The sequence below is a fragment of the Saccopteryx bilineata genome, chromosome 2, assembly GCF_036850765.1.
Source record: "Saccopteryx bilineata isolate mSacBil1 chromosome 2, mSacBil1_pri_phased_curated, whole genome shotgun sequence".
Lineage (NCBI taxonomy): Eukaryota > Metazoa > Chordata > Mammalia > Chiroptera > Emballonuridae > Saccopteryx > Saccopteryx bilineata.
The window spans coordinates 160,573,140-160,838,779 of record NC_089491.1 but is presented as its reverse complement, the minus strand read 5'-3'; the positions used below and the strand labels follow the sequence as shown (position 1 = coordinate 160,838,779).

General features: G+C 38.9%; 2 protein-coding genes and 3 pseudogenes across 2 annotated transcripts; 3 read left to right on the top strand and 2 right to left on the bottom strand.

The window, feature by feature from the left end:
* Positions 1-35,528: 35,528 nt before the first annotated feature.
* LOC136323016 (ferritin, heavy subunit-like) lies at positions 35,529-36,226 on the bottom strand (annotated as a pseudogene).
* A 10,288-nt stretch (positions 36,227-46,514) lies between these two features.
* Positions 46,515-89,612, top strand: LOC136322366 (uncharacterized; annotated as a pseudogene).
* N4BP2L1 (NEDD4 binding protein 2 like 1) lies at positions 61,452-94,440 on the top strand. The gene is made up of 5 exons (XM_066258267.1): positions 61,452-62,091; positions 89,537-89,664; positions 89,967-90,055; positions 91,802-91,878; positions 92,978-94,440. Exons 1-5 carry the CDS (start codon positions 61,919-61,921, stop codon positions 93,234-93,236), a joined length of 726 nt encoding a protein of 241 aa, XP_066114364.1. The 5' UTR covers positions 61,452-61,918; the 3' UTR covers positions 93,237-94,440.
* Positions 70,577-70,688, top strand: LOC136327434 (small nucleolar RNA SNORA16B/SNORA16A family; annotated as a pseudogene).
* BRCA2 (BRCA2 DNA repair associated) lies at positions 93,293-168,901 on the bottom strand. The gene is made up of 27 exons (XM_066258262.1): positions 168,766-168,901; positions 168,086-168,191; positions 165,659-165,904; positions 158,743-158,851; positions 157,571-157,620; positions 157,440-157,480; positions 156,767-156,878; positions 156,017-156,066; positions 155,650-155,761; positions 153,198-154,301; positions 145,519-150,435; positions 143,926-144,021; positions 138,803-138,872; positions 133,751-134,178; positions 133,110-133,291; positions 131,830-132,017; positions 127,870-128,040; positions 126,995-127,349; positions 123,192-123,347; positions 122,948-123,092; positions 121,159-121,280; positions 118,727-118,925; positions 116,178-116,341; positions 115,953-116,091; positions 100,190-100,431; positions 98,488-98,634; positions 93,293-97,579 (listed from the first exon to the last, which is right to left on the bottom strand). The coding sequence occupies exons 2-27, from the start codon at positions 168,150-168,152 to the stop codon at positions 96,959-96,961; spliced, it is 10,233 nt and encodes a 3,410-aa protein (XP_066114359.1). The 5' UTR covers positions 168,153-168,191; positions 168,766-168,901; the 3' UTR covers positions 93,293-96,958.
* Between the last annotated feature and the right edge of the window lie 96,739 nt (positions 168,902-265,640).

Below are 265,640 nucleotides of genomic sequence, written 5' to 3'. Positions count from 1 at the left end.
TGAGGCGAGGCCATGGTGCCATCTTAGTGCCCTGGCCACCTTGCTCCATTGGAGCCTTGGCTGAGGAAGCAGAAGAGAGAGATAAAGAGAAGGGAGAGGAGGAAGGGTGGAAAAGCGGATGGTCGCTCCTTCTGTGTGCCCTGATCAGGAATCAACCCCAGAACATCCACACACTGGGCCAACGTTCTATCATTGAGCCACCCAGCCAGGGTCCCTGGGGAGTCTTCTGTATAATATGCTTATTTATAGTATAATATACAGTGGTACCTTGAGATATGAACAGACCAACATGAATTTTTTAAGATACGAGCTGCGACTTGGTCCATATTTTTGTTCGAGATCCGAGATATGAGTTGGGATTTGGGAAGCAGCCGCTAGTTGGCGCATGGGTCCAGTATCGGCAGTTTGATATACAAGTTGACTGACTTATGAGCTCAGTTACAGAATAACTTAAATTCGTATATTAAGGTACCACTGTATATGGATTTATCACCTCAAGCCATCCCTTTCTTTCCTATACTCTCTGATTCTGGATTGGACAGATATGGAAATCACTATCTAATTAGGAAAAGCTCCTCAGGCTAGTCTGATGTGTATAATTCTAATATAAAAAACATTGGGTAAAAAAAAACAAAAAAAAAACATTGGGTAGCTCTCTAGCATTAATTTTAAGAAGATTAGTACTGTAGGGTATTTTATTTCTTCTGGTTTTAATTTTTTTGTAGTCAACCATGTATCTCACTGGATAGTTTTCTTTGAAATGGAATTCATTCAGAGATCTTGTAATTTATCCTAATCTTTACTTTTATTTACCCTTTCTTAGGGAAATAAAACCCCAGCTAATTGTATGCAATTAAACAAATAATCATGATTTTTCATATTTATATTTTACATGCTAATAGTCCATGACCTTTGAACTTCTTTTCTCCTAAACCAGTCCATTCTGAAGCTATAATTTTTATTATACATTCTATACATTTTCCTGTTCTTTTCAACTGTACTTGAAATGTCTTTCACATCTTTATATTACTTTTTAAATAGTATTAAGTTATTATTTAATTACTCAGGGCTCAAAACTAAATAGTGCTCTCAATAGGTTTTTATTACATACATTGCCTGTAGTGAAGTATTAATATGATTTCCATTTATTTGTACTATTCAATGCTGTTTACACTTGAATGTGTATTACCTTTATCTTTACACACATGGTTTTGTGTGTATTTGTTTATCCTAACTAAATATGATGTAGTAGAAATATGCTAATTCATGTTTTGTGTGTAAATGCAAATATTTTTTTATCCACTGTTTTTATATTTTGTTTAGAGTAATACTTCTTGGTATTTGACTTGTGTTTCCCAGTATTTTATTGTGTAAAGTAGCACATTTTGAAAACATTACAGAGGATTTGATTTTGGGACAGGTGAAACAGTTGTTAAATATATTTCTGGTGTGTGTCCTTCAACCTCTATCTTTATAAAACTGTTTAGGAGTTCTGGTACTAAATATATATAGTTTTTGAAGAATAGACTCTTAACTAGCCAAATTGATTTTAAAGATGTAGAGAATGGCCTTTGGAAGATAAAAATTATGAGGAAGCATGTTTGTGTTAGGTAGTAAGTCTAAGTTTCCAGATTTTATTATAGATTCAACTTTACTTCCTAGTGCTCTTGAGTACTAAATAATAATCATTTAGAGATCATGAATTAATTACTGATTCTTTTAAATGCTTTTTGAGGCAGGGAAGTTGACATTCTGAAAGACTTCCCAGGTTTGTTTTAGACAAAAATTAATGTTTCTACCAAGAATTCTGGCTAATTTTATTTTTTGAACAGTAATAGTATGAGGAATGAATATGCAATAAAAGATACCCAAATCACTATTAGAAGTCATTGCTTGATGTTAAAAATCTGTAAAAAGATGAAATTTGCTAATTAAAGTTTTTTCACCAAAACTTTTTCTATGTTTATACATATGTATATATATATTTTTTTAATTAAGATATATTCTTAATGGTATAGCCCCCCAGTTGCTACCTCCCATATTGAGTTGGTCTCCATCACAAAGAATTTACCAGACTTAGTCATCATATTTAAGATGAAATACATTTTAGTTGTATGCACTGTGGTTTCTAGTTTGGTTCAGTAAAATTGTTTTTTCATAGGCTTGGTGTAAAAATTATTTTCTGTTTTGATAAGCAAATTTATAATTTTCTATATGTCATAATCCTATAGTAAAAATACTTGTGTTGTAATTAAGTTGAAAGTTTGGTACTGCTTTTAAAACAGATAATCTTTATTTTTAGTATTTACTTTTTAAAAATAAAATGTTAGCCTTTTAATTATTTTGTGTCTTTTAAAATAACATTTACAAAAGATTGGGTTGTATTATGTTATTGGAGTGATAGAGTGGATTTGAATATTTAAAGTTTGTTTAGTTAATATAGATAATGGGGTTTTTTAGTTTTATATAAATTTTAAAGAGTTCATAATTTCAAAAGATATAAAATATTTGTTTTCATTAAATTTGAGTTTTTGTTATTGCAGAAATATCTTATTTTCTGAGCCTGATTTTATAAGTAATTATGAAGAAGACTGAAGAAATGTGATTGTTTATGTATTAGTGCCTTATTGGTTTGCAAGCCTTTATGGCAATTTTTTTTTTCTTTTTTTTTTTTTTACAGCTAGAGAGAGTCAGAGAGCAGGATAGATAGGAATGGAGAGAGATGAGAAGCATCAATCATCAGTTTTTCGTTGCAACACCTTAGTTGTTTATTGATTGCTTTCTCATATGTGCCTTGACCATGGGCCTTCAGCAGACCGAGTAACCCCTTGCTCGAGCCAGAGACCTTGGGTCCAAGCTGGTGAGCTTTGCTCAAACCAGATGAGTCTGCCCTCAAGCTGGTGACCTCGGGGTCTCGAACCTGGGTCTTCTGCATCCCAGTCCGATGCACTATCCACTGTGCCACCACCTGGTCAGGCTCTTTATGGCAATTTTATGTAGTAGTCAAACATGAATGCAGTAAAACTGAGAATTTAGTTATTATGGGTGAAGTTGTAAATGTGTGTTTTTATTCTAACATCTGCAACCCTTATAAATAGAGTAATGTTTCTTAGTCTAGAATTGTAACAAAGTATTACTTAGTTTTGTTACAGTGACCATTTAGAATATTCGGTGACAGCAGAAAGAGCAGATTGCATTAGTGGTTTTTAGAGTTAAGTTTTTATGGGTTACGACTTATAAAAATATTTTTCCATTACAATTGTTAGCTGTAATTGTGAATTTGTAGGGAAAGGAGTGATTAGATTAAGGAATTAATGAGTGTATTTTATGATGGCTTTCTTTCTCATCAGTTAAATAAGATTAGCATCTTCATTTTTATTTTTTAAATTATGGTGTATAAAAAACTAGTTGGTCCCTATGTATACCAGGTCTTAAAAGTATCCTTAGGATGGTGAGAAGCAGTATTAAATTTGTAGAAATAGATTCTGAAAGAGGACTAATTAGTGATTGTCTTGTATGTCTTTTTGATTCCTTCTTTTACTTTGCAAAGCAAATTAAATCAGTTCAGTTGATTCAAATTGCCAAGTGTTTTCAAGTCTAACACATTTTTACTTTTACATGATTTGTAACTTTTAGTGCAAACCTTGGAAAGTTTATAATTGTGATTTCTGCAACTTAATTCAGAGTTTTTAATAGAATGGTTATAATTTATACTCACCATCTTCACTGAATGGTATAATTTTTGTAATAAAATACACATTAATTTTGAATATATTTCCTATGGAAATTCAAAATGTATTGTTGCTGTCAAATTATGAACAGAAACAAGGGGAAAGAGAAGAACAAAAAAATATTTCAAAAGAGATCCTCGACCCTGACCAGTAGTAGCTCAGTGGCAGAGCGTCGGCCTGGCGTGTGGGAGTCCCGGGTTCGATTCCCGGCCAGGGCACACAGGAGAAGTGCCCATCTGCTCCACCCCTCCCCCTCTCCTTCCTCTCGGTCTCTCTCTTCCCCTCCCGCAGCCAAGGCTCCATTGGAGCAAAGATGGCCCCGGCGCTGGGGATGGCTCCATGACCTCTGCCTCAGGCGCTAGAGTGGCTCTGGTCGCAACAGAGCGACGCCCCTGGTGGGCATGCCAGGTGGATCCTGGTCGGGCTCATGCGGGAGTCTGTCTGACTGCCTCCCCGTTTTCAGCTTCAGAAAAAATACAAAAAAATAATTTAAAAAATAAAAATAAAAGAGATCCTCAAGAGTAAATAGGTATTATCAAAGCTAAAGCTGTATCTATTGGAAAGTTTTAACGATTTTATACATTTAAAAGTCTACTTTAGTCATTTAAATTAGAAATCCATCTCTTTCTTTTCTCCTTACAAATTTTATTTTCTGAATGATAACCTTGTCATATTGTAGGTGTGATAATTACAGTAATTATGTATTATATTCCCCAGTATAGAATTCAGTAACTTCAATAAGCTGTCTTAAATTTAAGTTTAAATATAATATGAATAAAATAGATTATTTTATTTTGCCTGGACACAACCATAGTCTCTCCCTTAATCTTAGAAGTAGACCACAGTGTTATACCTACTTTGGTGAGTAAACTGAAGACTTTGTCTAGGGGTGTTGTCCAGTTAATATTTCCATGTTGTTTTTTCTTTCTCTTTTAAAATACTTATTGGGGTGGCATTAGTTAATATAATTATACAGATTTTAGGTGCACAATTCACAGTACGTCATCTGTGTATTGCATTATGTATTCACCACCCATTGTTTTTTCTAATTGAACTTCTTTTTGTAAATTATTGGAAAGATTAAGAGCTTTTGATGAGCTATTTGGCTTTTGATTCTCAACTGTATTAGTAACTAAGGGAAAAAAGTAAGAATAATTTATTCATGGTTAAAATTGTGTTTAAATTCAGTAGAGTTAATTGAAATACACTTTATTTTGATTATTTTCTTGTTTTGTAGTTTTAACTGTGTTCTCAAATGACATAAAATTCAAGTCTTACTATGCTTGGGGTTCATTCACAACTAGAAATTAGAACAAGGAATTATTAGTTGTATTAGAAAAACTAGTACAACTTTGTTACTGTCTCTTAAATTGTAATTCTGAACTCTTCAGCCTTTTTAGTGTAACAGAGTGAGAGAAAATTTGATAAGAGAAGGGATTCTGGGTTCTTTCTCTGGTTTTGATTTTGTTTTAAATGTTCACTTACTAAGTGTACTAGTAATAGATGTCGTAGAACTAATATCAGTTTTTGATTAAGGGCTTTTCTCCTTTGTTTATGTTGTTTAGTTTTCCAAAATTAAAAAACACCAAGGAGCCAGTTAAGTTTATTGTATAAGGAACATTTTTAATTAGGTTTTACAGGGAAAACATTTACAGATGAGTAATCCTTACTTTTGAGTATTTTACTTGTTTTGTTCTTGTTAACTTTAAAAATAAAAGAATTGGATCTAGTTTGATTTTCCTTAATTTCTTAAGAGTAGTTTGTGGGGTTTTTTTTGTTTGTTTCTAATATGTGAATTCAGAGGTGAAATTTTTGTTAGAATAAGGAAGACTTCATGAAAGAAGAAATAGCATTGGTTTCATGAATAAGGTAGTTATCAGTTCAAGAAACTAGAAAGTAGTCTATTATGCAGTGAAGGTTATTGGTGTATATAACACTGGCAAAGATGTTAAAATATTTCGCTTTTATTATTAATGTATTTACAAGAAATATGCTGGGAAGGCTGGGCAAGAAATTTTGAATTAAAAGTGAGGGAACAAATTTAATTCTGGAGAATGATAGGAAAGAAATTATTAAGGCTAGCAGATGGTCAAAAGTGATATTCTCTCTCCCCATCCTCCGTTTGCTGTTTAAAGACCAGTAGAACCATGATATTATGTTAAGAAAAATTTTCTTGTACTATAAGTGCATAGAAGGAGCGTTTTTCTTGTCTTCTCTGGTCACTGCTGTGTTTTTGGAGCTTTGTCCTTAAATAAGAGTCAATAAATATTTATTTGATATTAGACCAACTCTTTCCCTGAAGCAGTCAACAGCCTTTTTGATATTAAGGACAACATTGATCTTAAGTAGCGAAAATTTATAAGGCAGTTTGTAATTCAGAAAACATGGAGATGAAATATGAGTTAGTTGTGTTTAATACTTGGTGGGGAGAATGTGTCCAGACCAACAAAAAGGAAGGTTCATCATTTAACTGGTAAATATCTAATACCACCAGAGATGTTTTGATCCACATTTTGAATTTCACCAGTAGTCTTTAGATGGGTGATCTGTGATCAAGAAATTAAATCCTAGAATACAGATAAGGGGAGCAATCTTGAGGCTTGTGATTATTTCTTTTAGGGTATTTAGAGATTCCTTTTCCTTTTTTTTTTTTTTAACACTTTGCAAAAGAATTTCTCACACAGTTTGGAAAAGGACTTAAATCTGTGATGGCGAACCTATGACCATGTCAGCACTGACACACGTAGCCATTTTCGATGACACGCAGCTGCATACCAGAGAAGTGTGGGGCCGCATGCCAAGAAGGATGTTTCATCCTCGGTTCCTGTACAACCAGGTGCAGTAGCCGAGGATAAAACATTTGCTGTAGCGCAGACACTCTGTGCTGGAGGTCTGTAGGCCAAAACAACAGAACTCCGGCACAGAGCGTCTAGTTCTGGGACTTCCGGAAATGACCTCATTTCCGGTTGGCGGAGCAAGGAGCAGCGGAATGCCGCGAGGGGGACGCATCTCTGGGGGCCCTGTGATTGCCATTACTAGCAACCACAGCAACCATCATCCAATCTACTGTTCTGGAGTGTCGTGGATTTCTAATTGACCATCATTACTGAGATAAGTGAAGGGGAGGCTGGGAGAGGCGAGGGTCTGTGCTATGGGTGCCTTTTCCAGCCATTAGAAATAGCAGCAGCCATCTTAATTTACATAAGATGCAACTTACAGAATTTCAAGACAGCATCTCGGCTCAGGTGTTTGTCGACTTGAGGTCAAAGCTTGAGAATCTGCAAAGGTGCTGCTTGGAGAATCAAGAGGAGTGCCACTATGAACAGGATATTTGGAGTGCCTGGAACTGATTACCAGACACTTTTAGCACCCTGAAAAATATAGCAGTGGCTTTACTCACAATTTTTTCCTCTACATACTTTTGTGAGACCTTGTTCTCAGCATTAAATAATATCAAAACCAGCAAAAGAAACAGATTGACAGATGAAGTTAGTAGCTCTTGCTTGGGCTTGAAGTGTACAAAATACCAACCTTCAATTGTAGATTTAGCCAATGAAATTCAGCAACAAAAAAGTCACTAATAGGTTAAAGAATTCCCCTTCCCCCTCACTTATCTTAGTTCACGGCACCCCACACAAGTTAAATAATATCAAGACCAACAAAAGAAACCGACAGATGAACAAAGAAGTCACTAAGCAGGTAAGTTAAGTAATTAGTTTTTGGTTTATTAAATAGTTATATATTACAATTATACATTTTTGTTATTGAAACTATAAATATCGTGAAATTATGGTTTTTTTCTCGAATTGATACACCACCTGAGTTATGCTCGGTTTTTTTGGCGAATTTTGACACACCAAACTCAAAATATTGCCCTGATCACTGACTTAAATACTTGAGATATTTATCTGAATCTTAAAGTGGTCCAACAAAATGTTCATTATGATTTCGCTTTTATATGGAGTCTTAACGAACAAAATAAAGTTGACAAAATAGAAACAAACTCATAGATACAGAAAACAGTCTGATAGAGGTCAGAGGGGACGGGCATTGGGGGCTTGGTGAAAAAGGTTGAAGGGGTTATGCAAAAAAACCCGTAATTATAGACAAAGACAACAGTATGGTGATTACCAGAGGGAAAGGGGTTGGGGGAAGGTAAAAGAGGGTAATGGAATAGATGGTAACAGAAGGAAACGACTGGGTGGTGAACACAATATAATATACAGATAATGTTGGATACTTGAAACCTATATAATTTTATTAACCAATGTCACCCCAATAAGTTCAGTATAAATTTGTTAAAAATCAAGTACTTAAATTTCTTTATCATGAAACGTTTATCTTTATTCAGCAATAAAGAATAGCTGGTATTATGCATATCTTTTTTTTTCATTTTAATGGGGTGACATTGATAAATCAGGGTACATATGTTCAGATAGAACATCTCCAGGTTATTTTGACATTTGATTATGCTGCATTCCCATCACCCAAAGTCAAATTATTATGCATATCTTTGTATAGTTTTCCTCTATTTTAAAAATAACATTCAGTTATTTACCTTTATGCTAAATAATCTCATTTTACTTTTCTTTAGTTTGTTGTCCTACTTAGGATAGTTTTCAAGATATTCAGACCAAGATTTCAGTGGGAAAAGATCACATTATTATAAGAGTTGTGCAGTGGGCCCCCATTTGTATCCATCCTTTCTCTGCTCTCTTCTATTTCAGTAGAAAGGTAGTCCTCCCTGTACTCTGGATTGTATCTTTTACCTTCTCAGGAATTTGTATGTTGTCTTTTCTTCCTTCTCTCTAAATTCAATCTTGCCCCCTTCCCTTTTTTTCCTTGTCTACATTTAAACACAACCAGGTCTCTCAAAGTTCATCATCATTGACACCACGCATTTAAGCTAAGCTTCACTAAAGAACTGTTTACATCCATTGTCTTTTTCCTTTCAACTCTCTCAACTCAGCCCTTTCCATTTTAATTTCTGCCCATCATTCCACTGGGCTCATTTCAAGGTCTCTGGAATATTTCTCTGTATTGACATTTTTCAGTCCTCATCTTAATTCAGCAAGCATTTGAGTTTAGATCACTTTTTTCCTTAAAATATCAATAGTTTTCCTTTGCCTGACCGGGGTGGTGCAGTGGATAACAACTTGCGATCTCTTGTTTCTTGATATAAGCCTGTAATGAAATAAACTTGCCACTTATTGCTGCTTTCACTGCATCCTAGAAGTTTTGATGTCATATTGATTCTCCGTATATATCTTTTTATCTCTGCTTTTATTCTTTGACACATATTTTAGAAGTATGTTGTTAATTTTCACATTTTGTGTGTTCTTTTTTTTTCTGTTGAATTCTATTTTTAGAGCCTTATGATCAGAGAATATGCTTGGTATAATTTCAGTCTTCTTGGATTTGTTAGGATTAGTGTTGTATCCCAAGGTCTATCCTTGAAATTTTTCCATTTACACTAGAAAAGAATGTATAATCTGACGTTCTGGGATGAAATGTTCTATAAATATCGATTATGTTCATTTTGTCTAGTGTGTCATTTAAGGATGATATTTCTTTATTGATTTTCTGGTTGGATGATCTACTTCAGCATGTCAGTGGTGTGTTGAGATCTCCAGCTATGATCGTGTTTTTGTCTGCTTCTATATTTAGCTGTGTTAGTATATATCTTATATATTTTGTTCCCTGATTTGGTGCATATATATCATCCAGTGTTATGTCTTCTTGATATAGTATCCCCTTTATCATTATGAAATGTCCATCTTTGTCTCTTGTTACCTTTGTTGTCTTAAACTCAGTTTTGTCTGATATAAGTATAGCTATACCTGCTTTTCTCTAGATATTATTTGCTTGGAGAATCATTTTCTAGCCTTTCACTTTGAGTCTCCTTTTGGCCTTGTAGCTCAGATGTGTCTCCTGAAGGCTTCATATGGCTGGGTTTTGCTTTTTGATCCAGTCTGCTACGCTGTGCCTCTTAATGGTGAGTTCAGTCTATTTACATTTAGGATAATTGTAGACACATGAAGATTTTCTACAGCCTTTTAATGTCTTGTTTTCTGGTAGCACTGTGTCTCCTTTAGTTCTTTTTCTTTGTGTTTCTGTCAGTTGTTTTTGTTTGGTGGTATTCCATGCTTCTTTCCTTTGTTTCCTCTTTTTATTTAGTTATTTTTTATTTTCTTAAGTGAGAAGTGGGGAGGCAGAGAGACAAACTGTCAACTGGAATTCACCCAGCAAGCCCCCTATGGGGTATGCTTTGCCCATCTGGGGCCGTTGCTCTGTTGCTCGGCAATCGAACTATTTCAGTACCTGAGGAGAGGTCATGGAGCCATTCTCAACACCCAGGGACAACTTGCTCCAACTGAGTCATGGCTGTGGGAGGGAAGAGAGAGAGAGAGAAGAAAGATGGAAAGGGGTGGAGAAATAGATGATTGTTTCTCCTGTGTGCTCTGACCGGAAATCAAACCCGGGACTTCTATACGCCAGGCTAACACACTACTGCTGAGCCAACTGACCAGGGCCTGTTAACTCTTTTTTTAAGCTATGTGTTTCAGTGTTTCTTTTTTTGTGTGGGTGTTTACCATTAGGTTATTACGAAAAAATTTTTCATATATACAAGAGTCTTATGAGTGCTTCTGCATTCCATTCACCTTTGCTACTGCAGATCTTTATCCTCTTCCCTTTTATGTTTTTGTTGTCACAGATTATCCTAGTTGATATTGTAACCTTGTTGGAGCTTTTTATAGTTTTGTGTCGCTTTGTATTTGGTAGAATAACCCTCTTGAGTATTTCTTGCATTGGGGGTTTTCTGGCAAAAGTTTTTATTTCTCCTTCATATTTGAAGGGTAACTTTTGATGGATATAGTATTCTTGGCTGGTAATTTCTCTCTTTAAATGTTTGTGTTCACTCTTCTGGCTTGTAGAGTTTCTGCTGAGAAGTCTGACAATAACCTGATCGGCCTTACTTTATATGTTATGTTTTTTTCCCTAGCTGCCTAGAGAATTCTTTCTTTGTCATTGATTTTTGACAGTTTTATTATAATGTACCTTGTATATGGCCTGTTTGGGTTGAGGTAACTAGGCATTCTGTTTACTTCTTGGATTTGAGGATCTAACGCTTTACATAGGCTTGGGAAATTCTCATCAGTTATCTGTTTGAATAGCCTCTCCATTCCTTCTCCCTCTCTTTTTCTTATACCCATTATTATGTTGCTCTTTTTTATGAAGTCAGACAATTCTTTTAAGATTTTTTTTTAATTCTTCCTTCTATATCATCTGTAGTTGCCTGTCTTTGATGTCATTGATTCTTTCCTGTATCTGTCCTGTTCTATCAGCTCTACTAACTAGCTTATTTTTTATTTCATGTATAGTTTTTCATCTCTGTATTTAAAGTTTTAATCTCTTTGGTTTTGTCTTCTGAGCTCCTTAAATCTCCTATCAGTCATTTCTCACATCTTTTTGAGTATTTTCAGAACTTCAATTTTGAATTCTCTATTGTTAAATGATTGAGATTGTTTTGTGGAGATTTTTCATTTTCCTTCTGAACTGTATCTCTTTTTGGGATAGTCATGGTATTTGTTTTTTTATGTTTTGGTGGTATTTGAGAATGGCTTTGTTAAGAATCAAACAGGCCCTGGCCAGTTGGCTCAGCAGTATACTGGCCTGGTTTGTACAAGTCCCAGGTTTGATTCCTGGGCCTGGTTTGTACAAGTCCCAGGTTTGATTCCTGGTCAGGGCACACAGGAGAAGCAACCATCTGCTTCTCTACCCCTCCCCCTTCCCTCTCTCTCTTTTCTCCTCCTGCAGCCATGGCTCAAATGGTTTGAGCAAGTTGGCCCTGGGCACTGAGGATGGCTCCATGGCCTCTTCTCAAGAGCTAAAATAGCTCAGTTACTATGCAGAGCAGTGGCCCCAGATGGGCAGAGCATGCCTTGTAGGGGGCTTGCTGGGTGGATCCCAGTGGGACACATGCAGGAGTCTGTCCTCCTGCCTCCCCACTTCCCCGCTTCTCACTTAATTAAGAAAAAGAATCAAACAAAAAAATGGAAAATAAAAATGGAAATGAAAAGAGAAAAACCACAAGAAACAAGAATAAAAAATAAAACAAGAAGAAGGAAAACACAAAAGGAACCCAAGCAAATAAAAAAGGAGTGGTATTGGTTGCACTTATAAGAGATTTTTCTATTTTTTTCCAGTATGTGGTGCTGGGTTATAAATTTTAGTTCTGTAAAATCCCCAGACCTCTGCTGAAAGCTGCTGTCACAATGATGGAGGTGGAACTGCAGTTCCGATGATGGGTGGGGCATGCTGTAAGGGCTTTACAGCTTTAGTAATGGTGATCTCAGGCCTTTGGGCACTCCTCCGTTTGTCTCAACAGACCAGAGGACCAGACACAGAGCAATTCTGTTCTTCAAGGGAAGAGTGGCCCTGTAGAACTAGCTGTGGGGTATGTCTCTGACACTCACTGTACCCCTTGAGGGGAGGAAAACAGGATTTCGGACAATGAGGGCAGCACTTTGTATTTCTCTGTCCGAGTGTGGGCTGCTGGCTGACCATGGGAACACTGGCATAACCCCACACTCTGCTCCTGCTTTGTATCAGTATCTCACCAGATACCTCTCAATCTCTCTGCTCTTCTCTACTGAAGAATACCCTGTCACTTGGGTTTCTCCTCTCTCTGGAGTCCTAGCAGATGAAATCCCTGACACTCTGGCCTTTCCCTTCTCTGGAGCCCTATCGAGTCCTTTTAATCTTCCACTCCCTTCTTGCTGGTTTTTACCCTTTCTCATCTTTAGTCAATTCAATGTGCAGACCTTTTCAGGCAAGTTTGTGAGTCCAGTGGAGGTTCCTTCACTGAATTATAGCTGTTAAATCTTTTGAATTTTCAAGAGGAGAGATCAAGGGAATCTCTCATTCTGCCATTACTCTCATGTAATCAACCAGAGAGCCCCCTGTTTTTCATACATGAAGTTCTGTATAATGTTTATGTGACAGTTTGATATAAGCTTACCCGTGGTTTTGTGAAACTTAGTTAATTGCAGCCTGAGCGCCTATGAAGTGAGTCATTTAATATGGGAACATCAGTTAGGCTTTCTATTTTTATAATACAAAATAGAAGTGACAGAGTTGTCACAAGAATAAGTACACAGGAGAAAGAGGGTGTATGTTAGAGGGTAGGAGAGGCAGTTTGTAAAATATTTAACTTTATTTTACAATTGCAGTGGATGTACAATATTATATTAGTTTCGGTGTATAACTACTTTTCAGTGAGTAGACATTTATATAACTTATAAAGTGATCATGTGATAAATCTAGTACCCACTTGTTACCAAACATAGTTATTATGTTATCTATGCTGTACTTAACATCTCCATCACTGTTCTGTAACAACCAGTCTGTACTTCTTAATCACTTCATTCTTTCACCCATCCCCCTAACCACCTCCCATCTGGCAACCATCAAAATGTTCTTTGTATCTCTGAATCTGTTTCTGTTCTGCTTTTAACTTTTAAAAAATATTTTCTACATATATGTGAACATCTTGCATGAGGTGGTAAAAGAGCTATAATGGCTCTTAAAGTCTCAGAAAACATTCAAGATTATGTTGAGGAAACAAATTTAGTCAGTAAATATGAAACAAAGGCATGGTGACTTGGGTAACATAAAGAGTCAAGAGCCAGGAACGGAGCCATGTTGGGTGCATACAAGGATGAGTCTAGGCCAGAGGTAGTCAGCCTGGTCCCTACCGCCCACTAGTGGGCGTTCCAGCTTTCATGGTGGGCGGTAGGGGAGCAACCAAAGTATAAATTAAAAGATAGATTTAACTTTAGTAAGTTGTTTTATAAAGATTTATTCTGCCAAACAGCAAAAATCTGACATAAAGTACTTGGTAAGTAATTATTATTATATTGCCTTAACTTGCTGTAACTCTGCTTTATAACTTTTATAAAGTAAAGTTACTTCCCTACTTTATTTATTTATTTATTTATTTATTTATTTATTTATTTATTTATTTTTACAGGGACAGAGAGAGAATCAGAGAGAAGGACAGAGACAGGAACGGAGAGAGATGAGAAGTATCAATCATCAGTTTTTCGTTTTGACACCTTAGTTGTTCATTGACTGCTTTCTCATATGTGCCTTGACTGTGGGCCTTCAACAGACCGGGTAACCGGTGACCTTGGGTCTAAGCTGGTGAGCTTTTTGCTCAAACCAGATGAACCTGTGCTCAAGCTGGCGACCTCAGAGTCTCGAACCTGGGTCCTTCTGCATCCCAGTCCGACGCTCTATCCACTGCGCCACCGCCTGGTCAGGCACTTCCCTACTTTATAAATCACCATTACTGTAGAACCAGTGGGCGGTTAGAAAATTTTACTACTAACAGAGATACAAAAGTGGGTGGTAGGTATAAAAAGGTTGACTACCCCTGGTCTAGACCATTGTGGGAGTAGTGTTGAAATATTGGAGGCTTGCTTTACTGGTTGTTAGCTGTATCATTTCTTTGTGTATGTATGGCAGGGGTGGAGGTGGGCTGATTTTAAAGTACACAATTTGACTAGAAGCTTCCTGTCTGTATTTCCTACCTTGATCAAGAGTTTTATCCTATTTGTTTTTGAAAGATGTGAAGTGGAGGTTGTTCATGATGAAGTGGGGAGGAATAAGCTTGAGAAAATTTTTACAATTTACTAAGGCTCTTAATCTTAGGTTGTGAGGACTTGGTCAAGGTATAGAGTAGAGGATTGATGTTCTAAGAGGCCAAGGATGGTGTGAAATTTTTGATGAGTATATACTGGGTTTGACTTTGAATAGGCCCAGGAAGAAGCCTTCTTGCATTTGACAGTCATGGGAACCTGGAAAGTGTGGTAAACAACCAAGCTTCTTCCTGAATCCATTCTATTTTCCCAGGTGCATCAGGTGTATCTTGACTCTTGGAACAATCTGTGCAGATAGGTAGTAGATGTGCTTGGGGCAGAAGGAAAGTACAGGGGGAAGCTTGTTGGAAGCTGATTCCACTAGGGGTGGAATGGTGTTTGCTTACTGGAGGACTGTGGTTGAGAAATGTGAATCGGTAGTAAGAAGAGGTAGTACAATGTTTTCCACTGTTCCATTAATGGATTGGTATTCACTGAGTAAAACATGGAGATGGAGGTTCAGTGAAGGTTTCCTGGAAGAGTTGGTCTCTGAGCCTAGCCTAAAAGTGGGATTTAGCAAGGGAGAGTATGAGAAAAGCGCCTGTGGGCAATATCAGCTGAAGGGTCAAAGGCTCAGAGGAGGAAAGAGTAGTGCATTTATTCATGCATATATCTATTCACTCCACAGTATTTTATGAGTGCCTGCTATGTACTATTGCTCTAGGTGATAGAGATACAGCAGTGTACAACAGACAAAGCCTCTCCCCTCCTGCAGTCAGTGTAGGGATGCAGTTCCTAAATCATAAACAGCTATCTAGTAGGTCAGGTGACAAGTGCTGTGGAGAAAGTTGAAGCAAAGTGGTGGGGTTTGGGGACTGGGTGCCACTGTACCTGATAACGTAACATTTAAGCAGAGACTTGAAGAAAGTGAGAAAATGACTTAAAGAGAGCAGTGAAGGAACGGCATTCCAGACAGGGTCCTGAAAGTGAGGGCCCTGATGAAGTGTAGAGAAGGAATAGGAGGAGGTCAGCTTGTCCAGAGCAAGTTGAACAAAGAGCAAAGTAATAGAGAGTCAAAGAGGACAGGAAACAACCAGCTAAAATGGGAATGGTAAATTACTGAAGAAACAGGCCTTTACTCTGCTTGAGATTGGGAGATACTGGAGAGTTCTGAGCAAAGGATGACATGGTTTGACTTGGGTTTTAAGTTACATCAGTCATTTAGGCTGCTGTCTTAAGAATCAGTTTTAGAGAAGCAGAGTGGAAGCAGGAGCTAGTTACATAGCTCTTGTAATAATCCAAGTGAGAGATTATTGTGACTTCAACCAGGGGTTAAAGGTGGAGGTGATGAGAAGTGGTTGAAACTGGAGCTGGCAGGATTTGCTGAATATATAAAATAATGGGAACCTTGACTGTTTGGCTCAGTGGTAGAGCATCAGCCCGGCGTGTGGAAGTCCCAGCTTTGATTCCCGGTCAGGGCACACAGCAGTAGGGACCTTCTGCTTCTCCACTCCAACCCCACTCCTTTCTCTTTTCCCCTCCTGCAGCCATGGCTTGGTTGGAGCAAGTTGGCCTGGGCCCTGAGGACGGCTCCATGGCCTCTCCTCAGGCACTAAAATAGCTCAGTTGCTGAGCAACAAAGCAACAGCTCCAGATGGACAGAGTATCACCCCATAGAGGGCTTGACAGGTGGATTCCAGCCCAGGTACATGCAGGAGTCCGTCTCTGCCTCTCCGCTTCTCACGTAAGAAAAAAAAATAATTGGTATGAGAGGGAAAGATGCGGTTGCCAAGAGGTACTGTATTATATAGCAGGAACACATTTGGAAAGGAAAACAGGTGTTTAGTTTTGGAAATGTTAAATGTGAGATGCCTTCTAGACATACAGATGGAGATGTTGAATATGTAGTGTGTTTAGAGTTCAGGGGAGATGTCTGGTAGGAAATATTAATACAAGTTTGTGTGAGTATGGGAAAGCAGACTTTTTATTGTCATTGGAACCGAATTTTTTTGTGTGTAGTAAGAGATAGCTTCAGGCATCAGTACTTATCAGTCTTTTCCATATTATGACACAGAAAACAAAATGTGTAGGAATAGTTGGACTAGGCTACTTGTCTAAGGTCATTAAAAAGAAACAACAGCCCCCAAATGGAGTCACTGTGCCAAGTCCCACCAAGACTCAGTACCTAACCTGCTTGCAGTTTCAGCCCTTCTCAGGAGTGGAATTTTATAATTTTATTTTTTTAATGGGGTGACATCAATAAATCAGGATACATATATTCAAAGATAACAAGTCCAGGTTATCTTGTCGTTCAATTATGTTGCATACCCACCACCCAAAGTCAGATTGTCCTCTGTCACCTTCTATCTTGTTTTCTTTGTGCCCCTCCCCACCCCCTTTCCCTCTCCCATTCCCCCTCCCCCCCGTAACCACCACACTCTTATCAATGTCTCTTAGTTTCACTATTACGTCCCACCTACGTATGGAATAATACAGTTCCTGGTTTTTTCTGATTTCCTTATTTCGCTTCGTATCATGTTATCAAGATGCCACCATTTTGCTGTAAATGTTCCAATGTCATCATTTCTTATGGCTGAGTAGTATTCCATAGTGTATATGTGCCACATCTTCTTTATCCAGTCATCTATTGATGGGCTTTTTGTTTGTTTCCATGTCCTGGCCACTGTGAACAATGCTGCAATAAACATGGGGCTGCATGTGTCTTTACGTATCAATGTTTCTGAGTTTTTGGGATATATACCCAGTAGAGGGATTGCTGGGTCATAAGGTAGTTCTATTTTCAGTTTTTTGAGGAACCACCATACTTTCTTCCATAATGGTTGTACTACTTTACATTCCCACCAACAGTGTATGAGGGTTCCTTTTTCTCCACAGCCTCTCCAACATTTGCTATTACCTGTCTTGCTAATAACAGCTAATCGAACAGGTGTGAGGTGGTATCTCATTGCGTTTTGATTTGCATTTCTCTAATAGCTAAAGAAGATGAGCATCTTTTCATATATCTGTTGGCCATTTGTATTTCTTCCTGGGAGAAGTGTCTATTCATATCCTCTTCCCATTTTTTTATTGGATTGTTTGTTTGTTTGTTGTTGAGTTTTATGAGTTCTTTGTATATTTTGGATATTAGGCCCTTATCTGAGCTGTTGTTTGAAAATATCATTTCCCATTTAGTTGGCTTTCTGTTTATTTTGTTATCAGTTTCTCTTGCTGAGCAAAAACTTCTTAATCTGATGTAGTCCCATTCATTAATTTTTGCCTTCACTTCTCTTGCCTGTGGAGTCAAATTCTTAAAATGCTCTTTAAAACCCAGGTCCATGAGTTGAGTACCTATGTCTTCTTCTATGTACTTAATTGTTTCAGGTCTTATGTTTAGATCTTTGATCCATTTTGAGTTAATTTTTGTACAGGGGGAGAGACTGTAGTCCAGTTTCATTCTTTTGCATGTGGCTTTCCAGTTTTCCCAGCACCATTTATTGAAGAGGCTTTCTTTTCTCCATTGTGTGTTGTTGGCCCCTTTATCAAAATTATTTGACTATATATATGTGGTTTTATTTCTGGACTTTCTATTCTGTTCCATTGGTCTGAGTGTCTATTTTTCTGCCAATACCATGCTGTTTTGATTGTCGTGGCCCTATAATATAGTTTGAAGTCAGGTATTGTAATGCCCCCAACTTCATTCTTTTTCTTTAGGATTGCTTTGGCTATTCGGGGTTTTTTATAGTTCCATATAAATCTGATGATTTTTTGCTCTATTTCTTTAAAAAATGTCATTGGAAGTTTGATGGGAATTGCATTAAATTTGTATATTGCTTTGGGTAATATAGCCATCTTGATTATATTTATTCTTCCTAGCCAAGAACAAGGTATATTCTTCCATCTCATTATATCTTTTTCGATTTCCCTTAACAATGGTTTATAGTTTTCATTATATAAGTCCTTTACATTCTTTGTTATGTTTATTCCTAAGTATTTTATTTTTTTTTGTTGCAATCGTGAAGGGGATTATTCTTTTGAGTTCCTTCTCAGTTGTTTCATTGTTGGCATATAGAAAGGCTATTGACTTCTGTATGTTAATTTTGTATCCTGTGACCTTACTGTATTGGCTTATTGTTTCTAGTAGTCTTTTTGTGGATTCTTTGGGGTTTTCGATGTATAGGATCATATCATCTGCAAAAAGTGATACCTTTACTTCTTCTTTTCCTATATGGATGCCTTTTATTTCTTTGTCTTGTCTGATTGCTCTGGCTAGAACCTCTAGTACCACATTAAATAAGAGTGGAGAGAGTGGACAACCCTGTCTTGTTCCTGATTTAAGGGGGAAAGCCTTCAGTTTAGTGCCATTTAATATGATGTTAGCTGATGGTTTATCATATATGGCCTTTATCATGTTGAGATATTTTCCTTCTATACCCATTTTGTTGAGAGTCTTAAACATAAAATTGTGTTGTATTTTATCGAAAGCCTTTTCTGCGTCTGTTGATAAGATTGTGTGGTTTTTGTTCTTTGTTTTGTTGATATGGTGTATTACGTTAACCGTTTTACGTATGTTGAACCATCCTTGAGATTCTGGGATGAATCCCACTTGATCATGATGTATTATTTTTTTAATATGTTGTTGTATTCGATTTGCTAGTATTTTGTTTAGTATTTTAGCATCTGTATTCATTAGAGATATTGGTCTGTAGTTTTCTTTTTTTGTGCCATCCTTGCCTGGTTTTGGTATGAGGGTTATGTTGGCCTCATAAAATGTGTTTGGAAGTATTGCTTCTTCTTCAATTTTTTGGAAGACTTTGAGTAGAATAGGAACCAAGTCTTCTTTGAATGTTTGATAAAATTCGCTGGTATAGCCGTCAGGGCCTGGACTTTTATTTTTGGGGAGGTTTTTAATGGTTTTTTCTATTTCTTCTCTACTGATAGGTCTGTTTAGGCTTTCTGCTTCTTCTTGACTCAGTCTAGGAAGGTTGTATTGTTCTAGGAATTTATCCATTTCTTCTAGGTTGTTGAATTTAGTGGCATAAAGTTTTTCATAGTATTCTACAATAATTCTTTGTATATCTACAGTGTCCGTGGTGATTTCTCCTCTTTCATTTTGGATTTTGTTTATATGAGTTCTTTCTCTTTTTTCCTTGGTAAGTCTTGCCAAGGGTTTGTCAATTTTGTTGATCTTTTCAAAGAACCAGCTCCTTGTTCTATTAATTTTTCTATAGTTTTTCTGTTCTCTAATTCATTTATTTCTGCTCTGATTTTTATTATCTCCTTTCTTCGGCTGGTTTTGGGTTGTCTTTGTTCTTCTTTTTCTAGTTCCTTAAGGTGGGAAGTTAAGTGGTTCACTTGGGCTCTCTCTTGTTTGTTCATATATGCCTGAAGCGATATGAACTTCCCTCTTATCACTGCTTTTGCTGCATTCCATAGATTCTGATATGTCGTATTGTCATTTTCATTAGTCTATATATATCTTTTGATCTCTGCACTTATTTCTTCTTTGACCCATTCATTTTTTAAAAGTATGTTGTTTAGTTTCCACATTTTTGTGGGATTTTTTTCCTCTTTTTTGCAGTTGAATTCTAGTTTCAAGGCTTTATGATCAGAAAATATGCTTGGTACAACTTCAATTTTTCTGAATTTGCTGATGTTGTTTTTGTGGCCCAACATATGGTCAATTCTTGAGAATGATCCATGTACACTGGAGAAAAATGTATACTCAGTCACTTTGGGATGAAATGTCCTGTAGATGTCTATCATATCCAGGTGCTCTAGTGTTTTGTTTAAGGCCACTATATCTTTATTGATTCTCTGTTTGGATGACCGATCTAGAGCCGTCAGCGGTGTATTGAGGTCTCCAAGTATGATTGTGTTTTTGTCAGTTTTTGTTTTAAGATCAATAAGTAGCTGTCTTATATATTTTGGTGCTCCTTGGTTTGGTGCATATATATTAAGAATTGTTATGTCTTCTTGATTCAGTGTCCCCTTAGCCATTATGAAATGGCCATTTTTGTCTCTGAGTACTTTTGCTGTCTTGTAGTCAGCATTATCCGATATGAGTATTGCTACACTAGCTTTTTTTTGGATGTTATTTGCCTGGAGTATTGTTTTCCAGCCTTTCACTTTGAATTTGTTTTTATCCTTGTTACTTAGATGAGTTTCCTGTAGGCAGCATACAGTTGGATTTTCTTTTTTAATCCATTCTGCTACTCTGTGCCTTTTTATTGGTGAGTTTAATCCTTTTACATTTAGTGTAATTATTGATACTTATGAGTTCCCTATTGCCATTTTATATCTTGCTTTCTGTTAGTTTTGTGTCTTGTTTGATCCTTCTCTTTCGTTTTTATATCTTTTGTTTTTATTTGGTTGTATTCCATACATCTTTCCTCTGTTGCTATCTTTTTTATCTCATGTGCTTCTGTGGTGGTTTTTTCAATGGTGGTTACCTTTGAGTAATGAAAAGGGTCCCTACCCTGTTCATTGTAGCGAACTATTTTGTGAGTACTTTTGCACTCCATCGTCCTTTGCTACTGTTAATCTCCATCTTCTCCCCCTCTTTCTTTTTGTTGTTGTCACAGTTTAAATTTGGTTTTATTGTGTTCTTCTTGGAGCTGTTACTTGTGGCTCTGTTTTTTTTTTGTTCTTTGTATCTGATTGGAGAACCCCCTTTAGTAATTCCTGGAGTGGGGGTTTTCTGATGATAAATTCCCTCATCTTTTCTGTATCTGTGAATGTTTTTATTTCTCCTTCATATTTGAAGGATAGCTTTGATGGGTATAGTATTCGTGGCTGAAAGTTCCTCTCTTTCAGGACTTTAAATATTGCAGTCCACTCTCTTCTAGCTTGTAGAGTTTCTGCTGAGAAATCTTATGATAATCTAATGGGCCTTCCTTTATATGTTGTATTCTTCTTTTCCCTGGCTGCCTTGAGAATTTTTTCTTTACTGTTGGTTTGTGTCAATTTCATTATGATATGCCTTGGAGTAGGTTTGTTGGGGTTAAGAAAACTCGGAGTTCTGTTTGCTTCTTGAACTTGAGGCTTTAGTTCTTTCCACAGGCTTGGGAAGTTCTCATCTATTATTTGAGTATGTTCTCCATTCCATTTTCTCTCTCTTCTCCCTCTGATATACCTATTCTTATGTTATTCTTTTTGATGGAGTCAGATAATTCTTGTAGGGCTATCTCATTTTTTTTAAATTTTTGAGTCTCTTTCTTCTTCTCTCTGTTGTGCCTCAAGTTGCTTGTCTTCTATTTCACTAATCCTCTCTTCTATCTGACCTGTTCTATTAGCTAAGCTGTTACTTCTTTTTTCAGCTCGTGAATTGAGTTTTTCATCTCTGTTTGATTTGTTTTTATAGTTTCAATTTCCTTGGACATATATTCTTTGTGTTCATTGAGTTGTTTTCTGAGCTCCCTAAATTGCCTTTCTGTGTTTTCTTGTATATCTCGGAGGATTTTTAGGATTTCTATCTTGAATTCTCTGTCATTTAGCTCCAAGGTTTCCAATATATTAAATTTTTTCTCCATAGATTTTTCCTCATCTAGCTGTGTTACCTCTCTTTCTTTTGTATCCATGATATTCGATTTTCTCTTCCTTAATGGCATCTGAGGGTGGTTTTGTTGATAGTATTAATGAGATTTAATAAAGAATAAAAAGTTAAAAAAAATAAAATAATAAAAAATCAAAGAGTTGTTTTTTTTAAAAAAAAATTAATAATGAAATAAACAAAAATAAAATAAAAATTAAAAAAAAAAGGAAATTATTTTCCCTCTCCTTTTTTCCTCTCCTCTCCTCTCCCCTCTTTCTTGAGAAAATCTTGTGGTGAACTGTGAATTATAACAAACAATGCCTGTGATGGAGGGCCTGAATTGGGGAAAAGTAATAAAGGGGCAAAAAAAAAAAAAAAAAAAAAAGAAAAAAAAAGAGCGTATGGACCCACAAAAAGCAAATAAGGAAAAAATTTGGGTCAAGAATAAAATGATTTGCTTTTAGGTGTTGGTTGTCTAAGAGTTATGATGAGAGGAATAAGAGGAAAACGGAAAAATGGGGGGACAAATTAAAAAATTACTATTGTATTTTGTGGAACAAGAACTAGATAATATGGAGAGCCAGGGATGGGAGCACTGCTAGTGAGTTAAAAAGGTGAAGTAAAAACCCCCCAAAATGCCACAAACATAAGTTTGAGTCCCAGATAAGATAATTTGTTTGTTATTGAGGTTTGAATGAGAGGAGATGTAAAGGAGAAAGGAAGAAACTAATATAGAGGGAGAAAAGAAAGAGAGAGAGAGAAAAAAAGAGGGAACCACTAAAAGAAGAAAAAAGAAAGGAGAGAGAGAGTTAAGGGTTTTGGAGTGCAACCCTCATAGAGAGAAAGGAAGAGAAGAGAAAAGATAATGGGAGATGTAACACTTATGGGTAGTGTAGTTCAAGGAGAGGAGAGAGTAAGACCGGCAGAGAGTTAATTGGCCAAATTGGAGGAGGAAAAAAAGTATCAAGAATGAAGATAAGAGAAACAAACGAACAAATATAATAAAATGGGATAGGTTATAAAGTCTGCAGATTATTCTTGATTTTGAGAGGTTATCTTCTTGCTTTTTCTTTTCTCTCCCTCTTCCTGGTCGGTGACTCTGTACCCTGGGTTCTTCCCCTTTTGGCACGCTCAGGTAGAGGTTTGCAGTTGATAAGTCTCTATGGCAATGTCATGTATTGTGCTTTAGTCTCGTTGGCAGTCGACGCTCATTAGCATTTATAGGCTCCGACAGTGAGAGAGTCCGTGTTCCTGGAGCCTTTCTCCTAGTCTTTCCTTCCTCAATTAGTAGCCTGATAATCCAGCTATGGGGTTGCTGCTGCCTCTGCCTGGATAGTAAGAGGCTCAAAGAGCTGGCAACTCCCCACTCTATTTCCACTCAGCACAGGGCTCTGGGTAAGGCTCAGTCATTCAGAGCTGCTAGCATAATCAGCTGCTAGCTTTCCACCCACTCAAAGACCTCTGGCTCTGCCACTCTGTTCGGTAACACAGGCGGGCGCCCACTTCCGGGGCGCTTGGAGGAAACTCTCACTCACTGCCTGCGACCAGGATATCCGGCCAGCAGTCTCACGCTCTGAGTGAAACCCCCAACCGCAGGGAAAATTTGCAGCGTTGGAATTGAGTCTCGCTCCGTCCCCGTGCGCGGCTTTTGCAAGGCGCTGGGGCAGCCCGAGATTCCGCTTTGGCCCACACAAAGGCCCCTGACTCTGCCCCTCTGTGCGATAACACGGGCGCGCACTGCCGAGGCACTCAGAGGAATCTCTCATTCACTATCTGCGCTCGCAAACCCGGATATGAGGCCGGCTGCGTTTCCCTCTGAGTGAAACCCCCGCCCGCATGGAAAATCTCCACCATTGGAATTAGTTCTCCCTCCCATGCGTGGCTTTCCCATGGCACTGGGGCTGCCCAGAGACTCTGCCCTCGGCCCACAGAAAGGCCTCTGACCCTGCCTCTCCGTGGGGCAACACGGGCACCCACCCACTCCTGGGGCTTAGGAAGAAATCTCTCGCCCACTAACTGCGCGCACGCCGACCAGGAGACCGGGTAAAATGGCCGCTCCACTTGTCTTTCTTTGTTTGGGTTTGGTGCGAGTGTTAGCCGTATTGCCCGGGTTGCCACAGGATCAGATTTTCCTCGGCTTGGATCTTCGTGCCACAGCCTGGTTCGGCCGTTTGTGCGGCAGCCTGGATCTATTCACCCCCTTTGCCCGCCTCAGTTTCTATATTCACAGTTACCAGAGAAAGCCGCCCTGTTTAGGTTAGTGAGGAAGGCGGAGCATTTCTTACTCGTTATTTCCTTCGGGGTTTGGTTATATATTTAGCCAATTTTTCACTCAACCATACCTTTGGGTGTATTGCGAAGCATCTGGAGGCTCCAAGTATAGGTTTTTCTGTTTCTGATTGAAGATCTTGTTGAGTTTTGGGGGAGATTTATCGGTATCGCTTCCTACCCCGCCATTACTCTGACGTCATCTCAGGAGTGGAATTTTAGACCAATGAGTCTGGAATTCCCTGGTCACTGGTAGATCATCTGCCTCATAAAACCCCTGGCTTTCCCCTAAGGGAAGGTGACCTCACCTTTAATAATCCACAAACTACTCTTTTAACTTCTAATTACCTCCCCCCCCCCATTTCAGCATATAAAAACCATTTTGTACAGTTCATCAGAGTGCCCTTCTAGCTGCTAGATGGGATGCTTCCCGATTAATGAAATGCTTAATAAAACCAATTAGATTGTCAAGTGTACTTGGTTGAATTTTGTTCTATAACAGGGTCCTACCGGCCAAAGGCTCCATTCATTGGATTTCTCTGTCACTCATTTTAGGCATTGCCAAGCACACTGGCTGGGAAGCTCTGCTCTAGAGGAGTTAGGGTCCAGGTCAAGGAGCCTGAAAACAGTATTAATGAACTATGACTTTTTCTTGCAGATACAGGGGATTCCCCAGAGTCAGAAGAGATCTGTCACAGTCACATTCATTTTTGATAGGCACTTTTCAAACTGTGGTGAAAGAAAAGTTTTACAATTTTTTCATTCCATCACAGTTGGATACTTTAGTAAAGTATAATTAAAAAGTGAATTAGCCTGACCAGGCAGTGGCGCAGTGGATAGAGCATCAGCCTGAGATGCTGAGGACCCAGGTTTGAATCTCCAAGGTCACCGGCTTGAATGCAGGCTCTCTGGCTTGAGCATGAGATCATAGACATGACCCTATGGTCACTGGCTTGAACCCAAAGGTCGCTGATTTGAGCAAGGGGTCACTGGCTTGGCTGTAGCCTCCCAGTCAAGGCACATAAGAGAAAACTGAACAACTAAGGTGCCACAGCTATGAGCTGACACTTCTCATCTTCCTTCCTGTCTGTCTCTGTCTGTCCCTCTCTCTCTAAAAAGAAAAAAAAAGGAATTACTAGAAACATTTAAAAATACAAGTCAAATGTTTTATCATTAAACAGATATAAAATTACTCTATCAGATTACTATAAGTTTTTTTTAAAACTTACCCTCAATTATTGTACTTCCCTTGCAGACTAGCAGCAGCAAGCTGCTGGACTAGCATCAGCATGGATAACATTTTGAGTAGCTCTGTTTGGAATGGGCATATTGACAGCAAAGGTAGTAATGGAAACATCTTTGGACACCTTATCAGTTAGTTGGAAAGTCATCAAACATTTTGGTGTTTGTTGAGTGCCTGGAGCCCCCTGAGGCAGCCAATCAAATCAGTGGTTTATTGTGTGTGTGTGTGGGGGGGGTCGCTGCACATTGATAAGTGTACCTGGCCATTCTGATATGTGTCCTCCTTCTGCCCCAGCATTCTGATCTTTGGGAGCTGCTCCATGTGGCCCTGACGTTGGTCAAGTGTAGTTTATGTTTAGCTATCCATTGGTTGATCAAATTTGATTATTTGTTGAGTTTCAGTGGTGACCAGTGGCTTACCAAGGACTTGGGGTGGAACATCTCTCAGGATAGAGTGACCTTTGTTTTTGCTTGGTTTTCCTGATCATGTGACAGAGAATCAGCTGGGTCATTTAGCTGTCTAATACGTAGGCTATAAGAAACAAAAAATTTTGGAGCACAGGGGCCTACCTGAATTGACTACAAGACAAATACAATGATTAGCCTTCTACAGGTTGGTGCATAATGCCACCTTTGTCATAGAACTGGTGTTTCCCCATTAAAAGCATCAGAATGCCTGACCAGGCGGTGGCGCAGTGGATAGAGCGTCAGACTGGGTTGTGGAGGACCCAGGTTCGAGACCCTGAGGTCGCCAGCTTGAGCGCGGGCTCATCTATCTGGTTTGAGCAAACAGCTCACCAGCTTGGACCCAAGGTCCCTGGCTCAAGCAAGGGGTTACTTGGTCTGCTGAAGGCCCGCGGTCAAGGCACATATGAGAAAGCAATCAATGAACAAACTAAAGTGTCGCAATGCGCAACGAAAAACTAATGATTGATGCTTCTCGTCTCTTCGTTCCTGTCTGTCTGTCCCTGTCTATCCCTCTCTCTGACACTCTCTCTGTCTCTGTTAAAAAAAAAAAAAGCATCAGGATGTATCAGGGAAGATGGGGTTCTCCTGAACTCAACGTTGCGTTCCTCTATTCTGGAGAGCCTAAATTGCACCCATCTGTCAGGGATGTGAGGTCACCAACTACGTTACTTGATCAAGTTTCCCTTTTTGTTTATTAAAAAGGCCGAATTTGTTTATGATTAGCAGGAATTTACTTTCATTTGTAAGGATTTATTACCACACCCCTACCTAACCCCACTTACACTAACATGAGCTAGTCTGTCAAATCTTGGGCAAAATAGTAAGAAGATACTATCAGCACCCATATTAAGGTAGCTGAGAAATTCAGAGTTCTTATTGATGGAAATACACTCTGAGTGAAGAGTATTGTAAGATGGCTTTTGAGCATGCAGTCAGAATTTGGAATCTGAGAGCATATCAGCTAATGACCCACCTTCTTGACACAACAGTTATCTTCGCAGGACTGGGCCTCGGCTATGTCAGAAGGGTGGTCAGAAACCAGAGGTAGTTTAGTTGCGTGTGCCTTTTTGCAGAGGAAAGCTGGTATGGTGGGCCAGTCAGCCCACTGGCACGTCTCTTTCTAGCTGATCAAAAATCCTGGGGAAGCTGCAGTTCCCACAAATGGTCACATGCAGGCAACTGGTAGAATCTTTGGTGAGTAGTCAAAGCCTTTTGGTCAGGGATCAAATGGGCACCAGCCTTTGCCTGCTGGGGTACCAGTGACACCAACCCTGGCAACTCATCTCCCACTTGTGTTTCAAGCCAGTTCTGCCAGAAAAACTGAAGGAACAGGAGCTAGAAATCTGATTGCTGCAGTGGCGAGACTCACTTGTGTTTCCCCAGGGCAGTGGGAAAGGCAGGAAGAACACAGACTGGCCCAAGTGTGGGGAGTTTGTGAAGGGGGCCACTGGTAATGTCCAGGAGGGGTGATGTTTGGAGCATTGGGTGCATTGCCACCAACCAGTCAGAACTGAGGCTGATGACAGTGCAAGAGAATCTATGGGCTTTTGGGGTTCTGGTCATTAATCCATTAGCTGATGGGTCAGTGCGGGTCTTGGGAAGAGGGCTGGGATGTAAATCAGGAGGAGGCTCAAGGTGCCAAGTGAACAGAAGAATTTAAAGTGTTTTAACAAACTGAGTATCTACAAAAGTGCTGACTGATTATTTTAGACCTTTGATTTCTGAGACTCAAGGACTCTTGAGTATCCATGGCAGTTTTTACATGCATAGGAAACTATAAAGTTTCTTCAATTTTCCCCTAATTTTTTTCTGGAATAGGTAGAATTCCAGAAAGACTGAGATGAGAGTGTCTGGTAGTAGGTGGTAGGGCCTCCCTCAACTTTGCTATTGACTGGAACTGATCGGAGGTTGGATTTTGCACCCTCTTCCTCGGCTTTCCTAGACAGGGAGTAGAGTGTGGCCTCTGACTTGTACATGTTGAATTAACAGTACATGTGTCTTTGTGTCTACTGGTTTTAAGAACAAGTCTGAAAACTTGAGCAAATGCACTTGGTTGACGTTCTGGTCAGATGGGTAAGTGACTGGGCTTAGCCCACATGAGGGCAGAATGTTTTGCTCAGGGAAGCCAGGAGTGGGAAAATGCAGAAGAGGCATTCAAGTGAAGTCTTTGGAGAACTTGGGGAACCAATTTCATTGATTCCAAGGACCAAGAGCTTAGAGTCCAGAAGGGAATATAAAAAATAACCACAGTGAGAGGAAGGTCCAGAACTATCCTAGAAATGATACAAAGAATTTCTGGTGTCCTTTCAACCACTTGAAGGTATTGGGTTTGTATAAACATAGAGGTTATAGTGACAGGTCTTCTGTATGGGGTTGAAATTTATATAGGAATTAATAGAAATTATATAGAAAATGAGACAACTGCACTTGGAACCCTAAGGTATGTCCATAGTAAACAGATGAGACAGTGTCACTGGTAAAATTCTAATGATAGAATTGAAGGGGAAGAGAATTCTGTGGAGATTTCCAGCAGTAAAAAATTGAGCCGGGGAGCTTTGAGAACATTGAAGAGCAAATTGGCTGACTGGGGGTGAGATGGGTTAAAACACATTCTGAGTATAATAAAGTAGCAACAAAGATAAGATAGTGAAATAGAATACTGCAACTCTAGCCAAAAATTAGTCATTGTTCTCATTAGGCCAGTTTTATGACCTTTTTCAAGTTGTCCCAGTTTATGAATCAAATATTACATATAAAGAGAATGCCTTTTTGTTACTATGAATATTTGTAAGATGCTATTTATGATGCACTCTGGATTCAGCAAAAATAAACAAAAAACTAAATGTATTACTGGTGCCTAGTTGGCAGAGTACTCAGCATGTAAAAAATGGAGTGTTGGGGCTAAAAGGGATTTATAGGATATCTAACTCATATCTCACATTTTATAAATTAGGAAACTGAAGCCTGAACAATTCAAGTAATTTACCACCTAAATTCAGTGCAAGAACTAAGACTAGCATCCAGGACCCAGGACTCGTTTTTTTCCTATAGCAGAGATCCTCCCAGTACATACTTATGGTGAGTAGTATTAGCTTGTAGTGTTTTAATAGTTCATCAGTAAGTCTGAATACCTCGCAGTTGCCGAATTGGCTATCCAGGGAAATTCATGGATAGTCTAAGGCAGTTATATGAAAGCTGATTTCCTTCTTAATTTGTAATTAAAAGCAGCATAAAACATCATTAAAAGTAGGCTTGGTTTTAGTCATTTATTTGACTACATTTAACATTTAGTAAGAAACTTGGACGAGAGATTTACCCAGTTCAGCAATGTTCAGTATTCTGAGTTCTTCAGATAGTTACACAGAGATGACAAGTTATGTGAGACTTTGTAAACTATTTTGTTGAAAGAGGTGGGGATATCGCCCGATAATAAAGCCTAAGGAGGACCAAGGCCATGTACAAATTTAAAACTTTAATAGACTATACTTACACAACTTAAAGTTAACACAGTTCTGAATATACAACATGATGCACAGTCTAGACAGAGAAGTGAAAACTGAGTCAAAGAAGTCACTGCTGTAGGTTTCCTGGAAGAAAGAAAATGTATTATGAACCATCTCTTAGAAAGAAAATAGCCAGAGGTCTACAAAAGAATAACATTGTCCTACCTTTATTGGCCACAGACTCAATATTTTAGTGTTTCCTCTGGAACATAATCCTAAAAGGAAAATAGAGTCACTGATGAGCTCCAGGGATGCATCCCCCCCATGATAAAGGGAATGCAGTCTGAAGTCACAACTGACTGTGTGGGCCAGGGTCCTCTTAAGAGGCGTTAGTGTGCTGTGCAGCTTCCACAAGTGGCAAGAAGACAATCACATGTGACTGACAGGTACACAGTGTGGAGATGATCTGTGACTTTTTGAATATACAAACCTGGATGTAAATGATACATATAAATAATTTAAGCATGACCTAAAAATTTTATATAGAAGGAGGTAAAGCAAAAGTAAGTTCTTTTTACTCCCAGTCCCCCTCACATTCGACTTTCTAGACAAAGTTAACAGTTTGTTGTGCATCCTTCAGGCCCCTCTTGTGTCTATGTGGGAAGAAAACACACATACATACACACATGTACATACACATGAAATGCATGTGCTTTAGTCAAAGATGGACTGTGTTCCAGATCCTGTGCTGGATGCTCCTTCACTCCAGACACAAATACAGGAACAGTTCACTTACACAGTAGTCATTTTTTATACAAACTTTGGAATATGACTGATATCCCAAAAGTTAGAGTTTTTTGATTTGCTAAAGTAGATGTCAAATGCTCTGTATCTTTCAAAGTCTTGCTCTCTCTAAGGCAATTACATTTTTTGTGTGTACAAAATTCCAATAAGGCTATTGTAATGGCTTTCCTTCCACAAATATTGTAGCAGTGACGGAGTGCTAAAGTTGGGGCAGTTCCAGAGTGAAAAAGAAATTAGATCTCACCACCTGAAAACACCTGAGGATATATGAAAATACTATAAAATGCAGGCAGAAGAATTCAGAAAGCTTAACTGTCTGGGCTGTTTAAAAGAGAACAGCTCCCATATATTTGAAGTTATTCAAGGTATAAATAACTACAGTACAGTAATGGTAACAAGTAATGGTAACTTTTACAGTGACTACACATGGAAGGCAGAAATTGACATACACGTTTGATAAACACATCTAGGAGCACCCACCTTCCAGTGAATGGAATTATTGATGTCTGTCCAGTGGCTAAGTTGTATCTGATTTTCTTTTGTCAGAAAATAGGGGTTACAAAAATGCACATATTTTGATGCTTTTTTTTTTTTCCTTTTTTAAATTGAATTTATTGGGGTGACACTGGTTAACAATATTATACAGGTTTCAGGTGTACAATTCTACAACATATCTGTACACTGTGTTGTATGTTCACACCCCATGTCAAATCTCTATCCATCACCATTTATCTCCCCTTTACCTTCCTCCAAGCCCTGGGAATCGCCACACCATTGTTCATGTCCATGAGTTTTTTCTCTTTTTTTTTTTGGCTCAGTCTCACCCTCCTCCCCTGACCCAGTTTCCTCCTAGACATCTATCAGTCTCTGAGTCCGTCTCTGTACTGATTGTTAGTTCATTTTGTTCATTGGATTCCACATATGCATGAAATTATATGGTACTCATCTTTTTCTGACTGTCTTATCTCACTTAGTGTAATTCTCTCATGCTCCATCCATGCTGGATGAGTAAGAAGGGTAGGCTTTCCTTCCATTTTATGGATGAGTTGTATTCCATTGTATGAATGTACCACAGCCTTTTTACCCATTTATCCACTGATGGGCACTTGGGCTATTTCCAAATCTTAGCTATTGTGAATAAAACTGATGCTTTCTATCTGTGTAAATATGGGCTTAAAATAAATCCCCAATTTTAAATGTATGAAATTTTAAGTGGTTATGTGGGCCATCTAGTTTTATACTTATTCTTAGAGGGCCTGATACTTCCTAGTTTAATGTTTTAAAACATTTAGAATTGTAGTTACTATATTTGTTTTAAACCAACAACTGTGACTTAAGTGTATCAAACGTGTTAACAACTTAAAAGTTGTAGCAAATCAGGGCTATCGCTTTTTTTAGTGTCACATTTTTTAATTGATTTTAGAGGGAGAGGAAGTTGGGGGGGGAGAGAAAAAAATATCAATTTGTTGTTCCACTTATTTATACATTCATTAGTTGATTCTTATATGTGCCCTGACGGGGGATCAAACACTGCAACCTTGGCATGTCAAAATCAGTGCTATCTTAATAGTGCCTGCTACTTACAGGATTTGCCAAGTAGGGATAAGTTTACAATCTGAAAGGGCATTATTATATTTTTCAAGAGTACTATACTAATAATTTTTGTTTTAGTCATATTAATTTCTGATAAAAAGTGTTGAGTCTAGGTGGCGCAGTGGATAAAGCGTCAACCTGGAATGCTGAGGTCGCCGGTTCAAACCCTGGGCTTGCCCAGTCAAGGCACGTATGGGAGTTGAAGCTTCCTGCTCCTCCCCTCTTCTCTCTCTCTCTCTCCTCTAAAATGAATAAATAAATAAAAATAATTTTAAAAAAAGTGTTGAGTCTAAAGATAGGATACATGTAGAAAAAATGATTTTTGACTTGACTTGGGGTGGTGGTGAACACACAATACAGTGTATTGAGATGTGTTATAGAATGGGGCGCCTGAAACCTGAATAATTATGTTAACCAGTGTAACCTGAATAAATTCAATTAAAAAATGATTTTTAAAAATTTAACTTGGCGGCCCTGGCCAGTTGGCTCAGTGGTAGAGCATTGGCCTGGTGTGTGAAAGTCCTGGGTTCGATTCCCAGCTAGGGCACACAGGAGAAGTGCCCATCTGCTTCTCCACCTTCCCCCTCTCCTTCCTCTCTGTTTCTCTCTTCCCCTCCTGCAGCCAAGGCTCCATTGGAGCCAAGTTGACCCAGGTGCTGAGGATGGCTCCATGGCCTCTGCCTCAGGTGCTAGAATGGCTCCAGTTGCAACAGAGCAACACCTCCGATAGGCAGAGCATCGCCCCCTGGTAGGCATGCCAGGTGGATCCCAGTTGGTTGCAGGCAGAGTCTGTCTCTGCCTCCCCACTTCTCACTTCAGAAAACTACAAAAAAATAATAATAATAAAAATTAAAAAAAAATTTTAACTTGGCATTTCAGGATTTTTTAACAGCACCTTTTGAAAGTGCTAAATCCTAATGCAGTAAGGGTGATATATCTCATTTCAGGCTTAGGACAAGAAGTAAATTTAAATAAGCTTCATAATATATTTTACTGTAACTGTAGTTTTCAGAAATAGTTTTAATATTCAGTTCATTGTTTTTCAAATTGTCAGTTAGGTTTTTTAGGGGATATGTAAAAGACTTTTTACAAAGCAATGTTTCTTTTTCCCATATATGCAAATTCTGTAATAAATGACTATTCAATGGGGAAGAACTTTGGTTAAGTAACACTTTTTGCGATCTTTTGTTGTTATTCTTGTGAACTTCTGGGTATTTTGTTTGTTTTACTTTTTTCCTATTAATTATTGGCTTAGCTACTTTGTAGCCTGAAGATTCTTTGGTTTGACTAGTCCATCAAATATATTGTTAACAACTTCAAATTACAAGAACTTATTCTACATTCACAGAAATTGTCTTCCCTTTTTGTGTTTGGTCTCTGTTTAGTACACCATGAATGGAGTTAGCCAAGTAATAGTAGTGATGTTGGAATCTATGAATTCTTTTCATTTATCATGACCATATAATTTGCCATGATGAAAGGGAGAGCAGTATTGCATAGTGTTCAAGAATGTAAACTCTGAATGCCAGTGACTTCTACCTACCTGATGTTTGGGGAAATTATTTAACCCTCAATGTCTTCTATTTGTAAAGTGGATTTGTTATTTGTTGTTGTTTTTAAATGAAATGTTTTGGTTTTTTAAATTCATTTTAGAGAGGAATAAAGAGAGAGAAAGAGAGAGAGAAGGGGGGAGGAACAGGAAGCATCAACTCCCATATGTGCCTTGACCAGGCAGGCCCAGGTTTTCGAACTGGAACCTCAGCATTTCCAGGTCAATGCTTTATCCACTGTGCCACCACAGGTCACGCTTTGTACAGTGGATTTGTTAATAGTATCTACCTCCTAGGGTTGTTGTGAAGGTTGAATGACATAATACATGTAGAGCACATATAGTAAGCACAAAGAGGAAAAATATTGATATGATTAGTAATGGACATGAAAAGTTATTTGAGACCCAAAGAATATCAGAAAGAAAAAGCATCATCTTATGCCTTTTCCCTGCAAAGTCCCACACCTGTGAATTTTCTTTTCCTGGCTTTGTTTAGTATTTTCAGGTTCTGAGCCACTTCGTAGGCATATATGCCTGTCTTCAATCATTGTATGTCTCAGTTGAGGCTACTGGAGAAAGTGTTTTTCTGTACTAAGTAGGGTGAAAAATGAGGATTTACTCTAATTACAATGTTAACATTGTGTATTCCTCATAATTACCATATATAAGTCACCAAATAAGCTCAAACAAACAAAAGCAACAGCTTCCTTGGTTAACCTAGTGGTAAAATTATCCTTCATTCAAAAGCACCTTTTATGTCACAGGCACTGTTCTAGTTACTGGGGGGCAACTGGAAGCAAAACGAACACCAAAAAGAAAAATCAGTCACATGGAGTTAGGTGACTAGTGCCAGGAGAAAGGGGAAGCGGGAGAAAGAGCATAGGGACTGCCTGGCCTAGGCGTGGGGAGGGAAGCAATGGTTAGAGATGTTTATTGTGTTTTGTTTAACAAGTGAAAATAAGATTTGATTACATATGTATGAGACTCCCACATAAGAGATTCAGAGACAGGGAAAATGAGGTAGATATGGCATTCTGAGCTAAGGGTGTGGTAAGGCACCCTGGGACTTCAGAGGGGAAGCCTAAGGTTTTTAGTTTTTATTATATGACCATATAACAAAATAAATTATATTTAGCTGTATATTTTCTTTAGAGAATAGAAAGCATCTAACAGCATCTGTGAAGCAATACTGTCTGTGTAAATTGTTATTTCTTAGCAGTGAAAATGAACTGTTAAGTGTTTTTAAAAAAGAATTAGAGAAACCAACAAAATGAAAAGACAACCCACTGCATGGGAAGACACATTTGCCAATACATCCGATAGGGGGTTAATATCCAAAATTTATAAAGAACTTATAAAACTTGACCAAAAAAAGGGAGGAGAACTATGTAAAATGGGCAAAGGACTTGAATAGATACTTCTCCAAAGAGGACATTCTGATCTCAACAGCACTAATTATCAGAGAAATGCAGTAAAAACCCACAATGAGATATCACCTCATACCTGTCAGAATGGCTTTCATCAATAAATCCACAAGTGTTTGCAAGGATATGCAGAAAACCCTTGTGCACTGTTACTGGGAATGCAGATTGATGCAGCCACTGTGGAAAGCAGTATGAAGTTACCTCCAAAAATAAAAAAATTTAAAAAATGGAACTGCCTTATGGCCCAGCAATTCCACTTCATGGAATTTATTTGAAGAAACCCAAAACTGCAATTCTAAGAAATATATGCACACCTCTGTTCATTGCAACATTATTTATAATAGCCAAGATTTGGAAGCAGCCCAAGTGCTCATCAATAGATGAGGGGTAAAAAAGCTGTGGTAGGCCCTGGCCGGTTGGCTCAGTGGTAGAGCATCAGCCCAGTGTGTGAATGTTCTGGGTTTGATTCCCAGCCAGGGCACACAGAAGAAGCACCCATCTGCTTCTCCACCCTTCCCCCTCTCCTTTCACTCTCTCTCTTCCCCTCCCACAGCCAAGGCTCCATTGGAGCAAAAGTTGGCCTGGGTGCTGAGGATGGCTCCATGGCCTCCACTCAGGTGCTAGAATTAGAATGGCTCCAGTCGCAACAGAGCATTGCCCCCTGATGGGCTTGCTGGGTGGGATCCCGGTTGGGTGCATGCAGTAGTCTGTTTCTTCCTCCCAGCTTCTCACTTTAGAAAAATACAAAAAAAAAAAAAAAAAAAAAAAAAAGCTGTGGTATATTTATTTATTTATTTAATTTTTTTTTAATTTTTCAAAGACATTTATTTGTACACACAACAATGAAGGAAAGCAGTCTTCTGTCAAATGGAGATTCAGATTCTTAAGCAGCTGATCTTGGGACCTACAAAAGGAAGACTTGTTTTCTGATCTTCAGATGTTAAGACTTTTTACCTGACGCTTCAGCAGGCTTTTTATATACGTCTTCTTCCTGGGCCTGCTTTTCTTCCCGGGTCTTATGATACATAATCTGGCATTCCAGATAGTTTGTGTTCCTCTTCTGCTTATCCAGGTACTTTCCCATGAAGCGTAAGAGATCAGTTGCACTGTTGGCAGAGGCCACCGACTTCAGGTCTTCCAGCAGCTTGGTTAACTTGTTCTCCAACTCCAGAGCAGTTTCTAGAGCTTGTACGCCAGTTCCCCAATTATCTATATTAGGTCTCTGAATCATGGAAAGGCAGATCTTACCCTCACGTTTCTTCAGGTACCTTAGGAACTGCTTCAGCTTGGTCTTCGAAGAATGAGGCAAAAATAGGTGTTTCCACGTCTTTGCCATAGTAACAGGCCATAGACAAGCATCACTGATGTGCAGCTCATAAGATGCCACATGATTAAGAGCAATCCTGCATTCTTCAGAGATGAGGCCCTGGACATCAGACGCCATCTCAGCTTTAGAGAAAACCGGACTTAAACAGTGCATGTGGTATATTTACATAATGGAATACTACTTAGCTATAAAGAAGAAGGAAATCTTTTGTGACAACATGGATAGACCTGGAGAGTATTATGCTAAGTGAAATAAGCCTGTCAGAGAAAGACAAGTACCATGTGATTTCACTTATATGTGAAGTCTAATGAACAAAATGAACTACCAAGCAAAATAGAGACAGATTGAATAGCAGGCTGACAGCTGTTGAGGGCGTGGCTGGGTGAGGGGGGGGTAGAGGGATTGAGTAAAAAAAAAACTATTGGATATGAACAACGGTGGTGATTGCTGGGGGTTGGAGAAAAGTAGAGGGGGATAAATGGTGATGGACAGAGACTTGACTTGGAGTGGTGAGCACAATACAGTGTACAAATGATGTGTTTTAGAATTGGGCACCTGAAACCTGTATAATTTTGTTAACCAGTGTCACCCCAATAAATTCAATGAAGAAAAAAAGACATTAGGAAAGAAGTAATAAATTAAACCAAAACAGAAAGATTGAAATGGTAGAGACAAATACCAGTGACATACAAAACCAAAAGTGGTTTCTTGGAAAACATAAAAAATTTTGATAAATCTTAGCAAGGCTAATTAGGAAAGAGAAGTCATATCAAAAATGACAGAGAAGATATTCCTATAGATTCTACAGATATATATTTTTTAAATAGAGAACATTAAAAAATAAGGGAATACCAATAAATTTGACAACTTAGATAAAAAGCCAAATTCCTGGGAAGAGAAAAAACACTACCAAAATTTACTCTAAGAAAAAATTTAAAAATTAGAGTAACTTGCCCAAATCTTGGCAATTAAACTAGATTTGTAATATAGAAATTTGAGAAACTTATTGATAGAATTGGAGTTAATATTTTAGAATATTGAACTCATTTACCTTGTTTATAATGGATTTTATGCACATAACAGTGTGATCTTGTCAACAGAAAAAAAAAAAACTTCTACATTTGAAGCAGTTCCATTACAGTAATGAAAATTTACTTGGGAAGGTTTTAGAAGATTTGGAAATTAACTAGTTTCCTTGGAGAATTTAACTTACAGGAAAATGGTGATTTTTATTTAATATATTTTAAAATATATGCTGCTTTATCTCTTTATACATTTTTTTAAAATTAACTAAGGATGGACATCATGAAATCAATATTATTAAGAATAAACTAGATATTAACTTTGAGTATTTGCAATTATTGGCAATAATAAAATTTAAGTTATTATCTCAAAGTGAAATCATGAGAGCTCACATAATGGAAACAAAAAATTGATTCAATATACTGTACCACAGTTCAAATTGGAATTACTCTTGTTCATGAGAAATGAGGATGTAGAGAAGTCACCAAATAATAAAGAGCTTACTTGAAGATGGTTGTTAACAATATTTGTTGAGTCTTATTAACTAGAACTGAATTCGCACACAGGCTGTCGTGTGAGGGGATAAATTTATGTTCCTTAAAGTTTGTATTCAATAAATTTATAAGTGGATTTATTAATTTAGAGTGAAGGTTAAAAGTTGAAACTAAAGATTTATATGTATTTTTTTCTTTTCCTAATTTAGTTATTAAAAAAGTCTTAAGGGCACATTTATTTTTCTATACAAAAAAAAGTTCATGCTCAGTGTAGGAAATTCAGGACACACAGAAAAATCACAAAGAAATCAGTCCCCATAATTCACTACCAGTAACATTTAGCATATTTCTGTGTAATATGTAAATATACAAATCTACATCTTTATTTGTGGGATTTATTATTTTGACCAATATAACTGGTTAAAAACGAACTGGAATTAGAAGGACTTGAGTTTAAGTCTAACTCCACATATTTATTAATTATGTGAACTGGGCAAGTTTCTGAGCCTCAGTATTTTCATCTATTGAGTCTGGAAGAAGATGTTAGTATTTCCCTCATAGGTTAGTTAAATGGAATTTTTAAAAAAATTTTTATTACTTTTTTGTGACAAAGATGCACAGATAGGGACAAACAGGCAGGAAGGGAGAGAAATGAGAAGCATCAATTCTTTGTTGTGGCTCCTTAGTCTCCTTAGTTGTTCATTGTTTGCTTTCTCATATGCGCCTTGACCAGAGGGCTATACAGCAGAGCAAGTGACCCCTTGCTCAAGCCAGCGACCTTGGGCTCAAGCCAGCGACCATGGGGTTATGTCTATGATCCCACACTCAGGCCAGCAACTCCACGCTCAAGTTAGTGAGCCCGCAGTCAAGCCAGATGAGCCCGCACTTAAGCCAGCGACCTCGGGGTTTCAAACCTGGATCCTCTGTGTCCCTGTCTGATGCTCTATCTGTGTCACCGCCTGATCAGGCTAAATGGAATTTTTATATATATGTATATATTAACAAATATCTGGCCCCATAACAAGTATATAGGAAATATGAGTCATTATTGTTCTTATATTTCAGGTTTTGTTTCACTTCAGTATGTTATACGCATTTTTACAAGCTTAATCTTGATTTTCCAGAATTATATTTTCTACTGTATTCAAATTTATTATCTGAATAGCTTAGTTTTTACTGTTAAAATTTTAAAGTAATCTTATATAAACTAGTTGTAACTATAACTACTGATTGTGTGTAACAAAAAGATTATGTTCAAATACATTTTCCCCACTAAATTGGGATACATAATTCAGCAAGGAGTAGATAATTACGACATTTTTTTGCATTCCAATTTCTCCACATTCTTATCCCTACTTGTTATTGTCCATGTTTTTTGTGTTTTTTTTTTTTTTAATTTTTTTTTTTTTTTTTACAGAGACAGAGAGAGAGCCAAATAGGGACAGACAGACAGGAACGGAGAGAGTTGAGAAGCATCAATCATTAGTTTTTTGTTGCGACACCTTAGTTGTTCATTGATTGCTTTCTCATATGTGCCTTGACCGTGGGCCTTCAGCAGATCAAGTAACCCCTTGCTTGAGCCAGCGACCTTGTGTCTAAGCTGGTGAGCTTTGCTCAAACCAGATGAGCCTGCGCTCAAGCTGGGGACCTCGGGGTCTCGAACCTGGGTCCTCTGCATCCCAGTCCGACACTCTATCCACTGCGCCACCGCCCAGTCAGGCTGTGTTGTTGTTTTTTAAACAGCCATCCTAGTGGGTATTGCATTGTTGTTTGACTTCCATTTCCTTGATGGCTAATGATGTTGAACATCTTGTGTGTTTATTGGCCATTTGTGTATCTCCTTTGGAGAAAGGTCAATTCTGATCCTTTGCCAATTTTAAAATTTAGTTTGTCTTTTTATTATAATTGTCCCCCTTTATCCAAGAGGGATATATTCCAAGACCCAATACAATAGTAACCCTAGTTTGTTTATATATATACATGCACTTTATGGCTTCTCACTGGCAATCCAAATTGCCAGCATCACTTCTCTTGCAAGTTGGAACTCTTGTTAAGTACAAAAAGCATTACTTGAACACAAGTACTCTGTTACTGTAATATTCAATCTAATAATCAAGACAGCTACTAAAAGACTAACAGTTAAGTAACATATACAGTGTGGATATATTGGACAAAGCAATGATTCGTGCCCTGGGCAGGATGGAGCGGACAGCATGAGATTTCATCACACTACTCAGAATGACATGCAATTTAAAACCTATAAATTGTATCTGGAATTTTCCGTTTTATATTTCTAACTGAGATTGACTTTGAGAAACTGGAACAGAAAAAAATTATACTGCAGATAAGTGGGGGACAACTGTAATGAGTTTTAAGAGTACTTCTTATGTTCTGTGTATAAATTTCTCATCAGATATATAATTTGCAAAAAACTCTCCAATTCTGTGGGTTATCTTTTCACTTACTTGATATCCTTTGAAGCCCAAACATTAATTTTGATGAAGTCCAATTTATCTACTTTTATATGGTTGCTTGTGCTTTTGCTTTCATCTAAAATAACCATTGCCTGATTCAAGGTGATGAAGATTTACAATTATATTTTCTGAAAGTAGTTTTATGGTTTCAGTTCTCATATTTAGGCCTTTGATATATTTTGAAGTGAATTTTGTATATAGTGTGAGGTGGGATTTAATTTGATTCTTTTGAATGTGGATATCTAGTTGTCTACCATTGGTATGTGTGTGGTTTTGAGAGGGACAGGAAGGGAAAGGGGGATGGTGAAGAGAGAGAGAAGAAGCATCAAATCGTAGTTGCTTCATTTTAGTTGTTCATTGATTGCTTCTTATACGTGCCTTGACCAGGGGGCTCAAGCCAAGCCAGTGACCCCTTCCTCAAACCATCAACCTTGGGTTCAAGCCAGCAATCTTTGGGCTCTAGCCAGCAACTTTGGCATCACGTTGATGATCCTGAGCTCAGGCCCACAAGCCCATGCTCTAGCTGGCAACCTTGGGGTTTCAAACCAGTGCCCTCAGTATCTCAGACTGATGCTCAATCCACTGCGTCACCACAGGTCAGGCTGTCTACCATTTGTTGAAAGACTGTTTTCTCCCATTGAATTAATCATCAAAGATTATTTGTCCATAAATAAAAGGATTTATTTCTGAACCTGAATTCTGTTCCTTTGATCTCTATGCTTATCCTTATGCCAGCACTACACAGTCTTGATTACTATAGCTTTATAGCAGGTTTTTAAATTAGAAAACATCAGTCCTCTGATTTTGTTCTTTTTCAAAATTGTTATGGTCATTCTGGGTTCCTGTAATTTCTGTGAGAATTTTAGCATCAGTTTGCCAATTTCTGCACAAAAATCAAGGGAGATTTTGATAGAAATGGCATTGAATCTGTAGATTGATTTGGGAAGTATTACCATCTTAAGAATACACTATCATCTGACCCATGAACACAAGATATATTTCTATTTATTTAGGTCTTCTTTTATTTCTTTCCTTAATGTTTCATAGTATTTTTTATTGATAAAATTAAATTTAACAAGGTGATATTAATCCATAAGAGTATATAGATTTCAGATAAACATCTCCACATAATTTAAACAGTTGATTATGTTGTATACCCATCACCCAGTCAAATCATCCCCTGTCACCTTGTATTTGTTCCTCTATACCCTTCCCTCACCCCCTTCCTCCTCCCCCACATTCTTCTTCCCTGGTAACTACTGCAATCTTATCTGTGTCCATTTGTCTCAATTTTGTATCCCACCTATGTGTGGAATCATAGTTTTTTAGCTTTTTCTGACTTACTTATTTCACTCAATATAATGTTATCAAGATCCATCCATGTTGTCATAAATGATACTATGTTATCTTTCTTGTGGCTGAGTAGTATTCCATAGTGTATATGTACCACATCTTCTTTATCCAGTCCTCTATCGAAGGGCACTTTGGTTGTTTCCATGTCTTGGCCACTGTGAATAATGCTGTGATAAATATAGGGATGCACGTGTCTTTACATACCAGTGTTTTAAAATTTTGGGGGTAGATAGCCAGATTGCTGGGTCATATGATAGTCCTATACTTAATTTTTTTAGGAAACACCATACTTTCTTCCATATCAGTTATACTAATTTGCATTCCCACCAACAGTGAATGAGGGTTCCTTTTTCTCCACAGCCTCTCCAATGCTTGTTATTACCTGTCTTGTTGATAATAGTCTAACAGATATGAAGTGGTATCTCATTATAGTTCTGATTTGCATTTCTCAAATAGCTAGTGAAGATGAGCATTTTCTCATTTATATGTTGGCCATTTGTATGTCCTCTTGGGAGAAGTGTCTGTTCATGTCTTCTTGCCACTTTTTAATTGGATTGTTTGCTTGTTTGTTGCTGAGTTTCATGAGTTCTTTATATATTTTGGATATTAACCCCTTATTGGAGCTGTTTGCAAATATCATCTCCCATTTAGTTTCCTGTCTGTTTTGTTGTCTATTTCTTTTGCTGTGTGGAAGCTTCTTAGTTTGATATAGTCCCATTCATTTATATTTGCCTTTACTTTCCATACCTTTGGGGTCAAATTCATAAATTGTTCTCTACTGCCAAGGTCCATGAATTTAGTACCTATGTTTTCTTCTATGTAATTTATTGTTTCAGATCTTACATTAGGTCTTTGATCCATTTTGAATTAATTTTTGTGCAAGTGAACAAATTGTAGTCAAGTTTCATTCTTTTGCATATAGCTTTCCAATTTTCCCAGCACCATTTATTGAAGAGGCTTTCTTTTCTCCATTGTGTGTTTTTGACTTCTCTATCAAAGACATTTTGCCCATATATATATATGGTTTTATTTCTGGGCTCTCAATTCTGTTTCATTGGTCTGTGTGTCTATTTTTCTGCCAATACCGTGCTGTTTTGATTATTGTGACACTATACTATAATTTGAAGTCAGGTATTGTAATGCCTCTGGCTTCAGTCCTTTTCCTCAGGATTCCTTTGCCTATTTAGGGATTTTTATGGTTTCATACAAACCTGGTGATTTTTTATGTTCCATTTCTTTAAAAAATGACATTGGAATTTTGATGGGAATTGCATTAAATTTGTATATTGCTTTGGGTAATATGGCTATTTTAACTATATTTATTCTTCCTATCCAAGAACATGGGATATTTTTCCATTTCATTGTATCTTTTTCAACTTCCTTTAATAATGCTTTGTAGTTTTCAGTATATAGGTCCTTTTCATTCTTTGTTATGTTTATTCCCAGGTATTTTGTTATTGTTGTTGCAACCGTAAAAGGGATTTTTTTTTACTTTATTTTCCAAAGTTTTATTTTTGGCGTATAGGAAAGCAATAGACTCCTGTATATTAATTTTGTATCCTACAATCTTACTGTATTGGTTTATTGTTTCTAACACTCTTTCTGTGGAGTCTTTGGGGTTTTCTGTATATAGGATTTCATAATATTTAAAGTACAAGTTTCATGCTGATTTGTTAAATTTATTCTTAAATATTTTTTCTTTTTGATGTTATTGTAAACAGAAATTTATTTGCAGATTGTACATTGCTAATTATAGAAATACAATTGATTTTTAAATTTTTTAAAAGATTTTATTTATTGCTTTTACAGAGGGTGGGGGATAAGAAGTAGTTGCTTCACTCTAGCTGTTCATTGGTTGCTGTGGTATGTGCCATGACCAGGCAAGCCCAGAGTTTTGAACTGGCAATGTCAGCTGATAGCACTCTATCCACTGCACCACCATAGGCCAGGTAAAATACAAATGATCTCAAACCCTGAAATTTTGGTCATTTAATTTATTAGTTCATTATGGTGTAGTAAATTTAATAACTTTTTAGTATATTTCTCAGGATTTTCTACCTATTTACTTAGAGCAAAGATAGTTTTACTTCTTTTTTTCTAATCTGGATGCTTTTTTTTTTTTTCCCTTGACTAATTGCCCTGGCTAGTACCTCAAATATCAAGTTGGATGGATTTGGTGAGAACAGACATTCTTGTCCTTTTTTTTTCTTTCGATTTTAGGGGCAAACATTTAGTCTTGCACCAGTAAATATGATGTTAGCTGTGGTTTTTTATAGATGTTCCAATATCAAGTTTAGGATGTTTCCTCTGTTACTGGTTTATTAAGTGTTTCTGTCATAGAACAATATTAGATTTTTCAAATGTTTTGTCTGTGTCTACTGAGATGATCATGTGGTTTTGAACTTCATTCTATTTATATGGTATATTATACTAGTTGATTTTTGAATATTAAACCAACCTTGCATTCCTGGGATACATCCCACTTGGTCATGGTGTATAATCCTGTTTACATGTTGCTGAATTCAGTTTGCTAGTACTTTGTTTTGTTTTGTTTTGTTTTGCTTTAGGTTTTTGCATCTATATCCACAAGAGTTATTGGTCTATAGTTTTCTTGTGATGTCTTGTTTGTTTAGGGTATCAGAGTGGTACTAGCCTCATAGAATGAATTGGGATGTGTTCCTTCTATTATTTTTGGAAGAGTTTGTGAAGAATTGTTATTTATTCTTTAAACATCTGATAGAATTAGTCACTAAAGCCATCTGGGCCTGGGCTTTTCTTTGTAGAAAGTTCTGAACATCTTTTAAAATCTAGTTTATTTTTCTTTCCAATTGTTGTTCATTTACTTAACCTTATTTGATAAGAATAATAATTATGTCATACCACTTTCAAAAAACAAACAAGCAAAACAAAAAATTAAAAGAAAGGAACGAAAAAGGCAGGAACAAAGGAAGCAAAGAAAGCAAACCATACATCTTCAATAAAGTGTATTTGTGGTTGGTCTATGAATATCATAATGTCATTTTATAGCATTGTTCCAATAGGTCATTTGGCTTTAAAGTAAAAAATCTCACAGGCATCTAGAAAGCAATTATTTTGTAAGTTGAAATTTTCCTGCTTTTAAGTATTTTTTTAATAATTGTTATATATTGTTTCTTATGCTTTTAATACTCAGGCTGCTGCTCTATATTATAGCCATAATTTAGTTATGAGGTTATCTAAGTAGAAATAATCTAACATATTCTAAAAGTATTCCATTACCCATTTCTGCTACATCCCATACAGCTAAGTGTAAATAAAGTACCCCTAGCACTTTCCTGTCTTTCACCAGGTTGTCGGTCTGAATGTTGTGTTCAAAATGTAGTGAGGGACAGCCTATAAATGTTCATTGTATTTTTATGCACAAACTAGTCTTGCTAAGCAATAAGCAAGAAACGGAGCTTTAATAGAATTTTAATAAGAATATAGGTTATCTGGGTTAAAATAAACTGAAGAGAAATAACCTAGGCATCTAATGCCATCTGATTTTGTTCTTTCAAAATCAGGATGGTACTTCTTTCCCCCTTCCAAGTATCATGTGAACTTATTTTTCTAGTAGTCAAGATGGATTTTCTTTGCCCATTACATTCTCCCACAGGACTTGCCCTTCAGTGCACACAATTGTGCAAATGCTGGTTGTGAAACTCAGCCTATCACCTGTGTAAGAGAGGGCTGGTTTCCCAAATTGAAACTTAATTTTGCTAATAAATATCAGTGCTGGGCTGTAAGTGATGAGCAAATTCCCCTAAGAGAATGGCTAGTACTTCAGACATCAATGTTTAGGTTTATCACTTTAGTGGACTAATTAGAAGAAAATTCATAAAGTTGAAAAAGTCATTGAAGGTTGAAGATTCTGATATAAACATAAATGTCTGAATAAAGTGTTTGAAAAACTAACAGACTAGCAGTATATAGAACCGAAATTGAAGGCCCAATTATCCTGGTAGATAAGGGCAGCAAAGCCATGAAAGTTTATATTTATTTTCATGAACACATACAGACATACACATATTTAAGCTTTGAAGTTTATCACACAAAACAAAGACAGTATGGGTTGTGTTTGGGTCTAGCTACCAATGTGGAATTGGACAGCCATCATCTGCACTGAGATGTTCAGATGATTTGAATAATAATCAAGAGGAAAGTAAAAGAAAAACAGGAAAATTGGCCCTGAGTATAAGTTTGAGGTGTGAATTAAAGCCGTGATATGATATAATTTGATATGATATGAGACAAAACAGACTCAACCCTTTTTGGATAATAGACCACTTTCAGAATCCAGTGGAAGCTAATTACAGTCCCTTTTCATGTAAACATTACACACAAACAATTCAACTTTATTCCACTTTCAGGGAGTTTATGGACAACCAGAGTTTCTTCTGAAATCTTGGGTACCTGTAAATGAATATTGGCATATGTAGAGAGAGTGCAAAATATATCAGAAAGTGATTTGGATCAGAGTATGAATGAGTGTGAGACCTCTTCATCATGTAAGAGAAAGTTGATGGCTTCAAGAAGTGGGCTTCAAATTAATCCACAAAAGACCTTAGGTTTTATTTGTCTATCATATCTCAAGAAGCTGGGGGGAAAAATTTAGTTGCTGCTGCAGTCAGGTAGTGGGAATCTGGGTAAGTGGGGCTTTGGCCACACTGTTCATTGAGAACAGTTTTCTCCCCTTTCACCTACTTATATGTTTGTATTCTATTTAAAATATTGATTAATATGTGGGTTATACACCTTATAAATATATTTATAGACAAATATCTTTTTAAGACCCTGATTTCAATTCTTTTGGGTATGTATCTAGAAGTGGAATTGTTGAATCATATGCTAATTCAATTTTTTTTTTTTTGAGGAACCTTCATACTATTTTCTATAGTGGTTGTTCCATTTTTACATTCCCAGCTATAGCAAGGTCGGGGAATCCGCACTGCATCCAGGGCCCTGAAGTCTGCATCCCTGCGCCTGCCTCTGTGGGACCTATGTTCCCCAGGGGCCCAAATTTCTGCAGACCCCCTCTGCCCAGCCCCTTTGGGGTCTTTCCAGCAGTGGAAACCAGTGTCTCCAGCCATAGCCAGGCCTGGTGGGACCCTGAGCAGGGCACCCAGACCATGGTCCCAGGTGCACCAGCCCCAGCTTCAGTCTGGCCTCAGGGCTCCTACACTTCGAATTTCTCGCCAGACCCTGTTTTGACCCCTGGTTTCGTAGAGCTATGCTCACTCTTGGGAATAACTCTCTTGGAAGGACCCTCCTCTTCCTCTACGTCTGGGTACCAACGAGGCAAGTCTGGTTGCAAACGACACGGGCCCCAGGATGTTACTGGATCTATAGTGGATTTGTCCCCTCAAAGTCCTGTAGATCCCATGGGGCCAGAGGGAGTTAGGGTGTCTCTGGCCAGTGTGTGAGTTCATGCAGGTGTGAGAAGCGGTGGCCGGTGATTCTTGCCAGTGGTTTTCTCTTACAGCGTGAACACACCTCCATTCTTCCAGCCTGGGAGGTGGCGTTTGCTGCGCTCGCTATGTGGCCACTGCATCACGCTGCTCTTATGTCCTGGCCGCTTTACTTAGGGTGCACGTGACAGTTGTGTGGGTTCTCAGGGGACAGTTGTGTGGGTTCTCAGGTCCAGGAGCGGAATTGCTCCTCGCGGTGGATGTTCTCTTTAGTGGTGCTGCTTGTGAACTTTCCAGACAACCAGACCAGCCTTGTCAGTCACTTAATTTCAATTGCATTAAATCCATTAATGTTTATGTGGGTAACTAACATTTTTATATACTATGAGCTTTACAATCTAAGTGTATTTATTCCTTCAGTTGTTTATAAAGTCTTCACAAAGTTATTGTTTTAGTCATTGCGGTCTTAGTACATGTTTGTGTAGGGTTATTTCTAGTACTTTGTTATTATTGCTTAACATTTTGGATGGTAGTTTCTTTTATTAGATTTTATTTATGGATAGTATTTTAAAATATCTCCTATTCATAGGATTTAGTCGACATAGCATTTTGTTATCAGATAATTCTATTATTTTGAACTAGGAACCTGGCTCAAAATTGTTAAAAATCCAATAACTTTTCTGGACATTGTTTTGGGCTTGATAATTTGAAAATTAATAAAGTGCTATTTTCTGCTTGAAAAAAAGTTAATGTTTTAGTTTGCTAATGTTCTATAAATAATTGTTATAAATTGTCTTAATTATTTTATATTTCAGAGGAGGAGATTTGAAGAAAACTGGGCACAGGCTTAGCAAAACCAAACAGAAGAGAAACAGAAAAAGAAGAGAGACAAAATAAAATCCAACAAAACAAAACAGAAAAAAAGAAAGAAAGAAACAAAAAGAAAATAGTCAGAGTGAAACAAAAAGAGAATAGTCAGAGTGAAATCATGGAGGAAACCTCATTTGAAACCCTAGGTTTTCTTATACCAGGAGCTCAGGATCTGCCTCAGAATGAAGGAGAAGACTTGGAAGTAACCAAAAGAGAATCAGGTGTACCTTCACTGGTGGTCTGGTCTACGAACTGGGAGGTTTAGGGAATGGCCAACAAGATGAAAGATGGACAAACGTAGATGCCGAAGACAGCTTTCCCAAATGTTATGTCTATAGTTTAGTTGGCCAGTACGCCAAAGAATCACTTCTCTATGGAAGATGACTAGTTTCTAAGTTTCTCATTAAGGCAAATGAAAACTCTATTACTTGTCCAACAGTGTCAAAACCTTTCCTGGGTAGCAGATGATGACTGCTCTGGCACAAAGGCAGAGAAGCACATTGGAAATGAGCATACCCTTGTGTTAGACATCCAGGACCAATTTGCTGAAACCCCAGTCTCATTTATGTAGAAGAAAGAGAAGAGAGATAAAAGTTTTCCGAAACAATCGTGTGTTGTCAATATGGATCCAGAACTTCAGATAAAGTTTTAGGGAACAAGGAGTAAATTGGGCTTTTTTTTTTTTTTTTTCTGAAACAATTTATCTGATGAAGAATTACAGCTGTGTTCTGATAGACAACCCTATTCTGGCAGCTGGATTGAGTGAGGGACCTCATATGTCTATCTGTGAACAGAGAGACCAAAGAAAGATGGCAAGAGCTGGCTGGTCCTGACAGCAGGGGACAATTGATTAAATTGATTTCCACTTCTGAAGTAGCATGGGGACCAGGAAGGAATCCAGAAACAGCAATACAGGAGAAGCTATTGTTAGAAAATGAAAGTTTGTCACCTCTAGCTGAGAATATAGATTCAATCATAGAAACAGAAACAAATATCTTTGGAAGGTGCTTGCTTAAACTGGATATGTTTCAAAGAGTGCCTATAACTCAACAAAAAGTAAGAAGAGGTAGCAAAGTATTTGGCACCAGACTTTACCTTACTGAGACAGAGTTACATCATTGTAAAAGAAAAGGAGAAATGTGACTTGTTAACAGGAAGCCATGGACTTAAAATTATTTTGGAAGAAGAAAAATATAGAATTTCAGTAATAAATAATGAAGAGGAAAATAAGCAAAACCGTAAGCCCTTTGCTCATCATCTATTTTGGATTTACTCTGATATTAAAAGATCTTCTAAATGTTGCTGGGTCATTTGGCTCTCATTACCTGCCATTTAACAGACTAAGGCAAAGGCACTCTGTATAATTTTTTCAAAAACCTGTTCCTTCTCATGTTCTACAATCTACATCCAGCTCTTGGAAGATACCTTTTACAAGAAAGATACCATTTTTGACTTTCAACTCTCAGACAAGACTAGATAATAAGCTCAATGACACAGGGTTTAACCTCTCCAGAAATTTTAAGTAGCTCACCTGATATTTTGTAGTCTTTTAGGATCACTCCTGATCTTTGCTTTTAAAATGAAAGGTATGGTGAAAAGCTGAAGTCACAGAAAGAACCTAAGCGTTTACAGTTCCCACAAACTGAGGGAAACCAGGATTCAACAAACACCGACCTTGATTCACTTGAGCTACTATTATCACAAGGGCTTGCCTTTCAACTAGTAAAGCTTTGTGGATCTCCTGGAGGTCCGATAGGTAAACTGTGCTTATTTGCTGCAAATAAAAAGCCCAGTTTAACATATACAAATACTTTTTTCAGGTGTTTCTACTCCATGTTAGTGATTTCCTGCAGTTAATTGATGTTGTGATACTCTTCAGCAGTGGAAGTGGAAGATCCATAACAAATGATGTTCAATCTTCAGAATTGTGTCCCCATTCCTACCCCTCTGACCAGTAGTCTTAAATGTCTTTGAGCATGTGGAATACTTGGACCCTCAACTTAGACACTGGGAAGAGTGAAAGAAGAGGTGGGCAAACAGTGATCATGTAACAAATAGATAGACTGCTTTTTAAAAAAATTCTGCATTCTAGCCTACCAGGTGGTGGCGCAGTGGATAGAGCGTCGGACTGGGATGCAGAGGACTCAGGTTCGAGACCCCGAGGTCGCGAGCTTGAGCGCAGGCTCATCTGGTTTGAGCAAAAGCTCACCAGCTTGGACCCAACCAAGGTCACTGGCTCCAGCAAGGGGTTACTCGGTCTGCTGAAGGCCCACGGTCAAGGCACATATGAGAAAGCAATCAATGAACAACTAAGGTGTTGCAACGTGCAATGGAAAACTAATGATTGATGCTTCTCATCTCTCTCCATTACTGTCTGTCTGTCCCTGTCTATCCCTCTCTCTGACTCACTCCCTGTCTCTGTAAAAAAAAAAAAAAAAAAAATCTGCATTCTACATTTCCCTTGTTTGGCACATGGCCTTTCCTTTTTCAGTCATAATATCATAGTATGATGTGTAAATATGAGGCTAGTAAAGAAGGGTATGGTAAAGATTAAATGATGAAAGAAATATTACCCACAGTAGTTGAATTTAATTTTAAAAGACTGAGAAGAAAAGATTCGATAGGGGTCTAACTGGTGATGTGAAATGTTCCTTTAGGCTCTTAAGATTGTTTTTGGAAATAAAAAATCCACTTGTGAGTAACAAGTGAAAATATGATTTTTTAATATTCTAAATAAAATTATAAGTAAATTTCTCCTAAATAATAAGCATATTTGCCTGACCAGGCTGTGGCGCAGTAGATAGAGCGTTGGACCCAGGTTCAAAACCTTGAGGTCACCGACTTAAGCGTGGGCTCATCCAGCTTGAGCATAGGCTCACCAGCTTGAGCAAGGGGTCACTAGCTTGAACCCAAAGGCCACTGGCTTGAAGCCCAAGGTCGCTGGCTTGAGCAAGAGGTCACTCAACACATGAGAAAGCAATCACTGAACAACTAAGGCACTGCAACGAAGAATTGATGCTTCTCATCTCTCTCCCTTCCTGTCTGTCCCTATCTGTCCCTCTCTCTCTCTGTCAAAAAAAAAAAACACCCTAAAAAAAAAGATGCTAAATGTCTTAAAGAAGAAATGGAGCACAGATGCCGACATTTCTGTATCTGTAAGTGAATTGCATGTGTTAGTGACGTCATGTGATTGCACGTGTCCCCTTGGGGACAGAAATTGTAAGAGTTCAGAAGTCAGAACTCTAGGTCCTGCAATTCTATATCTTCCTGACATTCTTTCTTGTCTACTTCCACCAGGGGCCTGGGTCCTGCACCTGTATCAGCTTGTCTTCCAGAGTTTTTTACTTTGCTCCTAAACTTCTGCTGTTCTGGACAAAGGTGGTCCTCACAGCTTAGACCCAAGATAGGCTGTCTCAGGGCCAGGGGGTCCCCACTGTCAGTCTTCCCTTGGCATTCGGGCACTATGTTTATTGTTTTTGCAAACTGAACAATCATATCTTGACCATTTGCTGCAACTTTCTATCATTCTAGATGCGCCAAAGAAGCGCAACAGTATAAAAAGTTAAAATGCACTTGTTGCTTCAGGGAATTTTACAAGATAATTGAAGTCATTTTAGGTCAGGGATCCAAGTCCAAGGTCATTTTGAAATTCTATGCAAAAGTTTTTGTGTCATTTTTCTGGGAGAAAGTCCATAGATTTTTATCAGCTTCTCAAGGCGGTCCATGACCCAAAAAGATTACCAATCAATGCCTTGGATGGGTCCTAGAAAGCACAAAGACTCTAAGCCTTCTTGTTCCTTGAATATATAATACTATCATAATTAATATAATGATCAAGCATCCACTAATTAAGATTTGGAAAACCTTTTGGAGGAAATAAACCTCATTTACCAAACAGGTTACCTTCTAAATGAGGAGACGAGACTAATACAAAAAAAAGTACTGCACTTAGAAAATATAAATGACAAGCTTATGAGTATTTTGAGTGAGGTTAGCAGTACTGAGAGCATATAGGGCTATGGTTTTGTCTGGATGGCTTTTTTTGTGGTAGTGAATTAAAAGCAGTGTTTATACAAATAGAGCTTAAAAGAAAAACAAAATTTCACATTTAGAAATGGCATGTTCGCCTGACCAGGTGGTGGCGCAGTGGATAGAGCGTTGGACTAGGATGCGGAGGACCCAGGTTCGAGACCCCGAGGTCGCCAGCTTGAGCGCAGGGTCATCTGGTTTGAGCAAAGCTCATCAGCTTAGACCCAAGGTCGCTGGCTTGAGCAAGGGGTCACTCGGTCTGCTGAAGGCCCGCGGTCAAGGCACATATGAGAAAGCAATCAATGAACAACTAAGGTGTCGCAACAAAAAACTAATGATTGATGCTTCTCATCTCTCTCTGTTCCTGTCTGTCCCTATCTATCCCTCTCTCTGACTCTGTCTCTGTAGGAAAAAAAAAAAAGAAATGGCATGTTCTTTAAAAAGGAGAGGAGGAAACTAGTGGAGGCTATAAAATGATTTGTGTGGCTAGGTTGGGCAAGCTAAGCACTGGTCTCTCTGTGGCCAGTGGCCTTATTAGTAGGCAGGGAACTTAAACAAATGGAGTGTGAGGACCTCTGCGCACACAGTGGGATTATATAGTAGAGCAGTGTACAGGCCTGAAGAAATCAAACTATCCATGTTGCTAGAGATATGTGAGTATAGAAAAAATATTTTATGTGGGTTGGTGTGGCTGATATGCATATATCAGTGTTTGGACTTGTTTATGAGCATCTTAATTATTTTTGAGGATCCCCCCAGAAACTCTTATGTGGAAGAACCAATTTACAAGACTAACTTTGCTATAGTTGCAATGTTTTATACATGTCATAGGAAAGGAGGAATATATATATATATTTTTTAATTTACTGATTTTAGAGAGAGGATGGAGAGAGAGAGAGGTGGGGAAGGAGCAGGAACCATCAACTTGAAATAATTGCTTCTCATGTGTGCCTTGATCAGACAAGCCCAGGGTTTTGAACCAGCGACCTCAGCATTCCAGGTTGAAGATTTATCCAGTGTGCCACCACAGGCCACGCATGACTACCTAAATTTTATGCCCTGTGACAATACCAGTTCTTTTAAATATATTGTTAGTTACAGTTATAATTTATAGTAATATTTAATGAGAACATGAACTATGACATACATTGTTTTAAATATATCATATATTCACATAAGCATTTTCATTGAGTCTGGACAGTGCTTATTAATAGAGGGTAGAGGTCTGAGACAAACTCTAGCTTTAGCTAAAATATCACAAAATAGGCTTTTACCATTTTGTTGGTCTAGATATCATGTTTGCATACCTTCACATTTAGGGTAAAAACCTGTTTGACTATAGAGATAATATTCCCTTTTTTTTTCTTCACAGAATCTTTGTTGCCTGATGACTGTGTGGTTTCCCTCGACTGGAAGGCACTGAAGAGGAACTATCTGCAATAGAAGACGTCAGTAAAGGTATATTTTTATCACTTTTAAAGAGGAATTTCTCTAACTGGTTTTTTTAAAAAACAAAAAAATTGCAGAAAACTTCTTTATCAAATGTAACATGAAGGGCCACACCCCTTATATGAAGTTAGACAAAGACTATATGTGGGTGGGTGGATGATATATGCACATTTCTTTCAGTTAGTCCCAGGGAGAAAGTTATGTTCACCGGCAATTCCCTAACTTTGTGTGGTGTTGGCTGGTATAAGGGCCCACTGGCTGAACAAGGTGCTCATTTAGAGGAGTCCTTTTCTCCCATCCAGCCCACTGTTTATCCTGATATGAGAGAGATACAATCACTAGTTAGGTTCCTGTTTACTTGATTTAGAAGCACCTCATTATTGGTGCTCTGTTAGTCCATAGTGAGAGGCATGACTACTCTGACAGGCTGTTCATTTTTCAAGTGGCTGGAGGAGGACAGGCTGGGAAGGGTGGGGAAAGAGGTAGACCATGTAGACAAACTTATTTATTTATCTATTTTTACTTGTTCTCTGTTATTATTGTCTTCTCTTAGCTTCCTTATATTTTAAACTTGACATCAACTAACATGAAAATAAACCCACTGTACTTTTTTCCAATGTGTAAATTATGAAATAAGCACAGCTGCTATGATTTCAGTGTGTATGTGTCTGCATTTGATAAGAATTGAATGTTTTCTCTCTTCATTTTACCTCATTTCTAAGAGTTGCCTATGTTTCCTTTCCTGAACTAGAAATACACATATACTCAGTAAAAATATTTTCTTTTGTTTTAAACCTGGTTCTGACTAAAGAAAAAGGACAAGGAATAAAGATTTGAGGGAAGTATGTAGAGATTTGGAGGGACCACTACAAATGGGGGATAGCCCTGGCTGGTTGGCTCAGTGGTAGAACATCAGCCTGGCGTGCAGGAGTCCCGGGTTTGATTCCCGGCCAGGGCACACAGGAGAAGCGCCCATCTGCTTCTCCACCCCTCCCCTCTCCTTCCTCTCTCTCTCTTCCCCTCCCACAGCCAAGGCTCCATTGGAGCAAAAGTTGGCCCAGGCGCTGAGGATGGCTCCATGGCCTCTGCCTCAGGCGCTAGAATGGCTCTGGTTGCAACAGAGCGATGCCCCAGATGGGCAGAGCATCGCCCCCTGGTGGGCATGTTGGGTGGATCCCGGTTAGGCGCATGCGGGAGTCTGACTGCCTCCCCAGCTTCCAACTTCAGGAAAAAAATAAATAAATAAATAAAAATAAAAAAATAAAAATGGGAGATAAAAGTGTGGGGCAAGAAGAGAGGCTGAGAAACTGCCGAGACAGGAGGTGAAGAAAGGCATTCATGCAGTCAACACAGACTGATCAAGTTCAGACACTGTTCTACACACACATTCTTGCCCTCATAGGGTTTGTGTTAGGACCCCAGTTAGGAAGGGATGCTTTCCCTTCCTCAGTGTGACCCCAGGAGAGCAACCTGTGGGCCATTCAGGAGTCTTTCCTTATCTGCCAAATTTGGATATTTTGTGTCAAGGACACTCTCTGGACCCTGCTTATGATTTTTATATCAATTTTCCACATTCATGCTTAACTGCTCTCTGTGAACCTGGTCTTCTCTTCACGGAGCTGTCATCCCATATTATTAACCTTGTCTTGTTGAGGAAATTTATGTGTTGTGCTATGTGCAGATTTTTTTTTACAATTATAATGAAAGCAGGCCTTCCTGTTTTGTGTTGGCATAATGTACTTGGTCAGTGGGCCTCGAGAGGTAAATAGGAATTTAGAAAGAGGGAAATAACAGGAGACTTTGGTTGGCTCTGGGAGCCCAAGTCCTTGTCTCAAAACCTTCACTCCTTCAAGGAGGTGGCATGGAGTATTGGAAAGAGGCTGGGCTCCAATCTTGAAGCTACTGATGACTGATTGTGACCTTAAATTACTGTCTCAGAGCTTCAATTTCTTTACCTGTAAAAAATAGGTTTATAATACATACCAACTATCATGGGGATATCAAATGAGGATTAAATGAAATAACTTGTGCAAAGTACTTAGCATAGTGCAGGGGTCAGGAACCTTTTTGGCTGAGAGAGCCATGAACGCCACATATTTTAAAATATGTGTAACTTAGTGAGAGCCTTACAATGACCCGTGTACGTTATGCATTATCCAATAAAAATTTGGTGATGTCCCAGAGGACAGCTATGATTGGCTCCAGCCACTCGCAACCATGAACATGAGTGGTAGGAAATGAATGGATTGTAATACATGAGAATGTTTTATATTTTTAACATTATTATTTTTTTCTTAAAGATTTGTCTGCAGATGCAGCCATTAAAAGAGCCACATCTGGCTCAAGAGCCATAGGTTCCCGACCCCTGGCATAGTGCCTGAGAAATAATAGCCTCTTTGTAATGGTTAGTTCCCTTCCCCTAAAACCTCCTTGAGTTCAAGCATTGCTTTTTTAAATTTTATTTATTTTTATTTTTTTAAAGGTTTTTTAAAAATTAATTAATTAATTTATTCATTATTAGAGAGGAGAAACAGAGAGGGAGAGAGAGGAGAGAGAGACAGAGAGAGAGAAGGGGGGAGGAGCTGGAAGCATCAACTCCCATATGTGCCTTGACCAGGCAAGCCCAGGGTTTTGAACTGGCGATCTCAGCATTTCCAGGTAGATGCTTTATCCACTGCGCCACCACAGGTCAGGCTCAAGCATTGCTTTTGAAACACCCCTGGCAAAACAGAAATTGTGTTATCCTGGAGAGCAAGTTTATTGACTCAATAAACTTGTTAATGTATTTGCATTAATTAGTGTATTGACTATTGAGTTTATAATGTAAACACTTGACCCTCAGGGAATGGGACTTAAACAGGTTTTGATTTAAAGACAGGAGGCTGGGCAACCTCAGGGCCATAGGCTCTTGAAAGAGGTAGGACCAAGCATGGTATTGGGATGGTGCGCATACTATGAAGCTTGAGATACCAGCAGAGTGGAATGAATAGGGAAACTGACAACAAACTCGGTTACCATTTTGTTTTGTTTTGTTTTGTTTGCTGTTGAAGATCCTAATCAAAAAAGTGCTCAGCGCCCAGGGAATTATTTCCTGCGATAAACTCACTGGATGGCAAAACTGGTTTGGGTAATTTGTCTAACCATTCTCGAATACTCAACAGAAGAGGCAACAACTGGAACGTTTTATTATCTAATTTTGAAAATGTTTGCCATACTCTAATTTGTTTTAAAGAAGAAAAGGCACAGAAAACTTGAGTATCTTATTTTAAAATTTGCATCAGGATAGAGGAGTAGGTGCTATATCCAAGTATGGGGCCATGATTCCATTTCCAGATTTCTGAAATCCAAAAAGCTCTGAAACTCAAAAGTTGATTTTGTTTTGTATCATTTCTTAAATGTCTGTCATTAAAACTAAGTTGGTAGCAAAACTTGACCCAATAGGCAGGTTAATTTTATTTATCCCATTATGACTATGCTTAGATTTCACTGCAGAAATACTAATGTTTAATTACTGATGGTGGTGGTCCCAAAATCGCACTCAGAGTTTAAAGTTATACAAACAAAACAAACAAACACTTTCTGAATTCTGAAACACATCTGACTTCGAGGATTCTGGTTAGGGATTGTGGGACCTGCACTATACAACAGGCTCCTTTTTATTTTTTTATTTTATTTTATTTTAAAGATTTTATTTATTCAATTTTCAGAGAGGAGAGAGAGAGAAAGAGGAGGAGCAGGAAGCATCAACTCCCATATGTGCCTTGACCAGGCAAGCCCAGGGTATCGAACAGGCAACCTCAGGGTTCCAGGTCCACGCTTTATCCCACTGCGCCACCACAGGTCAGGCACAACAGGCTCCTTTTTAAAATTATGTTTCAGTTTAGTTCAAATATGAGAATTCATATCTGATAAATGTAAGTCTGTTTTCAGAGAGGGAGCCCCAGTTATCTTATCCTCCCCTCCCCCCTACCACCACATACCCCATATTCCTCCTCTCCACCCTGTTTTACCTTCTCCAGGGAGTAACCCTCTAGGATTCCCTGAAAGGCGGCTGCCCATTTTGTTTCTTACTCAGACTTTAAACCTGATCTTCCTGTTTAGAATCCCACTTTCAGCCCATATCTTCTAGTTCCTGAAATTTTATGGGATTATTATACAGGGCAAATTATACTGCTTATTGGCTTTCTATAACTTAGTATACTTTTCTTTCCCAAATTAACACTGGGTCTTTGCTCTCCAGTTTTAAAATTTTTGATGCTGTGATCTTTTTTTCTTATAGTATGTGTTTAAAAATCATAACTATACCCACTCCCCACACACACAAAAAAAACTTTACAGTTTAGTGGGGTTTCAACTGGGAGTGAAAGTGAAATATTTGTGTTCCATCTGCCATCTTTGCTGGAAATTGAGTGCTTTGTTTAAAATAACTCAATGTTTTACTTACATTCATTTTGTATCATTTTACTTTCCCTTTCTACTGGACTGGAGGTCTCTTCCAGATGGAGACCAGAGTCTTCTGTGTTTGGTTGAACCTCCCAAGGGTCCTGTTCTCTCTGCAGGCTCCTGGTGCCCCTGTGAAACTGGACTTGCCCTAGGCTTGAGGATAGGGGAATGATTTCAGGGAAGGGTTGACCAGGATTAGGGTCAAAGAACAGACAGCTGTGGAGGAGACTCTGGCATCTGGCAAACCCTTATTTTTTAGGGACCATTGACATGTGTGGATTTGTAATTAATACATTAGAACCCACACCAGCATGGCTGTAACCCAGGGTAGTTTTATAAATATCTATCAGTGAGAATGACATGGCTAGTGGCCAGTTTTATGCTGCACAGATGTATACCAGCTGACTATCCACTCCGGCTTGTGCTCTGGTTCCAGATGCCCCACCTTTCTCCAGCCCCTGCCTTGATGACCTTGCCTAATCTAAAACTTTATTGCCAGAATAAAGTTTTAGAAAAGTGGGTTGGAGCCTGACCAGTCGGTGGCGCAGTGGATAGAGCGTTGGACTGGGATGCGGAGGACCTAGGTTCGAGACCCCGAGGTCACCAGCTTGAGCGCAGGCTCATCTGGTTTGAGCAAAGCTCGAGCAAGGTGTTACTCGGTCTGCTGAAGGCCCACGGTCAAGGCACATATGAGAAAGCAATCAATGAACTAAGGTGTCGCAGGAAAAACTGATGATTGATGCTTTTCATCTCTCTGTTCCTGTCTGTCTGTCCCTGTCTATCCCTCTCTCTGACTCTCTCTCTGTCCCTGTAAAAAACAAACAAACAAACAAACAAGAAAAGTGGGTTGGAGCTACTCTTCCTCCCTAGGCTTCCTCGTCGAAGCTATACTCAAGTGCCTCTGTGCACAGTGGCAGATTATTGGTGACATGGACCTCACTGTGAAGGAGCTGTGTGACACCAAGAAGAGGGAGCGATGGGGTGTGGCAGAGAGAGGGGCAGTGTGTGGCAGACGAGCAAATCAGGCTCGTCCAGGGGACATTTGTGCATTGGTGGGCTCATCCCAGTCGAGTGTTTCTCCTATCCGGTCAGTGGACTTCTCTTCCCTGGTCCCCTTCCTCTCACCCCTTCCTGCTTCCTGTGACTCTGTCTGGCTTCTCGGGGAAGGATGAGCATGAGGGAAGAGCCAGGAGGGACCAGTGTTGGGGTAGAAGACAGGACGGTCCTACCTCAGTCTGGCCAGACTGCGCAGACTGTGGTAGAAGGTGCAAGCTGGGGTGCCAGAGCAGACAGGGGCACCCATGCAGGAAGCTACGCAGGCCAAAATGACTTCTCCGTGCCCTCTCACTTCATAGCACACATACATGTAACAAGGTGAATATATGTTTATAAGACTAATCTACATGCTTTTTCTAATTTAAATTTTTGAGTAAAAAATATCAGAAAGTTTTTGCAGGGAAAGAAGGAACAGAGGATCAGAGAGAATTCCTGTATATTTAAAATGGCTGCTATGTTACAGGATTTTGGGTTTGACAGCTATGGAAGCTCCTCCTGGCTTCATTTTGGCCTCCCTGGGGGAGGAGCTGGGGGCTGGTTACAAGGCACTCCGAACCCCAGGGTTTCCATTAGCTCCCTCCTGTATCTACCTCCTTATTTTTCCACTTATTGTTAAACAGTAGCAATTAGAGGAACATTTGACTGTTCCTTCATTTGCCAAAAATGACATGTGATTATTTTCTTTACATCAATCATGTGATTATTTTCTTTATGTCCATCGTGGTAATGGTTTCTAGTTTAGCAAAGTCAGGTTGTTCTGTTCATCCCGTACTGGAGAAATGGACCCAACCCTTAGAGCTGAGAAGTTTGGTCAGATGAACTGAGGGTGCCAGGAGTGTTATCACAGGGAAGCTCTGAAGTGGGGAGCCCACCTGTGTGTGGGCTGCCATCTGACTGGGAGCAGGAAGGATCTAAACACAGCTAGCACTAGCAAGCTCAGTCTCAGATCTGTCCGTGATGGTCACTGACTCTGCTTACCTTATTCCTTAACTGGCATTACCACTATTTCTGTTGTCTTAAAATAATCCCAAGCTCAAAATGATCTATTGAGAAAGTAGCTCAGGTCCACATACAATTTTTGAGCACCTTCTCAATATCCGGTGCTGTGTTAGATCTTACAATCTAATTAATGGGAGGAAACACATACATAAACAGATAACTTTCAACTGTCTGCTTTTGAGGAATAAAAAGGGGGAAACCGAGCTTGTTGACTAGTTAACTATAGGAGTTGAGACAAAGGAAAAGTATCTGTGTTCACTTCCAAGGACTGCCAACCATTTTCTTCTTCTTGAAATTCTCCGGCTCTGGCCTCCATGCATCTCTCTGTCTTAGAGTTCTGTCTGCTCTGCTGATCTCCTTCAGCAGATCCACGTCGAAGGCACAGCCCTTAAAGGGTGTCTGCAGATCCCCTCTTTAGTTGTCTGCTCCATTCTCTATCCCTTCTCATAGGGCAAGGATTCTCAAAGCTGTCTCCTGCTCAGACCTCTCTTCTGAGCAGCACATGCTTCCATGCATCTGCTCCACCCACCCCAGCACCACCAGAGTGAGAATGCCAGAGTCTCTTGCCCCAACAGCATGTGCCTACCTGAGACCATCCACAGAGAAAACAAGTGCATGGGCAACTCATAGAAATATGCCATCCATGTACATAATTTAAACTTTTCTAGTAGTCACATTAAAAAAGCAAAAAAAAAAATTAGTTTTAATATCAACCCAATACAGCCAATATATTATAATTTTAACATGTAATCAGTGTAAAAATTGAGCTATTTTATAGTATTTTTTCCATACTGAACTTTCAAGATTTAGTGTATATTTTAATCTCAATATGTGCTAACCACATTTCAAGTGATCAATAGCCACTTGAAATGAAGTGGCTAGTGGCTCCTGTAGTAGACAGTAAAAGTGTAGAATGAAAAGGTAGTATATGAGGTTGGACAAAAGCACTCTGGTAAGAAGTGTGATAGGATACATACATTATAAGCTTCACTGTTTTTATGATTCATGTAGTATATTCTATTCCTTATGGTTTTCCCCTAATATTTAGAGAAGCTTTTTAAATTCCAGTGTTTCTCAGCAGTGCTAATAAGAATCACATGCTGGGAAGGGATTTTCATGGGGACACCTACCTCCCCCAGGGAAATCCCAAGAGGAAGGTGAAATTCTCAGTACAGAGTTCTTCCTACTTGGGCAATCCCTTCAGACCTTACTGTGAAAACTCTGGATTTTTGTTTTAGAAGGAAATTGCTTTTCTTCACAATTCCTTTTCAAAAGTTTCATACCTTAGCTGCCAGCAATAAAATGTATTTACAGTAATTACAGCCAAAGCCACCATATATCCTAGATTTTTCCAGGATGGTGTTAATTTTTTAAGAGTATCTCTTTCACTCCATGCATATTGAAATTTGGTTCAGAAGACAGGATCACTCTGTCAGCTTTGAGTGTGTAATACTGTGGAGGGCTATAGTGACCAACCAACTGGTTTTCAACAATTTCTGGAATTAGAACTTAATTCTGGATACTTCTCTATAAATGGTTTCCATAAACTGCTCCTTTCCTGGAGGCTGAAATAGGTCCCAGAGAAGCCAGGTCTCTTCTGGAACAGCAGAACTTGGATCCGAGTGGTGGCTCTTCTTTCTCAGGAGACCTCGTTTAGGCTACTGTGCACAAATCAATCAGAGTTATAATGGGTGCTTTTTCCGAGAAAGAAGATATTTAAAGTTATGTAGAGGCAACAAAGCTTTCTAAGAATATTTTTGGCAGGCTGATAAAGAAGGATAAAAAAAAGAAAAAAAAGAAACGATACAGGCCTGGGAGTGGTGTTAGCCTTTGGGACGCCGCCAGGCACCGGTGCTCACGGCTAGAGGAGACAATGCCTTTACTGTTCCTATTCAAAACGCTGCCCGCGTTCTTTAGTTGTCAACTAAAATTACTTCACTTTCAAAATCCAGGCTGTCGGGGATGGGGCGGCCAAGCGATGTCCCAGTGTGCTGGCAGCCCTCCCATGTGGAGCAGGGCGCTGAGACATCTGCAGGGGTGCACAGAGTCGGGGAGCTTGGCCCGCGTTTCCCGGCCGGCCGTCAGTCTCTGGGTGCCCCCTGCTTCCAGGTGGGGACCCCTCCCCCGCAGCGCCGCTCGGCGGGCTCGGAGGAGGGGCTGGGCTGCGAGCACCGCCCCCTCCATCTATCACATGGCCGGAGCGCCAGAAAAACAACAGCTTTGGCCGGGGCCGGGGCTTCAGGACAGGGACCCCGGGCCGTCACCACAGCCCCCAGCTCATGGAGGAGAGTTTTCTCGAATCCTTTGGGAGGCTGAGCCTCCAGCAGCCTCGGCCGCCGGCCCCGCCGCCCCCGCCGCCCCCGCGCGGGTCACTCCCGCGCCGCCACAGCTTTAGGAAACAGCTCTACCTCCTGCGAGGCCTCCCGGGCTCGGGGAAAACCACGCTGGCCAGGTAATGCCCCCGGCACAAGCCCGCCTGTGGGGAGCCCGGGCCGCGCGTGGCTGCGGCGCAGCGTCCCCGCACCGGCCCCGGGTGGCACGGCCCTGCCCGCCGCGGAGCGGTGCCAGGCAGCGGGCCGAGGGCGAGAGGCCCGCAGGCTTCGTGGTCAGGCTGAGCCGGGGGTGACTGCAGAGAAAGGCGCGGGCGGCCCGCCGGCGCGCAGTCCCCGCCACCGCTACCGCCACCACGTCAACAGGCGTCTTCACCTGGGCGCGGAGACGCGGGACGAGCCTGGGCGGGGAGGGCCGCAGGCTGGGAACCCAGTGGGTCAGGCAGCTGCGGAGGCGCTCAGGTGTGCGGAGAGGGGCCTGCTGCAGCCCGCGGACCCCGGTGACAGCGCCACGCGGTGGTCGTCCGAACGAGTTCACCTGCGAATTGCGTAGGCAGCCCAAGGTCCAGGTCAGCTCAGACTACGTGGTTTGGTTGCTGGGCCCCCTTCTAGGCCCACCAGGCCATCCTCAACCACCACCTGCCTGCCTTGCACGTGAGATTTCAGCACCGCTCACCGCTTTTCTCCCTGGCCTGTGCTGACGCTGCTGCTTTCCTGGCCTGCCTGCCTGCCTTCCCCTCTGCCCCGGGATTCCACTAGCCTTTTAGGACTCAGATCTGTTACAGCGCTGGCACTCCACCCACCAGTAGATGCTTGCCTTCTAGGCTCTGGGACATCCTGTTTACACCTCTGACTGCTGGGTTTTGCACATGGTTGGTTCTGTTGATCTTTGTGTAAGTTTCTTCAAGGTAGGGGCCATATGGTTACTCTGCCAAGCACATTATCTGGCGTGGAGTCATTTTTCAGTGGAAAAAGTGTTCCCTTGTTCTCAGAGAGTTTTCCATTTCCTTAGAGAGATGAGGCTAACGAAGAATCAGGGAGTGTACATTCAGGGTCTGGGTCTTTTGGGTGTCAGGGAACTATGATGGCCCTTGGAGATGTGTTGCCACTTTTAGTCGAATCCCAGCTGATTTTTGGAGCAGAAGCCTTTAGCAAAACAATATTGCTACATTTCACAGATTAAAGGGATGGGTGACTTCCAAAAGGCTTTTGGAACATCAGAAAAGCAAACAAGTCAAAGAAAGTTGTCTGATTATGCAAATGAGATGCAAACCCAACTTTTATTTCATTGGTGAAAATGCACTATACAAAGGCCGAACGTATTGGAATATCTGCACATTCCCTGATCCCCTAATTTTTGGTTTCTCTGACTGGGTGAGGAGGTGGAGGGTACAGAGTGGGGGAGTCTGCTTAGAACTCAATAGAAGGAGGTTAATTTATGATACGGTCATGGGAGGGAGGGGGCATCTGTTAACAGTGAAGTAACTTACGTAGTCAAATCCTGTTTAGTTTCATTTTGGCTTTCCTGATCTGTGGCCTGTCACACACTGAGTGTCAAAGGAAGTAAATGTGTCTTGTCCACATTGTTTATTACTGCTCAGAAGGGAAATCATATGATGAGTGGAGGTGCACAGACTTACTTGACCATCAGAAGCTGTCAGTTTTGGACCTTAACCTCCTTATCTGTAAAGTGAGGGACTTGACCTCAGTGGTCTTTAAAGTCCCTTCTGACTCTGTCATTCTATACTTCTAGTATTTTATTTGCTGGATGACGTCTGGCTAAACAGAAAACGCTGGGTGAGCTAGACCAGCTTGTTAAAGAGCATCTCCCTAGGGACAATTGGCCGGAGCACTGGCTTGGGAGGGCTGAAGATTGTGCCTTACATCCTGTTTGTCAGGAACCTACCTTCTCTGGGACTTATTTTCCTTATATGTGAATATTAAGAAAGGATTAGATTAGGTGATTAAAGATTCCTCTGGCTCTTAATTCTAGTTGTCAGATTTAGAAATGATTTGTTAATAATTGCTAGGTGAAGAGCTTTGACCTTGGAGTCCATTTATGGCTTCAAATCTAAGCTTTATCACTTACTGGCTATGATCTTTACTCCTCTACACCTGAGTTTTCTTTCCTGTTAGGTGGGGATAGCTGCTCTGCCTACTTCAGAGAGCTCTTGTGAAGATTACGTGTGTGTGAAAGAACTTGTCAAACCTTAAAGTGCTATACCGTATATGTTCTAAGGGGGATTAGTTACTGTGTAAGGTGTTGATCAGCTGAGGTAAATGTTCAAGGTGTTACTGGGGAGGAGACTGGCCCTGCAGGGAAGACGGAGGCTGTTTCATGAGGTCTCCTGTTAGGCTGCATACTGGCAGTTCTGGGAGCAGAGGGGCCTTGGCACGGCTTTGGGGTGGGTTGTGCATCTCTATACTGAAATCTGGGAAGTAAGCAAGGAAGTAGCCATAGCTCAGTCAGAATGGAAGCATGCAGTGAAGATGAAGCCGTGTGGCCTGTGTGTCACACAGGCTGTGCCTTCCCTGCTTTCTTGGGAGGTCGGTGGCGGAGAGAAGAAGAACACCAAATTGTTAAAAAAATAAACATATAGAAAATGGTCAAACTGTGAGGCTGTCTTATGTATAATTAGATTCTGGGAAATTCATATTTTCTTTATTTTATATATTTTTATATTTTCTATAATGAATGTGTATTTTTTTTAATCAGAAAAATAAAAATGCAGGTCTTTTATTCTGGTTAAATTTTAATTCTCATTTGATTAAAGAAATAATAAAAATGCTTTTGAAATTAGGATATGTCTTGTCTTCCAAATTGGTGTTGGATTTCTATTCTTTTCACCTATTTTTTTTCTTCATAGTTAGAAAGGACCAGAATGTGGAAGCCATCTATTTAAATTATTTGTAACATTAAAAAATAGAATTTTATATGGTTTAAAAATTTTTTAAGTACATCAAAGTAATAAAAATTAGCATGCCCCCTAAGTCTGTTCTATCACCTCTATTTCATCTAAAAAACATTTCAAAAATAGGTTCTTATCATTGACCTGTAAGTACCACTTCTAGGAATTCATCTGAAAGTAACAATTGGAAAAGCAGATGAAGACAGAGGAATGTTCATCACAGAATGTTTTTATGTAATAGAAAAAAAAATGTGATCCAATGGAAACATAAAAAATACCGGATTGACTTATAAGTCATGCAGTCATTAATGGGAACATTGGTATATATGCTCCCATTAATGTGACATGTAAATATCACACCCCCATTAATTTTAAAAGCCTGTAACAAAGCTATCTATCTATCTATCAATCATCTATCTATGCATACACACACACACAAACCCAATTTTCTTTTTTATTTTAATGAGAGGAGGGGAGGCAGAGACAGACTCCCTCCTGCGCCCCGACCAAGATCCACCTGGCAAGTCCACTAAGGGGTGATGCTCCGCCCATCTGGGGCTCTTGCTTCGTTGCAACCAGAGCCATTTTTTAGTACCTCAGGCAGAGTCCATGGAGCCATCCTCAGCACTTGTGGCCAACTTGTTCTAATCCAGCTTTGGCTGCAGGAAGGGAGGAGAGAGAAAGAGAGAGAGAAGCGAGAGCAAGAGGGGTGGAGAAGCAGATGGGCACTTCTCCTGTGTGCCCTGACTGGGAATCAAACCCAGGACATCCAGACACCAGGCTGATGCTCTACCACTTTGAGCCAACCGGCCAGGGCCAAATCCAGTTTTTTGGTCAAAGAAAGAAGTGTACATATCTTTATAGACAGTTGTGTGAAAGGTAGACATCTGTTGATAGTTGTTAACTTTAGATAGTGGGATTATGGACTTTCCCTGTTGACTTATTTTATCATGTGTCTACAAGAAATATGTATCACTTTAACTTTTTAAAGGTGAATATAACTTTTTACAGTTGAAAGTAGGTTTGTTCAATAACTTAGTGGGTTAGACCTAGGTTGTGGACAAAGCATTTACTAAATAACAAAATAAATGTCATTTGCTATAAAAAAGGCTTTTTTCCTAGGTCATTCTCAATTGGACATAGTATACTAAGAAACTTTTTTAATCTACAAAGAGATTGACTTTAAATACTGTTATTAATTTTATGTTAATTATTAAATATTATTTATTTTTATTAGTTAACATAAGAACTAACCTGGATCACTTGATTCTTCAACACCTTAGGTTCTTTTTCATTAAAATGGAGCTAATGTCCTATTAATAAGTTTATTGTGGGGATTGAGGCTACTGTTGTAAACAGGTCCTATAACCTTACCTGGAAACCACTGTAGAATGCGTGGGCTTTATGAATACCAACTATTGTTAATTATTACTCACTAACCAACAATAATAGTATTCCCTGAGTACTTGTACGACTATTAGCAGCTACTTAGTAAGGTAGATACCAAAGAGTAAGAGAAGGAGCCTATACTAAGAGACTAAGAGATAGAGACTAAGAGATAGGGAGCAATAATCAGCACACAGCTGTAGGTAAATGACATCTAATGGAGAGACCATCCATGTGCTGTTGGTGTTCAAGGCCAGAGCAATCACTGAGAATAATGAGGAAAACAGATAATTAGAAAAAGTGGTCTCCTCCATATAGAGGTGTTTCTTGAGTTGGTCTGGAAGATGAGAGGAGACTGTGGTGCAACAGAGAAGGACTGGCACCATGACTACAGAGATGGAGATGGGAAAGAGTTGGGTGTCCCCCAAGCCAGTGAGGAGAGTGGCTGGACCTGCATGCATGGACCATATGAGTGAACATGTGGTTAGGTGAACCCAGGGCCAGATCATAGAGAACTTTAATTAAAAGCTGGACAAAGGAGTACAGACTTGATAGAATAGGATTCCAATTCCAAGATCCCTTCAGTCAGCAGATGATCCAGAACTGTTTCCACAGCTGAGCTGACAAAGTCATCAGGATCGGCAGGTACCCATTCCTCCTGCCTCAGCAAAGCATCTGTGGACAATCTGTCTACTTCTGTGCTATGAATGTGTGTGCAAAAATATCACCCTTTGGCCTGATCAGGTGGTGGCGCAGTGGATAGAGTGTCGGACTGGGATGCCGAGGACCCAGGTTCAAGACCCCGAGGTCGCCAGTTTGAGCGTGGGTTCATCTGGTTTGAGCAAAAGCTTACCAGCTTGGACCCAAGGTTGCTGGCTCGAGCAAGGGGTTACTCGGTCTGCTGTAGCCCCATGGTCAAGGCACATATGAGAAAGCAATCAATGAACAACTAAGGTGTCGCAACGAAAAAACTGATGATTGCCCTGGCCGGTTGGCTCAGTGGTAGAGCGTCAGCCTGGCGTGCGGGAGTCCTGGGTTCGATTCCCGGCCAGGGCACACAGGAGAAGCGCCCTTCTGCTTCTCCACCCCTCCCCCTCTCCTTCCTCTCTGTCTCTCTCTTCCCCTCCTGCAGCTGAGGCTCCATTGGAGCAAAGATGGCCCGGGCGCTGAGGATGGCTCTGTGGCCTCTGCCTCAGGCGCTAGAATGGCTCTGGATGCAACAGAGGGAAGCCCCAGAGGGGCAGAACATCGCCCCCTGGTGGGCATGCCGGGTGGATCCCAGTCGGGTGCATGCGGGAGTCTGTCTGACTGCTTCCCCGTTTCCAGCTTTGGAAAAATGAAAAAAAAAAAAAAAGAAAAAACTGATGATTGATGCTTCTCATCTCTCTCTGTTCCTGTCTGTCCCTATCTATCCCTCTCTCTGACTCTCTCTGTAAAAAAAAAAAATCACCCTTTGGGTTTTTTAAAAGCATTTCTAAGTGTACAGTTTAATGGCATTAATTACATGATGTTGGGCACCATTACCACCCTATATTTCAAAAATTTTCTTATCACCGAAACTCAAACTTTGTACCAATTAAGCAATAATCCCCTGTTCTCCCCACGCCCTTCTGCCCCATTAACCTTTGATCTACTTTCTGTGTCTATATATTTGACTGCTCTAGTTGCCTCATGTAAGTATAATCACACAGGATTTATTTTTCTGTGTCTGGCTAATTTCACTTAGCTTAATGTTTGTAAGGTTCATCCAGGTTGTGGCGTGTGTCAGAACCATATTACTTTTTATGACTTAATAATACTCCATTGCATGGTATTGTCCTTTTGAAATGAAATAAATTGAAGTGGCAGTAGTAAAGGATAGTCTTTTCTTTTTTTTTAAATGGCCTTATTTGAAAAATTAAAAGTTGTCAACTTGATCTCAGTTCCCTGGCAGTTTTTTGAATCTTTACATATCCTTTGGAGTAAAGTTTGGGGTCGATGCCCTAGTACACTCTGCATCCTTCGTAATGCTTTTGTTCTTTCGCCACCATCACAGTGGTTTCTGACATGGACTCCCTTAGGCTCAGAAGAGGCTTGCTGACACCTGTCTTATTTTCTTGTGCATATGCCTGGATAACGTGGAATTTTCCATGAAGAGAACTATCTATTTATCTCTTGGCACTAGAGCTTTTCAAGGAAGTGAAAAGATGCTTTCCTGATGTGGTGCGAAGACAAGAGATGGGGACAAAGGTACACTTTATAAACAGTGGGATGTGGGAGCAGTGAGAAGAAAAGAACAGTTGGGTTAGCTAAGCAGGGAATTGTTAGGCTGTTGTGCTCGGCAGTGCTCCTAGCTAGCAGGCCTGGACCATGAAGGTTTTGCTGATCAGACCAAGGCTCTCATAAATGAAAGCAAAGTCAAAATAGTGCACAGCATTTCAAGTCTGTGTGTATGAAATGAGAGTATCAGGTGGGTGACATCTCAGATGCATAGTCATTTAGGTCTACTTGGAGAAACATTTAAATTTTTAATGATTTTCCTAAAGTAGGTCCTAAATCTCTGCCCCCCACTGCTGAAAGTCCTTGCAGTGCCTCTCTCTGGAGACTGGGACAAATGAGGACTGTCCGTGCTATATATGTTCACCAGAGGGTAGGAGCACAAACAGTGACTGGAAAGGCTGCCAACTCTAGGACTCACCAGCACCATAGTCCAGGAGCCACTGCATTGGGCAATATAATGCTGCAGGACTGACTTGTGATTAGAGAAGCAGTAGAAATAGAGGAAGAGGTGAAATAGGAAGAATGTTTTTATAGGAAAATCTCAGGGGATGGACAGGAAGATCCCTTAGAGTTCATCTAATCTAAGCCCAAGGCTGTAAACTCTGACATGTTAAGCATGTTGATGAAGTCATGGAGGTATATTCTCTGGATTTCCAGTCCAGAGCTCTAACACAGCAAAGAGAAAGGCGAGTGGAAGTGAGCGGTCAAGTGGAGAGGTGGATTGTCATCTGTTGTATGATGAAACATGCTTATAGGCCCTAGGAAGAGGGCGTGGTTTACTTGGATTTCAACTGTCAGCATAAAAGCCACATTTTATTATTTTTCACTATTGCCAATATATTCTGATTTTATATTCTGATATAAGTCACCAGGGAATTAATTTCTTCATTCATGTGCTGTCATTGGCAGCAGTGGGAGGAGATGAGATTTAGATTTTTAATAAGCATTCATGTAATATAATAAAGAAAAGCTTGTCTAGTGTCTTAAGTGTTCCTTCACAAGGGTCTCTGTTGCATCATGTGTATGGCTTGAGGGAAGGCTGGCTGTTTTTATCTTGATGGGAGACTGGGGGAAGGGCAGGAATGGAGAAAGAAAAGTCTTTGTTTACTGAGGATCAGCTGTATACCTGCCTGGATCTTTACAATAGCCCTAAGATAGAATTGTTTTTATTTTATACTTTTATAGATTCTGAGACTCAGGATTTCATAATATGCTTGATGGTCTTACCTCACAGGATGTTCATGGGCAAACACCCATGTTCCCTTTTCACAGTTATTTGAGAATCCAATTGAAGTTCAGAGTGTAAAGCTAGGATATTTCAATGCTCTTTCAGGCAAGGATGGAGCAAAGGCTCTGAGGGGCTCGCTCCACGTCGACCACAGCACCGCCAGCACTCATGTCCTGTGCTTTGACTTTTTCTTCCTTGATTAGTACTCCCTGATGTAAACTTACTTAGCTGTTTACTGTCTAGTTCTTTTACTAGAAGGTAAGCTTCATGAGATGTGGAACTTTATTCTGGTCAGCCTCTATAGGGGAAGGCCTGGCATATAGTTGGCCCAAATCTCTTAATAGTTGATGGATTTGTTAATGCCAAAAGCTTTATAAGATTTTCTAGCTCTCTGATCTGTGGTGATTCAGTGGATAAAGAGTCGACCTGGAACACTGAGGTCGCTGGTTCAAAACCCTGTGCTTGCCTGGTCAAGGCACATATAGGAAGCCACTGCTATGAGTTGATGCTTCTTGCTTCTCATCTCTTTCTCTAAAAATCAATAAACAAAATCTTAAAAAAAAAAAAAAAGATTTGCCAACTCATGGGTCTTGATTAAAGAAAAAATCCAAAACGAGAAATGTAAAAAAAAAATTAAAATAAAAAAGGAATGGGCTATGGAATAGACAAGGGAGGAAGAAGAAGGAATGGAGCCTCTCATTCCAAAGTTCTCTTCAGGTCAGGGAACAACAAAATCACTCCTGCTTCACACATGAAGATGTGTAACAGGCTCTTCCTTCACCCAACAGCGATACTGAAAAGGGATTTAAATACTAGAATGAAAGATACAGCTCCCATTTAAGCAGTGGTCAAAAAGGAGCCCAGAGTGACAGTTTTCTTGTATAGCCACTGTTTTCTTGTCTGTAATTAACTTACGACATTTTGGGAAACAGCTAAAAAACCAGTACTGAAGTAGGTATGCTTCAGACTCCTCTATCCTGAGCATGGCTGAAGTGACCAATAGAACACAAACATGTACCATTGCTAGAGTCAGTGGAAGGGTACTGTTCACATATAAGTCTCTGAAAGGAATTTCTGCTACATAGAGCTCCCACAAAGGCCAGCTAGGTGTCTGGGTTTGGATCTGATAAACAGGTCTAATTTAAAGGCATGAAGGGTAAGAGCAAGAGTGAACAGTAGAACAGACTAGGAACTCTTTCTTGGAATCCCCTTATACCCTGGGGCTGGGTATCCATGGGGCTGGAGATAGTTGAGGTCATCTCTGCAAGGCATCAAGTCTTGGTGTGGTGGTTGGCGGCACCAAGGTCAGACCACACCACGCTGCAGGGGAGACAGTCCCAAGTTATTATATACAGTGCTGTCTCTCCTTGCCCCTCAGGCTGTTGGGTCATGGAAATTGTTTCCTACCTTACAATTTAAAGTCCTCAAGGGGAAATCTAATAATATTCAGAGGAAGTGTTGGGATACAAGAAGAATCCTTCTCACAGGCAGTCCCCTTTGGGGGTAAATCCAAGGTTTGGATAAAATTATCAAAGTATAAGGATGAGTAAGTAGAAATTTTCTTCACACGGTTTGGGGCCCTATAAAAAGTGTTCGCATCATTAAGGCTTCAGAGCCTAACATTCAAGAACCATTCATACACTGACCAAATATTTACTATCTCTTACATACCTGATGTTCTTCTAGATGCTTGGAATAGATCAGTGACCAAAAGAGACAGAAGTCTCCACCTTCATGAAACATATATTCTACCAGGGCAAAAAATTCCTGCAGGACATTTTAAACAGCATTTTCTCTACTCTGTTCTTTCAAAAACAAATGAAAAAGGTTTCCATAGCCAGTCCTCTTGAGTTATATGTACCCTCAAGAAATGTTCCACATTTGCCCAAGGAGATGAGTCACAGTGATGTTCACTGGAACTTGTTCATGATAGGGAAATTTGCAAACAACCTAAACTGTACTAGAGGAAAGGATAAATAAGTGTGGTTTCCTTATTTTATAGCACTCAAGTGTAGTTTTAGCTTATAGTGCTGGGGCCAGGAACCAAGGTTATAATCCAGTTGTACCACTCACTGGTCTCTCCCTCCATCCTGCTTTGTTGAGATGTAAAGACATATGATCTTGTGTAAGCTCAAGGTGTACAATGTGTTGGGTTTTTTGTTTTTTGGGGGTTTTTTTGGTGACAGAAAGTGAAAGAGACAGAGAGAGGGACAGATAGGAACAGACAGACAGGAAGGGAGAGAGATGAGAAGCATCAATTCTTCGTTGTGGCATTTTAGTTCATTGATTGCTTTCTCATATGTGCCTTAACTGGGGGGCTACAGCAGACCAAGTGACCCCTTGTTCAAGCCAGCGACCTCCGAGTTTTTAACCTTTGTCCCAGTCCGATGCTCTATCCACTGTGCCACCACCTGGTCATGCATGTATTGATTTGATATACCTATACATTGCAAAATGTTTACCACCATAGCTTAGTTAATACCTCCTGTGTCATATAATTACCTTTTTTTGTGTGTGTGTGGTAAGAGCACTTAAGATCTATAGTCTTTAAAACTTCCAAGTGTATTGCCTGACCAGGAGGTGGCATAGTGGATGGAGCATCGGACTGGGATGCGGAAGGACCCAGGTTCGAAACCCCGAGGTCGCCAGCTTGAGTGCAGACTCATCTGGTTTGAGCAAAAGCTCACCAGCTTGGACCCAAGGACCCAAGGTCGCTGGCTCAAGCAAGGGGATACTCGGTCTGCTGAAGGCCCGCGGTTAAGGCACATATGAGAAAGCAATCAATGAACAACTAAGGTGTTGCAATGCGCAATGAAAAACTAATGATTGATGCTTCTCATCTCTCTCCATTCCTGTCTGTCCCTGTCTATCCCTCTCTCTGACTCACTCTCTGTCTCTGTAAAAAAAATAAAAATAAAAAAATAAAAATAAATATTAAAAAAAAAACTAAAAAAAACCCCTTCCAAGTATATTAACTATAGTCACCATGCTGTACATTAGATGTCCAGGAGGTATTCATCTTACACTGGAAGTTTATACCCTTTGATCAACATCTCCTTATTTCCCTCATCCCCCAGCCCCTGGTAACTGCCACTCTGCTCTGTTACTATGAGTTTGACTTTTTTTTAGATTCCACATATGCATTCATACAGTATTTGTCTTTCTCTGACTGATTTTTTTCACTTAGCAATATGCCCTCAAGGTTCATCCATGTTGTTGCAAATGGCAGGATTTTTCTCTTTCTCATGGCTGAATAATATTCCATCAATTATATGTACCACATCTTAGCTTTTTCCATTCATCTTTTGATGGAACTCAGGTTGTTTCCATATCTTAGCTATTGTGAATAATGCTGCAGTGAACAAGGGAGTGCAGATATCTCTTCTAGATCTTGTTTTCATTTTCTCTGGGAAAATACCCAGGAGTGGAATTGCTGGATCATATGGTAGTTATAGTTGTAAATTTTTGAGAAAACTTCATCCTATTTTCCACAGTGGCTGCACCAATTTACATTCCCACTGAAAGTGTACAAGTGTTCCCTTTTCTCCACACTCTGGCCAACACTTACCTCTTTCCTTTTGATGATAGTCATTCTAACAAGTTTCAGGTGATTGTTGTGATTTGCATTTCCCTGATGATACTGAGCATTGTATGTCTCTCTTGGCCATTTGTATGTCTTCTTTGGAAAAATCTTATCCTGGCTGGTTGGCTCAGTGGTAGAGTGTTGGCCTGGTATGTGGAAGTCCCAGGTTCGATTCCTGGTCTGGGCACACAGAAGGAGTGACCATCTGCTTCTCCATCCCTCCCTTTTCCCCTTCTCTCTTTCTCTCCCTCTTCACCTCCTGCAGCCATGGCTCGATTAGTTTGAGTGCATTGGCCCCAGGCACTGAGGATGGTTCTGTGGAGCCTCCACCTCAGGTGCTAAAAATAGCTCAGTTGCGAGCAAGGTCCTAGATGGGCAGAGCATCAGCCCCAGACAGGAGTTACCAGGTGAATCCCAGTCTGGGTGCATACCATAGTCTGTCTCTCTATCTCCTTTCCTCTCAACTTGGAAAAGAAGAAAAAAGAAAAGAATAACGTCTATTCAGACCCTTTTCCCATTTTAAAATCAGATTGTTATTTATTTTTGCTATTGATTTGTATGAGTTCTTTATACATTTGGATATTAGCCATATATATGATTTAAAAAAATTTTCTCCCATTTAGTAGGTTGCTTTTTCATTTTGTTGATGTTTCTTTTGCTGTGCAGAAGACTTTTAGTTTGATGTGGTCCTGCTTGTTAACTTTTGCTTTTGTTGTGTATGCTTTTGGTGTCATATCAGAATAATATTGCCAAGACCAATGTCAATTTGCTTTTCCCTACACTTTCTTTTAGGAGTTTTATGGTTTCAGGTCTTATATTTATGTCTTTCATCTATTTCAAGTTAATTTTTGTGAGTGGTGTAAGAGAGGGGTCCATTTTTGTTCTGTATGTGGTTATTCAGTTTTCAGAACACCATTATTATTAAAGACACTATACTTTTTCTACTGAGTGCTTTTGATTTGCCTGTCACCTTATATTGAGGGCTTACAGTTCTGTTTGATTGATCTATGTGTCTTTTTTTATGCTAGTATAATACTGTTTTGATTGCTATAGACTTATAGTATAGTCTGAAGTCAGGAAGTATGATGCCTCCAGCCTTTGTTCTTCTTTTTTTTTTTTTTTTTTTCATTTTTTTCATTTTTCTGAAGCTGGAAACGGGGAGAGACAGTCAGACAGACTCCCGCATGCGCCTGACCGGGATCCACCCGGCACGCCCACCAGGGGCGGACGCTCTGCCCACCAGGGGGCGATGCTCTGCCCATCCTGGGCGTCGCCATGTTGCGACCAGAGCCACTCTAGCACCTGAGGTAGAGGCCACAGAGCCATCCCCAGCGCCCGGGCCATCTTTGCTCCAATGGAGCCTTGGCTGCGGGAGGGGAAGAGAGAAACAGAGAGGAAAGTGCGGCGGAGGGGTGGAGAAGCAAATGGGCGCTTCTCCTGTGTGCCCTGGCCGGGAATCGAACCCGGGTCCTCCGCACGCTAGGCCGACGCTCTACCGTGTTCTTCTTTTTCAATTTTGCTTTGTCTCTTTGGGGTCTTTTGTAGTTTCATATAAATTTTACCATTATTTTTTCTATTTCTGTGAAAAATGCCTTGGAATTTTGATGAGGATGCATTGAATCTATAAATGGCTTTGGGTGGTAGGGACATCTTAACAAGATTAATTCTTCTGATCCATGAACATGAGATATCTTTCCATTTGCTTGTGTCTCTCTTCAAATCTCTTTCACCAAAGACGTGTAGTTTTTAGTGTACCTATTTTTTACCTCCTTGGTTAAATTTATTCCTAAGCATTTTATTGTTTTTGATACAGTTATAAATGGGATTGGTTTCTTTATTTTTTCAGATGTTTTGTTGTTAGTGTGTAGAAATGCAACTGATTCCTGTAAGTTGATTTTGTATCCACTCACTGGTCTTAATTTCTCATTTGTACCTAGGGATTACTAACAGTACTTATATCACAGGTCTGTTTGAGCATTGTATGAGAAGCGTAAAGCCAGAACAATGCTTAGATCACAATAAGCATTTAATATATCTTAGCTATGTATATTATTATGCTGATAATGGAGCACAGCATAGCAGTTAAAAGTAATGGACTAAGTCTGTATACCAACATACATGATCTAAAAATATAATTTTTCTTCATTTATTAATTTATTGAATGCTTGTTATGTTCTAGTTAGTAGGTTGGAACCACCAGTGGACAAAATAGACAAAGATCCTGCCCTCAGGGGCCTTATATGCTAGAGGTAGGGATGGAAAATATAAGGAAATTGTATGTTATTTCAGGAGGTGACAAGTGCTGTGAAAGAGGAACAAGAGGAAGATAGTAAAAGTGTTTGGGGTTGTCAGACTTAAGGTGGGGTTGCCAGACTTAAGACACAACAAATATGAAAAAAATGTCAACAATTATCAGCTTCAGACAATGGGAATACAGCTGTTTCTTATAGCATTTCTTTTGCTTTTATATTATTTATTGTTTTTCTCAAAATTCTTCTCTATGATGCAAAAGAAAAAAGCAATGCCTCACTGGTGGTTGTGCAGTGGATAGAGCGTCAACCTGGGATGCTGAGGACCCAGGTTTGAATCCTTGTGGTCACCAGCCTGAACGCAGGCTCATTCAGCTTGAGTGCGGGGTCATCAATATGGTCCCACAGTCGCTGGCTTGAGCCCAAATGTCAGTGGCTTGAAGCCCTGGGGTCACTGGTTTGGCTGTAGCCCCCCAGTCAAAGCACATATGAGAAGAAATCAGTGAACAACTAAAGTGACACAGCTATTAGTTGATGCTTCTTGTCTCTCTCCCTTCCTGTCTGTCTCTCTTTATTTCTTACAAAAAAAAAAAAAATGAGGCAAAAGCAAAATGATAACAAGGAGACTCAAATATAAAGAGAATTTGGCTAAGGAGCAGAAAAATGTTAAAGTAACTAAATGAGATCTGTTTCTTTAAAATAATCTAATGTAAATTTTGGAATTTTAAAGTTCATTAGAGATAGAGATGAGCAGAATCATAATGCAGAAAATTAAAGTCACAGAGAAGACAAATATGAGGATAAGTATAACCAAATAAAACCAGAAAAAATATAGCCTAAGCAACAATTCACAGATATAAGAAGACATATTTCTAAGTTGAAGACCTAAACAGAAATGGTAAGAAATAAATCCTATACCTAGACATATCCTGGTAAGAATATTGCAAAAGCTAACTATTAACTAACTACCCTATTCCCTTAGTTCCTTTTTATTAGGTGTGGCAATGTGCCAACTATGAAGCTATGTTTCCCAGCCCCCTTCCTCTTCCTGCTGTGTAGAATATGGGTGTAAGAGCCGGAGCTGCAGGACGCACAGAGTGGAAGAATAATGTGTCAACCTACTATGAAAGATGGTTGACACACATACGTATACATGGGAAAAGAGTAAAGAAAAACAAGAAAGATGGTAGACACCTGGTCCCATGTTGACCTAGGTCCATGTGATACCAGCTCTGGATTCTGCCTCTGGATCTCAGTATGTATATATATTTAAAATGCCACTGTGATCTGCATTTTTTGTTAAATGCAATTGAGCTCACTTGTAACTGAAACATCTATGGTAAGGGGCTGTAATCCAAATTGCTAATTAATGTGCAAAGAGAATGGAGTGCTTTCTCAGAGCCATGAGAACTCACAGAGTCTATAACACCCACATGCCCTGCCTCTGTATAAACCTGGGGTGAAATTCTGGCTGTGTAACCAAGCTGTGTAAACCCGAACCACTTCTTTACTCTCGTGAAGACTTCATTTCTTTTCTTTCTTTTTTTTTTTTTTTGTATTTCTCTGAGGCTGGAAACGGGGAGAGACAGTCAGACAGACTCCCGCATGCGCCCGACCGGGATCCACCCGGCACACCCACCAGGGGGCGATGCTCTACCCCTCCGAGGCGTCGCTCTGTTGTGACCAGAGCCACTCTAGTGCCTGGGGCAGAGGCCAAGGAGCCATCCCCAGTGCCCGGGCCATCTTTGCTCCAGTGGAGCCTCGGCTGCGGGAGGGGAAGAGAGAGACAGAGAGGAAGGAGAGGGGGAAGGGTGGAGAAGCAGATGGGCGCTTCTCCTGTGTGCCCTGGCCGGGAATCGAACCCGGGACTTCTGCATGCCAGGCCGACGCTCTACTGCTGAGCCAACCGGCCAGGGTAAGACTTCATTTCTTTATCGAGTAACTGGAGAAAACTATTCAATAAAATTGTTATGAAGGTTAAGGACAGTTAATATATGTCTAGCTTTATGGCCAGTGCTTAGAACTTTTGGGAAAAAATGTTTATTAGAACAACCAACTTGAGACTTCCATGAGAAGGATCAAAGACATCAAGAAGGTGATATCCTTGTATTTGATATTGTTCAGAACTATCTCTACAGGAAAATAGGAAAATAAAAGTTTATGTTTTATAAAGGAACAATTTGTAGCTATTGAGTATAATCAAGAAAATATTGGGAAAAATTAAAACAAAAAAATAAAAAATATATCAGAAAAGGACTTAATGAAGAACTTACACATCCAGTTTAGTGGGACAAAATATAAAGTTCAATGATAGGCCTATAGTTGGTATAGAATAAAAAATATATATTTAAAAAAATTTTTATTTCTTGATTTTACAGAGAGAGAAAGGGAGGGAGGGAGAGAGGGAGAGAGAGGGACAGAAACATCAATTTGTTTCTGTATGTGCCCTAACCAGGATTGAACCAGCAGCCTCTGCATATCGGGATGGTACTCTAACCAACTGAAATATCTGGTTAGGGCAATAAAATATTTTACAACAATAAAGAGTTGATGAGTTAATGGTTTGGGGATAACCAGTTTGCAATGTGGAAAAAAAAAAGTCAAGTTAGATCCTTAGCCAATGTCTCATGCCAAAATAAAACTTTAGATGGATTGGGGAGTAAAATGTAATAGAACACAGATGAACATTTACATAAACTTGGAGAGGGAAACACTGTTGAAAATATATCATGAAAGGCAGAAAATAGAATACAAAAGAGGGATACACGTGACAAGAAAAATTACCAAAAATTTAGACTTTTGTGTTAGTTTTGTTATAAACAAAATTAGAAGAAATTTACATATTCACTAAGAAAGAGATATATCTCCCAATAAAGAGGCTTTATTAACGATCAAACAAAAGACACAGAAATACAATTGACAAAAGAATATCTCAGGCCCTGGCCGGTTGGCTCAGCGGTAGAGCGTCGGCCTAGCGTGCGGAGGACCCGGGTTCGATTCCCGGCCAGGGCACACAGGAGAAGCGCCCATTTGCTTCTCCACCCCTCCGCCGCGCTTTCCTCTCTGTCTCTCTCTTCCCCTCCCGAAGCCAAGGCTCCATTGGAGCAGAGATGGCCCGGGCGCTGGGCATGGCTCTGTGGCCTCTGCCTCAGGCACTAGAGTGGCTTTGGTCGCAATATGCGACGCCCAGGATGGGCAGAGCATCGCCCCCTGGGGGGCAGAGCACCGCCCCTGGTGGGCGGGCCGGGTGGATCCCGGTCGGGCGCATGCGGGAGTCTGTCTGACTGTCTCTCCCTGTTTCCAGCTTCAGAAAAATGAAAAAAAAAAAAAAAAGAATATCTCGGCCCTGGCCGGTTGGCACAGCGGTAGAGCGTTGGCCTGGCGTGCGGGGGACCCGGGTTCGATTCCCGGCCAGGGCACATAGGAGAAGCGCCCATTTGCTTCTCTACCCCCACCCCCTCCTTCCTCTCTGTCTCTCTCTTCCCCTCCCGCAGCCAAGGCTCCATTGGAGCAAAGATGGCCCGGGCGCTGGGGATGGCTCCTTGGCCTCTGCCCCAGGCGCTAGAGTGGCTCTGGTCGCGCCCCGGAGGGGCAGAGCATCGCCCCCTGGTGGGCAGAGCATCACCCCTGGTGGGTGTGCCAGGTGGATCCCGGTCGGGCACATGCGGGAGTCTGATTGTCTCTCTCTGTTTCCAGCTTCAGAAAAAAAAAAAAAAGAATATCTCAAAATGACCAGTACACAACCTTGCAAAGAAGTTGGGGACAGACTAAATGCCTATCCACTGACCACTGGCTAAGTGAACTATGGTATATCCATAGGAATACCTACATCAAAAACATTAGAAATAATGCCATAGAATAATATCTCATGAGGTGGGAAATAATTACTATGGAAATAAGTTTGGTGAAAAGTTGGTATGCTACACTATGTTTCTGCTTTTATATTTTAAAAAATAAGATGAAAAAGAAATTCTATGTATCTATCAATCAGTCATCTGGAAAGAAGATCAAAATGTTAATACTAATTATTTTAGATGGGGGAATATAGGAACCTCTCCTTTTTGAAGTTTTTGGTTTCAAACCATTCTATAGTGAATATGTATTTCTTTGCAAATTAGAAAGGAAAAATAATATTTTTAAGGTTTTTGTAAACAAAGACACAGGTGATAGACTGACGGGGTACCTGCTGGCCAAATTTGGGACAATTTGAGCATCCTAAAGAATAGTAGTGGTAGCCCTGGCCAGTTGACTCAGTTGGTAGAGCGTTGGCCCGGTATGTAGATGTTCCAGGTTCAATTCCCAGTCAGAGCACACAGGAGAAGTGACCATCTGCTTCTCCACCCCTCCTCCTTCCCCTTCTCTCTTTTTCTGTCTCTCCTGCAGTCATGGCTCAATTGGTTCCAGTGCATTAGCCCTGGGTGCTGCGGATGGCTCTGTGTAGCCTCCGCCTCAGGTGCTTGTTTGCGAGCGTGGACTTAGATGGAGGTTGCCAGGTGGATACCAGTCGGGGCACATGTGGGAGTCTGTCTCTCTATCTCCCCTTCTCTCACTTGGAAATAGAAGGAAAAAAAGAATAATGGTGGTAAGAATTATTAAAAGGGGAGGGGCCCTGGCCGGTTGGCTCAGCAGTAGAGCGTCGGCCTGGCGTGCGGGGGACCCGGGTTTGATTCCCGGCCAGGGCACATTGGAGAAGCGCCCATTTGCTTCTCCACCCGCCCCACTCCTTCCTCTCTGTCTCTCTCTTCCCCTCCCGCAGCCAAGGCTCCATTGGAGCAAAGATTGCCGGGGCGCTGGGGATGGCTCCTTGGCCTCTGCCCCAGGCGCTAGAGTGGCTCTGGTGGCGTCAGAGCGATGCCCCGGAGGGGCAGAGCATCGTCCCCTGGTGGGCAGAGCGTCCTCCCTGGTGGGCGTGCCGGGTGGATCCCGGTCGGGCGCATGCAGGAGTCTGTCTGACTGTCTCTCCCGTTTCCAGCTGCAGAAAAAAAAAGGGGGGGGGGGGAGGAATGACAATGCCCCTTAGTAAATTACATGAGAAAATCAATATTCTGCGTTCCCAATGTAATAATTGCCAGACCTTCATTAGCAGTGAGTAACGATCACTGAGGGAAAGATTGTTGGGGATTTCACAGTGTGACACCCCACATTACAGGATATTACAATGGAGAGATCTGGCCGACACTGCCTTTTAGCCAAGTGATCAAACTTAGTACACATTGTCATTATGTGCAATCAGAAGTACACAAATTTTACCTCTACTTTCCTTCCAAAATGTTTAACCCAGATCTATATCGTGAGGAAACAATCAGACACATTCAGAATGTGGGGCGTGCTCAAGCTAACTGACCTGGACTCTTTAGGAAGGAGAACCAAGAGGGCATGTGGACTGCTGTAGATTCAAAGACCTTGAAGAGACATAATAGCCACATGCTGTACTGAAAACTGTGACCAATATTGGGACCAATGGGGAAATTTAAAAAGATTTAAATTTAAAAATTTATGAATGTCAGCTATTATAAATTGTTAGTTTTTTAGATGTGATAATGTTATTGTAAGGATGTTCTTCTCATAGGCAATATGACAAAGAAGTTAGGAACAAAGTGTCATGATGTCTTCAACTTAGTATCTTCAAATGAGTCATCAAAAACACATGTGAGAACTAGAACAAATAATCCAAGAATTTGTATGGAACCACAAAAGACCCCCAAAAGCCACAGCAATCTTGAGAATTAAGAGCAAAGTTGGAGGAATCATGCTACCTGATATCAAACCATGCTACAAGGCCATAGTAGTCAAAACAGCATGGTACTGGCATTAAATTTAGACGCATAGATCAATGGAACAGAATAGAGAGCCTAGAAATAAACCAATGCCTTTATAATCACTTAATTTTTGACAAAGGAGGCAAGAACATAAAATGGAGTAAAGATAATCTATTAAATAAATGATGTTGGGAAAATCAGATAGATACGTGCAAAAAAATGAAATTAGACCACCTTCTTACACTGTATACAAGAATAAACTAAAAATGGAATAAGACTTAAACAATACCATAAAACTCCTAGAAGAAACATAGTAAAATCTCGATTATTTTTTAGCAATATTTTTTCTGATATATCTCCTTGGGCAAGGAAACAATAATTAAACAAATGAGAGAGCATCAAACTAAAAAGATTTTGCACAGCAAAAGAAACCAACAAAACGAAAAGACAACCCACTGAATGGGAGAACAAAATTTAGGGGATCTGCTCACAAAAATTAGGGGATCAGGAAAATGCAGATACTCCAGTACTTTCAGCCTTTTGTATAGTGCATTTCCAGCAATGAAATGAAAGTTGGTTTTGCATCTCATTTGCATAATTGAACAATTTTCTTTGACTTGTCGTTTGCTTTCCTGATGTTCTTATTTAATAAAAAAAGTCAAATGCTTATTTTATGGCTTCATATTCATTTTAAAATATCCCCTAATTTTTGTGAGCAGTATATTCACCAATGATATATCTGATAAGGGGTTAATATCCAAAATTTTTAAAGGACTTACATAACTCAACACCAAAAAAAAAAAAATATCCCATTAAAAAATGTTCAGGCTGACCTGTGGTGGCGCAGTGGATAAAGCATCAACCCAGAATGCTGAGGTTGCCAGTTTGAAACCCTGGACTTGCCTGGTCAAGGCACATTTGGGAGTTGATGCTTTCTGCCCCTCCCCTCTTTTCTCTCTCTCTCTCTCTAAAATGAATAAATCTAAAAAAAAAATTTAATAAAAAAAACTGAGGAGAGGACCCAAACAGACACTTCTTCAAAGAGAACACACAGATGGCCAATAGATGTATGAAAAGATGCTCAATGTCACTGATCATCAGAAAAATGCAAATTATAACCACAATGAGATACCACCTCACCCTGTCAGAAGGGCTATCGTCAATAAACCAACAAACAAAAAGAGCTGGCGAGGGTGTGGAGAAAAAGGAACACATGTTCACTGTTGGTGGGAGTGCAGCCACTGTGGAGAGCAGTATGGAAGTACCTCCAGAATTAAAATGGAACTTCCCTCTGACGCAGCCATCCCACTTCTGGATAACCTGAAAAAACCTGAAACACTAAATTCAGAAGAATATATGCACTGCCATGTTCATTGCAGTGTTATTTACAATAGCCAAGATATGAAAGCAACCCAAGTGCCCATCAATACATGAGTGGATAAAAAGTGATGATGCACACAATGGATTATTATGGCATGGATGGACCTATAGGGTATTCTGCTAAGTGGAATAAGCCAGTCAGAGAAAGACAAGTACAATATAATTTCACTTATATGTGGAATCTGAAGAGCAAGATAAACACAACAGAAACAGACTGATGGTTGCCAGAGAGAGGAATTGGGGGACTGGGTGAAAAAGGTGAAGGGATTGAGGAGTGCAGATTGGTAGTCACTAAACAGCCACAGGGATGTAAAGTGCAGCATGGGGAATACAGTCAGTAATATTATGATAACTATATGGTGCCAGGTGGGTGCTGGAAATATCAGGGATCACTTTGTAAATTAGCTGACAGTCTAACCATTATGCTCTACACCCTAAACAAATACAAAATAATATTGAATGTAAACTGTAATTGTAAAGAATTTTAAAATAAAAAACATGAGAAGCAAAATAAATGAAGCAAAATAACAATTTCTGACTGTAGATGAAGGTAAGTAGTGTTCATTGTATATATTATTCTTTCAACTCATTTCTATAGGTTTGAATATTTTTTAAAAGATTTTATTTATGTATTTTTAGAAAGGGGAGAGAGAGAGAATGAGAGAGAGAAGGGGGAGGAGCAGGAAGCACCAACTCCCATATGTGCCTTGACCAGGCAAGCCCAGGGTTTCGAACAGGAGAACTCAGCGTTCCAGGTCAATGCTTTATCCACTGCACCACCACAGGTCAGGCTGAACATTTTCTAAATATAAACTTTTGTGCAGTAAAAAGTTTAGGTAGCAATAAAAAGAAGAGGGAAAAGAATAAATGAGTCTTAAGGGGTGTGGCAACTAAATATACTCATGGACCTTGTTTGGGTTTGACTTTTGATTCAAACAAAGCCACTGTAGGAATATGCTTATGAGACAATCAGGGAAGTTTGAACACTGACAGGATATTTGGTGGAATGAAGTACTGTACAAGCTGGGGAGATTAGACACTCGATGATAACCATGGAAGCTGGGCCATGGGTACACGAGACATGATCATATACTTCTGCACATCTGAGAATTTCCGTAATGAAAAGTTAGTACAGCTCACAATTACATAGGAATGTGGGGCTTTGTCAGTGAGTGAGCAACTGACTAATAGGTATCTAAGTATATTTCGATGGTCCTCTAGTGTTAAATAAAGGATTACAGCCTGACCTGTGGTGGCGCAGTGGATAAAGCGTTGACCTGGAAATGCTGAGGTCACCAGTTCGAAACCCTGGGCTTGCCTGGTCAAGGCACATATGGGAGTTGATGCCTCCAGCTCCTCCCCCCTTCTCTCTCTCTCTGTCTCTCCTCTCTCTCCCTCTCTGTCTCTCTCTCTCTCCTCTCTAAAAATGAATAAATAAAATAAAATTTTTTTAAAAAAGGATTACACAAATAAATTGTGAAATCAAGATTAGTACCTGAGTGGCCTACCTGGATAGCTGGGTTGGATAGAGCATTGTCCTGAAGCACAGAGGTTGCTAGTTTGATCCCCGGTCAGGGTACAGTCAAGAACAAATTGATCTTCCTGTGTTTTTCCCTTCCTCTCTCTAAAATCAATAAAATAAACATTAAAAATAAAAAAGATTAGTACCTGAGTAATTTTAAGTGAATTTGGTGGGGAGCTGGGAGGTGCAGTTTCTGTGAAAGTAATTACCTTTCCTTGTTTCTCCTTTTGTTGTATTCTCATTCTTCCAATTTCCCCCATGCCTGAGGCTCATGACCACCATAAAGAAAAGCTGGAGCTGGGCACTGTCCTTACCACTTCTGAAGAGGATGGAGTGGTATTTATTGCTTCCACTCAAGTATGAGAATTTCAAGATTGTCTGTTTAATCTGGTCTGGTCTTTATTTAGCTAAGAGAGCTTCTAATCCTGTACATTCGAGCTGCGTGTAAGGAGGACCACGCAGGCAGGCTACAGTCAGATGTATCTTAAGCCATGGTGAGCAAGTGGTCCAGCCCCAAGGTGGTCCTGAGCAATTTGACTTTTACTCTAAGGTAAAATTTTGTAATCAAGGAGGATTGTAGTTTCTTTGTTGTGATTTGTTTTTGTTTTCTAGAAAGGGATAGGATTAAAATAAGATGTGAATTTGACACTCATGCCTTAATGGTTTTTTTAAGAAAACATGAGAGTATTCACTTCCAATAGATAATATAAACCCTAAAGAAAGAAGAAAACAAGAGTCAAAAAGACTACGTACAGAGAAAAAGGGATTCAACTGTGGAAATGGTGAAAAAATAAAACCTGTGAGTGGCAGACTTAAGAAAACAAAAGAAACCAGATTTAGATGGATATTAAATCTGGGACCAAAAGGAAAAATAAAAATCTGGGAACTGATATCCATAGTTGCTTTTGTACACAACAGATAAGGAAAGTAATTTATACACTGTTATTTAAACTCTGAACATAGCTTTCATTATGTAGACTGGGTAATATTGATGAAAATAACTTAGAACTGTGACGTGTTCACAAATATAAAATATGCATACCTGAAAATGCTTTTAAGTGATTCCCATACCTGGTTTCTGTGGTGTCTTTATAACAATTGTTTACTTTAGTGTTAGGACGCATGATTTGGCCTTTTCGGTTTGAGTATCTTTAAAGTCAAATATATAAAAGACATTTCTATGGAAACTGAATTTCTTTCATCAAATCTTCTTGGTGCTTCTCTTCCTCTCCCTCCGGTGTCTGGCAGATTTGGAATGGCCGCCTTTCCCATTCTGTCTCCTGCCCTTCAGTGTGGGTCAGCAGTGACTTCCTCGAACAGATGACGTGGTGGTTGCTTAGAAGCTTCCACTCGTGCCCTGCGGGGATGAGTGGAGAGGCCTAGGTGAGTCTGGATGAGTCGAGACTGTGTGGATGACAGCGGCAGACAGCCAGCACCCCAGGCTGCATGATGTCGCGCTGCATGAGTAGTGGTCCCAGGCCAGACAGAGCTGGTCTGGTAACCCGAGCCCACCACTCACCCACAGAACAGGCCCACCCTCTTCCACACACAGACTTCCAGGATCTGAGGATGACCACCAGGTTCCAGTGCTGTGATCTGTTCTCAGCTTCAGCGCCCACAGTCCTTCCTGTCTGGACTTCGCTATTCTGCCTGTCGTGTGGTCGTGGTCCTCAGGCCCTCATGTGGGCCTGGCCACTCCTCTCTGGACATACCCCAGCCTGCCAACTCCCTCTACAACTGTGTAGCACTCATCATTGAAAAGCGTTCCCTTGTTCTGGTTTCTCCCTATGTCTCCTGCTCATAACATGCCCTGTAGCAGGAGCTGCCTTCCCTTGGTTCCTTCCCCAGGAGGCAACATTTTCTCATCCCTCCAGGTGCAGGTCAAGTGCAGTCTCCTCGGCAGTGCTGCCCATCACAACTCGCTCCTGACCCGAGTGCTGGTAGGGTCCTTGTGCCCAGCTTCTCGCACTGTGCTAGGCCATGTGCTGGGCCAGCTCCTCAGTGGGGCTGTGAGCTCCTTGAAAGCAGTTACTTTATTTTTGTACCTTAATACTTCACATAGTACCGGGCACATATCAAGTGCTTAACAAATGCTTAATGAGTTGGATAATTATCTGATATACTTTGGGTATGTGTATGTACACACACACACACACACAACTGGTCTACTGTTTTCCACAAGGCTATCAAGTGAGACAGTCCCAATTCATGTTTCAATAGAGAATTAAGATCTGGTCCATTGACTTTCCCTGTTTACCACCACAGCCCTTCAAGAAAGAGAATATCGTATTTCCCCATGTATAAGACACACCTTTTACCAAAAAATTTGGGGTCTAAAAACTGGGTGCATCTTATACAGTGGTTGTAGACTTTTTACTTGCATTTCGTGCTTTTACACATAGGAGAAGTTGTATGAATTTTATGATGAATAAAACCTGAGGTCAATAACTTTATGTAATACATTCTTTTTTCAAATCTCAGGCCCCAAAATTAAGGTGCGTCTTATACATGGGGAAATACGGTATATTTCGTTTGGAATTATTGCTCACAAAAGTTAGGGGATCAGGGAACGTGCAGATACTCCAGTACTATCAGCCTTTTGTCTAGTGCATTTTCACCAATAAAGTAAAAGTTGGTTTTGCATCTCATTTGCATAATCAACTTTTTTTCACTTATTTGCTTTTCTGATGTTCTTGTTTAAAAAAATCAAATGTTTCTTTTTTTTATCGCTTCATATTTATTTTGAAATATCCCCTAATTTTTGTGAGCAGTATACTTTCAGCTATCAATGCTGCCTTTTTAAAAAATGCTATCAAGCCCTCCAGGTTTGTGTAGTGTGTCTGGAATGTGTTTATTCATTTCATTTTGCTCTTCCACCTCTCTCTCCTGGTCACTCGGACTAGCTGAGAGACTGTGCATGCCCTGGTGTGTTTTACTACTGCAGCATGTAAACTGGGGGCTGGTAACTTGACCTCATTTGTTATTATCATTAACAAAATATCAGTACTTTGTACTTATAGAGTGCCTTACCATTTGCAAAGTGATTTCCCATTTCTTGTGTCATCAGAGTCTTGCTAACAGCTGTTTATTGTTTTTTTTTAGAGAGAGAGAAAGAGAAATATCAATTTGCTGTCCCATCCATTCATGCATTCATTGGTTGATTCCTGTATGCTAAAGTGACCAACTTTTTTACAATAAAAAGGACAAAAATAAATTGAAGAAAACAATATCATAAATAAAAAAAACATTTTATTCATTGCAACAATAATATACTATAATATGATTAATGCATAATAAAAACATTTGTAATATTTTATATTGTATCAATAATGCTTACCTGCCTATTTTTAATAATAACTAAGAAAAAATACTCATTTAGTAAAACTAAATATTAAACAAAACCACTAATTTGGAGTGATATTCAGGTGTATTTATAATTTTCTAATTACAAAACATTTGTTTTATGCAACTACTTAATCAAAATGCATTATTAACAGATACGGTTTGAGGTTAGATTTCCACTTTAAAACTAAAATTTCGGGAAAATACTTGTAAATAAAATTATATGTATTTGGATTATTAAATAGATAATAAATTAATAAAACGTGAATTGTGCTTACCTATGATTGAATATTCACTGAGAAAGAAATAATCGTGAGTCTACAATGTCGTATGTGCCGTGTTGTGTTTCAGTAAGTACACAAAGCCATTTGCGTGATGGGTATATCACGTGCTCTCTCAAGACCTTCTCTGCGAAGTGCATGCATCTCATAATTGCACCTCGCCGCACTGTACTGATCCTTGATGAATTGTCATGTCAAATACAAATACGTCACATCACGCGCAATGGATCCACTCTACATTGATTGAATATGGACATTTACAGATTAGCCTTCCAATATCAAAAAGGAGGACGTGTAGGAGGACACTTTTTGAGGGAGGACGGAACTTACAAAAGAAGGACTGTCCTCCCTAAAGGAGGACGATTGGTCACCTTATGTATGTGCCCTCACTGGGAATTGAACATGCAACCTTGGTGTATCAGTTCGATGCTCTAAACAACTGAGTACTCGGCCTGAGCACTAGCAGCTCTGTTCAGTTGTTTTTCAGTTCAGAAAACAGAAGCTTGGAGAGATAGGTCATGTTACTGGAAGAGGCAAGGCCTGAACCCAAGTCTTTCTGAGTGATAGGTGCTCACTCGCCGCCTGCTGCCCTGGTGCCTCACATTCATTCTGTTCTCTGCTGGACTGAGACGATTCTTGATGCAGAAAAACAAAACGAAGGAGTTGAATCACTTTGTTTTCTCTTTGCATTCCCTGCCCCTGTCATCCTTCACCTTTTGTTCCTCCAACTTTTGAGGACTGTATTTATTATTTTGAACAGTCTTTGCGTTTGTCTCAAAGTTAGAATTAGGCTGGTGAGTGCTGTAGGGATACAGAAACACTCACCATGTTGAGGTCCCCCCTTGGTGCTCTCCCACGATATTAGATCAATGTCACCACCGAGCAAGATGGGTGTTGTTACCCTTGATTTTTACCAATGAGGAAGGAAGTTCAGGGATTTACTTATCCCTCAAATAGTCTGAATAATCATTTCAAGTGGAAACATCTCTCTGAAGTTATTTTGTGCAGAATGTAACATGCTTTTTTGTTTGTTTTAAGGGAGGTGATGCTCCATGGCAGTTTCTTTTTTCTGTGATATTTTCATATTTAGAGCAAATGACAGTTTAGGAAGATGTGGAGAATGTCTCCTTCCTTATGTTTGGTTTAGTTCAGTGTTAAAATGTAAATGTTACTAGTAGGGATAACAAATACACATCACTTTTACCTACATTTCAACCCTGAGCAAGGATTTGTTTCTGAGATAGGTCCTTAGAATAGAGCTTCAGGAGATGAGACCCAGGACAGGTAAGAGCTTCCAGGTGCAGAGAAGGGTGCTGGTGCACACCAGAGGGATGGCAGCAGGGACCGGGGCCCACAAGGAAAGACTCATCACACTGTCAGCTTCCATTTTCCTCTAGAGTTGGTTCTGGTTGCTGTAGAAGCCAGCAGTGGTGGCCAGCACTTTCTAGGTTCAAGAGTTGAACACTCACAGTCGCCTCTCTGCTCGTTCCTGCTTCCAGTGAGGATGGTGCCTTCTAGAGATAACAAGCATCTCTCCTCTTAAATTGAATTTCACCAACTCAAAATCTGCTGGTCTTATAATTACAAACTGCTAAATGTTCGGGACAGAAGATCAGTTCTATTATAACAATTCAGTCATAAAACAATCTCTTCTTTCTCCACTTTTCAGACAATTGCAGCACGACTTTCCCAGGGCTCTGATTTTCAGCACAGATGACTTTTTCTTCAGGGAAGATGGTGCCTATGAGTTCAATCCAGACTTTCTAGAGGAGGCTCATGAATGGAACCAGAAAAGAGGTGACAAATTCCTTTCCAAAATCCTGGGAAATCCTATTGTGCACCTAGATTGTAGCTGCTACACAGAACGATTACATTTTCTGAAGGAGTTTAATCAAAAGTTCTGCCATTTCTTCCTCCCCAAACAGAATGCCACAGCTCCCTAGGTTCCAGGAAAAAGAACATGATTGGTAATGGTCCTGAAATAGGTGGCATTAACATTGTGTGATGAGGACATGCTGTAATAAAAATGACAAGATATGGATACGCTCACCCTTCTCTGACTTGCATGTTGTTCACTGTTGTATAACATTGTGTTGCAGCAAGAAAAGCAATGAGGAATGGCATATCGCCCATAATTATTGATAATACCAACCTCCACGCCTGGGAAATGAAGCCCTATGCAGTCATGGTAGGAAGAAGTATCATTCTGAATTTTCAGTTATGGACATTTTGTGAGAAAGTTAAAACTTTTGTTCTTTTCTCATTTTCTGATCTTCCAGGACCTCATACTCACTAATAGGCCTCTCAGAGAGCAGGGAGAGAGGTGTTACTTTCATGTTTTTCTGTTGTACAATGGTTCAGATTTGCTGACATGCTAATAGCACCTCAGGGTACAAGTTTTAAATAGTCCTCAGTCAGAATTTTTCATAGCTTTCTGTCTCGGCTGCTTTCTAAGGGAAGGTCCACATTGGGCACCCACTGAACCTTGCAGAGTGGCCGAGGACATCAGAGGACAGTTTTGTGTGGGGCTTAGACAGGGGGTTCAGTGCTGAGTAGTGTTGCTGCATGGGAATCCCAGGGCACTGGACATTTGTAGTTCAGGGACAGATTTAAGATGGACACTAGCACACAAACATACAGATGACCACTCAGCTCTGTATTGTCAGAAAAGAAAAACAGGAAGATGAATGCAACAGTGCACGCTTTCCTTTAATTTTGAAACGTGTGACCTGTTTTCAGACATGTCTTACTTCTTACGTCAGTGAACTTTCACTCCCTGTTGGGTGCAGGAAAGAGAAATGTCCAAACAGTCAGGGGCAGGGAGACAGCTGAGTGCTCTGCTTCTGTCACAAGAATAGCTCCCACACTGGGTTCAGGCAGTCTATTTTTAGGCCTTTTCACATTTGGGGCAGAATAGCTTATGTACAGGTGTGTTTTTCTTTAACTGTATTCTCAGTTTCCCTTAGGCCCAAGGGTGGGACTTCGGTGAATGTTGGAGGGAGTGAGCATCAGCCTCGTGGTCACTTCCGTGCAGGCACTGAAAGTCCACTTGGGAGAGAAATGAATAGGGACATGAAGAGTCAAGTTAATTAAGGCACAACTCAGACTGAGGAGGAAATGAGAGTGATTCTTATGGGAAGGCACATCACTTTTTATTTTCTGGATATGTACAATCTTTTTCAGCTATCCACAGCTATTAATAAGACCCAGAAATTAGATATTTTTCATACATGATGCTTGAATCCTTCCCTAATTACAAGTGTTCATCTAAAGAATGAGGAGGAAATCTTTTTACTTAGCTTTTTTCATTTAACTTTTATTATTGAAAGTTCAGTCTGAGAAAAAAATTTAGTAGTCAATTTATGAATGCAAAGGATATTTGAGTGTTTATGTGGAAACTGTAATAGTTTTTGAACTCGAGGAAATGGGCACATTGCCCTGAGCCACACTGTAAAAGCCTGGCAGGGAGTGTGTGTAAAGGATGGGGAGTCACTTTTATGTCCCAAGCTCTGTTCCTGTGACACTGCCATTTTCTAAACCAAGATGTGGGGAACAGGACAGGGCCTTTGACAGACATGAGTCTAGGATAATCATGTAAGGGACACTGAGAAGCCGTTGAGTTCAGTGCTCATTCCTGTGGACAGGATGTTTCTAAGCTAGTTCCACTATTTAAAAAAAAATGGCCAAAATAAAGAACCTTTTTAATATTAGGTAGATAAAATGGACCAAAATTTATCATTGGGAATCACAATATAATCTGACAGTGGCTAAGTGTGGCCATGAACCAACTGTATTTATTAAGATAAACTAAGGCACTGGCTTACTGATAAAAGGAAATTTAGAAAAGATGTGTAGTGAATGTTAAATGCCAGTATGAACATTCCCACACATACATACTGTGTGTTCAATGTTTTATGTACTTTTGAAAAATCAGGCACTTGAAAATAACTATGAAGTTATATTCCGAGAACCCGAGACTCGCTGGAAATTCAACGTGCAAGAGTTAGCCAGGTACTTCTTTGTTTTTCTAGCTCCTCATTATGTGTCCTGCTATTTTCAGGTATTTCAGACCGAACAAAAGAATCTTTTCAGGCTGGAAATGGACCTGGTAGTTTCAGGCCAAAAATGGTAATTCTTAGAAATTGATAACTTGGGAATTTTTAATGTGAAGACTTTAGTGTTGGGTCAGTTTTCTAATATAATGCTAAATGCTAAATCTTGGCTTGGACTTGGTCCTTTAAAAGGATACATTTAACATTCGGCTAAAATGCTTCTTCATTAATGAACATATAAAAGCACGTTCTTCTGCATGGGATTGCACATGTCAGTGGTGTTTTTGTATTTAGGCTAAATAAATATCTTTAGATGTCGAACAGTTTGGGGTTCATTTGTGGTCTAGATGTTGCTTCTAATTTATAAAGCAATAAATGTCCGAATACTAACTTGTTGACTGAATGATTGAATGCATGAGTTCTGATATTCTATGTTATTTGATAATGTCAACGATTTAAAGTAACCAGTGAAAACAGAATTTACTTTTCAGGAACAAGGCTAGTTCATCTTATGGTTAAAAGGAGACAGTGTTCCCAAAGTGGGCCTGTGAACCAGAACCACCCGAACTGGATGTTAAAAATCGTAGCTTGTAGACCCCTTGCATGGCTGGAATTTCTGGGAATGACATTTTGACCTATAATGCCAGTTGATTCTCACACCCAGTAGAATTTAAGATAGTTTTAATAAGCATCTAGAAGTATCTAGGACTGACTGATGTAAATCGATTATAGATGTATTCATGCTTAACAGGCAAATATATAATAAAAAGATCTGGTGTTCTTTTTTGTCTTGAAGCACAGCATTGAGGCTTCCAGAAACAAAGCGTTCTAATGCGTTAGGCTCTTTGCAAGCTTCAGGGTGGTTTAGGGGCGTGGAGGCCAGCATGGAAGACAGGAGTGGGGCCTGAGAGGACAGCACAGCAAGATGTGACACTTTTGACAGTGCAATCCAGAGCATAGGCAGGGCATACCTGTGTAAGAACACAGGACTCGTAAAATACAAGTAAATTTTTTTCATGTAAGGCCTTAACTAAATGCTTGCTTGTTTTTCCACATAGAAGAAACATTCATGGAGTCCCAAGAGAAAAGATACACCGAATGAAGGAACGGTATGAGCACGGTGTGACCTTTCACAGCGTGCTTCACGCAGAGAAGCCGAGCAGAGTGAACAGAAGCCAGGACAGGAGCGGGGCGCCGTCTTCCAGTGGGGCGGGATACTGGAGTGCCTACGCTGAGGCCCCGCCCCGGAGGGCGCCTGGGGGCTTCGCACAGGAGAGCTCCTTTAACCGAAGGGGGGGTTGCCACCATGGGTACTAGAGGCCCCGTTTCCAGGCATTCAGTTTTCCTAAATCCGTTTTTCTTTGATTTCAGTATTTATTCTCTGTTCAGTTTTGGTCAGAGCTCTAATTCCAGTGTAAATAGTCGAACCTGAATGTTTTTGAGCAGAAGTAATCATAATCACGTTCAACAGGCATTTGTTAAAGTGATCCTATGTGCATGGTCTGATGCTGGGAGTTCTGCAAGTTCGGTGAAACCAAGTCACTCTCTCTAGGGAAAGAATCTGAAGCTGAAACCTGAGATTATGCCCAAGAACATAATCAATCAGGCACATAGGTTCATAAATAGTGTTTATAGTATATAAGCTTCAGTACCACTTTCTCTGATCTATTTTTTCAGGAATTCATCTCTATCAGGAAAGCTGGAAAGGCGGGTGAAGTGAGAGACAGGACAAGTTTTGGTGCCATTGCTACTTTTTAAATCTATGTATCCAGAAATGTGACATGTGTGGCTGTTGATGACAATATCGATTCTCCTTTAAAATGAATGTGCTTGAAAGTATACACCTAAGGGAGTACTGTTCTTCAAAGCGGACACTTTGGGAGATTATTCCTTTATTCTGGTGACAGATCATTGTTAAAAACTGTCGAATACTCCTCACTAGCTATATAGGCTGAGGAAAATCAGTGGCATTATTTAAAGTCACTATTTATAGTCCTGTGTTTTAACTACCACTTTATTGAACAAGGTTAAAGCTGAATAACTTTTGGCTGTTGTGCTAATAGTATAAATAAAACAAGCCTCCTTTATAAACCATCAATTTTTAAAACGAATCATTAAGCAGTTCTTAAAATCGGCTTATAAATGTCGTTAGTTGGCAACCCCAACGTTAGGGAGTGCAAGGAATCAAGCATCCCAGGATAGAGGTCGCAGAGGGCCAAGTACAAGTCATGCTGCCAGATGAGCAGCTCGTGTTTATGTGGCATTAAGACACATAAGTTCTACCACAACTTTGGAATGTCCCTCTTATACCAATACTGAATTTGTGAATCCAAATGAAGTCTCAGCAGGCTGCAATGAGATTAGCCTGGTGAGAGACTGTGACAGATGAGACCACGCAGGATGTGTGCTTTATTTCCTGTCTGCCAACAGCTTCTTGCTAATGTTCTGTGAAGTATTATTTTAAGTGTCTTATATAATGGTGCTTTTATGGTTATTAAAAATTATATATGGTGTTGCTTTATATGGATTTATCATTGAATCTATGCCTTCTTTGTTCAACAATATAAAAAAATTTAATTACCTAAATCTCACAGAATTGTACCATATTAAGAACCAATTTTTCTATATCGTAAACTTACTTACCAATCTTCTTTAATGAACAGGATATAAAAGACAAAATTAACCTTATTTTTTACTTGCTTACATAAATTATCTGTGCACTTTAGAAGACTATTTTACTCTGACATTCCATTATCTGATTCTATTGAAATCTATTCAACATCTTGATGACTACCAGCAATATATTTATACTACTTCATTAACATTTAAAAAATTGGGATCTCCTTTGAGTCACAAAGTGGCTGATGAAACCAATTTAGTGAATTTGAGTAAATCTAAGGTATTTTTATTAAAATTGTGTGAATTCTGCATGTCCAAGCGTAACGCACAGTAATCCCCTAATGTGATAATCCACAGGCTACTGCTCTCCGGGCCCAAGTAATCCTCAGTATCCGAGTCAGTGTGGCCTCTGCAAGGGGGCTTGACTCACTTGGACAGCGGGGTTAGGAGTGTCAGCATACCCACATTGTCCTTCCTATGAGTCCAAAGAAGCCAAAAGGGTCAGTATTCAAGCCCTCCTGACTTGTGTCTGCTTAGGACTTTTGGGCCACTAGGGCCGAGTGACCACTATGGAGAGGTGGCCCCAGGTTACAGATCCAGAGCTTTTACAGAGCTCAGAATAGTTTCCTGGTCTACTTGTCTCCTTTCTCCTCCATATGATACCTAAAATATATGGGAGGGAAGCATAAAAATAATTGGTTAAATGCCATCAACTTTATATATCCCAGCTAGAAGTGATCTATTTTTTCTCTCCACTCTGATAAAAGTTTTGAACCCTCAACACTGACATGTATTGCTTCATGGTTAATGTGTGTATTGTTCATACAGCTCATGTAGTGCTTCACATGCACAACGGCTCTCACTGAGCGACTGCTGAGTACGTAACACAAATTGCTTTTACCACTGATCCTGCATGCATTGCACACTGTTGACTCTGCAATCATTAAGTGGTCACTTTTAGGACTAATATCCACACATCCTCGAGCTTCACTTTTGCTTATATAGCTTAGTTTTATTATTTATAATTTATAAAAAGGAGAGTGTGCATTAAATCCCACTCTGATAGGTGGTCTACATGGTGCTGAGTAGTGGAGGAGGTAACAGCAGCCAAGTTTTCCAGGATAAAAACAAGTTTACATTCTTATAATTCTTTCTGTTCCTGAGACTCAAGTTTCATTCTGTGTTCTAGAATGGATCACCAGGAAAATGAAAGCACATGAAGACCAAATTGTTTTATGAACAAAAATATCGCATTAATAAGATGGGCAGAACACAAGTTAAAAAAGACTAGTGGAACAGACTGCTTGTTATGTTGATGACTTTTAGGAGAGAAAATCATAGGCCACAGTTATAGAAAGAAATAAACTGCTTCATAAAAGAATTTATCCTTGGCTTTGAATTGTGTTTCTCATTAGATTTGAAAACATATTAACCTCTATACTGTACACCTGAAACTAATACAGAGTAATAGAGTGTAAACTGTAATTAAAAAAAAAAAAAAATTATATATAAATTTAAGAGCTTCTCTATACTATTAGCTCGTAGTTTTAACCACCTTTTCTTTTTTCTATTGAGCACGAGAAAGGAGCAAATGAGACTCTCACCTTGCGCTGCACTGTACCTCCGCTGGGAGGGGTGTCTGAGGAGACCCGGCCCAGGGGCCTGGCGCGTCCTGCGACGGCGCCGAAACCACACAGGCAGAGTCAGGGTCGATTTGAAACAGGTTTTCTAGGCTGCAGTCCAGGTCGTCCTTTTGTTAATACAAAGTTAGTACTATGAAATTTGCTTCTGATTTAAAGTATTTGAATTTTTAATTGAAATAATTTAATTTCAGAGATCACATTGGGATCATGTGAAAGACTTAATTACACTGAGGGTTCTATTTTTCTTGTAGCTATGCTGACTTAAGGATGAAACATTGTTCAAAAGAAAACACCAGTCATATCTCAGCCCGATTTTTGATCAGGACAGAACTACACTGGAACAAACACGTGCATTAAGGGAAAGTGGTTCATAGTGGGTTACCTCTAAAAAAAACCTAAAACAGTAACTAAAAGGAACTATGTGAGTCAAAATAACTGTACTGAGAAACCTAGTTTCATTTAATTAAGGACACAATCTAAAAGGAAAGGGTATGTGTAGTTCATTCGTAAAATACTTGTAGTAAGCAAATCCCGTTCTAAAGATTTAAAGGAGATTTTTTTCTTGATTAGTTAGTAAATATAGTCAGCTTTAAGATCTGTAACATAAATGAAAGTATCCAATACAGAAGCAGGCAAAGATTCCTATGATATATGAGCACCCAGGTATGATATTCACATGATACACAAGAACCATTTCTTTTCTCATTTTGCAAATATGAGTGTGCAGTTTGAAACTGCATGTGCGTTACAAACTGGAAAGGTTAAGAATCAGTTTTGTCATTTTTGGTTCTGTTGCCTTTGCAGTCTCTTAGATATATCTTGTATTGTACTTGTATTCTGCACCGAGTCTCCTGCTTCCTCAGGACCGAGGCGGGGATTCTCCTGTTCCCTGACCATTGGGCCACAATGGTGCCTTGAAGAGCTGGGAGCAATCCTCGTGGACTCAACATCCATAAATACGTGTTTGCTTTCTCCCGCTGAGCCAGACAAAAGGGCCTGAGTATTTATCAATGCAAGTTCTTCGTCAGCTACTGAATCACTTTCCAAAAGAGAAATGTCATTCAAATTTTTAAGTGGAGTCATCTGAGGAGAACTCAATCCCTTTTCCTTTATGGGTGTTTCAAACCTGCTACCATAAGTCCGTGGTGGCTGAAACGCCTTCTGGGCAGCCGGAGACACAAATGCACAGATGGGACTAACAGGCGGAGGTAAAGGCAGTCTACTCAAGAAATCCAAGGCTCGTCTCTTTTTGCAGGTTTTTGGGTCATCAACCTTTTTCTCCCCTTTATAAGACTTTGAAGTCATCTGGGCTGATATAGGTGTGTGAACAGACGTCCCTTTTGACTTACAAAGTGATAAAGGACTTTGATAGTTCACTTCATTATTGGGAGAAGACATCTAAATATAAAAACATGAAAAAGTGGCATATAAAATTATGTGCTCATATATAAAACAAAATCAAATTAGCTTTTCATTAAAAATATTTACACTTGAAAACCACACACATTCTCACTCCCCTAATGGCAAACAGGGCAGATGATTTCATGTGACATTCATATTGTTATTCCCTCAGAAGGAAATAACTTAGCAGAACGGATACAAAAATGGCATGAAAAGATGGATGGAGACTAATCACAGTAAAAGACAAAAAAGGAAGTTGGGTACATCTGCTTTCATCTTTTCTTTTTTTAGTATTAACAGGTTAAACAAAAATAAGCACTCTAAAACCATTTTAAGAACACACACCGCCTGGGTTCTAATACCTCCTTTTCTGGCTTTGTGACTTTAGGCAATTGCTTAATCTCTCTTTGCCACAGTTCCCTCATCTGTAAAATGGTGACAATAGTTTTTATCTCAGAGGGTGTTGGGAAGGTAGTGAATTAACACAGATACACTTACCAAGTTTTAGTTACCTAAGAATTAGTCGTTAGCCAAAATTACACTCTAGCTTGATTTGCATTTATTGTGTTTCAAAGAGTTAAATCAAACTAAGCTTAGAAACAACCCTAATTATATAGAATAGTCCTCCTAGCACAAAGACACAGGCAAAAAAATCTTTTCTATCACATGCAGTAGAAATGCTAAAAATTAAAGCACTTGTTTGTACAATTTGTCCCCAAAGAGTGCTACATTCTGGCTTTGATAAATAAGATATTTCCAAATAACCTATACCTATAAAAGTCATATGACAATTACACTTTCCAAATAAATTTAACTATATTTTACCATGTTTACTAGGTATATACCAGAATATACTGTTGCCTTAATATAGATTTATAAAATTCCTTAAATTTACATGAACTTACCAGAAACTTATTTCCTGTACCAAGGACTCTCTGAGCAGTGTGTAGTTCTGAAGCACAGTCGTTAGTTGGGGTGGACCACTTGGGGTCATTTGCATTAAGTATATGCATAAGTTTGTTTTCTGCATCACTGCAAAATATGTCCATATTCTAAGAAAATAAATTGGAAAAGCTGTTTAATAAAATGCAAACTTACACATTTATGTTTTTAGAAAGTGTTACCTTTAAAACCAGAAGATAAACAAACAAACAAAAAGAATGACATACCCCAAATTTGATAACAACTGTCAAACAATGTGCTAATGCCGAAGTGGAGAACCAACATGGGCGACTCAGGAGAGCTCAGCTGTCGGAGGGGAGAAGGAACACGGTCTCTGGACATCAGGGAAGGACAGCAATGTGAGAGCCATCCCCAACCACCTCGTTTAATATAGCAAAGTATACTAGGATTCTGGATTTGGAGTTGGAAGACTGGGACTCAAGTTCCATCTCTATTTACTACTAATAGCTATAAATCATCCAAAATCTACAGAATAGCCCTTGGGTTAGAAGTAAAATGAGAGAATGACCTCATGTCTGTTCCAAGGATTAACGGAAACATGTCAAATACCAGCAAATTCATATCATTTAGCCTTAACTCATGAAAGTATTCTGTAAAACTCAAATGCTATAGAAATGAAAATCAGGAGTCTCTGGATTGCCCTAGAATAGTCTCAGAGAAAGCCGGGATGTAAACTGTAGGTTCTCTGTATGGGAGCCAGATAATGAAGTAACCCCACCCACCACCACCACCAATTTAGGGACCAGGCAAATCAGGTATTACTCTTCACTGTGTGTGGATTGCGTCTTTAGGTAAATATTATACAAACTTCCTATATACAGCTAGCTACTGTTTTAAAGTGATTTTATTTATATAAATTTTGAATAGCATACACTTGAAATATTAAACTATAGTACTAAGAGGCTTATCTTTTGTAGATTCTTTACTAGTTAGCAATTGATAAAATTCAAAATTTTACTGGGAGGCAGCACTACACAGTAGTTAATGGTTGGGATCTGCATTCAGATAGCTTAAATATGAATCCTGGTTTTACCAATTTGGCTATGTGACTTAATCCCTCTGCTCCTCATTAAAAAAGTAGAGAAACAATTCCCTATCTCACCAGGGTAGGCTTACAACAAGACCTGACACACACAAGCACTCAAAGTTTAGTTAATATTACTCTGTGATGTATAAATAGATTTAAGCAAAAATGCATATGATCCAAGGAAAACAATTTTAATATTTTTCCCACTTGGGATTATTTCAAATCAAAGACAGGTATAAACTGTTTAAAATGCTAGATGTGGAATTTAAAATATAAATTTGGAGTCTGTGTATTATTAACTAATTATACTACCAGCTACTATGAACCACATATTATTCTTGTCACAAACTTCCAGTTTGCCCACACAGTCTGGAGCTTGAACATGCTTCTCACCATTTCTCCTTAGTTCCCTCAAGTCATTCTCTCCCTGGCAGCTGTCACCCTACCTCCTCAGGTTCATGAGCAATTAACATATGCTAAAAACCTCCCCGACATCATATTTCAACATCCAACTTTCATTACAGCTGCTGCTCTTTTGAAATTTGGCTCTCAAAATAGTGAGAGCCAAATATCAAAGAAGAGACCAAAAAGTGGGTAATGCTCAAAACGATTTTTACCTTAATATTTTTCATTTTGTGGAATGTCTCCTGAAAATGGCTCTCCTTAGGACTGGCAGAAAACATGGAAAACTCTCCAGCAAATAAAGTAGGAATTCTTGATTTGGATTCTGGTCGCCACTGAAGGTTGCTCGCAGCAATTAACATGTGAGGTTTAATGATGTCTTCATTAAGATCTATCCAAAACTTGATTGCCAGTAAGTTATGGCATTCATCTGACAAATAGACCAAAGGAGCAAGACCTACAACAAGAACAAATAAAAACCCCATTTCATAATATATGTGTTAGATAAATTTAAAAGTACAAGGAACCACTAATATACCCATTTATTTTGGTATGCTAATGGTAAAAACAAATCAAAATAACTAAATTTAGAGAAAGCCTAGGATTTCCAAAATGACCTGTTACTTATAGTGCTAAAATTTCAACACCAGAGTGACAATACATTCTGTTCCTGAGGTCATGGTGAGAATACAAATTTGTGCAACTCTTTGGAGAAAAATTTGGTAATACACAGCAGAGTAACATATACACTTACCTTTCACCTGCAATCCCATTTCTAGTTCTCTACTCTGAAGACATACTTCTAATGATAGTAAAATACACATAAACAAGGTTGATGAAAACACATGTGGGAGGCTACTCATTAGAGCAAGTTTGTAATTATAAACCACTAACAGCGCACTATCTTAGCTCATGCCTGGGACAGTAGTTGGGTGAACCATGGCTCATCCTTATAATGGAGTACTATGCAGCTAACAACAGAGTAAGGACCTTCATCAGTGATTTCCAAACATACTGTTATATGGAAAAGAAAAACACAAAAAGAAAGAAGGAGATATAAGCAAATATACATGTATCTGTCCGTTCATACAAAACATACAGGAAGGGCTTTGGCTGGGTGACACGGCTGGTTAGAGCATTCTCCTGATAAGCCAACATTGCAGGTTTGATCCCTGGTCAGGGGACATACATACAGGAATCAACCAATGAGTATTTCAGAGAACTAGAACAAATATTCCAAAATTTATATGGAACCAGAAAAGACCCTAAATAGCAAGTCACTTTTAGAAAGAACAAAGTTAGAGGAATCACACTATCTGATATCAAGCCATACTACAGGGCTATAGTAATCAAAACAGCCGGGTACAGGCATAAGAGCAGACACATAGATCAATGGAACAGAATAGAGAGTCCAGAAATAAACCCATACCTTTATAGTCAGTTAATATGTGACAAAGAATGCAAGAACATAAAATGGGATAAAGATAGTCTATTCAATAAATGGTGTTGAAAAAACTGAACAGATATGTGCAAAAATATGAAACTAAACTACCTTCTTACACCATATACATGAATAAAGTCAAACTGGACGAAAGACTTAAATATTAGACTTGAAACCATAAAAATCCTAGAAGAAATCATAGGCAGTAAAATCGTGGACATTTCTCATAGAAATATTTTTTCTGATATATCTCCTCAGGCAAGGGAAACAAAAGAGAAACAAATGAGACTACATCAAACTAAAAGTTTTTGCACAGCAAAGAAAACCATCAACAAAAAGAAAAGAGCCCACCTAAAGGGAGAACATATTCACCAAACATCTGCTAAAGAATTAATCCAAAATTTATAAAGAACTTGTAAAACTCCAAAAAACATCCCGTTAAAAAATGGGCAAAGGATCTGAATAGACACTTTCTTTTTTTTTTTTTTGTATTTTTCTGAAGCTGGAAACAGGGAGAGACAGTCAGACAGACTCCCGCATGCGCCGACCGGGATCCACCCAGCACGCCCACCAGGGGTGACGCTCTGCCCACCAGGGGGCGATGCTCTGCCCCTCCGGGGCGTCGCTCTGCCGCGACCAGAGCCACTCTAGCGCCTGGGGCAGAGGCCAAGGAGCCATCCCCAGCGCCCGGGCCATCTTTGCTCCAATGGAGCCTTGGCTGCGGGAGGGGAAGAGAGAGACAGAGAGGAAGGGGGGGGGGTGGAGAAGCAAATGGGCGCTTCTCCTATGTGCCCTGGCCAGGAATCGAACCCGGGTCCCCTGCATGCCAGGCCGACGCTCTACCGCTGAGCCAACCGGCCAGGGCTGAATAGACACTTTCTAAAGAGAACATACAGGTGGTCAACAGACATATGAAAAGATACTCAAAATCACTAATCATCAGAGAAAAACAAAACCACAATGAGATATCACACCTGTCACAATGGCTATCATCAATAAACCAACAAACAAGTGCTGGTGAGGATGTGGAGGAAAGGGAACCCTACTGCACTGCTGGTGGGAATGCAGACTGGTGCAGCCACTGTGGAAAGAAGTATGAAGTTACCTCAAAAAATTAAAAATGGAACTGCCTTATGACACAGCTATCTCACTTCTGGGAATGAATATACTTTAAGAATCCCCAAACACTAATTCAAAAGAATTTATGTAACTCTGTTCACTGCAGCATTATTTACAATAGTGCAAGATATGGAACCAGCCCAAGTGCCCATCAGTGGATGATTGGATAAAAAGGCGGTGGTACATTTATACAATGCAATACTACTCAGCCATAAAAAAATAAGGAAATCTTACCTTTCACAACAGCAGAATGGGCCTGGAAAGTACTATGCTAAGTGAAATAAGCCAGGCAGAGAAGGACAAGTACCATATGATTTCATTCATATGTGGAATCTAACGAACTAACAAGCAAAATAGAGAAAGACTCATACATAGAAAGCAGTCTCACAGCTGTCGGGGTGGGGGAAACTGGGTGAGGGAGGTAGAAGGATTGAGCAAAAAAAGAAAAAAAATAACTCAGACACAGACAACAGTGTGGTGATCGCCAGGGTGGTGGGGGTGGAGGCAGGTACGGGGGATAAATGGTTATGGATGAAGACTTGACTTACCGGGTTGAATATACAATATGGTGAACAGAGATGTGATGTGTTGTAGAACTGGGCACCTGAAACCTGTATCATTATGTTAACCAGTGTCACCCCAATAAGTTCAATTAAAAATTTTTAAAAAGAGGGCCTGACCTGTGGTGGCGCAGTGGATAAAGCGTCGACCTGGAAATGCTGAGGTCGCCGGTTCAAAACCCTGGGCTTGCCTGGTCAAGGCACATATGGGAGTTGATGCTTCCAGCTCCTCCCCCCTGTCTCTCTCTCCTCTCTCTCTGTCTCTCTCTCTAAAATGAATAAATAAAATAAAAATAAAGAGTATAAAAAAAAGAACTGATGCTTCTCATCTCTCTCCCTTTCTGTCTGTCTGTCCCTATCAGTCCCTCTCTCTGTCTCTATGTCTCTGTCACAAAAAAAAAAAAAAAAAAAATTTAAAAAGAGTATGTGATATGGGGCATAAGAAGTATTTAATAAGCCCTGGCCGGTTGGCTCAGCGGTAGAGCGTCGGCCTAGCGTGCGGAGGACCCGGGTTCGATTCCCGGCCAGGGCACACAGGAGAAGCGCCCATTTGCTTCTCCACCCCTCCGCCGCGCTTTCCTCTCTGTCTCTCTCTTCCCCTCCCGCAGCCAAGGCTCCATTGGAGCAAAGATGGCCCGGGCGCTGGGGATGGCTCTGTGGCCTCTGCCCCAGGCGCTAGAGTGGCTCTGGTCGCAACATGGCGACGCCCAGGATGGGCAGAGCATCGCCCCCTGGTGGGCAGAGCGTCGCCCCTGGTGGGCGTGCCGGGTGGATCCCGGTCGGGCGCATGCGGGAGTCTGTCTGACTGTCTCTCCCTGTTTCCAGCTTCAGAAAAATGAAAAAGAAAAAAAAAAAAAAAAAAAAAAGAAGTATTTAATACAAATAAGTATTTTTTGTAATAAAAACAGACAGTGAGCTATTCCCCTCCCCCAAAAAAGAATCAATCAATGAATGCATAAATAAGTCAAACAGCAAATCAATGTTTCTCTCTCAGGCTCTCAAAACCAATTACAAAAGAAACATAAACCAGAACTACAGAGACTGGATATGGGAGAGGAAATAGAGAACTAGCAGTGAATCAGCAGGGATGTGAGTGGGGTAGGTGGAACTTCTCTGAGTCTGTCTTTCTGTGTAGCTCTGACTCTGAGAGGACAATGAGAGTCCACAGTTCCTTCCTCGGTCCCTCACACAAACAGCACCAACCAGTTCTGAGGGAGTCCCAGTGGGCACTCCATCTATTTTAGCTCTCTGTGCTTGAATGCTGCCTTGTAATAAGAAGCACATCTAGCCATCAGATCTTGGTTCTAAACACCATTTTCTTCAAAAAAGAAAAACAAAAAATAAAAACAAAACAAAGAAAAAAACACAGACAAAAAGAAAAAAGATCCAGGGCTCCTTGGAGAAGTACAGCAGGTCCTCGAATAACATCATTTTGTTCAGAGCTGTTTCGTTGCACTGTTGATGATATGCTGCAGGAACTTACCCTTATTTGTATCACTAACATGTGGTAAAGCTGGTTTTGTTATGTTGTTTGGCTCAGAGTTGCAGGACCTACCAACAGCGTTAAGGGAGGACTCGCTGCAGTTGATTCCCTGACCGGGGCCGGGAATTGACAAGGTGAGCCTGGAACATCTTGTGATGCCAAAAAAGGAAGGAAGTACTCAAAAAATATAGGAGTCACCCTGAAAAAACTCCCAATGGCCCAAACTAAAACAATACAAGCAATAAATACTGAATTTTTTTTTTTGTATTTTTCTGAAGCTGGAAATGGGGAGAGACAGACAGACTCCCCCATGCGCCCAACCGGGATCCACCCGGCACGCCCACTAGGGGCGAGGCTCTGCCCACCAGGGGGCGATGCTCTGCCCCTCCAGGGCGACGCTCTGCCATAACCAGAGCCACTCTAGCGCTTGGGGCAGAGGCCAAGGAGCCATCCCCAGCGCCCGGGCCATCTTTGCTCCAATGGAGCCTTGGCTGCGGGAGGGGAAGAGAGAGACAGAGAGGAAAGGGGGGGGGGGTGGAGAAGCAAATGGGCGCTTCTCCTATGTGCCCTGGCCGGGAATCAAACCTGGGTCCCCCGCACGCCAGGCTGACGCTCTACTGCTGAGCCAACCGGCCAGGGCCTAAATACTGAATTTTAATCCACAGAATAAATATTCTTAAGTCCATACTGATATACATCAAACACACATGTGGGGAAAGGGAGCAGCTTTTCCTCACAGTAGAATTCCAATGAATGTACAAGGAAGAAAGAAAAAACCATCATTAGGCAAATACCACAGTAATAACTGTTGAAAACAAAATCATCTATGGACACTCAATGAAATGGGTGAAAGTCTGCAGTGAAGTAGGATATGAATAATCTCAAAGAATCTCCTCTGAGATATTTACTGACTACAAAAGGAAAGTCCATTATTTCCAGGGAAGAAGCCCAGCAGACACCACCTGAACTAAGGGACCACGGTTGTTGCCATATAGCAGCAAGAAACACAGCATCGTTGACCCCAATACGACATACAGAGGAGACAAAACATCATTTCTGAGGTAACTTTGCCAAAAATGCGTAATTTTCTCCAATCATGAGAAAACCTCAGACAAACTATGCTACAAAATAACTGATCAGTCCATTCAAGAGTATCGAGATCATGAGGAAGTGTTAAAGGCTGGGGAAGGCAAGGCAGAAATAATGACCAGATGAAAGTGGACGGCCTGCATGCCTTCGTCCCAGCGCTGAGGGCCCACCCCCTGGCCTCTGCCAATGCTTCAAGGCCCCAGACAGGATCCTGCTGTGTAACGACCACTTCTGCTTGCACTGTTCGCCCCATATCTCCACATGTCCCCTCAAGTCTCACTCAAATGTCAACTCTGCAGCCAGTTTTTCTTACCTCCCTGTCTAAAGCCAAATTTCTCTTCCCTGCCCCCTGATGCCACCTCTCATTTCCTACCTATATTTTTCTTAACACTTTCTAAGAAAAATATAAATGCTACTACTTACTTTATTTGTGATCTCTCCCCCTCACCACAATGTAAGCTCCATGAAGGTAGGGATTTTTGCTTGTTTTGTTTATTGCTACTCACCCAGCATTTACAACAGAATGTGTGGGAAAAGTCACCAAGTCTGATCAAGATGAAATGAAATGCTATGAAAATAATGCAACATATTAACAACTACAGTCAAAGAAAACCCAAAGAGCACAAAACACAACTAAACAAACAAAAGCCATTAAAAAAAGGAGAAAAAAGCAGCAGAGAGCACAACCCATAAGAAATCAAAATGAAGAAGACAGTTTCTAAATTCTTCAAAACTGATTCATGCTATTAAATTTAGTAAGAACATATTATTCAATAAAATAAAAGCTTGAATAATAGGATGATAAGTAGCTCTATAAGATGGTAAGGAGAGTGCAGGACCAAAGAAATAAATCGAGGACACCAATATATAATCATGATTCAGATACATGCATTAGAAATAGCCAGAAATAAAACATCAGAAAATAAAAGGCTGGATATAATAATAGTGAATGAAAATTTAAAAAAATATTGAAGCAATCAGAGAACAGATAAAAACAAAAATAATGCAACATAAGATTAACTGGTATCCTTGAAATAGAAATCCCAATAAATAAAAGAGCAGATGTGTTCAAAGAAACTATAGAATTTCCCTGAAATAAAAAAAGCAACAGGTCTGCAGATCAAAAGAGCATCTGGTATCCCAGGAGAATTATGGACAGAATTCTTTCACTAAGAAACAGATTAGTCAAACTTCTGAACTACTAAACAAGATATTCTTCAGATATCCAGACATAGAAAAAAAAAATCACCTAAATGGGGTGAGGGTTGGGGGAATTATGCCAGTCCCAGACTGCCTTCAGAGTAATTTCTACAAAGTTCTGAAGGAAGGAGAGAAAGCATAATCCCATACCACTATGCCTAGCCAAGATATAGTCTCAGAATTAAGGTAATAGGTACAAATAACAAAATATGAGGAACTCGTGGAATATGGTGCATATAATGCCTTCTCAAAAAGGAGATGGACAATACACCTTAGCCAAAGAGCAGAGGAAGGGAGAAACCATGACAGGAAATTGAAAAGTAAGGAATTCACCACATATTTGAGACCTTACTCTATTCCAGGCACTGCTTTAGGAGCTAAGACAGAGCAGTAATAAGGTCTCTGCCTTTGTAGAGCTAATATTCCGGAGGAGGGAGACAAAACCCCCTAAATATGTGTTGTCAGGTGCTGCTGAGTGCCATAGGGAATTTAAAGCTAGGCCAGAGCAAAGAGGAGCACTGCTCTTTTACAAGTGGTAGTCAGGGAAAGGCAAAGGCCCCTTAGAAGGCTGTACTGGACCAGTGACTTAAAGGAGCCAGCCACATGGCTGTTGGGGGGGAAGCTTCTGGGAGGAGCAAGAGTGAATGCAAAAGCTCTGTGATGAAAGTGAGCTCATGGGCTCAAGAACAGCAAGGAAGATGTCAACACAGCCTAAGTGCAATTGGGACAGACTATGAGGGAGGAGACTGGGCGCCTGGTACAAAATCATGAATAAACAGGAGGCTTGTACGTAGAGACCTCCACTGGCACTTGACATGTCATAGTTCTTAGGGAGACTAGGGTCGGTATACTGAATATATCGAAACAGGTAAGAAAAGAGGACTGTGCAATGTCATATTTAAGGAATAAAGTGTAGATGAACTTGGCTAAGATGTTGGGAGTTGTAAAAACTGAAGCTGACACTGAAAAGGTATTTCTTTATTATTTAAAATTTATACCTCAAAAAATTAAAAACGGAACTACCATATAATCTACCATTTCCACTTATGGGTATACATCCAAAGGAAACAAAATCATCAAGCTGAAGACATATCTGTACCCCCATGTTCACTGCGGCATTATTCACAGTAGCCAAGACAGGGTAACAACCTAAATGTCTGTTGATGTGTGAAAAGATAAAACAAAATGTAGTACACATAACCTAATATTATTCACCCATAAAAAAATGAGAAAATCCTACCATTTGCAACAATATAGACAGAACCTGAAGGCATTATGCTTCAGACAGAGAAAGACAAATACTGTATGAACTCACTTGTATGTGGAATCTAAAAACAAACACAGAAACAAACAAAAATTCATAGGAAAAGAGATCAGACTTGCCATGCAGGAAAGAAACCTGCCGTCTGTCCTCCCAGGCCTCTTTGCTACACAAACATTCCTGAAAAGACCATCTGAGACAATGGCTGCTGTCACATTAGGTAGAAACATCATGAGAACTGTCTTCCAACACGAGGAAATAATGGGACCACAGAAAACAGCCAGCAAGGCAGTAAATTTTAATACAAACAATGATCAGATTAAACAAACCAGTTAAAAGATAGAGACTATCAGATTGGATAAGAAAGCAAGACTCTTTTTTTTCCCTACAACTTGCTGGGTAATGCATCTCAGGCAGTTCAGTACTAGATACAGTTGCTCCTTGTGGAATTCCAAAAGAACTGAAACTTAGAATAAAATTCTATGGTATTGGAAGACAAGATGGCGCTGGAGTAGGTGGACATACCAACATCCACCTCCCAGAACCAAAGTGGATTACAAACTAATTTTAAGAACTATCATCTGGAAAAACCAACTTTGGACTAAACTAAGAGGACTCTTCAACCAAGAAACACTGAAGAAGCCATACTGAGACTGGTCGGAAAAGCGGAAACGCGGAGAGGGCTGCCCAGCTCTCTGGAGCAAATGGCAACTGGAGAGACTCGGGTGGCGGGAAGTGAGTTTAGTAGAGGGGAGGGTCCTGAGCCCCAGGAACAAAGCCCCAGCTGCAGCCCCAGAGCCCAGAAGAGGCGTAAGGATAGTATTTAGCTGGAAACAAGTCAGGATACTGTTTATGAGAAAGAGACTGATTTCTCAGACCCAGGATTCTTCTTAAAGGGACCGCGCAGAACACCTCTCTCACAACCACTCACCTGGGGCTCCAGGGGATGGGGAGAGAGGAGAGTACCAGAGTAGCAGGAAGAGTGTAATCTGGGAGGCACAGGGAGAAACATTTTGGGAGACAGCCACCATAACCACTGGGACAAGTCACTCCCCAAATCTGAAGCGAATATTTCCCCTGGAAACAGCAATATCAGCAAAGGGAGGCAGGACACCAGCCAAACAAGCTCTCCCACAGCTCTCAGAGCAGAGTCGCTTAGAAGGAGGGAGCTTTCGGAACTACAGTAGTGAGTCTTAGGGTCTGAGCTGCAGTGCCCACACCCACACGACTGAGGGCTCACCAGATGGCAGGCAGCGGCGGGATGTGGAAGCACGGTTCTGCTGGCAAGGGCAGAAGCCGGCTGGCCACCACTGGACCCAGGTGTGAGATCAGTCTTGCCCGGCTGGGGGGGAGGAGGAAGCGTGCAAAAGTGGTCAAGCCCAGCTGTGGGCTGCAGGTAATCCAGCCTGCGGGGGGGGGGGGGGTGGGGTGGGGGGTGGGGGGGGGCGGAAGGGGTAGAGACCAGCCCTTAAGCAAGGGTGCGGGAGCACAGCCTTGCCCCGCCTGCGGAACCGAGGCTTGTGGCTTGACCTGGGAGCTGGCTCCACCTGCGGGGGTGGAGCCAAAACTCCAGAACAGGCAGAGTCCCGCTACTGAACGTGGGCACGCAGTCCCGCCTGGCCTGTGGAGCCAAGGCTTGCAGCCATCCCACGAGCGGGCTCCTCCTGCAAGGACAGGGCGAAAGCCTGGAAACAGGCGGAGACCCGCAGCTGAGCAAAGGTGCTCGCCACTGCCCTCAGAGCGGAGCATAACGCCACCCACGGAGGGTGGGGCAAAGGTCAAGGCCACCAATGCTTGTATACCCTAGCACGTGATCACAGCCACTCCTGTGAAGGAGAGGTGGAAACCACAGCAACAGCCCCAATGGGCAGGCACTGGCAATGCCCATACCCAAACGCCCTAAGCAGAAACAGCAGAAGGGGTGGTGGGCCTGCAGAGAGACCATTCCAAGGGAACAGAGGCCACACCCAGTGAACTCCGGTGGCCAAAACCTTCCTTTACACAGAGAAAATGAGAAGGGAAAGAAATGCAACACAAATGAATCAAGAGAAATCCCGAGAAAAGGACCTGAATGAATCAGATATAACCAAATTGCCAGATGCAGAGTTAAAAATAACGATTGTTAGGATACTCAAAGATATTAGAACAACAATAGATGGTCATTACAAACACCTAAATAAAGAGATAGTAAATATAAAAAAGGACATTGAAATAATAAAAAAGAATCAGTCAGAAATGACAAATACAATATCAGAAATGAAGAACACAATGGAAGGAATTAAAAGCAGGATGGATGAAGCTCAGAATCAAATCAGCGATTTAGAGGACACGATAAATAAAGGCACAGAAACAGAGCAGAAAAAAGAAAAGAGACTCAAAAAGTCTGAGGAAACTCTAAGATAGTTCTGTGACAACATGAAGAGAAATAACATCCGCATTATAGGGGTTACTGTAGAAGAAGAGAAAGAACAAGGGATAGAGACTTTGTTCAAGCATATCATAGGTGAAAACTTCCCTCAATTAAGGCAGAAAAACATCTCACATGTTCAGGAAGCACAGAGAAAACCATTAAAGAGAAACCCAAAGAAATCAATACCAAGACACATCATAATTAAATACCAAAGCTAAGTGATACAGAGAAAATATTAAAAGCTGCTAGAGAAAAAAAGACTATCACTTATAAAGAAGCCCCCATAAGGATGACTTCTGACTTCTCAACAGAAACACTTGAGGCCAGAAGGGAATGGCAAGAACAAGAGCCTACAACCAAGACTACTCTATCCAGCAAGGCTATCATTTAAAATTGAAGGAGAAATAAAAAGCTTTCCAGACAAAAAAAGAACTCAAGGAATTCACTTCAACCAAACCAAGGCTGGAAGAAATGCTAAGAGACCTGTTGTAAACAGATCAAAGAAGAAAAAGAATATACCAAAAGAGGAATACAGTTTTTTTTTGTTTGTTTGTTTGTTTTTTTTTTTTGAGGAATACAGTTTTGAAGAATAAAATGGCAATAAACAATTACATATCAATAATAACCTTCAATGTAAATGGATTAAATGATCCGATCAAAAGACAGAGGGTAGCTGCATGGATAAGAAAACAGGACCCATACATACGCTGTCTACAAGAGAGACACTTTAAAACAAAGATGCACACAGACTGAAGATAAAAGGATAGAAAAATATATTTCACGCAAATAGAAATGAAAAAAAAAGCTGGGGTAGCAATACTTATATCAGACAAAATGGACTTTAAAACAAAGACTATAGTTAGAGATAAAGAAGGTCACTACATGATAAAGGGAGCAATCCAACAGGAAGATATAACCATTATAAATATCTATGCACCTAATATAGGAGCACTTAAATATATAAAGCAGACTTTGATGGATTTAAAAGGTGAGATCAACAGCAATACTATAATAGTAGGGGATTTCAATACCCCACTAACATCACTAGATAGATCCTCAAGAAAGAAAATTAACAAAGAAACAGCAGACTTAAAGGACATACTAGATCAATTCAATTTAATAGATATCTTCAGAACCTTTCACCTTAAAACAGCAGAATATACATTCTTTTCAAGTGCTTATGGCACATTCTCTAGAATAGACCACATGTTAGGGCACAAAAGTGGTCTCAACAAATTTAAGAAGATTGAAATCATATCGAGCACGTTCTCCGATCACAATGGCATGAAACTAGAAATCAACCACAACAGAAAAACTGAAAAATACTCAAACACTAGGAAACCAAATAGCATGTTATTAAATAACGAATGGGTAAACAATAAGATCAAAGAAAAAATTAAAAAATTTCTAGAAACGAATGATAATGAGCATATATCAACTCAAAATTTATGGGACACAGCCTGACCTGTGGTGGTGCAGTGGATAAAGTGTCGACCTGGAACACTGAGGTCGCCGGTTCGAAACCTGGACTTACCTGGTCAAGGCACATACCTCCCTCCTTCTCTCTCTCTCTCTCTCTCTCCCTCTTTCCCTTTCTCTCTCTCTCCTCTCTGAAAATTGAATATTAAAAAAAAAACAGTTTAAAAAAAAAAATTTATGGGACACAGCAAAAGCAGTCCTGAGAGGGAAGTTCATAGCATTACAGGCATACCTCAAGAAGCTAGAAAAAGCTCTAATAAACAACTTGACCATACATCGAAAAGAACTAGAAAAAGAACAGCAAGCAAAGCCCAGAGCTAGTAGAAGGAAGGAAATAATAAAGATCAGAGCAGAAATAAATGACATAGAGGCTAAAGAAACAATACAGAGGATCAATGAAACCAAGAGCTGGTTCTTTGAAAAGGTAAACAAGATCGATGAACCTTTAACCAGACTCACCAAGAAAAAGAGAGACGACTCAAATAAATAAAATTAGAAACGAGAGTGGAGAAATAACAACTGACACAATAGAAATAAAAAATATTGTAAGAAAATACTATGAGGAACTGTACGCCAAAAAACTAGACAACCTAGATGAAATGGACAAATTCCGTGAAACATATAATCTTCCAAAAATTAATCTGGAAGAATCAGAAAACCTAAACAGACCAATTACAACATATGACATTGAAAAAGTTATCAAAAATGTCCCAAAAAAGAAAAGTCCGGGGCCTGATGGCTTCACAAGTGAATTCTACCAAATATTCAAAGAACTAACTCCTATCCTTCTCAAGCTACTTCAAAAAAGAGGAAGGAAGACTTCCAAGCTCCTTTTATGAGGCAAGCATAATTCTGATCCCAAAACCAGGCAAAGACAACACAAAGAAAGAAAATTATAGGCCAATATCCCTGATGAATTTAGATGCTAAAATCCTCAACAAAATATTAGCAAACCGGATCCAGCAATACATGAAAAAAATCATACACCATGATCAAGTGGGATTTATTCTTGGAAGGCAAGGCTGGTACAATACTCGCAAATCAATCAATGTGATTCACCACATAAACAAAAGGAAGGAGAAAAACCACATGATAATTTCAACAGATGCAGAAAAAGCATATGATAAAATCCAGCACTCATTCATGATCAAAACTTTCAGCAAAGTGGGAATACAGGGAACATACCTCAACATGATAAAGGCCATCTATGACAAACCCACAGCCAACATCATACTCAATGGGCAAAAATTAAAAGTAATCCCCTTAAGATCAGGAACAAGGCAGGGGTGCCCCCTTTCACCACTCTTATTCAACATAGTTCTGGAAGTCCTAGCCACAGCAATCAGACAGGAAAAAGAAATAAAAGGCATCCAAATTGGAAAAGAAGAAGTAAAACTATCATTATTTGCAGATGATATGATATTGTATATAGAAAACCCTAAAGTCGCAGTCAAAAAACTACTAGACCTGATAAATGAATTCAGCAAGGTGGCAGGATATAAAATTAATACTCAGAAATCAGAGGCATTTTTATAAACTAACAATGAACTGTCAGAAAGAGAAATTAAGGAATCAATCCCCTTTACCATTGCAACCAAAAAAATAAAGTACCTAGGAATAAATCTAACCAGGAAGATTAAAGACTTGTACTCGAAAAATTATAAAACATTGATAAAAGAAATCAGGGAAGATACAAACAAGTGGAAGCATATACCATGCTTATAGTTAGGAAGAATAAACATCATTAAAATGTCTATATTACCCAAAGCAATTTATGAATTCAATGCAATACCGATTAAAATACCAATGACTTACTTCAAAGATATAGAACACATATTCCAAAAATTTATATGGAACCAAAAGACAACACGAATAGCCTCAGCAATCTTGAAAAGGAAGAATAAAGTGGGAGGTATCACACTTCCGGATATCAAGTTATACTACAAGGCCACTGTACTCAAAACAGCCTGGTACTGGCAGAAGAACAGGCATATAGATCAATGGAACAGAACTGAGAACCCAGAAATAAACCCACACTTTTATGGACAATTGATATTTGACAAAGGAGGTAAGAGCATACAGTGGAGTAAAGACAGCCTCTTCAACATATGGTGTTGGGAAAATTGGACAGCTACCTGCAAAAAAATGAAACTACACCACCAACTTACACCACTCAGAAAAATAAACTCAAAATGGATAAAAGACTTAAATGTAAGCTGTAAAACCATAAGCATCTTAGAAGAAAACATAGGCAGTAAGCTCTCTGACATCTCTTGCAGCAATATATTTGCCGATTTGTCTCCACAGGCAAGTGAAATAAAAGACAGGATAAACAAATGGGACTTTATCAAACTAAAAAGCTTCTGCACAGCTAAAGACAATAAGAATAGAATAAAAAGACAAACTACACAATGGGAGAATATATTTGACAATGCATCTGATAAGGGGTTAATAACCAAAATTTATAAAGAACTTGTAAAACTTAATACCAGGAAGACAGACAATCCAATCCAAATATGGGCAAAAGAAATGAATAGACACTTCTCCAAAGATGACATACAGATGGCCAATAGGCATATGAAAAAATGCTCAACATCACTAATCATTAGAGAAATGCAAATTAAAACCACAATGAGATATCACCTCATACCAGTCAGAATGGCGCTCATCAACAAAACAACACAGAATAAGTGCTGGCGAGGATGTGGAGAAAAGGGAACCCTCCTGCACTGCTGGTGGGAATGCAGACTGGTGCAGCCACTGTGGAAAACAGTATGGAGATTCCTCAAGAAATTAAAAATCGAACTGCCTCTTGACCCAGCTATACCACTGTTAGGAATATACCCCCAAAACACCATAGCACTGTTTGAAAAGAAGAAATGCACCCCCATGTTTATGGAAGCATTGTTCACAATAGCAAAGATCTGGAAACAGCCCAAGTGTCCGTCAGAGGACGAGTGGATTAAAAAACTTTGGTACATATATACTCTGGAATACTACTCAGCCATAAGAAATGATGATATCGGATCATTTACAACAACATAGATGGACCTTGATAACATTATACTGAGCGAAATAAGTAAATCAGAAAAAACTAAGAACTATATGAATCCATACATAGGTGGGACATAAAAACGAGACTCAGAGACATGGACAAGAGTGTGGGGGTTACGGGGTGTGGGGGGAGGAGAAGGAGGTGGTTGGGGGAGGGGAGGGGCACGAAGAAAATCAGTTAGAAGGTGACAGAAGACAATTGGACTTTAGGTGATGGGAATGCAACATAATTAAATGTCAAAATAACCTAGAGATGTTTTCTCTCAACATATGTACCCTGATTTACCAATGTCACTCCATTAAAATTAATCAAAAAATAAATAAATAAAAAAGAAAGCAAGATACAACCATGTTGTCTACCAAAAACACACTTAGAATATAAAGACATTGATAGGTTAAAAATAAAGGAACGGAAAAAGATATACATTATGCAAACCAATACCAATGGTAAAATAGCTGGAGTAGCTATATTAAAAAAGGTAGGCTTGAGAACGAGAACAATGATATCATTAGGGATGAGAGATATTGCAAAGAAGAAAAACCAAACAAACAAAAAAACAAAGCCAAGGTTGGAGGTAGAGCCTTGAACGCTCAGTTAACTGCACAGGAAAATTATAATTACTTGTCTAGTAGTCATCACTACAATGCCATAGAAAGTTTTCTAGCAACTAATAATTAAGTACCCCAGAGTGGGATGGAAGTTCTCTCCTTGCATACTGTAGAACTGCTTTTCAATAAGAACTGAGGTTAAAACAGGTTAAATCACTAGTTACCAAATTTGCTGATCTGTTGCTCCAATTAATCCTAAAACAAATTTTAATAGATAATTATTATTTTTCAAAAGTATCATTATAAAGTACAACTAAATATGCTGCACATTACCTGGTTTTTTCACAACAGAAACTACCAATCCTATTAGGTCCACCTCAGAACAATGTGGCTGGAAGTCTGGATTCAATAACTGCTTGAAGGGAAGGGGCTCCCTTGGCTGATAAACTTGCAACAGGATTTCATCTGAAGCCTAAAAGAAAAAAAAGAATCAGCATGTGTAGATTCTATAAACTCATGCATTTACCAAATTGAAAAATGACAATGAGAAGTACATACTGGTATTTGTTGAAACCGAGTGAGTTTGGTTGCTGTTAACTGTATGTTAGCTCTTCCAGATCTATTTTTCGATTTTGATGTTGCAAGATGGTAGATTCTGTATCTCTTTCCCTCTTTTAGCAAGGAATATAAATCTGATGATGGACGCCAAATACTTAATAGAACTATTCAGATCAAGAGAAAAAAAGACACAATGGAATAATTGATAATCATTAAAATTCTTGTTTAAAAATGAATACTGAGGCCCTGGCCGGTTGGCTCAGCGGTAGAACATCGGCCTGGCGTGTGGGGGACCCGGGTTCGATTCCCGGCCAGGGCACATAGGAGAAGTGCCCATTTGCTTCTCCATCCCCCACCCCCTCCTTCCTCTCTGTCTCTCTCTTCCCCTCCCGCAGCCAAGGCTCCATTGGAGCGAGCATGGCCCGGGCGCTGGGGATGGCTCCTTGGCCTCTGCCCCAGGTGCTGGAGTGGCTCTGGTTGCGGCAGAGCGACACCCCAGAGGGGCGGAGCATTGCCCACTGGTGGGCAGAGCATCGCCCCTGGTGGGCGTGCCGGGTGGATCCCGGTCGGGCGCATGCGGGAGTCTGTCTGTCTGTCTCTCCCAGTTTCCAGCTTCAGAAAAAAAAACAAACAAACAAAAAAAAGAAAAATGAATACTGAAGAAGACAAAAATCACGAAGTCAAGCATGAGAAGGATGCAATCAATGCACTGGTCTGACATGGGAGAAGGCCACACATGAAAGAATGCAGGAGACCTCAAGAAATAAGAGAGTGGCCTCTGGCGACAGTCAGCATAAGAAACAGGGACTTCAGTCCTACAGCCAAGCAAATGCATTCTGTCAAGAACTTTTGTGAGCTAGGAAGAGGATGAGCACAAGACAGTATTGTAGCCAATTGACACCTGAGTCTCAGCCTCATGACACTGAGCAAGACTCAGCCAGCTCCTCCCAGACTTCTAGGATGCAGGACTGTGAGACAACAAAGAAATTTTGCCCCAGGGCAGGAAGGGCCAGTGACCCAAGCAGGTGGAGGGGGGGGGGAGGCCTAAAAGCCCATTTCTGTCGTCGATCCCCATATGGATTTGGTCTCTTCCCAATGGACCAGCTGGAACAATTAATTTAGTTAAAATTGCTCACCTTTAGTCTTCATTGGACACTAAAGCCACTGTCACACTAAACTCAGTAACTTGACCCCAAGAAATCTCCTTCTTGGTCCCAAGCTGAGCCTGAAAGAGGGATGCGGTCCAGGCCAGATTCCAGTGTCTGTGAAGACCAGGCACCCTGAGCTTATCAGGGGTGAAGGTGAGACCCATGGCACCTGCTCTGTCCTGCCCCACTCTGCTGCAACCCAGAGGCTGCCTTAGGACAAGACCCAGTGGACTCAGGCTCCTTCTCTTCTGCTTAGTAGAAAAATTTGGTCACAAGTCCTAAAGGTCCACACAGCTAGTAAAAAATTCACTTCTGTGTGCTAAGGCACACTGCTTTGATTTTTTTTTCTCAGGTGAGAGCAAGGGGAGATAGACAGACTCCCGCACGCAAACCCAACAGGGATCCACCCAGCAAACCCCGTCTGGGGCTGCTGCTCAAATCAACTGAGCTGTCCTCAGTGTCTGGGGCCATACTCAAACCAATTCACTGGCTGAGAGGGGAAGAGGGACAGAAAGGGAGAGAAGCAGATGGTCACGGTCACTTCTCATGTGTGCCCTGACCTGGAACTGAACCTGGGACGTCCATATACTGGGCTGAAACTCTATCTACTGAGCAACCGACCAGAACGTCCTTTGATTTTGATATTTTGGAAATTTCAGTGGTTACAAAGGACTGAAAACTACAGCTGTCTTTTGGGGGCCACTTTGGTGAATGTGATAAAAGAGATGTGAGACTATAGAAAACGTCAAGAGAGAGACAGGAGGGAACAGAATGACCAAAAGGAAGAAAGCTGGGAATGGATGGGAAGAAGCTGGGTGACCACAGGATCTCATTCAGTGCTCCTGTCCTTTACTGATCTGCTACAGAAACCAGTTCTCCTGGAAATCCCAAAGCTGCTGGCTGGGCATTTATTTGTTCCTGCAGTTTCTTTTCTAGGTTCTCAGGGAGGGATGATGTGGGTTATGCTGGTTTCCAAGTGGAAGCAAGTTTGGAGCCTCGCTGGCTCCTGTGGAGATCCCCGAGGGGGTAGAGAAATGCATGAAAGCGTTGGGGCATGTGTAACTTTGTTAAAAATTTATACTATGTCTGTGGTGGTTCAGTGGATGAAGTGTTGGCCTAGAATGCTGAGGTTGCTGGTTCAAAACCCCGGGCTTGCCTGGTCAAGGCACATACAGAAAGCAACTGTTGAGTTGATGCTTCCCACCCCCTCCTTCTCTCTCTCTCTCTCCTCTCTCTAAAATAAAATCTTTTAAAAATTTTATACTACATGAGAAATAATTTTTCTATCTAAAAAATGAACAATAATAACTAAGATCTAAGGACTCTAGCACTGAAATAATTTTATTAATATGATAATACTTTAACTTAAAACTGGTAAAAACAAAAAGTTTACATACTGACCTGAATCTTTTTCTTTTTTCTTATAACTTATGATACGCAACTTCCACACAGGTATAACGTCCCGTGATAACATTTGCTCCTCTTTCTCAGCAGACTCCACAGACTTCTGGAATTCCAGCTGGATTTGCGCCTGCTTCTTATCATTCAACATCTGTCTGTGATTATTCAAGGCTCTTAACTGCTCTTCACTAAAACAACCCTGTGATCATTTAAGATATGAAGGCAGATATGGTTGGAATAAAAATCAAAATAAAAACAAACACCTTATCTATTGTAAATGAATCACTTTAAATGGGTATAAACTATAACAGAGTTAACTATAAGGGTGTGACAACATAAACATTGAGATTAATGAACTCAGCTTATCACATAACAAATATGATCTGGCATCTTAAACTTTGTGACAAATTTCCCTACAGCCAAAACAAACCCCTCCTTATAAATGTACTCTAATAATCATATCTATTAACATTGATGGCATTATAAATGGCTACCACCTGAAAGCTCATTCTATGTGAGAAATAGATCTCTGGGGGCTTCTCCCCTCACATCTGCCCTCTCCACCTCCCCCTGCTCGGCTTCCTTACCCCCGTCCCATTGAGTTTCCTCATCCTAAGGGAAAAAAAGAAATAGATCTCTGTGTGGTAAACGTGCTAATTCATTTATCTGTATAATAACCTTGTGAGGTTGGTACTATATTGCTTCCAGGTTAAGATGAAACTGAGGTGCAGAGAGAATAAATAATAGCAGAGGTACATATATAGCATTGGCTTAAGAACTCTTATTCTCAGCCCCTGTAGTGTAATTTCATGAACTCGCTGGATCAGGAGATACAAGTTAAAACAGACATATGCTACAAGCACTTCTCCCCCGCACTTCTCTCCCACTCACTTCACTAAACTGCTGTCTGTACTTCTTGGGAATCTCACCAAGTGTAACAAGAATGAATGAATGAATGAATGAACAAAAAATAAAATCAAATAAAATAGAAACTGTAATTTGCTGCTGACTGACAAATCTTAATCCGCTGACCTACACAGGGAAGGGAGATTTAAACTCTCTGTACCCTGAAAAGGGCTAAAAATATACACAGTATTTGAACATAAATTAAAAAGAAATCTGTGATTTCCAAAGTCCCACAACATTTAGCATTGCCACTGACAACATCCTTTCACAGAGTATTTTAGAAATTGATGGTTATTTTCCCCTCCAAGATTTACAGTGATAACTTTGTCTGAGTGAAATCTCAGAATTACAAACTCAGAATCTTGGAGATAAGCCCTTGATAAAAGGTAGAAAGAAAGCCTCAGAGATGAATCACTCGTCCAGCTACAAAGTGGCAGGACCAGGTCTAGACTCTCTAGGTCTTTCCACTCTCATTCTGCTCATTACTTCTTCCTTATAAATAAATTCTATAAAAAGATACATTCAAGACTAGTAAATATTTCATTCAATTTTGTGGATGAAATTAAAACTATCTTCATGATGACGCAGAAAAAGCATATGCTTCAATATATAATATATAAAAATTATAAGCGATAGAGGTGAATTATGTTTCAGAAAAGCAAAACAAAGCCTCAACTCACAGATTTGTACTCACAGGCTTTCCGACCAGACTCACTTTTCACTGGGAGAATCTGAGTTGTGCCATTTGGGAATATGAGGGGGGAACTGTATTCAGAATAACACTGCTTACTCTCTTAGTGAAATATTATTTATTTTGTAGCCCTGTTATTTAAAAAATTTAAGGTATATACAAATAAATGAGATTAATCAATAAAAAAACAATAGCTTCCTAAAATTTCTCACCTCCTTCCTATCTAGCAAACTATTCTTCATATTAATTAGATACCCAGGTGTCTAAAAATTTAGGAGGTAGCTTACTTTAATATATGAAATGATGTCCTAACAACAGCAATTAACATTTATAGGGAACATCAAAACAGTACACTTTTACACATATTATCTAATTGATCCTAAAACAACTTATTTTACAGCCGTTTCATGCCCACTTTGCTTGGCTGAGAAATGGCAGAGGCATGCGATTTCTGTCAGTTTCGTGCTTCTACACTTCTCCATTTAAGTCCCTTGAAGGTAGAGAATTGTGAAACAGACTCTTAAGTAGGATCTGAGAGAGCTGAGAACATGGAAACTAAGATACTGCTGTGAAGACACTTGTTTTATCTTAAATGTACACAAGTTTTGTCTGCATTTTAAGTCACACTTATTTAATATATAAAACTATTTAATGCTCTTATCTTCTATCTGATACAGAATCAAAAATGTACTCCCGTGGTCTGGCTCATCACTGCAGACCCTAGACATGCACATGTCCCCTTTGAGAAACAGCATTTCAACCCACTGCTTCCCATGACGGCAGGGAGAACCCACACCTTCCATATCAAGGCTCGCTGCACGCCCCTTCCTCTCACCTCAAGGGAAGCGGGGTCTGGCGCGGCCCGCACTGCTTCATAGAGCTCTGCGCCGCCCTGCAGAGCACAGACTTGCTGTCTAGTTAGTGTACACGATGCTGCACTCTGTTTTGTAATATTTTCTAGAAAAATAAAAAGCATCACCAATTAACTAAGCCATGAGGTTAACAATGCTGAAAGCAAGACAACCAAGGAAAAACTCACATAGAATGGAGGTTAAGAAATAAGAAACCAGTTATCTGCCAAAAGTTTTCTAGGAAAATGTGAAGCAGCTGTATTCATGGTTCAAAAAATCATCAAAGAGTTTATTTTATCACAGTAATTTGTAAGTTAAGTAAATAATTTCATGATTCACTTAATCATGAAAAAAGCAAGAGCTAGTAATATGTTTAAGCAAATCAAATTTTGAGTCTAATTTTCTGCAGATTTATATAGAACATTAAGTTAAATACTATAGAAAATTATGAAGAAAAGCAGAACATAAAGTTTTCAGCAATAAAAAAGTAAATTTCATGTCTTGTAAGCAAAAAAAACACTACCATTTTTACTATTAAAATTGATGTCATATGAAGAACAAGTTCTAACTGCAAGTATAATAACATAAAACCCAATAACCACAACAACAACAAAAAGGAAAAGTTATAAAATAAAGGTAAGGACATTGAAGAAAGAGGATATCAATGGCTTAGGGAAAAAGAATCTTTTGAGTGTTTTTGTTGTTGAATGTATTTGACATGTAACACTGTAAATCTAAAGTATACAACATGTGACTGACACATCTGTCGATTGTAACATGACTGCCTTTGTATGGCTATTTATCACATTGGATAACTGCAGTACAATATTGTTCTTTATGTTCACTATACAGCGCATTAGATATCTGGCTTATTGACTACTCATTGCAACTTTGTACCTTAAACACCATCAATATTACCCCTCGACCCCATCCTCTGGTAACCACCATTATACTCTCTTCTTTTTACAAGGTTGCCTTCTGTATACTTCACATATAAGTGATATCATACAGGACTTGTCTATAGGAAAATAACTAACTGGATAGTTCTTTCCCTTTCCCTCACTACTATTCTTTCTCTAACATTGAGAACAGTACACTAAATGCTTTAGTACTGAAGTTCTTTTTTTTTTTTTTTTTTTTTTTTTGGTGACAGAGACAGAGAAGGACAGACAGGCAGGAAGGGAAGGGAGAGAGATGAGAAACATCAATTCTTCGTTGCAGCTCCTTAGTCTCCTTAGTTGTCCATTGATTGCTTTCTCATGTGTGCTTTGACCAGGGGGCTACAGCAGAGCGAGTGACCTTTTGCTCAAGCCAGCGACCTCTGGGCTCAAGCCAGTGAGCACATGCTCAAGCCCGTGACCTTGGGGTTTTGAACCTCGGTCCTCTGCGTCCCAGTCCGACGCTCTATCCACTGTGCTACCACTTGGTCAGGCAGTTCTGGAGCTTAAGAGACACTTTACTTCAGACTTCTGAGCAGTGGTATGGGCAGGTCATGTATTTATTTTTGCCTAAGACAATTACAAGTATCTAAAAGCTCAGTGTGTTGAATAAAGATGTAATAATTTGGGATCAGTTCAATGCTTGTCTGTATATTTATGTAATAACAGTACAAAAAAACCCAGAAAAAATTTGATTAATAGAATTAGAAAAAATCTATTACTTAAAATAAAAGCAAGTCATCTAATTAAAATTTTAATTAGAAGCTTCTAAAACTTCTAATTTAAAAAAACTTGTTTTCATATAGATAAACTTGTGATATACAACTTATTTTACCTTCACGCTCTTCATATTCCACTTGAATTTTAGTGAGTAAGGCTTCCAGTTTTCTTTGTTGGGCATCTGCATGTTTTGCTGCTTCCTTTTCTTCTTCTCTTTCATTGCGAAATATGTATAATCCAGATGACGTCTTCTCCACCCACTATAGTAAAGAATCAAACAAATCTGGGGTAAGGAGAAAGCATTCAACTTAACTGTCTCAAAAGAGAAATATAGACTAAGTTTCAAGAGTATGTCGTACCTGCATAAGGTATGTTCTTTCAATAACTACATCAATACAACCAACCTTTCCTCCATCACTGAAAAGGGATGACAAGGGGAGAGGAAAAGGTCTAGGGTCCGGAGAGAATCCAAGCTTGGCATACCAGCAAGCAGGCCGGGTACTGTTAGCAGAAATCTGGACAAATTAAGAAATACATCAATTTTTAGGTTAAGTAAATATATTTAATTCTCAATTTTTATTCATTTAGGACTGCTTTAAAGATTCACTTTTAAAAGTGTCGTGAAGGTAATAAGGAAGTGACTAAGTAGCCCTGGCCAGTGGTGCAGTGGACAGAGTGATGTCCCAGAGAGCTGAGGTCACTGGTTCAAGCCCCAGTCAGGGCACACATGAAAAGCAATCAATGGCACAACTAAGTGGAACAACAAGTTGATGCTTCTCTCTCTCAAAAAAGAAAAAAAAAGTGAATGAGTAGAAAAATTACATGAAAGTAAAACTATTTTCAAAACATAGTATCTTAAAAAAATGTTCAAAATAGACTCATAGATACAGGGAACAAACTGATGGGTTGACAGAACTGATGATCGCCAGATGGGAGGGGTTTGGGGAGTTGGGTAAAAAAGGTGACGGGACTGAGAAGTGCAGATTGGTAGTTACAGAACAGTCACGGGGAACACAGTCAATGATATAATAACTCTGTATAGTGTCAGGTGGGTACTGGAAATATCGGGGGGACCACCTTCGTAAGGAATCTGATTGTCTAATCATCATGCTGTAAAAAAAGAGATTTAGTCATGGAAAGAGGAAAACTTATTGCACAATGGCCAGAGAATGCAGAGCAGGGTTAAGGGAGGCTTTTTATTTTTTCCTTTTCAGGTTGAGGAAGACCTGTCAGTGTTTAAAAGCTGAGGAGGACGGGTGCTGCCAACAGATGAGCAGGCTGGTGAGGACAACGCTCCAACGCTGATTGTGGTATGTCAGCGTCAGTGCGTGAATTGCATGGTGTATGAATTATCTCTCTCAATAAAGCTTTTTTTTTAAAAAAGAAAAAACTGTTCTTACTGCTATAAAGTCTTAATATTATGTGACTAAAGACACATTTTTTTTCACTGCACTATGACTGCACTTCACGGATACTGTGTATTTTACAAACTGAAGCTTGGTGGCAACCCTGCATCGAGCAAGTCTACTTGGCGCCATTTTTGCAACAGCACTGGTTTGCTTAGTGTCTCTGTCACATTTTGGTAATTCTTACAGTTATTTCAAACTTTTTCATTTTTATTAAATATATTATGGTGATCTGTGATCAGCGATTTTTGAGAAATCATTTGTGAAAGGAACAGTCAATCCACGTGGCAAACTTCATTGTTGTCTCACTTTAAGAAACTGTCACATCCGCCCCAACCTTCTGCAGTTAGCTCTTGATCTGTCAGCAGCCATCAAATGTCGAGGCAGGACTCTCAGCAGCAAAAAGATTTATTAAAGGCTTGATAGTGAACAATTTTTAGCACTCAAGTATTTTTAAATTAAGGTATGTACATTGCTTTTTAGACATTATGCTATCGCACACTTAATAGACGACAGTAGTGATTTTCAACCAGCACGCCACAAGAATTTCTAAAACATGAAATACATGACTGTTTAGTCAGGGGCACTGACCTTTTTATCCCTTAGATTGTTAAACAAAAAAATAACAGCCAATACAACAATAGCCATCCAGTGTGAATGAAATCAAAATTATGCCTATTTTTTATAAAAGCAACAAAAACTACTTTTTTGATGTGCTGCAGGATTTTAGTAATTAGTTTATATGCCATGAAATGAATAAGGTTGAAAATTGCTGGGCTACAATATAGTATAAACATAACTTTTATGCAATGGGAAACCAAAATATTCGTGTGACCTGCTTTATTGAGATAATCGCTTTACTGAGGTGGTCTGGAACTGAACCCGTAATACATACGAAGTATGTCTGTATTTAAAAATTAATAAAACAAACTTCAATTTAAACATGATGGATTAAAATATACTTATTTACCTAGGGTCCTTCAAGAAAACCTGTAAGGACAAAGAGAACTAGAGAGGACAGTAGATGAAATATTACCAAAACCTTGGAAGTTAAAATTTGTTGAACAAGTAGTAAATAACAAAGCAGCTGAAAAATAATTACAGTTCACAAAAAAAGCAAACATTCATAGAGCACTACCGTGGTGTCACATATTAGCATTAAATCGTCACAACAGCCCTAAGACTTATTCCCATTTTACAGGTGACAAATCCAAAGTATAAGGGAAATTACAAAAACCTACCCAAAGTTACTCAGCTAGCAAACTTGTTGTTATAAAGCGAGTATAAAACAAAATTACTTAAGGAAACTGAAGGCAACAGATATCTGTGCAGGCAGGAGCTGAAACAGGAGGAGTGGTTGAGATTCTGTATGGAGGTAATGAAGACTGCAGATACCAAGCAACGCAGTGACTGTTCTTCCCTCCTCTAGGTTCAAAAAGAACCCAGAAGAGTTTACTTTTCGAAGAGGCTAAACCACACACATCCTGGACTATGGACCACCAGGCAGAAGTAGCTAGGGTACAAGTGAGATGCTGGATTGAAAACAAAAATGCAATGAAAATCCTTATGCTGAAAAGGAATCCCCCCTAATTTTCTTTCTCTCAGAACAGTCACTGATAGTAGAGGGTCCCCTAATGAAAAAAAATCAAGTACCTGTCTTACTATCCTACAAGCTGACAAGCCCCACCCCACAGACCGTCTAATCAGCTCATTAGTGCCCTGCTCTTCAAGAGGAAAGAACAGCTAACAATCACCAACTGAGGAAAGTATCCAATCTGAGACCCAAACAAAATAAGAGGTTCTCATGGGGGGGAAAAATGCAGAAAGCAAAAAAATACTGAAATAAATTAAAATCTTAATAAATTCAGAAAGATGAGAAGATATGTAGCTATAAAACAAGAACCAGATGTCATAAAAAAAAACATTTAGGGAATAATAAAGTTCTCTTAAAAATTGCCTGACCAGGCGGTGGCGCAGTGGATAGAGCGTCGGACTGGGATGCAGAAGACCCAGGTTCGAGACCCCGAGGTCACCAGCTTGAGCGCGGGCTCATCTGGTTTGAGCAAAAAGCCCACCAGCTTGAGCCCAAGGTTGCTGGCTCAAGCAAGGGGTTACTCGGTCTGCTGAAGGCCCGCGGTCAAGGCACGTATGAGAAAGCAATCAATGAACAACTAAGGTGTTGCAAAGTGCAATGAAAAACTAATGATTGATGCTTCTCATCTCTCTCTGTTTCTGTCTGTCTGTCCCTGTCTATCCCTCTCTCTCACTCTCTGTCTCTGTAATAAATAAATTAAATTAAAAAAAAAAAAAAAATTAAATACCAGTATTATGAATTGGCAAAAATTCACTTTAGGAATTAAAGGTTTTTTAAGAACTAGAAATTGGGTGGTAGGGTAGAAAAACAACAGAATGGAAGACAGGAAGAAAAAAACAAGATTAGAGGAGAGAAGACACAGCACATGAATAGGCAATGAGATTTGCATGAATAGGGGGTCAGGCAGGGTCACAGCAGTGACTGGTATTGGGGGGGGGGGCATAAGCATTACGCAGTCATGTGTTCCTGAATGACAGGGATATGTTCTGAGAAGTGTGTCTGAGGAATCTGCCACTTATACTAAGATTATCAGAACCTTTTCAAGAAAAAGAATATTCTTAACGGGCATAAGTATATTTAAAATTCTAAATGAAAAACCTTTCTAGAATTTAACTGAATCAGTGACTGATTTTTATCAAGAGTGTGCATTAATTTAACTTACCTTCAACATAAGGGATTCAGGGGCTTCCAGAGGTGCACAGGCATTGGGAGAGCCCACCAGCTCTGCTCCATGAGTGATGATCTTCTGGCCGACAGCCAGTCTACCTCTCTGCACGAGAGCTGAGAGGGGAGCGTCCAGCTGGGCCTTCACAGCGTACCATCCATCTGTCAGCTCCACAGTGGCCGCTTTGCCGGTATCCACACCACTAGTTTTACTGCTAGAAGTTTCAGGTAGACTTGTATTTGGTGAAAGTATTTCAGAAACACAGAGAACAAGAGTTTTTGCAGCTGTGTCATCCCTTTCCATTATCTTTTTAAGAGCCGATCTTCGACTTCTATCAATTTCTATATCATATCTAAAAAGAAAAAGAAAAATTTATTATTTTAGCAGTTTGGAATCTACAATTTCAATGTAAATATAGTCACCAAATAATTGAAAATAAAAATTTAATGCCTTTACTGAATACTGAGCCAGAAGAAAATTTAAAATTTGGTAGCTAGCAATATATTTTTATTCCATTAAAATGTCAATTAAACATTAACCCCCCAAAATGCAAAAACACATTATTAGCAATCCTCAAATAGTGGACCAACTTGGTTATTGTTGGTTATATATAACTTGGTTATATATTGGTTATATATGCCAAGAAGTGAAGGACGGGGTGGGGAAAGAGGGAAGCAAGTGGCATACGAATGTGTGTTTCTCTTCAGTGGGTCTGGGTCACAGGGAAATGCTCTATATAACTGAACAGTAATGTGGGATGGCAACTGTCATAGCCAGCTGGCTAGTGTACCTAGGACATGCAGTCACAGACTGCACAGAAGTCTGAAGAACACCACAGGATGCAAATACATAACATAATGCTTTAAACTCGCCTGTACTTTAGTTGCAGAAGTACCCTTTCTGGGCGTAGGCATCTATTAGCAAACTCCTTAGGGAAGGCAAATTCCATAGCTGCCAGTTTCCATATAATCCATCTATAGTGGTTATAAACCCAAACTCTAGAAATAAGCTTTGGGTCCACACCAGGGGTGTCACAAAGAGCCCTGCACAAAGAAAGGTAAAATAATATAGTAAAAAATATAGTAGATAATATTAAATTCAATAATGACAACTAGGCCCTGGCCAGATGGCTCAGTTGGTTAGAGCATCGTCCAGAAGCACACAGGTTGCCGGTTCAATCTTCAGTCAGGGCACATGCAGGAACAGACTGAAATTCCTGTCTGTCTGTCTGTCTGTCTCCTTTCCTCTCTCGCTTAAAAAAAAAATCAATGAAAAAAAAAATAACCACAACTATTCTTTGCAAAAATTTATACACAAGATCATTCAATAATTTTTGAGTTAATGTATAATCAATAAGCAATATAATTTTAGAAAATGATTTGACATGGATCAAAATATACTAATAAAATTCATTTAACATATTAAGTCTGTTAAAATTATTTCAACTGGAAGCTCCTTAATTTAAAATAATTATATTTGAGGCCCTGGCCGGTTGGCTCAGCAGTAGAGCGTCGGCCTAGCGTGCGGAGGACCCGGGTTCGATTCCCAGCCAGGGCACACAGGAGAAGCGCCCATTTGCTTCTCCACCCCTCTGCTGCGCCTTCCTCTCTGTCTCTCGCTTCCCCTCCCGCAGCCAAGGCTCCATTGGAGCAAAGATGGCCCGGGCGCTGGGGATGGCTCCTTGGCCTCTGCCCCAGGCGCTAGAGTGGCTCTGGTCGTGGCAGAGCGACGCCCCAGAGGGGCAGAGCATCGCCCCTGGTGGGCGTGCCGGGTGGATCCCAGTCAGGCGCATGCGGGAGTCTGTCTGACTGTCTCTCCCTGTTTCCAGCTTCAGAAAATAGCAAAAAAAAAAAAAATAATAATAATAATAATAAAATAAAATAAAATAATTATATTTGAGATTTTTCTTATTAAAGAGATTGTTTCTCAAATCACATAAAGAACTACCTTCTCTAGTCCTGGTGTGCCTCTCTGTTCTTCCTTTCCATTCTCACTCTTAGTACGAAGGAAGCAGAGATAATTAAAGGGAACTTTCATGAGCTTCCATCCTCACATATACCAACCCATCAGCACCTACACCCTTTACTTGGCCTTTTCTTGCCTTTTGTACACAAGCTCCCAACCATTCTTGCCTGCTCAGGGGTACTGACCAAGAAAATGCCTCCTCTCATCCCTGCATCATCAATTTTATAACCCTCTCTTGGATGATGTCCAGCAGCATAAAAAATAAGTTTTTCTACCTTAAAACAAACACACACAACCAAACAAACACCCTCTGATCCCACTTCTATCTCCAGATATGGGCCTTTCCTCTGCTTCTCTTCTTGACAATGCGTGCAAGAACAACATCTCTCTCTCCAATTCTTCTTCTGCCAATATTCTTTTATTGTATTCTGATCACGTTTCTGTCCCACCAAATGACTATTTTATCTAGATTAGTAGTGACCTCCATACTGATAAACCCTGCCATCAATTCTCAGTTCCCATCTTACTTTAACCATCAGTAGCACTGACAGAGCAGGTCACTCTATTCCCTGAAGCTCTACCTTCACTTGGCTTGCAACATGCCACACTCTGGCATTATTTCAAATTTGTGGCTGTTCTTTCTAAATCTCTTTTTCATAGCTTTAAATTTCATTTATATCCTGAAAACTCTGAAATTGACTTCTTTGGTTTACACTTTAAGAACTCCCAACTGCCTACTCAACATCTCTACCTGCATGTCAACTGATACCCTTGAACTTCCAATGTCCCAAACTGAACTTTCAGTTTCCCTCTCATCCTTGGTCTTCTCAATTTTTTGTACATGGTAATCCTTCCAACGGCTATAAAATTTTTGATGCCATCTTCACTCTTTCCTTTCTCTCACACTCCTCAACTGATCTTTGAGCAAATGCACCCAGAATCCAACTGCTTTTCACCAACTCAACTACACCTCCTTGGTCCAAACAGCTATTTCTCACATGGATTACTGCAATAGTTTCGTAAATGGTCTCTCCGCTTCTACCCTGGCCCCTCCCTACAGTCTGAGCCTGAGAAAGTAGCCAGAGCCCTCCTTTCAAAAATAAGCGAGATCATGTCACCCTCTGCTTTAAACATTCCAATGCGAAACATTCTAAGTGAAAATGATGACTCAGTAAAAGCCAACGTTCTTACAAAGGTCTGTAAAGCCATACCTCTCTGCCTCTTTTACTATGACTCCCGTTAACAGTCTACTCCAGCTACTAGCCTTCCTCCCACTTATCAAATAAGCATGAGCCTGGATGCTGTCCCCACTCGGTCCTATGCTCACTTTCTTGACCACCTTCAGGTCACTGATCAAATGTCACAGACCCAGTGAAGTGTCCTGACACTCTATTTAAAAACTGCAACTCTCCACACACCCAATTCCCCTAACCCCCTTTTCCAGTTTTATCTTTAGTGTTTATCTTCTAATATACTATATAATTTACTAATTTTTTTCTTCTTTTCCAAGTGAGAGAAAAGGAGACAGAGAGAGAGATTCTTGCATACTCCCGGATGAGGACCCACCGGGCAACCCCCATCTGGGGCCATGCCTGCAACGGAGCCATCCTCAGCGCCCAGGGCCAATGCGCTTGTACTAATCTACCAATCGAGTTAAGTCAAGGCTGCAGGAAAGGAGGGGGGGTGTGAGAGAGAGAGAGAGAGAGAGAGAGAGAGAGAGAGAGAGAGAGAGAAGGGGGTAGAGAAGCAGAAGGTCGGTTCTTCTGTGTGCCCTGACCTGGAATCAAACCAGGGACATCTACACACTGGGCTGATGCTCTACCACTGAGCCAACTGGCCAGGGCTAATTTACTAATTAAAAAAATTTTTTTCTTTCCCTACCCCTCCCCTGGAATGTATAACTTCTAGGGAAGAGATTTTTAATTTTTTTTATTATTTCTAATAGTCAGAATAGTGTCTAGCACATAGTAGGTGCTCAATAAATATTTGTTGAATGACTCAAAAACAATTTGGGCTTCCACACTCAAATGTAATGAACCATGCCCACCTGATTACAGGGTCATCACTCTTAACCTCTACACAATGCAGTCTACTTCATACAACAAAATACTACAACTGTTTACCATACTTTTCCAACTAGAATTAATAGCAGGTAGTATTTGTTATATGAGACAAGTGCAAGATAACATTCCTGTTTTAAAATAACACAAAACATAACATTATAAAAAATTCCAATAACATAACAAAATACATTAACAGAAATGTAAGAAAAACATGTTTTATTACATCCCCCAAACTATAAATTTTGGAAAGATACACAAAGATAATAAAAATAAGGACACTAAAGAGAGGTTTCCCATCTCTTCCTCTCTGTAGTGCCCTTATTTTTAATAAATCTCTCATAGCAAAAACTTTACATTATGCTCATACAAATATTAGAAACATAAAAAGTTATAGTTTCTAAACTGTTGATGCTTTAGAGCAGTGGTGTTTACTAGTTTTTGACATTACTGATATTTAGGTACTTGTTTAATTTTTACTATTTCTTTTCTAAATATACAATGAAAGAGAACATGACAGACATGTGTGTGTGTGTGTGGGGGTCTATGATAAGGCCAATTCAAATTTAACTTTTATTTTTGGTCTTTATTTTGTAAATGCATAAGAAAAATGTCCCAATTTTAGAAAAACCAATTCATTAAATCCTAAGACAAACTATAATTCACTTTTAAAAAGATTTCAACAGAATGTCAATTGAATCACAATGCATTTAAAATGATTCAATGTATAAAACTTTGATTCAAGAGAGATAAGGAAAGAAAAAAGAGGGATCTGTGAGGAAGAGGCATGACGGAAGATAAGAGTACCTATAAAATTCTTCTTTTCCAGCCTTCCCATCGTTGGAGGGTATGAGCCATCCACCATCAGCCAACTGTGCTCCCTTTCCAGCCCACAGACCCGCCTTCCCGAAGTAATCCTGAGTGTGAAACTGAAAAGACTCTGCATTTTTGCTGTTAATTTTTATGCAATGTTTAGAGACGCCATACATATATAGCTGCATAAAAGCAATAGAAAAAATTGATAATGAATGAAAACACACAAACGAGCATGTTTCACAAAATAAAACCAATTGTAACAAACCAAAAGTGATTTCCCCCCCAATTTTTCACTTACATATTAAAATATTCACTAGGAAAACATTTAACTTATTTACTAGATGCTAAAATACTTTTGTACTATATGTACCCCACACATCTGAGGGCCTGAACCTTTTTCCTTCCCCTGTGTATATGCCTTCTGCTCTATCTGCCACTGGTAGTCACTGTGGAGTAAAAATTTAATGTTTTACAAAACCTCGTGAGCTCATAAATTTAGAAGGGAGGGAAGAGTAACCAGTGTAAGCATTTCAGGGAGTCTGACCTCAGGAGGTCAGATTTCTGTCTGGGCCTGGCCTACTTCTGAGGTGCTCACTTTCACCACACAATATCTATTCCTTTATTCAGACTTGACTTTGGAGTCAGACTCCTTGCTTTGGAACTGTGGCACTTCGCCTTTCTAGGTAAGTGACTCTGCGGCAGTTACTTAACCCTCTCAGTTGTAAAACGATGTGCAAAATAATAGTGCCTTTCTTTTAGGTGCCTTGTGAAGATTAAATGAGATATAACCAGCAGGCACAGAGTTTACAAGAGTGCCTAGCACATAGAAAATACTCAATAAATGCTGCCTATTAATACTACCAATATCATTCTCACCTCTCCAGTGCCTAAAATGCTAACTAAATAGTGCTGGCTTACAAAGAGTCCTCTTTTCAAAATGTGACTAGCTCTTAGTGGGCTCAGGACTATGAGTTATTCCAATTTAAATTCAATGAGACTATTTTCCTCTAACACCTAGCATAGAACATTTATAGTGATGAAATACATTTTAAAGGGGAAAGAGAAATACTGATTCTGAAACATGATCACTTTGCAGGATAAAGCAGCAGAGAAGGCTGCCCCTGTGGGTGGGTTAGGACACATGATGATTTCATTCATCCATTCACTCCTGCTTCAATCCGTTATTTCTTTAAACAGAACAATTTGTAGATACTAGTTAGTAAAATTACATGCTGCTATAAAATCTATCAGTGTTGTTGATAAAAGCATACCTGTTTATGGGAGCATGCAGAGGGAACTTGGCCTTCTACTGCTACTTTCAGAGAGATTCTAGGCACAGTGGATGTTTTTGCAAGATACAGGCTTCCTGGCTGTGGAAATACACGTTGCCTGTATTTCTCTTCAATCCGCATATTCTGTTTATCTCTGGCGTTCTGAAGATTTGCAATTAAATCTATTCAGGATTAAATAATTAGCAAACATAATACTGAGTATAAAAATATAAAAGCACAACCCTTGCTTTATAAAATTATGCATATCAATTAGCTCTAATTTTAAATCTTCAGGAGTAAAAAAAGGTTTCAATTTCTAAAGAATAGAAATAGATCTATTATTTTTATTTCAGATTTGGAAGAAAATTAGTAGCCTCATAAAAAACATATTTCAGTAATGGTAGTCCTAGATTGTGTCTGATTAACTTTTTAAACAAGTAAATCCACAAGTAGTTAACTTTGAAAGAAAATATTAGAATAATTTAAACCTAATCTTCGGCCTTGGAAAAATCTAAAGCATTAGAGAAGGTTTTGAAATTATTAATCATCACAAATGGGAAAAAATTCTCAAGGTTTTATTTAATCTAAGAATTATCTAACTGAAAGGCAAAACTATATCCTCACCGATTTTCATACCATACCTAAAGGTTCTTCACACTTTGTGGAGATCACAGGTGTTACTTGATTGGACTTATCTTTGTTGAGATGATGAATTTCACCGTCATTATTATTTTTACATCCATCAGAGCCATGTTCACCTACGTTTTTTTGTTTTTGTTTGTTTTCCTCCAAATTAGTATTGCTGACAAGGCACTGATCATCTCTGTGAAAATGTGATTTAGTTTTAAAAGGTGGAACAAAGACTTTCATCGGTTTGCCTGCAGTAATCGAGTGTCTCCTTTTTTTTATTCTTGTGTCAGAAACCCTATAAGATGGCTGCCCTGAAACTGATAAATTGCTTGAAGATTTTTCCAAAGTTGGCTGTTCATAAAAATGAGATTTGGACAGGAATTCTTGACCAGGCTCAGTAAAATTTGGAGTCTGTATTTCCTGCCTTTTCTTCGCTGTGCTACAATGGGGAGAAAACAATTGTTTGATTAGTTACTAGTAAATACACATAAATACATATAAAAATTATGGAATACACATTTTTTTTCTTTTTTTTTATTTCTGAAGCTGGAAACGGGGAGAGACAGTCAGACAGACTCCCGCATGCGCCCGACCGGGATCCACCCGGCACGCCCACCAGGGGCGACGCTCTGCCCACCAGGGGGCGTCGCTCTGCCGTGACCAGAGCCACTCTAGCGCCTGGGGCAGAGGCCAAGGAGCCATCCCCAGCGCCCAGGCCATCTTTGCTCCAATGGAGCCTTGGCTGCGGGAGGGGAAGAGAGAGAAAGAGAGGAAGGAGGAGGTAGGGGTGGAGAAGCAAATGGGCGCTTCTCCTATGTGCCCTGGCCGGGAATCAAACCCGGGTCCCCCGCACGCCAGGCCGACGCTCTACTGCTGAGCCAACCGGCCAGGGCCGGAATACGCATTTTTGTTGGAGAACCTCACTGCTACATGGTGATACTATTTTGGTAACTGTTTCATATTTCATCAAGGTTGCCATCCAGGACAATACCCACTTTTCAAGTCCGTCACAACTTCTCACACTGATTGATGCCAGCCTTTGACTTCACCACCTACTTCTCATAATAGAAGAGTCTGTCCAGCGGGATCCTTGCATCCTTCCCCTCCAGGTCTATCTCCTCCCTTACCTCTATCACCAGACAAAGAGCTATAGTCTCCTTTTCCTGGCTAACACCTACACCAATAACTCAGTCTTTCCAGGAGCCTCATTCTTTCAATTATTATACCACCTCCTTCCTTTCTCTTTCTACCACCTGTGGATACCTTTCCTTTTTTCAGTGTTCCTTTCATTTACCCAGAAAGCCTTCCCCACTCCGGAAACACTTTTTCCTTGGCCTTGTCTCCCTCTTCCAGTTCATACTCACTGTTACTTACCCCTCGTGGCCAACCTTCCTAAACAAGTCATCTAAACTACCTATTTTACTTCCTCAACTTACATTCATTGAACTCTCATTTGTCCTTCTAATCTATAGAAATTTTTCTGAAGTTACTAATAACCTCCCAAACACCAAAAATATTGCTTCATGTGTACACTCATTCTATTAGATATTTGACAGCTATGACAGTGACTTTTTCCTTTTTAAAATTCTCACCACTAATATCTATCCCACCATTGTCCCTTCATTTCTTTTCTTTTGCTGTTTTTTCTTCTTCTTTTTCAGTCTTAAAAATATTCTCGTCTCCAAAGTTGGATTTCTGTCCTATACATTTCCCTGGGTGAGGTGAGTCATACCCACTGTTTAAATTATCATCTACCTAACAATAAAAATATTAACCTGTAGGCCCTGGCCAGCTGGGTCAATGGGTAGCGTGTCCACAAGGTGTGCCAGAGGTCGCAGGTTTGACCTAATTAGGGCACATACATGAGGCAATCAATGAATGCACAACTGGATGGAGCAACTAAGTGGAAAGAGTTGATGTTTCTCGCTCTCTCTCCCTTCCTCTCTCTCCTTCTTTCAAATCAGTGGGGGGAAAAATATTAACCTTGTAGCTCAGGCCCAACTTCCCCCTAGGTGTTATTCCTATGATTTGAACTGCACACAGTACCAGACAGCCCTACCTGGATGTTCCACCCTCACTTCAAACTGAACACAGCCAAACTAAATTGATTATCTTCCCAGCATACCCATTCTTCTCAATATGTGATGTCATGTTGAATCCCATACTTCCTTTTGCCCAATCCTACACCTCTGGAACTTGAAATTACCCTAGAATTCATTTAGTTACCCATTCATCTATCCATTAAATATTTAACAAAGTCCTACTATGTGCCAGGCACTGCCAGCTAAGGAATAGAGTGACAAACAAAACAAAATCACAGAGTTTACATTCTAGCCGAAGGGAAGAGATAAATATGTCCCATGGTAGTATATGCTATGGCTATAAATCTTCTGGTAACTGGCACCTGGAAAAAAGTATTTAATCACACTTATTTGATATTTTGGTCAGTGATAAGATTCTGGGGTGAAAGTCACTTCCTCTTGGAATTTCAAAGGTATTACTTTGTATTATACATTATAGAATCTATTATCTTCTAGCTTCCATTGTTAATGATGAGAATTTATACCATATGATTCTTGAAACTTTATTTGAGACCTGTCTATGGCCCTGGCCAGTTGGGTCAGCGGTAGAGCATAGACCTGGCATGTGGAAATCCAGGGTTTGATTCCTGGTCAGGGCACACAGGAGAAGCAACCATCTGCTTCTCCACCCCTCCCTTTCCCCATCTTTCTATCTTGCTTTCCCCCTCCCGCAGCTATGGCTCAAGTAGTTCCAGCATGTTGGCCCTGCCTGCTGAGGATGGCGACAGGCACCAAAATACAGTGTGTCCGTAAAGTCATGGTGCACTTTTGACTGGTCACAGGGAAACAACAAAAGACAATAGAAATGTGAAATCTGCACCAAATAAAAGGAAAACCCTCCCAGTTTCTGTAGGATGATGTGGCAGCATGTGTGCATGCGCAGATGATGATGTAACACCGTGTATACAGCAGAGCAGCCCACGGCCATACCAGTCGAGATGTGGATGGTACAGAGGAAAGTTCAGTGTGTTCTGTGGCTCGCTAAATTTGAATCCGTGACCAAAGTGCAACGTGACTATCGGCACGTTTATAACGAAGCGCCACCACATAGGAATAACATTACTCGGTGGATAAGCAGTGGAAGGAAACTGGCAGTTTGGTGGAGAAACCCCGTTCTGGTAGGCCATCAGTCAGTGATGAGTCTGTAGAAGCTATACGGGATAGTTACCTAAGGAGCCCTAAAAAATCTGTGCGTGAGCCCACATCAAACTGCACTGAATAGGTATGAAACTGGGAGAGTTTTTCTTTTATTTGGTGCAGATTTCACATTTCTATCATCTTTTGTTGCTTTCCTGTGATCGGTCAAAAGTGCACCATGACTTTACGGACACACTGTAGCTCAGTTGCTGAGCAATGGAGCAAGGACCCCAGATGGGCAGAGCATTGTCCCCTAGTGGGCTTGCCAGGTGGATCCCCATAGGGGTGCTAGTGGGAGTATGTTGGCCTTCCTGCCTCCCACATAATAAAAAAAAGAAACTTGAATATTTAAGGTTCCTAAGGTTCCTATTTGCCCCTAGTGTTCAATTATTTCACAAGGATGTTTCTTAATGTGGGTCATTTTATTCATGTGCTCACTCAGAGGAGCCTTTTAATCAAAGAAACTCATGTCCTCCAATACTGACAAAATAAATTTTTTCTTTGAAATTTCTCCATTTCTCCTGTTCCTTCTTTCTCAAACTCCGAATTTTCAGACTTTTCTGATTATTTTTCAGTCCTTTCTTCATTTCTTTCTCTTTTTGTTCTACATACTGGGTGTGCTCATAACTTTGATCTCCTATTACTTCTACTGAGTTTATTTGTGCTATCATATTTTTAACTTCTAAGAGCTCTTTTGTGTACACATTTTAAGGATGCAGTATGTTCTCTTTCCTGAGAATATTAGTAAGTTTTTAAAAAGTTTTCTTCTCCTTGCACGGTCTATACCCTCTAAATTCCTTTCTTTTATTTCCTACCTTCCTTCTTCTCTCCCTTTCTCCCTCCCTTCTATTTTTTCCTTTCCTTTCCTCTTTAGATACTATCTCTCTTAGAGGCTTCTTCCAGTGACGGATGTTCCTTAGCTATTCTTATTTCAGAGGAGGTACTGGAGAGCTGACTGAAAGCTGTGTGCTAGTAGGCTTGTCCATTGTTGACTTTACTGTCTGGTGATCTGGCTATGTTGTTTCACTTGAGTACCTGCAACTGTCGGTCATTGTAGTCTTTTATACTGTGCTGGTCATATTCCCCAGAAAAATATTTTCTAGTCTTCTGCCTGAAAGCCTGGCAGCCAGCAATGAAAACCAGGCATGGGAAGGAGTCTGGAGCCTGCCTACCTGATACACAGAGTTTACTTCTCTGTGTTCAGTACCCTCTCCCACTCCATCCCCAATTCAGAATCCCTCCAATTCCTCTTCTCCTGAGAATTACCTTCTGGAAGAAGGAGAACTGTCTACATGCAATGGCAGAAGGGGTATAGATGTTTCTTAAACAGATTTTCAATGAATCTTATTTTATACTTCACCTTCTGAAGTATATGCTGCTGGATTTGGCATTTTATAGCTTTCTAAGTCTTTCATGCATTTTGGCTTCCCAAATTTTGTTATTTCTTCTTATCATTTTCCTTGTGGACTTATACATTTAAAAGGCATCTTTGTAATTTTAGTAGGGTTTTAAGAGAGAAAAGTATTTCCCACATATTCTATCTTTTTGATAATGAATTTTGAGTAATTTCCTTAACCTCACTCAACCTTTATCCATAAAATGTGATAAAATCTGTTTGACTACTTTATAAAGTTATGAGTCTAAAGAATGAGCTAGTATATGGGCAGCACTATAAAGTACAAACTCAGTACACAATGATTTAACCCTGATGCAGGCCTTCAAAAAGAAAGCATTAATTACTGTATGCATGTTAGTATCTGTATTTTTAGAAATATTTATGTAAAAAACCCATACTTTTTCTACACTGTATTAGTAAAATTTTTTAAAAATTTAAACACATCTTACCAAAAGGGTCCACAGATAATTGGCTCTAAAGAAATATGATGTATAAGCAATCTTCTATCTTTCATTGTGCCTAGAAAAATAATATTTTACATTATGGCTTAGTGAGAATGTATTTTATATTAAGTATTAATTAAAGTCTAATGGGAGATTTTATTTCCTATGTCTATTTATTACACATATTTTAAGTATTTAAACACAAAATGTGATATAATTATAGACTAACATTTTCAATACATATAATAGATATTCAGTAAATAACATCAAAAGAAATCTTTGATTCATACATTGGTTATATCTCAAATAACTCAGAGTACAAACATATAAAATAAATCAGTATACATTTAGTAAGTCAATGTTAATCATAACTCAGAGGCATTAGCTCATTACTAATGCAAATAGCAAATTTAAGATTTAATCTTATAAAGGTTTATAAGCTAAATATTAGATATTATTTGTTTTCAGTACGTAACCTGTACTTCTCATACCTCCAAGTAGTCCATTAGAAGGGGACTGGTTGAAAAATCTAGAATATATTGATAGAGCCACATGATCAAGTACTATGCAATCATGAAAAGAATGAGGAAGATCTCTATGTACTCATTAGAAGTGATGTCAGATATATTCTAAAGTAAACACCAACAAACAAAGAAGGTATAAAACAGTGTATAATATACTGATACTGGCCCTGGCTGGTTGGTTCAGTGGGATAGAGAATCGGCCCAGTGTGCCCATGTCCCAGGTTTAATCCCTAGTCAGGGCACACATGAGAAGTGACCATCTGCTTCTCTTCCCCTCCTTCTCACCATCTTCTCCCTCTTCCTCTCCCTCAACCAGTAGCTCGAATGGTTCGAGTGATAGGTTTAAGTTTTGGCCTTAGGCGCTAGGGATAGCTCGGTTGATTCAAGCAGCAGACCCAGACAGAGGCTGCTGGGTGGATCCCAATAGGGGTGTATGACGGAGTCTGTCTCACTATTATCTCTCTTCTCACTAAAAAAAAAAGTACTTACCTTTTTAATGAAGTAATCTGCTGGTTAGCATCTTAACCAAGTGAACAAATCAACAAATCATTTGACACAATGTGCTCCAATATGATGGAACACATGTGCACAGAACTTCTATGAGGCAGTCCTGCCAAAAATTATAACCTAATCCTAGTCAAGTCTTTGATTCAGATAGGGATTAGAACAAAAAGTTAAATGGTACTATGAGGAAACAAATTCAGAATGTTGGACAGTCTACAAAGCAACTGGCTTGGTCATTTAAAATAAAAGCACACTGTAACAAAAAATAAAATAAATATAAAGAAGTCGAGGACTGCTGTAGATTAGATTATACCAGATATTAGGCAACTTTCTTTGGTGATAATGGCTCTGTGGTTAAACTATTATGAAATGTCATGTCTAAAACCAACACTCAAATATTTTAGCAAAAAAAAAAAGTATGTATATATACATATATAATCTCCATAGGCCTATTACTATATATGTCCATATATTATATGTAATTAGATAAACACAGCAAAATAGTAATACTGTTGAGTATAGGTGGTGGATATATGGGTATTCTCTCAACTACTTTTTGTGTAAAAATGTTCATAATAAAAAATTAGGCCTGACCAAGTGGTGGCGCAGTGGATAGAGCGTCAGACTGGGATGTGGAAGGACCCAGGTTCGAGACCCCGAGGTCACCAGCTTGAGTGCGGGCTCATCTGGCTTGAGCAAAAAGCTCACCAGCTTGGATCCAAGGTCGCTGGCTCCAGCAAGGGGTTACTCGGTCTGCTGAAGGCCCGCGGTCAAGGCACATATGAGAAAGCAATCAATGAACAACTAAGAAGTCGCAAGGCGCAACGAAAAACTAATGATTGATGCTTCTCATCTCTCTCTCCATTCCTGTCTGTCTGTCCCTGTCTATCTCTGCCTATGTAAAAAAAAAAAAAATTAGGAGAAAAAGAATCATTCATTGGCTAATTGTGAATGATGACCATATTGTGAAAAAAATTATAAAAAATAAGATGTGATGATAAAATAAATACTGTATATATATATACATATATATATATATAATATATACTGACTTAAGATAATCTCCCAAAGGATTATGATAATATTTTATGCAATAGCATCACTGTTAGTATTACATACATGTTCTTCCACTTACTTCTCTTAGGACTATGTCAAAACCAATGGTTTTAGAAGGACAAGGTGTGCCTACATGCATACTATCTAACACCATTCTTTCAATAGCTAGAGAGTAGAGAGAAGTCACATTTTACACAGATTCTAAAGGCAATTTATCAAGTAGTAATTCAATATGGTAAAAATTATCCTAGAAATACTTCTCATAAAGTATAATAATCATGGTTTTAGTTAGTTTCAACTCTGTTCAGAATTCTTGTGCAGACTAAAGTTTGAGAACCATTAAGTTAGGAGAAAGAATGAATAACTGAAATAATAGAGTTTCTGGACATTCAAAACAGTCTGTTTTTAAGATAACTTTCACATCTCTATCACTAAATGAAACATGAATTAGAAAATTCCAAAGTGTTTCTGCCTTATGTGGGATTTTCCTGTTTCATAATTAAGCCTCCAGTTTAATATAACCCTCCATATCTGAGTTCCTCCTTTATAAACGAGGAACCAAGTATATGGTGAGCAAGTTATATATGCTTTATTTATTTTCAAGCATTTCACGGTAAGAACTTTGAATTTCAGTCTAAATGAGATAGAAGCCATCGAGAGTTTTACATAGTCAAGAGACAGGATCGACCTCTGTGTTACAAGTGATTCTGGCTGCTAATGGCAAAAACAGGGAGATGGGTTAGTAGCTATGCAGTGGCTTGGATAAAGGTTGGGGGGAGAGGTAAGAGGAAGTGATGAGATTCTGTTGTATTTTGAAGGTAGAACCTATAGGACTTGCTGGGTTGGGTGTGAAGTATGAGAAAATGAGGGTAACAGATGACACTGAGGCTTTGATGTGATCAGCTGGCAGAATGGCAGTGAGAAAGGAAAGGCCACAGAAAGAGTAGTTCTGGGGCAGGGAGGGAATTAGGGGTTTAGCACTGGTCATATTAACTGAGACTCATATTAGCAATACCAGCAGAAAAGTGTCAAATCAGCAAATTAATACATAAGCCTGGAGTTCCAGGACAGGCTAAAGGCTGCAGACATAATTTTGATAGTCAATGAAATTTAGGAAGAGGAGATCAAAGGACAGAGTCCTGGGATGTGCCTATGTTTAGAGCAGAGGTCTCAAACTCGCGGCCCGCCGAACAATTTTGTGCGGCCCGCAGACTAATCCACGAAGTTCAAAATATTTTGGATAAAATTAAGTAAGCCTAGGGGCCTACTTGTATTTTTCATTTCTCTAGCATCCTAGCTAGATATTAGCTTAGTTAACAGCAGTTGTGATGCGAACTACACTTTCTGGTCCTTTTGTGACACTGAGTAAACTGCATGTACGATTGTGCTTGTTGTACTGATTTTTTTGTTTTCAACTGCAGTGAGAAAAGTGTTGCGTAACAGTTGCCTTTTGTAGACTTAGTGCGGCCCCCCAAACGGCTGTGATCTTGCTCTGTGGCCCACATGCTGAGTTGAGTTTGAGACCCCTGGTTTAGAGTAAGAAAAGAATAGGGAAAAACCAGCAAAGACAACTGAAGAGTGGCCATGTACAAAGAAAACCAAGAGAATGTGGTGGTCTCAGAAGTGATCAACTAGCCTGATCAAGTGGTGGCAGAGTGGATAGAGCAAGGGTTGGGAACCTTTTTGGCTGAGAGAGCCATGAACGCCATAAAAAAAAGAGACAAAGAGAGTCAGAGAGAAGGATAGACAGGGACAAACAGACAGGAATGGAGAGAGATGAGAAGCATCAATCATTAGTTTTTTGTTGCGATACCTTAGTTGTTTATTGATTGCTTTCTCATATATGCCTTGACCGTGGGGCTACAGCAGACCGAGTAACCCCTTGCTCAAGCCAGTGACCTTGGGTCCAAGCTGGTGAGCTTTGCTCAAACCAGATGAGCCCATGCTCAAGCTGGTGACCTTGGGGTCTTGAACCTGGGTCCTCCGCATCCCAGTCTGACGCTCTATCCACTGCGCCACCGCCTGGTCAGGCAACGCCACATAATGTAATTCCGTGAGAGCCATACAATGACCCGTGTACATTAGGCATTATCCAATAAAAATTTGGTGCTGTCCCGGAGGACAGCTGTGATTGGCTCCAGGCACCCGCAACCATGAACATGAGTGGTAGGAAATGAATGGATTGTAATACATGAGAATGTTTTATATTTTTAACATTATTTTTTTATTAAAGATTTGTCTGTGAGCCAGATGTAGCCATCAAAAGAGCCATGTGGCTCGCGAGCCATAGGTTCCTGACCCCTGGGATAGAGCATTGGCCTGGGATTGAGGACCCAGGTTCAAAACCCTGAAGTAACCAGCTTGAGCACAGTTGAACACAGGTTCATTTGACTTGAGCATGGGATCACAGACATGTGCCCAAAGGGGTCAATGGCTTGTCTGGAGCCCCCTGGTCAAGCAAGGCATGTATGAGAAAGCCATCAATGAACAACTAAGATGCTGCAATGAATTAATGCTTCTCATCTTTTTCCCTTCCTCTCTATCTGTCCCTGTCCCTCTCATTCTCTCATTTTTCTTATTAAAAAGAAAATCAAAAAATAAAATCTTAAAAAAAAGGAAGTGATCAACTCTGTCAAATATGGCTGCAAGATGGAGTCAAATGAGCACACAAATGCCTGCTGGATTTGCCAACAGAGAGATCACCATGTGACTTAGGAAAAGTGATTTTGGTGGAATGGTGAGGGTCAAAAGCTTGACCAAATTCCAGAACCTAGGCTTTAAAATTTTAAAAGTTCTCACTAAATTTTTATAGCTTTTTAATTTTAAAAAAATCCTTATTTTACAATCATTGTACATTTCCCAATTGTAGGGAACCTCTGCATTATACCAGGATATTATGAAGGAAAATATCACATAAATAAGGCAACATATAAAATTAACAAACCAAATGGCAAGGTTTTGACCAAAAGAGCTGAAAAAATAACTCTATAAGAATATTATGGTTATTTACATAGGGGAAAAACATGGATAAAAAGCAAATTTTACCATCTGGGGTGCTTTTTGAAGCCTTTAAGGATTTTCCTTGATTTTCCATTATCCTGTCAAATTCATCTAACAAGTTTCTTTTGATTGGGGGTTCTCCTAAAAAGAAATTTCCATAAAGCAAATAATGTCACTAATCATCAGAAAAATACAAATTAAAACCACAATGAGATATCACCTCATAACTGTCACAATGGCTATCATCAATAAATCAACAAACAAGCATTGGTGAGGGTGTGGTGAAAAGGGGATCCTTGTGTATTGTTAGTGGGAATGCAGATTGGTATAGCCATTGTGGAAACCAGTATGGATGGAGTTTTCTCCAAAAATTAAAAATGGAAGTTGTCCCACTTCTGGGAATATATCCTAGAAAGCCCAAAACACTGACTCAAAAGAATATATGCACCACTATATTCATTGCTGCATTATTTACAACAGTCAAGATCTGGAAAACAGCCCAAGTGCCCATCAGTAGATAAATGCATAAAAAAGCTTTGGTACATATACACAATGGAGTACTATGTGGCCATAAAAAAGAAGGAAATCTCAACTTCTGCAACAGTATGGATAGACCTGGAGATCATTTAGCTAAGTGGAATAAGCCAGTCAGAGAAAGAAAAATACCATATGATTTCACTCATATGTAGAATTTAATGAACAAGACAGACTCATACATAAAGAGCAGGCTGCCAACTATAGGGGGAAGTGTAGAGAGAGGGTGGGTTGGGCAAGAGAGGTGAAGGCCAAGAGCAAAAAGGGACCAAAAAACCCTTCACAGACACAGGCAACAGTATGGGGATTGCTGGTTGGGGGGGATGGGTTAGGAGGGTATAGGGGCATAAATGGTGATGGACAAAGACTTGAGTTGGTGGGGGGTGAACACACAATACAGTGCACAGAGATGTGTTGTAGAATTGTGCACCTAAAATCTGTATAATTATGTTAACTAGCATCACCCTTATAAATTCAATAAAAATATAAATAAATAATAAAGTCTGTAATCCTTTTTTAAAGGTACTGATTCTTACAATGTGTTCAGCAAAAAATGCATAATTATAATTTAAACAGTGACCATTCTATTTTGAAGAATATTCATTTTTCAATACTAATTTAATTTCTTTTATTTTTAACCATTTAAAATACCACTATTTAATTGGGGCTAGGGATAAACAGATATTACCAGATACCGCAGATAAGCTACTTTTTAATAAAATAGCAATGAATGTAATTTTAAGTTTACTGGCAATAAGGAAATTTGAAATTTTTTTTCAAATAAACTTTTTAGAGTTTATTTGTATTAAATTCAAGAAGGAATTTATTTTATAAATTAATTAGACTGAGGAGAAAATATTTTTAAATAAGCAAAGTTACATTAAATATTAATAGAAGTAATATTTCTTATTTAAAAGTTCTATAAAGGCTGAGAGTAATTTTAAACCATAATTCTAGTTATGCATTTTCATGTAATACTGGTAAATGTGGTACCAGGTGCTTTGCTTTTCAATGCTTTATTGAAAGGAATGAATTTGTAATATTTAATAAGATGTCCATGCAAGACTTTACTAAGATTATAACAAGATTATAACAGATACTTACCAATGAAGGCAAGAGCATCTCCTCTTCTTTTTTCAGTTCTTGAATTTAATAAAGCCATTTCCTCATTTTGGCAGGTAAGAAGAAAGTGTTTAGGACGACTTAGTTCAGAATCTGTCAGCTCACCATCTTCCATAAAAGCTTTGGCAATCTCCATTGCCTCTGTTTCAAAATAGTTTTCTGAATCTTTGGGGTAAGTCGAACAAACTTCTGTATTTGTTGTAATGGGAAGATTAGGAAAAGTTTCAGGTTTCCCAATTCCCATTTTCATATTTTTAGGCAAAGCTTCTTCTTTTCCCAAAAGATGACTGTTCTCAACAAGCAATGCTTTGCTTCCTAATAACAATGGTTGTTTATCCTGCTTAAACCGAGGACACACAGAAACTTCAAAAGAGTGAGTATTTTCTGAAGAGCCACTTCCAATGTTACAGTTATTTGATAATTTAAATTCTTTATTGCAGACTTTTTCCATTTTGCAGTTTGAAGAGTGTTCTGGGGTTCCCTTATTAATAATACAGGAGGGAGGAAGTAATTTTGACACATCTTGTTCAGATGTAGGTGAATGCAGAAGACCATATTCAGTTTTGACTGAGTCAAAGACCTCTAACATCCCCTTAACTTTGTTTAAGGCACTTTCAGAAACTGGAACCTGTTTTCCACTTGCTGTACTAAATCCAGAGAAAGCAGATGGTAAATTTTGGGAGGTGTGTATCATAGCATCTTCTTTTGTGACCTTGTCTGAATGTTCATTAGGTTCAAAGGATCCTTTAGAAAAGAGCTGCTCAGCACTCTCTTCTAGCTTAGAAACGATGCATCTTGTCTTCTGTATGGTGGCATCTGACATTTGTACACATTTCCCACTTGCATTACTAAAAATCCCATAAGCATTAGAAGAGTCCATATTAAATTTACATGTTTCAGAAGCTTTCAAATTATTCTGACAAGGGAACATTTCAGAAACTGTCTCTGGTCCAGACATACTTTGGCTATGTTGTAAAATTTGTTCACTCTGAATGTCAGCAAAAACCTTACATGAATGCATGCTGTGCTCTTCACTATCCAGATAGTTAGGGAAAATGAAATCTTCCAAATCACTCACTACCCCATGATAACCTGCCACAGTTTGTGTGTGGCCAGTGCCTGATTGACTCTCAGTGTTTATCCTAATGACTTTAGTGCAGTTATCTGTAAATCTCTCTCTCTCTTTCGTTCCATGTGAAACAAAGACCATTTGACCACTTGCTGCACGGAATGTGCGAGGACCTATCTCAAAATTATTTGAATCAGATACGACCACTTCTGTGGCTGTGTTTTTATTTTTGTATAATGAAGAGGTAGTCACAAATTTCTGAAAACAAGTATCTTCATTTACAGTTTGTGTGTTTGCGCTTGCTTCTTTTATGGTAGCTGTTACTTCAGAAAAACTAGTGTTTTTTCTATCTTTGACATTCTTCACTATTGGCTTAAAACCAGAATTATCCACTTTATTTTTTGAGAGAGATTCTGATTTATTATGTATCTCATTAGAATAACAAAAATCAGAGAGGTCTAAATAGCTATTAGACATGCAACTGTTACTTAAATAAGCTGCACCTTGTTTTTCAGAGAGGTAATTTTTGTCATTTTCAGTTATGATACTGTTTGAGTGATTTCCACATGAAGGATTTTCTACATAATCCTCAGGATAGTCTTTTAAACATATAACCTTGGCAGCATTTACTTTTTCTGATTGGTCATCTAACTCCCCTTCTCTAAGCCATTTTTTTGCTTCAAGTAATGAAGCCTGACTCACAGAAAGTTTTCTACCATGTCCTGTGTAAAATGCTACAGCAGAATTTCCAATGGCTGAACAAATGGACAGATTTTTGTAACAAGTTGTAGGACCTTTTGCTGTTTTTTTTTCTATTTTTCCAATTTCCAGAGTGATACTATTCAGTATTTTGAAATTTTTGGTTTGTCTGTATAAATTATCACTGGGTAGCGTGGCAAACTCATTAGAAACAAGTTTTTTCTCCTCTAGAGAATTCTGCATTTCTTCATACTTTGGGGCAGTTGTGATTTCAATGGTTTCACATGCCAATTCAAGCCCTTCTTTACATTCCTCTCTGTATTTCCGTGTCTTTGTCCCTTGATGGCTAAAATTAGTGGTTTCATAATTTTTGTCTTGTTTTTCATCAAAAAGAGTTTTTACCTTGTCCAGAGATTCCTTCAGAATTTTTACCTTTCTCCCACTAGCTGTGTGAAAACCCAACATGGTGGGTTCTTTGATCTTTTTGATTTCACATTCTGGTCCTGGTTGGAGAGTCAGTAATCGATTTTCAATACTAACTGAGTCTATTTCTTTTAATGTTTTGTCTTTGACCATATTTGTTTCCTCATAACTTGAAATATCTATTTTGTTGACACTTATTCCAGAATGTAATTCAGAATTCAAGGCATCTGAAAAGTTATTCATTTCTGCACATTTTTTATTAAAGAAATTTACAGATTTATCTAATGAACCTTTTGAGATTCTGATATTTTTCCCACTTGCAGTCTGAAAGGATACATCGAAAACGTCTAAATCTTTCATGTTTTGCCCCATTCTACTAACAGTTAACTGTTTGTTTGACATATGAACATGAAATGTTTCCTCAGCTTTCACAACTCCCAAACAAGGTAAATCTGATACATCTTCTTTGACTTGAGTGTTTCCCCCCTTTATAAGCTGGCTAGATGATTTTAGATCTATGTTGTGCTGACCAATACATGGCAAGATATTTTCATCTTTATGAACACAAATTGTATCATTTTTACTTGAATCACTGTCATCAGATTCTAAATTATAAATACTTCTACCAGCACCAGTACATTTGTTATCTTCATTTTCTGTGGTTTTCTTCTGATCTTCAGTATTTTCTTCAACAAAAATTTCAGCAGTCATCTCAGTATTATTTTGTTGTATTGGTTGGCATTTATTTTTTTCATTAATATTTTTACCACTTTTAAAATTCTCCATCTTAAACACAGAAACAACAGAATCATTACATTTATTTGAAGAGAAATTTCTTGGATCTACTTCTGCAGAAGCTTCCTCATTAACAGTCTCAATATCACAGAACAGTCTAACAGCTTTTTGTAGGGCCTGACTAGAAACATTCAGTTTTGTGCCACGAGCAGAATAAAACCCCACAAACTCCACTTCATTTTTATCTGTTAAATACCCCAAAGCACTTCTGTTACAGTTGCTTTCCAATGAGCAAGCAAACTTCTGCCTACCTGCAAACTTCCTGTTTCTGTTCACCTGGCTGATAGACAGGGGGTTAGTTGTGAGAGGAGGATCAACATCTTTCCAATCCCCAGCAGGGGCATGCAAGATAGGAATTTGGTTTTCAGGCATTTCAAGTGGATTATTCTGTATCAGGTGACTTGCTTTTCGAAACTGTGTAAATTCAAACTGACTTCCTGATTCTTCCAATATAGTAGAAAGTTCTGTAATTTCTGCCTTTTGGCTAGGTGTTAAATTATGATTAGAATTAAAATCTTGCTTCAAAGACAGAGTTGGAGAAGTCGTGTGACTATTTTCATTATCAGAAGCAAATGCACTACTCTGCATACACCCAGATACAGTATCAGTTGATGGTGAATCAAGTGTCTGAGGTTTACTTAGTTTCTTTTGATTTTCTAATGATGAGGTATTTATCATTTTAATGCAAGCTAAGCTAGTAGAAAAATGTTCTTCAATATCTTTGAAGAACACTTTACTTTTCTTAATGTTGTGTTCAAAGAGTTTTATCTCTTTATTAGATGCTGTTCTGAAGCCATTTCCAAAACTGTGATTTGAAAGGGGATCTGAGAGTTTTGACCATTTGTTCATGTAATCATTATTTTGGTTTGACTTTTTATCTATATCTAAAGACATGTCTGACATTGAATCTTCACTTGGAGTCAGTTGGTGTGTTTCATTCTTTCTGTTCTTTTTAAGATCATGGACTTTATTTGATGAATCAAAATCTTTTGTACTTGACGTTTTGGCTGCTTGTCTGTCATCTCTGCCTGTGTCTACTACCATGCTAGAGTTCTTGAGAATAGGATCTCTGACACAACTGAGGTCTGCCTCTTGAAGTTCCTCAATATTTTCTAAATGAGGAATAGTCCATTCATTAGTTATTTCAAAGACAAAATCATTTCCATTGTCTTGGGAAAGTTCTTCAGAGTTTGAATTGACAGTTATTTTTGAAATTGAAGTAGTTTTTTCTTGGTCTTTTTGGATTACTGTAAGATTTGGATTTTTGTTGAATTGTACTTTCATAGAAGGAGATGCTACTGTTAGATACTTTTCAGGTGACAACAGCTCAGCTTTTTTAGAATTTTCATTTAAAACACATATTTCTTGATTCTTTTCCATGGAAATACTTTTGGTTAAATCAAAACCAGCTTCCCAATTCTTACATTTTACTTTCTCTGATGTTTTATATAATTCTTTTCCTCTAGAAATCACAACCAAGTTTAATGGAGGATCCTTGGAGCCAGAAGTTAAAATGCTGGTATTATCAAGGTCACATGAAATGCTTTCTTGGGATTGAAAGTGAACACCATTACATTCTATTTCTGAATGTGGCATTGCAGAATAACACTCTGCAGGCAAGACCTTTTCTTTTATGTCTGAAACTCTTTCGTTTTCTGGATCTTCTTTACAATATTTTTCCTGTAAACATGATAGACAATCAGTTTCTGTGGTTATAAATGACTGCAGTTTTTCTTTATTAATTTTTGCTTCTTTATAATCAAGATCCTGAGATATTATTTTATTAGTAGAAAAACTGCTTTCATTGTTAATACATTTCCTCAGATTTGTCCCAAAAGAGCTGGTTAAAGACAAAGTTGGTTCTTTAGAATCTTTCCGTAAACAGTTTTTGTCCAAAGAAGACTGCAATAAATCTATGCATAAAAGACAAAAATGACAAAATAAAATTAAAGTACTATCAATCACATTCAGTAAATACATTTCACAAAGCTAAAAGGTAATTATAACAAGAATTACATGAAAAGCAAGAAATAAATATCAAGGTTTAAAACAGAAAGAATATTAAATATTCTATATTTTGAAGTTATTACATTTTCTAACTAAAGATAAATAGGATTTAGTATTCTTTCTATAATATCACAATTAGGACATATTCCAAAAAGCAGGTAGCGATCATGAATAAAATTCAAAGTAATTTTATTGAAAAATAAAATTGGCCCTGGCCGGTTGGCTTAGAAGTAGAGCGTCAGCCTGGTGTGCGGGGGACCCAGGCTCGATTCCCGGCCAGGGCACATAGAAGCGCCCATTTGCTTCTCCATCCCCCCCCCTCCTTCCTCTCTGTCTCTCTCTTCCCCTCCCGCAGCCAAGGCTCCATTGGAGCAAAGATGGCCCGGGCGCTGGGGATGGCTCCTTGGCCTCTGTCCCAGGCGCTAGAGTGGCTCTGGTCACGGCAGAGTGACACCCTGGAGGGGCAGAGCATCGCCCCCTGGTGGGCAGAGCGTCGCCCCTGGTGGGCGTGCCGGGTGGATCCCGGTCGGGCGCATGCGGGAGTCTGTCTGACTGTCTCTCCCCGTTTCCAGCTTCAGAAAAATACAAAAAAAGAAAAAGAAAAAGAAAATTGTAAAAATTCATTGTTAATATTGGTGTAATGGAAGATGGAAAAGCAGGACAAAACCCAGAAATTTGAAAAGTAACCCTTTCCTTCAGTTAATTCAGTATCTCATATTGAAAAGAACACACAAAAAGCTAACTTCTAAAACCAAGTTCTATTATATATATGAATGGCCTGAAAGATGGCATAATCTCAATTATGACAGCAAATGAGTTAAACTTCTCTGTTCAGTTAATTTTAAATGTTCTCTGAATTTCCTATTAACAAGTCAAAATTATTAATCTGATTTTCTTTCAGCAGTGACCTCTACTACATATTAACTGCTTTATTGTTATTAACTCTATACAGCATTAAATGCTTTTTTTTCCTGAAAATTAACCCAAATTGCCAACAGTTCCTCTGTATTCCAGGTCCACCAAACCTATTTTTGCTGAGATAAAATTTTCTCAAAGGGAATTAAAATTACCTTTAAACACAGAGTTTAGCTACCATTGAATAAAAAACAAATTTTACTATCCATAGCCTAGATACAGAAATATGGTAATAAGTCCCAGAAATCTCTAAATATTTAAGAAAATTATGTAACAATAATGAAAATCACTATTTCATTTTAGAACTGGCTTACACTAAACTTAGCTAGTAATTACCTGTTTTTACTATTTTTTACTTGCTTTAGTGAAAACAGATAGTAAATAGCACATTATTTACATAATTGCCCAATTTGCATATAATAAACACTGGAAATTAAAGCACTGATGCTTATAAATCACATGCTCTGTTCCAACAGCGATAATCACAGATAAACAATACCATACAAATTGATATAAGTTTTATGAAATGGTTTTGAACATTGGTAACCAAAAGCCTAAACAATAACATGTTGACACTACCTGATATTGAATACAGTTGACCCTTGAACTACATGGGTTTGAACGGAGCAAGTCCACTTATATGCAGATTTTTTTCAATAAAAATACAGTCAGGCCTGACTGGGTGGTGACGCATTAGATGGAACATAGGACTGAGATGTGGAGGACCCAGGCTTGAGATCCAGAGGTCGCCAGCTTGAGTGCGGGCTCATCTGGTTTGAGCAAGGCTCACCAGCTTGAGCCCAAGGTCGCTGGCTCGAGCAAGGGGTCACTCAGTCTGCTGTAGCCCACGGTCAAGGCACATATGAGAAAGCAATCAATGAACAAGGAAGGTGCCACAACGAATTGGTTCTTCTAATCTCTCTCCTTTTCTGTCTTTCCCTCTCTCTGACTCTATCTCTGTCACAAAATAAATAAGTTAATTAATTTTAAAAAAACAGAGTCAGGGCCCTGACAACCTGGCTCAGTGGATAGTGCATCAGCCCAGCATGCCAATGTCCCAGGTTCAATTCCCGGTGGGGCACACAAAAGAAGCAAACATCTGCTCCACTTTCCCTTCCGCTTCCCTTTCTCTCCCTTTCCCCCTCCCACAGCCAGTGGCTTGATTGGTTTGAGTGTCAGCCACAGGCACTGAGGATAGCTCAGTTGATTATAGCATCAGCCCCAGATGGGGGTTGCTGGGTGGATCCCAGCCAGTGTGCATGCAGGAGTTTGTATCACTATCTCCCCTTCTCTAACTTAAAAAAAAAAAAATTGAGTTGGTACTTGGTATACCTGGGTTTTGCATATGCAGGTATAACAAACCATGGGGAAAAATAGTATTTTCTATCTGTGGCTGGGAATCCACAGATGCAGAGGGATGACTGCATGCATTGTTCTCATTTCTATATTAGGATTTTGGTAGCCTGAAACCAGCTCCCCACTGATACCCAAGGATGACTGAGTTTTGGGGAAGTCAAAAGCAATACTCAAATTTCTGACTGTACAGGGATTGGCACTTCTAACCTCTATGTTGTTCAAGGGTCAACTGTACAAGATACAGAGATTTAAAAAAACCAAAAACCTACAGAACCAAAGCAGGCAGTATACTTTTTTAAAAGATTAAAGAGATTCAATTATTCAAATCAGAGAACTTGTCACCATCCATGTAACTGTCACCAGCCATGTAACACACTTCACACACACTAAAAGGTACCTGAATCAGCATTTGTAACTGTAGAAAGTACTTCGAAAGTGTTTGCTTCAACTTGGGCAGAATAGTTAGTTAGTCCTGATTCTTGACCTTTCTGCATTTTTAGACCTTGATAAGATGTTTCATCATTTACAGTATATCTAAACTTCCTAGTTTTCTTTCTCAAAGTAGATATTAAGCCTGTATTCTTTAAAGCTACAGAAGTATGTTTCATAGTGACTGGCCAGCTTTCTTTATCAACTGAATTTTCACATACAGAACTCTCTTTCTGGGGGAAAATAGTACCAATATCCAGTTCACTTTGACAGGCTTCAGGTTCTTTAAAGTTTAGATCAGTCATATTATTTGAGAAAACTGCAATGGGTGCCTCTTCAGGTGATTCTTTTATGCTGAATAGAGACCTTTTGATACCCCAAAAAGGAGAAGCTATTAGGGAAGTTTCAGCTTCTGTGTGCTTTACCACAGGAGTGGAATCTTTATGTGATCCAAGACACTGTCCTTCATCTCTTTTATTCATCACTGTTTCCTCCTTTAGTATCTTCTCTGTCTTTAGTACACTTGAAATACGTGAAGAATTTTCTAAAGTAGTAGAGTTAGTACATTCCTTCTCTGTGCCTGTAAGGTCTTTTTCAGAATTATTTTGGTCACAAGAAGAAATATGCAGTAGGGGTCTTCTTCCCATTTGGGTTCCATTTAGACCTGAGCGGGTTAGATGAGACCATTCAAAGGCTGGGGACTGTACAGCTTCCTCAGACATTCTGTCACTTCCTTTCCCAAAGGGCATCTGACTCGTTATTTTTGAATCTAATGGACCACTGTCATTTGGTTCCATTTCAGCTACAAAAGAATGTTTATTTTCTTTCATTTGTTTTTTAACATCTTCACATCCATCAATTTTTGCTTCATTGAAAATATTTTTCCTAGTCTTGCCAGTTTTTATTTTTTGTAGATTTATTTTTTTATTACATTTAGAAACACATAATGAAAAACTATCTTCTTCAGAAATATCTCCAAACTTTTCATGTACTTCATCTTCTGGGACATTTGACCCTGACTCTCCAAAATGGTCTTGGCAACTACTTACTTTACCAAATGAATTCCCCAATGCTGTTAAAATTTAAAACAGAAGCATATTAATAACATTTTATAATAAAACCATATAATTTACACAACTCTCACAATCTTTTTCATAAAAATATTATATACTAAATAACATATAACTGAATCTGTAAAGGGTTATCCTGAGCATTCACTATTTTTTAGGGGGCTCCCACCCTTCTCCTTTTCTTCTGATAAAGACAGATTCCAAGGAACTCAAAGCCCTTATTCATACTCTGATCACCAATAACCTTTCTTTATCAGCTTTACACGATTAAAATTCACCAATCTTACTATACACAGTTTAATATTATCAGATGCTCCAAATTAATGTTGTGGCCCTACAACAACTAAGAATAACATCTAACTTCATACATACACACGCAGAGATATCCAATTCTACACATTTATACAGATATAGGTATGTACATACTAAGAGAAATGCAATATTCCAATAACCTGAATTGGTAATATTTGATATATCTGCAACCATATTTACGCTCTAATTAGAAAAGAAGATTTTTGCATTTTTGTTAATAATAAGTATTATCATCTCTATGTAAGTTTTGTATGTAATGGATCTTGTTTTGTTTTTGTGTATCACAATAGCACTTGAAGAATAGCATGATGCTTTAAAAGTTTTATCTAGACCAGGGGTAGTCAACCTTTTTATACCTTACCACCCACTTTTGTATCTCTGTTGGTAGTAAAATTTTCTAACCACCCACTGGTTCCACAGTAATGGTGATTTATAAAGTAGGGAAGTAACTTTACTTTATAAAGTTTATAAAGCACAATTACAGCAAGTTAAAGCATATAATAATAATTACTTACCAAGTACTTTATGTCGGATTTTCGCTAAGTTTGACAGAATAAATCTTTATAAAACAACTTACTATAGTTAAATCTATCTCTTTATTTATACTTTGGTTGCTCCGCTACCACCCACCATGAAAACTGGAATGCCCGGCCTGACCTGTGGTGGTGCAGTGGGATAAAGCATCAACATGGAACACTGAGGTCACCGGTTCGAAACCTCGGGCTTGCCTGGTCAAGGCACATATGGGAGCTGATGCTTCCTGCTTCTCCCCCTTCTCTCTCTCTCTGTCTCTCTCTCTCACTCCTCTCTCTCTAAAAAATCAATAAATTAAAAAAAAAAAAAAAAAAGAAAGAAAACTGGAATGCCCACTACTGGGCGATAGGGACCAGGTTGACTACCACTGGTCTAGACCAAATTTTCTACCCTTAATACCTTCAGTCATCAAGAAAGGGGAAGCAATGTGTTTTCTCTTTAAGGGGAGTAAAACTTCAATGATGTCAATTAAAAACAGTCATTCTAATAACCATAAAGACTTACCATAACTTTTAGCTTCTCTTTGCTTTTTTATTTCATTGTCTGGCCCAGAAGGAATAAACCTATCATTTTTCTTCAGACTTTCATCGTAGTCAGAAAAATAGCTTTTCAAAACCTAAAAAGGTTATATTTTAAAATTACTAACATAGAAACTCTTACTACTCATAAATATTCAACTTATTCTTATACAGAGAGACAGCAGAGTTTTATAGGATCTCAAAGAAAATCACATATAGAAACAGGTTTAGAGACTTTCTCAAAGGCTTAGATAAATCATAAATTAAGAATGAAAAAGCAGAATAATTTTTCAAGGCGTCCTAAAAATTATAAGCAACTACAACAGCATAATCAGTTTGTTGTATTTACTTACAGTAGTAGTGTCATTAGGAAGTATAGCCGCAGGTGATTCTTCATCTCTAACTGTAAAAAAATTCATTCAAATTACCTATACCACATTGTACATCACATAACAAAGTTAAGGCAAAAACTTATATTTTTCAGTTAGACACAAAAGACACATATGAAACAAAATGAACTGACCCAAGTACAGTATTTAGAAAGGTCAATCAACATATTGAATAAGCTATACTCGCTTCTTTAGTACCATTCACTGGATGTTAAGAAATCATGGTTTGGGGATTCTAACACTAAGGTAATACTATGATCTTAAGACCTGGAGAATCAGATGATGCCATGGGGTCATGACTTGAAAGCTAACACTTGGAGACTTTAGCATTTACTGTACTTAAATAATACAGTCTAAAGTCACGTCACATGTTAAACACTTTTTAATTTTCCACAATGCTTTTACCTGTATTATTGCATCTGAGCAACAACAGAGCAAAGCTAAATTCCCAGCTAAAGAGGAATCAAAATGGAAAATCCTGGTTTACATATAAATTAATCTGATTTCTTAGAATACTGCCTATTGTACTTCTGATTTATACCAGTCTGCACTAAATAAAATAAAACTATTTTTAATTCATACACTAATCAAAGACAGGATTATCTAATCCAATTACTATTTAATTACCTTTTCCTATTTTATTTTTAGGAGAAAGTAGAGATGGTAATTTATCAACATCATTTACCTCTTATAAAAAACATTTGATGGTATTACCTAAGAGCACAGTTGCACTAAGGGTTGGTGGTGTGGCTAGAGAACTTGACCAAGACATATCATGATCCACCTCAGCTCCTAGACTTTCAGAAATATGTTTCTGTGTCTGACCCTGGAAACGAAGAAAACAGTTTATTTCACAGAAAGATATAGATGAATATTTTTAAGAATATGACCATCAGCCTGCGTATGATGTCCCAGGTTCAATTCCTGGTTAGGGCACACAGGAGAGGCACCCATCTGCTTCTCCACCCCTCTCCCTCTCCCTTTTCTCTCTCTCTTTCTTCCCCTCCTGCAGCCATGGCTCAACTGGAGCAAGTTTGCCCGAGGCACTGAGGATGGCTCAGTGGCCTCTGCCACAGGCACTAAGAAGAGCTTGGTTGCTGAGCAATGAAGCAACGCCCCAGATGGGCAGAGCCTCGCCCCTAGTGGCCTTGCCATGTGGATCCCAGCCAGGGTGCATGCGGGAGTCTGTCTCTGCCTCTTTCCTTTCATTGAATAAAAAAATAAAAAATAAATAAATAAAAGAATATTTTTTCATTCACTTAATTTTTATCATTTACTGAATGCCTATTAAGCTTATAGGTACATATTTGTAAATCTGAGCAAAGATATGACACTTGAGAAATTCTTAATTACTACGTAACAAAAATAAATTGGACAGAACATTTACCTTCATAAGTTTTGGTGTATGAAATAAACTTCCACATGCCACTGTGGGTGAAATAAGGAAAAATATTACTGTTTTATTTTTATTATAATTTAGAATATTTAAAAAATAAAAAGCCTTGTATTTAATCATACCTGACATTTTTCTTTGTGGTGTTACATGGGTACATCGCAGAACACCAGGACTAAAACAAAACAAAGCAAATCCCTCACATTATTCAAGAGAACAGAAATGGCAAAAAAATTTGTACTACTCTTACTGGAAAAAAGTACTCTCAGTCATATCAACTATTAGAATCATACTACTTTGCAATATTTTATATTACTTTTTAAAAGTAAATGTTTCATGACTTAAATAATCACTATATTGTTTCAAATGCCCACTGAAAATAATGTATAAAGTACTCAAATTTCAGCTGCTAAAAATTATATATTTTGAATTTAAAATTATGTAAAATGTATCTATAATAGCATCATATTCTCTTTAGTGATTCAAAATACACAATTTATTTTAAATTGATGGTTCAAAGGCATTTTTTTTTATCATTAGCATTTTGGTTACCTTAAAGTTTCACAGAGTATACAGGAAAACCAGTGAATTCAACATTATAAAATAAAAACAGGGTAAATGTTTCTAATGCACAGATTATTGTAGTAAAGAACTCAATCTAAAGGAATATTATTTAAAAATAGAAGATCCAGCCCAAGTGTCTGTCAGAGGATGAGTGGATTAAAAAGCTTTGGTACATATATACTAAGAAATACTACTCAGCCATAAGAAATGATGACATCGGATCATTTACAATAACATGGATGGACCTTGATAACATTATATGGAGTGAAATAAGTAAATCAGAAAAAACTAAGAACTATATGAACCCATACATAGATGGGGAATAAAAATGAGACTCAGAGACATGGACAAGAATGTGATAGTAACAGGGGGTGGGGTGGGGGAGTTGGGAGGGGGCGAGGAAGGGGAGAGAGGAGTTGGGGGAGGGGAGGGGCACAAAGAAAACCAGATAGAAGGTGACGGAAGACAATTTGACTTTGGGTGAGGGGTATACAGCATAATCAAATGTCAAAATAATCTGGAGATGTTTTCTGGGAACATATGTACCCTGATTTATCAATGTCACTGCATTAAAATTAATAAAAATAAGATAAAAAAATAGAAGATCCTCTACCAGGCTCTTAATCAAATTTTTTAGTGTGAAATATTAGGATTAGAAACATTTCTATAAAACAAATATTATATGTACGAAAATGTTTAATAGAAATATTTTAATATAATAGCTTCATCATACCTTTCACTAAGACAAGAATTTAGCGGTGAGTTGGTAACATCATTTGCTTGATCTTCATTAGCCTTCTTTGTGCAACAGCTTTTATGCTTACTATTGGTAAAATTATTTCCTGAAAGAGTACAATAATCAGTGAGGATACATACGTTCTGCATTGTGAATTTTCATTCTCTGGAAGTATTTAAAAACAAAGTCGCATCTAAACTCGGAAGGAGAACATATGGGGAATTCAGCCGGAGCTGCCTTCTCAGTTTGCCACTTCCTCCCAAAAAGGGATTTCTGCCCCCATTTCAACAACCATATCATAAGGATATAATACACAGGCATTTTGAATAATGCAATCAAGATACAGCTTACTTCAAAGAGTTTGGAATATACCAGTGGAAAAAATTTTCAAATGTGCACCAAGTACAAGACAAAGTGGATGTGTGATGTCTTATTATTAAGCCACACACAGTATTATGCTATCATGGAAGGGTAAGGGAAAAGACATTTTCCTGAAAACCCAGCAAGGTACTGAATCTGACAATATTTTTCTGCTAAAAACCTTTCAAGATCTTGTTCTTAAGATCAAGTTCAAACTCCATAACAAAACTCCCTGGTAACAAGACATTCACAATCTGATGAGATTAAGATTTCTATGAAGACATTTTTTTCACCCTTTCAGCCACACCCAACTACTTGCATATCCTGCAAGAACGATCTCTCTCAGTCTAGGCCTTTGTAAAAACTGTTTCTATTTCTCTTGACCAGGAACATCCTCTTTCAGGCTCCCATTTTGAAACTACCTCCTCCAGAAAAGTTTAGTGGCCTCTAAGGTGAGACTAAGTGAGTGCCCCTACTATATGTTCCCTGCAGAGTTTATCAATCACTGTTCCCATTTCCCGTTAGACTATATGTTCCTGGAGGTAGAGAGAGATCTTGTATTACTTATCATGGATCCTTACCAACCACAATAACTGATATGTTCAAGTCACTCCACAAATATTGGCTGAATGAATTAGCAAGGATCAGAAAAGTGGGTTGTAGATAGCAACACACCTACGGTTGAAACATCTACTTTATCAGACAATAATGCTGACGGCACTTCCAAAGCTGTATGTGGCTCTATCTAATCCAGGGGTCTCAAACTCAACTCAGCATGTGGGCCGCAGAGCAAGATCACAGCCATTCGGTGGGCCGCACTAGGTCTACAAAAGGCAACTGTTACGCAACACTTTTCTCACTGCAGTTGAAAACAAAAAAAAATCAGTACAACAAGCACAATCGTACATGCAGTTTACTTAGTGTCACAAAACGACCAGAAAGTGTAGTTTGCATCACAACTGCTGTTAACTAAGCTAATATCTAGCTAGGATGCTAGAGAAATGAAAAATACAAGTAGGCCCCCAGGCTTACTTAATTTTATCCAAAATATTTTGAACTTTGTGGATTAGTCTGTGGGCCGCACAAAATTGTTTGGCGGGCCGCGAGTTTGAGACCCCTGATCTAATCCAATCTACAGTTTTTCAACATTCCTATTTTTTGTATCACAAATTAGGCACTCGAGGTACATGTTATTATTCTTTAAAGTTGCTTTTAAAAATAGTTGCTTTAACTGATTTTCTAATCCTTAACTTAGAGAAGCTTTATGGAAAATAAGCTGTTAGCACTGTTAATAAAGCAAGCAAAGATCAAATGGAAAACTATTTGTAGTGTATACACAAAACACTGCATTATATTCTCATTTCTTAAGTAACTGAATAGATATAATCTCTAATAAGCCAAATGTACATGTAAATTAAAATTCTCACTTCAACAAAATATCAAACCTTCTTCTCATAAAACTTTTAAAGATGTTAAATACTATCTAAACCTGAATTGTGAAATTTTACCTTCCCTCATTCACTTTAAAAAGATCCTGATTAGAAGAAAAAAAACTTAAAAAAAAAATCATACCAAATAATTAGATACTACTACATACATACCTATTATGAGAACCCAAAAGAGGTAACACCAAATGCTGGGGAGGATGTGGAGCAAGAAGAGCTCTCATTCATTGCTGGTGGGAATGCAAAATAGTGCAGCCACTGGGTGGCATTTTGTACTTTCTTATTTAAATTATAATTCTAACATAGGATCCACTGGGTATCCTTGGGAGATACCCAAATGAATTAAAAACTTAGGTCCACACACAAAAAAACATGAATTAATAACTGCCAGTCTTGGAAGTAACTAATATGATGTCTTTCAATTGGTGAATGGGTAAAAATGGTACATTCATACAACAGAGCATTATTCAGTGATAAAAAGAAATGATCCATCAGGTCATGAAGACATGGATAAATCTTTTTTCTTTTTAAGAGAGAGGAGGGGAGATAGACAAACTCTCGCATGCATCCCAAACAGGATGCACCTGGCAACCCGTCTGGGGCTGATCCTCTGCCATCTGGGGCTGATGCTCACAATCCAGCTATGTTAAGTACCTGAGGTGGAGGCTCCACAGAGCCATCCTCAGCAGCTGGAGCCCACATGCTCAAATCAATTGAGCTATTGCTGTGGAGGGGAAGTGAAAGAGAAACAAGGGGAAGGGTGGGAAAAGCAGATAGTCACTTCTCCCATGTGCCCTGACCACAAATAGAACCCAGGACTTCCACACACCAGATTGATGCTGTACCACTGAGCAATGGCCTACATACCACAGCCAGGGCGTAGATAAATCTTATATTGCTAAGTGAAAGAAGCCAATCTGAAAAGGCTACATACTGTACGATTCCAATTAAGCATATGACATTTTGGAAAAGGCAAAACCATACACAGTAAAAAAAATCAGGGGTTCAGGGGGATTGGGAGAGGATAGTGGCAGTAAATTGAAGCACAGGATTTTAAAAAAAAATTTTATTATTTACAGAGAGAGATAGAGTCAAAGAGAGGGACAGATATAGGGACAGACAGACAGGAAGGGAGAGAGATGAGAAGCATCAATTTTTCGTTGTGGCACTGTAGTTGTTCGTTGATTGCCTTCTCATATGTGCCTTGACTGTGGGGCTACAGCAGACTGAGTAACCCCTTGCTCAAGCCAGCAACCTTGGGTCCAACCTGGTGAGCTTTGCTCAAACCAGATGAGCCCACGCTCAAACTGGTGACCTTGGGGTCTCGAACCTGGGTCCTCAGCATCCCAGTCTGACGCTTTATGCACTGTGCGACCACCTGGTCAAGCTGGAGCATTGGATTTTAAGGCAATGATACTACTTTGCATGATACTGTAATGGCATTACATACTTCTTTTTTTTTTTTTTTGCTTTATTCCGAAGCTGGAAAGGGGAGGCAGTCAGACAGACTCCCACATGCGCCTGACCGGGATCCACCCGGCACGCCCACCAGGGGGCGATGCTCTGCCCATCCAGGGCGTCGCTCTGTCGCGACCAGAGCCAGTCTAGCGCCTGAGGCAGAGGCCACAGAGCCATGCCCAGCGCCAGGGCCATCTTTGCTCCAATGGAGCCTTGGCTGCGGGAGGGGAAGAGAGAGACAGAGAAGAAGGAGAGGGGGAGGGGTGGAGAAGCAGATGGGCGCTTCTCCTGTGTGCCCTGGCCGGGAATCGAACCCGGGACTTCTGCACGCCAGACCGACGCTCTACCACTGAGCCAACCGGCCAGGGCCCCCAGGTCTGAATTTTTGATAAGTATGTAATGCAGCCCTGGCCAGGTCTGAATTTTTGATAAGTATGTAATGCAGCCCTGGCCAGGTCTGAATTTTTGATAAGTATGTAATGCAGCCCTGGCCGGTTGGCTCAGTGGTAGAGCGTCGGTCTGGCGTGCAGAAGTCCTGGGTTCGATTCCCGGCCAGGGCACACAGGAGAAGCGCCCATCTGCTTCTCCACCCCTCCCCCTCTCCTTCTTCTCTGTCTCTCTCTTCCCCTCCCGCAGCCAAGGCTCCATTGGAGCAAAGATGGCCCTGGTGCTGGGCATGGCTCTGTGGCCTCTGCCTCAGGTGCTAGACTGGCTCTGGTCGCGACAGAGCGACGCCCTGGATGGGCAGAGCATCGCCCCCTGGTGGGCGTGCCGGGTGGATCCCGGTCAGGCGCATGTGGGAGTCTGTCTGACTGCCTCCCCTTTCCAGCTTTGGAATAAAGCAAAAATAAATAAATAAATAAATAAATAAATAAATAAATAAATAAATTCAGACCTGTATAAAGAAACTGTAATATACACAGAGAACTTTAGTTAGTAATAAAGTATCAATATTAGCTCAACAATAAAAAGAAACCCAACTGTAAAGAATAAAAGAAAAAAATGAACCAGGCAAAAATAAGTGTATCCCAAAATAAGCCTTTCCCAAATAACTTGAGAACCTCATACATAAGTTGAGTAATGGTAAGATGACTTACATTTTATGCGAAATGAAGGGCTGCTAAGAAGATCAGTTCCCAAAGAACTTCAGGGATAATTCTTTTAAAAAAAATAATACATTAGCCTGACCTGTGGTGGTGCAGTGGATAAAGCATCGACCTGGAATGCTAAGGTTGCCAGTTTGAAACCCTGGGTTTGCCTGGTCAAGGCACATATGAGAAGCAACTATGGTTCCTGCTTCCTGCTCCCCTCACTCCACCTTTCTCTCTAAGATCAATAAATAAAATCTTTAAAAAAAATACATTAAACATTAGGACAAAGTAGGTTAAAAACACCTTAAGTCTTACATTTCAATACTGAATTAAAAGCAAACTTAAAAGCAAAATGTCTTGTTTACAGTCAATGTTATTATTTATTCATTATAACCTTTAAAACACTAGCTCCTCTGCAGTGAGTCAAATGACTGTATTAATTCATCCCTATCCTTCCCTGGTTAAGAATAGACCATTCCAGAAGATTACATTTTGAGAATAAACCACTGGCTCTAGGTGTATCTTCCAAGTTTTAGTAGACGCAGCATCAACTCGTTCAGAGCTTTTCCTGACCACATTAAGACCCATGGCTACTCTCTTCATTATGCCAACAACACAGTACTGTGTACAAGCTCCTGTTGTAACATGTACCACACTAGTGGACAGGCAGTCCCCGGGTTACAAACAAAATAGCTTCTGTGGGTTTGAAAGTATTTAGGTATTTATATGCACAGAAAGGTAAAAATAAATATTGTTAAGATAAACATCTAAGTTGCATTTAGCAGGTAAATTTACCTGTCCCAACTTACAAATTCAACTTAAGAACATACCTACAGAACCTATCTCATTCATAACCTGGGGACTGCCTTTATTTATCTAGATTTCTCCCATACAAAACTAACTTCCTAGAGGTCAAAGGCCATTTTAAAAATGACCTTGTAATCACATAAAGGCAGGGGTCGGGAACCTATGGCTCGTGAGCCAGATGTGGCTCTTTTGATGGCTGCATCTGGCTTGCAGACAAATCTTTAATAAAATAAAATAACGTTAAAAAATTATAAAACATTCTCATGTATTATAATCCATTCATTTCCTACCGCTTATGTCATGGTTGCGGGTGGCTGGAGCCAATCACAGCTGTCCTCCAGGACATCAAATTTTTATTGGATAATGCGTAACATACACGGGTTGTTGTATGGCTCTCACAGAATTCATTTGAAAATATGTGGTGTTCATGGCTCTCTCAGCCAAAAAGTTTCCTGACCCCTGCATTAAGGAGTCTCGATTTTATCATGAGGGCAAAAGGGAGGTAATTCAAGGTCTGAAGTAGGAAGTAGAATGATCAAATTTCCATGTGATATCTCTACTTGACAGCCAATCAAATAAATTCACTTTTGTTAGCCTAGCGTTTTGATGCCCGCCTCTAATCTGCTCTTTATAACCTTCAGTTATTATTGGTCCCTGTCAGATTCAACACTCCAAATGATCTGAATTATCTGCTATTCTCTTAAATTGTATATTCTTCCTCATGTTTTCCCTCTGCTTAGAACACTATCACTGTTCCATTTTCAATTTCCTGAATCTTACCTACTTTCAAATTTTAATTCAAATGTATCATTTTTCCTAATTCCCCCAATACAATTTACCATATTTCCCTATGTATAAAATGCTCTCATGTATAAGACACACCTTAATTTTGGGGCCCGAAATTTGAAAAAAAGTATTACATAAAGTTACTGAACTAAAGTTTTGTGCATCATAACATTTATATAACTCTCATCACTGTCAAAACTCCCATCCATTAGCTTGTCCTCATCTGTGTCTGATGATGAATCACTATCTTCATATACTGCCTTGTCCTCAGTTCCATCTATGGCATTTGAAATGCCACAACCACTGTATAAGACACACCCATCTTTTAGACCCCATATTTTTCAAAGAGGAGTGCATCTTATACATGGGGAAATACAGTATATTTTCTTTTTAACTCTCACTGTATTTTTTGTACTTTACTTGTGCCAGATACCACATTCAACCTTAAGTTATAATTTATCTGCGTACTGTTAATTCCCTTTATTAGTGAACAATACTCCAAAGGGAGAGACTCTTACATTAAGCAGGTAATAAATATTTAAATGACCAATATTTGATTAACTGAAACTATCTGGTACATAAGTCAGAAAAACTGCTATCAAATCAAGAGATTTATAGCAAACTGATAAAAATAATCTCTGTCCTCTGTGAGAGACTGCAGAAATATAGTTTAGTGTAATTAATATTAAGTCCTATGGATTTGGGGGTTTCTTTTGGTATAGGAAAGATATGACTTAGTAGGTAGAATATATTAGTCAAAGGAGGGAGAAAAAGAAACAGTATTTTACTTAATCCAAACGTATCAGATATTGTTTTCATCATCTTCATTTTTTTAGGCGGGGAAAGTGAAGCCAGAGAGGTTGATTTGACCAGTATGACAGTTAATGACAGAGAACAGGATTCTTAGTACAGGCTTGTCAGAATTCCCACTTCATATTTTTCCCTAGTTTACATCATATTACTTACCTAAGTTTAACCTGTCCTTATCTAGTTCTTTTAAAGGAGATTGGTACAGTGGCAGAATTAGGCCTTGCTCTTTAAATAGTTCCGGAGTTGAAGCCAACTGATGATAAGATTTCCTTTGCGGTGTTTTAAATAGGTTTGGTTCATAACTGCTAATTTTATATTCCAATTCTTCTGCAATTTCAGAATTATATGGTGGAGCTTCTGAAGAAAGTTCTTCAAACCAATTAATATTTATTGGTCCTAAATCTGTAAGAAAAATAAAAATCTCATCTTGGTTTTAATCCGAGACAGAAAAATTCATGATCACAGTAAGGAAAAGATCATAATAAAGAAAAGGATGTTTGAGATTTAGACATAGATGACTTTTGTTAAAGCACATTAATTAAACAGGATCATTCATCTTTTTGCTTATGAATTTGTAGTACAACAAATTTACAAAAGCTACAAGGAAATAGCTCTTAATTATATTAGCTCTTCTAAAGATTTCCTTACTTTATATTCACAATTCAGAAACAAAAACCAGAGTAAGAATGCATTCCACAGTCATGACCCCAGTTGGTGGCTCAGTGAATAGAGCATCGACCTGGGATATGGACGTCCTGGGTTCAGTTCCTGGTCAGGGTACACAGAAGTGACTATCTGCTTCTATCTCCTCCCTCTTCTCTTCCTTTTCCCCTCCCACAGCCAATGGCTCGATGGTTTGAGTATGGCCCCAGTGCTGAGGATAGCTGGGTTGGTCAAAACCTGTCAGCTTCAGGGGCTAAAAATAGCTCAGTTGCTGAGCAACAGAGCAAGGCTCCAGATGGGCAGAGCATTCCCAGATAGGGTACTTGCCAGTGGATCCCGGTCAGGGTACATGTGGGACTCTGTCTCTGTCTTCCTTCCTCTCACTTAATTAAAAAAAAAAAAAAAAAAGTAGTGGTTTTAAAAGTGTGGTATGTGGACCAATTAGAGGAAAGTCCCCAAGACCTTTTCAAGAGGTCCATAAAGTCAACTGCACTATTGCATGAAACTGATGATGCCTTTGCACAAGTCAAGGCAGTGGCAACAAACTGTACTAATCACTGTATTCTTTATCACCATGCAATCATAAAAAAAAGGCCATAATGAAGTGGTAAAAATTAGTTTTATTAAAGCTCAATATTAACATTAAAAAACATATCTTTTAATATTCTGTTGACAAAATTAAAAGCATATTTAACTGCAATAGTTGTCTATAAAAGCACTCAGATGATGAGTTGTGAGCTGAATTAGCACTTTTTTCATAGAAAGCCACTTTATCTAGAAAGAATGACAAACTAAGTCATTCTGAGTTGGGTGATTTGATACCTTTTTTCAAAAATCAATCAAATGAGCCTGTCACTGAAGGAAAACAACAGTCAATGGTATAATGCTAAACTTTCAAATTAGATTTAGAATTTTGTTCAACTTCACCAGGCTCTGCCAGTTTGATATCCTCCAGTGAACTAACAAATATGATATTTAAAATACTGTTTTACACAATGTTAATATATAGTATATCTGTGTAATTTAGAACACAGGAACTTTCCAAATAATCAATGCATGTTACAATATGGATAAAAGAGTCATTCAAAGTGCAGAAAGACTAATAGGATTTAATGTAACAAGAGTATGAACAGTTCATTACATGGTTTCAGATTCTACATTGCAATTTTTAAGAAACTACCACTTAAATGTTGGTGTAGTAGGGAAGAAAAACACCCACAATTAACTGAAGATTATTAAAATACTCCTCCCCCCCAAATACATTGCTGCATGTAGCTGGGTTTTCTTCACAGACTTCTACTAAAGAAACATGTTGCAAAAGACTAGATACAGTCTAAATACAGATGAGAATCTAGCTGTCCTCTATTAAGCAAGATATTAAAGAGAATGGCAAAATTATAAAACTATGCCACTCTTTTTTGAATATATTTATCTTTTATAAAAATGTCATTCATGCTAATATGCACTGGATTTGTGTTATTTCTTAAGTAAGTTATTAGATATTTTTTAAAAGTTTTTAGTTTTAATTTCTAATATGGCAACCTACATAAAGAAAAGCTCTTTGAGACCCTCAATCATTTTCAGGAGAGTAAGGAGTTCTCAGATAAAAAGAATTGGTAACTTCTACAAAGTAACAACTGCTAATAATTCTCATTTGCTGGACATTCTGCAAAACAATTCTACCGCTAGCCAAGGGACCAGTCTCCTCTTTATTTTCCCAGGTTCTATACAGTTTCTTACCATTTCATAACTATAAATGTTTGTTCTCTTAACTGGAGTTATGACTCCATAAAGTACAGTTTATAGTGTAAACAAAAACGTGAGGCACTGGATTCTTTCCAGCAGCCATACATATTTACTTATTTTTCTGAAAACCTTTGCTCACCGCAATTGATCAATTTATATAAAATTTATCCGTACCTGCTTGGCTGCATCGCGTCTTAAAAATTTCAAAAAAAGTTGGCCTCTCTTTGCATCCAATAGGCATTTTTCTCTACAATATTACTGCTGCGCTTCAAAACTGAGTCTGCAAAGGAGAAAAGTACACACTTCACGGGGTGGGGTCCTTAAGTGACTGTGAGGTAGCATTTAGAAGAGGGTGCAGTTGCCTAAGGTGACACAAAAGCTTGATCTCGGTCCCAACCTTTGGGACAACGCACTCGCTGCGACGGTGGGAGCCCTGTGTATTTGTGCTGCCCAACACAGCGGTCACAGTCCCGTCCAGCATTAGAAACGGGACAAGCGCGACTCCAAACAGCACTTCCGATAACTTTAATCACATTAACTCGTCACGGGCCGCGAGGGCTCCCATTAGGCGCCAATTCAAATCAGCGACCAGCTGAGGTGAAGAGGCGCGGACGCAGCGCCGGAAGCGCAAAACCCAGCCCAGCACCCAACATTCCAGAAAAGTAACGATCGTATGCAAGGAGGCTTCAGACTGGAACAACTGCTGCAGCTAGGTGCCCAGCCCCGAGCGGGTGGCGGGACCTCTTGTCCCAGGGGAGGGACCGAGCCTCCGGGAGGGACGGAAGGGACGGTCTACCGTCCCCATTCACGAGGCATCATCGGGGTTCGCGCCCGCACCCCACGGAAGCACTAACCACCTCCAAGATGCCGCTCTTCCGGTCGGCGCGGCACCCCACCGACTCCGGGCTCCGCGGGCTTTTCGGGTGGCGAACCTCCACCCTGACGTACACGGAGCAGTAAGTCGCCCGCGTCCGCTTTCATACACTGGCGCCAAAGCCGCGCTCCCACACGTCACTCGATGGCGTCATGACGCTACACGCAGTGCGCGCGCCGCCCGGAAGTCAGGCTGGGTGCGAGCCCCAGGTCCTTGTGCGAGTATCCAGCCGCAGCGCTGTGATGGGACAGGGTGGCGGCTCATCACGGAACCCTCGGGAGGCCGCCCTGTGTGCGTGTGCACTTGTCGTGTGCACTCCCGCCGCCTCATCTCTTGCTCCAGGCCGGGCGCGCCGCTGTGCTATCTCAGAGGCCCCTCTTCAGGCCTAGCATTCGCCAACCTTGGAAGCCCAGCGCAGCCTTCAGCGGAGGATGACCCGTTTCTGGCCGCTGGTCCCTGTGGAATGGACTGGCCAACATGTGAAGCTTGAGGACTTCGGCTCTAGCCCTGTGGTGCCAGTAAAGTAGAGGTCAAGTCAGTGGTGGGATCCAAATAATTTAACAACTGGTTCTCTGCCCTAATGACCGTTTTAGATATAAAAAAAGATATACCGAAAAGTAGCTTAATGTTTCATGCATTTAATACTTAAATAAGAATAATAAAAGAGGTACACAAAACTAGATTGTTACTAGTTTTAAAACTGAAAAAATATTAATACCTGACAAACAATAAAGCCGTTATTTATTTCCATATTGCTTCTTGATTGGTGTCCTCACTTGCAATATTTTTCACCTGTGGGCGTTATGAACATTATTACTATGGCGCTTAGAATACGCTATTGCACAGTTGAACGTTAAAAAAGAGTTAAGGACGTAAATTTGTGATTTCACAGTGGGTGGATGTGAAATCACCCAGGCGCCCATCTTAGAGAGAACCCTGATTATAAGTGCCACTTTAACAACCCATCCGCTGAACAACAAAAAAGTTAGGTATCAGTTCTGCCAAACCAGAGCGAATTGGCTGAATCCCACCACTGGATGTGTATAACATTGGCTCATGCAATGATGGAGGCTTGGTGAGTCCAAAGCTGGCATGCTGGAAACTCAGGGAACAGTCACAGTTCAAGGAGAAAGGCTGTCTGAAGGTGGGATCTCTTTTATGCTCCAGATAGATCAGTCTTGGTTCTGTTAAGTCCTTCATCTGATTGAATGAGTCCCACTTGAATTATAGAGAATAATTTGCTGTACTGAAAGCCCATTGATTTAAATGTTAATCCAATCCAAAAACACCCTCACAGAAACATCTAGAACAGAGGTCAGGAACCTTTTTGGCTGAGAGAGTCATGAACGCCACATATTTTAAAATGTAATTCTGTGAGAGCCATACAATGACCCGCGTACATTACGCATTATCCAATAAAAATTTGGTGTTGTCCCAAAGGACAGCTGTGATTGGCCCCAGCCACCCGCAACCATGAACATGAGCGGTAGGAAATGAATGGATTGTAATACATGAGAATGTTTTATATTTTTAACATTTTTTTTATTAAAGATTTGTCTGCAAGCCAGATGCAGCCATCAAAAAAGCCACATCTGGCTCACGAGCCATAGGTTCCTGACCCCTGATCTAGAATAATGTTTGACTCAATATCAGGGCACCATGGCCCAGTTAAGTTCACACATAATATTAACCATCCCACCTGGATAATAGCCATTTATAAAGCACTTAGTATATACCTAGTATATAGCACCATTTTGTTTAATTCTGTAAAGCCTATAAAGTAAGTTTAAATAGTCTCATTTTTAAATAAAATCAGGAAGATTTTATCTAAAAGTTCATAAATTTAGAAGCAATAAAAATCAATCAACTTCAAAGAAGTAAAAATTAGTACAGTTGCCCAAAATAGAAACGAGTGGTCTGGTCCTTCCACACCTTTTAAAGTTCTCAAAATCAAATTCTAACAGCCTGTTTCATGGCTTTGGACAAACATGATTGCCTTCTTAGTTAATGCCAGACAAACTGCTAAGCACTTTATATTCATTATCTCCTTTCATTCTTACAGCAATGTTGAAAGACTCAGTGAATCCATCAGGATTGGGTTTGGTGGGTACAGAAAACTCAACATTGGTTAAAATAGATAAAATTTTACCTCTATTTCCATCCCCCAAGTAAATAAAGTCTGCAGGGTAAGCTATCCAAACTGGTAAACAGCTCTATTCTCATAATTGATTGTGGTTCTTTCTATCCTCAGACTCTGCTGTCTTCAACACATCACTTCCTCCTGATGGTCCAAGATAGGTGCTCAGTTCCAACCATGGTGTCTACGTTCTAGTCACCGGGAACACAGAAGGACAACTATAGGTGCGTCCCTGTCCTTTGAGAACACTCCTCAGAAGTTGCATGTGCCCTGTCCTTTACACCCACTTGGTCAGAACTTAGATGGCCACACCTAGTTGCCAGGGAGAATGGGAAATACATTCAATATTCTAGGCAAACAAATACACAGTTTAAAAAAAAAAGGAAGAGGAGGAGGATGGCTCCTGGAAGACAATACCTCAAGAAGTGTTATAATACCATATTCCAGATGAAATTTCAGGGCCAAAAGAATGAAGCACGGGCCCTGGCCGGTTGGCTCAGTGGTAGAGCATCGGCCTGGCGTGCAGGAGTCCCGGTTCGATTCCCGGCCAGGGCACACAGGAGAAGCGCCCATCTGCTTCTCCACCCCTCCCCCTCTCCTTCTTCTCTGTCTCTTTCCCTCCTGCAGCCAAGGCTCCATTGGAGCAAAGTTTGCCCGGGCGCTGAGGATGGCTCTGTGTCCTCTGCCTCAGGCGCTAGAATGGCTCTATTTGCAACAGAGCAACGCCCCAGATGGGCAGAGCATCGCCCCCTGGTGGGCATGCCGGGTGGATCCCAGTCGGGCGCATGCGGGAGTCTGTCTAACTGCCTCCCCAACTTCAGAAAAATACAACAACAAAAAAAAGAATGAAGCACAGAGCTCTGAAGCAGTATAAAGAACTCATCAGTAGTAACTGTTAATATGGTAGAGGAAGCAAAGATTCAAATCTAAGTTTTAGAATCATTTTTTAAATAAATTAGAATGGATTCAAAGCTATGTCAACAATAATGTTGTTTCATAGCAACCTGATGTGCTTTCTTGAGCCAGAGAGGGTTAGCCCTGCGACTGTCCCACTGTATATAACTCAAAGCCCACCTTTTATGCTCTAAACTGAAATCTGAATACACCCATGGAAACGTGTCATATGTGTGAAATTCATGCAACCTCAGTAGAGATTGGAGAAAAAAATGATTGAAAACTAGGTACCATGTGATTCTACCACCTACTCCTCCCTTTTGTCATTCACTAGTCTTAGCCCATACCCCCCAAAACTAGGATAGATGCCATCTTGTTTGAGGATGAGAAAATTTTTTATATGCTGATAGCCAACAAAACAGGGGAGATAAAGAACAGGGAACATACTATATTTTCTGAGATCAAAACTGCCTATGTGGGTTTAATATAAAGTAGGCCATCCACTCAGACAAAAGATGGAAGAGACCTTGGTAGAGTTAAGCACCGACATCATTATAATAAATGGAAGGCTACAGTCCCCAGTCCTAAATGTTAATACAGTGGTACCTTGAGATACGAGTTTAATTCGTTCTGTAACCGAGCTTGTCAGTCAGTCAACTCGTATATCAAACAAATTTCTCCCATTTAAAATAACTGAAATAGATTTAATCCGTCCCAGCCCTGTGAAACATCCCCAAACTATCCAAAATTATAAAAAAGGACATTTTTAATTAAGACACACACATGTATACTTTACCAATGCATAACAAAATATATGAAATAAAGAAAAAAAGTGTTATTTAGTACTGTATTCTTACCTTGGAGACAGACGAGCACGGCTGACGGAGGTGAATGGCGGAAGAGGAGGGAGGGAGGGAGGGATGCAGGCACTGTAGACACGTAAACTAAAACTGCACTTTCTTAACACTAAATGTAAACTAAACTGCATTTTCTTCACTTTAAACAAAACTAAAACTGCACTTTTACTTAAAATGAAACCACAAAAATTGTAAAAAAAAATGCACTTTCTTAACTTTAAACTTAACTAAGCTTAACATTATGTATTTTTCATTTAATCATCACATGTTTTTGCCTTTTTGGCTGCACTTTCGGCACTTTCACTTTCAGGACTTTTGAATAAAAATCGATCCAAAGAGGTTTGCTTTTGCCTGCCTTTTAAAATGTATGGAAATGTGACAAGTGTCATTAAAAAGTGCTGAAGAACGACCAGTTGAAACTTTTTTCTGGGTGTTTCTTTTCAATGAAACTCGAAAGCTTCTCCCACATTGCCAGCATGTCTTTCATTTCACTTGCAGAAATCACTTCCTCCGACTCTACCTCCTCCTCACTACTAATCTCTTGCAGAAGCTCTGTATGTTGCATCATCTCTAGCTCCTTCAAATGCTCAGTTGAGAGTTCATCCTGATGTTCCTCCATGGGCTCGTTCATGTCACCATCATTTCATATAGGTAGGCACATATCCTACTGAGGCAGGGCCACACATGGCACTCCACTGGAGAGCTATTCCTAAGAGGGCAAAAGGCCTATGTGGCCCGCTAGTTGTTTATGAGAGGCAGTTTGCCCCCAGGGTTCTTAGGAAAGGGGGAAGAGGAAGAGGCATCTGAGGTGCCTGTCCCTTTTGCACGACCCGAGGCTAGGTGAACCCCAGCCTGGCAAAGTGCAGGATGGCAGCAGTGGCGAGGCTCTGCGCTTAGTCCCAAAGCGGCGTCTAACCTTCCCAAGGTTCCCTTTTCCGTTGCCGCCGGATTAGGGACATGGCTGCCGTAGGAGAGGTGGTGCGGACCGGTGGGTGTTTGGACCCGCCATTTCTAAACCAACTTTTATTCCCTCCCCCCCGGCAGCTGTCTAGCTTTATTTCTTACAATAAAAGCAGCAAATTAAAATACAATTTTATAAATTTACCTTCCTGACAGTGGGCTGCTTTAGCCTATATGAGGTTTCTAATTTCCCCGCAATTTTCTGAAAATTCTTTTACAATTTTTATTATGGCTAACGCAGTGGGTCTCCTCATGAACTCTATGCCTCCCTCATTAGACAACAATTATGCCACACAAAGGAACTGAGAGACTTGTAGAGGACCCAACACTCCCTCGGCCTGTGGGAGAGTGTTGAAACTTTTCTATAATTTTTACACCAGTGGAGGGCAACAAGCCATTATCCCCAAACCTACGGAGGGCCCATCTTTGATAATCCTATTCCTTTTTAATTCTGTTACTTATGATTCTATTACTCCTGGAGCTGCAATTTAATTTAAGAAACTGACAATTGCCTGACCAGGTGGTGGCGCAGTGGATAGAGCGTCAGACTGGGATGCGGAGGACCCAGGTTCGAGACCCCGAGGTCGCCAGCTTGAGTGTGGACTCATCTGGCTTGAGCAAAAAAAAAAAAAAAAAAGCTCACCAGCTTGGACCCAAGGTTGCTGGCTTGAGCAAGGGGTTACTTGGTCTGCTGTAGCCTCATGGTCAAGGCACATATGAGAAAGCAATCAGTGAATAACTAAAGTATCACAACGAAAATGATACTTTAGTTATTGATGATTGATGCTTCTCATCTCTCTCCATTCCTGTCTGTCCCTATCTATCCCTCTCTCTGACTCTCTCTGTCGCTGTTTCTTAAAATAAAATAAAAATTATAAAAAAAAAAAGAAATTGACAATTAACTAGCAAGGTCCACACCCATGGTTTGCTAATTTTTAAATTCTTTAAGATTTTTTTAAATACTATTTCTACCCTGTATTTTCTAAATGAGCAAAACTTCTTTGGTTAGTAGGTGGATATTTGAAACTAGTTTTTATTCTATATTTCCTTCAGTTACCCCACTCTTTCTCTAGTACTTTTCCCCTTTGCTCCTAATGGAGGTGGCAGCGGGTTTGTCTCTTAGTGCTTCGTTTGCTGTTTGCTGTTTGCCTTCTGCTCGGGTGCTGTGCTAAGGCTGAGGCTGAAGAATGACGGTGAGGAGGAGGAGCATGCATACCTTCGCCTCTCCTCAGCCGGGGCCCCACCCCCTCGCTTCGCACACCGCGTGTCCCTGCTTGGCTTTTTACTCTTCTTCCATTCAAATCGCTTGCTTGCCAGCCCTTTCCCCTAGAGCAAGGGTTGGGAACCTATGGGTCGCAAGCCAGATGTGGCTCTTTTGATGGCTGCATTTGGCTCGCAGACAAATCTTAAATAAAATAACTTTAAAAATATAAAACATTCTCATGTATTACAATCCATTCGTTTCCTACCACTCATGTTCATGGTTGCGGGTGGCTGGGGCCAATCATAGCTGTCCTCCGGGACAACACCAAATTTTTATTGGATAATGTATAAGGTACAGGGGTCGTTGTATAGCTTTCATGGAATTACATTTTAAAATATGTGGCATTCATGGCTCTCTCAGCCAAAAAGGTGCCCTAGAGGCTGGAGAAACACTTTCCCAGGCGTATTCCCTATTGCAATACACACATTGATCTTTTCCTAATGGAGTTCTAATTCTTTCTCTCGAATCCCCTTTTTGTCTTAGATATAAATCTGGCTGGACTAGGAAGATGGAGCGCCCTTTCTGTATTGAACAACCTTTTAGCCATTGTGGTGGATCTATTGTTAAATTTAGCCATTGATCAATGTATGGAAACTGATCAGGGTGGCCTGGATCCTCAGTTATGATATTCCATACTTCCCTTACTAGCTGGAGATTAAAAGTTCCCGTTGATGGCCATCCTATCCCCAAATTTGGCCATTCTGATTCACAGAGAGTGCGAAGCCTTCTCTTAGACCACTTAATTCCATACCCATGGTTGTCTTCATAAGCTTCTTGAAAGTGTTTTAAAAGACAACCTAAAGGAGTCTTCTGTGAACTGGCCCCTCCTCCCATATTTAATAGCTAAGGCTACTAATTACAAAATTAAAACTACTTCAGGAAAATCCAGAAATTAGTGCACCGATAAAAACAAGAAAGATGAGACAGATAATTAACTAGCACCCAGAATAAGGGGTGTTTGACTATAGAGGTACTAATTATTACACAAGACAAGGGGAAGAAGCCAACAGAAAAGAATAATTTCTTCAGGGGAGAAATCTAACAGGGCCCCCTGAAGCTAGAATTTGAGAACAAAGAGAACAATTCACCACTTAAGATTGCTTTTTATTCAGAAACTTCCAATTTTGACACAAAACTCAAGCCAGGCCTTAAAATTAGACACATTTAGACATTAAACAAAGACTTTACATATAAATTACAGTTAATAAATTTAAATGAGTGTGCTATATTTCAATTAAAATTATATCGTATAGTTTTCTGATGAACAAAGACAAAACTTTATAGACAAGGGAGGGGCTCCCCCTAGTGGCCTTTCAGGTGCATGCAGGTTGTGGCACCAGAGATTGCTTTAAACCAGGGGTTTCTAGACAGACATTAAAAACAAAGACTGAGATCTTGACAAATACAAAGCTATCCCTGAAAGTCCTGAGAGGGGACTGATCAGCTCAGTATCAACTCAGTCCCTACTCAGGTTTCTTCCCGAGAACACCACCAAATGTGGAGACTAGTTTCGAACAGCATAGTAGTTGGTCCTACCTACACACCGGAGTTCCAAATTAGCAAAGCCAAAATCTTGTTTCACTTACACCAGGGGTCTCAAACTCAACTCAGCATGTGGGCCGCAGAGCAAGATCACAGCCGTTCAGCGGGCCGCACTAGGTCTACAAAAGGCAACTGTTACGCAACGCTTTTCTCACTGCAGTTGAAAACAAAAAAAAATCAGTACAACAAGCACAATCGTACATGCAGTTTACTCAGTGTCACAAAACGACCAGAAAGTGTAGTTTGCATCACAACTGCTGTTAACTAAGCTAATATCTAGCTAGGATGCTAGAGAAATGAAAAATACAAGTAGGCCCGTAGGCTTACTTAATATTATCCAAAATATTTTGAACTTCGTGGATTAGTCTGTGGGCTGCACAAAATTGTTCGGCGGGCCGCGAGTTTGAGACCCCTGACTTACACACTACTGGAGTTACAAATTAGTAAAGCAAAAGGGTTTGCTTTACCTACAAGTTTCCAGAGTTTCAAATCAGCAAAACAAAAGATTTACTTTACCTACAGACTGGAGTTACAAATTAGTAAAACCACAAATCTAAGATTGGCCACAAATCTAAGATTGATGTTACGTACAAGTTTCCAGAGTTTCAAATCAGCAAAGCAGGAGATTTGCCTTACCTACACACTGGAGTTATAGATTAGTAAAGTCACAAGTCTACTTTACCTACATCCTAGTCCCAGACCAGCACCAGCCCTAAACAAAAAAGTGAAAGCAAGAATTCAGGAAAAAAAACAAAATTCAGTAAAGCCAGAGAATTGCTTTACCTACCTCCTTGATTTCTCTGCCAAATTGTCCAAATTGTTGAATTTGGGAACCGGGAGGCATCTACCGGAGAACTGTCCGGACCCAAAGGAAAACTGGGAGCCCTTAAAACATGTCAAGTGGCGCCTCTCCTCGAAATTCAAGTGGGACCCGGCAGACTCCCAGAGGACCAGCCAATTCGGGATGTCTCTACCCGGTGATGCGAAACACCACAGCCATGCGTTGGGTGCCAAATGTTGTAAAGTATCTGTTGGTCAAATAAGTTTGTAAATATGATATATATGTTTGCTTGCTTATAGTTTGCATTGGATGTGGGGGGACAGGCTGTAAGCAGGCAGGATTCTTATAGCCTAAGGCTTAGTTTTAAGACTAAGCCTTTCCCACCCTTTTTGATGTAGGGTGGTACACTCTCAGGAGGAATCCCATTATGCCTCAGATGAGTAACTTTGTGTTGGAGAATTCCTTATTTGTATATTAGATTAAAGGTTTGGATTTCTACACTATAAAGTGGGGCAGACCAGGAGCTTGTCCGCTCTCAGTTCCTGAGATTAGCATTAGAGAGGAGAGCAGGGAAAGGCTATGTGGAGGAGGCCAGGAGAAATAGCCAAGATGGTGGAGTGCTGAGTAAGAAACCAGTTTGTGCAGAGTTTGTGCAGAGAGAAGGAAGGAGATGGGGAACAGAGGTGAATAAGTCTGGTGAGCTAGAAACCTTTGATTCTAGGATACTCGGATAAGTCAGTAGCTTTGTGAGCACTGAATGAGTGGGTTTTGGAGTCCAGTGTGTGGTTTTACTTGCCCACCAGGTGCAAGCTAGGATTAAAGATGATGGCCCACCAGTTCTTGGCTCCATTGTTTCATTACCATCTGTCTGAATCCTATTCGAACCAACATGTGAATGGCCACCGTGGTGGCTCCTGACCTTACAGTATCCAAACCTTAATTCCATGGGTTTACGTAGAGATACCAAATCCAGGTAAATTTTGAAGAGTTTTATTAAAGGAGGAAATTTATTAAATATGCCAGCTGCATATAGCTTACATGGGACAATGTGAAAGGCCCAAATCATGTGTGTGCAAAATATTTTAGAGGCAGTTTATATATCCTTGATCAGACATGGGCAGGGGGGGAGAGCATGACATCATGGCATAAGCTTACAACCTTTGTTTTCACCTACACAGGTTTGGGAAAAGGATGAAGGGGGATGGGACACAATTCATTAGCAAGTTTACAACATTTGTATAGGATTCATAAAAACCGTTTCTACACATTAAAACTTACAAGGTAACACAACAGTAAAAATGTCACTCTACATATTAAAAGATATTCCTATATTTTCTAGTGTTCATTTGCCATTCCCTTATTTAGAGATAATTACACACTTTCAGGAGGGGCAGGGTAGTTTCCGTGGAGCTAGGGCAGGGGTCCCCAAACTTTTTACACAGGGGGCCATTTCATTGTCCCTCAGACCACTGGAGGGCCGGACTATAAAAAAACTATGAACAAGTCCCTATGCACACTGCACATATCTTATTTTAAAGTAAAAAAACAAAACGGGAACAAATACAATATTTAAAATAAAGAACAAGTAAATTTAAATCAACCAACTGACCAGTATTTCAATGGGAACTATGCTCCTCTCACTGACCACCAATAAAAGAGGTGCCCCTTCCGGAAGTGTGGTGGGGGCCGGATAAATGGCCTCAGGGGGCCGCATGCGTGGGCCCTAGTTTGGGGACCCTTGAGCTAGGGGATGAAAGGCCTGTAAATGGCCCATCAATATAAGAAAAGGTTTATTTTAATCTTTCTCTTCTTGCACCTGGCTAGCTATTTACCTGTTTCCTTACAGGGAAAGACAGGAATTTAAATCTCCTTTCCTTCTTCATTTACAATACAATGCTATCGGCCATCCTGAGTTGGTGCTAATCTCACAAGTACAGAAATCACATTTACAAAATCTCTCTGCACGCCTAGCCCAAATTAATAAAATGTTCTTTAAGCTTCCTCAAGTATTAAAATTAATTCTGTAGTGTTTTTGGTACCTTACTACAGTTTAATTACAGTTCCGTTATCAGCTTCTTGGAATAACTTGCAGCACAAAGCAAGAAAAACAAGATTTGTAAATAGTTAAGACAAATGGTCCGAAACTCCCCTTACACTATCTCCCCTCCCAAGACATGAGGGTTACATATGCTTACAGAAGAAAGAAACAGGCACCCTGTGCATGAACACTGAAAAGGTCTGCAAGATGTAAGAAATCTGACTTTAGGGAGTTTCGGTTTTGAAGCCTATTAGGTCATGTTGCTTGGCCGGCTAAATAAATCCCCTTTCCTTCAGCAAGTTGCCTGAGCATCTTTTGTCCTCCGGGAGTTGTTGCTTCCAGCCATTCCTGCAACAGTTTGAGTTACTTTGGATATATACCCAGAGGTAAAATTGCTGAGTCATGTGGCAGTTCCTTTTTTAATTTTTTGAACTAACTCTATACTCTTTTCTGCAATGGCTACACCAGTCTGCATTCCTACTTTCAGTGCTCTAGGAGTCTTTCTCTCCACACCCTCACCAACACTTGTTTGTTTTCTTACTGATGATAGTCATTCTGATAGGTGTGAAGTAATACCTCATTCTGGTTTTAATGTGCATTTATGTGATGATTAGTGATGTTGAGCATCTTTTCACATCAATTAGCCATCTGTATTTACTCCTAGAAAAATGTCTATTTGAGTCATTTGCATTTTTAAATTGTATAGTTTGATTTTTTTGGTGTTGAGTTATATGGTTTCTTTATAAATTTTGGATATTAACCTTTTATTATGTGATAAGGTACCAAAGAACTGTAAAACTTAGTATTGGCAATGCCATTTTAAAGAGGAAAAGTCAAGCTTCTTGCTCCCTCCTTTCTTTAGAACAGTGGTCCCCAAGCCCTGGGCCGCAAACCGGTACCAGTCCATGGGCTGTTTGGTACCAGTCTGCAGAAAAAGAATAAATAACTTACATCATTTCCGTTTTATTTATATTTAAGTCTGAACGATGTTTTATTTTTTAAAAATGACCAGATTCCCTATGTTACATCCATCTAAGACTCACTCTTGACGCTTGTCTCGGTCACGTGATACATTTATCCGTCCCACCCTAAATGCCGGTCTGTGAAAATATTTTCTGACATTAAATCGTTCCATGGCCCAAAAAAGGTTGGGGATCACTGCTTTAGAGAATAGAGGAAGAAAGATGTGGGAGTTTCCTGGCTTACAAGGATGACTGGGTCATTTAGTTTAACTATAGTTCTCTGAAGGAATAAAGGTTATCTGAAGAAGTTCCTTTCCCTTTCAATAGAGACAATATTTATATATCCTACACTGATTTTAACTCTTCCTCCCTTCCTGGAATCCTGAGAGTAACATATACCTCTAGACCAGTGGTAGTCAACCTGGTCCCTACTGCCCACTAGTGGGTGTTCCAGCTTTCATGGTGGGCGGTAGCAGAACAACCAAAGTATAAATAAAAAGATAGATTTTGTCCGGTAGTTGCCTTGGGGTTGGGTTGTGAAACCCTCCTTTGCCCTGAATTTTCCGGCAGGTGCTAATCTCACCGAAACCGCACAGGCCCAAGTCCTCGGAATCATCCCTGAGGTTGTTCTGGGAACTACACGCTTCACCAAACCCCCATCCCGCTGGCTGTTACTAACCCCCTCCTGCAAATATAAAAAACCCAAAAGTCCTAACCCGGGCGCGCCTTCACTGACCTGCGTCCTAGGGTCAGTGAACTCGCTCGGAGCTCCCAATAAAGCCTGATTCTGTTTATTCGGCTGATTGGTCTTTTGCTCATTTGCACATTGGCGGCATATAGGGGTCTTCCATCTTTCAGATTTAACTATAGTAAGTTGTTTTATAAAGATTTATTCTGCCAAACTTAGCGAAAATCTGAAATAAAGTACTTGGTCAGTAATTATTATTATATGCTTCAACTTGCTGTAACTCTGCTTTATAAATTTTATAAAGTTACTTCCCTACTTTATAAATCACCATTACTGTGGAACCAGTGGGTGGTTAGAAAATTTTTAACAGAGATACAAAAGTGGGTGGTAGGTATAAAAAGGTTGACTATCCCTGCTCTAGACAAAGGAATGGGAGGTAGACACTAAAAGACTTGTGAATGTCTTTGATATGTAAAACGACATCACTATTGTGTTACCTTGTAAGTTTTAATATGTAGGAATGTTTTTATAGATCCTATAGATGAATGTTGTAAGTTTATTGTGTCATGCTCCCCCTCTTTTCCCTCCAACCTATATGTGATCAAGTCTATATAACTAGCTTCAGGGCTATTTTGCACATACACGATTTGGGTTAGCTATACCCCGTGTAAATCACATGCAGCTGGCTTATTAATAAATCTTCTCCTAAAAATTCTTCTGTACCCTGCCTTGGTGTCTCTACATAACCCGCAGAATTAAGGTACACTACTTTACAACAATTAAATGTGTCATTGGTGAATATCTTCTTCCATTCAGTAATTTGTCTTCATTTTGTTGATGATTTCTTTTGCTATGCAAAAATTTTTAGATTGATGTAGTCCCATTTATTTTTTCTTTTGTTTTCCTTGCCTGTGGAGGCATATTTAAAAACAAAACAAGGCCTGACCTGTGGTGGAGCAGTGGGTAGAGCATCGACTTGGAATGCTGAGGTCGCTGGTTCGAAACCCCTGGCTTGGCTGGTCAAGGCACATGTGGGAGTTGATGCTTTCTGCTCCTCCTTCCTTCTCTCTCTCTGCCTCTCTCTCTCTCTCTCTCTCTCTCTCTCTCTCCCCCTGTGTCCCTTCTCTCTAAAATGAATAAATAAAATCTAAAAACAAATAAAAACAAAACAAAAACACTATTAAGGAAATGTCTAAGACTTTAATGCCTATGTTCTCTTCTAGGAGTGTTATGGTTTTAAGTCTTTCACTTAAGTTTTTAATCCATTTATTTTTATATATAGTGTTAGAAGGTAGTCTAGTTTTATTTTTTGCATGTACTGTATGTTCCCAAATTTTCCATCACCATTTATTGAATAAACTGTCTTTATCCCATTATATGTTCCTTCTCCTTTGTTATATATTAATTGATCATACAGGCATGGGTTTATGTCTGGGCTCTCTATTCTGTTCCATTGATTTACATGTCTTTTTTCATGCTAGTGCCATGCAGTATAGTTTGATATCAGGTAGCATGATACCTCCAATGTTGTTCCTCTATCTTGTCTGTTTTAAGAAGCTGTTCTATGCCAGTACCATTCTGTGGCAATTACTGTAGCTTTGTACCTGTAATATATTTCAAAATCAGGAAATGTGATGCTTTCAGCTTTGTTCTTTATCGAGATTGCTTAGGCTACTTGGGGTCTTTTGTGGTCGCATATGGATTTTAGGATTGTTTTTCTCAGTTTGTAAATATCACTGAGATTTTCATATGGTTTATAACTGAATCTATAGATAGCTTTATGTAGTATGGACATTGATAATGCTAAGTCTTCCAATCTATGAATACAATATATCATTCTACTTGTGGGTGTGTGTGTTTTAATATCCTTCATGAAAGTTTTGTAGTTGTCAGTGTGCAAGTGTTTAACCTTCCTGGTTAAGTTTATTCCTCAGTATTATATTATATTTCACGCTATTATAAATGGAATTGTTTCCTTAATTTTCTTTTTGGATAGTTTATTGCTAGTGTATAAAGTGCAACTAATTTTTATATTTGATTTTGTTTCCTGAAAGTTTACTCAATTTGGTCATTAGTTCTCAAAGCTTTGAGGGGAAGTCTTTAAGGTTTTCTATATATAGGACAAGTTCATGTCATCTGTCAGTAAAGATCATTTGACCTCTTTCTTTTCAATATGGATGACTTTTATTTCTTTTACTTGACTAATTTCTCTGCCTAGGGCTTCCAGTACTATGTTGAGTAGAAGTGGTGAGAATGGAGCACCCTTCCCTTGTTCATGATCCTAGAGGAAACCTTTCAGCTTTTCCCCTGTTGATTATAATATCAGCTGCGAGCTTTTCAAATATGGCCCTTATCATGTTGAGATAAATTCTTATATTCTTAATTTGTTTAGAGTCTTAGTCATCAAAAGGTATTGTATTCTGTCAAATTATTTCTCTGTATTTATTGAGATGATCATATGATTTTTATTGTTCATTTTATTAATATGGTATATTACATTAATTGATTTGTATATGTTGAACCCCTATGGGGTCCCAGGGATAAATTTCATGTGTTCATGGTGTATGATTCTCTTTCCAACAAATGGTGTTGGGAAAACTGGATATCACATGCAAAAGGATGTGAATTGTGTCCTTATTTTAAGCCATACACTAAAATAAACTCAAAATTTAGTAAATATTTAAATGTAAGTCTTGAAACTATAAAACTCAGAAATGAAAACAGAGGAAAAAATCTTCATAACATTGATTTGGGCAATAATTTTTTGGCTAATGACACCAAAAGCACAAGCAGCAAAGGCAAAGATAGCCAAGTGAGATGACATTGAACTAAAAAGCTTCTGCATAACAATGAAGACAATTAACAGAATGGGAGAAATACTTGCAAAGCATGTATCTGTTTAAGGGTTTAATACTTCACCCCAAATATATGATAATTTTAAGTCAATATTTAAAAACAAATAATTGGATTAAAAATGAACAGAGAATTTGAATAGACATTTTTTCAAATGATCAATGGGTACATGAAAAGATGCTCCATATCACTAATTATTGGACAATGCAAATCAAAACATGAGATATCACCTCACACCATTTAGGATGGATACTATTTTAAAATTCCTAAACATAGCAAGTATGTATAGAAATTAGAATCCTTGTATACTGTTGGTGGGAATGGTACATATTATGAAGAAGCATACTAAGTCATGATTTCATTTGAAGAAATACTTACCTTGAGTCTGTACTGGTATTTATAGGGAAGTCACATCCATTAACTTGAGATGACATTATTTTCAGTTGACATTAAATGGAGTAGGCCTATTTTAGATAACATTTAAGTCCTAGACTTAGTTTAACAATTGGTTACATCTTTCCATCAGTGAATGCTTGTTTCCCAACTTTAAACAATCTTAAGTGTGATTTGTTTTTATATTTTTGCAAAGGCAATAATTCATACAATAAAAAAATCAAAAAGAGTGGGCCCTGGCTGGTTGCCTCAGTGGTAGAGTATCAGCCCAGCGTGTGGAAGTCCTGGGTTTGATTCCCGGTCAGGGCACACAAAAGAAGTGCCCATCTGCTTCTCCACTCTTCTCCCTCCCCTTCCTCTCTATTTCTCTCTTGCCCTCCTGCAGCCAAGGCATCACTGGAGCAAAGTTGGCCTGGGTGCTGAGGATGGCTTTGTGGCCTCTACCTCAGGTGCTAGAATGGCTCTGGCCCCAAAGGAGCAATGCCCTACATGGGCAGAGCATTGCCCCCTGGTGGGCATGCCGAATGGATCCCGGTCAGGCATATGTGGGAATCTATCTGACTGCCTCCTGCTTCTAACTGGAAAAATACACACACACACACACACACACACTATATATATATATATGTATATATAAGTATATATATAATTATATATATTCAAGTATATATATTCAAAAACAGTTAAAGAATATACAATTAAAACAAGTTTTCTTCTTTTCTTGACTCCCACAGACCCAAGTTTTTTGTTTTTTTTCCAGAAACATTCACACTTACCACTTGTATATTTCTCTCTACAATTTGTTGTTTGGCGTACACCTATGTACACATAACAATTTTATTGTTTTTACACAGAAATGTACTAATTACTCTATGCCTTGCTTTTAAAAAATTTTTATATAGCATAGCATTCCCTTTTATATTGGTTTAAATAGAGCTGTTACATTTTTTCAATAATACATAGACTCCATTGAATGTATGAATATAACTGATTTAAACTAGCCCCAGTTAATAAACATATATATTATTTCCAATGCTTTCCTGAATTTCATTGAACATCTGTTATTTTACTGAGATGAGAGGAAGCTAAATAATGAGGAATAGAATATCTAGGTTACAGGACATGTGAATTAAAAAATTTTGTAGATGTTGTCAGATTGCAAGAAATGGTATTTTCTTCCAGTGTTGCAGGGGGACAGGGAAAGGCCTCTTTCCCTCAGCTTTGCTCACAATCCTTTGTCTATATCCTAAGTGAACAATAGTATTTATTTGTGGTTAAAAATGATAAACTACTTAATATACATTAGTTATGGTATATCATTGTGTTTAAGATTCAATTTCTATAAAATGTTTATATTTCTGCTCTGGCTGGTTGGCTCAGCGGTGGAGCATTGGCCCAGTGTGTGGAAGTCCTGGGTTTGATTCTCCATCAGAGCACACAGGAGAAGTGACCATCTGCTTCTCCACCTCTTCCCCTTCTCTCTTTCTCTATCTCTCTCCTCCTGTAGCCATGGTGCAAATGGTTTAAGCAAGTTGGCTTAGGCACTGAGGATGGCTCCATAGCTTTGCCTCAGGCACTAAAATGGCTTGGTTATTGAGCAATGGAGCAGTGGCCTCAGTTAGGCAGAGCAGCGCCCCCTAATGGGCTTGCCAAGTGGGTCCTGGTTGGGGTGCATGCAAGAGTCTGTCTCTGCCTCCCCACTTCTCATTTAATAAAAAAAATGTTTATATTTCTTTTGCTGGAGGAAGACAATGCTAGTGGCTTCAAACTTTATAGTCCCCTTTATAATTTATTAAGGGATAGTTTTTCAACCTTCCCTGTAGGTAGACATCTAATTTCTTACTGAAAGGGTGGATTTTGTTGTCTCACTGATTCTTCTTTTTGGTAATGATTGATATTTGTATGAGATGAGGAGATAGACCAGCCATTTTATTGATTTTTAGAGAGAGAGGAGAGAGAGAGAGAGAGAGAGAGAGAGAGAAGGGGGAGGAGCAGGAAGCATCAACTCCCATATGTGCCTTGACCAGGCAAGCCCAAGGTTTCGAACCGGCAACCTCAGTGTTCCAGGTCGACGCTTTATCCCACTGCGCCACCACAGGTCAGGCTAGAACAGCCATTTTAAATCAATGATAGAAATTACCTTTTTAAGGAGGCCAGGCAACAATGTAACACCTAGAGTATTTATACGTGCATTATTATATTAGGAAAAAACCCCCTAACTTTAAAGCTACCTTGTTTTAGCTATTGTTATTTTGATATACTGTATATATATTATTTTTTTACAGAAACCTCATCTGTTTCTGAACTAATTGGTTAACTTATATTGGGTTGTTGGTATTTTTCTTATTGATTTATAGATGCTGTTATATACAAACAATAAAAAATGAATAATTTATATAAAATTTCCTTTTCCAATTTAGTGTTTGACTTAATGTGTGGTTTTTCTCTTTTTCTTTCTTTTTTTTTGTGCTAACGTGAAGTTTTTTGTGTGTGTGTTTGTGCAGTTAAATTTGTCATAAAAATTTCCTTATATGAAATCTAGGCTTTGAGTAATTTTTTTGGAAATATTTTTCTTATGGACTGCTTACTTTTTAAAATTGCTTATAAGCATATATTTACCGAAAGTATATTCTTGACACTTTTATTACACACAGATCAATGCAAAATTTATTATAGACATAAAAGTGATAGATAAAACATAAAGGTTTTAGAACATAGAAAATAACTTTGACAGTAAAGTGTGCAATTTTTTTTTTTCTGAAGCTGGAAATGGGGAGAGACAGTCAGACAGACTCCCGCATGCGCCCGACCGAGATCCACCCGGCATGCCACCAGGGGGTGATGCTCTGCCCACCAGGGGGTGATGCTCTGCCCCTCTGGGGCATTGCTCTGTTGCAACCAGAGCCACTCTAGCTCCTGGGGCAGAGGCCAAGGAGCCATCCCCAGAGCCCGGGCCATCTTTGCTCCAATGGAGCCTCGTTGTGGGAGGGGAAGAGAGAGACAGAGAAGAAGGAGAGGGGGAGAGGTGGAGAAGCAGATGGGCGCTTCTCCTGTGTGCCCTGGCAGGGAATCGAACCCGGGACTTCTGCACGCCAGGCCGACGCTCTACCACTGAGCCAACCGGCCAGGGCACTTCTTAATTATATTAAGGCTAAAATCAAATATTCAGATTTATGTTGTTTGAGATCCAGATAAATCCTTTCAGAGACAAGGAGTGAAACACTTTCACTAAATTATGAAAAGTGCCAGACTTCAGTGCAATTCTAAAGGAAATACAACTGAAAAAAAGAAGTGTGTGTCAGTTAATGTTTTTTTCTTTTCTAGTATTTATGTTTATATATAGTTTTCAAATATTTCTAAATATTAGAATTTCATAGCAATTATTAAAAAAATAGTTGTTTTATTTAATCAACTAAAAATACCTCTTAGTTTTTGGAAACTTTGGCAAGAAATCTAATTTATTTCAGATTTACTCTGCAGCAAACCCTAGAACTCCACTGTGTAGTAGACATTTGTTATAGTTGTTTTAGCTACTCATTGTCCATTCTCACTTTTAGTAGCAGCCTCCGAAAAGACATTTTCTTCTTCCTTCTTGTTTGCATCCTTGAGGAAAGTATCATTAACATTCATCACCTGTGCCTAGACAAGAAGATGTGGGCACGCAAAATCAGCTAAACCTATTAGACTATCAGGACTTTGTATGCTCAGTGACACAGGTATGAGGGAGGGAGGTGGAGCTGACTTAGCAATGCAGAAGCAGAAAACAGTCGATTTTTTCTTGCTCCCCCAACTTTTGGGGCTGTATTAGTTTTTACTTTGTCACAGTCAAAGTTTCCTCTTTTTCATTTGATGAATTCTACTTTCTCTCAAGTTAGCCAGAGTAGGGCTCTGCAAATTGCAACTGAAGCACCATAAAAAGATTTGTTACAATGATTTGGTTCCAACATTACGGGAACAGCCTCTGATCATTTTCATAGTTCACTTTGACTACGTGATTAAATGTTGGGCTCTTTTCAAATATGAAACCAATACACAAGCATGGCAGTTGATTCCAGAGCTCCTGCACGTGACTTTCAGAAGTTATTTACCACATGTGCCATATAAAATTATGATTAGAATGCTCAATGTTTCTAGAACTTTATACTTTTAAGAGATTTTTCATGTTATCACCTTATTTAATTTTCATTAGAGCTCTGTGCAGTTGATGGAAAAGGGAATATTACTGTTGTCTTAAAGGGAGAAAATTAAATTTAAAAAAAAAAAGGGACACCAGAGAGCCATTTAAAAGAAAATGTCTTTTAAGTAAAATCATTTTGCATAGCCAATATTAAAGTACAGAAGTCCTCAATTTTATTGTAGTCATAGTATGTGCAAGAAGCCGTCCTTCTTAAAAAACAAAATAGTATTTTAGTTCAATACTTAATCCCTCAATCCTCCATTTCTCAATGTGTTTTTCTTACCCATCTAGCTAACCATCTTTATTGTATAAGACCTGATAGTAACTCTTTCTAATGATATGTAGGGACATATGGAATTGTTCTGACTCAAGGATGAAGTTAATGATGGCTTTTTTTTTTTTTTTAATGATGGCCTTTTTACCCTCATTGGGTCATGAAGTTCTATACTACAGAGATTGAGAAAATGAACCCCTATTTCTGAAGTCTGTGATATCTACTCAATTAGCAAAACTTACCAAATATAAATCAGGAGTTGACAAATAATCATTAAGGATCTATCTATCTCTAAAAACCCTTGTACAAATTACTACACACACATACATGCAGATATATATGCATATATATGCACACTTACCTATATCTTAGAAATACATTTGCTTTTTTTTTTACTAAAAAGTGTAGAACATAATATTTCATAACTATAACAGATTAAAATACTGGCTTTTATGGTTTATAACAAATAGGCTTCATTTCCTTCTGTTCTTTTCTTGTTGGAAAAAAAGAGCAACTATCACCATTTTTAAGATAGATTTCATATCTCTGAAGATTATTCTCAGATTATTCAATTTCCTTTTCCTCAAGCTAAATTATCTTATTTTAACATTTTATAAGCCTTAATTTTTTTTTTTTTTACAGAGACACAGAGAGTCAGAGACAGGGATAGACAGACAGGAACGTAGAGATGAGAAGCATCAATCGTTAGTTTTTCATTGCGCGTTGCAACACCTTAGTAGTTCATTGATTGCTTTCTCATATGTGCCTTGACCGTGGGCCTTCAGCAGACCGAGTAACCCCTTGCTGGAGCCAGCGACCTTGGGCTCAAGCTGGTAAGCCTTGCTCAAACCAGATGAGCCCACGCTCAAGCTGGCGACCTCGAGGTCTCAAACCTGGTTCCTTCCGCATCCCAGTCTGACGCTCTATCCACTGCGCCACCGCCTGGTCAGGCTATAAGCCTTAATTTTAAACCTTTAATCATCTCCTTTGTTCAGCCCCTCCCAATCTCATGATATGAAATTGTCCTTGATTTACTTATTTGGGTGCCTAGTGTGTACATAGATATTTACAAAGTGTTTTTTATTTATATTATTTTGATTTCAGCCAAGTACAGAAACTTTAATATAAATTTAATTAGCATTACATATTCTATGTTAGAGGTTAAAAGATGAGAACTGTGAATGCTGACTTCATCAAATAAAATCTGCCTTCACTTGGATTTTTAAATTAAAAAGACTAGGAATTTACAATCCTATTAATTTGATCATCCAGAAAAGTATTACTTTCTTATGAGATTGCTCATGCCCGTGTATCTATGACTTCTAGGTTTTATGACAATATTTTAGACATCTCTCTTTTACAGGTATAAGAATAAGAGAAGAAAAAGATTTACAATTCAAATTGCATCTATATTTACTAATCTGTCTGCTTTCACTGTGAAAAATTTTAAAAAGTTGGACAACCAGCTTGTTGTTCTGTCTTGACTGACAACCATATTTTCACAGACTCGAGCATTTTGACTTAAGCATTAGTCTAAAATAGTTAAGTTGTGTCATTAGACAAATAATTTAATTTTTACTTATTTGTTTGAAGCAAGAAATCCAAGTGTTCACATTTTAGCTTTCAACAACATTTGTCTTTCCTCCAATCTACTTCCCTTTTCCATTCTCAGTTTCTGATCATCAACTAATGTTACTGAGCAACCAATTGCTAGTAAAATCAACCACCTCTATATATTTCATAGGAATGGCTATTCAACACTCTGTCCACTATACCTACTTTTGTGGAACCTGTTATAGAACTGTAACTACCCTCTGGAGCCTGGTACAATGAGTCTTCTCCCCATGAGCTATGTCGGTTGTTAAGTCACATACAGTTTTGGTCCTCAGTTTCTCCATCATCTATATTTAGTTTCCAACTGGGCTAGTGTGCATATTAAAGGAAAAATACCATATATAAGATTCTTTGCACATTGCTTAGCATGCAGTAAGTACTACCAAAATGAATGCTTTTAAAATACATAATATTTACTATTATCGTTAACTCATAAAATGAAGGCACCCAAGCATAGTTGGGCAAGATAATTACTATAAGTGATAATCCTTAACAACACAATGGATTAAATAATAAAAATTTACTTATCACATATTTAAAGAGTTTAAACTTATCTGAATATTAAACCAAATGAACTATTTTTTTCTTTTAAAGTAAAATATAGTAGAAAATATAAATATACAAAGAGCACATGGATCCTTTCTGGTAAAAACATACAATCTTATCTGACTATTAGATGTGAAATTAACTGTTGTATATTTAAAAAGAATTGCTAGGTAAAGGAGTATTAAATAAAATAGAATTTAAAAAAATTCAAAATTTGAAATCTAATAATAATCTTATTTATTCTGCAGCTTACCCAATACTTTTATGATTAATTAGGTGCTTAATATGTTAAAATATTAAGCTGCATTTTCAGAGTTTGAAGAAACACATCTAGAATCACCGGAAAACATACCAGAAGTTATTTTAGATGTTAGAAGAAAACTTTATGCTTTCTCTAATTTTAATCTCCCTTTAACAACATTAACTTAAAAATCACTTATAGTCTGACCGGGTGGTGGTGCAGTGGATAGAGCAGGAGTCCCCAAACTTTTTTTTTTTTTTTTCATCTTTTCTGAAGCTGGAAACAGGGAGAGACAGTCAGACAGACTCCCGCATGCGCCCGACCGGGATCCACCCGGCACGCCCACCAGGGGGCGACGCTCTGCCCACCAGGGGGCGATGCTCTGCCCATCCTGGGCGTCGCCATGTTGCGACCCTCCTGGGTGTCGCCATATTGCGACCAGAGCCACTCTAGCGCCTGGGGCAGAGGCCACAGAGCCATCCCCAGCGCCCGGGCCATCTTTTGCTCCAATGGAGCCTTGGCTGCGGGAGGGGAAGAGAGAGACAGAGAGGAAGGCGCGGCGGAGGGGTGGAGAAGCAAATGGGCGCTTCTCCTATGTGCCCTGGCCGGGAATCGAACCCGGGTCCTCCGCACGCTAGGCCGACGCTCTACCGCTGAGCCAACCGGCCAGGGCCTCCCCAAACTTTTCACACAGGGGGCCAGTTTACTGTCCCTCAGACCGTTGGAGGGCCGCACGTATGAGAAAGCAATCAATGAACAATTAAGGTGTTGCAACGTGCAACAAAAAACTAATGATTGACTCTTCTCATTTCTCCATTCCTGTCTGTCTGTCCCTGTCTGATTCTCTCTCTGTCTCTGTAAAGAAACAACAACAAAAATCACTTATAAATTGTTTTTATTCTACAAAATACCCATACAAAGGGTGAAGATAATTAAATCCTGAAGTAACTTTCTTCTACTATAGAATCTATTTAGGATAATTATAGACATACATTAAGGATACAGAGAAGTGGTTTCAGCTATACATTAAGGATACAGAGAAGTGGTTTTGCCCAGTTATTTGAAAAGCTGTGATTTTTGTTTCAAAACAATCATGTATTTCTTTTTTTATGTCATGAAATGTACAAAAACTAAAGCTATATGTTCAGTGCGAGATTTATTCATATATAGTTAAGTCAACTAAAATGTAGTGACTAAGTGATGACAATTTGCATATAGATCTCATGAAAATGATGAAATAGAGCTTCTATAACATTTCAACGAATACTATGCTGTTACTTCTTTTTTTGTTTACTTTTTAAGTGAGAGGAGGGAAGACAGTGAGACAGGCTCTCACATGCACCCTGACCGGGATCCAGCTGACAACCTCTGTCTGGGGCCAGTGCTTGGGCCAATTCTTGAACCAACTGAGCCTCTGGCTGTGGGAGGGAAAGAGGGTGAGAAGGGGAGAGGGAGGGTGAGAGAAGCAGATAGCAGATTGCTGCTTCTCTTGTGTGCCCAGACCAGGAATTGAACCCAGGATGTCCATATGCCAGGCTGATGCTCTATCCATTGAGCCAACTAGCCAAGGTCTATGTTATTACTTCTAAGAAAACACCTGTACTCTAGATCTGATCTTGAACTCTTGCAGTAGTAAAGAGCATGCTGGATGAAACACCAGATGACCTAGGTTCTAGCCTGGGTTTTCCTGGACAGCATCTGGAACCACAGATTTTAATTCTAAAAATCAATTTTTTTCTTACTAAGAAAGCTGTAGCATTTATTTATTTATTATTGAATTTATTAGGGTAACATCGGTTAATAAGATCATATATGTTCAAGTGTACATTTCTATGATACATGATCTATATAGCATTCCGTGCCCACCATCCAAAGTCAAATCATATTCTATCCCCATATATTTGGGCCCCTTAACCCTTTACCATCCCCCTACTCCCTTTTGTCTGTTAACCACCACAGTGTTGTCTATGTCTATAAGTTTCAGTTTTTATATCCTAAAGATGAGTGAAATCATATGACTCAGCTTTCTCTGACTTATTTTGCTTAGTATTATGTTATGAAAACCCATTCATGTTGTTGCAAATAGCAGTATTTCACCTTTTCTATGGCTGAGTAGTACTCCATAGTATATATGTACCACATTTTATCTAATCCTCTATTAAGGACACTTTGGTTGTCTCCATGCCTTGGCCACCATAAGTAATGCTACAATGAACATAAGGGTGCATATATCTTTATGTTTAAATGGGAGAAATACAATGTATGAGCTTTTGTGACTGTTAATAAGGAGATATATATGCAACATCAAGCACAATGTTAGGTCTATGTGACAGACTGAACTAGAAAAATTTCCTGTTCCCTATTTTAATTCCCTTTTTTCCCTCTTTTTCCTTCCTTACTCCATCTCCTTTTCTAATCTCTAGCAACTCAGCTCTGTATAGTCTATATAGACCTCAACAGAACATAACTTTGAATATGTCTCTGGTTTCCTTTTAAACTAAATCTGTAGAAGGCCAAAACATGCAGTTGTCCTCTTATGTTCTAGATATTTTTGTGTGATTTTTTATTCAAGTACAGGTGTTAATGGAATAGTGGGACCAAGATATCTACTTGTATTAAATAGATAGAAGTAAGGCCAGACAGGGATCAGTTAGATAAATCCCTAGATATCTTAGAAATACAAAATTATTTTCCTTATTTTATTTTATTCTTTTATAGAATTAAATTTATTGTGTTTACATAATTTCAAGTGTCCCACCGAATATATCCCCCCATCTTTGTGTTCCCCTCAACATCCCTCTCCCCCCCCCAATGTTCTCCCTCTTTCCCTCCAGGATTTACTTTTCTGCTCTCTATAATGCTCTCATGTATATATAATTTCACCAATCTCTTTCCCTTCTCTGATCTCATCCTCTCATCCCCTTTCTCTCTGTCCGCTTTCCGTCTGGTCCCTTTGATCCCGCCTCTTGTCTCTATTCCGTTCCTCAGTTCACAGTGTTCATTGGATTCCTCAAATGAGTGAGGTCATATGATATTTTTCTTTCTCTGCCTGGCTTATTTCACTTAACATAATAGTTTACAGATCCATCCATGTTGTTGCAAAAGGTAAGATTTCCTTCTTTTTCATGGCCTCATAGTATTCCATTGTGTATATGTACCACTGCTTTTTAATCCACTCGTCCACTGACAGACACTTGGGCTGTTTCCAGATTTTGGCTATTGTAAACAATGTTGCCATAAACATGGGGGTGCATTTCTTCTTTTGAATCAGTGATGTGGTGTTTCTTAGGATATATTCCTAACAGTGGGATAGCTGGGTCAAAAAGCAGTTCCATTTTTAATTTTTTGAGGAATCTCTATACTGTTTTCCACAGTGCTGCATCAGTCTGCATTCCAACCAGCAGTGCAGGAGGGTTCCCTTTTCTCCACATCCTTGCCAGCACTTATTCTGTGTTGTTTTGTTAATGAGCGCCATTCTGACTGGTGTGAGGTGATATCTCATTGTGGGTTTAATTTGCATTTCTCTAATGATTAGTGATGTTGAATATTTTTTTTATCTCCTTATTGGCCATCTGTATGTCCTCTTTGGAGAAGTGTCTATTCATTTCCTTTGCCCATTTTTTAAAATTTATTCATTTTTTATTTTTTAGAGAGGAGAGGAAAGAGAGACAGAGAGAGAGAGAAGGGGGAGGAGCTGGAAGCATCAACTCCCATATGTGCCTTGACCAGACAAGCCCAGGGTTTTGAACTGGTGACCTCAGCATTTCCAGGTTGACGCTTTATCCACTGCGCCACCGCAGGTCAGGCTCCTTTGCCCATTTTTTGATTGGATTGTTTATCTTCCTGCTGTTGAGTTTTACAAGTTTTTTTAAATAAATTTTGGATATTAATCCCTTAACAGACCTATTGTCGAATATGTTCTCCCATTGTGTGGTTTGTCTTTAGCTGAGCAAAAGCTTTTTAGCTTGATATAGTCCCATTTGTTTATCCTGTCCTTTATTTCATTACCCATGGAGATATATCAACAAATATATTGCTGCGAAAGATGTTGGAGAGTTTACCACCTATGTTTTCTTCTAAGATGCTTATAGTTTCACGACCTACATTAAAGTCTTTTTCCATTTTGAATTTATTTTTGTGAATGATGTAAATTAGTGGTCTAGTTTCATTTTTTTGAAGGTTGCTGTCCAATTTTCCCAACACCATTTGTTAAAGCGACTTTCTTTACTCCATTGTATGCTCTTACCTCCTTTGTCAAATATCAATTGTCCATAAAGGTGTGGGTTTATTTCTGTGTTCTCTGTTCTCTTCCATTGATCTATATGCCTGTTCTTATGCCAGTACCAAGCTGTTTTGAGTACAGTGGCCTTGTAGTATAACTTGATATAAGGAAGTGTGATACTACCTGCTTTATTTTCTTTTTCAGGATTGCTGAGGCTATTCATGTTCTTTTTTGGTTCATATACTTTTTTGGAATATTTGTTCTATGTCTTTGAAGTATGTCACTGGTATTTTAATTGGTATTGCATTGAATTTATAGATTGCTTTGGGTAATATAGACATTTTAATGATGTTTATTCTTCCTAACCATGAGCATGGTATATGCTTCTACTTGTTTGTATCTTCCTTGATTTCTTTTATCAATGTTTTATAATTTTTCGAGTACAAGTCTTTAATCTCTTTGGTTAAGTTTACTCCTAGGTACTTTATTACTTTTTAGTTGCAATAGTGAAGGGGATTGTTTCCTAAATTTCTCTTTCAGACAGTTCATAGTTGGTGTATAAAAATACCTCTAATTTCTGAGTATTAATTTTATATCCTGCCACCTTGCTGAATTTATTTATCAGGTCCAGAAGTTTTTTGAAGAGCCTTTAAGGTTTTCTATGTACAATATCATATCATCAGCAAATAATGATAGTTTTACTTCTTTTCCAATTTTTTTTTAAACTTAGTATTGGCGATGCCATTTTATTTATTTATTTTTAATTAATTTTTAGAGAGGAGAGAAAGTGTGTGTGTGTGTGTGTGTGTGAGAGAGAGAGAGAGAGAGAGAGAGAGAGAGAGAGAGAAGGGGGAGAGAGGAGCAGGAAGCATCAATTCTCATATGTGCCTTGACCAGGCAAGCCCAGGGTTTTGAACCGGCGACTTCAGTGTTTCCAGGTCGACGCTTTATCCACGCGCCACCACAGATCAGGCCTTCTTTTCCAATTTGAATGCCTTTATTTCTTCTTGTCTGATTGCTGTGGCTAGGACTTCCAGAACTATGTTGAATAAGAGTGGTGAAAGGAGGCACCCTTGCCTTATTCCTGATCTTAAGAGGATTGCTTTTAATTTTTGCCTATTGAGTATGATGTTGGTTGTGGGTTTGTGATAGATGGCCTTTATCATGTTGAGGTATGTTCCCTGTATCTCCACTTTGCAAGAGTTTTGATCATGAATGGGTGCTGGATTTTATCAAATGCTTTTTCTGCATCTATTGAAATTATCATGTGATTTTTCTCCTTCCTTTTGTTTATGTGATGAATCACATTTATTGATTTGCAAATATTGTATCAGCCTTGCCTCCCCAGAATAAATCCCACTTGATCATGATGTATGATTTTTTTCATGTATTGCTGGATCCAGTTTGCTAATATTTTTTTTGAGAATTTTAGCATCTAAATTCATCAGGGATATTGGCCTATAGTTTTCTTTTTTATATTGTCTTTGCCTGGTTTTGGAATCAGAATTATGCTTGCTTCGTAAAAGGAGTTTGGAAGTATTCTCTCCTCTCGAATTTTTTGAAATAGATTGAGAAGGATAGGAGTTAGTTCTTTGAATATTTGCTAGAATTCGCTTGTGGAGCCAGCTAGCTTAGGGCTTTTGTTTGTTGGGAGTTTTTTGATAACTGTTTCGATCTCATTTGTTGTAATCAGTCTGTTTAGATTTTCTGATTCTTCCACATTGATTTTTGAAAGATTATATGTTTCAAGGAATTTGTCCATTTCACCTAGGTTGTCTAATTTTATGGCATACAGTTCTTTATAGTATTTTCTTACAATCCTTTGTATTTCTGCTGTGTCAGTTGTTACTTTTTCACTCTCATTTCTAATTTTATTTATTTGAGTCCTCTTTTTTTTTTTGGTGAATCTGGTTAAAGATTCATCAGTCTTGTTTACCTTTTCAAAGAACCAGCTCTTGGTTTCATTGATCCTCTGTATTGTTTTTTTTAGTCTCTATGTCATTTATTTCTGCTCTGATCTTTATTATTTCCTTCCTTCTACTAGCTCTGGGCTTTACTTGCTGTTCTTTTTCTAGTTCTTTTAGATGCTGGGTTAAATTGTTTATTTAAGCTTTTTCTAGCTTCTTGAGGTATGCCTGTAATGTTATGAACTTCCCTTTCAGGACTGCTTTTGCTGTGTCTCATAAATTTTGAGTTGTATGTTCATTTTCATTTGTTTCAAGGAAATTTTTTATTTCTTCCTTGATCTCATTGTTAACCCATTCATTATTTTATAACATGCTATTTAGTTTCCAAATGTTTAAGTGTTTTTCAGTTTTTTTCTTGTAGTTGCTTTCTAGTTTCATGCCATTGTGATCTAAGAAGGTGTTCGATATGATTTCAATCTTCTTAAATTTATCAAGACTCATTTTGTGTTCTAATGTGTGGTCTATCTTGGAGAATGTGCCATGAGCACTTGAAAAAAATATATATTCTGCTGCTTTAGGGTAAAAGGTTCTGAAGATATCTATTAAATTCAGTTCATCTAGTGTGTCCTTTAAGTCTGCTGCTTCTTTGTTAATTTCCTTTCTTGAGGATATATCCGGTGTTGTTAGCGAGGTATTGAAATCCCCTACTATTATAGTATTGCTGTCGATCTTGCTTTTAATGTCCATCAAAATCTATTTTATATATTTAGGTGCTCCTTTATTAGGTGCATAGATATTTATAATGGTTATATCTTCCTGTTGGATTGCTCCTTTTATAATTATGTAGTGGCCTTCTTTATCTTTTACTATAGGCTTTTTAAAAATTTTTTTGTTTGTTTTTATTTTTTAAAAAATTTTTTAAATTTATTCATTTTAGAAAGGAGATAGAGAGGGAGAAGAGAGAGAGACAGAGAGAGAGAAGGGGGGAGGAGCAGGAAGCATCAACTCCCATATGTGCCTTGACCAGGCAAGCCCAGGGTTTCAAACCGGCGACCTCAGCATTTCCAGGTCGACGCTTTATCCACTGTGCCACCACAGGTCAGGCCTACTATAGGCTTTTTTAAAAAGTCTGTTTTGTCGGATATAAGTATTGCTACCCTAGCTTTTTTTCATTTCCATTTGCATGAAATATTTTTTTCTATCCCTTTACTTTCAGTCTATGTGTATCTTTTGTTTTGAAGTGTGTCTCTTGTAGACAGCATATGTACAAGTCCTGTTTTCTTATCCATGTAGCTTCCCTGTCTTTTGATTAGAGCATTTAATCTATTTACATCTAAGGTTATTATTGATATGTAGTTATTTATTGCCATTTTATTCTTCAAATCTACATTCCTCTTTTACTAGATCCCCCCCCCTTGTTCTGTTTACAACAGGCCCCTTAACTTTTCTTGCAGCACTGGTTTGGTTGTAATAAATTCCTTGAGTTTTTTTTTTTTCTGAGAAGCTTTTTATTTCTTTTTCTATTTTAAATGATAACCTTGATGGATAAAGAAGTCTTGGTTGTTAGCTCTTGTTTTGCATTACTTTGAATATTTCTTGCCATTCCTTTCTGGCCTCAAGTGTTTTTGTTGAAAAATCAGATGTCATCCTCATTGGGGCTTCTTTGTAGGCAATTGACTGCTTTTCTTTTGCAGCTTTTAGTATTCTTTCTTTATGTCTTAGCTTTGGTATTTTAATTATGATGTGTCTTGGTGTAGGTCTGTTTGGGTTCCTCTTTAATGAGATTCCCTGAGCTTCTTTTTGCTTTTCTGCTTTCATGCTTTTGCTTATCTGGTTTTCTAAATCACTGATTCAATCCTCTGCTTCATGTATTCTGCTTTTAATTTTTTCTAGTGTAGTCTTCATTTCTGATATTGTGTTTGTCATTTCTGTCTGATTCTTTTTTGATATCAATGTTTTTTTTTTTTTATTTTCTGAAGTTGGAAATGGGGAGGCAGTCAGACAGACTCCTGCATGCGCCCCACTGGGATTCACCAGGCATGCCCACCAGGGGGCGATGCTCTGCCCATCTGGGGCGTTGCTCTGTTGCAACCAGAGCCATTCTAGCGCCTGAGTCAGAGGCCACAGAGACATCCTCAGCACCCGGGCCAACTTTGCTCCAATGGAGCCTTGGCTGCGGGAGGGGAAGAGAGAGACAGAGAGGAAGGAGAGGGGGAGGGGTGGAGAAGCAGATGGGTGCTTCTCCTGTGTGCCCTGGCCGGGAATTAAACCCAGGACTGCTGTACATCAGGCTGATGCTCTACCACTGAGCCAACCGGCCAGGGCCAATCAATGTTCTTTTTGATGCCAGCTATCTCTTTGTTTAGGTGCTCATTTTGTTCATCTATTGTTGCTCTAAAATTCTTGAGCATCCTAACAATCATTATTCTAAACTCTGCATCCGGTATCTTGGTTATTTCCATTTCATTCAGTTCTTTTTCTAGGGATTTCTCTTATTGATTCATTTGAATTGCATTTCTCTGTCTTCTGATTTTGTCTCTGTATAGACTGTTCCTTTGGATGTGCTGTTTGTGTAGCTAGCTGAGTATAGGGCTGGTATTGTCTGCTTCCAGCTTTCAGTTGTGTTATTTCTAAATCTTTTGGGGATGGCTTCAGCTGTTTGTAATCCATTGTGGGCTACTTGTCTGCTGCTACTGCTGTTTTTGTTGTTTGTTACAGTGTTTTCTATGCCTTAGCGGGTTCAGGTGTGAGGAGCCTTTCCTTAAGATACCACTCTAACTATGGTGGTTAGGTCCTGAGCTGATGCTCTCCATATTCGAATGTACCAGCCCTGGACTTCCCTGGTGGAACCTGGTACAGACTAGTCAGGATCAGTGCTTTTGTTTGACCCTTAGCCACCTTCTTGGAGCTACAGGCGATCCAGAATTTGTGTCTGCCTCTGCTGGGCACTGATGTCATTGTAACTATCAGCTGCAATCCTAGGCTGGCTTTTATCCACTCTTGGCCAGTGTGTGTGGCCTCTTTATTCCTAAAGTGAGGTCTTTTCACTGGCCCTCATCTGCCTCTGCCTCTGCCTCCTTAGGCACTTGGGCACCAGCATGGGTTGCAGCTCAGGTTGCTCTGTGGACACAGGAGACTCCTTGCCTCACTGGCTTTTGCCCCTGGTGGGTTCATGGGCTGCCTCTCTGGGCTCTGCCCCCACTGGCATGAGGGACACCTCTCTGGGCTCCTTACCTTGCTGTTGAACGTGCGCTACCTGGCTCCACCCCCCATGAGCCTTCAGTACCCCTCGCGGCTCTGCCCCCTGCAGGCACAGGGGATGCCTCACACTGCAGTGTTCCAGGCTGGTGGCCTCTATGGTCTCCATTTTCCCCACTGCTGTGCGGGCAACCAAACAGGGCTCCAGCTCCATGCACTGTGCAGGCCAAGTGCTGTGGCCACCACCACAGCCAGGTCCTCCCGCCCTTCGGAGAGTACTCAGCAGGTTGGGGGGGGCATGTAGCCCAGACTTCAGCACTCAAATTCTGTGTTCCTGATGTACCCCTGCTTCTAAGTGTCTCTCTACACTGACTGGAGCAGGAGAGCCTCTGGTGGGTTGGGTAATTGCTTCCCTTTGTTGGCTTGGTTCTCCCAGGAAAAATGGGCACTTTAGGTTTGAGGAGTGACCCAGTGCAGGGGTCAGGGTGGCTGTGCCCCACAATCTCTCCCTCTGCCCCCGAGACAACCCTCTCTTCTTGCAACTCCAGTCCTCTCAGCGCTCCTGGAGCACTGGGGAAGTGGCCGTGAATGAGGTTTTCTGCGCGGTTTCTTTAAGACAGAGCCTGGATCTGAGAGTTCTGTCTCCCTCTTGCAAACATTAACCCGACTCTTCTTTCAGCTAAATCAGCAGTTCTCAACCTGTGGGTCGCGACCCGACCCCGGCAGCAGTCGAACGACCAAAACACAGGGGTCGCTTAAAGCCATCGGAAAATACATATTTATTATACAATAAATTTTAAATAAAATATGTATTTCTGATGGCTTTAGGCGACCCCTGTGTTTTGGTCGTTCAACCCCCACTGGGGTCGCGACCCACAGGTTGAGAACTGCTGAACTAAATACAGTCTGTACGCCTCCTGTAGTCTCTGGGGCTCCAGTCTGGGTTCTGTTCCTGTGGCTGAGGGCCCACAACTGTCTAGGAAACCCACCCCACTGTGAGAGACTCTCCAGGCCACCTCTCATTCCTGGGAGTGGGGCAGCCCTTTCCACATCTTTGCTTTTCCTATCAGCTCAGTATGGTTTCTTTGGTGATCCTTGGTTATAGATTCTTCTTAGTTTAGTCCAAAGTTGGTTTTTCAAGATGATTGTTCTTAAGTTAAGTGGTAATCCACTTTGGTTCTGGGAGGTGGGAGTTGTAATGTCCGCCTACTCTGTCGCCATTTTCCCTTGTCCTCAAACCTGTGCAGGAGGAGGAGTGCTCTCAGCTCTGGCTGCAGAGGAGGTAGAGGAGGCCATTTTGTGGGGCCATTGCTGCTGCTTCCAGGAACTCTTCTCTCCCCTCCCGCTTCATGCCTCCTGCCCCCAAAAGTGGGACTTCTCAGGAAAAAGTTCTACTACAGCTCTGGAAAGCCAAGTGCGGCCCCATGCCGCCTGCCTGGCCCAGTGTCTCACAGAATTATTTTCAAAGAACAATAAATATAATTTTGTTGACTCCTTGAATTATTAAAGGAGAGTTAAAATGCAAACCACTTTAGTCTGTCTGACTGCCTCCCCACTTCTAACTTTGGAAAAATACATTAAAAAATGCAAACCGCTTTAAACTTTGTTCTTGTTTTATAAAGTATGGTATTTAAAATAACAAAGTGTTTATAGTTTTAGGAAATGTTTTCATATTTTACACTTCAAATAATATCGAATGAGTAATTAGTTTTGGCTGAGCCTGAACATTTTATTAGTGCAATGAAACTTTAAATCTCTGAATTAAAAGCAGATGTTTTCTTATAATATTTTTTATTATTAAACTCAAAATTAATAATGGCCTAGTTGTGATAAACATAAGATTAATAAGATAATGAGATAATAACTCTAAGACAAGACTCTATTCATTTGAATAAAAACACTATGTTTAAATTTTAATTTATAATATAAATTTGATATATGATTTGTCATTTTTGAAGGAACTTTTGAAGTGTGTACACAATTTTTCCTCTTTACATGTGCTGCTCTGTTCTCTGGCCCTTTAGAGTCTTTATATTTTATATCTTTCTTATAAAATATACCCATTTAATATAATTTCACAAAACCACAATTGTTCATTTATTTTGGATTATTAAACATCATACACATAATTTCTACATGCTGGTTTTTTTTTCATACATTCATTCTTAATTTGTTCATATTCATTGATAGTATACCATATGCTTGCCTATGGGCTTGTTGCTGGGAAGTCAAACTAATGGTATTTGATTTCAAACCTTAAGACCTCTTATTCTATTGGGGAATAACACCACATACTTTATTCTAGATAAGAAATAATAAAGAAAAATGTGAAATTATAGTTAAGAAAATAGTGTGGGAATATCACAAGACCATACCGAGTTAAAAAAAAAAAGGAAGTCAACACATCAACCTAAGTATGTATAAGCACTTAGTAAGCATACAGTACACATTGCTTAAGAAATGGTGTTACAAAACTGGATCATACTATGAAAAAAATAAAACTGAATCTCAACCTAATTACATAGAAAGACTTGAACTTTAGATAGACTAAAAACTTATAAGTGAAAGAAAAAACTGTAAGGTAATTATATTAATATATGAGGGAACATTTTACTATTATAAATTAAAAAGAAGAATGAGAGAAGTGGAAACAGTGAGACAGACTCCAGCATGCACCCCCACCAGGATCCACCCAGTAACCCTGTCTGAGGCTGATGCTCAAATCAATTGAGCTGTCCTCAGTGCCTGAGGCTGATGTACTCAGACCAATGGAACCAACTGAACTATCTTCAGCACCCGGGCATACGCTTGAACCAATTGAGCCACTGGCTGCAGGAGGGAAAGAGGGAGAGAAGGGGAAAAAGAGGGGGATAGAAACAGATGGTCACTTTTCCTGTGCGCCCTCACTGGGAATTAAACCCATGACATCTATATGCCAGGCCAATGCTCTTCCACTGAGCCACTGGCCAGGGACAAAAAATTTTAAGTATAAATCAGAAAAATTTTGATGAACTTGCTTATATAAAAATAAAATAATTCTATTTAACAATCCTCGCCATTATCAAAATTAACATGCCAGATTATTAGTTTTCCATAATTAAACCTCATACAGGTATATATCTCGATGTATACATATATAGATAATATATAATTCTTTCAAATCAAAACAAAAAGATGGAAACTCAGGGCCACTACATATTCAAGGAGTATGGCATAACCACACACGAAAATCCAGGGTGATGATTCACTTTTTAACACCCTTTGTTGAGATGTAATTTAAATATTATAAAATTTACCTACTTTAAGTATACAGTTCAGTAATTTTTAGTAAATTCATAGAGTTGTACAACTGTCACCACAATCTAATTTTAAAGCTTTTTTCTCCATATTATTAATTTTTTAAAATTACAGTTTACATTCAATATTATTTTGTACCAGTTTCAGGTGTATAACATAGTGGTTAGACAATCATGTACTTTAAAAAGTGTTCCCCTGGAATATTTCCTGTACCTGGCACCATATGTAGTTATTACAATATTATTGACAATATCTCCTATGCTGTACTTTACATCCCTATGACTATTTTATAACTACCAATCCATACTTTTTGACTCCTTTACCTTTTTTACCCAGTCTCCCCTAATTTTAGGATATTTTTCACCTTCCAAAATCCAAAGCCATTAGCAGTCACTCCACATGCCTCCCCACGGCCCTGGCCAACCACAAGTTTCTTCCTTCCTCCCTTCCTTCCTTCCTTCCTTCCTTCCTTCCTTCCTTCCTTCCTTCCTTCCTTCCTTCCTTCCTTCCTTTAAAGTTCCCTAATATTTAAGGATTTTATTAATTGATTTTAGAAAGAGGAGAGAGAAAAATGGTGGTGAATGGGAAGCATCAACTTACAGTATGTAGTTGCTTCCCATATGTGCCTTGACTGGACAAGCTCAGGGTTTCGAACAGGTAACCTCACCGTTCCAGGTTGATGATTTATCTACTGTGCCACCACAGGTCAGGCTTATATTTTGTCTCTACAGATTTGCCTATTCTCCACATTTTGTAAAAATGGAATTATACTTATGCAGTATTTTGCAACTGACTTCTTTCAATTAGCATAGTGTTTTCAAGGTTTATCAATGTGGTAGCATGTATCATTCACTGCTTTATTCCTTTTAGTTGCCAAATAATACTCCATTATATGGATACACCACAGTTTGTTCATCTATTCATGAATATCTAGGTTGTGTAGTTTGTTGAATAGTGTTCCCCAAAATTTCACATCCACCCAGAATTCAGAATTTGGCATTATTTGGAAATAGACTCTCTGCAGACAGAAGGCATAACAAATTAAGGTGAGTCTTTTTTTTTTCTTTTTTGTGACAGACAGAGAGAAAGAGACACATTCAGGAAGGGAGAGAGATGAGAAACATTCATTCTTCACTGTGGCACCTTAGTTGTTCATTGATTGCTTTCTCATATGTGCCTAGACTGGGGGGCTACAGCAGACCAATTGACCCCTTGCTCAAGCCAACGACTTTGGGTTCAAGCTGGTGATCTGTGGTCAAACCAGATAGATGAGCCTACACTCAAGCCAGCGACCTCGGGGTTTTGAACCTGAGTCCTCTGCGTCCCAGTCTGATGCTCTATCCACTGAGTCACCACCTGGTTAGGCTAAGGTGAGTCTTAAATCCAATGACTGGTTCCCTTATAAGAAGAATAGATGCTACAAAGACACTCACAAAGGAAGAAGGCCATGTGAAGATAGAAGTAGAGACTGGAAACTGATGAGTGCTAGTAATTCCTCAACATCATTAGAAGCTGAAAAAATGAGTCTTTCTTAGAGCTTTCAGAGGGAGCATGGCCCTGTGGATTCCCTGATTTCAGACACCATCAGTAACTCTGAGAATAAATTTCTGTTGTTTTAAGCCACCCAATTTGTGGTACTCTAGAAAACTGACACAGGTTGTTTCTACCACTTAGCTGTTATGAGTAGAAAAAAACATGCAAAGAACAAGAGCAGACAATTTACAGAAGTAAACTAAAATGTTAACAAGTATATAACAGATGTTAAACCCCTTAGTAATCAAACAAAGAAGGTATCACACTATACAGCTCAAGAACCTAAAAACTAAAAAATGGTAAGTGTTTGTGTGGAATTGTATATAAGTAACAGAAATAAACAACAACTTAGAATATTGTCTCACTCTGTGGCTATATCTTTTATTAGAAAGATAAAACAACATAAATACAAATTACATATCAGTTGGGCTATAAAATTGATTACAGTCATTTGCAGGATATCATCTTCAAGAATATAGTCATGGCCTTGCATTTACTTAAATTTATTATTTTATGTAACTAGTAATAGAATTTTGTCAAAGAAAAAATAGTGTTATTTTTTGGGAAACTATCAAGATGTCTATTTCTAATTAAAGTTTTTGAGATTGCAGCTATATAAATAATCCAAACTAAGTCTGATTTGATTTTTTAGTGATTCTCACAGGACTAATTAATGCTTTGCTCCCTTTTGAACTAAGTGACCATTTTTAGCTTTTTATCTTTCTTCCACTTTTGGAGATACATTAATGGCAATAGTCATTCTGGTAATAAGCCTTCATTTCAGATTTCAAATCAGTAAAACCTGTTCAATTCACTTGCTTCTGTATATTAATAGATTTTTGATAGTGTATGTGTTTACCAATAACTTATACAGTATTTATTAATCAGAGTGATACAATCGGTTTTACAAATTCTAACATTTGAATCTAGTGAGGTTTCTAGTCTTCTGCAAAGAAGACATAATGTGGTCTTCACCATTACCTGCTTTGATCTTACTTATACTAGTAATATTGTGCCCTGATCACTTAAAATGGGTAGTAAAATATTATAATTATTGTTTGAAGTACTTATTTTTATTTTATCTGGAGTGTCCTTAATTTGATTTCACTGTTAGGCTATGTTTTTAACAACTTGCTTTCAAAACAATGTTAACAACTTTCTAGCATACTTGTATCCTTCTTACTAATCTTTGTTTTTTACCTTTTTCATGCTGAACACTAAAGTTTTTTTTTATGTCTAACTTTGTCATATCTCTCCATTCCAGATTAATAAGATTATTAAAGTGTGAATTGTAAAATCACAGTTGTCTAACCTCTTGTGATATTACCTGTCTTTCCAAAACTTTATTCTTCAAAACTTAACATCCAGCAATGTCACTCTGAAGTCTTTTATTTCTGCATATAAATTAACTCTGCATTCTCTGCCTTCATAGAGATTACTTTTACTTTTATAATCACACATATTTCAGTATGCCCTGTATTATAATTTGGGTTTACGTAAGTGTCCTCTGTTACTCTCTTCTTTTCTAAAATGTTCATTCTATTAAAAGTGGGCAGAAAGTAAAGTTAAAATCCTTAATGAAACTGTGGTAAGGTGTTGAAAAAAAATGAGTTCTCCTCTTCCTATTGTATTCTGTCTTTCAGAGGACCTAGCATATAATTTCTGTGCATTCAGGTGTTACTCTAATAAGAAAAATGAATTTATATTAAATGCAACAATGTAAGATAAAAATGAATTAGAATATCAGATTGTTTTAAAAAAATATTGACAGCCCTGGCCAGTTGGCATGGTGGATAGAATGCCCTGCCTGTGTGTGGATGTCCCAGGTTTGATGCTCGGTCAGGGCACTCATGAGAAGCAACCACTTGCTTCTCTTCCCCTCCCTCTCCCTCTTCTCTCTCTCTTCCCTTCTCATGGCCAATGGCTCGATTCTTTCTAGTATCACCCCGGGCACTGAGGATGGCTTGGTTGATTCGAGCATTGGCTCCAGATGGGGATTGCTGGATGGATCCTGGATGGAGTGTATGGGGAGTCTGTCTCTCTAACTCCCCTCCTCTCACTTAAAAAATATTGACAAAAGCATCTACCTTGATAATGTCTATTATCACATAATTTTGTTTGCATAGTTTCTGCATTTGGCAGAGATAAAGAAAACTAAAGTGTGACCCCCAGCTTCCCAGATCCTGCCTTCCTCACCTCACAACTATGGAGATTGGCAGAGACAAAACCCACAGCTCACTCTCCAGAGCCACCTTTTCCCCTGCAGAACAGAAGTGCTCTGCATTTGGTCCCCTGATCTGTTCATACATGGGGAAGAGTGTCCTGAGGCCTCAGATTATCACTGCTAGAGCCATAAAGCCATAAAGCCAAAGCCGTAAAAACCCTCACAAAACACCCCAACCACCAACGTGATTGTGGCCCCACCTATATCATTGAGATAGCAACATATCAGCAGAGGACAGCCCAGAATTTTTACAGAACTAAAACTTGTAATACAGTGATGCCTACTGGAAGAAAATAGTAACTTCTCAAAACCAAAATTTATTTTTTTTCTTTTTTCTCTTTTCTCCTTTGAATTTTATTTTCTTTACTTCTTATATTTTTTATTCTTATATGTTGTGGGATTTTTGTTCATTTTGGATTCTTTTTTGTTTTTGATCATTATTGTGATTTTTCTTTCTGATGTAATTATTTAAAAAAATTTTATAGTATTTTTTAACTTTAATTTTTTATTTTATTAGCTTTTTTTTTTAGGATTCTTAACAATACTACTCATAATGCCATCAAGAAAGAAGAAATCAGGAGATTCCAAAATGGCAGCGGAAGCAGACATTCCAACTGCCATGTACCAGGACCAAATTGAATTACAACTTAATTTAAGAACAATCATCTTGAAAAAAACGTCCTTGGACTAAACAAAGAGGAGTCTATAACCAAGGATCACAGAAGAAGCCATGCTGAGACTGGTAGGAAGGCCGGAGATGCTGAAAGGGCTGCCCCACTCCCAGGAGTGAGTGGTGGCTGAGGGTCCGAAAGGACTCTCACTGCAGGCAGGGTTGCCCTGACAGGTGTGGGTACTCAGCCCCAGGCCTGGAGCTCCAGTATAGAGCCCCAGAGCCTAGAAGAGGCTCCCAGATAGCATTTGGAGGTGAAAAGAGCTGTTTCTGTCTGCAAGAAAGAGATGGAGCTCTCAGAGATGCAGGATCCGTCTTAAAGGACCCTTGCAGAAAATCTCATTCACAACCACTTACCTGGGGCTCTGGTGGAGAGAGAGATGAACGGACTTGAGTTTCATGAGGAGAGTGTAAAGTTGGAGGCCCAGGGAGAGACACTGTGGGGGATGGCTACCAGAACCACTGCTGAGTCATTCTCCAATACTAGAGTCACCATTTTCTTAGGTAGAGCAGTCCCCTCTGAGAAGCATCAGCCTGGGGGAAAGCAACTGCTACACCCTCAGGAGTTTCTCATGCCCACTACATGGAGAGCTGGTTGTTTTGAGAAGTCAGCCAGGAGGCAGGGGGCATGTCAGTGACTTAGTTTTCTGGCTATGAGGCTGGAACTTGCCGCCATGTGCTCCTGAGTCTAAGACTGGTGCTTTTGCCCCACAGGAGACACAGTAGAAACTATCTGGTCTGTAAGGCAAACCACACCTCTGGATCTCAGAGGTCACACCCTACTGAGATCTGTGAAAAAAGTCGGGACAAACTGATACTTGGAAAAGAGGGGCAGAGCCACACCCACCACCTTTCCTTATCCCTGAATTGCCAAAAGGTCTAGACTCTACCAGTGCTTTCTTTTCTTTCTTTCTTTCTTTTTTTTTTTTTTTTACAGAAACAGAGAGAGAGTGAGAGAGAGGGATAGATAGGGACAGACAGACAGGAACGGAGAGAGATGAGAAGCACCAATCATTAGTTTTTTGTTGCGACACCTTAGTTGTTCATTGATTACTTTCTTTTTTTTTCAGTTTTTTTTTTATTAAATTTAATGCAGTGACATTGATAAATCAGGGTACATATGTTGAGAGAAAATATCTCTAGATTATTTTGACATTTGATTGTGCTGTATACCCCTCCCCCAAAGTTAAATTGTCTTCTGTCATCTTCTATCTGGTTTTCTTTGTGTCCCTCCCCTCCCCTAACCCCTCTCTCCTTCTTCACCCCCTCCCCCCTCCCCCAACCTCCCACCCCTGTTGCCATCACATTCTTGTTCATGTCTCTGAGTCTCATTTTTATGTCCCTTCTATGTATGGATTCATCTTAGTTTTTTTTTTTTTCTGATTTACTTATTTCACTCCGTATAATGTTGTCAAGGTCCATCCATGTTATTGTAAATGATCCGATGTCATCATTTCTTATGGCTGAGTAGTATTCCATAGTATATATGTACCAAAGCTTTTTAATCCACTCGTCCTCTGACGGACACTTGGGCTGTTTCCAGATCTTCGCTATTGTGAACAATGCTGCCACAAACATGCGGGTGCATTTCTCCTTTTGGAGCCGTTCTATGGTGTCCTTGGGGTATATTCCTAAAAGTGGGATAGCTGGGTCAAAAGGCAGTTCGATTTTCAGATTTTTGAGGAATCTCCATACTGTTTTCCACAGTGGCTGCACCAGTCTGCATTCCCACCAGCAGTGCAGGAGGGTTCCCTTTTCTCCACATCCTCGCCAGCACTTATTCTGTGTTGTTTTGTTGATAAGCGCCATTCTGACTGGTGTGAGGTGATATCTCATTGTGGTTTTAATTTGCATTTCTCTAATGATTAGTGATGTTGAGCATTTTTTCATATGCCTATTGGCCATCTGTATGTCCTCTTTGGAGAAGTGTCTATTCATCTCTTTTGCCCATTTTTGGATTGGGTTGTTTGTCTTCCTGGTGTTGAGTTTTACAAGTTCTTTATAAATTTTGGTTATTAACCCCTTATCAGACGTATTGTCAAATATATTCTCCCATTGTGTAGTTTGTCTTTTTATTCTGTTCTTGTTGTCTTTAGCTGTGCAAAAGCTTTTTAGTTTGATATAGTCCCATTTGTTTATCCTGTCTTTTATTTCACTTCCCCATGGAGATAAATCAGCAAATATATTGCTCTGAGAGATGTCGGAGAGCTTACTGCCTATGTTTTCTTCTAAGATGCTTATGGTTTCACGGCCTACATTTAAGTCTTTTATCCATTTTGAGTTTATTTTTGTGAGTGGTGTAAGCTGGTGATCTAGTTTCATTTTTTTGCAGGTAGCTGTCCAATTTTCCCAACACCATTTGTTAAAGAGGCTGTCTTTACTCCACTGTATTGTCTTACCTCCTTTGTCAAATATCAGTTGTCCATAGAACTGTGGTTTTATTTCTGGGTTCTCTGTTCTGTTCCATTGATCTATCTGCCTGTTCTTATGCCAGTACCAGGTTGTTTTGAGTACAACGGCCTTGTAGTATAACTTGATATCAGGAAGTGTGATACCTCCCACTTTATTCTTCTTTTTTAAGATTGCTGAGGCTATTCGTGTCCTCTTTTGGTTCCATATAAATTTTTGGAATATGTGTTCTATATCTTTGAAGTATGTCATTGGTATTTTAATTGGTATTGCATTAAATTTATAGATTGCTTTAGGTAATATAGACATTTTAATGATGTTTATTCTTTCTAACCATGAGCACGGTATATGCTTCCACTTGTTTGTATCTTCCTTGATTTCTTTTATCAATGCTTTGTAATTTTCCGAGTACAAGTCTTTAGTCTCCTTGGTTAAGTTTACTCCTAGGTACTTTATTTTTTTGGTTGTAATTGTGAAGGGGATTGTTTCCTTAATTTCTCTTTCTGACTGTTCATTGTTGGTGTATAAAAATGCCTCTGATTTCTGAGTATTGATTTTATATCCTGCCACTTTGCTGAATTTATTTATCAGGTCCAGTAGTTTTTTGACTGAGACTTTAGGGTTTTCTATATACAATATCATATCATCTGCAAATAATGATAGTTTTACTTCTTCTTTTCCAACTTGAATGCCTTTTATTTCTTCTTCTTGTCTGATTGCTGTGGCTAGGACTTCCAGGACTATGTTAAATAAGAGTGGTGAAAGGGGGCACCCCTGCCTTGTTCCTGATCTTAAGGGGATTGCTTTTAATTTTTGCCCATTGAGTATGATGTTGGCTATGGGTTTCTCATAGATGGTTTTTATCATGTTGAGGTATGTTCCCTGTATTCCCACTTTGCTGAGAGTTTTGATCATGAATGGGTGCTGGATTTTATCAAATGCTTTTTCTGCATCTATTGAAATTATCATATGGTTTTTCTCCTTCTTTTTGTTTATGTGATGAATCACATTGATTGATTTACGAATATTGTACCAGCCTTGCCTCCCCAGAATAAATCCCACTTGATTATGGTGTATGATTTTTTCCATATATTGTTGGATCCGGTTTGCTAATATTTTGTTGAGGATTTTAGCATCTATATTCATCAGAGATATTGGCCTATAATTTTCTTTGTGTTGTCTTTGCCTGGTTTTGGAATCAGAATTATGCTCGCCTCATAAAAGGAGCTTGGAAGTCTTCCTTCCTCTTGAATTTTTTGAAATAGTTTGAGAAGGATAGGAGTTAGTTCTTCTTTGAATATTTGGTAGAATTTCGTTGTGAAGCCATCGGACCCCGGACTTTTCTTTGTTGGGAGTTTTTTGATAACTGTTTCAATCTCATTTGGTGTAATCGGTCTAAACTGTTTAGGTTTTCTGATTCTTCCAGATTGATTTTTGGAAGATTGTATGTTTCAAGGAATTTGTCCATTTCATCTAGGTTGTCTAGTTTTTTGGCATACAGTTCTTCATAGTATTTTCTTGCAATATTTTGTATTTCTGTTGTGTCAGTTGTTATTTCTTCTCTCTCATTTCTAATTTTATTTATTTGAGTCCTCTCTCTCTTTTTCTTGGTGAGTCTACTTAAAGGTTCATCAATTTTGTTTACCTTTTCAAAGAACCAGCTCCTAGTTTCATTGATCCTCTGTATTGTTTCTTTAGCCTCTATGTCATTTATTTCTGCTCTGATCTTTATTATTTCCTTCCTTCTACTACATTTGGGTTTTACTTGCTGTTCTTTTTCTAATTCTTTTAGATGCAGGGTTAAGTTGTTTATTTGAGCTTTTTCTAGCTTCTGAAAGTGTGCCTGTAGTGCTATGAACTTCCCTCTCAGCACTGCTTTCGCTGTGTCCCATAAATTTTGAGTTGTTGTATGCTCATTGTCATTTGTTTCTAGGAATTTTTTTATTTCTTCTTTGATCTCATTCTTAATCCATTCATTATTTAGCACCCTGCTATTTAGTTTCCATGTGTTTGAGAATTTCTGAGCTTTTCTGCTCTGATTCATTTCTAGTTTCATGCCGTTGTGATCGGAGAAGGTGCTTGATATGATTTCAGTCTTCTTAAATTTGTTGAGAGCACTTTTGTGCCCTAACATGTGGTCTATCCTAGAGAATGTACCATGAGCGCTTGAAAAGAATGTATATTCTGCTGCTTTAGGGCGAAAGGATCTGAAGATATCTATTAAATCGAGTTGATCTATTGTTTCCAATAAGTCTGCTGTTTCTTTGTTAATTTTCTTTCTTGAGGATCTATCTACTGATGTTAGTGGGGTATTGAAATCCCCTACTATTATAGTATTGCTGTTGATCTCGCCCTTTAAATCCATCAAAGTCTGTTTTATATATTTGGGTGCTCCTATATTAGGTGCATAGATATTTATAATAGTTATATCTTCCTGTTGGATTACTCCCTTTATCATTATGTAGTGGCCTTCTTTATCTCTTACTATATCCTTTGTTTTAAAGTCCAATTTGTCTGAAATAAGTATTGCTACCCCAGCTTTTTTTTCATTTCTGTTTGCATGAAATGTTTTTTTCCATCCTTTGACCTTCAATCTATGTGTATCTTTTGTTCTAAGGTGTGTCTCTTGTAGACAGCATATGTATGGGTCCTGTTTTCTTATCCACGCAGCTACCCTATGTCTTTTGATTGGATCATTTAATCCATTTACATTTAAGGTTATTATTGATATGTAGTTGTTTATTGCCATTTTCTTCTTTAAAGGTGTATTCCTTTTTTTGCTATATTCTTTTCCCACTTTGATCTGTTTACAACAGGCCCCTTAACATTTCCTGCAGCATTGGTTTGGTTGTAATGAATTCCTTGAGTTGTTTTTTGTCTGGGAAGCTTTTTATTTCTCCTTCGATTTTAAACGATAGCCTTGCTGGATAAAGTAGTCTTGGTTGTAGGTTCTTGTTCTGCATTACTTTGAATATTTCTTGCCATTCCCTTCTGGCCTCAAGTGTTTCTGTTGAGAAGTCGGATGTCATCCTAATGGGGGCTCCTTTGTAGGTGATAACTTTTTTTTCTCTTGCAGCTTTTAATATTTTCTCTTTATCGCTTAGCTTTGGTATTTTAATTATGATGTGTCTTGGTGTAGGTTTCTTTGGGTTTCTCTTTAATGGAGTTCTCTGTGCTTCTTGGACTTGTAAGAGTTTCTCTTGCATTAATTTAGGGAAGTTTTCAGTTATGATATGATTGAACAAAGTCTCTATCCCTTGTTCTTTTTCTTCTTCTTCAGGAACCCCTATGATGCGGATGTTATTTCTCTTCATGTTGTCACAGAGCTCTCTAAGTGTTTCCTCTGACTTTTTGAGTCTCTTTTCTCTTTTCTTCTCTGCTTTCATACCGTCATTCCAGTTGTCCTCCAACTCACTGATTCGATCCTCTGCTGTATCCATCCTGTTTTTAATTCCTTCCATTGTGGTCTTCATTTCTGATATTGTATTTGTCATCTCTGACTGATTCTTTTTTAATATTTCAATATCCTTTTTTATACTTGCTATTTCTTTATTTAGGTTTTCAAACTGCCCCTCCATTGTTGTTCTAAGATCCCTAAGCATCCTTACAATAATTATTTTGAACTCTGCATCTGGAAGTTTGATTATTTCTATATCACTCAGCTCATCTCTCAAGGGTGTCTCTTGTGGTTTCATTTGGGTTGCACTCCTTTGTCTTCTCATAATGGTGTTTTATTTGTAGAGTTGCTTGAGTCTAGGCTTGGTGTTTTCTGCCTCCTGTTTTCAGTTGTGTTATTTCTAGGTCTTCTTGGATTGGTATCAGCTATTATTTGTAATCCACTTTCGGATTTGGGCAGCTTTGAAGTCTTGATTTGTTTGTTTTCTTAACAGGTGATAGTCTTGTTAACTGATCTCAGCAGGGGGCTTCCTTGAAACTGTAACCAGGAATGCTGTGGGTGTAACCTGAGACGCTGAAGGTCTGTTCCACCAACTAATCTCACTGGGGGCAGGGTTTTTTCTCAGCTTCAGTAGGGGGAGGTGTATCTCAGATCTCCATGGAGACCTGAGTTACTGCCCCTCCTCCCCACTTCTTGTTTTCAGCTGTGTCTTCTTGTGCTGATTGGAGCTGGATAGATGTCCAGAGATCTCTGATCCAGAAGCACTTCAGCTCTGTTTTGTGAAAGGTTCAGTCCCTCCCCCAGCTATGGCCGCCTCCAGCACAAATGAGTCAGCTTTTTTATTTTGTTTCTTGCATACCTTAGCCACTCACAGTCTGTCCCTCTCCTTGTCCTTTCCACTTGGGAGATAAGCTGGTCTTTTCAACCCACCTTGCACCCTGGTCGCCAGGTAAGTGGCTGTGAGCAGTAGTTTCTGCTCTTTTTCCTCTGTGAAATCCTCTCTGGGCTCTCAGCCTCCCCCTCCCCCCCTGCTGTTCCTGTAAGCAGAGGAGATTCAGGCACTCCTTACCAGGTTTATTGTGGCTTCCTCTTTGCTCCTTGGTTTTTGAGAGCTGTTCTTGCAGTTCAGTGTTGGTTTTTCATGCTGATTTTTCCTAAATTGATTTGTATTCCAGTTTGGTGTTGAGAGCTGGGTGTCTGTGTGTCCGCCTACTCTGCTGCCATCTTCAAAAAGCCTGATTACTTTCTTATATGTGCCTTGACCGTGGGGCTACAGCTGGCGACCTTCGGTCCAAGCTTTGCTCAAACCAGATGAGCCTGTGCTCAAGCTGGCGACTTCGAGGTCTTAAACCTGGGTCCTCCGCATCCCAGTCCAATGCTCTACCACTGCGCCACTGCCTAGTCAGGCTCTACCAGAGGTTTTTTAGTGGTCAGGCCCAACAACCAGCCAGCAGACAGAGGCTGCAAGAGGCAGGACTCAGGGAACCTTGGCCTTTTTTTTGTATAATTAAATTTAATGTAGTGATATTGATAAATCAGGGTAAATATGTTGAGAGAAAACATCTCCAGATTATTTTGACATTTGATTATGCTGTATACACCTCATCCAAAGTCAAATTGTCTTCCGTCACCTTCTATCTGGTTTTCTTTGTGCCCTTCTCCTCCCCCCACCCCCTCTCTCTCCTTCCTCGCCCCATCCCCTCCCCCATTACCATCACATTCTTGTCCATGTCTCTGAGTCTCATTTTTAGGTCCCACTTATGTATGGAATCATATAGTTCTTAGTTTATTTTGATTTACTTATTTTGCTCAATATAATGTTATCAAGGCCCATCCATGTTGTTGTAAAAGATCCACTGTCATCATTTCTTATGGCTGAGTAGTATTCCATAGTATATATGTACCAAAGCTTTTTAATCCGTTCGTCCTCTGACGGACACTTGGGCTGTTTCCAGATCTTTGCTATTGTGAACAATGTTGCCACAAACATGGGGGTGCATTTCTCCTTTTGGAGCAGGTCTATGGTGTTCTTGGGGTATATTCCTAAAAGTAAGATAGCTGGGTCAAAAGGCAATTCGATGCCTGACCTGTGGTGGTGCAGTGGATGAAGCGTTGACCTGGAACGCTGAGGTCACCAGTTCAAAACCCTGGGCTTGCCTGGTCAGGGCACATATGGGAGTTGATGCTTCTTGCTCCTCCTCCTTTCTCTCTCTCACTCTCACTCTCTCTTCTCTAAAATGAATAAATAAATAAAAATTAAAAAAAACACAAAAAACAAAAGGCAATTCGACTTTCAATTTTTTGAGGAATCTCCATACTGTTTTCCACAGATGCTGCACCAGTCTGCATTCTCACCAGCAGTGCAGGAAGGTTCCCTTTTCTCCACATCCTCGCCAGCACTTATTCTGTGTTGTTTTGTTGATGATCGCCAGCCTGACTGATGTGAGGTGATATCTCATTGTGGTTTTAATTTGCATTTCTCTAATGATCAGTGATGTTGAGCATTTTTTCATATGCCTATTGGCCATCTGTATGTCCTCTTTGGAGAAATGTCTATTCATTTCTTTTTTCCATTTTTTGACTGGATTGTTTGTCTTTCTGGTGTTGAGATTTACAAGTTTTTTATAAATTTTAGTTATTAACCCCTTATCAGACATCTTGTCGAATATGTTCTCCCATTGTGTAGTCTGTCTTTTTATTCTGTTCTTATTGTCTTTGGCTGTGCAGAAACTTTTTATTTTGAGTAAGTCCCATTTGTTTATCCTGTCTTTTATTTCACTTCCCCATGGAGATAAATCAGCAAATATATTGCTGCGAGAGATGTCGAAGAGCTTACTATCTATGTTTACTTCTAAGATGCTTATGGTTTCAAGGGCTTACATTTAAGTTTTTATCCATTTTGAGTTTATTTTTGTGAATGGTGTAAGTTTGTTGTCTAGTTTTATTTTTTGCAGGTAGCTGTCCAATTTTCCCAACACCATTTATTAAAGAGGCTGTCTTTACTCCATTGTATTTCTATATCTCCTTTGTCAAATATCAGTTGTCCATAGAGCTGTGGGTTTATTTCTGGGTTCTCTGTTCTGTTCCATTGATCTATCTGCCTGTTCTTATGCCAGTACCAGGCTGTTTTGATTACAATGGCTTTGTAGTATAACTTGATATCAGGAAGTGTGATACCTCCCACTTTATTCTTCTTTTTTAAGATTGCTGAGGCTATTTGAGTTCTTTTTTGGTTCCATATAAATTTTTGGAATATGTGATCTATATCTTTGAAGTATGTCATTGGTATTGCATTGAATTTATAGATTGCTTTCGGTAATATAGACATTTTAATGATGTTTATTCTTCCTAACCATGAGCATGGTATATGCTTCCACTTGTTTGTATCTTCCTTGATTTCTTTTATTAATGCTTTGTAATTTTCCGAGTACAAGTCTTTAGTCTCCTTGGTTAAGTTTACTCCTAGGTACTTTATTTTTTTGGTTGTAATAATGAAGGGGATTGTTTCCTTAATTTCTCTTTCTGACTGTTCATTGTTGGCGTATAAAAATGCCTCTGATTTCTGAGTATTAATTTTATATCCTGCCACCTTGCTGAATTCATTTATCAAGTCCAGTAGTTTTTTGACTGAGACTATAGGGTTTTCTATATACAATATCATATCATCTGCAAATAATGATAGTTTTACTTCTTCTTTTCCAACTTGAATGCATTTATTTCTTCTTCTTGTCTGATTGCTGTGGCTAGGATTTCCAGGACTATGTTGAATAAGAGTGGTAAAAGGGGGCATTCCTGTCTTGCTCCTGACCTAAAGGGGATTGCTTTTAATTTTTGCCCATTGAGTATGATGTTGGCTGTGGGTTTGTCATAGATGGCTTTTATGTTGAGGTATGTTCCCTGTATTCCCACTTTGCTGAGAGTTTTGATCATGAATGGGCACTGGATTTTATCAAATGCTTTTTCTGCATCTATTGAAATTATCATGTGTTTTTTCTCCTTCCTTTTGTTATTCCCACTTTGCTGAGAGTTTTGATCATGAATGGGTGCTGGATTTTATCAAATGCTTTTTCTGCATCTATTGAAATTATCATGTGGTTTTTCTCCTTCCTTTTGTTTATGTGATAAATCACATTTATTGATTTGCGAATATTATATCAGCCTTGCCTCCCCAGAATAAATCCCACTTGATCATGGTGTATGATTTTTTTTCATATATTGTTGGATCTGGTTTGCTAATATTTTGCTGAGGATTTTAGCATCTATATTCGTCAGGGATATTGGCCTATAATTTTCTTTCTCTGTGTTGTCTTGCCTGGTTTTGGAATCAGAATTATGCTTGCCTCATAAAAGGAGCTTGGAAATCTTCTTTCCCCTTGAATTTTTAAAATAGCTTGAGAAGGATAGAAGTTAGTTCTTTTTTGAATATTTGGTAGAATTTACTTTTGAAGCCATGAGGCCCCACACTTTTCTTTGTTGGGAGTTTTTTGATAACTGTTTTGATCTCATTTGGTGTAATCGGTCTGTTTAGGTTTTCTGATTCTTCCAGATTGATTTTTGGAAGATTGTATGTTTCAAGGAATTTGTCCATTTCATCTAGGTTGTCTAGTTTTTTGGCATACAGTTCTTCATAGTATTTTCTTACAATCCTTTGTATTTCTGTTGTATCAGTTGTTATTTCTCCACTCTCATTTCTAATTTTATTTATTTGAGTCCTCTCTCTTTTTTTCTTGATGAGTGTACTTAAAGGTTTATCGATCTTGTTTACCTTTTCAAAGAACCAGCTCCTAGTTTCATTGATCCTCTGTATTGTTTCTTTAGCCTCTATGTCATTTATTTCTGCTCTGATCTTTATTATTTCCTTCATTCTACTACATTTGGACTTTACTTGTTCTTTTTCTAGTTTTTTTAGATGCAGGGTTAAGTTGTTTATTTGAGCTTTTTCTAGCTTCTTAACGTATGCTTGTAATGCTATGAACTTTTTTCTCAGAACTGCTTTTGATGTGTTTTATAAATTTTGAGTTGATGTATGCTCATTATTATTCATTTCTAGGAAGTTTTAATTTTTTCTTTGATCTCATTGTTAACCCATTCATTATTTCATAACATGCTAATTAGTTTCCAAGTGTTTGAGTATTTTTTAGTTTTTCTTTTGTTGTTGATTTTTAGTTTCATGCCATTTGTGATTACAGAAAGTGCTCGAAATGATTTTAATCTTCTTAAATTTGCTGAGACCGCTTTTGTGCCCTAACATGTGGTCTATTCTAGAGAATGTACCATGAGCACTTGAAAGGAATATATATTCTGCTGCTTTAGGGTGAAAGGTTCTGAAGATATCTATTAAATCAAATTGATCCAGTGTGTCCTTTAAGTCTGCTGTTTCTTTGTTAGTTTTCTTTCTTGAGTATCTATCTAGTGATGTTAGTGGGGCATTGAAATCCCTCACTATTATAGGGTTGCTGTTGATCTCGCCCTTCAAATTCATCAAAGCTGTTTTATATATTTAGGTGCTCCAAAATTAGGTGCGTCAATATTTATAACAGTTATATCTTCCTGTTGGATTGCTTCTTTTATCATTATGTAATGACCTTCTTTATCTCTTACTATAGCCTTTATTTTAAAGTTCATTTTGTCTGATATAAGTATTGCTATCCTAGCTTTTTTTTCATTTCCATTTGCATAAAATTTTTTTCCCATCCTTTTATATTCAGTTTATGTGCATCTTTTGTTTTAAGGTGTGTCTCTGGTATACAGCATATATATGGGTCCTGTTTTCTTATCCCGGCAGCTACTCTATGTCTTTTGATTGGATCATTTAATCCATTTACATTTAAGGTTATTATTGATATGTAATTGTTTATTGCCATTTTATTCTTTAAAAGTGTATTGCTTTATTGCTATATATTTTTCCCTATGATCTGTTTGCAACAGGCTCTTAGCATTTCTTGCAGCATTGGTTTGGCTATAATGAATTCCTTGAGGTTTTTTTTTGTCTGGGAAACTTTTTATTTCTCCTTTAATTTTAAATGATAGCCTTGCTGGATAAAGTAGACTTATTTGTAGGCTCTTGTTCTGAATTACTTTGAATATTTCTTGCCATTCTCTTCTGACCTCAAGTGTTTTTGTTGAGACGTCAGAAGTCATCCTTATGGGTGTTCCTTTTTAGGTGAAAGGTAGGGTGTTTCTCTAGCAGCTTTTAATATTTTCTCTTTATCACTTAGTTTTGGTATTTTAATTATGATGTGTCTTGGTGTAGATTTCTTTGGGTTTCTCTTTAATGGAGATCTCTGTGCTTTTGAACTTGTGAGACGTTTTCCTGCCTTCATTTAGGGAAGTTTCATGTATGATATGTTTGAATAAAGTCTCTATCCTTTGTTCTTTTTCTTCTTCTTCAGAAATCCCTATGATGCAAATGTTATTTGTCTTCATGTTGTCACAGAGCTGTCTTAAAGTTTCCTCAGACTTTTTGAGTCTCTTTTTTTTCTGCTCTTCTTCCATGCCTTCATTCATCTTGTCCTGTAACTCACTGATTTGATCCTCAGCTTCAACCATCCTGCTTTTAATTCCTTCCATTTTGTTCTTTATTTCTGATATTGTATTTGTTATGCTGACTGATTCATTTTATTATTTCAATGTCCTTTTTTATATTTGCTATTTCTTTATTTAGGTGTTCGCAATTACCATCTATTGTTTTTCTAAGATTTTTGTTCATCCTAACAATCGTTATTTTAAACTCTGCATCCAGTAATTTGGTTATATCTGATTCATTCAGGTCCTTTTCTGTGGATTTCTCTTGATTCATTTGTGTTGCATTTCTCTGCCTTTTCATTTTGTCTGTGTATAAGAAGGTTTTGGCCACTAGAATCCACTGGGTGTGGCCTCTGTGTTCCCTAGGTGTGGCATGTCTGCAGACTCACCATCCCCTGTGCTGCTGCTGCCTAAGTCTTTTGGGTATGTGGGTTGCCACTGTGGCTATTGCTGTGGTTTCTGCCTCTCCATGGGAGGGGCTATGATCACATACTTAGTGTACTAGCCTCGGTGGCCTCGGCCTTTGCCCCAAGCTTGTGGATGGGGTTATGTGCTGCGCCTGGTCACAAGCCTTGCCCTGAATGCAAGGATGAGCACCTTTGCTCTGCTGTGGGTCTCTGCCTGATTCTGAGCTTTTGCTCCTGCCCTGCGGGAGGAGCCCCTTGCGGGCCAGCTGCAAGCCTTGGTTCCCGCGGGCAAGGTGAGGCTGCACTTCTGTGTCTTTGCTTAAGGGTGGGTTTTCACCCCTTCCAGTGCTTCCATTCTTCCCCTGCAGAGGGGATTGCAGGTGGGCCCACAGCTGGGCTTCACCATTTTGCATATCCCCTCCACCCTAGCCGGGCAAGACTGAGCTCACACCTGGGTCTAAGTTGTGGCCAGCCAGCTTCCGCTCTTGATGATAGAACCATGCTTCTGTTTCCAGCCGCCGCCCACCCTCGGGCGAGCCCTCAGCAGTGTGGGTGGGGGGACTGCAGTTCAGACCCTAACACTCACTACTATAGTCTCAAAAGCTTCCTCCTTCTAAACGACTACACTCTATGTACCGCAGAAGAGCTTGTTTGGCTGGTGTCCTGCTTCTGTTTGCTGGTATTGCTGTTTTTAGGGGAAATATTCACTAAGATTTGGGGAGTGACTCAGTCCTGGGGTTAGGGTGGCTGTCCCTTAAAGTGTTTCTCCCTGTGCCTTCTAGATTACACTCTCTTTCCGCTGCTCTGGTCCTCTCCTCTCTCTTCATCCCCCGGAGCCCCGGGTGAGTGGTTGTGAGAGAGGTTTTCTGCGCTGTCCCTTTAAGAAGAATCCTGGGTCTGAGAAATCAGTCTCAGAAACAGTATCCTGACTTGTTTCCAGCTAAATACTTTCCATACACCTCTTCTAGGCTCTGAGCTTGCAGGCTGGAGCTTTGTTCCTGGGGCTCAGGATCCTCCCCTCTCTGCTAAACTCACTTCCCACCATGGGAGTCTCTCTGGACTGCTGTTCACTCCAGGGAGCTGGGCAGCCCTTACCACGTTTTTGCTTTTCCTACCAGTCTCAGTGTGGCTTCATCAGTGTTCTTTGGTTGAAGACTCCTCTTAGTTTAGTCCAAAGTTGGTTTTTCCAGATGATGGTTCTTAAAATTAATTTGTAATCCGCTTTCATTCTGATAGGTGGAAGTTGGTATGTCCACCTACTCCATCTCCATCTTGTACTCTAAACAACATATTTTTAAAACATGAGTTTTTCAAAGAAGAAATAAAAGCAGAGATCAAAATTTACATGCAGACAAACAAAAATAATAATACGACATATCAGAATCTCTGGGATGCAGCAAAAGCAGCAATAAGAAGGAAGTTCATATCACTACAGGTTTACATAACAAACAAGATAGTGCCCAAGTAAACCACTTAACTTTACATCTTAAGAAACTAGTAAAAAGAACAAAGGCAACCCAAAACCAGCAGAAGAAAGGAAATAATAAAAGTCAGAACAGAAATAAATGAAATAGAGAACAGAAAACTATAGAAACAAAAAAGAAAAAGTTGGTTCTTTGAAAAGATCAACAAAATTGACAAACCCTTGGCAAGATTCACTAAGGAAGAAAGAGAAAGGACTCAAATAAACAAATCTGAAATGAAAGAGGAGAAATCAACACAGATATCATAGATATACAAAGTTTTATTGTAGAATACCATGAAAAACTATATGCTACCAAATTTAACAATCCAGAAGAAATGGATAAATTCCTAGAACAATACAATCTGCCTAGACTGAATAATAATGAAGCAGAAAGCCTAAACAGACCCATAAGCAGCAAGGAAATAGAAATAACTATAAAAACTTCCCCCCAAATAAATGTCTAAGGCCAGATGGCTATAGTAGTAAATTCTATCAAACATTCAAAGAAGACTTGGTTTCTATTCTACTCAATGTTTTCCAAAAAATTGAAGAAACAATACTTCCAAACATATTTTATGAGGCCAATATAACCCTCATACCAAAACCTGGCAAGAACAACACAATAAAAGAAAACTACAGACCAATATCTCTAATAAACACAAATGCTAAAACACTAAACAAAATGCTAGCAAATCGAATACAACAACACATTAAAAAAATACATCATTATCAAGTGGGATTTATCCCAGAATAACAGGATGGTTTAACATTCATAAAACGGTTAACATAATACACCATATCAACAAAACAAAGAACAAAAACTACACGATCCTATCAATAGATGCAGAAAAGGCATTCGATAAAATACAACACAATTTTATGTTAAAACACTCAACAAAATGGTTATAAAGGAAAATAACTAAACATAATAAAGGCCATTTATGATAAACCATCAACTAGCATCATATTAAATGGTATAAAACTGAGAATGTTTCCGTAAAATCAGGAAGAAGACAAATTTGTCCACTCTCTCCATTTTTATTTATCATTGTGCTGGAAGTTCTATCCAGAGCAATCAATAAAAAAAAGAAATAAAAGACATTCATATTGGAAAAGAAGAAGAAAAGTTTCACTTTTTGCAGATGATATAATCCTATACATCAAAAACCCCAAAGACTCCACAGAAAGACTACTAGAAACAATAAACCAATACAGTAAATTCACAGGATACAAAATTAATATATAAAAGTCCATTGCCTTCTTATATACCAACAATAAAACATGAGTAAATGAACTCAAAAAAACAATCCCCTTCAAGGTTGTAACAAAAAAAATAAAATACCTAGGAATAAACATAACAAAGAATGTAAAGGACCTAAATAATGAAAACTACAGAGCATTGTTAAGGGAAATCGAAAAAGATACAATGAAATGGAAAAATATTCCTTGTTCTTGGATAGGAAGAATAAATATAGTCAAAATGATTATATTACCCAAAGTGATATACAAATTTAATGCAATTCCCATCAAAATTTCAATGGCATTTTTCAGAGAAATGGAACAAAAAATCATCAGATTTTATGGAACTATAAAATACACTGAATAGCCAGAGCAATCCTAAGGAAAAAGAATGAAGCTGGGGGTATTGCAATACCTGACTTTAAATTATATTATAGAACCATGACAATCAAGACAACATGGTATTGGCAGAAAAATAGACACTCAGATCAATGGAACAGAATAAAAAGCCCAGAAATAAAATTATATATATTTATATATGGCCAAATAATTTTTTTTTAAGTTCTGGTATATTTTGCTTCCCTTTTATTTGTCTCAAGTTTTTTTTTAAAATAATTTTATTTTTTTAATGGGGTGACATCAATAAATCAGGATACATATATTCAAAGATAACAAGTCCAGGTTATCTTGTCGTTCAATTATGTTGCATACCCATCACCAAAAGTCAGATTGTCCTCTGTCACCTTCTATTTAGTTTTCTTTGTGCCCCTTCCCCTCCCCCTTTCCCTCCCCTTTTCCCCCCTCCCCCCTGTAACCACCACACTCTTATCAATGTCTCTTAAGTTTCACTTTTATGTCCCACCTACGTATGGAATAATGCAGTTCCTGTTTTTTTCTGATTTACTTATTTTGCTTCGTATCATGTTATCAAGATGCCACCATTTTGCTGTAAATGTTCCGATGTCATCATTTCTAATGGCTGAGTAGTATTCCATAGTGTATATGTGCCACATCTTCTTTATCCAGTCATCTATTGACAGGCTTTTTGTTTGTTTCCATGTCCTGGCCACTGTGAACAATGCTGCAATAAACATGGGGCTGCATGTATCTTTACGTATCAATGTTTCTGAGTTTTTGGGGTATATACCCAGTAGAGGGATTGCTGGGTCATAAGGTAGTTCTATTTTCAGTTTTTTGAGGAACCACCATACTTTCTTCCATAATGGTTGTACTACTTTACATTCCCATCAACAGTGTATGAGGGTTCCTTTTTCTCCAGAGCCTCTCCAACATTTGCTATTACCTGTCTTGCTAATAATAGCTAATCGAACAGGTGTGAGGTGGTATCTCATTGCAGTTTTGATTTGCATTTCTCTAATAGCTAAAGAAGATGAGCATCTTTTCATATATCTGTTGGCCATTTGTATTTCTTTCTGGGAGAAGTGTCTGTTCATATCCTCCTCCCATTTTTTTATTGGATTGTTTGTTTGTTTGTTGTTGAGTTTTATGAGTTCTTTGTATATTTTGGATATTAGGCCCTTATCTGAGCTGTTGTTTGAAAATATCATTTCCCATTTAGTTGGCTTTCTGTTTATTTTGTTATCAGTTTCTCTTGCTGAGCAAAAGTTTCTTAGTCTGATGTAGTCCCATTCATTAATTTTTGCTTTCACTTCTCTTGCCTGTGGAGTCAAATTCATAAAATGCTCTTTAAAACCCAGGTCCATGAGTTGAGTACCTATGTCTTCTTCTATGTACTTAGTTGTTTCAGGTCTTATGTTTAGATCTTTGATCCATTTTGAGTTAATTTTTGTACAGGGGGACAAACTGTAGTCCAGTTTCATTCTTTTGCATGTGGCTTTCCAGTTTTCCCAGCACCATTTATTGAAGAGGCTTTCTTTTCTCCATTGTGTGTTGTTGGCCCCTTTATCAAAAATTATTTGACTATATATATGTGGTTTTATTTCTGGACTTTCTATTCTGTTCCATTGGTCTGAGTGTCTATTTTTCTGCCAATACCATGCTGTTTTGATTGTCATGGCCCTATAATAGAGTTTGAAGTCAGGTATTGTAATGCCCCCAGCTTCATTCTTATTCTTTAGGATTGTTTTGGCTATTCAGGGTTTTTTATAGTTCCATATAAATCTGATGATTTTTTTGCTCTATTTCTTTAAAAAATGTCATTGGAAGTTTGATGGGAATTGCATTAAATTTGTATATTGCTTTGGGTAATATAGCCATCTTGATTATATTTATTCTTCCTAGCCAAGAACAAGGTATATTCTTCCATCTCATTATATCCTTTTCGATTTCCCTTAACAATGGTTTATAGTTTTCATTATATAAGTCCCTTACATTCCTTGTTACGTTTATTCCTAAGTATTTTATTTTTTTTGTTGCAATCGTGAAGGGGATTATTCTTTTGAGTTCGTTCTCAATTGTTTCATTGTTGGCATATAGAAAGGCTATTGAGCCCTGGCCAGTTGGCTCAGTGGTAGAGCGTCGGCCTAGCATGCGGAGGACCCGGGTTTGACTCCCGGCCAGGGCACACAGGAGAAGCACCCGTTTGCTTCTCCACCCCTCCGCCGCACTTTCCTCTCTGTCTCTCTCTTCCCCTCCCGCAGACAAGGCTCCATTTGAGCAAGGATGGCCCGGGCGCTGGGGATGGCTCCTTGGCCTCTGCCCCAGGCGCTAGAGTGGCTCTGGTCGCAACGTGGCGAAGCCCAGGATGGGCAGAGCATCGCTCCTTGGTGGGCAGAGTGTCTCCCCTGGTGGGCGTGCCGGGTGGATCCCGGTCGTGCGCATGCGGGAGTCTGTCTGACTGTCTCTCCCTGTTTCCAGCTTCAGAAAAATGAAAAGGAACAAAAAAAAAAAAAAAAGAAAGGCTATTGACTTCTGTATGTTAATTTTGTATCCTGCGACCTTACTGTATTGGCTTATTGTTTCTAGTAGTCTTTTTGTGGATTCTTTGGGGTTTTCGATGTATAGGATCATATCATCTGCAAAAAGTGATACCTTTACTTCTTTTTTTTCGATATGGATGCCTTTTATTTCTTTGTCTTGTCTGATTGCTCTGGCTAGAACCTCTAGTATCACATTAAATAAGAGTGGAGAGAGTGGACAACCCTGTCATGTTCCTGATTTAAGGGGGAAAGCCTTCAGTTTAGTGCCATTTAATATGATGTTAGCTGATGGTTTATCATATATGGCCTTTATCATGTTGAGATATTTTCCTTCTATACCCATTTTGTTGCGAGTCTTAAACATAAAATTGTGTTGTATTTTATGAAAAGCCTTTTCTGGATCTATTGATAAGATCATGTGGTTTTTGTTCTTTGTTTTGTTGATATGGTGTATTACGCTAACCGTTTTACGTATGTTGAACCATCCTTGAGATTCTGGGATGAATCCCACTTAATCATGATGTATTATTTTTTTTAATATGTTGTTGTATTCGATTTGCTAGTATTTTGTTAATATTTTAGCATCTGTATTCATTAGAGATATTGGTCTGTAGTTTTCTTTTATTGTGTTGTTCTTGCCAGGTTCTGGTATGAGGGTTATGTTGGCCTCATAAAATGTGTTTGGAAGTATTGCTTCTTCTTCAATTTTTTGGAAGACTTTCAGTAGAATAGAAACCAAGTCTTCTTTGAATGTTTGATAAAATTCGCTGGTATAGCCGTCAGGACCTGGACTTTTATTTTTGGGGAGGTTTTTAATGGTTTTTTCTATTTCTTCTCTACTAATAGGTCTGTTTAGGCTTTCTGCTTCTTCTTGACTCAGTCTAGGAAGGTTGTATTGTTCTAGGAATTTATCCATTTCTTCTAGGTTGTTGAATTTAGTAGCATAAAGTTTTTCATAGTATTCTACAATAATTCTTTGTATATCTACGATGTCTGTGGTGATTTCTTCTCTTTCATTTTGGATTTTGTTTATATGAGTTCTTTCTCTTTTTTCCTTGGTAAGTCTTGCCAAGGGTTTGTCAATTTTGTTGATCTTTTCAAAGAACCAGCTCCTTGTTCTATTAATTTTTTCTATAGTTTTTCTGTTCTCTATTTCATTTATTTCTGCTCTGATTTTTATTATCTCCTTTCTTCGGCTGGTTTTGGGTTGTCTTTATTCTTCTTTTTCTAGTTCCTTAAGGTGTGAAGTTAAGTGGTTTACTTGGGCTCTCTCTTGTTTGTTCATATATGCCTGAAGTGATATGAACTTCCCTCTTATCACTGCTTTTGCTGCATTCCATAGATTCTGAAATGTCTTATTGTCATTTTCATTAGTCTGTATATATCTTTTGATCTCTGCACTTATTTCTTCTTTGACCCATTCATTTTTTAAAAGTATGTTGTTTAGTTTCCACATTTTTGTGGGATTTTTTCCCTCTTTTTGCAGTTGAATTCTATTTTTGGGGTGGAGGGAGGGAGGACATGGGAGGGAGGGAGGGAGAGAGTTAGGGGGAGGGGGAGGGGCACAGAGAACTAGATAGAGGGTGGCGGAGGACAATCTGACTTTGGGCGAGGGGTACGCAACATAATTTAATGACAAAATAACCTAGACATGTTTTCTTTGAATATATGTACCCTGATTTATTAATGTCATCCCATTACCATTAATAAAAATTTATTTAAAAAAAAAAAAAAGAAGATGACAGAAGACAATTTAACTTTGGGGGAGGGGTATACAGCACAATCAAATCTCAAAATAATCTAGAGATATTTTCCCTCAACATATGTACCCTGATTTATCAATGTCACTGCATTAAATTTAATTAAAAAAAAGAAATTAAAAAAAAAAAAGAAAAAAAAAGAATTCTATTTTCAAGGCTTTATGATCAGAAAATATCCTTGGCATAACTTCAATTTTTCTGAATTTGCTGATGTTTTTGTGGCACAACATATGGTCAATTCTTGAGGATGATCCATGTACACTGGAGAAAAATGTATACTCAGTCACTTTGGGATGAAATGTCCTCTAGATGTTTTTCATATCCAGGTGCTCTAGTGTTTTGTTTAAGGCTACTATGTCTTTGTTGATTCTCTGTTTGGATGACCAATCTAGAGTTGTCAGCGGTGTATTGAGGTCTCCAAGTATGATTGTATTTTTGTCAGTTTTTGTTTTAAGGTCAATAAGTAGCTGTCTTATATATTTTGGTGCTCCTTGGTTTGGTGCATATATATTAAGAATTGTTATGTCTTCTTGATTCAGTGTCCCCTTAGCCATTATGAAATGGCCATTTTTGTCTCTGAGTACTTTTCCTGTCTTGTAGTCAGCATTGTCATATATGAGTATTGCTATGCCTGCTTTTTTTTGGATGTTATTTGCTTGGAGTATTGTTTTCCAGCCTTTCACTTTGATTTGTTTTTATCCTTGTTACTTAGATGAGTTTCCTGTAGGCAGCATACAGTTGGATTTTCTTTTTTAATCCATTCTGCTACTCTGTGCCTTTTTATTGGTGAGTTTAATCCATTTACATTTAGTGTAATTATGACACTTGTGAGTTCCCTATTGCCATTTTATATCTTTCTTTCTGTTAGTTTTGTGTCTTGTTTGATCCTTCTCTTTTGTTTTTCTATCTTTTGTTTTTATTTGGTTGTATTCCATACATCTTTCCTCTGTTGCTATCTTTTTTATCTCATGTGCTTCTGTGGTGGTTTTTTCAATGGTGGTTACCTTTGAGTAATGAAAAGGGTTCCTACCCTGTTCATTGTAGTGAACTATTTTGTGAGTACTTTTGCACTCCATCGTCCTTTGCTACTGTTAATCTCCATCTTCTTCCCCCCTTTTTCTCTTTGTTGTTGTCACAGTTTAAATTTGGTTTTATTGTGTTCTTCTTGGAGCTTTTACTTGTGGCTCTGTTTTTTTTTGTTCTTTGTATCTGATTGGAGAACCCCCTTTAGTAATTCCTGGAGTGGGGGTTTTCTGATGATAAATTCCCTCATCTTTTCTGTATCTGTGAATGTGTTTATTTCTCCTTCATATTTGAAGGATAGCTTTGATGGGTATAGTATTCGTGGCTGAAAGTTCCTCTCTTTCAGGACTTTAAATATTGGGGTCCACTCTCTTCTAGCTTGTAGAGTTTCTGCTGAGAAATCTGATGATAATCTAATTGGCCTTCCTCTATATGTTGTATTCTTCTTTTCCCTGGCTGCTTTGAGAATTTTTTCTTTGCTGTTGGTTTGTGCCAATTTTATTATGATATGCCTTGGAGTAGGTTTGTTGGGGTTAAGAAAACTCGGAGTTCTGTTTGCTTCTTGAACTTGAGGCTTTAGTTCTTTCCACAGGCTTGGGAAGTTCTCATCTATTATTTGTTTGAGTATGTTCTCCATTCCACTTTCTCTCTCTTCTCTCTCTGATATACCTATTATTCTTATGTTATTCCTTTTGATGGAGTCAGATAATTCTTGTAGGGCTATCTCATTTTTTTAAAATTTTTGCATCTCTTTCTTCTTCTCTCTGTTGTGCCTCAATTGCTTGTCTTCTATGTCACTAAACCTCTCTTCTATCTGACCTGTTCTATTAGCTAAGCTTGTTACTTCGTTTTTCAGCTCGTGAATTGAGTTTTCCATCTCTGTTTGATTTGTTTTTTTAGTTTCAATTTCCTTGGACATATATTCTTTGTGTTCATTGAGTTGTTTTCTGAGCTCCCTATATTGCCTTTCTGTGTTTTCTTGTATATCTCAGAGGATTTTTAGGATTTCTATCTTGATTTCTCTGTCATTTAGCTCCAAGGTTTCCAATATATTAAATTTTTTCTCCATAGATTTTTTCTCTTCTAGCTGTGTTACCTCTCTTTCTTTTGTATCCATCATATTCGATTTTCTCTTTTTTAATGGCATCTGAGGGTGGTTTTTTTGATAGTATTAATGAGATTTAATAAAGAATAAAAAGTTAAAAAATACAAAATCGAAAAGAGTTGGTTTTTAAAAAAATTAATAATGAAATAAAGAAAAATAAAATAAAATAAAAATTTTTAAAAAAGTAAATTATTCCCCCCCTCCTTTTTTCCTCTCCTCTCCTGTACCCTCTTTCTTGAGAAAATCTTGTGGTGAACTGTGAATTATGACAAACAATGCCTGTAATGGAGGGTCTGAATTGGGGAAAAGTAATAAAGGGGGAAAAAAAAAAGAAAGAAAAGAAAAAAGAAGGGGGTATGAACCCACAAAAAGCAAATAAGGAACAAATTTGGGTCAAGAATAAAATGATTTGCTTTTAGGTGTTGGTTGACTAAGAGTTATGATGAGAGGAATAAGAGGGAAACAGAAAAATAGGCGGAAAAATTAAAAAATTACTATTGTATTTAGTGGAACAAGAACAAGATAAAATGGAAAGCCAGGTATGGGAGCACTGGTATTGAGTTAAAAAGGTGAAGTAAAACCCCCCCAAAATGCCACAAACATAAGTTTGAGTCCCAGATAAGATATTTTTTTTGTTATTGAGGTTTGAATGAGAGGAGATGTAAAGGAGAAAGGAAGAAACTAATATAGAGGGAGAAAAGAAAGAGAGAGAGAGAGAAAAAAAGAGGGAACCACTAAAAGAAGAAAAAAAAAGGGGAGAGAGAGAGAGAGAGAGTTAAGGGTTTTGGAGTGCAACCCTCATAGAGAGAAAGGAAGAGGAAAGAAAAGATAATGGGAGATGTAACACTTATGGGTAGTGTATTTCAAGGAGAGGAGAGAGTAAGACCTGCAGAGAGTTAATCGGCCAAATTGGAGAAGGAAAAAAAATATCAAGAATGAAGATAAGAGAACAAATGAACAAATATAATAAAATGGGATAGGTTATAAAGTCTGCAGATTATTCTTGATTTTGAGAGGTCATCTTCTTGCTTTTTCTTTTCTCTCCCTCTTTCTGGTCGGTGACTCTGTACCCTGGGTTCTGCCCCTTTGGCACGCTCAGGTAGAGGCTTGCAGTTGATAAGCCTCTATGGCGATGTCATGTATTGTGCTTTAGTCTCATTGGCAGTCGAGGCTCATTAGCATTTATAGGCTCTGACAGTGAGAGAGTCCGTGTTCCTGGAGCCTTTCTCCTAGTCTTTCCTTCCTCAGTTAGTAGCCTGATAATCCAGCTATGGGGTTGCTGGTGCCTCTGCTTGGATAGTAAGAGTCTCAAAGAGCTGGCAACTCCCCACTCTATTTTCACTCAGCACAGGGCTCTGGGTAAGGCTCAGTCCGTCAGAGCTGCTAGCATAATCAGGCGGGGTTTCCACCCACTCAAAGACCTCTGGCTCTGCCACTCTGTCTGGTAACACAGGCGGGCTCCCACTTCTGGGGTGCTTGGAGGAAACTCTCGCTCACTATCTGCGCGCGCAGACCAGGATATCCGGCCAGCAGTCTCACGCTCTGAGTGAAACCCCCAACTGCATGGAAAAGTTCCAGCTTTGGAATTGGCTCTCGCTCTGTCCCCGTGCGCGGCTTTTTCAAGGCGCTGGGGTGCCCCGAGATTCCGCTTTGGCCCACACAAAGGCCCCTGACTCTGCCCCTCTGTGCGATAACACGGGCGCGCACTGCCGAGGCACTCGGAGGAATCTCTTGCTATCTGCGCGCGCAGACCAGGATATCATGGCCAAATAATTTTTGATAAAGGAGCCAACAACACAGAATGGAGAAAAGAAAGCCTCTTCAACAAATGGTGCTGGGAAAAGTGGAAAGCCACATGCAAAAGAATGAAACTTGACTACAGTGTGTCTTTTTGCACTAAAATTAATTCAAAATGGATCAAAGACCTAAATAAGACCTGAAACAATAAAGTACATAGAAGAAAATATGGTACTAAAGTCATGGACCTTGGTTATAAAGAGCATTTTATGAATTTGACTCCAAAGACAAGGGAAGTGAAGGCAAAGATAAATGAGTGGGACCACATCATCTAAGCTTTCACACAGCAAGAGAAACTGACAACAAAACAGACAGCCAACTAAATGGGAGATAATATTTTCAAACAGCTCAGATAAGGGCCTAATATCCAAAATATACAAAGAACTCATAAAACTCAACAATAAACAAACAAACAATCCAATAAAAAAATGGGAAGAGGACATGAACAGACACTTCTCACAGGAAGAAATACAAATGGCCAACAGATATATGAAAAGATGCTCATCTTGATTAGCTATTAGAGAAATGCAAACCAAAACTACAATGAGATACCACCTCACACCTGTTAGATTAGCTATTATCAACAAGGCAGGTAATAACAAGTGTTGGAGAGGCTGTGGAGAAAAATAAACCCTCATGTACTGTTGGTGGGAATGTAAAGTAGTACAACCATTATGGAAGAAAGTATGGTGGTACCTCAAAAAATTAAAAATGGAACTACCATGTGACCCAGCAATGCCTCTACTCGATATATACAACTACAACTAAAAAACATTGATACATAAAGACACATGCAGCCCCATGTTCATTGCAGCATTGTTCACAGTGGCCAAGACATGGAAAGAACCAAAAAGCCCTTCAATAGATGACTGGATAAAGAAGATGTGGTACATATATACTATGGAATACTACTCAGCCATAAGAAACAATGACATCGAATCATTTACAAGAACATAGACAGACCTTGATAACATTATACGGATTGAAATAAGTAAATCAGAAAAAACTAAGAACTATGTGATTCCATACATAGGTGGGACATAAGTATGAGACTAAGAGACATGGACAAGAGTGTGGTGTTTATGGGGGTGGGGAGGGATGAGAGGTGGGTGGTGGGGGTGGGAGGGGCACAAATAAAACCAGATAGAAGGTGACAAAGACAATTTGACTTTGGGTGAGGGGCATGCAACATAATTAAATGTCAAAATAACCTGGGGAAAAAACTCACAATGAGATACCCCTCATACTTGTCAGAATGGGACAAATTAACAAATCAATACAGAATACATGATGGCAAGGTTGTGGAGAAAAGGAAACCCTCCTGCACTGATGGTGGAAATGGACTTGTGCAGCCACTGTAGAAAACAGTATGGTGTTTCCTCAAAAAGTTAAAAATTGAACTTCTGTTTGACTCAGCTATTCCACTTTTTGGTATATCCTAAGAATACAAAATCACTTTTTCAAAGGAATATATGGGCCCTGGCTGGTTGGCTCAGCGGTAGAGCTTCAGTCTGGTGTGCAGGAGTCCCGGGTTTGATTCCTGGCCAGGGCACACAGGAGAAGCACCCATCTACTTCTCCACTCCTCCCCCTTTCCTTCCTCTCTCTCTCTTCCCTTCCTGCAGCTGAGGCTCCATTTGGAGCAAAGATGGCCCAGGCGCTGAGGATGGCTCTGTGGCCTCTGCCTCAGGCACTAGAATGGCTCTGGATGCAACAGAGCCACGCCTCAGAGGGGCAGAGCATTGCCCCCTGGTGGGCATGCCAGGTGGATCCCAGTCAGGTGCATGTGGGAGTCTGTCTGACTGTCTCCCCGTTTCCAGCTTCAGAAAAAAAAAAAAAGAATATGTGCACTCCCATGTTTATTGCAGCATTGTTCACAATAGCCAAGATCTGAAAACAGCCTAAGTATATTTCAGTGGGTGAGTGGATTAAAATGCCGTGGTACATATACAGAATGGAATTCTATGCAGCCATGAAAAAGAAGGAAATATTACCTTTTGCGATGGCATGGATATACCTGGAGATCACTATGCTAAGTGAAATAATCCAGGTAGAGAAAGAAAAATATCATATGATTTCACTTATATGTGAAATCTAATGAACAATGTAAACGGAGGAACAGAATAGAGGCAAAGGTGGGGCCATAGGGAATGGATGAACAGGTGTCAGAGGAAAGGGCGATGAGGAGACGGGATCAGAGAAGGTGAAGGGATTAGTGAAACTATACATACATAATATATAGATAGATACAGATAAACCAGGAATTTTCAGAAGGACGAGTGGAGGGAGTTAGGGGGAGGAGGGAAAAGGGGGTGTGATGGGGGACACAAGGTTGGTGGATGAGGGAGTTATATTGAGTGGGACACTTGAATCCATGTTAACACGATAAATTAAAATTAATAAAATCAGAATAGAAGGAAAGTACCTCAACATAATAAAGGCCATCTATGACAAACCATCAACTAATATCATACTAAATGGTGATAAAAATGAAGGCTTTGCCTCTAAAACTAGAACAAGTCAAGGGTACCTACTTTCTCTACTCTTACTCAACATAGTTCAGGAAGTTTTAGAGCAATCAAGTAAGAGAAAGAAATAAAAGGCATCCATATTGGGAAAGAAGAAGTAAAGGTATCACTTTTTGCAGATGACATGATCCTATATGTAGAAAACCCCAAAGACTTTACCAAAAACCTATTAAAAACAACAAACCAATACAATAAATTTGCGGGATACAAAATCAGCATACAAAAGTCTATTGGTTCCTATATGGCAATGATGAAACTTCAGAAAATAAACTTAAATAAACAATTTCTTTTACAATTGCAACAACAATAAAATAAATTACCTAGAAAAAACTTAACAAAGGATGTGAAGGACCTATATACAGAAAACTACAAAGCATTATTGAAAGAAATTTAAAAAGAAACAATGAAGTGGAAAAATACTCCATGTTCATGGATGGGAAGAATCAACATAGTTGAAATGGCCATATTACTCAAAGCATTATGCAAATTTAATGCAACTCTCATCAAAATCCCAGGCCAGTTTTTAAAGAAATAGAACAAAAAATTACCAGGTTTGTATGAAACCATAAGAAACCCCATATAGTCAAAGAAATCCTGAGGAAAAAGAATAAAGCTGAATGTATCACACTACCTGACTTCAAATTATAGTATGGAACCAAAGTAATCAAAATAACATGGTATTGGAAGAGAAAGAGACACACAGACCAATGGAACAGAATTGATAGCCCAGAAATAAAACCATGTATATATGCACAAATCATCTTCAACAAAGGAGCCAAAGTTGTATAGTAGAGAAACGAAAGCCTGTTCAATAAATGGTGCTGGGCCCTGGCCGGTTGGCTCAGCGGTAGAGCATCGGCCTGGCGTGCGGGGGACCCGGGTTCGATTCCCGGCCAGGGCACATAGGAGAAGTGCCCATTTGCTTCTCCACCTCCCCCCTCCTTCCTTTCTGTCTCTCTCTTCCCCTCCCGCAGCCGAGGCTCCATTGGAGCAAGGATGGCTCCTTGGCCTCTGCCCCAGGTGCTAGAGTGGCTCTGGTTGCGGCAGAGCGACGACGCCCCGGAGGGGCAGAGCATCGCTCCCTGGTGGGCAGAGCGTCGCCCCTGGTGGGCGTGCCGGGTGGCTCCCCGGTCGGGCGCATGCGGGAGTCTGTCTGACTGTCTCTCCCTGTTTCCAGCTTCAGAAAAATACAAAAAAAAAAAAAAAAAAAAATGGTGCTGGGAAAATTGGAAAACCACATGCAAAAAAATGAAACTTGAGTACGGTTTGTTCCCCTGCACAAAAATGAATTCAAAATAGATCAAAGATTTAAATATAAGATCTGAAACAATAAATTACATAGTAGAACACATAGGTACTGAACTTGTGGATGTTGGCCATAGAGAACAATTTATAAATTTGACCCTGAAGGCACAAGGGAAGTAAAGACAAAAATAAATGAATGGGCGTATATCAAGCTAAAAAGCTCTGCACAGTGAAAGAAACTGACAACAAAACAAATAGGCAGCCAACAAATTGGGAGATGATATTTTCAAACAACAGCTATGATAAAGGGTTAATATCCAAAATATATAAAGAACTCACAAAGCTCAGCAACAAACAAGCAAAGAATTCAATTAAAAAATGGGGAGAGGACCTGAACAGACACTTCTCCCAAGAAGACATACAAATGGCCAACAGATATATGAAAAAATGTTCATTTTCACTAGCTATTTGAGAAATACAAGTAAATACTACCATGAGATACCACCTCACACCTGTTGGGTTGGTTATTATCAACAGGACAGGTAATAACAAGTGTTGGAGAGGCTGTGGAGAAAAAGGCACCCTCATTCACTTCTGGTGGAAAAGCAAACTAGTACAACCATTATAGAAGGCAGTGTGTTGGGTCTTCAAAAAGTTCAGACTAGAACTCCCATATGACCCAGCAATCTCTCTGCTGCATATGTACCCCCAAAACTCGAAAACATTGGTATGTAAAGACACATGCACCCCCATGTTTATTGCAGCATTATTCACAGTGGCCAAGACATGGAAATGACCAAGATGTCCCTCGATAGAGGATTGGATAGAGAAGAAGTGGTACATATATACAATGGAATACTACTCAGTCATAAGAAATGATGACATACTAACATTTATGACACTGTGTATGGCCCTGAGAACATTTTCCTGCGTAAAATAAGTAAATCAGAAAAGCCTAAAGAACTGTATGATTTCACATATAGATGGGATATAAAACCAAGACTCAAATGATTTGACTTTCATTGATGGGTATACAACATAATCGACAATTCAAAACCTGTAGAAATGTTTGCCTGAGACCTATGTATTTTTGTTGATCAGTGTCACCCTGTTTAAATAAAGTTTAAAAAGAATATTTATTATTTATATAGGGATTAAAGTATTACAGAAAAGTTTGTTATTTGTGGCCATAAAAGTTCCATATTGATAAGTAATACTTTATATGTTGTCTGGTAGTGACTTTTCAAATTCTAATTTACTTATCTTTAACTATTTCTATAAATAGCTAAATTACTTGTGTAGATTTAACTACATGGTTTTACTTTGCACAAAGATAACAGAATTAAAGTGGTTTGCTAGCTCCAGGCTATCGCCAGCAGAGCAAGTATCCAATCAACAAACAAACATCACAATCATCAGAGCACATTCACCACAATCAATATAACATGTACTAAGTGATTACCATGTACCAGACACATTTCTAAACTTCTAACAAATATTATCTCAAACACTCCTCACAACTTTACTATGAGAAAGGTGCTATTATTATCTCCACTTTTCAGATGAGGAACATAGTTTCAGAGAGGATAAGTAGCTTATATGAGTTACACATCTGCCAAGTGACATTTTAACCTTAGAAATTTGGCTCTAGGGCCTATGCTTTTAACCTGCTCATTACTATTTGAAAGAACTACTGAGAAAAATGTTTGTAAAATGTTTTAACAGTAGCATTTATCATATAATAACTCAAAATTTTAACCAATATGATATTCTTTTTAGAAAAAGAACTAAAATATATGACATTCATTTTAAGTGTGAATTAAAATAGTACTGCAGAAGTTAGCTGGAGCAAATAAGGACTTTATAAATCCCCTCACACCTGCCACTTTTGTTGCTGCCTCCTATGGAAGTTGAAATTTGAATATGAAAACGGAGGTTTACAACCAACATTAAGGGAGGTTACTCTCAACAAATCTGATCAAATTATGGCTCTGAGGTCTCAACCCACTCATATTAAGAATGTGCATCAGTGGGAAGAGCAGATCTTCCCTTAGTTTACAGACATTTAAAGTTCTAGGCCAGTTGAAAACTAAAAAAGATAACAAATAAACAAGCCTTTCCCTTTAGGTTCACATGTATAGTCTCAGCCAATTTCAAATCTTTGAAATTAAAAGATATGACTCCAGGGTGAAGTGTGACTTAAGTATACAAGAGATAATAATGATGAAAGGATAATAATGATGATTTCTAAGCTTCTTAGTGAAAAAAATGTTTTCACCAGTTTTTTCTATAAAAAGCTAAGTTCATCCTGATTGTATTGTTTTTTTCCTTTTGGACTTGAAGGGTATTTACATAAACACAAGAGGTGATGTCTCTGTGTTTCTGTTTCTCTCTCCTTCATGTTTTCATAAGAAATTGCATAAAAAGTCTCATGTTTATAATTATATATGTTCATACATATATATGTACAAATATACACATAAATATATAGTATATATGTATATACATATGTGTGAAAATATATATATTCATAAACATTTCTTACAGTTATATATAGAATTAAATGCCATGTGAAGAAGTTGGTTTTGAGTGGATGATGCAGTTGGTTCTGCAAAAACCGGGTATTTTTAGAGGGACCCTCAGATGAGAGTATGATGAGTGTATTAGTCAGGGTTCTCCAGAGGAAGAGATCCAATATAGCATATATACAATGTGGGATACTGGCTTGCACAATTATGGAGGCTGAGAAGTGACAAGATCTGCTTTCAATAAGCTGGAGACACCAGAGAGTCAATGTTGTAGCTTCAGTCTGAGTCCAAAAGACTAAGAACCGAAGAGCTGATGGTGTAAGACCCATTGCAAGTCTGAGTCCTGTTGGTTTACAGCTGCCTGCTTTTGAGTGTGCTTGCATATCCTGCAGAACCACCTGTGAAGCACGATTGAATCTTTTCTTCTTCCATCAATTGATCATAGGGACCTTCCTCTGAGGTCATAAGTACAGCCTGGGAGAGAGAAGACAGTACAGCAGAAATGGGGATCATGGGCATTTGAGTCACTTCTTTATATAATTTACTTATACCTCACAGCCTTCTTGGGCTCAATAATATATATATTATATATATTATGTCAGATAACACCTGGTTCTTTATGGTCACATGATAACTTGTTAGGTTATAGTTAAGCATTCAATCTCTACTAAGGTCCAGTAGAAGGCCAATGGCTATTTCTCAAAAAGAGAATAGTTAGCTGCAGAATTATCTGCAAAGGTTCCAAGTAGCATCCCTATTTGTCATGGACAGTTTAAGCACTGGATCCTAGAACCTGAGAGGTAGAACAGCTGGCACAGAACACTGGTGAACCTTCTCTTGTTTTGGGTCTCATTCAGAACTAGAATTCAGGTCACTTGGTAAATGGTCTGCAGTAACATACTCAGATGAAGAATATGTTATCTCCAAAATCCAAAGAGGTCCACTAACCCTGGTACTCTCATTTGATTGAAAAAGAAGCCAGATGCAACGACTTATCCTTCACTTTCTAAGGGATCTTTTGACATCCCCTACACTGCCAGACCCTTCAAAATTTCACTGAGGTAGAAAACCCCTGATTTTTTATTAGATTTATTTTCCACCTTCTGACATGCAAATGTCTTACTGATAAATCTAGAGCAATTTCTAGTTTGTGCTCACTAGGTCCAATCAGCATAATATCATCAATATAAGAGGTCAGTGTGATCTTTTCTTCAAGGAAAAGGTAATAAAGATACCTGGGAGCTAAATTATGACCTGGGCTGGAGAGTTGGTATACCTTGAGGGAGAATAGTGAAGGTGGATTGCTGGTCTTGCTAGCTGAAAGCAAATGGTTTCTAGTGGGTCTATTAATGGAAATGGAGAAAAAAAGTCATTTGTCAAATCAATAGGGTATGTAAGGTATTGGAGGATATGTTAATTTGCTCAAACAATGAAACCACATCTGGTGCAGCAGCTGCAATTAAAGTCATGACCTGGTTATGCTTTTGATAATCCACTATTATTCTACAAGATTTATTTGCCTGGAGATGTGGTGAAAATCAGTACTCACCTCTGCATCCTCAAGTTCTTGATGTTGTCACTAATCTCAAAAGTCTCTCTAGGAATGTGGTATTGCTTTTGGTTTTCCATTTTCCTAGATAAAGACAGTTCTAGTGGCTTTTACTTGGCTTTTCACATCATAATTGCACTCTTTCCAAGGTCAGAGAATCAATGTGGGAATTCTGCCAATATCTGAGTGCATTTCAATTTTGCATTCTAAAACTGGGGAAATAATCTCTGGATGGGTTCAGAGACCCATATGGACTACTGTGAGGTGAATCTGAGCAAAAACTCCTTTGATCACCTGACTTCCATAAGCACCTACACCGACTGGAGCACCACAGTGACACTTGGGTCTCCTGGAATTAGTGTTGGTTCAGAGTCAATGTCAGGTAGTCCCCAGAAGAGCTTATTATTTCCTTTTCTCCAGCTCACATGCACTGGTAAAAGGCCACAGGTCCACTTGGGTAAGGCTGGGAGAAAAATTAACAGTATACATTTTTTGGCAGTGCAATAGAGTCCTTCCTCAAGGGGACTGGGCATTCTCTTTATTCAAGGGGCTCAGTATCTATAAATTGACTAAAGTTGCAATCGATTAAAGGTCCATGACCTATTTTTATGATTCAGGTTAGACTTTGGTTCATTTGTTGTAGAACTTTTCTGCTTGTGCAGCTTACATAAGAATAGTAGACTTTCTGTCTATTTCACTTTCAGGAATACCATAATCAACTAGCCAATACCATAGGTTTATATGAGTCAGACTATTGTGATCGCTGCTTTGATTTGTTGTGCTTTACGGTAATCACAGCCACCTTACCTTTGGCGGTTGAGTGCTGCCAATTATCCCTGTCTCAACAAAATCCAATTAATTTAAATGCATTTAGGTTTTCCAGTTCCACCAAATACAGTTCTCACTGTAGGATCTGGCCTACAGAGACAGAAATCACAGAGCTCTTTGGGTATTCTGAGACTGCCTTCATAAATATATCTCTCATGGTAGTGATGAAAGTTATGTCTTCTGGAACCTCTTAGTGTAGGTGAGTAGGTCTTAAATGACAAATCCATTCTAACATTTCAATCTCCTTAAGCTTCTGAATCCTTTCTTCTACATTAAACCAAGGGAGGTCAGGCATTTCCAGTTCTCTGACATTGGACTATCTTTTGTTCCATGTTTCAGCCAACCAACCAAATAAAGCGTTAGATTCCTTTCTGTTCCTTGAGCTGCAATACTAAATGTAGAATCTCTACTCAGTGAGCCCAGATCAATAAGTTGGCCTGATCCATCTTTCTATTCCTCCCATCATTATCTCATACTCTTAGTATCCACTTTCATACAGGTTGCTCCAAATTTTTGTCTTTGTAAATTAGAAATGCAAGTAGGTTTTTTAGAGTGTAGAAAACCTTCTCATGGATCATAGTTTGTACCTTACCAGTTCCTGTATAGATTTAAGTCTAATTTTAGGTCGAGAACAAAGAGGAATAATGGGGATGGATCCTGAAGAGAATCAGCATTGTTTTCATGGCAACTGACCGGGTAGAGGACATGACAGTTTCTTTGTGCAATGTAGAGTTAATCCCAGCAGACAAAATGGAGAAGCACTAGAAGTAAGGAAGCTGCTTCCTTTGGAAGGCCTCTTATCAGAGATTAGAGGTTTATCAGAGATTAGAGGTTTAATGCCCCCATCTTTATCAAAGTCATCTTACATGTTTCTATTCCAACTCACAGGAGACCATTCTTTCCCAGTCACATTAACAATAGACATTCTGCAAGATTGGTAGTTCAATTCATGTTGTAATTCATGCAGTAGCAGGATGCAATTCTGTGTTTGATTTTCAGCAATCTCTGCCCTGTGGTTAGAGTAGATAAGGGTTCCCCCTAGGGCACACATGGAGCTGGGAATTTATATTCCTAAACTCATCCTTTTCTTTCTCTACTTTATCCAGGCACAACCAGTCAATCTCATTATATTTGTTAGTTTCCAAGAAATGTTAGAAAGTATCTGATACACAATCACCTAGCTCCTTTCTTCTTATAAGTGATTATTAGAAGAATACGATGGTGATATTTTGTGTATTTTAATTGCTAGATCATGCTATAGACTATTAGTACTCACTTTGTTACTGGAAATACAGATATTAGTATCTTTAAATCTGAGCAGATTAGAAAATCAATTCCAAAAACCCCAAAACAAATTCAGAAAAATCATCCTTATATTCTGTTCCTCTGGAACCATTTTTGCTATCAAAATCTATATTAGTATAGATTCTCCTGAGAAATAGAACTATACATATAATGAGAACCATATACCATATTTCCTCATATATAAGATGCCCCTTTTTTGAAATTTTTGGGGTCTAAAAACTGGGTGTGTCTTATAAAGTGGTTGTAGATTATTTTACTTGCATTTTCCGCTTTTTTGCACTCATTTTTGTAGATGAATAAAACGAGTTCAATAACTGTATGTAATACATTTTTTAAAAAATTCTGGGCCATTTTATACATGGGGAAATACGGTATATATAAGGAGAAATTGGCTTACATGGTTATAAAGCCTGCGAAGTCCCAAGATTTGCAGTTGGCAAGCTGAGATCCTAGAAGAGTCAATGGCATATTTCCAATTCAAGTCCAATGGCCTGAGAACAAAGATGCCTACAAATATAAGTTCAAGGCCAAAAGTGAAAGAAGACTGATGTCTCATTTCCAAGACAGTCAGGCAAAGAGAGAGTTTTGCATTACTTAATTCTATGTTCTATTCCAGCCTTCAACAAATTGAATTAAGCCCACCCACTTTAGAAAAGGCAATGTTCTTTATTCGGTCCACAAACTCAAATATTAATCTCATTTAGAAACACCCTCACAGATATATGCAGAACAACGTTGGACCAAATATCTGAGCATCTGTGCCCCAGTTAAACACAAAATTAGCCATCAGTGAGTGATGAGTGTTGCAACTTAGATTTAGAGTAAGGTTTTGTTTTGTTTTACATTTCTAAACTAAAAGTAAATAATTATGTTAAGTGCACAAAAACAATTCCAAAATTTTATATTAAAATGAAAGCAATATATTGTGAATATTGTTTAAGTGTGCAAATGTTAACAGTGAAACTACAAGACCACAACTTTTATCTTCTTGAAGGAAAGAATTCAGTTAAGAGACAAAGTACAGCAAGTAAAACAAGAATTTATTGGCCATGCAGGAATACACTCAGAAAGGACTAAGCCCGTGATGGTGAACCTTTTTATAAAAACCGCCTACTTTTGCAGTGCAGCTCAACCTGGTCCCTCCCGCACACTAGTGGGTGTTCCAGCTTTCATGGTGGTTGGTAGTGGAGCAACCAAACAGCGCTGTGATTGGTCCACCATGAAAGCTGGACTGTCCATTAGTGGGCAGGAGAGTACCAGGTTGACCAGCATTGCAAAGTGGGTGGTTTTTATAAAAAGGTTCGCCATCACGGGACTAAGCGGACAATTCACTCAAGAAGGTGAGTGCTCTGATTATAGAGCTTGGGACAGTGAAATGAGAAAGGCCTAGGATAGACGTAACAGAAGAGCCAGGCAGGACTGCTTCGGTTCTCTAGAAATGTTATAAAAAAGAAATGAGCCTAGGCAGGGTTGTTTTGGTTCACTGGAAAGTCAGAACAAAGGGAGGCCTGGAGACAGGTTAGCTCAAGATGAGCTGATGCTGTCCATTTCTCCCGTAGTTTTAAGTCTCATAGGGGCCCTTAAAGCATAGGGGAAAGAGAGAGAAAGACAAGGAAAATGCACCTGGGAGGAAGAAGAGGAGGAGGAGGAAGACATGAGCTTGTTCCCAGCAGGGAGAGTGTGCCTGGTCTTCCATCTCAAAGTCTTTTAAGGGTGGGGACTTAGAGGAGGTTTCTGGGAAGAATTTCAATAATAGTCATCAGTTTTCCAGATGTGTCTGGGTTTGTTTTTTTTTTTTGTATTTTTCCGAAGTTGGAAACGGGAAGACAGTCAGACAGACTCCCGCATGCGCCCTACCGGGATCCACCCCGCACGCCCACCAGGGGCGATGCTCTGCCCATCTGGGGCTTCGCTCTGTTGCAACCAGCGCCTGAGGTGGAGGCCACAGAGCCATCCCCAGCGCCCGGGCCAACTTTGCTCCAATGGAGCCTTGGCTGCAGGAGGAGAAGAGAGAGACAGAGAGGAAGGAGAGGGAAGGGGTGGAGAAGCAGATGGGCGCGTCTCCTGTGTGCCCTGGCCAGGAATCGTACCTGGGACTCCTGCACACCAGGCCGATGCTCTACCACTGAGCCAACCGGCCAGGACCTCCAGATGTGTCTCTTTAGGGTTGTGGTTTCCACTGATTGGTCAGCACCAGGGCAGGGGTTGGTACCAAAGCAGGGGGTCAACTAATCAATATGGCTGGTCCTGAGGTCAGCAATATTGCTTGTCTGATTTTGCTGCTTTTCTGGGCCTGGAGCTGAAATATAACTGAGGGCTAGTTGTTATTCCTAGAGATTAATACTTAAAGACTATTCTCCCATCCCCTTTTTAGTTCCCCCTCTAAAGAGATCTAACCCTCATGGCTAACAACATGCTATGGGAGGAAAGGTCAGGGGGTGGACTAAATAACATGACCAGTAATATAAAATGTCAGGAGGTCTAAACCTCAAGATAAGCAATATTCTAGTGAAGGAAAGTGTACGCTGGGGGTAAGGGCCTTGTTTTCCCAGTTTTGCCCATTGCTAAGCACCTAGGCCTTTCTGCCTGGCCCAGCGTCCTGCTCTGCTTGTGTCTATCTAACTGCCCACTGCAGAAAGATTTTATGTCACTCTAAACTATGCAAAAAAACTTTGAAATACAAATGGCCCCAAAACATTAAAAAAATGCTCAAATCACTTAATATTAAAGAAATGCCAGAGCACAAATAAATGACATAGAGGCTAAAGAAACAATACAGAGGATCAATGAAACCAGGAGCTGGTTCTTTGAAAAGGTAAACAAGATCGATGAACCTTTAACGAGACTCACCAAGAAAAAAAGAGAGAGGATTCAAATAAATAAAATTAGAAACGAGAGTGGAGAAATAACAACTGACACAACAGAAATATAAAATATTGTAAAAAATACTATGAAGAACGCCAAAAAACTAGACAACCTAGATGAAATGGACAAATTCCTTGAATCATATTATCTTCCAAAAGTCAATCTGGAAGAATCAGAAAACCTAAACAGACCAATTACAACAAATGAGATTGAAACAGCTATCAAAAAACTCCCAAAAAAGAAAAGTCCTGGGCCTGATGGCTTCACAAGTGAATTCTACCAAATATTCAAAGAAGAACTAACTCCTATCCTTCTCAAGCTATTTCAAAAAATTCAAGAGGAAGGAAGACTTCCAAACTCCTTTAATGAGACGAGCATAATTCTGATTCCAAAACCAGGCAAAGACAACACAGAGAAAGAAAATTATAGGCCAATATCCCTGATGAACTTAGATGCAAAAATCCTCAACAAAATATTAGCAAACCAGATTCAGCAATATATGGAAAAAATCATACACCATGATCAAGTAGGATTTATTCTTGGGAGGCAAGGCTGGTACAATGTTCGCAAATCAATCAATGTGATTCATCACATAAACAAAGGGAAGGAGAAAAACCACATGATAATTTCAACAGATGCAGAAAAAGCATTTGATAAAGTCCAGCACCCATTCATGATCAAAACTCTCAGCAAAGTGGGAATACAGGGAACATACCTCAACATGATAAAGGCCATCTATGACAAACCCACAGCCAACATCATACTCAATGGGCAAAAATTAAAAGCAATCCCCTTAAGATCAGGAACAAGGCAGGGGTGCCCCCTTTCACCACTCTTATTCAACATAGTTCTGGAAGTCCTAGCCACAGCAATCAGACAAGAAAAAGAAATAAAAGGCATCCAAATTGGAAAAGAAGAAGTAAAACTATCATTATTTGCAGATAACATGATATTGTATATAGAAAACCCTAAAGTCTCAGTCAAAAAACTACTAGACCTGATAAATGAATTTGGCAAAGTGGCAGGATATAAAATCAATACCCAGAAATCAGAGGCATTTTTATAAACTAATAATTAACTGTCAGAAAGAGAAATCAAGGAATCAATCCCCTTTACCATTGCAACCAAAAAAATAAAGTACCTAGGAATAAATCTAACCAAGGAGATTAAAGACTTGTACTCGGAAAATTATAAAACATTGATAAAAGAAATCAGGGAAGATACAAATAAGTGGAGGCATATACCATGCTCATGGTTAGGAAGAATAAACATCATTAAAATGTCTATATTACCCAAAGCAATTTATAAATTCAATGCAATACCGATTAAAATACCAATGACTTACTTCAAAGACATAGAACACATATTCCAAAAATTTATATGGAACCAAAAGAGAACACGAATAACCTCAGCAATCTTGAAAAGGAAGAAAAAAGCGGGAGGTATCACACTTCCAGATATCAAGTTATATTATAAGGCCATTGTACTCAAACAGCATGGTACTGGCATAAGAACAGGCAGATAGATCAATGGAACAGAACAGAGAACCCAGAAATAAACCCACAGCTCTATGGACAACTGATATTTGACAAAGGAGGTAAGACAATACAATGGAGTAAAGACAGCCTCTTCAACAAATGGTGTTGGGAAAACTGGACAGCTACCTGCAAAAAAATGAAACTAGATCACCAGCTTACACCACTCACAAAAATAAACTCAAAATGGATAAAAGACTTGAATGTAAGCCGTGAAACCATAAGCATCTTAGAAGAAAACATAGGCAGTAAGCTCTCGGACATCTCTCAGAGCAATATATTTGCTGATTTGTCTCCACAGGCAAGTGAAATAAAAGACAGGATAAACAAATGGGACTTTATCAAACTAAAAAGCTTCTGCACAGCTAAAGACAATAAGAACAGAATAAAAAGACAAACTACACAATGGGAGAATATATTTGACATTGCGTCTGATAAGGGGTTAATAACCAAAATTTATAAAGAACTTGTAAAACTTAATACCAGGAAGACAGACAATCCAATCCAAAAATGGGCAAAAGAGATGAATAGACACTTCTCCAAAGAGGACACACAGATGGCCAACAGGCATATGAAAAAATGTTCAACATCACTAATGATTAGAGAAATGCAAATTAAAACCACAATGAGATATCACCTCACACCAGTCAGAATGGCGCTCATCAATAAAACAACACAGAATAAGTGCTGGCGAGGATGTGGAGAAAAGGGAACCCTCCTGCACTGCTGGTGGGAATGCAGACTGGTGCAGCCACTGTGGAAAACAGTATGGAGATTCCTTAAGAAAATAAAAATCAAACAGCCTTTTGACCCAGCTATCCCACTGTTAGGAATATACCCCAAGAACACCATAGCACTGTTTGAAAAGAAGAAATGCACCCCCATGTTTATGGCAGCATTATTCACAATAGCAAAGATTTGGAAACAGCCCAAGTGTCCATCAGAGAATGAGTGGATTAAAAAGCTTTGGTATATATATACTATGGAATACTACTCAGCCATATAAAATGATGACATAGGATCTTTTACAACAACATGGATGGGCCTTGATAATATTATACTGAGTGAAAGAAGTAAATCAGAAAAAACTAAGAACTAAATGATTCCATACATAGGTGGGACATAAAGATGAGACTCAGAGACATGAACAACAGTGTTCGGGTTACAGGGTGGGGGGAGGAGAGGGGGGGTTGGGGGAGGGGAGGGGCACAAAGATCATGACTTTTCAGCATTTGCCATGTTCCCCCCTTATTCTCTGGACAGATAGCAAATATTTGCATATGGTGTTCCTAACTGCTGTCTTAGGGACAAATGCTGATAAACTGTTTCAGCAGTTCCTCCTTCTTCGGGGACTTGTATGTCAACATAGAGCTCCATGCTTCATGGGACATACTCGAGCACACTCCATGCTCCCTGGAGCTTTAGCACAAGGGAATGCCCCCCCCCTTTTTTTTGGTAGTATTTTTTCTTTTATTTATTTATTTTTTGTATTTTTCTGAGGATGGAGATGGGGAGGCAGTCAGACAGACTCCTGCATGTGTCTGACTGGGAACCACCTGGCATGCCTACCAGGGTGGAACGCTCTGCCCATCTGGGGTGTTGCTCTGTTACAATCAGAGCCATTCTAGTGACTGGGGCGGAGGCCATGGGGCCATCCTTAGTGCCCGGGGTGGCTTTGCTCCGGTGGAGCCTTGGCTGTGGGTGGGAGGAGAGAGACGAAGAGGAAGGAGAGGGGGAGGGGTGGAGAGGTAGATGGGTGCTTCTCCTGTATGCTCTGGCCAGGAATCGAACCCGGGAATCCTGCACACCAGGCCAATGACTCCGATGGGTCTACCATATCATGCTTTTTACTTAAAAAAAATAAATTTTTTTTACATTTCTTCTGAATGCTGATGAACAGGAGACACCAAATCTTTTTCGTCTGCAAACTACTACCTTCTTTATTGGATCTAGCTAATAACACTGTTTTGTCTTTTTCCAAATGGCCCCAGATATATGGAAAAGATTTATATGGGCGGATGGGGATCCTCAAACCCCTCAGCGAGATGTTCTGAGAATGGCTTTTAAGATACCTAGAGGCAGAAAAAGCCCAATAGAGATCAGGGGAACTACCAGCTTTTAGGATACACCCTTAAAGGCTCCAACACCCCAAAGGGGTCTCGTAGAATGCTATCTGGGTCCTGCTTCAATAGTGGAAAGGAAGGTCATTGAGCTAAGGCCTGCCAGGCTTACACGCCTCTGCTGTGAGGAAACAGGGACACTGAAAGGTGGGCTTCCCCCCTGCTCCTCTAAGGGAGGGTTCAGTCTCTTCCAGCTCTGCTCCAGCCACCTATGACCTAACCTTGCCCAGAAAGCTGGGGTTTGCCACTGGGGGCTGAAGGTGCCCAGGGCCATCGGCCCCATCTATGACACTGTGGACGAGCCTGGGGTGTTTCTTCTGAGAAGCAGGTAAACTGATCTCATTTGCACAAGGGCCACTTAACTATGTTTTGCCTGAATAGTCAGGTTTTTTATTCTTCCCTCAAAGATCTCTGTTGTGGGTGTTGATAGTCCTATTTTCTGCTGCTTTGCTTAATATATGGTGTTTCCTTTATCCCTCCTATCTCAATGCCCCACTCATATTTCAGGCTGGGACCTACTCCTAATTTAGAGCTCTCTTTCCTCCTTTTGCCAACTTGTATTATGAATTTACCTTTGCCCCCCAGCTTAGTGTAGCCCAAGGTTCTCTTTACCATGGCACAGTCACAGAGCTCCAGGGAAAAGCAACCTGGTCTCAACTCTCCAGGCAGAGGAGAACGGAAGCTCCATGCTGCAGATGGCTTTTTCCAGTCTACCTGAATCATTGCCAGCTAGAAGCAGCGGTCATTGGGACTTGGACATGAGCTGCAAAGTATAGAATGGTGACAACAATTCCAGTGCCATGTGGACTTTTCCTGTGGGGAACTTTCCTGGACTCCTGCTCCCTGTGACAGCTCCTAACAGACTGAACTGTGGTTGGGTTGCATTTTTCAGGGATTTGGCATGGTGATGGGGCCAGCTTGGACTTGGTGAACATGTTAAGGACACTACTTTTTTATGGATTCTTGCTGTATTGGCCAAGAGTTTGCTTAAAGGCTTTTAATCACTGTAAAAAAAAAAGAGGACTGGATGAAGAAGATGGGGCACATATACACCATGGTATACTGTTCAGCTAGGAGAAATGATGACATCAGATCACTTACAGCAGAATGGTGGAGTCTTGGTAGCATTGTGCGGGGTGAAATAAGCGAATCAGACAAAAACAGGAACTGCAGGATTCCATACATTGGTGGGACATAAAAGCGAGACTAAGAGGCATGGACAGGAGTGTGGTGGTTACGGGGGGTGGGGGGAGGGAAGGAGGAAGAGGGGGAGGGGGAGGGATACAGAGAGAACTGGATGGAGGGTGGCGGAGGACGATCTCTCTTCGGGTGATGGGTATGCAACAGAACTAAATGACAAGATAACCTGGAAATGTTTTCTTTGAATGTATGTACCCTGATTTATTGATGTCACCCCATTAAAATAAAAATTTATTTATAAAAAAAAATCTGAGAGCTAGTAAACAAATTTTAGAAACAAACAAACAAACAAAAAAAGAAATGCCATCTAAAATAATGAATTACATTCCCATATATCAAATTGGCAAGAGTGGCAAGTTTGAAAATAATTGTTTTTGAAATGTTTGTGAAAAAAAAATTGCTTTTTGACTTAGAAATCAATTTGGAAGAGATTTGGTAATATCTTTCAAAATATAAAATGTTATATCCTTTTTTCTAGACACTATTTCAGGGATCCCCAAACTTTTTACACAGGGGGCCAGTTCACTGTTTCTCAGACCGTTGGAGGGCCGCCACATACAGTGTTCCTCTCACTGACCACCAATGAAAGAGGTGCCCCTTCCGGAAGTGCAGCGGGGCTGGATAAATGGCATCAGGGGTAGTTTGGGAATGCCTGCTCTATTTCTATAAATTTACCTAAAAGATATACACAGTGTATTTCTTGCAACATTGTTGATATATATGAAAAATCTTAAAACACATTCCCACTAATAGTGCATTAGTTTTTGTATCGTAAGTATTCTAGTTTTACTTGTTATGTTTTTAGAAAAAGCAAGCTGAGGGCAATATATTTTATAGAATAATATTTGTGCCAAAAAGAAAAGGTGCATTCTTATCTTTTATTCTTACTTAGTTCTTTCATTTTCTTTCTGGGTTGTGGACTTGGTGACTGAAGTGGAGCAGATTTTAAAGCATAATAATGAAGTCAACATGTTAATGACGAAAGAATGAATAAACAGAAAGGGGCCTCTGGCCCTGATGACACTGTGGAGCAATTTATAGCTCCTGACCTATCTCTGGGCTTCTTGTAAAGTAAAGGGGAAAAGTCTTTGTTGGTTATCTGTGTTCTATGCAGCCAAACCTAATGCTACACACTCCAGTTCTGTTATTCTAATTTTCAAACTGTAAACAACTAAGCTGAGCCATTGAAGTGTTTATGTCATTTGCCTAGATTTGGTCATTAGCAAACATACTTCTGAAACTAATAAAAGTAAACTTTTGTCAACAATGATTTTTTTTAATCTCTGAGCGAATATAAGGAGACTATCGAAACTTCTCAAAATACAGATGGCAAGTCTTCCTAATCATAAGAATTAAGACTCACTATTAAAATGTCTTTTGTTTCTTTTTCTTACTGGTTTTAGCAAATCAGTAATTTTATAAGTAATTTTGGAATTTTAATGCTTTTTTTCTGTATTTCAACTTGTTGTAGCTGACATACTGAGAGACAAATGGCTACTGAGTTGTCATGGTGGTATCAATATTATTTATTATATAGAATCTTCATTATATAGTGATAATTATTCTAAATACTAAAAACCTGAAAATAGCTAATGATTTAAATTATTTTTTATGAATGATTCATTATAAGATCAATAACAAAATCTAACCCAACCAAGTTTGGATCAATTTCTGTATGTCTGGAGTCATTTTGTTTTAAGCATTTTTCCAGCTATTAAAAATAAATCATTAAACATAGCAGATTATCATAAAATGCATCTTGTTTGTTAGAATGTATTATTTAAATTACAAGTGGTACAGAATTTTAATTTCCTAAATGCATTATCTCCTCTAATCTTAGTTGAAAACAGTTCCATTTCTTTTTCCTAGGAGACAGACAGAGTGATGAAAATATGCATCCTATATTTTCTTACAAGTGTTATTTAACAGCATTAAAAATTTTTAAAGGTTCTAGAATATGTATTTTTATTAATATTTTATGATAATAAAAATATTAGGCAAGTAAATCATCAAAGGAAGATGCTAAAATTGTCTTTGCAAGGGGTGCAGGCCCCGATTGGTGTGTGTTTACAAGATGAGTTCAGTCTCTTGCTCTGCTTCATTTACATTCCCTACAGATAGAGAGAACTTGTCACTGTGCAAATAAGAAGTACACTTTTCTTCTGTCAATCTTATGCTTCACACTGAAAGGAGAACTGCAGTCTTACCTAAATATTTTTTTTCTTCTTTTCCAAGTGAGAAGAGTGGAGATAGAGAGACAGACTCCCCGACCAGGATCCACCTGGCAACCCCATCTGGGGCTGCTGCTCTGCCCATATGAGGCCATGCTTGCAACTGAGCTATTTTTAGTGCCTGAGGTGGAGTCTCCCCAGAGCCATCCTCAGTGCCTGAGCAATGCACTTGAACCAGTTAAGCCATGGCTGCAGAAAGGAAAAAGAGAGAGAGAGAGAGAGAGAGAGAGAGAGAAAGAGAAAGAGAGAGAAGGGGAGGAGGAGAGGGGAGAAGCAAATGTTCGCTTCTTCTGTGTGCCCTGACTGGAAATCAAACCTCTTAACACTTTAAGTGTGTGGGTTCTGAGAAGGCAGCACACAAACCTGGTATTTTTAAAAAGAATCTAATAATAACAACAAATATCATTCTTCAAGGTGCCCACCTATCACCATTTATTTTTATTTTTTCTCCTTTTACTGACTTTTCCCTGTAAACATTCTGCATGTCTATATCACTTTTTCTGAATTAAATCTATATATGTGGAAATTATTATTCTCCTTTTGTCATTTATTCGAATGCTTAAGAGAAGAATTGTAAAACATAGAAAACCCAGATGACCTCACATACATTTTTAAATTTATGGTAAACTTGTTACTTATTACATCAACAAAAAAATATTCTCAAATTTTATGAACTTCTGCATTTCTGTGAAATACAAGGATATTAGTAGTGATTATTACTTATTGAGTATGTACTATTTAGTGCCAGATACTAAAGCGCATAAGATACTTAAGACATTTGGTAATCACAACCCTATGATATGGATGTGATATTTGCCCCATTTTACAAATGAAAATTGTGGGATAATGTGCCTTAATAACTTGAGGACAAAAGTTTAAATGAATCTTGACATACTATTAATTTCCTTATAATCTTAGGAACTCAAGTTATATTTGACTACTGCTCTATTTAGGCAAAATAAGAGGTGCTGGAAAGATACAAAATTCTCCTATACAGAAAAATCAGAAAGAAAATGAAACGTTTTAAAGTGATTTGAATGCTGGAATCTATTTTTGGACTTCTGTAGTTAACAAACTTCCTCTATTTTAGGCAATCCGCTGTATTTTCCAATGTTGCACAGCTGGTAAACTGTTGAGCAAAGATTTAATCTAGGCCATCTGAATATAATACGTATGACATTATACTCTATGTATTGGAATTACAGTTTCTTCTTTGAGAGTTTTGCAATACAGGAAATCACCAATTGCTAGGAGGTGGTGTTATTTAGTAGATTCTCGACCTTAGGAACAATTCAATGGATTGTGTCATTTTTGCTGGTATACTGGCATTGGCAATAGAGAAATAAATTCCCTTTGAAATACTGAAAACTTAGGCCGTTGAATTTTGCTTTCACATGATCTTTGAAACTACGCAAAATGTTTAGTGACGATTTATAAAAATATATACTGGCAGCACACTTGTACAGTGATTTAAAATGCTACTTTTTATAGTATGTGTCCATCTTTTCATGGAACTTTTATAGCGTTGAAGAGATTATACCTGGATCAAGATTTAAAGAAAATAGATTAGTAAGTAGCAAATAAAGCAATGGGGACTTTTACCTAAAACAACATGTCAGTATTTTACTAAGCTTTTATTCCGATGGCTCTCTGAAGAAGTCAAATTTAAGGAAAATAGATATATGTAGGCTAACCATACACAGTCATCCAAGTTGTGTTCCTCACAGGGGCACTCAGCCAGGGGTGGCTATTGAGCTAAAAAACTTTCAAGGTTGTGTTAGCCTTGAGGAAAACTATGTTTTTTTAAATTTATATTTCCAGAAGGGATACCTTTTTTTAATTTAGCAAATGAGCTTAATGTAACCACAGCATCCCTGAATTGGTAAACTGGCCAAATACTTTGCAGAGAAATTTATTAAAACCAAAGTTATTATTGCACATGTTTTTTTGCAGGAAGAAACAAATATTGCTGGACCCAGGAACCAAAGGCACATAGCTAAATTCAAGAATTGGCCATAATTCTATGATTCTGGAAATTTTCAAAATTATTTCTATGTTATGATTTTGTTCTTTAAATTCTGAGATTCACAAATGTACAATCAGTGTTGTTTTTAAATTATCTTGGGATGTATAGACTCTTAGTATGTTTTCCATATTCTTTGATTTCTGATGCATTTTGACACTGTCATAGAAATTAACTTTCATTGTTGAATCATCTCACACATAAGACTTACCAACTTTTTTTTTATTTTTAAAACTGTACATTATAGACATACCCAGGAAGTGACTAAATGATAATCACTGTAACTTTAAATATAGTTGCACTTTCAATACAATGCATTAAATAATTCAGGAGTCAAGAGTAAAAATAATGTTTCTGATTTGGAGAAGGCATCCTTAGTATCATCACAAAAGATAAAACAAGTCAGCATTATGATGTTCCACTTATTGTAATTCTTGCTGAGGATATAATAAGTACATTTTAAAAGTACTAACACTGGTTAGAAAATGCTAACACTGGTTATCAAAATAATAACATAAGTAATTCCCAACTTTAGTTCTCCTCACAAGAAAACCAACTAACAATTATCCATTCAAAAGATCCCACTGTATCTGTTGTATACACTGATAATTAACTACTTAAAAAAGAAATAAAGAACATTTACAATAGCATCAAGAAATAAAAGTACTTAGAAAAATATATTCAATGACATATAAGATCTGTACACTGAATACTATTAGACACTGATGAAAGATATTTAGGAAGATATCAATAAATGAAAAGATATTTTGTGCTCATGGATGGGAATAATAAATACTTTTTAAATTTCCATACTATTTTTAGCCATTTATAAATTTAATGTAATCTCTATAAAGATTTCAATAACATTTTTTAAAGAAATAAGAAAACTGTTCTAAAATTTTTTTTAAACCACAAAAGACATTGAGTAGCAAAAGCAATCTTGAGAGAGAAGATCAAAGCTGGAGGCCACACATCCTGATTTCAAATTATACTAGAAAGTCATAGTAATCAAAATAGTACAGGAGTGCCTAAAAAAATAGATACAGCCCTGGCTGGTTGGGTCAGTGGTAGAGCGTTGGCCTGGTGTGCGGAGGTCCCAGGTTCGATTCTCAGCCAGGGCACACAGGAGAAGCGCCCATCTGCTTCTCCACCCCTCCCCCTCTCCTTCCTCTCTGTCTCTCTCTTCCCCTCCCGCAGCCAAGGCTCCATTGGAGCAAAGATGGCCCGGGCGCTGGGGATGGCTTTGTGGCCTCTGCCTCAGGCGCTAGACTGGCTCTGGTGGCAACAGAGCGACCCCCCCCCCCCATGGGCATGCCGGGTGGATCCCGGTTGGGCGCATGCGGGAGTCTGTCTGACTGCCTCCCTGTTTCCAGCTTCAGAAAAAAGCAAAAAAAAAAAAAAAAAAAAAAATAAAGATACAAAGACCAATAGAAGAAATTTATAATCCCAGAATAAACCCCCTTTTTTTTTTTTTTTTTTTTACAGAGGCAGAGATAGATAGGGACAGACAGACAGGAACGGAGAGAGATGAGAAGCATCAATCATCAGTTTCTCGTTGCGTTGAGACTTTTTAGTTGTTCATTGATTGCCTTCTCACATGTGCCTTGACCGTGGGCCTTCAGCAGACCGAGTAACCCCCTGCTGGAGCCAGCGACCTTGGGTCCAAGCTGGTGAGCTCTTTGCTCAAGCCAGATGAGCCCGCGCTCAAGCTGGCGACCTCGGGGTCTCGAACCTGGGTCCTTCCGCATCCCAGTCCGACGCTCTATCCACTGCGCCACCACCTGGTCAGGCCAGAATAAACCTTTAAATGTACAATTAACAACTAAAATAAGTTTTTAAATAAATTGTGTCAGGAAAACTATATTCATATGCAAAAAAATAGAACTGGATCCCCATCTTACACTACTCTTACAAATGAACTCAAGTGGATTAAATGTAAGGTTTTATGCCATAGCATAAATCTCTTAGAAGAAAATATAGGGGGAAAGCTCCTTGACATTTGTCTTGGCAATGATATTTTAGATATGACACCAAAAATACTAAGAACAAAAGCAGAAATCAACACATGAGACAGTAAGAAAAACTTCTGCACAGCAAAATAAAGGAATAAATAAATGAATAATATAGTAAATAAATAAAAAAAAGACAACCTATGGAATGGAAGAGAAAATACATGATTAATACAATTATATAGGTTCAGATGTACAATTTTATAATACATCATCTGTATATTATCTTGTGTGTTCACCATCCCAAGTTAAGTCTCTTTCTTTAACCATTTATCCCATCTTTCCCGTCTTCTACCCCTCCTCCCTCACTTTCCCTCTGGTAAATCACCACACTTTGTCTCTACGAGTCTTTTTTCTTTGCTTAATCCCTTCACATTTTTCACCCAGATATCTCTAAGCCGAAAAAAAAGTTATTTTGTTTTATATTTTCAGAGAAGTGCAGAAAACATAATGTTCTCATATCAATAGTTTTAATTATGAAAACTATAAGGCCTCTTGTAACATTTTAGAGACTACAATGTGAAATTTGAATTACCAGAGAAATTGAAATGTGCAGACATGGACCGGTGTGCCTTTCCCTGCCTCTCTTCCATATACAATCTTGTCTACTTTAAATGAAGGCCACTCGTTTTCATTTATACTGTTGTCTCCAATTGGTGTTCTGTCAGGACTTAAAAACAAAGTGAAAATAATGTTTTTAGTTCAGTTTCAGATGCAATGTATGAATTTACTTCTTCTGTTAAGAAAATTAATCACTGTGTGACTTTAGAATATATGATAATACCTGACTCTACTTGAGAAGACAGAGTTCTCTGGAAAGAACACTACTACTGGGGGATGTAGACAACAGAAAGAAATGAGGAAGACCAAATAGGAGATGGACTAACTCTATAGGGAGCAATAGGCATGAGTTTATAGGAGCTGAGCTGGATGTTGAATATAAGACATTATGGCTATCACTTATTTATAGGGTTAGCTAGGACTTGGAGGTGACTCAAGAGCATGTAACAAAATAAAAATAAAAAGGAAACATATTAGTACCAGAAGATATTTTATTGTTACTTTCTCATGTCATTTACTACAGAACTCTAACAATAAACTATCATAATCATGCATTTTGTTTGTTCACTTATTTAACAGATTTCTTTTTTTTTTTTTAATAATTTTATTTTTTTTAATGGGGTGACATCAATAAATCAGGATACATATATTCAAAGATAACAAGTCCAGGTTATCTTGTCGTTCAATTATGTTGCATACCCACCACCCAAAGTCAGATTGTCCTCTGTCACCTTCTATCTTGTTTTCTTTGTGCCCCTCCCCACCCCCTATCCCTCTCCCATTCCCCCCTCCCCCCCATAACCACCACACTTATCAATGTCTCTTAGTTTCACTATTATGTTCCACCTACGTATGGAATAATACAGTTCCTTTGACAGATTTCTTAATTATTAAATCTGTGCCTGGCACTTGGTAGGCTTCAGAAATAAAACAGAGACTAAGATAATGCTTTCATGAGGTGTTTTGGATGAGGTGCTGACATACAACGATGTCTTCTAATTTAATTTTCTAATATTTGATTCTTTCATAACATGATCATTTGCTTCTTGAAATTTATCAAAGAATTTGTAAAGCTTATATTCTTTTTGTATGACTGATTATCCATTAGTTTGTTTTTCTCAGATGTGAGGAAAAATAAAAGTTTTGCTACCTGTTTTTTCACATTTAAAATTAGAGTTTGGACTAGGGCAATTGTGTGTTTGCTTTCAATTCTGCATTCAATTATTAGTAGTAATGGAAATATTTTATTTTATGTCAATTTGTTGTCTTACTCTTTAAAATTTACCTTCTTAAAACAACTATTCATTGGTCTTTTATACCTCAAAATAAGTCTATTTTTTATGTAATATCTCTTTAAGTATTTGAAAAAAAGAATAGGAGATCTCTGGTTTAAATAATAATATCTAGCATTCCATTAAGCTTTCTTTCCCAATTTATACTAAAATACACTATTCTATGCCCAAAATCTAACACTTACAATCTAGTTGGTGCACCTGAATCTTTGTGAGCAATGAATGAGTGACTAGAGGGATCTTTCCAGAAGAGGCCTCGTCCAGTGCAGCCTGAGAACATAGCCATCTCCGCAGCAGGGTATAAAGAACACCTTCAAGATTCCTAGTGGTGGCTGCACTAGACTTCACCTCAGCACCATCAGATTCTGCCTTCAGGAAGTAAGTTGAGGGTTTAACTTTGCAGATGAGCTTCTGGTAGAGCTGTCTGGATGTTTAAGGGGCCTTTCACCCTCCTCTGCCTGACTAACTCTTCCAGTGATTCTCACACCTCTCTGAGACTTTCAGGGCTGAGCTCTAGCAGTATTTCTCATCCCCAGGAGCATCCCTGCAGCCAATAGGTGTTCAGAGACTTTATCTGAAGATGCAGCCCATCTTCTTTGCAGGAATTCCATAAAGATAATGCTGTTAGTCTCTGTTCATTGAGTCAACACCACAAATCAGCTTCCCAGCCCTGGGAAAGTACTTAATGTAGAATCAGATTTCATCTACTACATGGGGATGTGTTAACAGTTAATATAGCTGTTCTGAAAAACAAAATGAACAGCCAAGGTATTTTTTGTATAGTTCCAAAGCTAAGAGTGTGGCCAGGAGACTTACTGGGCTTCCACATAATCTTGTCCAGTACTAGTTTCCTGGAAATGTCAGGACTGCAGAGGACATTGGAGCCTTCAAAGTATCAGCCCAACCATTAAATTCAGGGGTCAATGTCTCAAACTCTCAACACTGGTTGATGATAACATGCCATTTATTTGACACTTATTCCAGAGACAGTAAGCCTTTTCAGCTGCCTGGGCTCTGCTTTGTTCTAGCTTGTGTGCTGTCACAATGCAGGGGAAATTCAGTGAAAAAGTATCTTATTTGTTTTTTTCTAGGAAATAGGAGAAAAATGGAGGATTTAAGTTTTCATTGGTAAAAAAGTCTTTTTTTTGTAAAGAAGTCTTTATCATTCATGCTAGCTTGGAGAGGAGTATGTTTGATTATTTTTGGTGTAGTGTCCTTGTCTTTGTTTTATGTTCAGACATGATCCTGAGAGGTCTTGTTATTTCTCCATCTACCATAGTCATGGAGTAATGTTTTCTAATTATTCATGATATTTTGTAGTTTACTTTTAATGCTCATTAGTACCACTATAGCCCAGCTGTTAGCTACCAGCTTTCCAAACCAGATTTTAAAACAATTTCTCTTTTAAGTTTTAACTTCTAAATTTTCTTTTTTTTTATAAATAAAATTTTATTTTAATGGGGTGACATCAATAAATCAGGGTACATATATTCAAAGAAAACATTTCCAGGTTATCTTGTCATTTAGTTCTGTTGCATACCCATCACCCGAAGAGAGATCGTCCTCCGCCACCCTCCATCCAGTTCTCTCTGTACCCCTCCCCCTCCCCCTCTCCCTCCTTCCCTCCCCCCACCCCCCGTAACCACCACACTCCTGTCCATGCCTCTTAGTCTCGCTTTTATGTCCCACCAATGTATGGAATCCTGCAGTTCCTGTTTTTGTCTGATTCGCTTATTTCACCCCGCACAATGCTACCAAGACTCCACCATTCTGCTGTAAGTGATCCGATGTCATCATTTCTCCTAGCTGAATAGTATACCATGGTGTATATGTGCCCCATCTTCTTCATCCTGTCCTCTACTTTTTTTTACAGTGATTAAAAGCCTTTAAGCAAACTCTTGGCCAATATAGCAAGAATCCTTTCATATTCCTCCCAAAGTTTTTCATTGGTTTTCTTGAAGCAGTAAAGCAATTGTAGTTAAAAATGTCTTACATGTAGTTGATTCTTAATATATAGTTTATATCTTATCAAAAAATGAATGAGGAGGTATTCGTGACATATGGTTTATCTGCTGCTCTATTTTGTTTTTCTCTAGAAATTCACAGTTGGATATTCTGATTGTTTTCTTTTTATTCATATCTCTTATTTATCCTCATTTTTGCCCCATAGCTGCAGTTGTCAAGCCAGACCTCTCCTTTACTTGTTCTTAAAATATAACAACATTTGGCCTTGGCTGGTTAGCTCAGCTATAGAGTGTCGGCACTGCATGTGGATATCTGGGTTCGATTCCCAGTCAGGGCACACAGGAGAAGCAACCATCTGCTTCTTTCCCACTTCCTCTCCTGCTTCTCTCCCTCTCCCCTTCCTGCAGCCAGTGGCTTGGTTGGTTTGAGCATTGCCCTGGGAGCTGGGGATAGCTCAGTCAGAGCAGAGTAGCCTCAGGTGCTAAGAGTACTCAGTACTCGTGTATCAACCCCAGGTGCGGTTGCTGGGTGGATCCTGGTAGTAGTGCATGTGGGAGTCTGCCTTATTATCTACCCTCTTCTCATTTAAAAAAAGAAAATTAAAATATCAGATATGAAAATTGATTGAGTCAAAATAATGTAATAAAAAGTATGCCATTCAATCTTGTCCATAGGGAAACAATCTTATATATTCTCAGTTGATAAAATAAGTTTAATCATATAACTTAATTAAAATAAAATATAAGAAATGGAGGTAAGCTTCTGGTTTGCTGAATGCATTTTATTTATTTTTATTTAAAAAAAATTTTTAAAGATTTTATTTATTCATTTTGAGAGAGAGAAGTGAGAGAGAAAGGGGGAGGAGCAGGAAGCATCAACTCCCATATATGTACCTTGACCAGGAAAGCCCAGGGTTTTGAACAGGTGACCTCAGCATTCCAGGTTGACATTTTATCCACTGTGCCACCACAGGTCAGGCTTATTATTATTATTTTTATTCATAATGTCAGATAGCATGTCAATTACTAGGAAATAGTCTTTATCTTCATCTACAATAATCACTGCTACAAATATGTGCCTTGCTCATCTGGAGTTTACACTGGAGCAAGCCTAATATTCACATATATTTCCTCTAATATAAATGCCAAATTGTTTTCTCAAAAAAAAAAAAAGCTACTAAAGTGCAGGAACACTCTATCTAGTGCTTAACTATTTAGATAATATATACTGTTTGGCATAACCTGGTGATGAGTTTTCTAATGTTTAGAAGCAACATATATATATTGCTGGATTGAAGATTGGAATGGGTGGGCAATTTCCTGTGAACATTAATTCTAAGGAGCAGTAAAACATTCATGAATATGTAAAGAGAAGGATAATAATTATTTACTAGATCTCACTCAAGGAAGATATTTTATACACTGGACAGAAACACTGCTGGTGTAAGGGAGTAGACAACAGTTACAGATAGTTGCTATACGGTTTTCTAAGACGGTTAAATCCAGTTAATTGTTGACATTTTGCTGTGTTATGGCAAATGGCATCTGAAGCAGTTATTAGTAGTTATCCTCTGTCCTTCCTGCAAGCAAATTTAAACTTCTCCTCCAAATAGTGTTAACCTATTCAGAGAACACTATTTAAAAAGGAAACCAGGTTTATAGTATTTCCTTCAAATAATATTCTAACAAGTTATATATATATGGGTAAATAATTATTAATTTTCCTTTTTTATTATAAATAAATTTTTATTAATTTTAATGATGTGATATCAATAAATCAGGGTACATATATTCAAAGAAAACATGTCCAGGTTATCTTGTCATTCAATTATGTTGCATACCCATCACCCAACGTGAGATTGTCCTCCGTCACCTTCTATCTAATTTTCTTTGTGCCCCTCCCCCTCCCCCTCCTCTTCTCCCTCTTTCCCTCCCCCTCCGCCCCCCGTAACCACCACACTCTTGTCCATGTCTTTTAGTCTCATTTTTATGTCCCACCAATGCATGTTAGGAGAACTTGGTCTGTATGTCGCTAAGTTTTTAAAATTTATTGAGACTTTCTTTGGAACTGAAACATAATAAATTTTTGTGAAAGTTCCATCAGAAATTGTAAAAAATTATCTTCTCTAATATCTTTATGCAATATTTTGTGTATTTTCAATAAATCAAGATTTTTATTTGTGTAGTTCAAGTATGCTACATGTCACTTAATCTATTAAATATTAAAGAAATATATTGAGTTACCTCAGATTTCAAGAGCAATTTTCAAATTCTCTCCGGATTTTTGCAAATATATTTAAATCAGAGAGAGGAAGACAGAGATTTAGAATGATTTCTTCTTGATAAATTGATTATTTTATGACTATATTGAATCTTTCTATGCCTAATATTACTTTTATTTTTTTTCTGTTTTTTCCCAATTTTTTGGTTAGAAATTTCTTAATACTGTGTATTGTTTCTTATACCTCACTTTCACTGAAGTAAGGGAGACCACCATCTTGACAGGATTTTTATTGTGACACAGATGTGAGATATATATATACACACTGTTTTGGTAGCCTGGTTTAAGGTGTTTTTGCAATATGAAGACTAATTGAGATTAGACAAATTTTGTGATATAATAGCTAGGGTTGTCATATATAAAAAAATGAGGGTTTTGAAGTGAGCATTTACAAATAACAATTATTTATTCGGTTCATGGATTCATTGTTCAGAGAACCAGAGAACAAAGGAGCTGCTACTCTATGAAAGTCAAGTAAGTAGTTAATTGTTTAGGTAAATAGATTTTCATGAAGTTTCTGAAGCAAACCTAAAGTTATTTGCAACTTCATCATACTAGGCAAAAATGCCATGGTTTTAATAAAGTTGCATTAATGCAGAAGGTAGAACATTTAAGTCATATTAATGTAAATTAAATGTTTGTTTCACATTTATTATAGGTATCTTTGAACTCTATTTATTTTCCATAGGTTTATTTTCCTTTTAGATTTATTCTTTACAGTGGTGGGATTAAAATATATAATTTAACAATCGGTTCTCTGCTCTAATGACCATTTTAAGTATAAAAAAAGATATATCAAGAGGTAGTTTATTATTTTATGCATTTAATACTTAAGAACACTGAAAGAGGTATATAAAACTAGATTGTGTTATAAGAAAGTTTTAAAATATTAATGAAAAAACATTAAATAACACCTGACAAAAACAATAAAACTGTTATTTAAGGTATTTCCATATTGCTTCTTGATTGGCATCCTCACTTGCAATTTTTTTCACCTATGGACAGAATGAACATTACTACAGGCACTTAGAATACGCTGTTGTGCAGATGAACGTTAAAAAAGAGTAAGAAATGTAAATTTGTAATTTCCACACTAGGTGGCTGCCCAGGTGCCCACCTCAGAGAAAACCCAAATTACCAGGGCCATTTTTACAACAAGTTCACTGAACTCAACAAAAAATTAGGTATCGGTTCTGTTGAACTGGTGTGAACAGACTGAATCCCACCACTGCTTATCCTTGATGTATTTATATTTGAGTCCATTTTATTTTTGCTTTCTATGGTTTTTAAATTTTTGTCCTTACTCACTGTGGTGGTTTTCTTTTGGGAGGGTATTCTTGAGTAAAGAGAAACCTTCATTTATTCTAGCATCTTAAGTATGCCCTAACAGGCATCCCCAAACTACGGCCCGCGGGCCGCAATGCAGGCCCTTGAGGCCATTTATCCAGCCCCCACTGCACTTCTGGAAGGGGCACCTCTTTCACTGGTGGTCAGTGAGAGGACCACTGTATTTGGCAGCCCTCCAATGGTCTGAGGGACAGTGAACTGGCCCTCTGTGTAAAAAGTTTGGAGACCCCTGCTAGAGCCAAGGTCTAAACTTCTAAGGTAAGTCTTACTTTATATTTGCCATTTGATCCACCAATATTTTTCCTTCAGGTTTTATTTCTTTAATCACCAGATAAAATTAAGATGGCATGCTCCTGAGAATAAAAATTATTTTCAACATTGTATATTAATTATTGATTGTTTTGAATTCAGTGTATGTTTTTGAGATTTTTTTGTTATTTTACATATGTATCTTTTATAGAGTTGGGTTTTTTTCTTTTCTTTTTCTTTTTCTTTTATTTATTTATTTTTAGGGAGGAGAGAGAGAGAGAGAGGAAGAGAGAGGAGAGAGAGACAGAGAGAGAGAAGGGGGGAGGAGCAGGAAGCATCAACTCCCATATGTGCCTTGACCAGGCAAGCCCAGGGTTTCGAACTGGCGACCTCAGCATTTCCAGGTCGACGCTTTATCCACTGCGCCACCACAGGTCAGGCTACATATGTATCTTTTAATTAATTAATTAATTAAAATGGAATTTATTGGGGTGACATTAATAAAATTATATAGGTTTCAGGTGTACAATTCTGTAGTACATTATCTGTATACTATATTACACTTGAACTTAGCCAGAAGGCCGAGAAGCGACATACACTGTATTGCACGTACACCATCCCAAATGCTATAGAAGTCGTCTCCTTCCATCACCATTTGTCATCCCTTTACCCACTTTGACCTCTCCCAACCTCCTTTTCCTCCTGTCATCCCCATACAGTTTACATTTTTTGAACATAAGAGTCTCATTTTGTTAACTGTTGAATGACATGCAGCAGCTTTGATTTGAACTTGAAAGCTGACATGGGAGGTTATAAACAGCCCCACACAATACTTAAAACAAATATATCATGAAACAAATTTACACTATAGCTTTGTAGGTTTGATTCTTAGACTAACAAATTCATATCCAAGGATATCATTCTACTAGTTTCATCTCTGAATTCAGGAAGTCTGTAGGGAACTTTTTGTATTTTTGCTACTATTTGAGCAGACATTATGCCTTTTATTTAAAGATTTCTGTTTTCTTTAATGTCAGTGATCCAAATGTCCAATTCGGCTTTGGGTAACTTCTAAATCAATGATTTTTATTTGGAATGCACATTAAGTATGAAATTCTGGTTTATCACTAAAAAAAAAGAGGTTACTTTGTACATGATTTCATTTATATAATGATATCTAATTTACAATAAGATTGATGATTTAATAGCTAAAACTTTTAAAATATTGTAATTTTGTTCCCATACTTAGAAATACATTAAAGGAAGGTGCAAGTCATAACCCTAACAATTCTTAAATCCTCTTTTTTCTTTGCTCCTACTTTTTGACATCTTCCAGTCTTAATCATTTTTTTTTGCCAAAACCATAAAATATTCTCTCACTTTACCCACAAGCTTGTTCTCCCCTTCTTTCTCAGCTTCTGGTGATCTATATCTGACCTAAATAATTGCTTCTCATGCTCCTTTTTTCTCTTCAAACTCTGCCCTATCCTTCATATATGCTAATACAAGAATATACTCAAGGAATAGACACAAAACAATAGGGCAGTGGGAGGATAAAACTGGGCTGACAATTTCAGAGCAGGAGACTGAATATTCATGTCCATAATAGGATTCCTGTCACATTTTGTAGACTTTGACACCTACTTCAGAGTAGAGTTGATCATCCCTAGAGTAGTTTCCACTCTATATTTTGAAGTCTCTTGTGTATCTGGATTTATCTCCAGTTGAAGAATGTAAGTCCCACCCTTGTCCTCCATCCTTTCTTCTCTAATCATGGGGGTTAGGAAGAGTTCTCCTGCAATTCTGCTCACTTATCGCTCAATTTAATTTAGAATTACTTAGCAGTTGAGCTGGTCTCATCTTTCCTGTACTTGCAGGACTTTCTAAACATATTATA

Coding starts and splice junctions, on each gene's coding strand:
- BRCA2 (XM_066258262.1), bottom strand. CDS start 168,152: ATGCCTATTGGATGCAAAGAGAGGCCAACTTTTTTTGAAATTTTTAAG. Junction 154,302..155,649: donor AAGAGAAGCTAAAAGTTATG/GTAAGTCTTTAT, acceptor AAATTTTAACAG/CATTGGGGAATTCATTTGGT. Junction 118,926..121,158: donor CAGACCCCGCTTCCCTTGAG/GTGAGAGGAAGG, acceptor AAATGATCACAG/GGTTGTTTTAGTGAAGAGCA.
- N4BP2L1 (XM_066258267.1), top strand. CDS start 61,919: ATGGAGGAGAGTTTTCTCGAATCCTTTGGGAGGCTGAGCCTCCAGCAG. Junction 89,665..89,966: donor TGAATGGAACCAGAAAAGAG/GTGACAAATTCC, acceptor ATTGTGTTGCAG/CAAGAAAAGCAATGAGGAAT. Junction 90,056..91,801: donor TGAAGCCCTATGCAGTCATG/GTAGGAAGAAGT, acceptor TTGAAAAATCAG/GCACTTGAAAATAACTATGA.